The sequence below is a fragment of the Ranitomeya variabilis genome, chromosome 4 (assembly GCF_051348905.1).
Source record: "Ranitomeya variabilis isolate aRanVar5 chromosome 4, aRanVar5.hap1, whole genome shotgun sequence".
Classification (NCBI taxonomy): Eukaryota; Metazoa; Chordata; class Amphibia; order Anura; family Dendrobatidae; genus Ranitomeya; species Ranitomeya variabilis.
This window is the reverse complement of record NC_135235.1, coordinates 458,714,127-459,002,484: the sequence shown is the minus strand read 5'-3', so window position 1 is coordinate 459,002,484 and position 288,358 is coordinate 458,714,127. Positions and strand designations below refer to the sequence as shown.

The window sequence follows — 288,358 nt, the reverse complement described above, 5'->3', positions numbered from 1 at the left end:
CAGACCGACCCCACTGGATCGTAGGCTGGATGGCGTCCACAGTGTCTACATCTGCCCCATTATAGGGAATCTTCCATTGGGGGTTCCGTCTGAATCACACAAATCAGAAATTTACTTGGAACCCTGGTGTATGTGCTCAGAGTAGAGATAATATGGATAAAAATGAGCCAAGCTGCTGTCTTTTGGAGGCAGAATAAATATATCAATAGCAGATCAAGAATTGGTTTTATTTATTTTTTACGCTATTTCTCGTGCGGTTTAAGTGATTAGGTGACTTTTTCTCCGGGTTTGTGCGATTACAGCGATACCAGATATATATAGTTTTTTTTTCCTTTTTCTCTGATATAGCATACTAAAAGAAACTTTTTTTTTGCAAAAACAAGTTTTTACATGTCATATTTTGAGAGCTATAATTTTTCTATATTTCTGCCAACAAAATCATGGGAGGGCTTATTTTTTGTTAGACAAGTTAACGTTTTTATTGGAATCATTTTTGGGCACATAACATTTTTTGATCGCTTTTTATTTTCAATTTTTTGTGAGGAAAATGAACAAAAGCCAGTTTAGGAATTGTTTTTTGTGGTGCATCATTGTGTGGTAAAGTGATAAGTCTGTATGATTATAGCGATTCCACATTTATATAATTTTTTTAAATGTTTTGCCGCTTTTGCACAATAAAAACTATTTTATAGAAAAATGATTTGTTTTGCATCGCTATATTCTGAGTGCGATAGTTTTTGAATTTATATGCTGATGGAGCATGATGATGAAAAATCATAGCTTTTTGCCACATTTTGCATTAATTTTTTTTTACGGTGTTCACTGAAGGGGCTAACTAGTGGTACAGTTTCATAGGTTGGGTCGTACCAGATATGACAATACCAAACTTGTGTTCTTTTTTTACATAAATATAAATATTTATTGATATAATATTTATTTACATTTTTATTTTCAGATTTTTTAAAATATTTTTGTGAGTACATAGCTCTCACTGCATACCTCTAAAAGCTCCATTACTGTCTGCTGATGATGATTATATAACAGATATCTAGCTGCAGTTTTCTGTGGCTTTTTTGTTTTTTCTTCACCTAATATCTGATCCTTTTATTCTAAAGCAATTCTTAGCCCCCCGTATTTTAACATTTATTTGCTTGTTCATGCTGCCTACTACAGCCAGGTTATTGAAATCTAAGAACGTGCAAATCTACCTTTTTATTTTGTCCCAGACACCAGATATGAGTGCGCCAAAAAATCTTTTTTTTTCTTTGTGTGTCATAGCCAACTTGTTGACACAATTTAGTTGTGCCACCAAAAATCAAGGCCACATTTAGATCAGTCTGTTATCTGAGGCTGACAGCTGGTGTATGGGTGGTGGACACATCATTGCTTTGCAGGCATACGTATCATAGTTCTATGTGCTAGCCTTGTTCAATTTTTTTGTTTTCTAAAATTCACCCAAAACCAAAAAGTAATTTATACAGTTTATGTCAGGCTGAGTCCTGGTGTATCTGTGTTTGAAAAATCGTATTTCCGCAGGTATACGTAGCATAATTCTGTGTGCTAGCCTTGTTCTATCCTTTTTTTTAATTTTTACATTCACCAAAAATCCCCCAAAAGAATTAATACAGTCTGCTATGTCAGGCTGATGCCTAGTGTTTCTGTGTTTGAAAAATCGTATTTCTGCAGGCATACTTAGCATAGTTCTGTGTGCTAGCCTTGTTCAAATTTTGTTTTTTTTCTAAAATTCACCAAAAACCAAAAAAATAATTTACACAGTCTATGTCAGGCTGAGTCCTGGTGTGTCTGTGTTTGAAAACTCGCATTTCCTCAGGCATATGTAGCATAGTTCTGTGTGCTAGCCTTGTTCAATTTTTTTTTCTTCTAAAATTCACCAAAATCCAAAAAATAATTTATGCAGTCTGTCAGGCTAAGGCCTGGTGTATCTGTGGTGGAAAAATCGTAGTTTTGCAGGCATACGTGGCATGGTTCTGTGTGCAAGCCTTGTTCTACTATTTCTTTTTTTTCTTTGTTTTTTTTAAATTCACCAAAAACATATTTAATATAGTCTGTTATGTCAGGCTGAGGCCTGGTGTTTCTGTGTTTGAAAAATCGTATTTCCGCAGGCATACGTAGCATAGTTCTGTGTGCTAGCCTTGTTCTACTCTTTCTTTATTTTATTTATTTTTTAAATTCACCAAAAAGCAAAAAAAAAAGGAATACAGTTTTTTATGTCAGGCTGAGGCCTGGTGTTTTTGTGTTTGAAAAATCGTAGCTTTGCAGGCATACTGATCAGATATAATTTAGCTCCAAATAAATATATTTGTGTTGAGCTTTTGAAATAGTGCAGTAGTCCATTTAAAATGGGCAAGGCAAGGGGCATGGGATGGGGAAATGGACGAGATGCTGATGGTGCATGCAGAGGACGAGGACATGGCCAAGCTGAAAGTGGGCCAAAACAAAGACCCACATCTTCTCGCTCGACCTTCCTGTCCCAGTTTCTAGGGGACTGCAGCACACCACTGTTGAAGCCAGAGCAGTGTGAAACGGTTGTTGGTTGGATAGCGGAAAATGCTTCCAGTCACTTAGCCACCATCACCACCACCATGTCTTCCACATGGTCAATATTAATAAAAAGATACACCGCACTCACGGATGGAATATATTGCAAACCATATAACAATTTATTTATCTACATACATATCAACGGTAACACAGCAATTATATGCAATAAAAGCGTATTTAAATGACGTTTCGAACCCAACCGGGTTCTTACTCATATACCGCTATATATGCTGTTGGAAGAATCCAGATGGGGGCTAGCTGTCGCTAGGTAGGAGAACCTCAAGGCAGAATGGTGAAGAGCGGCACTCCCGCGCCCTGCTGTGCTGCATGACATGTGGCACCTGACTTTGTGGGCCGAACCCCAGGCTCCAGGATCACTGTCTGCAGTGACACTACTGCTTCTTCCACTGTTTTGCATAGAAGCCAATCCCCAGTCCATCATGCATGTGAAGATGCCTCTAGCCCTGCCCCCGTTGCTGCCCACAGTCAAGCAGCACCATCATCAAGCCTGTCCACATCCTTGTCCCAGCACAGCCTTCGGTTGTCTATACCCCAGTCATTGGAACACAAGCAGAAATACCCAGCCAAAGCCCCAAAGGCCACAATCCTAAATTTGAATATTTCTCTTCTGCTTGCTCACTGAGACGGAAGGTTTCTGCAACCTGATGGCAGTGGCCATTCCGAGGCATTCGGTCCCCAGTCGCCACTATTTCTCCCGGTGTGCCGTACCGCCATTACACCAGCATGTGTCCCACAACATTACCAATGTGCTCAACAATGCTGTTACCGGGAAAGTCCACCTAACCGCGGACACGTGGACAAGTGCTTGTGGCCAGGGACGGTACATCTCACTGACGGCACACTGGGTTAGCATAGTGGAATCCGGGACCCAGTCAGAGCTTGGGATGGAACACATCCTCCCCACGCCGAGGATTGCGGGCCCTATGTCAATCAGGGTTGCCTCCAGTCTACAGCTCCTGCACCTCCTCCTCCTCTTCAGCCTCCATCTCTGAAATCAATGCAGAAGAGTTGTGGACAGCACTGAAAGAGCAGTCAGATATTTTAATGACACCACTGAACCTACAGCCAGGCATGGTCATATGTGACAATGGCTGGAACCTGGTGGCGGCTCTGAGGCAAGGTGAGCTCACATACGTATCTTGCCTTGCCCATGTGCTTAACCTCATGGTTCAACATTTTCTCAAAAGCTACCCGGAGCTGCCAGATCTTCTAGTGAAGTACGCCATCTGTCTGCCCATTTTAGAAAGTCAGCTACACCTTCAGCCGCCCTTGCCATGCTTCAGAAGCGTTTTCAGCTTCCGGCTCAATGACTGGTGTGTGATGTCCCCACGCACTGGAACTCTACACTGCATATGTTGGAAAGGATTTGTGAGCAGAAGAGGACAGTTATTGACTACTAACTTCAACAAGGCCGTCAATATTCAGTTCAGACTCCACACATAAGACCTCAGGAGTGGACATGGATGTCAGACATATGTGCAATCCTCCAAAACTTTGAGGACTGCACTACGATGGTGAGCGGTGATCCCTCTTCTCAGCATTCTGAAAACCTCTCTGCTCACAAATAAAGAGGATGCAATGCAGGCAGAGCACAAGGACATGGATCATGGAACCATTATTACACTCAGCCCAGCCTCATGTATTCCCAACATGGATTGGTAGGCAATGAGGAGGAGGAAGAACAGGAGCTACTTTCATGCGCTATAGACGGTACAACAAGCACAGCTATCATACCGTCTGTTCAGCGGGGATGGCCTGAGGACAGGGAGGAGAAGGAGGAGGACAGCATGGTCAGTCATCCTGTTGGTGAGGACACAGAAGTCTTGCCTGTTAGCAGTCTGGCAAGCATGGCTGACTTTATGTTGCGCTGCGGTTCACATGACCCTCGCATTATAAAAATTTTGGGTGACACTCATTACTGGTTGGTGACACTTCAATACCCACGCTACAAGGAGAACTTTCAATCTTTTCTACCAGAGGCAGAGAGGTGTACTAAAATGTTGCAGCACCAGAGGGCCCTTGTAGCAGAATTACTTAGAAAATTCCCATGTGAGAACACTGGCAGCAGACATCAGTTTGTTGTACAACCAAGGAGTCCAAGCGAGAGAGACAGAAATACTATACAGCTCAGGCAGGGGAACAATGGCAAAGTTCTGGGACAGTTTTCTCAGACCCCTTCATCGTGACGGCACAGAGGCAAGGGGTGTTGTCACAAGAAGTGCAATGTTTGGGAAGATGGTGAGGGAGTACCTTGCAGATCATGCAAAAGTCCTTCATGATTCCTCCATGCCTTTTAATTATTGGGTATCCAAGCTGGACACGTGGCATGAACTGGCTCTCTATGCCTTGGAGATCCTGGTCCATCCTGCTGCTAGTGTTACCTCTGTCTCCTGCAATGTCTCCTTTAAATGCCACTAGATCATCAGAGTTATCGTGCTCTGTACTGTGTAGGAAACTGAATTTTGGGCAAGGGGGCTGTGATGGCACTATTTTATTTAGTAAAAAAAAGGACCCCACACTGGGGAATTGTTTGGCAGCTCATGCCCTCCATTACAAGTTTCAGAGACCCACACCACTACATTGGGCCTACTTCTTAACTCTGTATCCTGCAATGTCTCTTCCTTATCTCCGACGACATGACCTGGGTGAACGTGTTCTGTACTGCTATAGGCCACAGAATTTTGAGCAAGGGGGGCTGTGATGGCAATAGTGTATTTTTAAAAAAGGTACCCCCCATTGGTGAAACCACATCCTTGTTGGCAAAGACTTCATAACATTTGTGTACCTTAAAGAGCTCACTCGAAAAGCTCCTTTTTGTGGTGCCTGGTTGCTCACATTGGACACAATACACTTATATAAATTTGATAAAGCAATGCTGTTAGTTTGGCTCAGTAGTTCATTACAAATATTTCTTTGTCCACTATATTAGTTGCTCTCCTTGAGAGTCATAACTTTGGCTGCCTCAAATGTACAAATGGCGAATATAAAAATGGCGATTTGGAATCCAGATTGAAATACTGTATACCAAATGCATCCAGACAATCACATAGCTGCATTTCTTGTAAAACATTTACAGATGTGACAGACAATGCTCATAGTGACACAATCTTGAGAAATGTTTGTTTATTCACTTCACAAACAGTTCTAAGCCTCTATATGTTTGCTGTTTGTCATTGTAAAACATTAAGGTTTACTGAATCTCTGCCTGTGGTGGTTTGATCTAAATCCTTGTGGCTTTTATATTCTAGGGGTCTATGGCCCCTCGTCTGAAGACTCCATGATATCTCAGTTTCATACAACCTTGAATACTGGCCACTTGAAAGTCTGGGTGAAACTAGAGTTGCTACATAGTGTAAATCACTATATAACACCAGAGAAATATGACTAAGACAGATGCCAAAACTGGGGTACCTATACATGTACAGTGTGCTGATACCTGCATAATTGGGGACGCCCATGCAGTGTAGGTAATCTCCCAGGGGTTCTCTGTCTTGGTGTTGCTTCTCTGATATTCCAGACGGATGATGTTTAAAAACCTCTTGTGGATAATGTAAGTATATATATTTAATCCTTATATGTACTTATTAACCTTTGTATGTTAACATATACAAAAGTGTACGCACTCACACTATTCAATCATACTATTCCTTGAGTTTTGTAGTTTGCAATAAAATTGCATTGTTTTGCAAGTATTAGCCTTATTTAAATCCGTATCTGAACCTTAGTGTTAAAACCATGGGAAATAAATTTGCCAAATTCTCCTGTAAATAATTCTGCAAAGAGGGAACCATCATACCATTAAAAAATACAAGTGGATTTTCATGGGCCCATCCAGTATATGGGTTCAAAGGCTTATTGGGGTGCATATGAATTGGTAGCAGGGCAGGTCTTGCATTCAATGCAACATTTTTTCAGGAGGCCCTCCTGGACATCTTATGAAAGGGGTATTGTAGTGCTTTGTAATTCTTGGCAGCCCATCCACTTACAGCATAGGCTACAACAGTTTAGAAGACTCACTGTTTAATAATGGCCCTTTAAGAAAAATAATGGCGCCTGATGCACCAGTAAAAATAGGCTCTGTGACTTTAAGAGTCCCTCCTTCATAAATGAAACAAGAAGGGTCTGCTTATGTGTCACACACCAAGTGACCAGCTAGGGTTGTAAAATGTTACAATGCCATTTCCCAGTGAATGCATTTGTAGTGGTTGAAAGCAATGTTACAGTTGAAAAACTCTTCAAAAGCGCTGCGTCTCAACTAAGCCTAAGTGGGGGAGGAAAATTTTGGTCTGGGGTTAATTATTTGGCCTTACAGGCAAGTCATTAACCTGCAAAGGATGTACCTTAACATATTTCCCAGCAAAATCCGTTTTGGTTTCGTTTTAGTGTGCTTTTTTTGGCACTGGGAAAAATGGCATGAATCTCGGAAAACATTGTTTAAAGCTGTGAACTAGGAGTCAAGAATTCTTCCAGGGGCAATCCTGTGTCATTTGTGCAGTGTTTTCATGATTTTCAGATGTTTTTAGACCTTAAAAGGACCCCTGGGGGTAATCGCGGTAAAGAAATTCGGGTCTCCCATAGACTTACATTGGGCTCGTTGTTCTGGCCGAGTAACCGAGTATTCCAATCTGCTCGACCCGAGCAACGAACACTCGAGCATTTTAGTGCTCGCTCATCACTACTAGTGATGTGTTGGAGTGTTTTTTTGTTTGTTTGTTTTTTATGATTTCACATTTTTTTTCCTCAGAATTGAGTGGTTCCATAATTTTTTCCCCTATGCTTGGTTAAAAAATGTAACCATTTGACTACAACATTTTTTGTTCTTGATTTCTTTTAGTGTTTCTTAGGCTAGGTTCACATTGCGTTAAAGCAGCCTGTTCAACACATGTGTTAAACTGACTGCGTTAACGCAAGTGCCAACATGCCATCGCACTAGCGCAGATAGAGCTAGCAGATGCTCTATCTGCGCTAGCGGTGACGGACCCGGAAACGCTGCAGCCCGCGTCCCAGGGTCCATCACTCAATGACGGCACATTGCTAGCGCATGACCACTTTGGCATGCGTTGGCGATGTGTTGTGAATTCCGTTCTCGGACTCCCTCCTGTGGTCATGAATGGTACTTTGCTTAGTTCTGCTCTTGGACTCCCTCTGGTGGCTTTGAGCGGAACTACTGGTCTCTGAGGTTGGTTTTGTCAGCTGCTCTCGTTTATTGCTATGCTGGCTTCCCTATTTAACTCCACACAGATCGTTACTTGATGCCAGCTGTCAATGTTTCAGTATTGGTTCAGATCTCTCTTGGACTTCTTTGAGGACCTGTCTACTCCAGCAGAAGCTAAGTCTTTGCTAGTTCATTTGTTGTTACTGCTTCTTGAATATATTTCTTAGTACTGCTAATTTCTAATCCAGCTTGCTATCATGATATTCCCTTGCTAGCTGGAAGCTCTGGGGTGCAGAGTGGCACCTCCACACCGTGAGTCGTGTGGGGAGTCTTTTTGCTTACTCTGCGTGTTTTCTTGTAGTCTTTTGTGCTGACCGCAAAGTTCCCTTTTCTATCCTCTGACTATTTAGTGAAGTCTGGCCTCCTTTGCTAAAACCTGTTTCATTCCTGTGTTTGTGACTTTCCTCTTAACTCACAGTCAATATATGTGGGGGGCTGCCTTTACCTTTGGGGAATTTCTCTGAGGCAAGGTTAGGCTTCTATTTCTATCTTTAGGGGTAGTTAGCTCTTAGGCTGTGAAGAGGCGTCTAGGGAGAGTTAGGTACGCTCCACGGCTATTTCTAGTGTGTGTGATAGGAGTAGAGTTGCGGTCAGCAGAGTTCCCACTTTCCCAGAGCTTGTTCCGATTACTAGTTTACTCATCAGGTCATTCCGGGTGCTCCTAACCACCAGGTCCATAACAGTACAGCTGGCCAACAAAGTGTTAATGCATCTCAAAAGAGGGATAAGAGAAGTTCTGAACCCATTTTTTTTTCTTTGCAGTGTGTTTTGTCTCTCTTTTCCCCTTAATCTCTGGGTGGTTCAGGACTCAGGTGTAGATATGGATATTCAAGGTCTGTCCTCTTGTGTGGATCATCTCACTGCAAGAGTACAAAGCATTCAAGATTATGTAGTTCAGAATCCGATGTTAGAGCCTAGAATTCCAATTCCTGATTTGTTTTCTGGGGATAGATCTAAGTTTCTGAATTTCAAAAATAATTGTAAACTGTTTCTTGCTTTGAACCCCCGCTCCTCTGGTGACCCCATTCAGCAAGTAAAAATTATTATTTCTTTGTTGCGTGGCGACCCTCAAGACTGGGCATTCTCCCTTGCGCCAGGAGATCCTGCATTGCTTAATGTAGATGCGTTTTTTTCTGGCGCTTGGATTGCTTTATGACGAATCGAATTCAGTGGATCAGGCAGAGAAAATCTTGCTAGCTTTGTGTCAGGGTCAGGATGAAGCAGAGATATATTGTCAGAAGTTTAGAAAATGGTCTTTGCTTACTCAATGGAATGAGTGTGCCCTGGCAGCAATTTTTAGAAAGGGTCTTTCTGAAGCCCTTAAGGATGTTATGGTGGGATTCCCCACGCCTGCTGGTCTGAATGAATCAATGTCCTTGGCCATCCAAATTGATCGGCGTTTGCGTGAGCGCAAAATTGTGCACCATTTGGCGGTGTCCTCTGAGCAGAGGCCTGAGCTTATGCAATGTGATAGAACTTTGACCAGAACTGAACGGCAAGAACACAGACGTCAGAATAGGCTGTGTTTTTACTGTGGTGACCCCACTCATGCTATCTCTGATTGTCCTAAGCGCACTAAGCGGTTCGCTAGGTCTGTCACCATTGGTACTGTACAGCCTAAATTTCTTTTGTCTGTTACTCTGATTTGCTCTTTGTCATCCTACTCGGTTATGGCATTTGTGGATTCAGGCGCTGCCCTGAATTTGATGGACTTGGAGTTTGCCAGGCGCTGTGGTTTTTTCTTGGAGCCTTTGCAGTATCCTATTCCATTAAGGGGAATTGATGCCACACCGTTGGCCAAGAATAAACCTCAGTACTGGACTCAGTTGACCATGTGCATGGCTCCTGCACATCAGGAAGATAATCGCTTTTTGGTGTTGCATAATTTGCATGATGTGGTCGTGTTGGGTTTGCCTTGGCTACAGGTTCATAATCCAGTATTGGATTGGAAATCAATGTCTGTGTCTAGTTGGGTTTGTCAAGGGGTACATGGCGATGTTCCGTTGGTGTCAATTTCTGCTTCCACTCCTTCTGAAGTTCCTGAGTTTCTGTCGGATTCCAGGATGTATTTGATGAGCCCAAATCCAGTGTCCTACCCACTCATAGGGATTGTGATTGTGCTATAAATTTGATTCCTGGTAGTAAGTTTCCTAAGGGCCGACTTTTCAATTTATCGGTGCCAGAGCACGCCGCTATGCGGAGTTATATAAAGGAGTACTTGGAGAAAGGGCATATTCGCCCGTCTTCATCACCGTTGGGAGCAGGGTTCTTTTTTGTGGCCAAGAAGGATGGTTCTCTGAGACCCTGTATAGATTATCGCCTTCTCAATAAGATCACGGTCAAATTTCAGTACCCTTTGCCTCTGCTGTCTGATTTGTTTGCTCGGATTAAGGGGGCTAGTTGGTTCACCAAGATAGATCTTCGAGGGGCGTATAACCTTGTGCGTATTAAACAGGGCGATGAATGGAAAACAGCATTTAATACGCCCGAGGGCCATTTTGAGTACCTGGTAATGCCATTCGGGCTTTCAAATGCTCCATCTGTGTTTCAGTCCTTTATGCATGACATCTTCCGAAAGAATCAGGATAGATTCATGATTGTATATTTGGATGATATTTTGGTCTTTTCGGATGATTGGGAGTCTCATGTAAAACAGGTCAGAATGGTATTCCAGGTCCTTCGTGCTAATTCCTTGTTTGTGAAGGGGTCTAAATGTCTCTTCGGAGTTCAGAAGGTTTCCTTTTTGGGCTTCATTTTTTCCCCTTCTACTATCGAGATGGACCCTGTTAAAGTTCAGGCCATTTATGATTGGACTCAACCTACATCTGTGAAGAGCCTCCAGAAATTCCTGGGCTTTGCTAATTTTTCCCGTCGCTTCATCGCTAATTTTTCTAGTGTGGTTAAACCTTTGACTGATTTGACAAAGAAAGGTGTTGATGTGGTGAATTGGTCCTCTGCGGCCGTTGAGGCTTTTCAGAAGCTGAAACGTCGTTTTTCTTCGGCCCCTGTGTTGCATCAGCCAGATGTTTCGCTCCCTTTTCAGGTCGAGGTTGATGCTTCTGAGATTGGAGCAGGGGCTGTTTTGTCTCAAAGAAGTTCTGATGGCTCTGTGATGAAGCCATGTGCCTTCTTTTCTAGAAAGTTTTCGCCTGCTGAGCGTAATTATGATGTTGGCAATCGGGAGCTGCTAGCTATGAAGTGGGCATTCGAGGAGTGGCGACATTGGCTTGAGGGAGCCAAGCACCGCGTGGTGGTCTTGACGGATCACAAAAATCTGACTTATCTCGAGTCTGCCAAGCGGTTGAATCCTAGACAGGCTCGATGGTCGATGTTTTTCTCCCATTTCGATTTTGTGGTCTCATACCTTCCAGGTTCTAAGAATGTGAAGGCGGATGCCCTTTCTAGGAGTTTTGTGACTGATTCTCCGGGAGTCCCTGAGCCGGCTGGTATTCTCAAAGAGGAAGTAATTCTGTCTGCCATCTCCCCTGATTTGCGGCGGGTGCTGCAGGAGTTTCAGGCTGATAGACCTGACCGTTGTCCAGCGGAGAAACTATTTGTCCCTGATAGATGGACTAGCAGAGTTATTTCTGAGATTCATTGCTCAGTGTTGGCTGGTCATCCTGGGATTTTTGGGACCAGAGATTTGGTGGCTAGGTCCTTTTGGTGGCCTTCCTTGTCTCGGGATGTGCGTTCTTTTGTGCAGTCCTGTGGGACTTGTGCTCGGGCTAAGCCCTGCTGTTCTCGTGCCAGTGGGTTGCTTTTGCCCTTGCCAGTCCCGAAAAGGCCTTGGACGCATGTTTCCATGGATTTTATTTCAGATCTTCCTGTCTCTCAAAGGATGTCTGTCATCTGGGTGGTTTGTGATCGCTTTTCTAAGATGGTCCATTTGGTACCCTTGCCTAAATTACCTTCCTCCTCTGATTTGGTGCCATTAGTTTTTTCAACATGTGGTTCGTTTGCATGGCATTCCGGAGAACATTGTGTCGGACAGAGGTTCCCAGTTTGTCTCTAGGTTTTGGCGGTCCTTTTGTGCTAAGATGGGCATTGATTTGTCTTTTTCTTCGGCTTTCCATCCTCAAACAAATGGCCAAACCGAACGAACCAACCAGACTTTGGAAACCTATCTGAGATGCTTTGTTTCCGCTGATCAGGATGATTGGGTGACCTTCTTGCCATTGGCTGAGTTCGCCCTTAATAATCGGGCTAGTTCGGCTACTTTGGTTTCGCCTTTTTTTTGCAATTCTGGGTTTCATCCTCGTTTTTCTTCGGGGCAGGTTGAGCCTTCTGACTGTCCTGGGGTTGATTCTGTGGTGGACAGGTTGCAGCAAATTTGGACTCACGTAGTGGACAATCTGACGTTGTCCCAGGAGAAGGCTCAACGTTTGGCTAACCGCCGTCGTTGTGTTGGTCCCCGACTTCGTGTTGGGGATTTGGTTTGGTTGTCTTCTCGTTATGTTCCTATGAAGGTTTCTTCTCCTAAGTTTAAGCCTCGTTTCATTGGTCCTTATAAGATTTCTGAAATTCTCAACCCTGTCTCATTTCGTTTGGTCCTTCCAGCTTCTTTTGCCATCCATAATGTGTTCCATAGGTCGTTGTTGCGGAGGTACGTGGTGCCTATGGTTCCCTCCGTTGATCCTCCTGCCCCGGTGTTGGTTGAGGGGGAGTTGGAGTATGTGGTGGAAAAAATTTTGGATTCTCGTATTTCGAGATGGAAGCTTCAGTACCTGGTTAAGTGGAAGGGCTATGGTCAGGAGGATAATTCCTGGGTTGTTGCCTCCGATGTCCACGCTGCCGATTTAGTTCATGCTTTTCATTTGGCTCGTCCTGATTAGCCTGGGGGCCCTGGTGAGGGTTCGGTGACCCCTCCTCAAGGGGGGGGTACTGTTGTGAATTCTGTTCTCGGACTCCCTCCTGTGGTCATGAATGGTACTTTGGTTAGTTCTGCTCTTGGACTCCCTCTGGTGGCTTTGAGCGGAACTACTGGTCACTGAGGTTGGTTTTGTCAGCTGCTCTCGTTTATTGCTATGCTGGCTTCCCTATTTAACTCCACTCAGATCGTTACTTGATGCCAGCTGTCAATGTTTCAGTATTGGTTCAGATCTCTCTTGGACTTTTTTGAGGACCTGTCTACTCCAGCAGAAGCTAAGTCTTTGCTAGTTCATTTGTTGTTACTGCTTCTTGAATATATTTCTTAGTACTGCTAATTTCTAATCCAGCTTGCTATCATGATATTCCCTTGCTAGCTGGAAGCTCTGGGGTGCAGAGTGGCACCTCCACACCGTGAGTCGGTGTGGGGAGTCTTTTTGCTTACTCTGCATGTTTTTTTTGTAGTCTTTTGTGCTGACCGCAAAGTTCCCTTTTCTATCCTCTGACTATTTAGTGAAGTCTGGCCTCCTTTGCTAAAACCTGTTTCATTCCTGTGTTTGTGACTTTCCTCTTAACTCACAGTCAATATATGTGGGGGGCTGCCTTTACCTTTGGGGAATTTCTCTGAGGCAAGGTTAGGCTTCTATTTCTATCTTTAGGGGTAGTTAGCTCTTAGGCTGTGAAGAGGCGTCTAGGGAGAGTTAGGTATGCTCCACGGCTATTTCTAGTGTGTGTGATAGGAGTAGAGTTGCGGTCAGCAGAGTTCCCACTTTCCCAGAGCTTGTTCCGATTACTAGTTTACTCATCAGGTCATTCCGGGTGCTCCTAACCACCAGGTCCATAACAGCGATGCGCCTGAAATAGGGCTTAATGGCAGTGTTAACAGACTGCGTCACACAACGTTATGCCGCGGTGTAATGCAGTCCATCTAACGGACTGCTTAAACGTAATGTGAACCCAGCCTTAAAGCCAGAAAGTTGCCATTTGAAATGACTTTACTTTTGTGCCATGTCTGTGATCTGCTTTTTTGCAACAAAATTAAACAACTGAATGAACATCTTCCAAGGTCGGTGATTCCAAAATTTTCACCAGGGGTTGTGTGTGTATATATATATATACAGTACAGACCAAAAGTTTGGACACACCTTCTCATTTAAAGATATTTCTGTATTTTCATGACTATACTTAACAAAAAAGTGTGAAACAATTGAAAATATGTCTTATATTCTAGGTTCTACAAAGTAGCCCCCTTTTGCTTTGATAACTGCTTTACACGCTCTTGGCATTCTCTTGATGAGCTTCAAGAGGTAGTCACAGGGAATGGTTTTCACTTCACAGGTGTGCCCTGTCAGGTTTAATAAGTGGGATTTCTTGCCTTATAAATGGGGTTGGGACCATCAGTTGTGTTGATCAGAAGTCTGGTGGATACACAGCTGATAGTTAGTGTTGAGCATTCCGATACCGCAAGTATCGGGTATCGGCCGATATTTGCTGTATCGGAATTCCGATACCGAGATCCGATACTTTTGTGGTATCGGGTATCGGTATCGAAACAACATTAATGTGTAAAAGAAAGAATTAAAATAAAAAATATTGCTATACTCACCTCTCCGACGCAGCCTGGACCTCACCGAGGGAACCGGCAGCGTTGTTTGCTTAAAATGCGCGCTTTTCCTTCCTTCCGTGACGTCACGGCTTCTGATTGGTCGCGTGCCGCCCATGTGGCCGCGACGCGACCAATCACAGCAAGCCGTGACGTAATTTTCAGGTCCTTCTAGGCATTCAGTATTTTAAAATTACGTCCCGGCTTTGTGACTGGTCGCGTCGCGGTCACATGGGCGACGCGACCAATCACAAGCCGTGACGTCACGGGAGGCAGGAGACGCGCACATTTTAAAATGCGCGCGTGTCCAGCCTCCCGTGACGTCACGGCTTGTGATTGGTCGCGTCGCCCATGTGACCGCGACGCGACCAATCACAAGCCAGAACGTAATTTTAAAATCCTGAAGGACCTGAAATTACGTCACGGCTTGCTGTGATTGGTTGTGTCGCGGCCACATGGGCGACGCGACCAATCACAAGCCGTGACGTCACGGGAGGCTGGACACGCGCGCATTTTAAAATGCGCGCGTCTCCTGCCTCCCGTGACGTCACGGCTTGTGATTGGTCGCGTCGCCCATGTGACCGCGACGCGACCAATCACAAAGCCGGAACGTAATTTTAAAATACTGAATGCCTAGAAGGACCTGAAAATTACATCACGGCTTGCTGTGATTGGTCGCGTCGCGGCCACATGGGCGGGACACGACCAATCAGAAGCCGTGACGTCACGGAAGGAAGGAAAAGCACGCATTTTAAGCAAACAACGCTGCCGGTTCCCTCGGTGAGGTGAGTATACCAATATTTTTTATGTTAATTCTTTATTTTACACATTAATATGGTTCCCAGGGCCTGAAGGAGAGCTTCCTCTCCTTCAGACCCTGGGAACCATCAGGGATACCGTCCGATACTTGAGTCCCATTGACTTGTATTGGTATCGGGTATCGGTATCGGATTAGATCCGATACTTTGCCGGTATCGGCCGATACTTTCCGATACCGATAATTTCAAGTATCGGACGGTATCGCTCAACACTACTGATAGTCCTACTGAATAGACTGTTAGAATTTGTATTATGGCAGGAAAAAAGCAGCTAAGTAAAGAAAAACCAGTGGCCATCATTACTTTAAGAAATGAAGGTCAGTCAGTCAGTCCAAAAAACTGGAAAACTGTCCCCAAGTGCAGTGGCAAAACCATCAAGCGCTACAAAGAAACTGTCTCACATGAGGACCGCCCCAGGAAAGGAAGACCAAGAGTCACCTCTGCTTTTGAGTTTAAGTTTATCTGAGTCACCACCCTCAGAAATCGCAGGTTAACAGCAGCTCAGATTAGAGACAGGTCAATGCCACAAAGAGTTCTAGCAGCAGACACATCTCTACAACAACTGTTAAGAGACATTGTGCAGCAGGACTTCATGGTAAAATAGCTGCTAGGAAACCACTGCTAAGGACAGGCAGCAAGCAGAAGAGACTTGTTTGGGCTAAAGAACACAAGGAATGGACATTAAACCAGTGGAAATCTGTGCTTTGGTCTGATGAGTCCAAATTTGAGATCTTTGGTTCCAACAACCATGTCTTTGTGCGATGCAGAAAAGGTGAACGGATGGACTCTACATGCCTGGTTCCCACCGTGAAGCATGGAGGAGGAGGTGTGATGGTGTGGGGGGTGTTGTGAATTTGGATTCTGGGCTCCCCCGGTGGCCGCTTGTGGAATTGGACTTGTCATCCTCTTTCCTGTTTCACCTGGTTCCATCAGTAGTGGGTGTCGCTATTTAAGCTCATTTCTCTGGTGGTTTCTTGCCGGTCAACAATGTTATCTGATGCCTCTCAGTGCTTGTTCCTGCTTCTAGACAACTACTAGATAAGTTGGACTTTTGTCCATGTTTCGTTTTGCCTATTTGTTCCAGTTCACAGCTGAAGTTTTGTTACTGTGTCTGGAAAGCTCTCGTTGATCAGGGATTGCTACTCTGGCGTTATGAGTTAATGCCAGAGTTTAAGGTAATCTCTGGATGGTGTTTTGTTAGTGTTTTTCTGCTGACCATGAAAGTATACTATCTGTCTTCTGCTATCTAGTAAGCGGACCTCAAATTTGCTAAGACTATTTTCCTGCTGCGTTTGTTGTTTCATCTGAACTCACCGTCATTATATGTGGGGGGCTACTGTCTTCTTTGGAATATTTCTCTAGAGGTGAGCCAGGTCTTATATTTCCCTCTGCTAGCTATTTAGGTCTTAGGCCAGAGCTGGGCATCTAGCGATAAATAGGAAATGCTACCTGGCTATTTCTAGTTGCGCGGCAGGCTTAGTTCATGGTCAGTATAGTTCCATCTTCCGAGAGCTTGTCCCTCTATAGGCTTGCTATGATCTCTGCCTGCAGAGATCATGACAGTTTGACCGGCCCATAAAGTGTTAAAGACCCAGGTTGAGAAAGGAGAGTTATAAGAAGTCTGCTGGAAATTTTTTTTTTTTTTTCCCTCCAGTCTGCCTTGCTGCAGTCTTTTTTCTCTCTCTCCTCCTAATCTCTGTATGGCTCTGTGTGCACCTGACAATAATGGATCTCCAGAGTGTAACTGCGGGTTTGAATAATCTCATCACGAAAGTACAAAATTTACAAGATTTTGTGGTACATGCTCCGGTATCTGACCCGAGAATTCCTTTGCCGGAGTTCTTCACAGGGAATAGAGCTAGCTTCCAGAATTTCCGAAATAATTGTAAGCTTTATTTGTCCCTGAGGTCTCGTTCAGCTGGAGACCCTGCTCAGCAGGTTAGGATTGTGATTTCCTTGCTCAGGGGTGACCCTCAAGATTGGGCCTTCTCATTGCCAGCAGGGGATCCTGCGTTACGCGATGTGGATGCGTTTTTTCTGGCCTTGGGCTTGCTTTATGAGGAACCTCATTTGGAACTTCAGGCAGAAAAAACTTTGATGGCACTATCTCAGGGGCAAGACGAAGCTGAAGTTTTCTGCCAAAAATTCCGTAAATGGTCTGTGCTTACTCAGTGGAATGAGTGCGCCTTGGCGGCAACTTTCAGAGAAGGTCTCTCTGATGCCGTTAAGGATGTTATGGTGGGGTTCCCTGTGCCTGCAGGTCTGAATGAGTCCATGACAATGGCTATTCAGATTGATAGGCGTCTGCGGGAGCGCAAACCGGTGCACCATCTGGCGGTGTCTATGGAAAAGACGCCAGAAAGTATGCAGTGTGATAGAATTCTGTCCAGGAGCGAGCGACAGAATTTTAGACGGAAGAATGGATTGTGTTTCTATTGTGGGGATTCTACTCATGTTATATCAGCATGCTCTAGGCGTACAAAGAAGCTTGATAAGTCTGTTTCCATTGGCACCATTCAGTCTAAGTTTATTTTGTCTGTAACCCTGATTTGCTCTTTGTCATCCATTGCCACGGACGCCTATGTTGACTCTGGCGCCGCTCTGAGTCTTATGGATTGGTCCTTTGCCAATCGTTGTGGTTTTGATTTAGAGCCTTTGGAGACTCTTATTCCTCTGAAGGGGATTGACTCCACCCCATTGGCTAATAATAAACCACAATACTGGACACAAGTAACCATGCGTATCAATCCGGATCACCAGGAGATTATTCGTTTCCTGGTGCTGTATAATTTACATGACGATTTGGTACTGGGATTGCCATGGTTGCAGTCTCACAACCCAGTCTTGGACTGGAGAGCAATGTCTGTGTTGAGCTGGGGATGTAAGGGTATTCATGGGGACTTACCTTTGGTTTCTATTTCGTCGTCCATTCCCTCTGAAGTCCCTGAGTTCCTCTCTGATTATCAAGACGTCTTTGACGAACCCAAGCTTGGGTCGTTACCTCCGCACCGTGAGTGCGATTGTGCCATAGATTTGATACCGGGTTGTAAATATCCAAAGGGTCGTTTGTTTAATCTGTCTGTGCCGGAACATGCTGCTATGCGGGAATATATAAAGGAGTCTTTGGAAAAGGGACATATTCGTCCATCTTCTTCTCCCTTGGGAGCTGGGTTTTTCTTTGTCTCAAAAAAAGACGGCTCTTTGAGACCATGTATTGATTATCGGCTTCTGAATAAGATCACTGTTAAGTATCAATACCCATTGCCATTGCTTACTGATTTGTTTGCTCGTATAGAGGGTGCTAAGTGGTTCTCTAAAATTGATCTTCGTGGGGCGTATAATTTGGTGCGGATCAGGCAGGGGGATGAGTGGAAGACCGCATTTAATACGCCCGAGGGCCACTTTGAGTATTTGGTCATGCCTTTTGGTCTTTCTAATGCCCCTTCAGTTTTCCAGTCTTTTATGCATGATATTTTCCGCGATTTTCTGGATAAATTTATGATAATATATCTGGATGATATTCTGATTTTTTCTGATGACTGGGACTCTCATGTCCAGCAGGTCAGGAGAGTTTTTCAGGTTCTGCGGTCTAATTCTTTATGTGTGAAGGGGTCTAAGTGCGTTTTTGGGGTCCAGAAAATTTCCTTTTTGGGGTATATTTTTTCTCCCTCTTCCATTGAGATGGATCCCGTCAAGGTGCAAGCTATTTGTGACTGGACTCAGCCCTCCTCTCTTAAGGGTCTTCAGAGATTTTTGGGCTTTGCCAACTTTTACCGCCGATTTATTGCTGGTTTTTCGGATGTCGTTAAACCACTGACTGATTTGACCAGACAAGGCGCTGATGTTGCTAATTGGTCCCCTCATGCTGTAGAGGCCTTTCAGGAGCTTAAGCGCCGTTTTGCCTCTGCCCCTGTGTTGCGTCAGCCTGATGTGAATCTGCCTTTTCAGGTTGAGGTTGACGCTTCGGAGATCGGAGCTGGGGCAGTGTTGTCGCAGAAAGGTTCCGACTGCTCCGTCATTAGGCCTTGTGCCTTCTTTTCTCGCAAATTTTCGCCCGCAGAGCGGAATTATGATGTTGGGAATCGGGAGCTTTTGGCCATGAAGTGGGCGTTTGAGGAGTGGCGCCATTGGCTCGAGGGGGCTAGGCATCAGGTGGTGGTATTGACTGACCACAAAAATTTGATTTATCTTGAGACTGCCAGACGCCTGAATCCTAGACAGGCGCGCTGGTCTTTATTTTTTTCTCGCTTTAATTTTGTGGTGTCATACCTACCGGGTTCTAAGAATGTTAAGGCAGATGCCCTTTCTAGGAGTTTTGACCCGGACTCTCCTGGTAATTCTGAACCCACAGGTACCCTTAGGGAGGGAGTAATTTTGTCGGCCGTTTCTCCTGATCTGCGGCGGTCCTTGCAAGAGTTTCAGGCGGATAGACCGGATCGTTGTCCGCCTGATAGACTGTTTGTTCCGGATGATTGGACCAGCAGAGTCATCTCTGAGGTACATTCTTCTGCATTGGCAGGTCATCCCGGAATTTTTGGTACCAGGGATTTGGTGGCAAGATCCTTCTGGTGGCCTTCCCTGTCACGAGATGTGCGAGTCTTTGTGCAGTCATGTGACGTTTGTGCTCGGGCCAAGTCTTGTAGTTCTCGGGCTAGCGGACTGCTGTTGCCCTTGCCTATTCCTAAGAGGCCTTGGACACACATCTCGATGGATTTTATTTCAGATCTGCCTGTTTCCCAGAAGATGTCTGTCATCTGGGTGGTCTGTGACCGTTTCTCTAAAATGGTCCATTTGGTTCCTCTGCCCAAGTTGCCTTCTTCTTCTGAGTTGGTTCCTCTGTTTTTTCAGAATGTTGTCCGATTGCACGGTATTCCTGAGAATATTGTTTCTGACAGAGGTACCCAATTTGTGTCTAGATTTTGGCGGGCATTCTGTGCTAGGATGGGCATAGATTTGTCTTTTTCATCTGCTTTTCACCCTCAGACTAATGGCCAGACCGAGCGGACTAATCAGACCCTGGAGACATATCTGAGGTGTTTTGTCTCTGCTGACCAGGATGATTGGGTTGCTTTTTTGCCATTGGCAGAGTTCGCCCTCAATAATCGGGCCAGCTCTTCCACCTTGGTGTCCCCGTTTTTCTGTAATTCGGGGTTTCACCCTCGATTTTCCTCCGGTCAGGTGGAATCCTCGGATTGTCCTGGAGTGGATGCGGTGGTGGAGAGATTGCATCACATCTGGGGGCAGGTTATGGACAATTTGAAGTTGTCCCAGGAGAAGACTCAGCGTTTTGCCAACCGTCATCGTCGTGTTGGTTCTCGGCTTTGTGTTGGAGATTTGGTGTGGTTGTCTTCTCGTTTTGTCCCTATGAGGGTCTCTTCTCCTAAGTTTAAACCTCGGTTCATCGGCCCTTATAGAATATTGGAGATTCTTAATCCTGTTTCTTTCCGTTTGGACCTCCCTGCGTCCTTTTCCATTCATAACGTTTTTCATCGGTCGTTATTGCGCAGGTATGAGGTACCTGTTGTACCTTCAGTTGAGCCTCCTGCTCCGGTGTTGGTTGAGGGTGAGTTGGAGTACGTTGTGGAGAAAATTTTGGACTCTCGTGTTTCCAGACGGAGACTCCAGTATCTGGTCAACTGGAAGGGTTACGGCCAGGAGGATAATTCTTGGGTCAATGCATCTGATGTTCATGCTTCTGATCTTGTTCGTGCCTTCCATAGGGCTCATCCTGGTCGCCCTGGTGGATCTGGTGAGGGTTCGGTGCCCCCTCCTTGAGGGGGGGGTACTGTTGTGAATTTGGATTCTGGGCTCCCCCGGTGGCCGCTTGTGGAATTGGACTTGTCATCCTCTTTCCTGTTTCACCTGGTTCCATCAGTAGTGGGTGTCGCTATTTAAGCTCATTTCTCTGGTGGTTTCTTGCCGGTCAACAATGTTATCTGATGCCTCTCAGTGCTTGTTCCTGCTTCTAGACAACTACTAGATAAGTTGGACTTTTGTCCATGTTTCGTTTTGCCTATTTGTTCCAGTTCACAGCTGAAGTTTTGTTACTGTGTCTGGAAAGCTCTCGTTGATCAGGGATTGCTACTCTGGCGTTATGAGTTAATGCCAGAGTTTAAGGTAATCTCTGGATGGTGTTTTGTTAGTGTTTTTCTGCTGACCATGAAAGTATACTATCTGTCTTCTGCTATCTAGTAAGCGGACCTCAAATTTGCTAAGACTATTTTCCTGCTGCGTTTGTTGTTTCATCTGAACTCACCGTCATTATATGTGGGGGGCTACTGTCTTCTTTGGAATATTTCTCTAGAGGTGAGCCAGGTCTTATATTTCCCTCTGCTAGCTATTTAGGTCTTAGGCCAGAGCTGGGCATCTAGCGATAAATAGGAAATGCTACCTGGCTATTTCTAGTTGCGCGGCAGGCTTAGTTCATGGTCAGTATAGTTCCATCTTCCGAGAGCTTGTCCCTCTATAGGCTTGCTATGATCTCTGCCTGCAGAGATCATGACAGGGGGGGCTTTGCTGGTGACACTGTTGGGGATTTATTAAAAATTGAAGGCATACTGAACCAGCATGGCTACCACAGCATCTTGCAGCGGCATGCTATTCCATCCTGTTTGCCTTTAGTTGGACCATCATTTATTTTTCAACAGGACAATGACCTGGCCTCCATAGTCACCAGACCTGAACCCAATCGAGATGGTTTGGGGTGAGCTGGACTGCAGAGTGAAGGCAAAAGGGCCAACAAGTGCTAAGCATCTCTGGGAGCTCCTTCAAGATTGTTGAAAGACCATTTCCAGAGACTACCTCTTGAAGCTCATCAAGAGAATGTGTGAATTGACAATTTTCATAGTCATGAAAATACAGAAAAATCTTTAAATAAGAAGATGTGTCCAAGCTTTTGGTCTGTACTATATATATATATATATATATATATATATATATATATATATATATATATATATATATATATATATATATATATATATATATATTATTATTGTTTATTTATATAGCACCATTAATTCCATGGTGCTGTACATGAGAAAGGGGTTACATACAGGGTTATAGTGATCGTTTACAGTAAACAAGTTTACAGTGACAGACTGGTACAGAGGGGAGATATATATATATATATATATATATATATATATATATATATACACACAGTATATACAGTGGGGCAAAAAAGTATTTAGTCAGTCAGCAATAGTGCAAGTTCCACCACTTAAAAAGATGAGAGGCGTCTGTAATTTACATCATAGGTAGACCTTAACTATGGGAGACAAACTGAGACAAAAAAATCCAGAAAATCACATTGTCTGTTTTTTTTATCATTTTATTTGCATATTCTGGTGGAAAATAAGTATTTGGTCAGAAACAAACAATCAAGATTTCTGGCTCTCACAGACCTGTAACTTCTTCTTTAAGAGTCTCCTCTTTCCTCCACTCATTACCTGTAGTAATGGCACCTGTTTAAACTTGTTATCAGTATAAAAAGACACCTGTGCACACCCTCAAACAGTCTGACTCCAAACTCCACTATGGTGAAGACCAAAGAGCTGTCAAAGGACACCAGAAACAAAATTGTAGCCCTGCACCAGGCTGGGAAGACTGAATCTGCAATAGCCAACCAGCTTGGAGTGAAGAAATCAACAGTGGGAGCAATAATTAGAAAATGGAAGACATTCAAGACCACTGATAATCTCCCTCGATCTGGGGCTCCACGCAAAATCCCACCCCGTGGGGTCAGAATGATCACAAGAACGGTGAGCAAAAATCCCAGAACCACGCGGGGGGACCTAGTGAATGAACTGCAGAGAGCTGGGACCAATGTAACAAGGCCTACCATAAGTAACACACTACGCCACCATGGACTCAGATCCTGCAGAGCCAGACGTGTCCCACTGCTTAAGCCAGTACATGTCCGGGCCCGTCTGAAGTTTGCTAGAGAGCATTTGGATGATCCAGAGGAGTTTTGGGAGAATGTCCTATGGTCTGATGAAACCAAACTGGAACTGTTTGGTAGAAACACAACTTGTCGTGTTTGGAGGAAAAAGAATACTGAGCTGCATCCATCAAACACCATACCTACTGTAAAGCATGGTGGTGGAAACATCATGCTTTGGGGATGTTTCTCTGCAAAGGGGCCAGGATGACTGATCCGGGTACATGCAAGAATGAATGGGGCCATGTATCGTCAGATTTTGAGTGCAAACCTCCTTCCATCAGCAAGGGCATTGAAGATGAAACGTGGCTGGGTCTTTCAACATGACAATGATCCAAAGCACACCGCCAGGGCAACGAAAGAGTGGCTTCGTAAGAAGCATTTCAAGGTCCTGGAGTGGCCTAGCCAGTCTCCAGATCTCAACCCTATAGAAAACCTTTGGAGGGAGTTGAAAGGCCGTGTTGCCAAGCGAAAAGCCAAAAACATCACTGCTCTAGAGGAGATCTGCATGGAGGAATGGGCCAACATACCAACAACAGTGTGTGGCAACCTTGTGAAGACTTACAGAAAACGTTTGACCTCATTGCCAACAAAGGATATATTACAAAGTATTGAGATGAAATTTTGTTTCTGACCAAATACTTATTTTCCACCATAATATGCAAATAAATTGATAAAAAAACAGACAATGTGATTTTCTGGATTTTTTTGTCTCAGTTTGTCTCCCATAGTTGAGGTCTACCTATGATGTAAATTACAGACGCCTCTCATCTTTTTAAGTGGTGGAACTTGCACTATTGCTGACTGACTAAATACTTTTTTGCCCCACTGTACACACAGTCATGCACGTGTTGGTACCCTTGAAATTGTTTAAAAAAAATATAATATTTCCCCCAAAAATGTATTGCAATTTCACATGTTTTGTTGTACACGTTTATTTCCTTTGTGTGTATTAGAAGAACACAAAAAACAGGGGAAAAAGGCAAATGGGACATCATTTTACATAAAATCCCCAAAATGGGAGAAATACAATTGTTTGCACCTTCAGCTTATTACTTGCTTGGAATAAATAACTACAATCAATTACTTCCTATTACCATCAGCATGCTTCTTACACCTCTCAGCTGCAATTTTGGACCACTGTTCTTTTGCAAACTGTTCCAGATCTCCTATATTAGAAGGGTGCAACTTTATGATCTCTTCACAGGTATTCAATAGGATTTACATCCAGACCCATTGCTCGCCACTTCAGAATTTTCCAGGGCTTTGCTTACACCCATTTCTGGATGCCTCTTGAAGTATGTCTGTGCGAGAGGCAGCAAAACAACCCCAAAACATCTCTTAACATCCACCATATTTTGCTGTAAATAATTTGTTCTTTTTTTGTTGGCCTCAGTCAGGAAATATTTTTTTTTCTTTATTGTGTTAGCCACACACACCAAAACTCTGCTACATCTCCTTGGTTTTGTAAATGACATGCCAGCTCAGCACGCACACGCTTCCCTTCACCCATTAGGTTTGTGTAAAGTACACACACTGCAGCTACTGCTGAGCCTGCAGGACAGCTTACATTTTTGGGAACTTGATTTGTACTGCATAGCCACCATTCAGACTATTCTGCATTGCAACCTTTCATCAATTTTTCTCTGATGTCCGCGACCAGGGAGATTAGCTACAATGCCATAGGTTGTAAACTTCTTGATTATGTTGGGCTGTGTAGACAAAGGATCATCAAGATATCTGGAGATGGACTTGTAACATTGGTGGTGCTGATATTTTTCAACAATTTTAGTTCTCAAGTCCTCAGGCAGTTTTCTTCTTCTTTTTCCGTTCTCCATGCTTAGTGTGGCACACACAGACACAAAATGAAAAGATTGATTCAATTTCTCACCTATTTATCTAGTTTCAGGTGTGATTTTCATATTGGCCACACCTGTTACTTGCCTCAGGTGAGTTTGAACGAGCATCATATGCTTGAAACAAAGTTCTTTACCCACAATTTTGGAAAGGTGCCAACAATTTTGTCCTTCTCATTTTTGGTGTTTTGTGTGAAATTATGTCCAATTTACCTTTTTTTCTCTTGTTTCTTTTGTATTGTTCCAATAGACACAAAGGAAATAAACATATGTATAACAAAACATGACTGACCACACACAGATTTTGTGTACAACACAAAAAATACCCTTTGTCTCAGTGCATCAATGCAGAAAATAGGCTTGGTTTTTTAATAGTTTTAAGGGGACAATTTGCATTTTTATTGCACCATTCTGAGTTACAAATAATGTAAAGTGAAAATTATAGATTTTTTTGCAGATTTTTTTTTATCCAGTTCCAGTAGGGAACTATGACGTGCAGTAATTTCATTGCTTTTTCAACGTATTGAAAACATACTTTCTGACAATGTGGTGCATCTGTGTTACATACACCGTATACATTGACAATGAATCTCTCATCAATTAAATTCTGCAGTCAGCATTGACCTTGACATCTAAGGGGTTAAACAACCTGTATCTGAGTTATCTATGATCTTTAAGCTGCCATTTTTCTATTTTTTTTTCAGAGAGACTTAGTTCTGAAGTTTTCCTTTAACTAAATACTTTAATAAAATGTTAGACAGCATTCCATGGGTCTTAAGTAGAAACTTAGAGTAAAATATTGCTTTAAAGGTTGTCGTGGATATAACTAAGGTGTGAGCCAGAACCAAATTCCAATGCCAGGTCTCACTGGTAAATTGGCTCATAGCTTGAGAAGACACCCTACAACGGCAGCATGATGACAATATGTAAAAAAAAAGCTAGACTTTATGTCCTGCCAAGAACAAAGCAAATATTTCTTAAGTTCTCATGACTGTGGCGCAATATGTGTAAGCTGTTACAAAAATAAGATGTGATGTCAAATTTTTGCTTATTAAAAAGTTATACCCTAAAATATTAAGTCATTCCCTATTCACTGGGAGTCCAACAGATGGGACACTCAGCAATCCTGGGGTTTTGTAACCTCAAGAACGTCATGAGTGGAGTAGTGGTCAGCATGTGTGGTTACATGCATTAATAGTCAATGGAACTGCTAGGAAAATCTGAGCATTGAACTCAACAGCCCGATAGACAATGAATGAAACAAAAATCAAACATACACACCTTTGCTCCAGTCAAGATGTTTTTGGAATCACTGGGGGATCCAAACAGTCAGACCACCCAGCAATCAGAAATTATACTGTATCATCTGGATAAGGAATAACTTGATTTTTGGAGGAATAACCATTTACTATTATAGACACTTGCTGAAAGCAAAGACCCATAAATGAAGGGGTTAGGCTCAAGACCGGAACAAAGGATAGGCAGGGTAGTAACTTGCCTTGGGTGCTACCTCCTTCCTCCCCAAGGGGAGCATACTTTGGAGGAATAAAGTGACATTGCTGAATGCCTGTGGCTGCTCGATGCCTTCCTCCAAGTGCAGGCATTCAGCAGAGTGTCAGTCACTGACACTGCTCTCCCCTCTCTCTGCCTACATCCATCCCTTTTCCCAGAGTGAAAAAGGGGCACAGAATGGATATGGCGAGTGGGCAGAATGAAATGGGGGCACAATATTAAGAGAGGTTAGCATGAAGGGGGGACAGCGAGGAGATATCATGAGTATAAGGGAAAACAGTGGAGAGGGGACAGCCATGGTATAGGTTGTGGTTCATAAAGGTTGACGATGTGGTGGCTATAACTGATGATGGCAGATAGTATGGTTATGGATTATTAAGGTGGACAGTATGGAAGCTAAATACCGTAGGAGGCTTATTTAGGGCATATTATGGACAGATATTTTTATGCAAAGGGCATTTTAATTACACTTATTTTTAATTGTTGAAATATGCTGCAGAAAAGCAGAGAAGAGAGAATAGTTAGAGAAGAGCTTTGGATATGAAAAGACAACATGGAGCTGGACAAGATGAGAAGGAGATGAAAAGGAAAAAATGACTTAATCAGAGAAGATCTCACCTATAAGGTGTATGGCATTGTTGGGATAAAGGAATTAGCTTAAGCAGCTAAAGGGAGACATGTTAGGTTGTGGTGCCTGCTGGTTGGTAAATTCACAACAAAGGGGATTGTATATCCAATGTTGTTTAGCCATGGGCTCCTACATCCACAGTGCAAGCCCACTATAGTGTAAATAAGCAGGCACTGGTGTTTGTGGATTCCCACTTGGAAATAGTGCAGTAAGTGATGCATACACACAGCAAGATTGCAGAAACTCACATTTTACTTTTCTCACAATGGAACTTAAGCTTGGTGCAGTTTTTTGGCTACAAACACTGGCACAGAACATGGTGATTTAAACTCTAATTGGGGCACAATGTATGTCAGTTTAAAAAGATGACTTCTTTTATTTTTAGCAATTTGGGAAACTGAAATAACTGGTTCTCAGTCCTAAAAAGCAGCATAGTGGGTAAGTATACCCCTGCACAGCAACTCACTGTTAAGTAAAATACAATCACTGCCTCTCTTTGTCACTGGTGCTCAGCCCTTTTGGGCAATGGCAGATTTTGTCCTGCTCGACACACTCATCCAACAATCCTTTCCCTACTTGGCAGCTTTCACTCTGCCCGGAAGTGCGACAGTCTCTTCTATCTCCAGTTAGAGCAGATGTTGTTCTGCTCAGTAAGCACAGCACCTATTCCAAGCTTACAGGACCCACAGCTCCTATTCTACCACTGGTCACTGTAAGATAGCTCTTACACAGGCCTGTTCTGCTAGATCACTCTCCAGAAGCACAACAAATACCTTTTTGTCTATACATGTGCTATCCACGAACATCACCCCAGGTACTAGGAGGCACAGTATATGCAAATTACTGGTCTGATGAGCAGTGTTATGATCTGGTGGCCTAAGAGCAGCATGAGACGTACTCTGGAGAAGGTGGTACCTGTACTGACCGCAGACCCTGAACTTAACACCGCAACTAGAAGTAGCCGTGGAATGTACCTAGCACTCCCTGGACATCTCGACACAGCCGGAGAACTAATTACCCCTAGAGATAGAAAAGGGAAAACTATCTTGCCTCAGAGAAAATTCCCAAAGGTTAGACAGCCCCCCACAAATATTGACTGTGAGAGGAGAGGGAAAAAACATACACAGACTGAAATCAGAATTTAGCAAAGGAGGCCACTTCTAGCTAAATAGAAAGGATAGGACAGAGTACTATGCGGTCAGTATTAAAACACTAGAAAATATCCACCACAGAAAATACAAAAACTCCACAGCTAACTAAAGATATGGAGGGTATATCTGCATCTCCAGAGATACCAGCTTGGCTAAACAAATCCTTATACAGACCAAGCTGGACAAGACAAAAAAAACATGGAAAAGAACTGAACAATAAGGCCACAGCATGTGGACAGCAAAAAATCAAGGCCAGAACTTATCTTTGTTGAAAAGAACTGCAAAGCAGGAGAGAACAGGCAGATATGTGAATCCTCCAGGGACAATGGACAACTGGCAATGACTAAAGGGTGAAGCAAGACTAAATAGCCCAGTCAGATTTGCAAAAAGTGAACACACCTGATAAATGCTGAGATTCAGAGACAGCAGCGCTACCACTTACAACCACCGGAGGGAGCCCAAGAGCAGAATTCAAAACAGAGCAGTGCCTCGTTTAAAGTGATACTTCCAAATTATATTATGTGTGATATATAAATTAAATTATTTACTTCATGCTTCTTGATATGGTTTCCAAGGATGATATTTATACCATTTTGAAATGTGATCCTACTATCCCCTTTTCAAAAGAATGTAAATCAATTATTGATGATGGTTTAGCACAAGGTTTTCACGCGTGCATTCCCCACAACATTTCCATACCAGCAGTTGATTTTCACCTTCAGAAGTATAGTCCTTACAGTGTGGATTTACAGAATACATCAAACTGATATTACGTTTTTTGTTATCCCACAATTACTTTTTATTCAACAAAAAATTTTTCTTGCAAAACAATGGCGTTTCAATGGGGACTAAATTTTCCTCCACAGTCGCCAACCTTGTAATGACTTGGTGGGAAGAACTTTTCATTTTTGATGTCAACAATCCCTTTTCAGAATGTATAGAATGGTATTCTAGATACATAGATGATCTTTTGTTAATATGCAAAGGGGACACTGATCTTATTCTTCCTTTCATTGATTACATCAATTCTAATCAACTCAACTTGAGATTTACCCATTTTTTTCATAAAATACAATTTCTTTTCTGGATCTTTGTTTTGTTAGTGAATCTTATAAACCCATTTCCAGCTCCACTTTCTGCAAAAAAACGCAAATAACACAATCCTTCACGCCCGTAGCTTTCATCCTTTCCACACTACCAAATCTATTCCTGTGGGTGAACTAACTTGAGCTAAACGTAACTCTAGCGATGACATTTCATATAATAAAGAAATCCAATCAGACATTGTCTCAACATACGCGGTTATCCTAACTGGACGATTAATCGTGCCATTAATATAACAAATAGCAAATCCAGAGAATCACTCAAATGCAATGCCTATATCAAATTCCTGTCCATCAAAAAAATATAAAAATGTTCCACCAGACCGTCCCACTTTGGTCCTAACGTACACTCACTGGCCACTTTATTAGGTACACCTGTCCAACTTCTTGTTAACACTTAATTTCTAATCAGCCAATCACATGGTGGCAACTCAGTGCATTTAGGCATGTAGACATGGTCAAGACAATCTCCTGCAGTTCAAACCGAGCATCAGTATGGGGAAGAAAGGTGATTTGAGTGCCTTTGAACGTGGCATGGTTGTTGGTGCCAGAAGGGCTGGTCTGAGTATTTCAGAAACTGCTGATCTACTGGGATTTTCACGCACAACCATCTCTAGGGTTTACAGAGAATGGTCCGAAAAAGAAAAAAAATCCAGTGAGCGGCAGTTCTGTGGGCGGAAATGCCTTGTTGATGCCAGAGGTCAGAGGAGAATGGGCAGACTGGTTCGAGCTGATAGAAAGGCAACAGTGCCTCAAATCGCCACCCGTTACAACCAAGGTAGGCCTAAGAGCATCTCTGAACGCACAGTGCGTCGAACTTTGAGGCAGATGGGCTACAGCAGCAGAAGACCACACCGGGTACCACTCCTTTCAGCTAAGAACAGGAAACTGAGGCTACAATTTGCACAAGCTCATCGAAATTGGACAGTAGAAGATTGGAAAAACGTTGCTTGGTCTGATGAGTCTCGATTTCTGCTGCGACATTCGGATGGTAGGGTCAGAATTTGGCGTAAACAACATGAAATCTTTGGGATGTGGTGGAACGGGAGATTCGCATCAGGGATGTGCAGCCGACAAATCTGCGGCAACTGTGTGATGCCATCATGTCAATATGGACCAAAATCTCTGAGGAATGCTTCCAGCACCTTGTTGAATCTATGCCACGAAGAATTGAGGCAGTTCTGAAGGGAAAATGGGTCCAACCCGTTACTAGCATGGTGTACCTAATAAAGTGGCCAGTGAGTGTATAGTGCACATTTCAAATCTATATCCAATATAGTTAATCGGAATTTGAATGTATTGAAGAACGATAGCATTATGGATAGCATATTGGAGAATGGCATTAGAATTGTTTCCAGATGGGCACCAACCTTAGGAAATTCATTATCCCCTAGTATTACAGCACCAACAAAAATTCCACAACTTGTAATTGGTTATCTACAATAGGTTATTATAAATGTGGGCAATTTCCATGTAAAACTTGTTCCCTTTCATCCAAAACTCTTGTCTTTTCCAATTCCATCAATAATAAAAGTTTTGAAATAAAAGAATTTTTAAATTGCAATTCAAAATATGTTGTGTATGTAGTTGAGTGCAAACAGTGTAACTTAAAATACATAAGTTCTACTATCAGAAACTAAAAGACAGAATGCAGGAATATCTCTATGATATAATACAACCCACCATTCGCAATATTTTTAATGTGTCAAGACATTTTGTTACTGTTCATAGCAGAGACATAACACAGTGTAATATATTTTCAATAGAACAAATAAAATACATGCACGTGTTGGAAACAGAGAGCAATTACTACTCGATAGGGAAGTATTCTGGATCTACCTTTTAGACACACGTGTACCAATGGGGTTATATCTTAAAAGGGAGTTCATGTTACATTATTAATTGTTCATTGGGAAGTTACAATCATTAATTATATTTTGTATGAATTAATTTTGAACATAGAATATCCATTATGTATATCTTTATTCAGTTTTCGTTCTTATTTATTTTTTTAAATTAATTAACATCACCTGTTTGTTTGTTTGTTTGAAAACCTGGTCAGTTGCATGTCAAGGTCATACTGAGTCTAAGAACACATGGTGTTCGAAACACGTTCAAATCCTCGCCGAGCAATCTTCCTCCTTTAATCCCGGCTGGGCATACCGGCTCCAGTGTACATAGTAGTCATGCTACTATTTTAAATCGGATTGAAATAAAGCATTTGGATTTTACTTCTTGATGCTGGATCTCCTCATTCTAAAGTGCTCTTCACGGCGTCTGGTTGAGAACTGGTCCTTGCTTCGATTCCTGCACTCCACTGGGAAAGTTTAGAGTTGAGCTGAATTATTTCCTCTTTTCTTTATGTGTTTTTTAGCTGCAGGGACAGGACAACTGTTTGCCATTGAAGGAAACTTGAATGCGGCCAAGTAAAGAGATATCCTGGATGAAAACCTCTTCCAGAGTGCTCTGGACCTCAGACTTAGCCTGTCAGGACTCTGAACATTTTTTACCTTTTGTGCATTACTGCCCTTTTCCAAGTTGGCGTCTTTGGTCTCATGTGCACTGTGTCTTCCTGCTATAAAACTCCACCCCAGCCTTCAGTCTGTGCTAGAGTATTCTGCCTTGCATCCAGCTCCTGACCTCTGATTACTCCCTGGCTATATACCTGCTCCTGTGAACCTGTGTGGTGATCCTGCTACTCTGCTCTGAGTTCCTGCTGCATACACCAGTTTCCAGTAATCCTCCTTTATCTGCTGCTCGTGTTTACTTCCATCTGCATTTGTTGGACATGTAAGCTGTTTCTGCTCTGCAAAAACCTGAGACTATTAACCAGGCCTCCCTGGTTGAGCTAAGATATGATTTGAACTGCCTTATAAGCTTATCTATCTGTGTTTGGACTAAGACAAGGATTTATTCGTGTCAAGTATCCTCAAGAATAACTGTGCTTCATAGACTTTCTGCTTGATTGCATTTTCCTCTGAAGTTTCCTATAGACTGCTAAGCTGCGATTAATATTTACACCAAGTGTTGTGGACTTGAGTTTCTCTCTGCACCTGTTTGAATCATCGTGTGATAATATAGACTTTACCACTTATAAAACTGTGTCCTGTAGTTGTCTTGTTCCGTGCAAAGAGTCTCCTGAGTTATCCCCTATAATTATTACATAGCCGAAGGTTCACCATCCAACAAGACAATAACCCTAAGCACACAGCTAAAATATCAAAGGAGTGGCTTCAGAACAACTCTGTGACCATTCTTGACTGGCCCAGCCACAGCCCTGACCTAAACCCAATTAAGCATCTCTGTAGAGACCTGAAAATGGCTGTCCACCAATGTTCACCATCCAACCTGACGGAACTTTAGAGGATCTACAAGGAAGAATGGCAGAGGATCCCCAAATCCAGGTGTGAAAAACATGTTGTATCATTCCCAAGAAGACTCAAGGCTGTACTAGCTCAAAAGGGTGCTTCTACTCAATACTGAGCAAAGGGTCTGAATACTTATGACCATGTGATATTTCAGTTTTTCTTTTTTAATACATTTGCAAAAATTTCTACAATTCTGTGTTTTTTTCAGTCAAGATGGGGTGCAGAGTCTACATTAATGAGAAAAAAATGAACTTTTTTGAAGTTTTCATATGGCTGCAATGAAACAAAGAGTGAAAAATGTAAAGGGGTCTGAATACTTTCCGTACCCACTGTATGTGAGTAAAACACCAATGTGTACACAGGAAAATGGGTCTCAGGAATGGCTCTTTATCTCCTGTGCAATAATATCGGCATTCATTCTAGCCCAACTAAATGTCAAACTTCTTTGGGGCCATCTCACACTAACATATAGTTTATACAGTAGTTCTATATTGGTCAAAAAGAAGGCATGATTGAGAAGAGAGGGTTTGGGTCGCCCATACTACTTTGACAACATGAGGCTCATATCGTTAGAAATTGTGTAAATGGACATACAGTCATACACAGTGTCTATTTGAGGCTGCCAATAACAAGTAGGAACTTATGAAATAATTATTAATGTAATTTACCTGCTAATATATCAGTAAATACCATTAATTTATAATTTCAATAATAAAAAGGAAAGTTATTAGGAACACCTGACAAAAGAAAAAAAAAACACCCATCTGATTCAGCCTACGATTTTCTGTCTGGGAACTTATTGAGCTAATAAGGCCATTGTACAAGCAGTCAGATCTAGGTGTGACGTATTGATACATTCCTCCTATGCTCCTGGTATGATCAAGTCACGTGAAAAAAATGCAATCAGAATTTTATACGTGTAAAAGCTGCTGACTGCAGAAGCTAGAAAAAGGAGTGCTAACTTTATTATTACGTGTATTTCGTAATGAGTAAATGCCTCACTACCACGCTTAACAACAATGTCAGGTGTTAGGGGACCCAGCCTTGCAAAGTCTCTGGGGTGAGGATGTGAATCAGATTTAATTCACTAGTTTGATGTAAGGTCAGTACAGCCTGAAACATAATTGTCTGAAAATAAATCTATTAAGAGGTAACAACAATATATAGAGAATGATTATTTATCCAAGAAAACTATAAAGAGTTTTTACCCTAGATTATCTTTCATTGTTAAGCCAATATGCCTTTACAAATTTGAAAGGGCTTGTCATTCTCACCAAGCAATATTGGTGTAAAAAGAGAGACTGCTTTGGCTAATGTGTGGGAGTTATTATGACTACTGTGGAAGTGTGTGGGGTGGCTGCTCCTTCTGTTGGGAAAGAGTCAGGTGGGGCTGCTGTAATTATTTGAAAAGTCAGTGGGTAGTGCTGCAATGACTACCGAGAAAGTTCTGAAGCTTGTTCTGACTACTATTGTGGGAAATTAGGACGTCTGTCATGCTAACTGAGGACATAAGGGACTGCTTTAATTACTCTAGAATTGGAGGTGTGAGATAGAATATTTTACTAGTACAGACTGCTGGAGACTTTTACTGCTAGTGGTAAGGAGGGGAAGGAATCACTACTGTAACTATTTACTTACCAGCATTCCCAATTTTGCCAGCATAACCCTTCAAAACTAAAAAGGGCCAGTTTTAGAAACAAAAGACCAAATTTGGGGCATTTACAGGCATTTCTGGGGGTTAGGTTTAATGTCCTGAATTTGGTGTTTAAAATGTTGGTAGGCATGTAACTACCAAGGACAGTTTAACTAGTACCTCAATAATGACCAGGGTTAAACATTCATGGTTCAAATGTAGACTTGTCCATACAGCATATTTTTTCTGTCCAGTAACTATTGGAGCTGGCTTCTAGACATGGCTACTTAGGCTTTGGTCAAGTGAGCATGGATACATTCTTGGTAGATTTACATTCACTTGTAACGTGGGTTGATAGTATATATCAGTGATGGCGAACCTTTTAGAGCCCGAGTGTCGAAAGGGCAGCCGAAAACCCACTTATCAGAAAGTGCCAATACGGCAATTTAACATCACATCAAGGAAGACCCGCAAAATACTCCCCCTTACACACACACATACACACACACTACCCCTCTACAAAATACACACACAGCCCCTTTGCAAAATATATATACACACACACACACACACTGTCCCTCTGTAAAACATAGACACACACAAGTCCCCTCTGCAAAATATATATGAACACACACACAGATATGGAGCTCCCCATAGGGCCGTGGGATACTCGGTCCCGGGTCAGACACGGCAGTTCTTAAAGGGGAAGGTCGCGACAGCAGTGACCCGGTCCGTGGCCCTGGGTGTCCATGTAGAATGATGAAATAAAGGGAAAAAATAAAGTTTATAATGGATTTGAGAAATTGTTTGTGATGCCACCCATGGTATTCGGCAATGAGATGGTGGCTGACGCTGCAGTCAAATCCTCTGGGGCGATGGTGGCACAGCAAAGATGGTGCAGTTCTCCACGGGTACAGCTAGCCTCAGGGCAGCTGTAGGGTTAAGTGTTAAGAGAGCGGTTGTGGTTATGCCGGGCAGGTGACGCAGGAATACCTCAAAGGACACAGCAAGGTGCAGCTTCCACTTTTTCTTACTGTTCTCCAGTCCACAAACACCAGCTGGATGCTGTGTTCTCCGGGTAAGTGGTCCAGCAAACTCCCAGGTAAATTGGGGTGCACCTTTCCAGGACTCCTTTCTTATGCCTTTCTCTGGCCGTCTCACTACGCTGGCTTCCACTTCTCCTGCCCAGCGTCTCATCTACAGTGTCCCAAGCCAGCAACCAGGAACCTGGTCTGGCGACTTCCTCTGAGTCCCCTGGATTCTATCCGGCTGCCTTTTTGGCAAGTTATGGGTGGATGTGGCTGTGACTCATACAGATGCCACAGACTCCGGTTTCTTAGCTGAACTTGAATATTTCCACTAAGTTGGGGCTGGTCCCCTGACTGCGACCTGGTCCCACCACCTGACTATGGTCGGCGTGGATGCGGGTCTCAGGAACAGCTTATTATCTCCTGTGCAATAAGATCTGCATTCATTCTAGCCCAACTAAATGTCAAACTTCTCTGGGGCCATCTCACACTAACATATATATATATATATTTAGTATACAGTAGTTCTATATCAGTCAAAAAGAAGGCATGATTAAGAAGAGAGGGTTTGGGTTACCCATACTACTTGTACAACATGTACACCCCCAGGAGGAAGCAACCGCGAAACGCGTGTTGGAGTTTGGAGGACCAGCCTGTCACTTGACAGTGAATTGTTCGGTGGACACCTTCCTAGGTAATATGTGGATTGATAGGTGAATTGTCACTTGTGTGTATGTGGGTATGTGAAGGAACACCACAGCTGTAGGGACTATGTGTTTTCTATTGTTGGCATAACCGTGCCCTTAGCAGGTGCTTGGGAGTTGTGGATATGTTCTGATCCATACCAATAACACAGATAGTATTTTGCAATACTGGATTATTCTTTTTGACTGATAATATGTAATACTTTGTTTGAGTATACACTGTGTTCCAAATTATTATGCAAATTGGATTTAAGTGTCATAAAGATTTAATTGATTTGTTTTTCAAATAAACTCGTGGATGGTATTGTGTCTCAGGGCTCAATGGATCACTGAAATCAATCTTAAACACATATGATAATTAGTTTTCCAGGTGATTCTAATTAAAGGAAAACTACTTAAAAATGATGTTCCACATTATTAAGCAGGTCACAGTCTTCAAGTATCATGGGAAAGAAAAAGTATCTCTCTGCTGCCGAAAAGCATCAAATAGTGCAATGCCTTGGTGAAGGGATGAAAACATTAGAAATTTCCCGAAAACTTAAGCGTGATCATCGTAGTGTTAAGAGATTTGTGGCTGTATCTGAGCACAAATGTGTTCGTGCTGATAAAGGCATAATGAGGAAGATTTCTGCCAGGCAAGTTCATGGGATTAAGAGAGCAGCTGCTAAAAAGCCATTACAAAGCAGCAAACAGATATTTGAAGCTGCTGGTGCCTCTGGAGCCCCTCGAACCTCAAGGTGTAGGCTCCTTCAAAGTCTTGCTGTGGTGCATAAACCTACTATTCGGCCACCCTTAAACAGTGTTCACAAGCAGAAATGGTTGTATTGGGCCCACACATACATGAAGACTAATTTCCAAACAGTCTTGTTTACTGATGAGTGTCGAGCAACCCTGGATGGTCCAGATAGATGGAGTAGTGGATGGCCACCATGTCCCAACAAGGCTGCAACGTCAGCAAGGAGGTGGAGGAGTCATGTTTTGGGCCGGAATCACGGGGAAACACCTGGTAGGGCCCTTCAAGGTTCCTGAAGGTGTGAAAATGACCTCTGCAAAGTATACTGTATAGAGTTTCTGACTGACAACTTTCAACCATGGTATAAAAAGCAGAAACGTGCCTTCAGGAGCAAAATCATCTTCATGCATGACAATGCACCATCTCATGCTGCAAAGAATCCCTCATTGGCTGCTATGGGCATAAAAGGAGATAAACTCATCGTGTGGCCACCATCTTCCCCTGACCTCAACCCTATAGAGAACCTTTGGAGTATAATCAAGCAAAAGATCTATGAGGGTGGGAGGCAGTTCACATCAAAACAGCAGCTCTGGGAGGCGATTCTGACTTCATGCATAGAAATACAAGCAGAAACTCTCCAAAAACTCACAAGTTCAATGGATGCAAGAATTGTGAAGGTGATATCAAAGAAGGGTTCCTATGTTAACATGTAACTTGGTCCGTTAGGATGTTTTGGCGTTAAATAGCTTTTTTGTTCAGTGAATGTGACCTCTTAATGCTGCAAATTCCACAAATGAGCATTTTCAGTTATTTAAAACATATTAAATGTTTAGAAATTCTACTGTGCATAATAATTTGGAACAGTGCATTTTGAGTTTTTATTCATTTTGGAGATTATACTGTTATCATTGGGAGGTTTGTTCAATAAAATTCGATATATAATCTAACGGGTGATTACTTTTATTAGACTGACTGTCATTTGCACCAACCATTTAGGAAAATCTGATAAAAATGTCAGTTGCATAATAATTTGGAACATAGTGTATATGTACTTCAATATCACCAAAAAGACCATTTTGATATAGTGAAGAAATTGTATAGCAACTTTTTTGTTACCTTATACTATGCTGGCCTCTCTTTTTGCTTGGTCTTAGGCACCAATCTATTTTATTTTTGTATGTTTCATATTTGTTGAATTAATAAATTTATTGTTTCAATATTGTGGTCTAGAAACACTTTTTGATCCTAAATATGGATTTCTATAGAAGAATCTATATGTTTTATATGTGCTGTGGAGTGTTGCCTATCCTCGTGTAGGATTTATGGGCATGGGTAGTTTGCTTACTATTGTACAACATGAGGCTCATATCGTTAGAAATTGTGTAAATGGACATACAGTCATACACAATGTCTTTTTGAGGCTGCCAATAACAAGTAGGAACTTATGAAATAAATATTAATGTAATTTACCTGCTAATATACCAGCAATTACCAATGATTTGTCATTTCAGTAATAAAAATGAATGTTATTAGGAACCTCAGAAAAGGGAAAAAAAAACACTCATCTGATTCAGCCTACGATTTTCAGTCTGAGAACTTAATGAGCTAATAATGCCATTGTGCAAGCAGTCGGATCTGGGTGTGATGTATTTATACATTCCTCCACTGCTCCTGCAGTGATCAAACCTCGTGTTAAAAATGCTTAATCAGAATTCCATGAGTGTAAAAGCTGCTGACTGATGAAGCAGGAAACAAGAGTGCTAATTTCATTCTTACGTGTTTGCCATAATGTGTAAATGCCTCACCTTTAACATGCCAATGCCAATGTCATAGATGTTAGGGGACCCAGCCTTGCAAAGTCTCTGGGGTGGGGGTGTGAATCAGATTTAATTCACAAGTTTGACATATGGTCAGTACAGCCTGAAATATAATTGTCTAAACATGTCTGTCTATTCAAAGGTAACAATATATAGAAAAGGATTAATTTTCTACAAAACATTAAAGAGCTTTTCCCCTAAATTAGTTTCCATTGTTAAACCAATATGCCTTTACAAATTTGAAAGAGGTTTTCATTGTCACCAAGTGCAATATTGGTGGATGGGCTGCTGTGACTAATGTGCGAGGGTTGTTATGACCACTGTGGAACAGGCCTGCACAACATATGACCCACCAAAGGAGTTGCTGCGACCGGCAGAGCTGTCAGTGAGATGCTGGCTCCTGTTGCATAGTTTGGTCACAGAAGAAACTTGTGAGAGTAAATTATATGGGGTAATTCAACTTTTATCTTCACAGAACATGAGTTACATGCATCAGCTTCTTATTACAGCATAACAAGAAGTCTGAAGGACCTTTTACCAGAGAGAAAGTGAAACCAAGGTACAACAAGTATATGCATTACATTCAACTAAGCATATAACAGTAACAACATCACCATCTACTGTCAGAAAAGTGTAAACTCCTCCTGCACACAAATAACTGTGTATCTGTTTGCGTATCTGCCAACACCCTTTCTCAACAGTATAGACTTATTCAGTTTAGCCTAATTTCTTCATCAGTCTCTGATGTCTTTCAGCATTCAATGCCTTTGTGAAAATATCTGCTGTCATATATTCAGTTGGGCCGTACTGTAAATTTAGAATTCCTTGTTCCTGGTGATCTCTGTTGTGAATTCCGTTCTCGAACTCCCTCCTGTGGTCATGAATGGTACTTCAGTGAGTTCTGTCCGTGGACTCCCTCTGGTGGCTGTGAGTGGAGCTGCTGGTTCTGAGATTCCTTCCCCAGCTGCTCTCGTTTAGGGCTAGGCTGGATTCTCTATTTAACTACACTCAGATCGTTACTCCATGCCAGCTGTCAATGTTCTAGTACTGGTTCAGATCTCTCCTTGATCTTTCTGAGGACCTGTCTACTCCAGCACAAGCTAAGTTCCTGCTTGTTCATTTGTTATATATTGTTTTTCTTGCTAAGTTCTAGTCCAGCTTGCTATCATGAAACTGCCTGGCTAGCTGGAAGCTCTGGGGGTGCAGAGTGGCACCACCGCATCGTGAGTCGGTGCGGGGGTATTTTTTGCACACTCTGCGTGGTTTTTTGTAGTGTTTTGTGTTGACCACAAAGATCCCTTTCTCCAGAAAACAAATCAGGAATTGGAATTCTAGGCTCCAACATAGGATTCTGAACTACATAATCTTGAATGTTTTGTACCCTTGCAGCGAGTTGATCTACACTAGAGGACAGACCTTGAATGTCCATATCCACACCTGAGTTCTGAACCACCCAGAGTTTAAGGGGAAAAGAAAGGCAAAACACACTGCAGAAAAAAAAATGGTCTCAGAACTTCTCTTTTCCCTCTATTGAGATGCATTAACACTTTGTGGGCCAGCTGTACTGTTATGGACCTGGTGGTTAGGTGCACCAGGAATGACCTGATAGTTAAAAATGGAATCGGGACAAGCTCTGGGGAAATGGGAACTCTGCTGACCGCAAACCCTATTCCTATCAACACAACTAGAAATAGCCGTGGAGCGTGCCTGACTCTGCCTAGACGCCTCTTCACAGCCTAAGAGCTAACTACCCCTAAAGAAAGGAAACAAAGCCTCACTTGCCTCAGAGAAATTTCCCCAAAGGTAAAAGCAGCCCCCCACAAGTATTGACTGTGAGTTAAGAGGAAATCGCAAACACAGGATGAAATAGGTTTTAGCAAAGGGAGGCCAGTCTAACTAAACAGATGGAGGATAGAAAAGGGATATTTGCGGTCAACACAAAACACTACAAAAAACCACGCAGAGTGTGCACAAAATACCCCCGCACCGACTCACGATGCGGTGGTGCCACTCTGCACCCCCAGAGCTTCCAGCTAGCCAGGCAGTTTCATGATAGCAAGCTGGACTAGAACTTAGCAAGAAAAACAATATATAACAAATGAACAAGCAGGAACTTAGCTTGTGCTGGAGTAGACAGGTCCTCAGAAAGATCCAGGAGAGATCTGAACCAGTACTAGAACATTGACAGCTGGCATGGAGTAACGATCTGAGTGGAGTTAAATAGAGAATCCAGCCTAGCCCTAAACGAGAGCAGCTGGGGAAGGAATCTCAGAACCAGCAGCTCCACTCACAGCCACCAGAGGGAGTCCACAGACAGAACTCACCGAAGTACCATTCATGACCACAGGAGGGAGTTCGAGAACGGAATTCACAACAGATCTCTCAAGAAGTGAAACTTCACATCAATGTGTTTAGCTCTTGGACTAACTCTTTCCATCTCAGCAAGAGCTAGACATCCTTGATTGTCCTCATACATCTTTCTCGGTCACAACTGTTGTTGTCCTAAGTCTGTTAGCAGTTGTCTTAACCATAGAACATCTTGACTTGCATGTGCTGCGGCAACATATTCTGCTTCTGTCGACGACAGTGTTACTATAGATAAATTGTTTCTTACTAGTCACTAGTCCAACTATCTGGTGTGCCTGACAGCAAGAAAAGATAGCCACTGGTAGATTTCCTGTCAATTGGATTTCCAGCCCAGTCTACATCAAAGTATCCGGTTAAAATGCATTTCTCACTTGCAGGTAGTTTCAGTTTAACACTGCTAGTCCCTTTCAGTTAAAGGATTACTCTCTTCACTGCATTCCAATCCATTTTGATTGGCTTTGACATCTTTCTGCTCAAAATTTCCACTGCTGCTGCAATGTCTGGCCTTGTAACAGTCGCAAGATATAATCATTTTCCCATTGCCTTTCTGTATCTTTCATTATTCGGTAACAGATTCTGTTTACTATTTCTTTCCCTCAGATAGTTGGTTTCTGTAATGAACGGAAACGGAGGCACAGATGTAGAAGTTCACATTTGTATTTATTGAGGTTAAATGTGGAACCACTAGACCACGGTCCCGGGGGCTCCGAAGGGGGCATTACTGCGTGAGCCCCAGACACCCATTTTTAAGAGACCGGGAGTGAGCACGCGTGCGACCTAAGAACCCTGCCTGGCAACTTGCTGGCCGCATGCCAGGAAGCAGGAGGGACAGAGGCTGCATCCAGACAGCGTGGAGCTGGCAAAGAGCGGGAGTCCTAAAGGAGACCCCTTGGAGGTACAGGAAATGGACCGGGTGTAACAGTATCCCCCTCTTTACGCCCCCTCTTTTTCAAGCTTGTGTAGAATTTTTTCAGAAGAAGAGGAGCTGGGATATTCTCTCTAGGTGACCACTCTTCAGGACCGAAGCCCATTCAATCCACCTAAAAATAGATCTTATCCCTTATCCTTTTAGTGGCCAAGATATTCTCTACCTCAAAAACATCCTCCTCACTGATGGGATCTGGAGTGGAACCAGGGTGTTTAAAAAAAGAACTCAAAAATGCGGGTTTGAGGAGGGAAACATGGAAAGAATTAGGCACACATAAAGAAGCCGGCAATTTCAATTTGTACGAGACTGCGTTAATCTATTTTAGGACTTCAAATGGACCAATGAAGTGGGGACCCAGTTTGTAAGAGGGCATCTTCAGACGGATATACTTGGAGGAGAGCCATACCTTATCTCCTGGCCGAAAGGCGGGAGCATCCAGACGTCTTTTGTCCACATGCTTCTTCATACGTAGTGAAGCTTTCTCTAAGGCAACCTTGGTGTCGCTCCATACTTTCGAGAATTCTTCAGTAAAGGTATCAGCTGCAGTAACACCAGAAGACCCAGAGATGGTAGGCGGAAACCTGGGTTGGAACCCAAACACAATCTGAAAGGGAGATTTACCAGAGGACTCACTTACTTGATTATTGTATGAGAATTCTGCCCAAGGCAGCAACTTGATCCCGTCATTATGATACACGTTGATGAAGTGACGCAAGAATCCCATCAGAATTTGATTGGTCCTCTCTACTTGCCCATTGGATTGAGGGTGATATGAGGAAGAGAAGTCCAGCTCCACTTGTACAGACTTACAAAGTGCTCTACAGAACTTGTAGGTGAACTTGACACCCCTGTCGGACACGATGTGGAGAGGAAACCCATGAAGACGGAAGATATGTTGTATAAAATGGTCAGCGAGCTCCGAAGCAGATGGGAGACCAGGTAATGGAACAAAATGAGGAGACGGGAAGATCAGTAATGAAGTCCATTGCGATGTGCTGCCAGGGTACTGAAGGAACAAACAGAGGTAATAACTGCCCAGAGGGCAAATGCTTATCAGTCTTGTTGCGAGCACATGAAGGACAGGCAGCAACATATTCCTGAACATTTTTGCCCATGATAGACCACCAGTAGTAACGGGAGATGAGTTGCAGAGTCTTCCTTTGTCCAGCATAACCCGCCAACTTATAAGAATGACCCCACCGAAGAACTTGTTTCCGATCTGAAGTAGATACTAGGGTTTTTCCTGGAGGGATTCGAGCAAGATTAACCACGGCCACCGGCACCAATCTGGATGGTTCAATAATGTGGTGCGGTCCCTCCACAAAATCAGGAGGCAAAAACGCTCTAGAAAGTGCTTCGGCTTTAATGTTCTTATCAGCCTGTCGGAAATGAAGAACAAAATTAAATCGAGCAAAAAACAAGGCCCACCAGGCTTGACGAGGATTCAGTCTTTGAGCAGATTGAAGATAAGCGAGATTCTTATCATCTGTGTAAATGACAACCTGATGGGCAGCTCCCTCAAGGAGATGATGCCACTCCTGCAGGGCTAACTTGATTGCCAATAATTCTCAATCTCCCACGGAGTAATTTCTCTCAGAAACAGAAAAGACTTTTGAGAAGAATCCACAGGTGACCATCCTACCGGACAATGACTTCTGGGTGAGAACTGCGTCAGCACCTATGGAGGAAGCGTCTACCTCAAGCAAGAATTGTTTTTCGGTGTCCGGTCGATGAAGAGCGGGTGTGGAGGAGAAGGCATGTTTAAGGGAAGTAAAAGCCTTCTCTGCTTCAGGCGTCCATTCCTTGGCGTTAGCGCCTTTCCAGGTCAAGGCAGAAATGGGTGCCACTCGAGTGGAAAAATGTGGAATGAGCAAACGGTAATAGTTGGCGAACCCCAGGAACCATTGTATTGCCTTCAGACCACATGGGCGAGGCCACTTTAGAATGGCGGGTACCTTCTCTGGATCCATCTTTAAACCTGTAGACGAGACAATATAACCAAGGAAAGGCAGAGAGGATTGCTCAAAGAGACACTTTTCAAATTTAGCATAAAGACTTTGTAAGACTAGATTTATTTGTCTCCGGTGAGAGGCTAAATCTGCAGAGAAGATCAGGATGTCATCCACGTAAACTACAACATACGAGTAAAGCAGATCTCGTAAAATATCATTTACAAATGCCTGAAAAACTGTGAGTGCATTACTTAGCCCAAACAGCATTACCAGGTATTCGTAGTGTCTGTCCCGGGTGATAAAAGCAGTCTTCCATTCGTCTCCCTTACGAATGCGTATGAGATTGTAAACCCCTCTGAGATCCAGTTTGGTGAAAATTTTAGACCCCCTAAGACGATCAAACAATTCTGAAATTAATGGCAACGGATACCTGTTCTTTACTGTAATCTGGTTCAGCCCCCTGTAATCGATACAGGGTCATAGAGATCCATCCTTTTTCTTCACAAAGAAGAATCCAGCTCCAGCAGGCGAGGAAGACTTCCAGATAAATCCTCTGTCCAGATTCTCCTGAATGTAATCAGACATGGACTGAGTCTCTGCTTGAGAAAGGGGATAAATCCGTCCTCGAGGAGGAGATGCTCCGGGAAGCAGATCAATGGTGCAGTCATACGACCTGTGTGGAGATAATTTCTCTGCCTCCTTTTTTGCGAAGACATCAGCAAAGGACCAGTAAGAAGAAGGCAAACCCGGCAGGACTTTGGGTTGTACTAGAGAAAGAGCAGGACGAACCGGAATGATACTTTGATCCAAGCAGGAATCTCCCCAGCGCAGGACCTCTCCCGTCCTCCAACTTAGAACAGGTTCATGCATCCGGAACCAGGGTAGACCTAGCAGCAAGGGGTGAGACAAATCTGACAACACATAAAAGCAGATTCTTTCAGAATGAGTTAGACCTACCCGGAGTTCCAAGGGCACAGTCTGGAACCGTATGGACTCCAACAGGGGTCTGCAATCCACAGATGTTTCATGCAATGGTTCTGGTAAAGGCTGGACTGGAATCTGATAATGATCCACTACCGCCTGCCGAATGAGGTTAAATGTGAAACCACTGGACCACGGTCCAGGGGGCTCCGAAGGGGGCGTAAATGTGTAAGCCCCAGACACCTGTAGTATGTCCCCTCGAACAGGGACAGAATGGAACGCCTGGAGGACACAGGTGCTACCTTCAGTTAGACCCCGTACTTGTGGCGGCTGTCCCAGCGGAACAGACAGACCAGCAGGGTTAGCGGATGCTGCAGAGCTGACTGGAACATACCAGGTGTTCGAGTAGAAGCTGGCACCGGGAGTACTGGCATAGTCCGGAAGAGTGGCAGGCAGACTGGCGGGACAAGACGGATAAAGCATAAATAGTGCAGATGCCATCCAGAATAACCAGGTAACAGGTAGCAGAGGATCTGTGGAGACAGTGTAAGCAGAGTACTTGGCAGATACTTCATAAACATAAGCGCATGTAAACAGGTTAGAGTTAGAGGCAACTTTTGGAAAATGTACACTGTCACTTTAAGAGACCGGGAGTGAGCGCGCGTGCGACCTAAGAACCCTGCCTGGGAACCTGCTGGCCGCACGCCAGGAAGCAGGAGAGGAAGGAGGGGCAGAGGCTGCATCCAGACAGCATGGAGCCGACACAGAGCGTGAGTCCCGAAGGAGACCCCTTGGAGGAACAGGAAACGGACCGGGTGTAACAGTTTCCATTGGAGACTTTACTGGTTTTGCATCTGTCAATCCAAATATTTCGATTATGTCTTGAATCATGTGATTTTGATTAAGAAGGAAACTCACATCTTCTTCTTCTCATTCTATGTGTGTTCCTAGGTACTGTTTCACCTTTCCTAGATCTTTGATCTTGAAGTGTTGATCCAAAGTTTTCACTATCTCTGCTTCATCCCTTTCTTTTTCAAAACAAACTAAAATATCATCCACATATATCAGCACATAGATCCATTTGTCTGTCAGCCTCTTTGTATATAGACAAGAATCCTCTTTGCTATTTGAAAATGTTCATTTATGAGTATTTTATCATTCCACTCTTTAGCAGCTTGTTTTAAACCATATATACTTTTCTGTTGCTTCCAAAGCATATTTGGTACAGACTTGGTAGGGACAGGAATACGGGCAGGTATATGGAAACAGGTTGGGTGTCTGTTCAGACTGGAGGGTATATGGGTACAGGTAGAGACCTGTTCAGACTGAAGATTATATGGGGACAGGTGGGTACCTGACCTGCAGGTTGCTGAACAGAAGTAGAGCAGGACTGCAAGGTTGCGGAGGGGTAACAGAACAGAGATGCTGGTCGCAGTGCAGCGAGCTGAATCGCAAGGAGCGGATGTGAGGCAGAACCGCAAGGAGCAGATGTGAGGCAGAACTGCAAGGCGCAGATGCAAAGCAGATCCGCAAGGAGCAGATGCAAGGCAGAACCATAAGGAGCGGATGCAAGGCAGAACCGCAAGGAGCAGATCCAGGGCAGAGTGGGACCGTAGAGAGAGAGCAGAGCCGGACCACAGAGCAAAGGACGAGAGCAAGGCAGATGAAAAGGACACAAGGATACTCACAGTAGGAAATGGAAGCCACAGACAAGAAGACAAACAGACAGAGGTTAGGATTGAGTTCAGACATGTGTTATGATCCTAGTGGCTGAGGATCACAAAACGGACTAGCTAAGTTTATGAACATAGACACGAGCTCTAGGGAGGTGGTAACTGGACTGACCGCAAGCCTGATCCTAACCAAGACACTAAAGGTAGCCGGTGAACGTGCCTAAAATCCTGGACGTCTCGATGCAGCCTGAGAAACTATCTACTCCTGGAGGGAAAGTAAGACCTCACTTGCCTCAAGAGAAATCACCCCAAAGATATAGGAAGCCCCCAACAAATAATAACGGTGAGGTAAGGGGAAAACACAAACGTAGAAATGAAAACAGATTCAGCAAATGAGGCCCGCTAATACTAGATAGCAGAAGACAGATAGGGAACTGTGCGGTCAGTAAAAAACCCTATGCAAAATATCCACACTGAGAATACAAGAACCCCCACACCAACTAACGGTGTGAGGGGAGAAACTCAGCCCCCTAGAGCTACCAGCAAGCAAGGAAATCACATATTAGCAAGCTGGACAAGAAACAAAAATAAACCAAGAAACATATGACCACGGATGGTCAAAAAATGAACCAAGCAAAACTTAGCTTCTCTTGAAGAGACTGATAACGAAGGACTGCAGGAGAGCTCCAAAATAGCACTGAAGACATTGACAGCAGGCAACAACTGAGAGTCCAGGTGAACTAAATAGGAAACCAGCTAACAGATAACGAGACAGCTGATCCTGCCTCAGACCTGCAGAATGACACAAAGAACCACCAGAGGGAGCCCAAAGACAGCACTCACACAGTACCAGTTGTGACCACAAGAGGGAGCCCAAAAACAGAGTTCACAACAGTACCCCCCCTTGAGGAGGGGTCACCGAACCCTCATCAAAACCCCCAGGGCGATCAGGATGAGCCACATGGAAAGCATGAACCAAATCGGCCGCATGAACAACAGAGGCGACAACCCAGGAATTATCCTCCTGACCATAGCCCTTCCACTTAACCAAATACTGAAGCCTCCGTCTAGAAATATGAGAATCCAAGATCTTCTCCACCACGTACTCCAATTCGCCCTCAACCAGCACCAGAGCAGGGGGTTCAACAGAAGGAACCACAGGCACCACATACCTCCGCAACAAAGACCTATGGAACACGTTATGAATGGCAAACGACGCTGGGAGGTCCAAACGAAATGACACCGGGTTAAGGATTTCCAAAATCTTATAAGAACCGATGAAGCGAGGCTTGAATTTAGGAGAGGAAACCTTCATAGGAACATTCCGAGAAGACAGCCATACCAAATCCCCAACAAGAAGTCGGGGACCCACACCGCGGTGGCGGTTGGCAAAGCGCTGAGCCTTTTCCTGTGACCACTTCAAATTGTCCACCACATAGTTCCAAATCTGTTGCAACCTATCCACCACAGAATCCACCCCAGGACAGTCGGAAGGCTCAACCTGACCCGAGGAAAAACGAGGATGAAAACCAGAATTGCAGAAAAAAGGCGAAACCAAAGTAGCAGAACTAGCCCGATTATTAAGGGCAAACTCGGCCAATGGCAAAAAAGTCACCCAATCATCCTGATCAGCAGAAACAAAACATCTTAAATAAGTTTCCAAGGTCTGATTAGTTCGCTCGGTTTGGCCATTCGTCTGAGGATGGAAGGCCGACGAAAAAGACAAATCAATGCCCATCTTAGCACAAAAGATCCGCCAAAATCTGGACACAAACTGGGATCCTCTGTCAGACACAATATTTTCAGGGATGCCGTGCAAGCGAACCACATTCTGAAAAAATAGAGGAACCAAATCGGAGGAGGAAGGCAACTTAGGCAAGGGCACCAAATGGACCATTTTGGAAAAACGATCACACACCACCCAGATGACAGACATTCTCTGAGAGACTGGAAGATCCGAAATAAAATCCATGGAAATGTGCATCCAAGGCCTCTTCGGGACAGGCAAAGGCAAAAGCAAACCGCTGGCACGAGAACAGCAAGGCTTAGCCCGAGCACAAATCCCACAGGACTGCACAAAGGAACGCACATCCCGCGACAAGGAAGGCCACCAGAAGGACCTAGCCACCAAATCTCTGGTACCAAAAATCCCAGGATGGCCTGCCAACACCGAAGAATGAACCTCGGAAATAACTCTGCTGGTCCATCTATCTGGGACAAACAGTCTCTCTGGTGGGCAACGGTCAGGTCTATCCGCCAGAAATTTCTGCAGCACTCGTCGCAAATCTGGGGAAATGGCAGACAAAATCACTCCCTCTCTGAGGATACCAGCCGGCTCTGAAACTCCCGGAGAGTCAGGCACAAAACTCCTAGAAAGAGCATCAGCCTTCACGTTCTTCGAACCAGGCAGGTACGAGACCACGAAATCGAAACGGGAGAAAAACAACGACCAACGAGCCTGTCTAGGATTCAGCCGCTTGGCAGACTCGAGATAAATCAGATTTTTGTGATCAGTTAAGACCACTACACGATGCTTAGCTCCCTCGAGCCAATGTCGCCACTCCTCAAATGCCCACTTCATAGCCAACAACTCCCGATTACCAACATCATAATTCCGCTCGGCAGGCGAAAACTTTATTGAAAAGAAAGCACAAGGCTTCATCACAGAGCAATCAGAGCTTCTCTGCGACAAAACAGCCCCTGCTCCAATCTCAGAAGCATCAACCTCGACCTGAAAAGGAAGAGAGACATCAGGCTGACACAAAACTGGAGCTGAAGAAAACCGGCGCTTCAGCTCCCGAAAGGCTTCCACGGCCGCAGGAGACCAATTAGTCACATCAGAACCCTTCTTGGTCAAATCCGTCAAGGGTTTAACCACGCCAGAAAAATTAGCAATGAAGTGACGGTAAAAATTAGCAAAACCCAAGAACTTCTGAAGACTCTTAACAGATGTAGGCTGAGTCCAGTCATGAATAGCCTGGACCTTGACTGGGTCCATCTCAATAGTAGAAGGAGAAAAAATAAAACCCAAAAAGGAAACCTTCTGTACTCCGAAGAGACATTTTCAGCCCTTCACAAATAAGGCATTAGCATGCAAGACCTGAAATACCATCCTGACCTGCTTCACATGGGACTCCCAGTCCTCAGAAAAGACCAAAATGTCATCCAGATACACAATCATAAATTTATCTAGATATTCTCGGAAGATGTCATGCATGAAGGACTGGAACACAGAAGGAGCATTAGAGAGTCCAAAAGGCATCACCAAGTACTCAAAATGACCTTCGGGCGTATTAAATGCTGTTTTCCATTCATCCCCCTGCTTAATGCGCACAAGGTTATACGCACCACGAAGATCTATCTTGGTGAACCAACTGGACCCCTTAATCCGAGCAAACAGATCAGACAACAATGGCAAAGGATACTGAAATTTGACTGTGATTTTATTTAGAAGACGATAATCTATACAAGGTCTCAGAGAACCATCCTTCTTGGCCACAAAAAAGAATCCTGCACCAAGAGGGGAGGAGGACGGGCGAATATGTCCCTTCTCTAAAGACTCCTTTATATAGCTCCGCATTGCGGCATGTTCTGGTACAGACAAATTAAAAAGTCGTCCCTTAGGGAACTTACTACCAGGAATCAAATTTATAGCACAATCACAATCCCTGTGAGGAGGCAGGGCACCGGATCTGGGCTCATCAAATACATCCTGGTAGTCCGACAAAAACTCAGGGACCTCAGAAGGAGTGGAAGAAGCAATTGATACCAAAGGAGCATCGCCATGAATCCCCTGGCAACCCCAACTTGACACAGACATAGCCTTCCAATCCAGAACTGGATTATGGGCCTGCAGCCATGGCAGACCCAACACGACAACATCATGCAAATTATGCAGCACAAGAAAGCGAATCACCTCCTGATGCACAGGAGTCATGCACATGGTCACTTGAGTCCAATATTGAGGCTTATTCTCAGCCAATGGTGTAGCATCAATTCCCCTCAGTGGAATAGGGAATTCCAAAGGCTCCAGGACAAAACCACAGCGCCTGGCAAACGACAAATCCATCAGATTCAGGGCAGCACCTGAATCCACAAAAGCCATAACCAAGTAGGATGACAAAGAACAAATTAAAGTAACAGACAAAATGAATTTAGGCTGTATAGTACCAATGGTGACAGGTTTAGCGATTTTTTTAACGCGCTTAGAGCATGCTGAGATAACATGAGTTGAATCACCACAGTAAAAGCACAACCCATTTTGACGTCTATGATTTTGCTGCTCAATTCTGGTCAGAACTCGGTCACATTGCATAGACTCAGGTCTCTGTTCAGAAAACACCGCCAGATGGTGCGCAGATTTGCGCTCCCGCAAACGCCGATCAATCTGAATGGCCAAAGCCATTGAGTCATTCAGACTTGCAGGCGTGGGGAACCCCACCATAACATTCTTAATGGCTTCAGAAAGACCTTTTCTGAAATTTGCAGCCAGGGCACACTCATTCCATTGAGTAAGCACCGACCATTTCCGAAATTTTTGACAATACACCTCAGCTTCATCCTGGCCCTGAGAAGGAGCCAGCAAGGCCTTTTCTGCCTGGTTCTCAAGATTAGGTTCCTCATAAAGCAGTCCAAGCGCCAGAAAAAACGCATCCACATTCAGCAATGCAGGATCTCCTGGCACCAGAGAGAAAGCCCAATCTTGAGGGTCGCCACGTAACAAGGAGATAACAATTTTAACTTGCTGAGCAGAATCACCAGAGGAACGAGGTCTCAAAGATAGAAACAATCTACAATTATTCTTAAAATTCAGAAACCTAGATCTATCTCCAGAAAACAACTCAGGAATAGGTATTTTTGGCTCTGACATAGGGCTGTGAACAACAAAATCCTGAATGCTTTGCACCCTTGCAGCAAGATGATCCACACTAGAAATCAGACTCTGAATATCCATGTCTGCAGCTGAACACAAAACCACCCAGAGATTAAGGGGATGAGAGAAGCTGGACAGACTGCAGCAAAGATAGAGAGGAAAAAAAAAAAATTGTAGTCAGGGCTTCTCTTATCCCACTTCTGCAATGCATTAAACACTTTCAGGCCTGCTGTACTGTTATGATCCTAGTGGCTGAGGATCACAAAACGGACTAGCTAAGTTTATGAACATAGACACGAGCTCTAGGGAGGTGGTAACTGGACTGACCGCAAACCTGATCCTAACCAAGACACTAAAGGTAGCCGGTGAACGTGCCTAAAATCCTGGACGTCTCGACGCAGCCTGAGAAACTATCTACTCCTGGAGGGAAAGTAAGACCTCACTTGCCTCAATAGAAATCACCCCAAAGATATAGGAAGCCCCCAACAAATAATAACGGTGAGGTAAGGGGAAAACACAAACGTAGAAATGAAAACAGATTCAGCAAATGAGGTCCGCTAATACTAGATAGCAGAAGACAGATAGGGAACTGTGCGGTCAGTAAAAAACCCTATGCAAAATATCCACACTGAGAATACAAGAACCCCCACACCAACTAACGGTGTGAGGGGAGAAACTCAGCCCCCTAGAGCTACCAGCAAGCAAGGAAATCACATATTAGCAAGCTGGACAAGAAACAAAAATAAACCAAGAAATATATGACCACGGATGGTCAAAAAATGAACCGAGCAAAACTTAGCTTCTCTTGAAGAGACTGATAACTAAGGACTGCAGGAGAGCTCCAAAATAGCACTGAAGACATTGACAGCAGGCAACAACTGAGAGTCCAGGTGAACTAAATAGGAAACCAGCTAACAGATAACGAGACAGCTGATCCTGCCTCAGACCTGCAGAATGACACAAAGAACCACCAGAGGGAGCCCAAAGACAGCACTCACACAGTACCAGTTGTGACCACAAGAGGGAGCCCAAAAACAGAGTTCACAACAGACATGGTTAGGTACAGAAACCGGATAAGGTACAGGAATAGGACACAGTACAGACAAGGATGGACATGGGAAGAGATACTGGACATGGACACAGGGCTGAGTATGCAGCCCTCAGGGAGGTGGAAACATAGGACACAAAGCGCATGGTAACAGGTCTGGGATTGCAGCCCCCAGAGAAGGCAGAAACAAGACAGGACGTGGCACCTCAGGAGCAATACACTGAGGGAAAGAGTTGCTCAGGCATCCTCCTATGGGTGGGATGCCCTTAGTAGCTGAGGCCTCCTGACAATTGGCTGGAGACACCTTAGAAAGGTGCACACTGACTCAATAAGAGCCAGGGAGTGCCAGCACTGCCCCCTTATGCACACAGCCAGGAAGTATGCAGAGAGCAGGCAGGAGACAAGAGGCACCCAGCATGGAGCCGGCAGAAGACAGAACTCACAGCATGGCCCGGAGTAGTGAATACGTTGGTGTGTAACGAAGGTGGGGGATGGGAGGCCATGCAGTGATGCTGGCAGGCTTGTTACATACTGATGGTGGTCCTGATTCTACTTTCATGTTCTCTAGGTGGTTCTGGTGCTGCATTCCTGTACTGATGGTGGTTCTGGTTCCGCACTCACGTACTGATGGTTGTTCTGATCTTTTAAATATACAGCAATCTATAACAAGCTTCAAGGCTATGTTAAAACTTAATCTCAAATCTATTAGTTTTGAGTATTTTTATGAGGAGGATTTGGTGAGGAGATTTACATTCAGTCTTGTAACTTGAGCTGATAGTATGTATGCAAAGGAAAAAAAAGGAAAGCGAAAAATTCAGCTCACCAGTTTGAAGCAGAAGTCCTTGTGTGCAAGCTTACTCAGGAACAAAAGTCTTGATTGACTCAGAATGAAATTCACGCACGGAGGTGCCTGGATCAGAGGCGTTGTCCACAACAGAAAAAAAAGAGGGAAGTAAATCCCCAGCGTGAAAGTTGGATAAAAGTTCAATTTATTGAAACATTTGTCGGATGTGTCTAACGCTAATGCTCATAACATTTCTGTTGGGTCTGACTAAATGGCAAGATTGTATTTTACAATACGATTAAAATAATGTTTTTTTTTCTTATTCTCCTCTGCATAAACTTCAGTGGTAATATGTATATCTCCATTGTTAATTTGATCTGGATTTTTATATACAGTGCCTTAATGCCATTACTGCGTTTTTCTGTGACTCATTGTATGTCAATTGCAAGTGTTCCAATGTTGGGACTTTTAATTAGTGCACCTGTTTTTTTGCTTGATTCAAATTGCTGCACCTGTTGTGTGTTTAATTTTTTCTATATATGTTTGTTGCTCTGACCATATACCATACCATGATTAAGACCTTAACAGGTTGAAACGCGTTGGTCGTATCATGTTCTCCATCATTTGCTGTATCACTTTAAAACAAGGATTTTAATGGATTTGTCTAAATAAATTGAACCTTTATCCAAGTTTCATGCTGGAGATTTACTTCCCCCTTTTTTTCTGTTGAGCTGATAGTATGTATCAGCAAATTAGCTATGTATAGGTTCTGCACTTTGCTGAAGTTACATGTTAGCACATATAGATGATTTATCTCTGGAAATTCTCATTTCAGGATTTGTAGATCTTCATCTGCCTCCCTTCTTTCAGTTTCACTAATGCTTTTCCTCCTGTGGGGCAGAATTCTGTCAAGATCTTCTCCATATTGATATTGAAGAAATATGGACTACTGTATTATACCTCACTGAAGGCAGAGTATTCAACACCAATTTGTACTCAAGGAAAGACTAATAAAATTCATGCTGTGGTGTTTTCTGCCAAGAATGTCACTGTCTCTTATAAGAAAAGTAAATCTGCCTCTGCCTCAAAGTGATATTCACATAACATTCTTAAGATCAGAGGCAAATTTCACCATTTAAACAGGGCTGATTCTACTTGACTAAACTTTTTGAATGGCCATCAAGTCCCTGTCTCCGGCACATGTGGTGACAGTTTTCACATGTACCGGAGACACGTACACACGTAGACCCATTCAAATGAATGGGTCTGTGCACATGTCAGTGTGTTTCCACGGTCACATCATCACTGGCTTTTTCCCACGGTCCTGAGGTTCAACCTGGCCATGATTATATCTCCGCTGGTGAATGATGCTGCTCTCTCAGAATCTCATTCACCAGTGGTTTTCATCAGGGGAGGTCGCATCTTGGCACAGTCCTGGTTGAAAACTATTTAGCCCCCAGACTTGATTACAGCATGGGACACAACGACAGACAGGTACGGTATATTGTTGGTTTATTTTACTTTTATTACAGGAGATCGATGGCGTTGGGGAATTAGGTGTTGCATTAAGTATGGTTTAATTTAGAACATTAAAGGAGTCTGTGTAATTTTTTCTAATAAAGGATTTTATACTGGCAGTGTCTTTATTTAACCCCTTTATGACCCAGCCTATTTTGACCTTAACGACCTGGCCGTTTTTTGCAATTATGACCAGTGTCCCTTTATGAGGTAATAACTCGGGAACGCTTCAACAGATCCTAACGGTTCTGAGACTGTTTTTTCATGACATATTGGGCTTCATGTTAGTGGTAAATTTAGGTCGATAATTTTTGTGTTTATTTGTGAAAAAAATGGAAATTTGGCTAAAATTTTGAAAATTTTGCAATTTTCAAATTTTGAATTTTTGTTCTGTTAAACGAGAGAGTTATGTGACACAAAATAGTTAATAAATAACATTACCCACATGTCTACTTTACATCAGCACAATTTTGGAAACAAATTTTTTTTTGCTAGGAAGTTATAAGGGTTAAAATTTGACCAGCGATTTCTCATTTTTACAACAAAATTTACAAAACCATTTTTTTTAGGAACCACCTCACATTTGAAGTCAGTTTGAGGGGTCTGTATGGCTGAAAATACCCAAAAGTGACACCATTCTAAAAACTGCACCGCTCAAGGTGCTCAAAACCACATTCAAGAAGTTTATTAACCCTTCAGGTGTTTCACAGCAGCAGAAGCAACATGGAAGGAAAAAATGAACATTTAACTTTTTAGTCACAAAAATGATTTTAGCAACAATTTTTTTATTTTCCCAAGGGTAAAAGGAGAAACTGGACCCCTAAAGTTATTGTACAATTTGTCCTGAGTACGCTGAATTTTTCTAAAATTTTTGACATTTTTTATAAATAAACACAAAACATATTGACCTAAATTTACCATTATCATAAAGTATAATGTGTCACGAAAAAACAATCTCAAAATCACTGGGATTTGTTGAAGCTTTGCAGAGTTATTACCACATAAAGTGACACTGGTCAGATTTCAAAAATTTGGCTCCGTCACTAAGGGGTTAAACTTATGAAAGTCTGGGGTTTCCTCCTCTTCGAGTTGCTCATCGAGATCCCCCGCTGGAGTCTCCACAGTCACTCTTGACAGCCCATCAGCATTTGCGTTTTCGATAGCAGAGCGATAACGGATGGTAAAGTCAAATTTGGCTAGGCGAGCCACCCACCGTTGTTCTAAGGCTCCCAATTTAGCATTCTCTAAGTAGGCCAGGGGATTATTGTCTGTTCGATCTTAAATCTTGGTCCCTGTCAGGAAGCCCGCAAACTTATCTGTCATGGCCCACACCTGGCCAGGAGCTCTAACCGGAAGGAGCTGTAATTGTGAGGGTTTCTTTCGCTGTCTCGCAGGGACCTGCTGGCATACCCGATGAGTCTCTCATGTCCATCCTGTATTTGAAAAAGTACTGCACCTAGTCCATGAAGGCTACCATCTGTTTACAACAGGAACGGTTGATCGAAATCTGGGTAGGCCAAAATTGGGGTTGAGGTAAGGGCATTCTTTATCGCCTGGAAGGCCTCGTCTTGTCTCTGGGCCCAAGGGATGTATTGGGTCTTTGGCACTCCAGCAGTCCCCCACAGCAGCTCATTGAGAGGACCCACATTGATCCGGTTGTTTGCTGCCAACCAACAACCGATCCTGGTCACAGGGGTCATGTGGATGAATATTCGAATCTGTGGGCAAGAAGTGGGGAGAAAAGGGATCCTGCTAGTCCCTGAGCCTATCAAAGAAGATGTGCCTGTAGTACTGGGAATGAATATCCTACGTGAACTCGATCAGATTATGTTTACCAAATGGGGACCTGGATATTAGAAAAGGCTACTACACATAAGCCTACTCAAGAAGCCCTTCAATGACTGATCTGCATCTGTGGGACACAGAAGAGTGTGGCATCTTATCAGACAGTAGGGGTCATCAGGGCTCCTGGTAAAAGACCTGTAATCCAGCCTCCCAAGCGAGAAACTATAGTACACCTTCCGGTGGGGACTCATCGCAATCTTGACGGGTTGGAATTGATTGTTCAGCCTTTGGTAGGCAGAGGAGTGGACCAAGAAGTCATGATAGCTCGTACGATAGCTGTGGAGAGCTACAACAATTACAGCTCCTTTCGGTTAGAGCTCCTGGCCCTGGTGTGGGCCATGACAGAGAAGTTTGCGGGCTTCCTGACAGGGACCAAGATTCAAGTTCGAACAGACAATAATTCCCTGGCCCACCTTGAGAATGCTAAATTGGGAACCTTAGAACAACGGTGGGTGGCACTGTGAGCCAGGTACCACTTCAGGGCTGTGTCTGACAGTAGTAGCTGACTCCACAGGGGAACAGAAAACTAATGACAGGTGCTGACAAGTACTGATGGGCACGACAGGTACACTGGCAGGCAGGCGGGAACGGCTGGCACTCTGCCAGGCAGGCGGGCACGGCTCAGACTGGAGGAACCAAAAAAGTTTTGGGTTGGAGAGGAAGGAAGGCAGGTACGAATAGGATATGGGAACAGGTAGGAACCAGTTCAGACTAGAGGGATAAGTGAACCAGAAGGCACCAGTACAGACTAGAGGGACAGAAAACTGCAGGGTGCTGAGCAGGAGCAGAGCCGCAGGGTGTGGAGCGGGAGCAGAGCAGAGCCGCAGGGTGTGGAGAGGGAGCAGAAGTGCAGGGTGTGGAGCGGGAGCAGAGTAGAGCCTCAGGGTATGGTGCGGGAGCAGAGCAGAGCTGCAGGATACGGAACAGGAGTAGAGCCACAGAGTGAGGAATGGGAGCAAAGCAGAGCCTCCCGTTGCGGGACCGGAGCTGAGCAGAACCACAAGGTACAAAGCGGGAACAGAGCAGAGCCGCTGGATGCGGGACAGGAGCAGAGCAGAAGTAGAGGACACAAGGATACACACTGCTGAGTAGGGAAGGCAACAGACAAGGATACAAACAGGTACAGGTATAAGGCAAAATTCAGCCCCCAGGGTGATGGAAGCAAGACACATAGAATACAGTTACCATCAAAGAAATCATCATTAAACCTGCTGACAAAGGTGGTTCAAAAGTCATGATGAACATATCAGACTGTATGAAGGAAGCAAACAGACACCTTATGGACACATGGATCCTACACACAATCAGAGGACAATTCAGACAAGGACAGACACGGGAAAAAGTTCAGTACAAAGGATTCAGGCCTGGGCATACAGCCCCCAGTGTGATAGACGCAAGACACATAGAATACAGGTACGGGCCTGGGTATGCAGCCCCCAGGGTGGCAAAGACAGGACAGAACAGGACCTGACAACTCAGTAGCAGAAAGCAGACAGAGTTTGGTTCTTAGGCATCTCCCTATTGGTGGATATGCCTTAAGCACCTGGTACCTCTTGGCAATAGGCTGGGGACACATTAGAAATGTGCACACTGTCTCTATAAGACTCAAAAATATTTAGAATTGAGAGTCTTCAATGGTTGATACCTTTTAATGGCTAACTGAAAGATGGTAACAAATTGCAAGCTTTCGAGACTACTCAGGCCTCTTCATCAGGCAAAGACTAATACAAATTCTGAAGAATCACATATTTATACACAACATGGCTGAAAGATAATGCAATGGATAAGACAAGTGAGGTGACGCAGAGCTATCATTATGGGAAAGTGATAAACAGTTGTGTCTAGTGTTGAGCGATACCGTCCGATACTTGAAAGTATCGGTATCGGAAAGTATCGGCCGATACCGGCAAAGTATCGGATCTAATCCGATACCGATACCCGATACCAATACAAGTCAATGGGACACCAATAGTGTTGAGCGATACCGTCCGATACTTGAAAGTATCGGTATCGGAAAGTATCGGCCGATACCGGCAAAGTATCGGATCCAATCCGATACCGATACCCGATACCAATACAAGTCAATGGGACTCAAGTATCGGACGGTATTCCTGATGGTTCTCAGGGTCTGAAGGAGAGGAAACTCTCCTTCAGGCCCTGGGATCCATATTAATGTGTAAAAGAAAGAATTAAAATAAAAAATATTGCTATACTCACCTCTCCGACGCAGCCTGAACCTCAGCGAGGGAACCGGCAGCGTTGTTTGCTTAAAATTCGCGCTTTTCTTTCCTTACGTGAAGTCCCGGCTTGTGATTGGTCGCGTGCCGCCCATGTGGCGGCGACGCAACCAATCACAGCAAGCCGTGACGTAATTTCAGGTCATTCAGTATTTTAAAATTACGCTCCGGCTTTGTGATTGGTTGCGTCGCAGTCACATGGGCGACGCAACCAATCACAGCAAGCCGTGACGTAATTTCAGGTCCTTAAGGATTTTAAAATTATGTCCCGGCTTTGTGATTGGTTGCGTCGCAGTCACATGGGCGACGCAACCAATCACAAGCCGTGACGTCACGGGAGGCTGGACACGCGCGCATTTTAAAATGCGCGCGTGTCCAGCCTCCCGGCTTGTGATTGGTTGACCGCGACGCAACCAATCACAAGCCGGGACGTCACGGGAGGCTGGACACGCGCGCATTTTAAAATGCGCGCGTGTCCAGCCTCCCGTGACGTCACGGCTTGTGATTGGATGCGTCGCCCATGTGACTGCGACGCAACCAATCACAAAGCCGGGACGTAATTTTAAAATCCTTAAGGACCTGAAATTACGTCACGGCTTGCTGTGATTGGTTGCGTCGCCCATGTGACTGCGACGCAACCAATCACAAAGCCGGAGCGTAATTTTAAAATACTGAATGACCTGAAATTACGTCACGGCTTGCTGTGATTGGTTGCGTCGCCCCGCCACATGGGCGGCACGCGACCAATCACAAGCCGGGACTTCACGTAAGGAAGTAAACGCGCGAATTTTAAACAAAAAACGCTGCCGCTTCCCTCGGTAAGGTCCAGGCTGCGTCGGAGAGGTGAGTATAGCAATATTTTTTATTTTAATTCTCTCTTTTACACATTTTTACATTAATGTTGTTTCGATACCGATACCCGATACCACAAAAGTATCTCGGTATCGGAATTCCGATACCCGCAAGTATCGGCCGATACCCGATACTTGCGGTATCGGAATGCTCAACACTAGACACCAAGTATCGGACGGTATCCTGTATGGTTCCCAGGGTCTGAAGGAGAGGGAACTCTCCTTCAGGCCCTGGGATCCATATCAATGTGTAAAAGAAAGAATTAAAATAAAAAATAGGGATATACTCACCCTCTGACGCGCCCTGGACTTTACCGCCGTAACCGGGAGCCGTTGCACCTAAGAATGTGCACTTGAAGGGCCTTAGATGACGTCACGGCGCTCTGATTGGTCCGTAGCGGTCGCGTGACCGCTACGTGACCAATCACAAAGCCGTGACGTCACCTAAGGTCTTTCAAGCGCTTGAAAGACTTTAGGTGACGTCACGGCTTTGTGATTGGTCGCGTAGCGGTCATGCAACCGCTACGGACCAATCAGAGCGCAGTGACCTCATCTAAGGCCCTTCAAGCGCGCATTCTTAGGTACAACGGCTCCCGGTTACGGCGGTAAAGTCCAGGAGCCGCCGGAGAGGTGAGTATATCCCTATTTTTTATTTTAATTCTTTATTTTACACATTGATATTAATCCCGATACTGATTCCCGATACCACAAAAGTATCGGATCTCGGTATCGGAATTCCGATACGGCAAGTATCGGCCGATACCCGATACTTGCGATATCGGAATGCTCAACACTAGTTGTGTCCATATATATTGGAACAGTACATAGATAAGGAGTGTGAATGTTTTATTGTCCTCTGATTGAGACAAGCATCCAACATCAGTGCCCAGGAGAGAAAGGCCATACAGTTTTTGAAAGCCAACAAAGAAATCATAATTAAACCTGCTGACAAAGGTGGTGCAATAGTCATGATGAACACATCAGACTATATGAAGGAAGCAAACATACAACTTATGGACACATGTTACTACAAAAAATTGGAGCCAGATCCTACACACAATCAGAGGACAATAAAACATTCACACTCCTTATCTATGAACTGTTCCAATATTTATGGACACAACTGTTTATCACTTTCACATAATGATAGCTCTGCTTCACCTCACTTGTCTTATCCATTGCATTATCTTTTCTGCTGTGCTGTGCATAAATATGTGATTCTTCAGAATTTGTATTATTCTATGCCTGATGAAGAGGCCTGAGTAGTCTCGAAAGCTTGCAATTTGTTACCATACTGTCAGTTAGCCATTAAAATGTATCAACCACTGAGGACTCTCAATTCTAAATAGTTTTCAATCTACTGGCTAACACTGTACAAAGATATATATCTTTCCTGTATCTATAAGACTCAGGAAGAGCAGGCCCTGCCGCCCTAAGCAGAACTCACAGCATGGCTTGGAGTGGTGAGTAAGTCAGTGAATAAGCCAGATGGGAGATGGGAAGACATACAGTGATGCCAACAGGCATGTTACACTGGATTTAGAACTATATGATGAGGATAATAAATTGGGTTAAGGATCCTCTGAAGTAAGCGCCCTGAAACATTTTTATTCACAATATCACATGGAGGAATTTTTTTTCTGGGAGAGGAAAATCATCTCCATGTAATTACAGATGGGCAGCATACCAGTGGAAGGATCACCCTTGTTTGCAAACTTTTCCCAGTGTTGTGCCTCCTTGCACAACCACACCAGGAGAGCAAGATTCATGCTGTACTTTTCTCACCAAGTAAGATTGACTCATCTACTACGCTTAGATAGCACTCTCCCTCTCTTTCCCAGGACCTCATTCACACATTGCAATGCACAAGAATATTCTCATGGTTCAAGACTTTTGAATTTATTGTTCCTTTATTTGTCTAGGTGCATTAAATTACTTTTCTCCAATAAAGTTGCAGGTTGCTCTATAAAAGAAATTAATTTACATTCATTGAGAAGTGTTTAATAAAATGACAAATAATATCATATATATCATATTTGTTAGTGTAGAGCATGTCATGATGACCCATGCTGAGGCAGAATAACCATCAGTTCTCTCCAAGGAATGTAGTACATATCCATTGACATCAATAGGCAGCCCTGAAATGAAATATCAGTGACAATGCATTTGTACCCTTAACAAACTTGAGACCCCCCAACCAATAAATATATATATATTTATTCTATAAACTTGTGACAACATGTCTCCGAATTTCTAAGCAATACATTTTGTATTTTTTTCTGACAAATAAAAATAATAATAGTAAATAAAAAATCAATAATAATAATAAAGTGCATGTGCAGACTATAATAAATTCGTGGCTAAGGAGAGAACCAAAAAAAACAAAACAAAAAAAAACAAACAAAAAAAAAACTAATATTGGTGCGAACTATTAATGCTGGATCTAGAAGGTATATCACATAGTAGTCATAGTTACATAGTAATAATGACCTTAGAAACATGGATTGCCCAGCAAAGAGACAAGAAAAATGCCCCAAGAAACAAAGTATAAACAAAGTATAAACAACAAAGTGAGGATCAAAAGAAAGCCACCTGGTATTACCTGCTGCTAAGCCAAATGGGATGAGTGTCCCTGGGATGTGCCGAGCCCCGACGCGCGTTTCGGCGTCTGCCTTCGCACCAATATTAGTTTGTTGTTTTTTTTTGTTTATTTTTTTGGGTTCTCTCCTTAGCCACGAATTTATTATAGTCTGCACATGCACTTTATTATTATTATTGATTTTTTATTTACTATTATTATTTTTCTGTCTGCTATATATTTCCATTGCCTATGGGTATAGGCATATATATATATGTTATCATCACACTATGTGTTATACTTATTTAATTTGAGTGTTGCCATTTATATATGTCCCTGGTGATGTTCCTTTTATGGTATTTTTCCCACTGTTACATCATACTATATATATTTTAATAAATATTGTAATTTATATTATATCTTGGACTTTGTTTCGTTTTTTTTCGTTGTTTGTTCATTTAGAAACAGCAATGATTTAACTCAGGAAGAGTTCAGAAACCAATATTTTGTGGAATAGCCATGATTTTTAATCACAGCTTTCATGCATCTTGGCATGCTTTCCACCAGTCTTTCACACTGCTTCTGGCGCAAAAATGTAACCAGTTCTTCTTTGTTTGATGGCTTGTGACTATCCATCATCCTCTTGATTACATTCCAGAGGTTTCCAATGGGGTTCAGGTCTGGAGATTGGGCTGGCCATGACAGGGATTTAATGTGGTGGTCTCTTAATTTTTGCCAGAGCTGTATATATATATATATATATATATATATATATATATATATATATATATATATACATACACAGTGGATACGGAAAGTATTCAGACCCCTTTAAATTTATAACACTTTGTTTCATTGCAGCCACTTGGTAAATTCAAAAAAGTTCATTTTTCACTCATTAATGTACACTCTGCACCCCATCTTGACTGAAAAAAACAGAAATGTAGCAATTTTTGCAAATTTATTAAAAAAGGAAACATGAAATATCAGATATTTAGATCAGATTATTAGATCAGATATTAGATCAGCTGATCGGCTGCAGCGATCCAGGTAGCCGGGTACCCTCTGCAGCTTATTTGGCAAGCGCTATAGCTTGCTGATTAAGAGGGAACCTGAACATATTCAGGTTAATCTACTTATAACAACCCCATTGCTTGGGTAACCTGTTCTCACTAGATTGAATGTGATAAACTGTATTGTTTTGCCACTACTAATAAAACAGATCTGAAGTAATCATTTAATAAGAATACAAAATGCTACGTATATGATTTTGGGTGGAGCTTAGGTACTAGCGGAAACTCAAAATATAATTTAAACGTCTTTATATTTTGTAAAAGAAGGAAGCTCCAGCATCCAAAAATGATCAAATTACTTTATTATGGCATCACAAATGCCAGAAACAGAAACTGCAGTAACGTTTCAGCCCATAGTATAGGTCTGGGTCATGGGCCATTTAATATACAGTAGTAGCACACAGCCCTTCTATTTAAACTCCCTGCAACCAATCAAAACATCTTTACTAGTGATAAGTGAATATACTCGTTACTCGAGATTTCCCGAGCACACTCGGGTGTCCTCCGAGTATCTTTTAGTGCTCGGAAATTTAGTTTTTCTTGCCGCAGCTGATTAATTTACATCTGTTAGCCAGCATAAGTACATGTGGGGGTTGCCTGATTGCTAGAGAATCCCCACATGTACTTATGCTGGCTAACAGACGTAAATCATTCAGCCGCGGCAATAAAAACTAAATTTCCGAGCACTAAAAAATACTCGGAGGACACCCGAGCGTGCTTGGGAAATCTCGAGTAACGAGTATATTTGCTCATCACTAATCTTTACATGTCCACCAATATGTGCAATTCTTATAACAAACATTCCTTAAAACATTAGAACTACCAGTATACCATAAATACTTTATATATGTTCAGGGCCAAATGAGACTGAGTAAAACCTCCATGTAAGCAATATAGAAAAAGATATTGATCAGAATAAATCTGGAAGTGAACATTTAGGCATGCTCAGGAAATTGTCCCTGATTGGTTAAAACTACATTGCTAACTATTATAGTCCCTTGACTCCCTTGCAAGCTATAAAGGCCCCCATTACTCAGCATAAATTGGCTCCTAATCTCAGATTGGCTGCAGAGCCATCAGTATGTGCCTTGTCCATTCATGTCCTTGAAGAAATATTTGTGCCCTCATGGAGCGCTCATATAAACTGAGAAAATTAAATGTCCCAGGTACTAGAGCCAGAGACCAGCAATAGTGGTGCCTAGACTAAACATAAAGGGTCTAATTAGATACTACTCAGAACTTTAAAACATTAGGTCTATGTATTGAATATGTCATAATTACTGTAGAGCATAAGTGCTCTCTACTCGACTTTGCATAGGGGTGCTCCGGTATGCACCAAGTATCATGGGTGCTCTAGCAACCCCAATGCAAACTCAAGTAGCTAGCTACCATTTGTTCTCAACACTAATCGTCATATTGTCATTTTTTTTAAAAAACCCTAACCTCAGTGCTAACTCTAACCCCAACCTTAACCTAACCCAACACTAGCCTAACTCTAGTTCTAGCCCAACCCTAACCCTAGCCTAATCCCAACCCTAACCCTAATGGCAAAGAATGAGAGAAATAAAAATTATAAAACAAAAAAAAAAATCTGACTAAGGGGATGGCACAGGGGAGGATGACATACTAATTATTAGCTTTTTATCATTGTGATAGGGTCTTTCACAGTGATCAAAATGAAACAAAAGGAAAAATTCCTGTTGTTGCTGGGTGCCAGACGGTAGATCTTGCCAGGCACACTGCGCATGCGCCAGCAATTTTTTTTCCCAAGGAGATTTGGGGGAGAGCTGGGAGACCAAGCTATAGGGACTGTGCTATTGTGGAGCTACTATGGGGGGCTTGGGAACCTCATTTCTCTCTCCTCTGACATGTATATCATGTCAGAAGAGAGAGAAATATTTTAATAGCTGTACCCTTTTTTTTGTACACGATCATTTGTGAGTGGTTTTCTCTCTTTAGGCAGATCAGAGGCTCTCCAAACGCGACATGCAATGGCATCAGCAATTGATTCAAAACATTTTTGCATTCAAAAATTCAAATGGTGCTGCTTCCCTTCCGAACCCTTCCGTGAACCTAAATAGTAGTTTTCCCCCATATATGGGGTATCGACATACTCAGGAGAAATTGCACAACAAATTTTGGGATCTATTTTCTCCTGTTACCCTTGTGAAAGTAAAAAAAAAATAGGGCTAATGCAAAAAAAGTTCATTTTTTCCTTCCACGTTCCATTAGTTCCTGTGAAGAAACCAAGGTGTTAATAAACTTCTTGAATGTAGTTCTGAGCACTTTGAGGGGTGCAGGTTTTAGAATGGTGTCATTTTTTGTATGTTTTGTCAAGTAGACCTCTCAAAATCACTTCAAATGTGATGCGGTCCCTAAAAAAGGGTTTTGTAAATTTTGTTGGAAAATTGAGAAATTGCAGGTCAACTTTGAACCATTCTAGCTTCCTAACAAAAAAGTAATGTTTAAAAAATTGTGCTGATCTAAAGCAGACATGTGGAAAATGTTATTTATTAGTTATTTTGTGTGGTATAACTATCTGGTGTAAAGACATACAAATTCAAAGTTTGAAAATTGCTAAATTTTCACATTTTTTGTCAAATTTTCTATATTTTCATAAATATACGCAAATCACAATTACCAAAATTTAATAAGATCATGAAGTACAACATGTCCCGAAAAAACATTCTCATAATCACTGGGGTCCGTTGAAGCATTCCAGAGTTATTATCACAGAAAGTGACAGTGGTTAGATTTAAAAAAATTGGCTTGGTTATTAAGGTCAAAATTAGCTACATTACTAAGGGGTTAATGTAACAAATTCTTTCAACTTTTCTGAAGCATAGCTTTTATTCTCGCAGAATGTCTCTGTCCATAGCATCAAAGGCTCGTCAAACTGGTGCTGGTGAAACTAATTCTATTACAGTTTTACTATTGATAGAAATGCACTTTTTTTCAAGAGGACTTTGTTGAATATGTCGGCAGTGAAATTTAAGTCTAAGTGCAGATTACGTCTCCTGAGCACTCTAAGAATATATTTGCTAAGATATTCTTTGCATTTGTCCCAAACAGTATGGGGATTTGAAAATGCACATTTTGTAATTATTATAATCAATAAGTTTCAAAGTTGAGGTGGAAAAGAGTGAGGGATGTGTTAGGCGCCAGGATTCTCCCAAAGCACAGGGTAGATCCCAAGCCTTTTCTGCATTTGCGGTCTCCCATTCAGCTTCGGCCGCTGCTGAGCATAGACGTTGGTTCCAGCGTCTTGCTCAGGCTCGTGCTCTTCGTCTGGTTACTGCTGGCTCTTCAGCCAAGTCTATGGTAACCAGCAGTATGCAGCAACGTATGGACCCTCTGGAGGCTAAGTCCAGAAATCACTCTACTCAGCATGCTCCTGATGTGGCGGCATCTCTTTGGTGGTTGGTTGTCAGCTGCTCTGGTGATGTGGCAGCTCCGGATGGGTCCACGAGCAAGGTCCTGTCTGACTAGACATGAGCTGAACATATAAAAGGGTCTCAGGGGCGCTTGCGGCTGTGCTAGAATCATTCTCATTACGTGTGTGTATGGGATATTGCATCAGTGTGGTGTTTATCAGCATGTGCTCAGGGTCAGCGGTAAGCCATTAGAATTCCTGTTCTCTGGAGAGGAGTTTGTCTGTATGAATTCAGGGCTGGCGTCTAGCCATTAGAATTCCAGCACCTCCGGAGAGGAGCTAGTTGAGTGCTTTTGCTGACTGTGCGACCACTGTTTGCTTCTTACACCGTGAGCGGGCTTTAGTCCTCTGTGAGGTTAACAGGGATCATATCTAGCTTCATATCTATTCCGTTACTGTGTACTAGTGACACAGCTATATTGCAGAGCATCTATTCCATTACTGTGGGCGAGTGACACAGCTCAGTAGCTGAGTACCTGTTTTGTTCCTGCTTGCGTGTTCATTTCAGGTGCTGTTCACTGAGCGGTGTTTAACTCAGTGTGTGTAAGCAATCGCTCACTGTGTTACACTTCATTGTTCACACTAGCTACTGTTTAACATCTCTGCACGGTGGACCCCGGGTTGTGATTGCACTTCTCTATTTAATTTATTTAGTGCAATCCGCCAACCCTAATAGGATGTTTCCTGCAATGTCAAGTCCCATTGTTTGTCATCTTCGATCAGACCACACCTACCTGTAAGTTTGACACAGCTCACAATCAACTGTCTTTATATTTGTGAAAGATGTTGGCCCAAGGACATTGTAAAGCAAAAAAAGTAGGTAGTAACACTCTGTGTTGTTGAAATGAACTGTATACTAATGTCCAAGAGCAACACTGGAACGTCCGTCCCATCCTTAAACCCTTGCGCCTTGTTTCCTCATACAAAATACATTTCTCAATTTATTCCATGTATAATATTTTGGAACATCTAAATAAGTCCTTGAAAATGGTTCTGCTTGATACAGGAGAAGGAAAGCTGTTAAAGTTGTATTAGGTGATCGAGAAGCTCTTTCATCTGCATTGTTGATATTGAAATAAACTTGTTGCCCATTTGCAAGATGGACCCTGAGACGAACTACAGTCAGATGTCTTTCATGGATGGGACAATGTAGTAATCATCACCACACAGATTCATTACTACTTATATACCATCCCACCTGATAGAGCATAATCTCATCAGATGCACTTTTTTGATGGTGTAGCTGAAAAACTACCATATCACTGCCCTTGTTAATGTATTTGCAAATATATTTGATTGACTTCACAGAATTACAATATTCTACATTAATGTGATCGTCAAACATTTTTTAAAACAGTGGAATGTAGGTACAACGCATTGGTTATCTATTTCAATATCTGTGTACTTATTAACCCTCTTAAATCTGATTGTTGCAGTATATTCTTCCTGTCCAGGTCTCAGTCTGTCTGTAACGAGGATAACCATCATATCCAGACTGTGTTTCTTAAATCAAGTTGCGAGGATACTTTTTAGTGCATTTTCCTTCATTCATTCATGTCAATCTTGGGTTAAGTGGCCCACGTGGTCCGTGGATCATGTGTTTCAAAATAGTTTAAAAAAGTACCAAGTTCTCTTCTAAGCTTGAAAACTCAGCCGAAATAACACTGTCAATTTCATCAGGGCTTATCTTGTCCTTTAGCCATATCTGTATGTGAGCATGAAGAAGACCTCTTTTTTGCAGCTCAACTGAACACACCCAACATAGAGTTTCACCAAAAATGTGATATTTTGAAATTACTTCCATGACCTTGATCAGTTTTTTTTAAACACCTTACACTGAGAATCCCTGTGGGGATGACAGGATCAGTGAACGTAGGGATAGTCCCTGAAGAATAGACTGAAATTCTGGAAATGTAGTGTACTAAGGAAACAAGAAACGGAGAGTGTTGTGCTCAACATTTACAATCTGATGCACTTAGACTGTCAATGTCAAGTAAACTTTTGTGTGTTGCAATAAACTGGATATCCCCTGATCTACGGTATGTACAACAGCTCCAGAAGTAGGAGACTTGGAGACCGCTAAGGTCTGCGGCTTACATGTGAGTGTAACACACCCTACCCAAGACAGTACATTGGAACTAGAATGCGATTTCCTGTAAAGTGCCAGGGCGACATGGAGCAACAGCTGAGCTCGCCCACAACTACCACCCTCTGGCACCTTCCAATTATACCCCATTATATTAGTATTGGTGTAGCGTACAATGCCGGTATACGTATGCTACACATATAGGCTGCATCGACACAGGGATTTTGCGGTATAGCCCTCCCCTCCCTGGAAGCCACAGAATCCTTTTTGCCACGAGAATGAGAGAGATACACCATACAATGGCTTATATTGAGGATCTATAATTTAATGACACCTGTGCCCATGATCTAATCTCTTACATTATGATGCAATACATTTCAGTATACTACTGCTCTCAATCATACTACTACACCCATTTCTTGCTAAGCATCTGTAAGCATGGCCTTACAAATAAGATCTACTTATACTGTGATGAATAATTTACATTTGTGCTTTCTTAAAGCTATTTCCCACAAGTCAGATGGATTCTGTTCCATTGAGCCATGTAATATATGCTGTTGTACCACGATCCCATCGTGGCCAATCAGATGCTGATATTGAGCTGTACAGTCCTTATTACCAGGTGGTTTTTGCTTGTTATGAAGGATTCTGATTAGACCTTGCATTTTTATTATAGGCTCTAGGCTCTAGTAGCTGGCACATTTCCAGTTTCCAGTTTACATGAATACTCCATGACAATGACACAAATTTCTTGTAAGACATGAATGGAGGAGGCACATACTGATGGCACTGCAGCCAATCAGACTTTTGGAGCCAATTTATGCTGACTAATGTTGGTCTTCATAGTATACTGGAGAGCCTCAGAGCCATAATAACGTACTCAACCAATCAGCAAGACTTTTCCTGAGCATGCTCAGAAGGTTTGTTTACAAACGCAACCCAAATGTTGCTGTCTGCTCCTAGATTTATTCTTATCATTATCTCTTTATCTCTCTTTCTATATGGTGTTATATAGAGTTTTTATTCAATCACACTTGGCCCTGAACATATATATTTATGGTATACTGGTAAGGCTATATAAAAATAAAGATTATTATTAACCCCTTAACAACCGCCGATACGCCTTTTAACGGCGGCCGCTAAGGGTACTTAAACCACAGTGCCGTTAATTAACGGCGCTGTGGAAAAAGTGAATAGCGCCCCCCAGAGTCGTATTTTCTCTGGGGTCTCGGTTACCGGGGGTAGCCGGGACCCCAGAGAACATGATTCGGGGGTTTTTTACCGACCCCCGAGTTGCGATCGTCGGTAATTAACCGTTTACCGGCGATCGCAAAAAAAACCAAAAAACGCGATTTCCCATTTAATTTCTCTGTCCTCCGATGTGATCGCACATCGGAGGACAGAGAAGTGGGGTCCGCGGTCACCCCCGATGCCCCCCCGATACTCACCTGTCTCCCCCGGTGCTCCTCGTGGCTCCCCATGGGCGCCGCCATCTTAAAAATGGCGGGCGCACGCGCAGTGCGCCCGCCGGCTGGCACCTGGGAGATCTTTGGGGTCTCGGCTGCTGGGGGTAGCCGAGACCCCACAGAACATGATCGGGGGCGGTTTTTACCGACCCCTGTTTTGCGATCGCCGGTAATTAACTGTTTACCGGCGACCGCAAAAAAAAAAAAAAAAAGTGATGTGTAATTCTCTGTCCTCTGATGTGATCGCACATCAGAGGACAGAGAAATAGGGGGATTCGGGGACCCTATCATACTTACCGGTGTCCCTGGGTCCTCCTGTGTCTTCTCCTGGCCGCCGGCTTCTTCCTATGAAAAGAAAATGGCGGGCGCATGCGCAGTGCGCCCGCTCTCTGCTGCCAACTGCCGGCCGGCAGTAGAGAAGAGTTGGGGCTAAAATTAGGGTTAGGGTTAGGGCTAGGGTTAGGGCTAGGGTTAGGGTTAGGGCTAGGGTTAGGGCTAAGGTTAGGGCTAGGGTTAGGGCTAGGGTTGGGGCTAAATTTAGGGTTAGGGTTGGAGCTAAATTTAGGGTTAGGGTTGGGGCTAAATTTAGGGTTAGGGCTGGGGCTAAATTTAGGGTTAGAGTTGGGGCTAAAGTTAGGGCTATAGTTAGAGTTGGGGCTAAAGTTAGGACTAGGGTTGCGGCTAAAGTTAGGGTTAGGGTTGGGATTAGGGTTTGGATTAGGGTTGGCATTAGGGTTACGTTTGGGATTACGGTTAGGTTTGGGATTAGGGTTAAGGGTAGGGTTGGGATTAGGGGTGTATTGGGATTAGGGTTAGGTTTGAGGTTAGGGTTGAGATTAGGATTAGGGGTGTGTTGGATTTAGGATTCTGATTAGGGTTATGGTTGTTTTGAGGTTAGGGTTGCGATTATCCTTAGGGTTGTGATTAGGACTATGGATCGGGTTGGCATTAGGGTTAGGCCTCTTTCACACTTCAGTCTTTTGGCGTCAGTCTGAAACCGCCATTTTCATCAAATAGCGGATCCGCCATTTTTTGGGGCGGTTCCGCTATTTTTCCATAGACATGCATTAGCGACGGATTGTGGCGGATGGTCGTCCGTTCCATCCGCCATGTGACGGATCCGTCGAGATTTTCCGGACGTCATCTAGACACTGAAGGCCATTGTAACGTTTTTTGTCTGCGCCGAAATGGCAGTTCGCGACGGATCCGTCACGTTCGTCATTCCATAGAATGGCCGCCTATGGGCGACGGATCCGTCGTTACCGTCATTTCGGCGGATCCGTCGCCCCAATCCGCTTTTTCAATTGCGCATGCTCCAAAAAGCAGATGCTTTTCCCAGACAACCCCCAAGTAACGGATCCGTCAAAAAAACGGATCCGTTAGAACCGTTTTCTCAACAATTGTGACGGATCCGTCACTATGTCGGAGCTGACTGACGCCAAACAACTGAAGTGTGAAAGAAGCCTTAGGGGTGTGTTGGGGTTAGGGTTGGAGTTAGATTTGGGGGGTTTCCACTGTTTAGGTATATCAGGGGGTCTCTAAACGCCACAGCTAATTTTGCGCTCAAAAAGTCAAATGGTGCTCCCTCCCTTCCGAGCTCTGCCGTGCACCCAAACAGTGGTTTACCCCCACATATGGGGCATCAGCATACTCGGGATAAATTGGACAACAACTTTTGGGGTCCAAATTCTCCTGTTACCCTTGAGAAAATAAAAACTTGGGGGCTAAAAAATCTTTTTTGTGGAAAAAAATTTTTTTTTTTATTTTCACAACTCTGCATTATAAACGTCTGTGAAGCACTTGGGCATTCAAAGTTCTCACCACACATCTAGATAAGTTCCTTGGGGGCTCTAGTTTCCAAAATGGGGTCACTTGTGGGGGGTTTCTACTGTTTAGGTACATCAGGGTCTCTGCAAACGCAACATAATGCCCACAGACCATTCTATCAAAGTCTGCATTCCAAAATGGGGTTCCTTCCCTTCCGAGCTCTGCCATGCGCTCAAACAGTGGTCCCCACCACACATGGGGTATCAGTGTACTCAGCACAAATTGGACAACAACTTTTCGGGTCCAATTTCTCTTGTTACCCTTGTCAAAATAAAAATTTGGGGGCTCAAAAATCTTTTTTGTGGAAAAAAAATTTTATTTTTATTTTCACGACTCTGCATTATAAACTTCTGTGAAGCACTTGGGCATTCAAAATTCTCACCACACATCTAGATAAGTTCCCTGGGGGGTCTAGTTTCCAAAATGGGGTCACTTGTGGGGGGTTTCTATTGTTTAGGCACATCAGGGGCTCTGCAAATGCAACATAATGCCCGCAGACCATTCTATCAAAGTCTGCATTCCAAAACGGCGCTCCTTCCCTTCCGAGCTCTGCCGTGCACCCAAACAGTGGTCCCCCCCACACATGGGGTATCAGTGTACTCAGGACAAATTGGACAACAACTCTTGGGGTCTAATTTCTCTTGTTCCCTTGTGAAAATAAAAACTTGGGGGCTAAAAAATCTTTTTTGTGGAAAAAAAAATATTTTTTATTTTCACGACTCTGCATTATAAACTTCTGTGAAGCAGTTGGGCATTCAAAGTTCTCACCACACATCTAGATAAGTTCCTTGGGGGGTCTAGTTTCCAAAATGGGGTCACTTGTGGGAGGTTTCTACTGTTTAGGTACATCAAGGGCTCTTCAAACACAACATAACGCCCGCAGACCATTCTATCAAAGTCTGCATTCCAAAACGGCGCTCCTTCCCTTCTGAGCTCTGCCATGTGCCCAAACAGTGGTTTACCCCAACATATGGGGTATCAGCCTACTCAGCATAAATTGCACAATAAATTTTGGGGTCCAATTTCTCCTGTTACCCTTGAGAAAATAAAAACTTGGGGGCTAAAAAATCTTTTTTGTGGAAAAAAAATTTTTTTTTTATTTTCACAACTCTGCATTATAAACGTCTGTGAAGCACTTGGGCATTCAAAGTTCTCACCACACATCTAGATAAGTTCCTTGGGGGCTCTAGTTTCCAAAATGGGGTCACTTGTGGGGGGTTTCTACTGTTTAGGTACATCAGGGTCTCTGCAAACGCAACATAATGCCCACAGACCATTCTATCAAAGTCTGCATTCCAAAATGGGGTTCCTTCCCTTCCGAGCTCTGCCATGCGCTCAAACAGTGGTCCCCACCACACATGGGGTATCAGTGTACTCAGCACAAATTGGACAACAACTTTTCGGGTCCAATTTCTCTTGTTACCCTTGTCAAAATAAAAATTTGGGGGCTCAAAAATCTTTTTTGTGGAAAAAAAAATTTATTTTTATTTTCACGACTCTGCATTATAAACTTCTGTGAAGCACTTGGGCATTCAAAATTCTCACCACACATCTAGATAAGTTCCCTGGGGGGTCTAGTTTCCAAAATGGGGTCACTTGTGGGGGGTTTCTATTGTTTAGGCACATCAGGGGCTCTGCAAATGCAACATAATGCCCGCAGACCATTCTATCAAAGTCTGCATTCCAAAACGGCGCTCCTTCCCTTCCGAGCTCTGCCGTGCACCCAAACAGTGGTCCCCCCCACACATGGGGTATCAGTGTACTCAGGACAAATTGGACAACAACTCTTGGGGTCTAATTTCTCTTGTTCCCTTGTGAAAATAAAAACTTGGGGGCTAAAAAATCTTTTTTGTGGAAAAAAAAATATTTTTTATTTTCACGACTCTGCATTATAAACTTCTGTGAAGCAGTTGGGCATTCAAAGTTCTCACCACACATCTAGATAAGTTCCTTGGGGGGTCTAGTTTCCAAAATGGGGTCACTTGTGGGAGGTTTCTACTGTTTAGGTACATCAAGGGCTCTTCAAACACAACATAACGCCCGCAGACCATTCTATCAAAGTCTGCATTCCAAAACGGCGCTCCTTCCCTTCTGAGCTCTGCCATGTGCCCAAACAGTGGTTTACCCCAACATATGGGGTATCAGCCTACTCAGCATAAATTGCACAATAAATTTTGGGGTCCAATTTCTCCTGTTACCCTTGAGAAAATAAAAAATTGCAGGCTAAAATATCATTTTTGAGGAAAAAAAAAAGGATTTTTTATTTTCACGGCGCTACTTTATAAATTTCTGTGAAGAACTTGGGGGTTTAAAGTGCTCACCACACATCTAGATAAGTTCCTTAAGTGGTCTAGTTTCCAAAATGGGGTCACTTGTGGGGGTTTCTACTGTTTAGGCACATCAGGGGTTCTCCAAACGCGACATGGTGTCCGATCTCAATTCCAGCCAATTCTACATTGAAAAAGTAAAACGGCACTCCTTCTCTTCCAAGCTCTGCGGTGCGCCCAAACAGTGGTTTACCCCCACATATGGGGTATCGCCATACTCAGGAGAAAATGAACAACAACTTTTGTGGTCTAATTTCTCCTGTTACCCTTGTCAAAATAAAAATTTAGGGGCAAAAATATCATTTTTGAAAAAAAATGCGACTTTTTATTTTCACGGCTCTACGCTATAACCTTCCGTGAAGCACCTGGGGGTTTAAAGTGCTCACCACACATCTAGATAAGTTCCTTAAGGGGTGTAGTTTCCAAAATGGTGTCACTTGTGGGGGGATTCCACTGTTTAGGCACATCAGGGGCTCTCCAAACGCGACATGGCGTCCGATCTCAATTCCAGCCAATTCTACATCGAAAAAGTAAAACGGCACTCCTTCTCTTCCAAGCTCTGCAGTGCGCCCAAACAGTGGTTTACCCCCACATATGGGGTATCGATGTACTCAGGAGAAATTGAACAACAACTTTTGTGGTCTAATTTCTCCTGTTACCCTTGTGAAAATAAAAATTTTGGGGCAAAAAGATCATTTTTGTAGAAAAAATGCGATTTTTTATTTTCACGGCTCTACGTTATAAACTTCTGAGAAGCACCTGGGGGTTTAAAGTGCTCACCACACATCCAGTTAAGTTCCTTAAGGGGTCTAGTTTCCAAAATGGGGTCACTTGTGGGGGGCTTCTACTGTTTAGGCACATCAGGGGCTCTCCAAATGCGACATGGCGTCCAATCTCAATTCCAGCCAATTCTACATTGAAAAAGTAAAACGGCACTCCTTCTCTTCCAAGCTCTGCGGTGCGCCCAAACAGTGGTTTACCCCCACATATGGGGTATCAACATACTCAGGAGAAATTGCACAACAACTTTTGTGGTCTAATTTCTCCTGTTACCCTTGTGAAAATAAGAATTTGTGGGCGAAAATATCATTTTTGTGTAAACAAATGCGATTTTTTATTTTCACGGCTCTACTTTATAAACTTCTGTGAAGCACTTGGGGGCTCAAAGTGCTCACCACACATCTAGATAAGTTCCTTAAGGGGTTTAGTTTCCAAAATGGGGTCACTTGTGGGGGGTTTCCACTGTTTAGGCACATCAGGGGCTCTCTAAACGTGACATGGCATCCAATCTCAATTCCAGCCAATTCTGCATTGAAAAAGTCAAACGGCGCTCCTTCTCTTCCAAGCTCTGCGGTGCGCTCAAACAGTGGTTTACCCCCACATATGGGGTATCGGTGTATTCAGGAGATATTGCACAACAACATTTATGGTTAAATTTCTGTTTTTACACTTGTGAAAATAAAAAAAAATGGTTCTGAAGCAAAATGTTTGCAAAAAAAAGTTTAATGTTCATTTTTGCCTTCCACATTGTTTCAGTTCCTGTGAAGCACGTAAAGGGTTAATAAACTTCCTGAATGTGGTTTTGAGCACCTTGAGGGGTGCCGTTTTTAGAATGGTGTCAAACTTGGTTATTTTCTATCATATTGACCCCTCAAAATGACTTCAAATGTGATGTGGTCCCTAAAAAAAAAATGGTGTTGTAAAAATGAGAAATTGCTGGTCAACTTTTAACCCTTAGAACTCCCTAACAAAAAAAAATTTTGGTTCCAAAATTGTGCTGATGTAAAGTAGACATGTGGAAAATGTTATTTCTTAACTATTTTTTGTGACATATCTCTCTGATTTAAGGGCATAAAAATCCAAAGTTTGAAAATTGCTAAATTTTAAAAATGTTTGCCATATTTCCATTTTTTTCATAAATATCTCAGAATCAGCAGGATCCGTTGAAGCGTTCCAGAGTTATAACCTCATAAAGTGACAGTGGTCAGAATTGTAAAAATTGGCCTGGTCATTAAGTACCAAATTGGCTCTGTCACTAAGGGGTTAAAAAAGATTATTATTATTATTATTGTTATTAAGGCTATTATAATGTTTTATTATGGCATTTGCTGTAAGAATTACACTTATTGGTGGATTTATGCAGTTGTTTTGATTGGTTGCGGGGGGTTAAATAAGAGGGCTGTGTGCTTCTATATTAGCTGGAAAAAAAAACAGAACTCTATTAGTGGTTAAAATGTTGCTGCTGTTTCTGTATTTGTGATGCCATAATAAAGACATGCGGTTCTGTCAGGATTTCATGCTCCACAACATGCATACATCCTGGTAACTCTGTAAACAGGTCCCAATTCCACTGAAGCAGCTCATAGCACTGTTGTTTCTGGGCTGGCGACAGTGTCTTTGCCACTGTGGCATCCTCAACCCTGGCATCAGGATTGGCCACTAGGCCATATCACAGTTTCAGCAGGGTAATATGGTACACCTGGTACAGCTTTCTTCTCCCTGGTTGGTGGACCTGGTATTTTATGTCACTCAATTTTTTGATCACCTTGTATCGACCTTGCCACATGGCTAGGAACTTACTTTCGACCGTGGGGATAAACACCAACACTCGTTCTCCAGTGCTAAACTGTCACAGTCTTGCCGACCGACTGTAGACCATTGCCTGTGTCTCTTGAGCTTGAAGGAGGCTCTGCCTCACAATCGGCATCATGCTTGCGATACTGTTTAGCATCTGGGCCACGTGTTCGATAACACTTCGGTGGTGTGTTCCCTCTGCTACCCAGGTCTCCTTTGCAATGTCCAGAAGTCCCCTAGGGTGCCGTCCATATAACAGCACAAATGCTAGAACGCCATATAGGCCTGTGGGACTTGTCTAATGGAGAATAGTATGTACGGTAACAGGCAATCGCAGTCCCAGCCATCCTTCTCCGTAACCTTCTTCAGCATAGAATTCAAGGTGTTGTTGAACCTTTCCACGTCCATCTGCAGTTGGTACACAGATGTCCTGAGTTGGGCAATCTGGAGGGTCTTACATAACTCTCTCATTACCTTGGACATAAATGGCGTTCCTTGGTCCATCAGAATCTCGCTAGGCAGGTGCGTTCGGGAGAAAATATGGACTATCTCTCAGGCTATACTCTGGGCTGAGGAGTGCCTCAATGGTACCGCCTCCAGGTACCATGTTGCATAGTCCATGACCACCAAGATGTATTGATGGCTTTTGTCATACTTAACTAGGGATCCTACAAGGTCCATGGCAATCTGGTCAAAGGGGACCTCTATAATGGGTAATGGAACTAAGGGAACTTTGGAAGTGGGATACAGGAGCAGTTAGCTGACAGGTAGGGCAGGATGGGCAGAAATTAACAATGTCCCTGTGACACCCAGGCCAGTAGAACCTCTGAAGGACTCACTCTTCAGTTTTAGCTACGCCTAAAAGCTGCCCTAAGACATGAGGATGGGGAGGTCTAGTACCCTACGTCTATAGGGTCCTGGGACTAACAGCTGCTCTAATACTTCCTCTCGCTGTTTAGTGATCCGATGAGGCAACCTCTCTAACTGCAAAGTAAGGGACCCTGTTGTCAGGCTCCGGCTCTTGGTCAGCTCCATTTATTACAGACACATTTTCAAATGCCCCTTTTAGGGTCAGATCCTGCATTTCCAGAGACCCAAAATTTACACCAGAAACGCCCAGTTCTGTAAGCTTAGCCTCATTGTCAACGTCTCATCTTCCTCACTAGCCAGGACACACAAGGGTAACTCATCCACCTCCAACTGCGATGGGGTTTCATAAGGGTTTAGCTGGCTCCTGTTTGCGTCACTTCATGCCCCCGCCTTTCCACACAAGTCCCAGAACAGGCTGACGTCCCACTTGATTATCATGTGGTGTACCAAGCCTTTGACTAACCTGATCTCATGGGACTCAGTACCCTGGCTTGTTTGTAGCGACACTGGTGATGGGGTAGTTTTTGGCATCTCAGTGGATACAATGGACTAGCAAGTGATTTCCTGGGATCCACTAGTGGGGAGTGTGGGGCTTATCAGGGTCACCAATCTCCCTGAGCTCAAGAGTCCTGAGACCAACACCCCATTTATTGTCATGGAAAATGCTATTTATGCCCCAGACGACACCCGGGGTGGAGATAAGGTGGACAACCTCCCACCCACTCTATGGTTGTCCACAAAAAACCCATCCCTTCAAAGAAATTGGCTGTAACCCCTCGCAGCACTTAATGTACTTGAAGAAAACTTCTGGGTTTTACATCACTGAAGCCATTAACTCCAGCACCTTACCAGTGACTTTGTCACACCACAATCTTGGTATGCACTTTCTGTTGTCTTCTCTATAGAAGAGAACAATCTTCTGCATTTTCCTAAACAGTTAAACACTTTGCTGCTACTTATCAGTAGTATTGAGATAAAAGGCTGCATATGGTCATTCTGGTAAATGGGACCCTATGGAAACTAAATGTGGCCTTATTCCTTTCGTTAGAACACAAATGTCAGACTATTTCATATGGTATTTCTATAAATTCACATTAGCAAATGCTATATTACCGGAGTAACTGATATCACTGATTCTTGCACAGTTATATTAGCAAATGAAGGCATTGGGATGCTGCTGCTCAATCCACCTGGAAGAGAAAATTAGCATATAAGGTTATTATCACCTGACTTAAGGTCACCGGAGTGTAAAATAAACTGACTGGTAAGTATGACTTACTATTGATAGCTTGAACTACAGATTCTTGTAGCATGTGTCCCATTGAATGCTCTAATTCTGCAACCTGACACAAAGCAATAACATAGTAAAGATGTGTCTACAGATAGTGGCAGATTGCCACAATGGCAATATTAGATGGTTAACATCATTCTTTTACTGTGGATTGCCACAGTTTTGCAATGTGTTTCTGAATTGACACATTTTTCAAAGCTAAAACAAGTTAAAGAAACACACTGTCCATGTAAGACTTAGGGTACTGTCACACTAAACGATTTACCAACGATCACGACCAGCGATACGACCTGGCCGTGATCGTTGGTAAGTGGTTGTGTGGTCGCTGGGGAGCTGTCACACAGTCAGCTCTCCAGCGACCAACGATGCCGAGGTCCCCGGGTAACCAGGGTAAACATCGGGTTACTAAGCGCAGGGCCGCGCTTAGTAACCCGATGTTTACCGTGGTTACCAGCGTAAAAGTAAAAAAAACCAAACACTACATACTTACATTCCGGTGTCTGTCCCCCGGCGTTCTGCTTCTCTGCACTGTGTTTGCGCCAGCCGGAAAGCAGAGCGGTGACGTCACCGCGTCACCGCTGTGCTCAATTTCCGGCCGGCGCTCACAATGCAGAGAAGCAGAACGCCGGGGGACAGACACCGGAATGTATGTATGTACTGTTTGTTTTTTTTACTTTTACGCTGGTAACCACGGTAAACATCGGGTTACTAAGCACGGCCCTGCGCTTAGTAACCCGATGTTTACCCTGGTTACAAGCGAACGCATCGCTGGATCGCTGTCACACACAACGATCCAGCGATGACAGCGGGAGATCCAGCGACGAAAGAAAGTTCCAAACGATCTGCTACGACGTACAATTCTCAGCAGGATCCCTGATCGCTGCTGCGTGTCAGACACAGCGATATCGTATGGATATCGCTGGAACGTCACGGATCGTACCGTCGTAGCGATCAAAGTGCCAATGTGTGACAGTACCCTTAGAGCAGAGATGCACACCTGCATCAATTTGTGGTAAAATGTGTGTGGTGTACTACTGATACATCTGGATCCATTGCTCATTAACACATGTAATATGTATTACTGAGCATAACATAACCTCTGCACAGAACACATTATTTATTAAGAATTATTCAAACAAGTGAGAAAGCAGATCCATGTATTGCACAATATATTGCAATTGTGACTTAATGGTCAATTTAAAAAGGGGTTGTGTAGTTCAAAGCTTAAAGAGTAGATTTCACCACATTTTACGTGTTAATCTGGCCACATAATAATGAAGTGCCTGAATATTTGAATAAAACATGTTTTCATTTTTTATTTCTCATCTCAGTAGTGGAGTTATTAGCTTGTAAAGTTGATATATTACTTTTCTCATCAATCAAGGGGTCATTGTCAGAGATTCTTTTCTAGGGGCAGTTACTTTTCCCCTGTATGATGTTTCTCAATCATACAGTAAATAGAAGGTATCATGCAGGAAAAAATAAAAGGAAATGTATGCATAAAATGTCAGAACTGCCTATCTCTGCGTGATCTCGTGTCTAACCAAATCACACAAATCTCACATGATGATTACTGTATGGACAGAGAAGAGCAGAGCTGTGTGTAATTACAAACACAACTCTAATGCTTTGGTACCTGTAATTATTTGTGACAACTTCAAGTGCTAATCGCAATTCTATAGCATGACAGCGCAGGAAGATGAAAACTGTAGTTTGCCATAGCGCTTGTCATATACAGTGCTCTTCATCTATTCAAGATAGCAGCACATTATTTCCAGATACCTGGAATAGAATCAGAGTGATGTTTGATATCACACCTCTCTCCTCCCCTTCATAGTAATTATTGGTAGTGATATCTGTGTGACCTGGTTAATAATAATAATACTTCTATAGCGCCAATATATTCCGCAGCACTTTACAATTCAGAGGGGACATGTACAAACAGTATCAAACATTATAGAGTGACATATAAATCAATAGATACCAACAGGAATGAGAGCCCTGCTGCTCGCATGCTTACAATCTATGAGGAAATAGAGGTGGCACAAAAGGTAAATGGTAAAAAAGTGCTTCACATGTATTTTCCAGCTATCAATAAAATAGGGTGTTCAAATAACGCTGTATGATCCATTCACCTGCCAATATGTGTGCAATAAGAAGCTGTGCTATCCTTGAAGAGCCCTTGGAAGATGTGCAATTAATGAGATTTTGCTATCTGCTTGCCAGGCGAAATCAAGTGGAACCAAACTGTGCTGGAAGATTTGCAGGAGGAGAGACTTTGTCTGCTGGACCTGATCAGGTGACAAACAGAATGGACTTCATTAAAATAAAAGCCCTGTGCACCAAGCCATGGGCAGATTTGGTGCCAGAGAAGAGAGTGGAGCTGACAGGTTCCAGGGATGTCACTGAGGCCAGTGTAACAGGCCTCAGCAAAAAGTCGACACCATCAAAGTGCCGGTCATCACCTGACAAAGCACAGATTTCGCTCAGGAGGACTCGGAGTTCCATCTGCACTAGTTAGCACCGGGATTCACCCGACACCAGTGAAGCTCAAGAGACCAGACTTTGCCTGTCAAGAATCAAAGCCTAGTTCACTCCACTTCAAACCTAAAAGACTTCTGTTGGCTGTCAAGCCGAGAAGATCAGTGAGTAAACCGCAACAGGCAAGGCCTGTCTGTGACTGCAGAGGGACAGTGTTCATGAGCAGGACCGTCACTCTCAACTATCATCTACAATACCAGAATTGACTGGGATTATGATCTCAGGTTTGGAGGGTGCCCGTTGGTCCTTGGGAGGCTCAGCGGTCTTTGATAGACTATGTGAGAAAGAGACTTGCGGCCTGGCGGGAAAACCAGATTTGCAGAGAGAGAACTTATGTGTTGACTACCACAACTCAGTGCACCACCGATGCGAAAAGAGCATTAACATTAGATAGAAAAAGACTTTCTTTGCTTTTCCAAGTTTATTGCTATATTGTTTGAATGTTAATCTGCCTAGTTACTTACACTAAAGGCCCCGTCTCACATAGCGAGATCGCTAGCGAGATCGCTGCTGAGTCACAAGTTTTGTGACGCAACAGCGACCTCCATAGCGATCTCGCTATGTGTGACACGTACCAGCAACCAGGCCCCTGCTGCGAGATCGCTGGTCGTGTCGGAATGGCCTGGACCTTTTTTTGGTCGTTGAGGCCCCGCTGACATCGCTGAATCGGTGTGTGTGACACCGATCCAGCGATGTCTTCACTGGTAACCAGGGTAAACATCGGGTTACTAAGCGCAGGGCCGCGCTTAGTAACCCGATGTTTACCCTGGTTACCAGCGTAAATGTAAAAAAAAACAAACAGTACATACTCGCCTTTCGGTGTCCAGGTCCCTTGCCGTCTGCTTCCTGCTCTCACTGACTGCCGCCGTACAGTGAGAAGTGAGAGCACAGCGGTGACTTCACCGCTGCGCTCTGCTCTCGCTGTACGGCCGGATCTCAGTCAGAGCAGGAAGCAGACGGCAAGGGACCTGGACACCGAAAGGCGAGTATGTACTGTTTGTTTTTTTTTACATTTACGCTGGTAACCAGGGTAAACATCGGGTTACTAAGCGCGGCCCTGCGCTTAGTAACCCGATGTTTACCCTGGTTACCCGGGTGCTGCAGGGGGACTTCGGCATCGTTGAAGACAGTTTCAACGATGCCGAAGTCGTTCCCCTGATCGTTGGTCGCTGGAGAGAGCTGTCTGTGTGACAGCTCCCCAGCGACCACACAGCGACTTACCAACGATCACGGCCAGGTCATATCGCTGGTCGTGATCGTTGGTAAATCGCTATGTGAGACGGGGCCTTAATTGTTCAGAGTTACTTAAAGCCACTGTAAATAAATAGAACTATAATTATCCCTGACTGTTTCCTAATCATGACTCTGTGCGTTGCATCCAGACACCTAAGTTACATGTGTACAAGTCAACTGTAAACTTACTGGAAGTGGGCACCATCAAATACTCATTAAATCAACCAATGGGATCACTGAAATGCATGTGAAATATAGTCAACCAGAAAACGTTAGAGAGAAAGTTACATGCATAAAGGATAGGATCTCCACAAAGGTTTTTGTAAACAAAAAATGCTTCACCCTATCAGTCCACTAGCGTCGCCCCCTTGATCCCATAAGCAACAGCATAGCCAGGTAGAAGGAGAGAGGACCCACGCGTTCCGACTCTCGAGGTGTCTTTCTCAAGGTGAGTGTGCTTGGTGTAGCATAGTTCGTCTATTTAAAGATCTCTTAATCAAATTAAAACTCTTACCAGCTGGGAGGCATTTTTGGCCGGCATGGTTAGTACGTCGGAGGATGCCCCGGAAATGAAGACTAAAGGACATTCTCATTTAAGTGCCTGCGCGATGGGTTACGCTCCCCAGATCGTCTTGCGCTTGCGCAGGAGCTCCATCTTAAGTGCGCTTGCAAACAGAATGGACAAAGATGCGCTTGCGCTGTAGAAACTCATCCTGCGCTTGCGCAATAGATGTTAAGTACTTCACCTTCAATACATTTGTGTGTGCAATGAGCCAAATATGCTTATGCTATGGGTGCTATAGACACGGTCTCAATTATATCCATGCCTACATGTACTAAATACTTTTTTGCGCAAGAGCGCTCCAACATTAATACACTTGCTCCTTACAAACAGCAAAGAGCGATACAGTATGGCAAAAACAGTGCACCCAGATCATTTTGCGCAGCAAGACCTTGTCCCCATGTACATGATCATAAAACAATGTCATCAACTGTTTCAGTGGATTTTTTGGATTTAAAGCTGTCGATTGACCAGAACCACATCACTACCATGAATTTCCGGAAACAGACGGCCTCAAGTAATCTTCTGCACTTCAGGAGTTTTCACCCAGCACATTTGAGAAAAGGAATCCCAAAAGGCCAATTTCTCAGACTCAGAAGAAACTGCAGCCACACAGAGGACTTCCTCAGTGAATCTCGTGAACTTACCAAAAGGTTCCGTGAGCGTGGGTATCCCCGAAGAGTCATCTCAGGAGCCTTTGAATTCTCAAGAAAAAAATCAATAGAAGAGGCCCTTCAACCTCGGGTAAGACCAACATCGAGTAGGATCAATTTGATCACAAGATTCAATAACCAATGGAATGATGTGTACCGAATTATGAAGGCCAATTGTTGTATACTGAGGAGTGAATCAAAATTGAGACCCTTCATTGGGGATCAGCCTAGAATGGTGGCAAGGAGGGCAAAAAATTTAAAGGATCATTTATCTAATAGTCACTTTAGGCATCCCATCACCAAATTAAGAACAGGCCACTCAAACAAGGGCTCCTTCCCATGTGGAAGTTGCTCAATTTGCCCACACATGATCTCGGGAAGGGGCATTACTGTTCAACATTTGTCCACACAGATACAGTCAAGAGCGTACTTCAACTGTCAATCAAGGAATTTGATTTATGCGCTGATCTGTGGTTGTGACAAAATTTATGTAGGACAAACAACACAGGAGTTGCGACGCAGAACTCAACAGCATCTATCAAACATTGCCACAGCTAGATCTGATAGATCCAAAGGTAAAACTATTACCTCTGTGGCAGCACATTTTCTAGATGATCATGGGAGTTCTGTTGACTCGTTAAGGGTTATGGGCCTAGAAGGAGTTAATGTCAACATAAGAGGTGGAAATATCTCCGAGGAGCTACTCCGAAGAGAAGCTAGATGGATCTATGATCTGGGCAGCCTTTCACCTGATGGCCTCAATGAGGAGCTACTATATTCTGGTTTTTACAGAAAATAATAGCCCTCACAGGCTTAACCCTTCTAATAAATTGGGATTCTCTCCACTTGTTTTTGTCCTATACTTGTCCTTGTCTGCATCCATTTGAGAGTAAACTGATTAAATTTGCTGATGACACAAAGCTAGGAGGGATAGCTAATACTAGAGAAGAGAGAGATAGGGGATTCAAAAAGATATAAATAAATTGGAGCAGTGGGGAGCAACTAACAGAATGGTTTTTATCAAGGAAAAATGCAAAGTACTGCATCTGGGCAATAAAAATTAAAAAAGCATATACAGAATGGGAGGAATAGGGCTAAGCAACAGCAAATGTGAAAAAGACTTGGGTATACTAATAGATCACAGACTGAACACAAGTCAACAGTGTGATGTAGCAGCAAAAAAGACAAATGCAATTCTGGGATGTATTAACAGAAGCATACAGTCTAGATCACGCAAAGTCATTATTGTCCTCTACTCCTCTTTGGTCAGACCTCATCTGGAATACTGTGTCCAGTTTTGGGCACCACATTTTAAAAAAGACATCAACAAACTCGAGCAAGTTCAGAGAAGAGCGACCAGAATAGTGACCGGTCTGTAAACCATGTCCTATGAGGAATGGTTACAGGCATTGGGAATGTTTCGCTTGCAAAAAAGAAGACTAAGAGGAGACTTAATAGCTGTCTACAAATATCTCATGGGTTGTCACATTGTAGAAAGGTCATCTTTATTCTCATTTGCACAATGAAAGATAGAAGCAATGTGATGAAACTGAATGGGAGGATACACAGATTAGTTATTAGAAAAAACTTTTTGACAGATAGGGTGATCAATAAGTGGATCAGGCTGCCACAAGAGGTTGTGAGTTCTCATTCCATGGAAGTCTTCAAACAGAGTTTGGACAGACATCTCTCTGGGATGATTTAGTGAATCCTGCTTGGAGCAGGGGGTTGGACCAGATGACCCAGGATGTCCCTTCCAACTCTACCATTCATTGATATGACTATTGCATGGCCATGCATTTTTTGCTGGTTCATCTGACCTGCTTATTTCGCATTTTAGCCTGTACTCTGTAGTGAGGGTTTAATTCCCTCATTTCTTTTTCTCTGGTCCGGCTTTGTGCAAGATTTTATTGTATATTTGTAAGGAGAATGGCATTTTATGTTCCCTGGGAACATTATTTGATGTGCACCTAGTCATCTTTGCCGCAGATAGTATCACCATAGACCCGGGGAGTGCATACCTATGGTGCTAGTTACAATTACACTGTAAAAGGGCACATAGTTGCCAAAGAATACATGTATTCTTCATGCTGATATTTGCATTGCCATTGTTTTTGTGCTCATGGTGCTGGTTACAATTGTTCACCTTTAATTCCAATGAAGGATATACAATCATTGGGATATTTATTTATTTATCAATAGGTGTGAGACAGGGCTTGTAGCCCTATTATGGGTGTTTATTTATTTCTGTTTTGGTTTTAAATGTTTTTATGTTTGAGGTGTTAAGTATGACAATAAAGATTTGGTATTTGTATATCTTTGAGCGATCCGTGAGTTATATATGCCTCTTTTTCTCCTTTGGCATTTTTTAACTCTGTTTCGGCATATAACAAGTGATCTTTTTACTATGGAGTGGTGCCCTCCCCTTCTGTTGCATTGTTATCACTTGAATACAACACTCATCATTCTCTCCTACCCCTGCTGATCCCTGGCAGAGCAAGGGAAAATGATGAGAATCATCTTCAGCACCCGGCGACGGGGAAGAGCGCTTACTGTAGCGCTGCTTCCCTGGCACCCGCCGTGTGTTACTAATGCGTCACACGGGCAGCACACGGCTGCCACACTTGTGGTGCAAGTATTACACATACGGACACTGACATCTCCAGTACCGTTTTGATGTCAGTGCGAGTGCCATGGGAAAATTTCTAACAGCGCTCGCGCTAATGTCAGAAAGGTGAAGTGAGTTCATTGGCTGTTAACTCACGGGACCTTTCTGAAGGCACCAGGAGCATGAAAACTTTCTGACATTAGACAGGTCCTATGAGTTCACTGACTTATACTAAGTAGCATAGCAGATGCTGCTCATTGTCTGTGCTGGAAGACAGGCTATACGGTCGCTTAATGCAACCATGCAGCCTGCCATCTAGATGTGGCAGAGCTAGACCCGTCATCAGACAAATGGATTAGCAGCATCTCTGCAGAAAGGTGAGGAATATTGTTGTTTGCTTTGTTAACTCTTTCACAGATGACAAGGGCATCGGGGAATGGGCGATGTCGTAAGTATGGTTTAATTAAGATAATTAAAGGAGTCTCTGTCATTCTTTCAATTAAGGGGTGTCTGTGTTTTCATACAATGTGTTTATGGGATTAGTAATGGGGCATCTTATTGATGCCTTTCCATTACTAACCTCGGGGCTTGATGTCACCTGACAATACAAAGGTGACACCAACAGTGCAAGTGGGAAGAGGGAGGTTAAATGTCAGCATTGGCTCATCTTAGAGATGCGCCTTTTCTGGGGTGTCTGAGAGCTGATACTTTTAGCCTGAAGGGGGGCAGTATCTATGGCCCCTTCCTAGGCTATTAATATCAGCCCGCAGCTGTCTGCATAGCCTTTGCAGGTTATTAATTATAGGAGGACCCCACACCTTTCTCTTTTAAGGTCCCCATTTTAATAGCCAGTAAAGGCTAAGTATACAGTTGTGAGCCGATATTAATAGTCTGGGAAGCTCCATGAGTATTACCCCCTTCCCAGGTTATAAATATCAGCCCCCAGCTGTCGGCTTTCCCTCTGCTGGTTAACAAAATTACATAAAGTGAAGGGCCGAATAATATTGCAAGCCCCACTTTTCAGTTTTTGAATTTCCACAAAAATTAAAAATAGCCAATAAATTTAGTTCAACTTCACAATTATGTTCCACTTGTTGTTGATTCTTCACCAAAAATTTACATTTAGCATCTGTATGTTTGAAGCATGATATGTGGGAAAAGGTTGAAAAGTTCCAGGGAGCCGAATATTTTCACAAGGCACTGTATCTATTCTATCTATTCTATTCTAACCTGTCACTCTGTGATTTTACTACACGTGGCACATGAAGTGCCGGCTTTTATTCTTTTACCAAATGTTACTGACTTTTTCCGATTTAAAAAAAAATGCTTGTGTTACCGATCACAAATCCGAATGTACCATATTCGTTCTGAATTTATGTTTGGCAATCGATTTCTAAACATATTCACTTATCTCTACTTGTAAGTAATTGGTAGGTGGCGGAGGATGCTCGGTACCTGATAGCGTCTTCTCCCACCCCCAAATTCATTATGATGCTATAAATTACTTATAGTGAATGATGGGGACACAGGACAGGGACTAAGGCTATGTGCACACGTTCAGGATTTGCAGGAGAAGATTCCGCAGCATTTCCCAATGTGTTGGCGGGAAGAAAGTTGCGTAAAATACATTTATTTTCTTCCACATTTTTTTCCCATTAGAGCAGGTGGAATACACTGAAAGAATTGACATTATGCAGATTTTAGTCTGCTGCAAATCTTCAAGGAAAAAATATGCAATATGTGCATGAGACTTCAGGGATCTCATTCACTTTTCCTGTACCTTATAACCTTGCAGATTTTCCATGTGCTCATAGCCTTACAGGTTATTGGGGAGAGTCACAGACTGAATAGTCCGTATACTGTAGGTCCATTTACACATTCATGAAAATCACAGATCTAAGAAAAGGAGAGGACATATTCATTCCAAGAATTCCACTGATTCCATCTAATTTGCCTTTTGATTTTAAACACCTCCACCTAAACACTGGCATTTGCAATATCCATAAGCTCAGGGATAGTCCTTGAAATTAGTAGGGATCGATTTGCAATCTCCATGCTTTTCTCATGGTCAACTTTATGTGTGCTGTTCAAGAGTTGGAACTACCGAAAATCTGTTCATCTTTGTACTGGAAGGAAAAACCAAAAATGTTGTTTATCAAGAGGCTCTTGAATGAGTTGAAAATAAAATACTATCAATACTAGGGTAACCATTTAGTTAATTTGTGCAAATCTGTAGTGTTGAAAATATGATGTGAAATGTTTTTATGTGCAATATAATCATTATAATCATTATAATTTGTTATAACTAACCACAGTTAGTTACTGTGCCCTGACAACGCCGGGCTCTTCAGCTAGTATAGTATAAAGATGCAAATATAGATGTCGCTCCATCAACGATAAAGATTTTAAACATGTACCATGTTGGTGAATTTGCCTTGATGCGTTTCCCCATACTTATGCTTCATCAGGAGGCTATGGATACATCTGGATGGTCACATAGAAATATTTGTGCTTTGATGCGCTATCATTTGCACTTTCTGATATGCCTAGTATCCATCAAACATCATGGGTTTTAAGTACTGGATGTGCATGTCCCTTAATAAACTAACCTGCAAATGATAAAGGGAATCTGTCACCTACTTTTTTGTATTTAAGCTTCGGCCACTGCCATCAGGGGCTTACCTACAGCATTCTTTTATGCTGTAGATAAGCCCCCGATGTAACCTGAAAGATAAGAAAAACAAGTTAGATTATACTCACCCAGGGGCGGTCCTGTGCAGTCCGGTCCGATAGGCATCACGATCCGGCGCCTCCCATCTTCATGCAATGACGTCCTCTTCCTTGCTTCCTGTCGCGGCTCCTGCGCAGGCGTACTTTATCTGTCCTGTTGAGGGCAGCGCAAAGTACTGCAGTGCGAAGGTGCCAGGAAAGGTCCAAGAAACCCAGCGCCTGCGCACTGCAGTATTTTGCACTGCTCTCAACAGGGCAGATAAAGTACGCCTGTGCAGGAGACGCGACAGGAAGCAAGGAAGAGGACGTCATCGCATGAAGAAGGGAGGCGCCGTACCCTTACCGCGACGCCTATCGGACCGGATCGCACTGGACCGCCCCCCCCGGTGAGTATAATATAACTTGTTTTTATTATCTTTCAGGTTACATCGGGGGCTTATCTACAGCATTACAGAATGCTGTAGATAAGCCCCTGATGGTGGTGGCCGAAGCTTATACACGAAATGGTAGGTGACAGATTCCCTTTAATAAACTAACGTGCAAAAGGTTAGAGACTCATACTAAACTGTGAATACACAGTTTTACACTTTACACTGGGTTTTTCTTGGTGTGTTTGAACTTTAGTACCCCCACACAATCTTTTGTCTCCTTTTTTTTGGGATTATTACCTTTTTTAGCACTGCAGCCTTGCAGCGCTGGAGTCCTGGGTTCAAGCCCCACTAAGGACATCTGCAAGGAGTTTGTATGTTCTCCCCGTGTTTGTGTGGGTTTCCTCCGGGTACTCCGGTTTCCTCCCACATTCTAAAGACATACTGATAAGGAATTTAGATTGTGAGCCCCATCTGGGACAGGGATGATAATGTGTGCAAACTGTAAAGCGCTGCGGAATATGTTAGCGCTATATAAAAATAAAGATTATTTTATTATTATTAAAGAAATACCTATTCTGTATACTTACATCAACATGGCCGACAAAACTTCTGAAATCCCGGAACTTAAAACTGGATTAAAAATAAAAAGACATGACATTAAACATTAAATTGAAAACAAAATACAATCTATTGCAATTGCAATTAATAGATTTTAACTTTGGATCAGCCATCAGCATTACAAAGTGCCTTCATGGAGCTCAGACTTAAGGATAGGTGGTCTATTGCAATAATTTCATACTATATACAGGTCCTTCTCAAAAAATTAGCATATAGTGTTAAATTTCATTATTTACCATAATGTAATGATTACAATTAAACTTTCATATATTATAGATTCATTATCCACCAACTGAAATTTGTCAGGTCTTTTATTGTTTTAATACTGATGATTTTGGCCTACAACTCCTGATAACCCAAAAAACCTGTCTCAATAAATTAGCATATCAAGAAAAGGTTCTCTAAACGACCTATTACCCTAATCTTCTGAATCAACTAATTAACTCTAAACACATGCAAAAGATACCTGAGGCTTTTAAAAACTCCCTGCCTGGTTCATTACTCAAAACCCCCATCATGGGTAAGACTAGCGACCTGACAGATGTCAAGAAGGCCATCATTGACACCCTCAAGCAAGAGGGTAAGACCCAGAAAGAAATTTCTCAACAAATAGGCTGTTCCCAGAGTGCTGTATCAAGGCACCTCAATGGTAAGTCTGTTGGAAGGAAACAATGTGGCAGAAAACGCTGTACAACGAGAAGAGGTGACCGGACCCTGAGGAAGATTGTGGAGAAGGACCGATTCCAGACCTTGGGGAACCTGAGGAAGCAGTGGACTGAGTCTGGTGTGGAAACATCCAGAGCCACCGTGCACAGGCGTGTGCAGGAAATGGGCTACAGGTGCCGCATTCCCCAGGTAAAGCCACTTTTGAACCATAAACAGCGGCAGAAGCGCCTGACCTGGGCTACAGAGAAGCAGCACTGGACTGTTGCTAAGTGGTCCCAAGTACTTTTTTCTGATGAAAGCAAATTTTGCTTTCGGAAATCAAGGTGCCAGAGTCTGGAGGAAGACTGGGGAGAAGGAAATGCCAAAATGCCTGAAGTCCAGTGTCAAGTACCCAGTCAGTGATGTTGTGGGGTGCCATGTCAGCTGCTGGTGTTGGTCCACTGTGTTTCATCAAGGGCAGGGTCAATGCAGCTAGCTATCAGGAGATTTTGGAGCACTTCATGCTTCCTGGCACCTGCTCACAGTGCCAAAACCACTGGTAAATGGTTTACTGACCATGGTATTACTGTGCTCAATTGGCCTGCCAACTCTCCTGACCTGAACCCCATAGAGAATCTGTGGGATATTGTGAAGAGAAAGTTGAGAGACGCAAGACCCAACACTCTGGATGAGCTTAAGGCCGCTATTGAAGTATCCTGGGCCTCCATAACATCTCAGCAGTGTCACAGGCTGATTGCCTCCATGCCACGTCGCATTGAAGCAGTCATTTCTGCCAAAGGATTCCCGACCAAGTATTGAGTGCATAACTGAACATTATTATTTGATGGTTTTTTTGTTTGTTATTAAAAAACACTTTTATTTGATTGGACGGTTGAAATATGCTAATTTATTGAGACAGGTTTTTTGGGTTATCAGGAGTTGTAGGCCAAAATCATCAGTATTAAAACAATAAAAGACCTGACAAATTTCAGTTGGTGGATAATGAATCTATAACATATGAAAGTTTAATTGTAATCATTACATTATAGTAAATAATGAAATTTAACACTATATGCTAATTTTTTGAGAAGGACCTGTATTTAGAGCATCCAAATTGCATAAATTGTCTAATAAAAAATACCAATTTGTATATGAAGAGTTATGTGCAAAATAATAGCAATTTAACTTCACTAATATGTTTATTACTGTTTTTGCATTAAAGATGATACAAGATGGGAGAAAAATTCATGACTAGGTGTAGGCGAGTAATGGACAACCAGCTAAATCAACAGTCATGACATGCATGCTGCTAACTGAGTGTATTTGACTCATTTAATGAAAGGGGACTGTTCTAATTGCTATAGCAGTGTGGAGATCAATTAGTGAGGCTATTCATTTTGTGAAGAAACAGGTGTCAATTATGGCCCTTATTTAAAGGAGTGCAGCAAAGGTTGCACTTGCTGGTTTTAGCAATTTCTCAGTGAGTAAAATTAGTCATTCCAGACATTGCACCGAAGGAGAAAGAACTTTGATCAAGAAGTTGATTGGAGAAAGGTAAACATATAAAGTAGTGCAGAAAATAATTGGCTAGTCAGTTAAAAAAATTTCCAATGCTTTAAAATGACAAACAGAACCAGAAACATGTGGCAGGAAAAGAAATGCTATCATCCGCATAGATTAGTGATGAGTGAGCTTGCTCACCACTAACTCATTACTCACCAGAGCATCTCACTGCTCGAGATGCTCAGACCTTGCAGGGTATTTCTAGTGTTGCTCAGTGGGAGCTTGGGTCCCCGCCCTGCATGTTTGGCACCCTTTAGAGAGCCAATGAACATGCAGGATTGTCTGCCACACAAGGCAAGGGACGGGGAACTGGACGTGATGGTGATATTGATAGTGCATGCAGAGGCCGAGGCCGTGGGCAAGATAAAATTGTGCCACAACAAACACCCACATCTTCTCGCCCGACCTTTTTGTCTGAATTACTAGGGGACTGCAGCATACCACTATTGAACCCAGGGTAGTGTCAAAAGGTTGCTGGCTAGATAGCAGATAATACTTCCAGTCACTTTGCCACCACCACAACCACCTTGTCTTTCACACTGTCAAGTCTCAGTAGCCGTGAGTCTGAACCGCATATTCCTCACCCTGAGACTCCTTCCTCCCACCATGCCGAGTGCCCAGAGACAACTGATCCCACACTGGGACACTCTGAAGAGCTGTTCACTTTTCAATTTATATTTTCGGGAGTCTCGACAAGTTCCCTTGAAGCCAGGCAAGATGAGATCGTAGGTAGTGATGCCCAAATATTTGAGCAGCCACGGTCACACGAAGGCATTGGTGGGAAAGTGATCAGGCACATGGCAGCAAAGCACCCGACTTTGTGGGCCGAACCCCAGGGTCCAGGAACAGTGTCTGCGGGTGACACCACTGCTTCTTCCGCTCTTGTGCATGCAAGCCAATTACCTGCCCATGGTGCATGCGAAGATGCCTCCTGCCCTGCACCTGTCATTGCATACAGTCAACTAGCACCATCAGGAAGCACGTCCACGTCCTTGTCCCAGCTCAGCTTTCAGTTGTCCATACCCCAGTCCTTGGAAGGACAAGTACACAGCCAATGCCCCACAGGCCACACTACTAAATTCCTCCACATTTCTCGTCTGCTTGCGCTCGAAATGTTGCCTTATAGGCTCCTGGAGACTTAAGCTTTCATGGCGGCTGTCCCTTGGTATTCGGTCCCCAGCCACCACTATTTCTCCCGGTGTGCCATCCCTGCATTTCATAAGCATGGGTCCCACAACATTAGCCGTGCCCTCAACAATGCAGTTACTGGGAAAGTCCACCTAACCATGGACACGTGGACAAGTGTTTGTGGGCAGGGATGGTACATCTCGCTGATGGCACACTGGGTTAACATAGTGGAATCTGGGACCCAGTCGGACCTTGGGATGGAACACATCCTCCTGATGCCTAGGATTGCGGGCCCTGGGTCAATCAGGTTTGCCACCACAGTCTACAGCTCCCACACCCCATCCTCCTCATCCTCCTCCTCTTCAGCCTCCATCTCTGAAATGACCACATCAGTCACAAGCTGGGAACACTGCAGCACTGCCTCAGCCAAGCGGCAACAGGCTGTGCTGAAGCTATTATGCAGTGTCTGGAGGATTCCGTCTCCGGAGGGCCAGCGCCGGAAGGTAAGTATTCCCCCCTGAAGGTACATAGGCTCCTTTCCTGGGCTCCAGTGCTTCCAGTTCCAGTGGCATCAGGGGGCTGGGTGGCGCGGCTTGGGCAGTCCGGGGGATCGGCCAGTGACGTTCATGGGATATCCTCTCGGGCACTCCTGTGGCCTCATTGGAAGGTGCAGTAATGTTGCGGTGGGGGTGGGGCCTAGGAGGCCTTTCTGGAAGCTGGTTGCCGGTCAGCTTTTTTCCTTGTGTGTCGCCAGGTCGTGGGTGCATGGCCCATGGGTGTGGGCAGCAGGGGGCGCCGGGGGTGGGGGAGGCGTGGCGGGTCCGGAGGCGGGTGGACCCCTGGCCAAGAGACCTGCTTACCCGGATATCTGAGGTATGAGGGGGCATAAGAAGGCCTGGATGCTGCAGCATTTTGCTTCTGTTCCATCAGTAACATGGATCCCATAGAGCAGCAGGAGGAACAGCTGCTGCAAGCTTCAGAGCAGCATGCTTCTAAAAGACCCCGTGCAGACCAACTAAAAACCTGGGTAGTGTGTAGTAAACGGGCAAGTGGTCAATCCAGCCACAGAAGTTCCTTCAGGTTAGAGGAATCAATAGCGTCGGCAGAGAAAAATTCCCCCCGTGTTCCGGTACCTACTACTGCTGCTTGGGTAAGAGATCTTCATCAAAGTATGCCCAGTGATGCAGTCTTTTTTACTTTGTTTTTTTCTATCTGCTAGGAGAAGACGTGTTCTGGTAAATTGAGACACAGGGAGTGTGCCCTCTGCGATTGCCCCCTGCCAGACGCTTACCCTAAAAAATTATGTCAGCCTTGTGTTCGACAGACGGTAGCGGAAGAGACCTCCGACCACCACAAACCTGAGGGAGATTATAAGATCACAGGTGAAGGAGTCCTTAAAGACACTATCCCAGAGAGAGTCTTCAAAGAGAAAGAGGTCTGGGGATAGACCAAGTTTTTCAGAGTCAGATTTCTTGGCCATCCTTAAAAAGGATGAAAACTCTTTAGGACCTTCATCCCCTTTTTCATATTCAGAGGAGGACTCTAGCCATTTTTGTTTTTCCCTGGACCGCATAGATAAATTGGTTAAAACAGTCAGGTCCACTCAAGGCCGGCTTTAGGGGCAGGCAGACCAGGTCACGTAGCCACTATGGGGCCCCTGTGAGGCAGGGGGGCCCGCCTGCCGCCAGCGCCGACTCCCCCGCCGCATTGAACTATACTGGCGTCTTCTGGGAAAGTTCAAAGTAATGATGGAGGACAGAGCATCACCTGACTCTCCCTCTACCATCATTCCCCGCTCTGCCTCTGACACTGCGGTGCACGTCATCGCGCACTCACTGTGTGCCAGGCACTGCGGCGGCAGCCACCGACACAGGAGCATCGAACAGTGCGGGCACGAGGAGAGGTGAGGAGCTTGTGTGTTTTTTTTTACTGGACTGTGGGGGGGCATTCTCGGGAGGGGAGGGGAGAGGAGGGGAGGGAAGGGGGGATGTGGGCTGTGCTGTATACTACTGTGTGGGCAGTGCTGTATAATACTGTGTGGGCTGTTGTGGATTCTGTTTGTGGGCTCCCTCTGGTGGTTGCTGCTGGTACTGGGTGACTTTGGTGGGTTGCGGCCTTTGGTTTCCACCTGTCCATCAGAGGCTGGGTGTTTCCTATTTTACCTGGCCTTTCTGTCATTCCCTTGCCGGCTATCAATGTATTCAGATGTGCTCTGTTTGGTTCCTGCCTACCTGCTCCCAGATCTTTCAGGATAAGCTAAGTGCTGATTTTCAGTTGTTTGGTTTTTTGTCCAGTTTGCTTATTATGTCTCTATGCTAGCTGGTAGCTCTAGTGGACTGAGGTTCTCCCCATGTGCCATGAGTTGGCACATGGGTTCTTGTAATCTCAGGATGGTATTTTTGATTAGGGTTTTTTGCTGACCGCTCAGTCCCCTTTTGTATCTTTCTGCTTTCTAGTTTACAGCGGGCCTCAATTTGCTAAAGCTATATATATCATCTCTATGTGTGTGCCTTCCTCTCATTTCACCGTCAATACATGTGAGGGGGCAACTATATCTTTTGAGGTTCATTCCTCTGGAGGCAAGTGAGGTCTTATTTTCTCTGCAGTACTAGTTAGCTCTTAGGCTGGTGCGTGGCGTCTAGAACCAACGTAGGCACGCTCCCTGGCTATCTCTAGTTGCGTTTGTCAGGCGTAGGGCAGCGGTCAGCCCAGGTTCCATCACCCTAGAGCTCGTCCGTTATTTATTTGTACTTTGTTTGTCCTGTGCTATCCCTAGCCATTGGGGATTCATGACAGTATAGCCGGCCCACAAAGTGTTAATATTTTGGGCTGAAGCAGGAGAAATAGAAGTGTTTAAGGGAATTTTTTTTTTTTTCCCCTTCAGAGTTTTGCTGCCTAGCCCTTAATTGCTGTCTAGCTGCTTCTTACCTCCTCTTAACCCTTGAATGGCTCTGATCTTAGCTGTTTAACATGGATGTCCAGAGTTTGGCTTCCAGCCTGAGTAATCTCGCGGCAAAAGTTCAAAACATACAGGATTTTGTTGTTCACACTCCCATGTCTGAACCTAGAATTCCTATTCCAGAGTTCTTTTCTGGAGATAGATCTACCTTCCTGAATTTCAGGAACAATTGTAAATTGTTTCTTTCTTTAAAATCTCGCTCCTCTGGAGACCCTGCTCAACAGGTCAAGATTGTAATATCTTTCCTGCGGGGCGACCCTCAGAATTGGGCATTTGCATTGGCACCAGGGGATCCTGCATTGCTCAGTGTGGATGCGTTTTTTCTGGCATTGGGATTGCTCTATGAGGAACCTAACCTGGAGATTCAGGCTGAAAAGGCTTTATTAGCCCTCTCTCAGGGGCATGATGAAGCGGAAATATATTGTCAAAAATTTCGGAAATGGTCGGTGCTTACTCAGTGGAATGAGTGCGCCCTGGCTGCAAACTTCAGAAATGGTCTTTCTGAGGCCATTAAGGATATTATGGTGGGGTTCCCTACGCCTACAGGTCTGAATGAGTCTATGGCTATGGCCATTCAGATTGATCGGCGTTTACGGGAGCGCAAACCCGTGCACCAGTTGGCGGTGTCTTCTGAACAGGCACCTGAGACTATGCAATGTGATAGAATTCAGTCCAGAAGTGAACGGCAAAATTATAGGCGGAAAAATGGATTGTGTTTTTATTGTGGTGATTCAGCTCATGTTATATCAGCATGCTCTAAACGCACAAAAAGGGTTGATAAATCTTTTGCCATTGGTACTCTGCAGCCTAAGTTCATTTTGTCTGTGACTCTGATTTTTTCACTGTCTTCCATTTCCGTCGATGCCTATGTGGATTCGGGCGCTGCCCTGAGTCTTATGGATTGGTCATTTGCTAAACGCTGCGGTTTTAGTCTGCAGCCTCTGGAAGTTCCTATTCCTCTGAAGGGAATTGACTCTACACCATTGGCTATGAATAAACCGCAGTACTGGACACAAGTGACCATGCGCATGACTCCCGTTCATCAGGAGGTGATTCGCTTCCTTGTACTGTATAATTTACATGATGTACTAGTGCTTGGTCTGCCATGGTTACAAACTCATAATCCTGTCCTGGACTGGAAAACAATGTCTGTGTTAAGCTGGGGATGTCAGGGGGTTCATGGTGATGCACCTCCGATTTCAATTGCTTCATCTACTCCTTCTGAGATCCCTGCGTTTTTGTCTGACTATAGGGATGTTTTTGAGGAGCCTAAGCTCAATTCGCTCCCTCCTCATAGAGAGTGTGACTGTGCTATAGAATTGATTCCTGGCAGTAAGTTCCCTAAGGGTCGTTTATTTAATCTGTCACTGCCAGAGCATACTGCTATGCGGAATTATATTAAGGAGTCCTTGGAAAAGGGACATATTCGTCCATCTTCGTCCCCTCTGGGAGCAGGTTTTTTTTTCGTGGCAAAAAAAGATGGTTCCCTGAGGCCTTGTATAGATTATCGCCTTTTGAATAAGATTACAGTCAAATATCAGTATCCATTGCCATTATTAACTGATTTGTTTGCTCGCATTAAGGGGGCTAGGTGGTTCACTAAGATAGATCTTCGCGGTGCGTATAATCTGGTGCGGATAAAACAGGGTGATGAGTGGAAAACCGCATTTAATACGCCTGAGGGCCATTTTGAGTATTTGGTAATGCCTTTTGGACTCTCCAATGCTCCGTCAGTCTTTCAGTCCTTTATGCACAATATTTTCCGTGAATATCTGGATAAGTTTATGATTGTGTATTTGGATGATATTTTGGTGTTTTCTGATGACTGGGAGTCTCATGTTCTACAGGTCAGGAAGGTGTTTCAGGTTCTGCGGGCCAATTCTCTGTTTGTGAAGGGCTCAAAGTGTCTCTTCAGAGTCCAGAAGATTTCTTTTTTGGGGTACATTTTTTCTCCTTCTACTATTGAGATGGATCCCGTCAAGGTTCAGGCTATTTGTGACTGGACACAACCTACATCTGTTAAGAGCCTTCAGAAGTTCTTGGGGTTTGCTAATTTTTATCGTCGGTTCATTGCTAATTTTTCCAGTATTGTTAAACCTTTGACTGATTTGACTAAAAAGGGTGCTGATGTTGCTGATTGGTCTCCTGCGGCTGTGGAGGCCTTTCAGGAACTTAAGCGCCGGTTTTCTTCTGCTCCTGTGTTGTGTCAACCAGATGTTTCACTTCCTTTTCAGGTTGAGGTTGATGCTTCCGAGATTGGAGCGGGGGTGGTTTTGTCGCAGAGAAGTTCTAATGGCTCGGTGATGAAGCCATGTGCATTCTTCTCTAGAAAATTCTCGCCCGCCGAGCGCAATTATGATGTGGGTAATCGGGAGCTTTTGGCCATGAAGTGGGCATTTGAGGAGTGGCGTCATTGGCTTGAGGGTGCTAAACATCGTGTGGTGGTCTTGACTGATCACAAGAATCTCATTTACCTTGAGTCTGCCAGGCGTTTGAATCCTAGACAGGCTCGTTGGTCGTTGTTTTTTTTCTCGTTTCAATTTCGTGGTTTCATACCTGCCAGGTTCAAAGAATGTAAAGGCAGATGCTCTTTCCAGGAGTTTTGTGCCTGACTCTCCTGGAGACTCTGGGCCTACTGGTATCCTTAGGGATGGGGTAATATTGTCCGCCGTATCCCCAGACTTGCGACGTGCATTGCAGGAGTTTCAGGTGGATAAACCGGATCGTTGTCCACCAGAAAGACTGTTTGTCCCGGATGATTGGACCAGTAGAGTCATCTCCGAGGTCCATTCTTCTGTGTTGGCTGGTCATCCTGGAATATTTGGTACTAGAGACTTGGTGGCCAGGTCTTTTTGGTGGCCTTCCTTGTCTAGGGATGTGCGTACCTTTGTGCAGTCTTGTGAAGTGTGTGCTCGAGCTAAGCCTTGCTGTTCTTGGGCCAGTGGGTTGTTGTTATCCTTGCCCATCCCGAAGAGGCCTTGGACGCACATTTCCATGGATTTTATTTCTGATCTCCCGGTTTCACAGAAAATGTCCGTTATCTGGGTTGTGTGTGACCGCTTTTCTAAGATGGTTCATTTGGTGCCCTTGCCTAAGTTGCCCTCCTCCTCTGAGTTGGTCCCGTTATTTTTTCAGAACGTGGTTCGTTTGCATGGGATTCCGGAGAATATCGTTTCTGACAGGGGATCCCAGTTTGTGTCTAGATTTTGGCGGACGTTTTGTGCCAAGATGGGCATTGATTTGTCTTTTTCGTCTGCATTCCATCCTCAGACGAATGGCCAGACGGAGCGAACTAATCAGACCTTGGAAACTTATTTGAGGTGTTTTGTTTCTGCTGATCAAGATGACAGGGTTGCTTTTTTGCCACTGGCTGAATTTGCTCTTAATAATCGGGCTAGTTCTGCCACGTTGGTCTCTCCTTTTTTTGTAATTCGGGGTTTCATCCTCGTTTTTCCTCTGGTCAGGTGGAGTCTTCGGATTGTCCTGGAGTGGACGTGGTGGTGGACAGGCTACATCAGATTTGGAATCAGGTGGTGGACAATTTGAAGTTATCTCAGGAGAAGACTCAGCAGTTTGCTAATCGCTGTCGCCGCGTGGGTCCCCGACTTCTTGTTGAGGATTTGGTGTGGTTGTCTTCTCGTTTTGTCCCTATTAAGGTCTCTTCTCCTAAGTTCAAGCCTTGGTTCATCGGTCCTTATAGGATCTCGGAGATTCTTAACCCTGTATCTTTTCGTTTGGATCTCCCAGCATCGTTTGCTATTCATAATGTGTTCCATCGGTCGTTGTTGCGGAGGTATGAGGTACCCGTTGTTCCTTCGGTTGAGCCTCCTGCTCCGGTGCTGGTGGAGGGAGAATTGGAGTATGTTGTTGAGAAGATCTTGGATTCTCGTGTTTCCAGACGCAAACTCCAGTATTTGGTTAAGTGGAAGGGTTATGGTCAGGAGGATAATTCCTGGGTGGTCGCCTCCGATGTTCATGCGACTGATTTGGTCCGCGCCTTCCATAGAGCTCACCCTGATCGCCCTGGGGGTTCTCGTGAGGGTTCGGTGACCCCTCCTCAAGGGGGGGTACTGTTGTGGATTCTGTTTGTGGGCTCCCTCTGGTGGTTGCTGCTGGTACTGGGTGACTTTGGTGGGTTGTGGCCTTTGGTTTCCACCTGTCTATCAGAGGCTGGGTGTTTCCTATTTTACCTGGCCTTTCTGTCATTCCCTTGCCGGCTATCAATGTATTCAGATGTGCTCTGTTTGGTTCCTGCCTACCTGCTCCCAGATCTTTCAGGATAAGCTAAGTGCTGATTTTCAGTTGTTTGGTTTTTTGTCCAGCTTGCTTATTATGTCTCTATGCTAGCTGGTAGCTCTAGTGGACTGAGGTTCTCCCCATGTGCCATGAGTTGGCACATGGGTTCTTGTAATCTCAGGATGGTATTTTTGATTAGGGTTTTTTGCTGACCGCTCAGTCCCCTTTTGTATCTTTCTGCTTTCTAGTTTACAGCGGGCCTCAATTTGCTAAAGCTATATATATCATCTCTATGTGTGTGCCTTCCTCTCATTTCACCGTCAATACATGTGAGGGGGCAACTATATCTTTTGGGGTTCATTCCTCTGGAGGCAAGTGAGGTCTTATTTTCTCTGCAGTACTAGTTAGCTCTTAGGCTGGTGCGTGGCGTCTAGAACCAACGTAGGCACGCTCCCTGGCTATCTCTAGTTGCGTTTGTCAGGCGTAGGGCAGCGGTCAGCCCAGGTTCCATCACCCTAGAGCTCGTCCGTTATTTATTTGTACTTTGTTTGTCCTGTGCTATCCCTAGCCATTGGGGATTCATGACAGTGGGCAGTGCTGTATACTACTGTGTGGGCTGTGCTGTATACTACTGTGTGGGCTGTGCTGTATACTACTGTGTGGGCTGTGCTGTATACTACTGAGTGGGCAGTGCTGTATACTACTTGTCACACTCACGCCCTGACTGGTGGGCGTGAGCTCAGAGGGTTTGTGGCCCCACTGTGCCAAAAACCAGACTACCCTGGAAGGGGCGTGACTATGACAGCTGCCTGGGTCTTCACTGGAGCCTCTGATGGTGAGGTCAGGCTTGTGTGGCTGGCAGCCGCCAGGTGCTACTCCAGGGTGGTGTCTGGCTGTGGCTGCTGATCCCACTTGGAGAACAGGAACACTAGGATAGGTGCGGGCATCAGGCAGTACTAGCAGATGAGCAGAGATGAAACGCAGATGAGTAGGCTGGCACGGCTGAGACATAGGGCTGGCAGAGACTCAGGGCTGGCAGGAACGGCAGAGACACGGGGCTGGCAGGAACGGCAGAGACACAGGGCTGGCAGGAATGGCAGAGACACAGAGCTGGCAGGAATTGCAGAGACACAGGGCTGCAGGAACAGCAGAGACACAGGGCTGGCAGGAACGGCAGAGACACAGAGCTGACAGGAATGGCAGAGACACAGAGCTGACAGGAATGGCAGAGACACAGAGCTGGCAGGCATGGAAGAGACACAGGGCTGGCAGGCACGGCAGGGACACAGGGCTGGCAGGCACGGCTGAGACACAGGGCAGGTTGGTGTGTATGAAAGAACAGGTAGGGACCTGTTCACACAGGAGGTGCAGGTACATATATGAAGTATGAAGGAACAGGTTGAGATCTGTTCACACAGGAGGTGCTGGTAAGGAAACAAGCAGGAAGGAATGAAGTATGAAGGAACAGGTTGGGACCTGTTCACACAGGAGATGCAGGTACGAAAACAAGCCAGAAGGAAGGGAGTATGAAGGAACAGGTTGAGACCTGTTCACACTGGAAGAGAACCGCAAGGCTGCAGATAGGAGCGGTAGAGCAGCAAGAGGTAGAGCAGCAACAGAAGCTAGGCAGAGCAGAACTGCAAGGAATGTGGAGAGGAGCTGCAGTTAGATTTTTGCAGCAGCAGGAGCGGGGCAGAGTAGAACGGAGCAGAACCGCTGGAGTGTGGAGCAGAGGCAAAGATGCAGAGAGACAAGGGTAGAACTACAAAGTGCAGAACCAAGAGCAAAGTGAAGGCACAGAGTGCAGAGCCAAGAGCCAAGAGCAGAGGAAAGGCAAAGAGTGCAGAGCAAAGTCACAGGTTGCAGAGTAAGAAGTAAAGCAAGGTCGCAGAGTGCAGAGCCGAGAGCAGAGCAGCAAGGCACTGCAGAGAAAGAAACCAGAGACAAGGAGACAGAGGTAGGACAAAGTTCTGACAAGGTAATGGAACAAGATAAGGTAAAAGAACAAAGACACAGGGACCAGGCCTGGCAGCTCAAAAGCAAAACACAAACTGAGTCAGCACATTGCACAGGCCCAGTCGACAGGGTGGAGCTGCCCTAAATACTAGAGGCCTCTTGGTGAGGAACAGATTAGACAGGTGCGCCCTGATTCCATAAGAACCAGAGAGTTCTGGCGCTGCCCCCCTATGCACACAGCCAGGAAGCATGCAGAGAGAAGAGGCACAGAATATGGAGCTGGCAGCAAACAAAAACCACAACATGACCTGGAGCAGTGGGTAAGATGGTGTGAGAGATGAGAGGCCATGTAGTGATGCCAGCAGAGTTGTTACACTGCTATGTGGGCAGTGCTGTATACTACTGTGTGGGTTGTTCTATATACTACTGTGTGGGCTGTGCTATATACTACTGTGTGGGTTGTGCTATATACTATTGTGTGGGCTGTGCTATATACTACTGTGTGGGCTGTGCTATATACTTCGTGGCTGTGCTATATACTACTATGTGGGCTGTGCTACATACTACTATGTGGGCTGTGCTATATACTATGGGGGTATATTATATTCTATGGGGGAGGCTGTGTTATATACTATATGCCTGTGTTTTATATTTGGGGAGTACATTATACATTATATTCTATGGAGGAGGCTGTGTTATATACTATGGGGGCTGCATTATACTCTGTGGGGGCTTTATTAGATTTTATGAGGGATGATTGCATCATACTCTTTGATGGGGCTACATTATATTCTATGGGAAGGCGGGCTGTATTATATCCTGTTCGGGGCTACATTATATTCTATGGGGGCTGTATTATATTTATATTCTATGAGGGGTGATTGCATCATACTCTATGAGGGGGCTACATTATACTATATGGGGAGGTTACATTATACCTGTGTTCCCCAACTCCAGTCCTGAAGAGCCACCAACAGGTCATGTTTTCAGGATTTCCTTAGTATTGCACAGGTGATAATTGCATCACTTGTACAGGCAATAATTCCATCACCTGTGCAATACTAAGGAAATCCTGAAAACATGACCTGTTGGTGGCTATTGAGGACCGGAGTTGGGGAACACTGCATTATACTCTGTGGGGGGTTACATTATACTCTGTGGGGTGGCTGCATTATACTCTGTGGGTGGCTGCATTATACTCTGTGGGGTGATGGCTGCATTATACTATATGTTGGCTGAATTATACTGTATCGAGGACTATGGGGAATACATTATACTATAAGAAGAACTATGGGGTGCATTATACTATGGGAAGTGAATTGTACTGCATGGATGACTATGGCAGTGCATTATACTATATGGAGCACACTGAGGAGTGTATTATGCTATATGGAGGACTCAGGAGTATATTTTAATATATGGAGGACTATGAGGAGTGTATTATACTATATGGAGGACTATGAGGAGTGTATTATACTATATGGAGGACTATGAGGACTGTATTATACTATACGGAGGACTATGGGAAGTGTATAATACTATATGGAGGACTATGAGGAGTGTATTATACTATATGGTGGACTATGGGACACATTATATTATATGGAGGACTATGGGGTGTGCATTTTACAATACGGAGGACTGTTGTGCACATTATAATATATGGAGGAGTATGGGGTGTATACTAAACAAGCAAAATGCTGCATATTCATTGGGTGATTGGATTGTTTATGCCGGAATAAAAATCATTGTTCTCAGCAGGACATCGCCAGGGTAAACTGTTGATGTGCTGCTGATAACATGATACTGTATGGTGATCTGTTAGTGATCTATTAGTGATCATTCTGTCCCCATCATTCTTTCTCAGACGGTGGAAAGGGGCCGGGAAACAAGCGTCCAACGACTTCAGTATTGTTGATCACACTCGCTTAGTGGCCTGAGATCAGCGCATGTAAATACAACCGAAATGCTTCTGTGTGATGTGCAATATGTTAGCATTTGGGCCCCATTTTAAACTTTGCCTAGGGCCCCACTTTGCCTAAAACCGGCCCTGGGTCCACTATGGCGATAGCAGATGCTAGGCCGGAACGCCCCTGCGCAGTATCTGATGTTTGGCGGATTAGATCCTAGGAAACGCAGGTCCTTTCCGCTAAATAGTACCGCAGCATTCAGAACTTGGTAAACCGGGAGTGGAAGAATCAGAAAAAAGGGGCTCCTTATCTCCTGCATTTAAATGTAGATACCCTTTTGAGGATCCCTTGGTAGATAGATGGGATAAAGCCCCAAAACTTGATGTGCCTGTGGCTAAGGCCTCTAAAAAATCTTCCATACCTTTTGAGGACCTGGGCTCCTTGAAGGATCCGCTAGACAAAAAAGCGGATACCTTCCTTAAAGGGACATGGGAAATGTCAGCCGCTCTCTGAGACCTGCAGTATCTTCTATTTGTACAGCCAGTTCCATGATGGTCTGGCTGGACCAATTGGAGTCCAAGTTAAGAGACGAAGCTTCGAGGGAGTCCATCCTGAATGCTGATAATTCAGGGGGCTGCAGCTTTTCTGGCCAATGCTTTGGCAGATTCGGTAAGGATGGATGCCAGGGCCGCAGGACTGTCCAACGCAGCTCGAAGGGTGCTGTGGTTAAAATGTTGGCCTGGGGGTATTCAGGCCAGATCCCGTCTCCGCTCCATCCCATATGAAGGTGAGTATCTGTTTGGTCCAGACTTAGACGAACTTATAGAGAAAGCAGGGGATGATAAGAAAAATTCCCCAGCTTGCCGAACCCTTCCTAATGACACCCTTTCAGTAGGAAAAGATTTTATTGTAGGATGCCTTCCAGGGAGCGTGTTAAATGGGATGAAAGGAAGAGGAAAGGTACAGGATTTATGTTTGGAGGTCCTTCCCGAGACCATAAGAAATCAATGACTAGCGGTACCCATTAGAAGTAGGCTGGTGGCCTTTTTCCTTGCTTGCTCTCAGATCTCCAACAGCAACTGGATTCTAAGTCTAATATCATCAGGACTTCAGTTAGAATTCTCCCACGTGCCTCCGAATAGGTTCAAGGTTACTCCCCTCAGATCCTCTTCTTTAGAACAAGCTGCCTTAGAATCAGAAATCCATGAGTTATGTCATAAAAAGGTTCTAGTATAAGTACCGGAAACAGAGAGGGGTAGAGGTTTCTACTCTCCTCTATTTTTGGACAAAAAACCAGATGGTTCCTTCAGAGCCATAATTAATCTAAAGGCCTTCAATAAGTTTCTTGTAATACGTCCGTTTAAAATGGAAACTATCAGTTTGACAATAAAGCTATTGTTTGAAAACTGCTTCATGGTGGTGTTAGATCTGAAGGATGTTAATTATCATGTACCAATTCATGTAACCCATCAGAATTTCCTCAGAGTAGCAGTTCTCTTAGGAGGATCAGTTCGGCATTTCCAGTACAGCGCCCTTCCCTTTGGCCTTGCGGTTGCCCCTCATGTGTTCACTAAGGTGGTAGCCAAGGTCATGGCCCACCTTCGTGAATCTGATATCCTTGTTGTCCCCTACTTTGATGACTTCCTTATTGTAGGCAAAACAGCGGACCATTGTTTGGGTCAGTGATGAATGACAATGTCCATCCTGGAACATTTAGGGTGGATGCTAAATAACAAAAATCATGGCTACAGCCAGTTGTGTCTCTCTCTCCTGTACTCCTTGGTTGTCCAACGAACTGTGACGTCTGCCGTCAGTGTTTTCAGATGGGAATTTTTTTAATAATTCTGCAACAAGGGCCCCCTGGTACTGCACCATTTTAGTACACCTGTCTGCCTCTGGAAGAAGAGATTTAAAGCGTGGGTCTAGAAGTGTCACCAACCAGTAGTGCGTGTCACTGAAAATTTTGATAACGCTAGGGTCACGGGAAAGGCAGCGCATAAAGTCAGCCATGTGTGACAGACTGCTAACAGGCATGACTTCCGTGTCCTCACCAACAGGATGACTGACCATGCTGTCCTCCTCCTCCTCCCTGTCCTCAGGCCATCCACGCTGAACAGATGATATGAGAGTTGTGCTTGTAGTACCATCTATAGAGCATGAAAGTTGCTCCTGTTTTTCCTCCTCCTTTTCCTCATTGTTTACCAATCCACGTTGGGATGACATAAGACTGGGCTGTGTGTAATCCCCCTGAATGATTACTTGCTCCATGTCCTCATGCGTCACCTGCAATGCATCCTCTTTCATTGTGAGCAGAGAGCTTTTCAGAATGCAGAGAAGCGCGATGGTGATGCTAATTATGGCATCATCACGGCTCACCATCTTGGTGCAGTCCTCAAAGTTTTGGAGGATGGTACATATGTCTGACATCCATGCCCACTCCTGAGGTCTTATGTGTGGAGTACAGAACTGAATAACGATGTCCTTGTTGATGCTGATAGTCAACAACTGTCCTCTTCTGCTCACAAATCCTTTCCAACATATGCAGTGTAGAGTTCCAATGCGTGGGGACATCACACACTAGTCGGTGAGCTAAAAGCTGCAAATGCCGATGAAGCACGGCAAGGGTGGCTGAAGCGGTAGCTGACTTTCTAAAATGGGCACACAGGAAGCGTACTTTCACAAGCAGATCCGGCAGCTCCGGGTAGCTTTTGAGAAAACATTGAACAACGAGGTTAAGCAAATGGGCCAGGCATGGTACGTGTGTGAGCTCACCTTGCCTCAGAGCCACCTCCAGGCTCCGGCCATTGTCACACACGACCATGCCTGGCTGTGGGTTCAGAGGTGTTAGCCACAAGTCTGAATGCTCTTTCAGAGCTGTCCACAACTCTTCAGCATTGTGCAGTTTGTCAACTAAGCATACTAGCTTCTACACAGCCTGTTACACTTGGCTGAGGCAGTGCTGCAGTGCTTCCAGCTTGTGACTGATGTGCTCATTTCAAAGATGGAGGCTGAAGAGGAGGAGGTGAAGGAGCTGGGGGGGCAACCCTGACTGATGTAGGACCAGCTATCCTCAGCGTTGGGGGGACGTGTTCCATCCCAAAGTCTGACTGGGTCCTGGCTTCCACTATGTTAACCCAGTTTGCCATCAATGAGATGTACCATCCCTGCCCACAAGCACTTGTCCACATGTCTGTGGTTAGGTGGACTTTCCCGGTAACAGCATTGTTGAGGGCACGGTTAATGTTGTGTGACACGTGCATGTGTAATGCCGGGACGGCACACTGGGAGAAATAGTGGCGGCTGGGGACTGAGTACCTTGGAATGGCTGCTGCCATGAGGTTGCAGAAAGCTTCCATCTCCATAAGCCTAAAAGACAACATTTCGAGGGCAAGCAGACGAGAAATGTGTAAGTTTAGTACTGTGGCCTGTGTGGCACTGGTTGCGTATTTCCACTTGCGTTCCAATGATTGAGGTATGGAAAACTGAAGGCTGCACTGGGACAAGGACATGGACGTGCTAGATAATGGTGCTAGCTGAATGTGGGCAACGACAAGTGCAGGGCAGGAGGCATCTTCACATGCACCATGGACAGGGATTGGCTTGCACGCACAACAGTGCAAGAAGCAGTGGTGTCACCCACAGACACTCTTCCTGGAGCCTGGAATTCAGCCCACAAAGTCGAGTGCTTTGCTGCTATGTGCCTGATCATGCTGGTGGTGGTCAGGCTGCTAGTTTTGCTAATCTTGCTGATGCGCACATGGCAGGTGGTGCAAGTGGCCTGTTTGGGGTTATCAGCAGAGTCTTTAAAAAACAACCAGACTCGGGAAGACCTTACTGGGAACGATTGCCCCGCTGTTTTTCAGCCACCACACTGCTTCTTCCTGCCTGTTGGCGTACTACGTCTCCTCCCCATTGTAATAATTATAGGGGATAACTCAGGAGACTCTTTGCGTGGAACAAGACAACTACAGGACACAGTTTTATAAGTGGTAAAGTCTATATTATCACACGGTGATTCAAACAGGTGCAGAGAGAAACTCAAGTCCACAACACTTGGTGTAAATATTAAACGCAGCTTAGCAGTCTATAGGAAACTTCAGAGGAAAATGCAATCAAGCAGAAAGTCTATGAAGCACAGTTATTCTTGAGGATACTTGACATGAATAAATCCTTGTCTTAGTCCAAACACAGATAGATAAGCTTATAAGGCAGTTCAAATCATATCTTAGCTCAACCAGGGAGGCCTGGTTAATAGTCTCAGGTTTTTGCAGAGCAGAAACAGCTTACATGACCAGCAAATGCAGATGGAAGTAAACACGAGCAGCAGATGAAGGAGGATTACTGGAAACTGGTGTATGCAGCAGGAACTCAGAGCAGAGTAGCAGGATCACCACACAGGTTCACAGGAGCAGGTATATAGCCAGGGAGTAATCAGAGGTCAGGAGCTGGATGCAAGGCAGAATACTCTAGCACAGACTGAAGGCTGGGGTGGAGTTTTATAACAGGAAGACACAGTGCACATGAGACCAAAGGCGCCATCTTGGAAAAGGGCAGTAATGCACAAAAGGTAAAAAATGTTCAGAGTCCTGACACCCATGTGTGCTGCTGTCCTTGCTCTGCATGTCCTCCTGCCAGGTTGGGTCAGTTACTATATCATCCACCACCTCATCTTCCACATCTGCACCCTGGTCCTCCTCCTGACTTTCTGGCAATTGTGTCTCATCATTGTCCACCTCTGGTGACACTTTACCACCATTGCCTTTGTATGACCGTGGCTGCTCAAATATTTGGGCATCACTACATGCGATCTTATCTTGCCCAGATTCAAATGGCCTGGGCGAGAGGCCCGAATCTATAAATGGAAAAATGAACAGCTATTCGGAGTGTCCAAGTGTGGTATCAGTTGTCTCCGGGCACTCGGTATGGTAGGAGGAAGGAGGATCAGGGTGACTAATATGCGGTCCAGACTCACGGCTACTCAGACTTGACGGTGTGGAAGACATGGTGGTGGTGGTGATGGTGGTAAAGTGACTGGAAGCATTATCCTCTATCCAAAAACCTTTTGACACTGCTCTGGGTTCAATAGTGGTGTGCTGCGGTCCTCTGGTAATTTGGACAGGAAGGTCGAGTGAGAAGATGTGTGTGTTTGTTGTGGCCAAATTTCAGCTTGCCCATGGCCTCAACCTCTGCACTCACCATCAGCATCACGTCCACTTCCACTTCCCTGTCCCTTTTAAATGGACTACAATATTTTCCATGTTTACTACAAATGGCTGAATTTGGAGCAAACTTATATGTGATCAGTGTGCGTAAAAACCACAGTTTAAAATATCTGGACTTTAGGTAACAATTATTTTTGTTTACCAAACTGTTGTTAATAACTAGGGTAATGCACAGCAAAAACAGTTCAATGGAGCCTTCAAATGCCACAATTTGTAGCCCACAGATACTGTAGAAGAGGCTTTTGACAGAGATACCACACTGTTCAATATGTGGCCTGTATTTTTTTTACAGAAAAATACTGTAGAGTACAAGGATAACACACAGCCAAAAAAGGTGAATGTAAGCCTGAAATACCGAAATTTGTAGCCCACAGATAGATCAGGCGTCTGACACAGATACCACACTGTTCAATATGTGGCCTGTAGTTTTGTTTTGTTTACTGAAAAATACTGTATAGAACTAGGGTAACACACTGCAAAAAAAAGGTGAATGTAGGCCTGAAATGCCAAAATTTGTAGACCACAGACAGATCGAGTGTCTGACTGAGGTACCACACTGTTCAATATGTGGCCTGTATTTTTGTTTTTTCTACAGAAAAATACTGTATAGAATTAGGGTACTACACAGCAAAAACAGTTGAATGGAGCTCTCAAATGCCACAAATTTATGTGACCTGTATTTTTTTTGCCACCAAAATTGTGTCAATAAGTAGGCTATGACACAACCAAAAAATTCTATGGATGCCTGAAATGGTACAATTTTTAGCGCAATGATATGCAATCCGTGTGGCGGACAAAACACAGTGTTAAATATCTGAATTGTAGCTAAATATTTTTTTGGCAGCAAAATGGTGTAAAAAAATTGTATAAAACACTCCAAAAAATACTACAGTACCACAAAAAATGCCAGAATTTTCTGTGCACTCAGATGTGATGGCTGGGACGGGCAAACCTATTTAAAACAGCTGGATTTTCACGCTGTACTGTGAAAAGGATTTGGCTGTAGTCTGCAGTGTCAACAAGCAAATGGAGATAAAAGAGGGCTCTGGATTGCTTTGGAATAAAATAATCAGGATTAAGATGCAAAAAAAAATATTCCTAGCCACTGATACCTGGGGCTAGGTATATACGGTCAATATATGTAATAGGCAGCAGCAGACAGTAATGGAATGGACCCTCTTGATGTATGTAATGATATCTATACCCACATACAGTGCCTACATGCCTTGCACTGATATGTATAGAGCCACATACACTCCCCTGCCTACCTAGCACTGCAATCTATATACTCCGTAATTAGTCCTTAGAAGGACTGCTGGTTTAGCTGGATTTGTGTAAAATATGATGGTTTACCCAGACTAACTGATAAACCCGCAAATCTGACCCTATCTCGGCAGCACCTCTCCCTACACTGTCTGAATCAGGAGCTGAATGAGATGAGCAGGCCGGCGCCAGGTCTCTTATAGACCTGATGACACTCAGCAGACAGCCAGTCACTGTACTGCAACAACCAAGATGGCTATGGCATTGCAGTGTATGGCAGACAATCCCTGCATGTTGATTGGCTCTCTAAAGAGCGCCAAACATGCAGGGCGAGGACCCGAGCTCCCGCTGAGCAAACCCGGAAATGCTCGGTGCTCACCGAGTACCGCGAGTACAGCGATGCTCTGGCAAGTAACGAGCATTACCGAGTATGCTCGCTCATCACTAATTACATCGTAACAGGGAGTCTTTGTGTTGGTTTATTTATTATTTTTTTTTGCAGTAGAACGAGGTTGTCGCATGGAATAGCTGTATAATAAATATGGGAAACTGTGTGGTATTTTATTTAATTAAAAGACTTTATTCTGGCTGTGTTTTTATTTAACATATAACAGCTATAAGATTAGTAATGGATAGGTGTCTTACTGACGCCTTTCCATTATTAAGCTTGGCTTGATGTCACCTTACAATACAAAGGTGATATCAACCCCATAAATATTACACCACTTGCCACTGCTACAGGGCAATTGGTAAGAGAGAGGCTAAGTGCCAGAATTGGGGTGGCTGAGAGCTGGTGCTTGTAGCTGGGGAGCCAATATCCATGGCCCCATCCTAGGCTATTAATATCAGCCCGCAGCTATCTGCATAGCCTTTTCTGGTTATTAATTATAGGGGGACCGCACGTCATTTTTTTGGGTGTTCCCCCTATTTTAATAGCCAGCATCAAATCCGCATCCAAAACGCATCAAATCTGCATGGATTTTTAACTATCTTTTCTGCCAAGAGATTCCGTGCAGAAAATTCCACAGGCAAATCCGCAACATGTGCACATAGCCTAAAATGTTAAAATAACATTTCCCAGTGAATGCATTTGTCTTGGTTGAAAGCAATGCTGAAGTTCAAAAACACATCAAAAACTCTACGTGTGAACTTGGCCAATGGTATGGAGGGGCATTTTTATTTTTGGTAATTTATTTTGCCTTATATACAAGTCATTACCCTGAAAAGGATGTTCCTTAACATATTTCCCATGAAAATCTATTTTGGTTTAGTTTTTGTATGTTTTATTGTGAGTCTGTAAAGTTATGTAAGACTCTGACAACATTGTTCACAGCAGTGATCTGGGATTCAGAAATGCTTCCAGGGGTCTTCCCCATGCCGTTCTTATGTAATTTGAGCACTGTTCCCATTGATTTCCGCAATGTCTAGTCATCTGCAAACAGCCGGGGGGTGCCGCCGCAAAAATGCTCGAGTTTGCCATAGACTTACATTGGGCTCGTTGCTTGGGTTGCGCACCCAAGGATTCCAATTTGCTCAACCCGAGCAACGAGCACCCAAGCATTTTAGTTCTCGCCCATCACTAGCATAGATCATAAAACCACAATAATGACAAAGAAGCATCCAATAATCAGCACCAGGAAGATTGAAGAAGATCTTCAGTTACCTGTGAGTTCTGTAACCATCACAAGACACCTATGTGAAGGCAAACTATTTGTAAGAAACCCTCATAAAGTACCATTGCTAAAAAAAGAAAAGGTTACAGTTTGCAAAAAAAAATAAAAATACATTGACTGGTCTAAAGAGAAGTGGTGCAGCATTCTATGAACAAATGAGAACAGGATTGTTCTGATCGGGTCTAATGGTTGCAGACAGTTTGTGAGATGGCCCATAACCAATGAGTTTAAGCTACAGTACACTGTGAAGACTGTAAAACATGGAGGTGCAAGAATAATGGTTTGGGGATTATTCTCACTTTATGGAATTGGATTCATTTATCGCATACCAGGCACCTTGGACCAGTTTTAATGTATCAAAATGGAAGAGCTCATGTTGCATTATGATTAGTGATGAGCGAATATACTCGTTGCTCGGGTGGTCTCCGAGTATTTGTAACTGCTCGGAAATTTAGCTTTTGTTGATTCAGCTGCATGATTTACAGCTATTAGCCAGCCTAAGTACATGTGGGGGTTGCTTGGTTGCTAGGGAATCCCCACATGTAATCAAGCTGTCTAGTAGCTGGAAATCATCCATCTGTGGCAAGGAAAACTAAATCTCCGAGCAGTCATAAATACTCGGAGATCACCCGAGCGTGCTCTGGAAAACCCAAGCAACGAGTATACTCGCTCATCACTAATTATGATGAAAAAGAAATGCCCTTGACATGGATGTTTCAGCAGAACAACAAACTCAAACAAACCAACAAGCAGGAAACATCCGGGTTCCTGACCAACAAAATTGATGTTATGAAGTAGCCAGTCCAATCCCAGACCTCAATCTGATTGAGAATTTGTGGAGTGACATCAAAAATTAGTTTTTTTATACAAAGCCTGAGGTTGCAAAATAACTGGAATGCAGTCCAGTCAGCTTGGGCTGGAATATCCATTTGCAGGTATAAGTTGTTTGTTGACTTCATGCCACACAGATGTAAAGCACAATTAAATATTAGTTCAGTGATTGATAGTGTTGAGCATTCCGATACCGCAAGTATCGGGTATCGGCCGATATTTGCTGTATCGGAATTCCGATACCGAGATCCGATACTTTTGTGGTATCGGGTATCGGTATCGAAACAACATTAATGTGTAAAAGAAAGAATTAAAATAAAAAATATTGCTATACTCACCTCTCCAACGCAGCCTGGACCTCACCGAGGGAACCGGCAGCGTTGTTTGCTTAAAATGCGCGCTTTTCCTTCCTTCCGTGACGTCACGGCTTCTGATTGGTCGCGTGCCGCCCATGTGGCCGCGACGCGACCAATCACAGCAAGCCGTGACGTAATTTTCAGGTCCTTCTAGGCATTCAGTATTTTAAAATTACGTTCCGGCTTTGTGATTGGTCGCGTCGCGGTCACATGGGCGACGCGACCAATCACAAGCCGTGACGTCACGGGAGGCAGGAGACGCGCGCATTTTAAAATGCGCGCGTGTCCAGCCTCCCGTGACGTCACGGCTTGTGATTGGTCGCGTCGCCCATGTGACCGCGACGCGACCAATCACAAAGCCGGAACGTAATTTTAAAATACTGAATGCCTAGAAGGACCTGAAAATTACGTCACGGCTTGCTGTGATTGGTCGCGTCGCGGCCACATGGGCGGCACGCGACCAATCAGAAGCCGTGACGTCACGGAAGGAAGGAAAAGCGCGCATTTTAAGCAAACAACGCTGCCGGTTCCCTCGGTGAGGTGAGTATAGCAATATTTTTTATTTTAATTCTTTATTTTACACATTAATATGGTTCCCAGGGCCTGAAGGAGAGTTTCCTCTCCTTCAGACCCTGGGAACCATCAGGGATACCGTCCGATACTTGAGTCCCATTGACTTGTATTGGTATCGGGTATCGGTATCGGATTAGATCCGATACTTTGCCGGTATCGGCCGATACTTTCTGATACCGATACTTTCAAGTATCGGACGGTATCGCTCAACACTAGTGATTGACAGAACAATCTGTAAACAAATTTAAGTTTACATTGTAAATATTCGATTTTGTACAGACACTGTTAGCATTCAATTTCCTTCATTTTCAGTCTAAAAATTTATATTTTGTTCATGTGTTCATTTGTCATTGAATGTGCATTTGCCTTTGTGAATATGGAAATAAATGCTATCAGGATTGGGCTCTCAGCTGTTTTAACCCCTTAATGACCGCCGATACGCCTTTTAACGGCGGCAGTTAAGGGTACTTAAACCACAGTGCCGTTAATTAATGGCGCTGTGGAAAAAGTGAATAGTGCCCCCCAGAGTCAGATTTTCTCTGGGGTCTTGGTTGCCGGGGGTAGCCGAGACCCCAGAGAACATGATTCGGGGGGGTTTTACCGACCCCCGACTTGCGATCGCCGGTAATTAACCATTTACCGGCGGTCGCAACAAAAAAAAACGCGATTTGCCATTTAATTTCTCTGTTCTCCGATGTGATCGCACATCAGAGGACAAAGAAATGGGGTCCCCGATCGCCCCCGATAGCCCCCCGATACTCACCTATCTCCCCAGGTGCTCCTCGTGGCTCCCGATGGGCGCCGCCATCTTTTTCTGGGAAAAAAATGGCGGGCGCATGCGCAGTGCACCCGCCACCCGGAAGATCTTTGGGGTCTCAGCTGCCGGGGGTAGCTGAGACCCCAAATAACATGATCGGGGTCGGTTTTTACCGACCCCTGTTTTGCGATCGCCGGTAATTAACTGTTTACCGGCGACCGCAAAAAAAAAAAGTGATGTCATTCTCTGTCCTCTGATGTGATCGCACATCAGAGGACAGAGAAATAGGGGGATTCGGACCCTGTTATACTTACCGGTGTCCCTGGGTCCTCCTGCTTCTGCTGGCCGCCGGCTTCTTGCTCCAGTAAGAAAATGGCGGGCACATGCGCAGTGCGCCCGCCATGATCTGCCGTCCGGCAGAGGAAGATTCTTCCACTTGTTTTATTTTGGTCACTGTGAGATCCTATCACAGTGATCAAAATAAAAAATATAGTAAATAGCCCCCCCCTTTATCACCCCCTTAGTAAGGAAAAAATAATAAAATAAAAAAAATGTATGAATTTCTATTTTCCAATTAGGGTTAGGGTTAGGGGTAGGGTTAGGGTTAGGGGTAGGGGTAGGGTAAGGGGTAGGGTTAGGGGTAGGGTTAGGATATGTGCACACGTAGAATGGTTCCCTGCTGATTTTTCCGCAGCGGATTTGAGAAATCCACAGGGCCTAAACGCTGCGTTTTTCCTGCAGATTTATCGCGGATGTACCACGGTTTTTGTGCGGATTCCTCTGTGGTTTTACTACTGCGGTTTTCTATTATGGAGCAGGTGTAAAACCGCTGTGGAATCCGCAGAAAGAATTGACATGCTGCGGAATGTAGACCGCTGCGTTTCCGCGTGTTTTTTTCCGCAGCATGGGCACAGCGTTTTATGTTTCCCATAGGTTTACATTGTACTGTAAACTCATGGGAAAATGCTGCGGACCCGCAGCTGCGGAAATGCTGCGGATCCGCAGCAAAATCCGCATCATGTGCACATAGCCTTAGGGATAGGGCTAGGGTTAGGGTTAGAGCTAGGATTAGGGTTAGAGCTAGGGTTAGGGCTAGGGTTGGGGCTAAAGTTAGGGTTGGGGCTAGGTTTAGGGCTAAAGTTAGGGTTTGGGCTAAAGTTAGGGTTAGGGCTAGGGTTGGGGCTAAAGTTAGGGTTAGAGTTGGGATTAGGGTTTGGATTAGGGTTGGCATTAGGGTTACATTTGGGATTAGGGTTAGGTTTGGAATTAGGGTTAAGGTTAGGGTTGGGATTAGGGATATGGGTGTATTGGGATTAGGGTTAGGTTTTGAGGTTAGGGTTGAGATTAGGATTAGGGGTGTGTTGGGTTTAGGGGTTTGATTAGGGTTATGGTTAGCTTTGGGATTAGGGTTTGGGGTGTTTTGGGGGTTAGGGTTGTAAATAGGATTATGCATCGGGTTGGGATTAGGGTTAGGGGTGTGTTGGGTTAGGGTTGGAGTTATAATCGGGGGGTTTCCACTGTTTAGGTACATCAGGGGGTCTCTAAACGCACAGCCAATTTTGCGCTCAAAAAGTCAAATGGTGCTCCCTCCCTTCTGAGCTCTGCCATGCGCCCAAACAGTGGTTTACCCCCACATATGGTGCATCAGCGTACTCGGGATAAATTGGACAACAACTTTTGTGGTCCAATTTCTCCTGTTACCCTTGTGAAAATAAAAACTTGGGGGCTAAAAAATCTTTTTTGTGGAAAGAAAAATATTTTTTATTTTCACGACTCTGCATTATAAACTTCTGTGAAGCACTTGGGCATTCAAAGTTCTCACCACACATCTATATAAGTTCCTAGGGGGGTCTAGTTTCCAAAATGGGGTCACTTGTGGGGGGTTTCTACTGTTTAGGTTCATCAGGGGCTCTGCAAACGCAACGTAACACCCGCAGACCATTCTATCAAAGTCTGCATTCCAAAACGGCGCTCCTTCCCTTCCGAGCTCTGCCATGCACCCAAACAGTGGTTTACCCCCACATATGGGGTATCAGCCTACTCAACAGAAATTGCACAATAAATTTTGGGGTCCAATTTCTCCTGTTACCCTTGTGAAAGTAAAAATTTGGGGGTGAAAAGATCATTTTTGTGGAAAAAATATGATTTTTTTTATTTTCATGGCTCTACATTATAAACTTCTGTGAAGCAGTTGGGGATTCATAGTGCTCACCACACATCTAGAAAAGCTCTTTGGGGGTCTAGTTTCCAAAATGGGGTCACTTGTGGGGGGTTTCTACTGTTTAGGTTCATCAGGGGCTCTGCAAACGCAACGTAACGCCCGCAGACCATTCTATCAAAGTCTGCATTCCAAAACGGCGCTCCTTCCCTTCCGAGCTCTGCCATGCACCCAAACAGTGGTTTACCCCCACATATGGGGTATCAGCCTACTCAACAGAAATTGCACAATAAATTTTGGGGTCCAATTTCTCCTGTTACCCTTGTGCAAGTAAAAATTTGGGGGTGAAAAGATCATTTTTGTGGAAAAAATATGATTTTTTTTATTTTCATGGCTCTACATTATAAACTTCTGTGAAGCAGTTGGGGATTCATAGTGCTCACCACACATCTAGATAAGCTCTTTGGAGGTCTAGTTTCCAAAATGGGGTCACTTGTGGGGGGTTTCTACTGTTTAGGTACAACAGGCGCTCTGCAAATGCAACATGACACCCGCAGACCATCCCATCAAAGTCTGCATTCCAAGCGGCGCTCCTTCCCTTCCGAGCCCTGATGGGTGCCCAAACAGTGCCCCCCCACATATGGGGTATCAGCGTACTTAGGACAAACTGGACAACAGATTTTGGGGTCCAATGTCTCCTGTTACCCTTGAGAAAATAAAAAATTGCAGGCTAAAAAAATCATTTTTGAGGGGAAAAAAAGGAATTTTTATTTTCACGGCTCTACGTTATAAATTTCTGTGAAGCACTTGGGGGTTTAAAGTGCTCACCACACATCTAGATAAGTTCCTTAAGGGACAACAATATGGAGGTTCAGTTGAATTAACCCCTGACTCCAATGAAGAGATCCATAAGATATCAATATAAAATCTCTTTATTTATTAGTCAAATTTATAAAAACAATGGATATGGAACATACAGTACAAAGAAGTACGCAGGGGGCCGGAAAAATACCCTCCAATTATATATATACCATCAGGAAAAACAAATAAGAACACCTGCAGTGATCTGAGACATTGATTTGTAGGGCTTTGTAAAACAAGGTATATAACCCAATCAGCCTAATGAATGCCTATTGTAAATATATCATTTTGTAATGCCCACCAGGGGAATACATACTAAATTATTTAGGCAAGCCCATATGAATATCAGTATAAATATCACAAAATACAAATTGTCTCACCGCTACTGCACGTGAATGGATAACAGATATGTGTCCTGTGTTATCGGGTAGTCCGGCGTTCCCCTGTCGCCCCGACGCGCATTTCGCCCGTAGCTTCTTCCGGGGGCGTGCACAGGGGATGAAGTGCAGTTATTTAAATGAATGACGGCCAATGGACGTACACGGACTGCAGAGGATATGACTTAGGTAATTCCTTATTGGTATGGCCGTATCTACGATACCAAATGCAGGTAAACTGCCGGCTGTGCCATAACTAAATCATACAAACCGGAGGTGACGAAAGTGACCCGCAAGTGGAACGCATACCACCCATCTACTCCGTGTTGTAATATCTATTTTTTATGTGTTGGGGCACAATGTAGAATCAGCGGCGCATGCGGTCATTCGTGTCCTCCTGATAAAAGCATTTCTCTGATATTGCTCCCTGCACCAAACACCATAATTAGTGCAGGCGCAGTATGGAGCGCCCCGGGAAATGCAAGGTGACCAGATGATTCGCGCACGCGCACCTTCCCATTGGTGCCAGATAGAAGCAAATATAGGAAAACTACTAAGTGCATGCCCATTCATTTGTGAACATAAAATATCCGAAAAGGATATGTCTAAGGATATATCCAAGGTGCTGAGTGACTAAAGTGCATAGATTAAAAATTTAATCCTTCTCACAGGTACCATATACAATTAAATGTAAACATTGAATAAGTAAAAAACCATTTAATTGTCTTACTGTGAACATAAAACACTGTAAAAGAGGGTATATATAAAGTGCAAAGTGACCAAAGTGCTCGTAGTGAGGGTATAAACCCTACATCATACTTATGTAAAATTACTGAATCCCTTTAAGGTGAAAAAAAAACAAAAACGACATTAGTGAAGCAGATGCTGCTGGGGAAACGGCGTTGAATAAGGTTAACAACAACCACCTGAACTTGTGTAATATCATAAGAATGCCTGCAGCTAAGCTATTTGAATCCATATATGGGTTCCAGTCATATGACCGCTGCTGCCACTCACAGCAGCACATTCCCAAAGCACCAAACATGCCCGCTTTGATAAATACCATATGTTACAAACTATAAGATAAAATATAGTCCATATGAAAACAAAAAGGCGTCCAAAGAAGACTCCGATGAGGGGGCCAAGTTAGACTCCTGCCTGTCCATCAGGGCTCCCATTATGACCAGTAAGTTAGATCCCTGGAATTCAGCCGTATTCCAATATTCGAGCAAAAAAGTGTCCTGAAAGGTATTTAGATGAAATGGCTTAGAGAATCCCTTGCACGTCCATGACACTCATTCAACCACCATGGGATTGACCAGAAGTGTAAAATCTTGAAAAAATAAGAAAGTATGATAATAATTAATACAAAGTTATGAAATACACCAACACTGTTAAAAACTTTAAAAGACCTATCCCTAAAAAAAGACCCATCCCTAAAAAAGATGCTTCAGATAATTGTGATAATCAGAAAATCTACAGAAAAGCTGCAAATCCCAAACTTTCATTGAGGCCTCCAGGGCTCATAGTGCCCAAACGGTAAATCCACCTACTCTCTATTCTGGCTAAAATCCTAGATAAGTCCCCACCCCGAGATCCTAGTACAACTTGATCAATTGCCTTTATTGTCAACCCTCTCGCGCTGCATCCATGGTGATGTTTAAAGTGCCTAGGGAGACTTTTAAGTGAAGAATCCTCTTCGCCAGGCTTAACTTTTTCAATGTCCCTAATGTGCTCCCGAGTTCTTACCTTCAACTCCCTTGTGGTCGGGCCAACATAGACCTTCCCACAGGGGCACGTGGCATGGTAGATAACCCCAACCGACGCACATGTAAGATGTTTTCTGATATTGTAGCTGCGAGATCCATTCCAGTTCGTGAAGGTAGTGGATTTAATATGGTTAAGACATCCTTTGCAAAGACCACAGGGAAAGAAGCCTGGCAATCCTTTCCGATTAGCTTGGTTATTTATAGATCTCATAGATTCGTAATGGCTATGGACCAACAGATCCTTTAAATTGGCTGATCTTCTAGCCACGATTGATGGTTGAATAGGTAGTATGTTGCGTAAAACCGGGTCAACCAATAATACCTCCCAATGTTTGTAGATAATATCTTTCAGGCTTTTCCATTCTTTGTTGAAGGTAGAGATAAAACGTACCTGGTTCTTATTATCCCTTTTTTCAGATCCAGAGGTGCGGTATAAAAGTTGGTCTCTTGTTGATTTTACAGCCCTTTGATAGCCTCTCTTAATTGTCCTTTTACTGTAGCCTCTATCGAGGAATCTGCTTGTGAGGTCAATAGCTTGCTTGTTAAAATTTTCCTCATTTGAGCAGATTCGTTTAGCTTGTAGGAACTGGCCAATAGGTATCCCACGGATCGTAGATGGCAGATGAGATGAGTCTGCGGATAAAAAAGAATTTGTGGATGTAGGTTTTCTAAATATGTCCATATTAATTCGTCCATCCACATCAACATACATTTTTATATCCAAAAAATCCATTTCTCTTCCTGATTTAAAGGTAAGTTTTATATTCAGGTCATTATCATTCAATGACCCCATCAATGTATTCAATTCTTCCGATGTACCATCCCATAGGAAGAGGACATCATCAATGTACCTCATCCAGTTGTGAACATTGTTCATTCCCTGGATGAGGTCACTGTGGAAGATGTCCATCTCCCAGGCCCCCAAGAACAAATTCGCATATGATGGGGCGCATGAAGCCCCCATCGCCGTGCCCTGCAATTGCAGGTACACTTGGGTGTCAAAAATGAAGGCATTATGGGTTAGCAGAAACTCCAAAAAACCAAAATAAGTTCTGCCAAGGGGCCAACCAGGGGACTTGAAGAGAGAAATCTCTGGACTGCCTTAAGTCCGTCCTGATGACGAATGGACAAGTATAAAGATTCCACATCAGCCGTAACGATAGTCATGTTCTCATCCAGGTACAGCTGGTCTAATCTTTGTAAGGCTGATGTAGTATCCTTAATATAAGAAGGTAGATTTGCAACTAGTGGTTTCAAAAAATAGTCCACAATATTTGCAATTAATTCACAGGGTCCATCATTACCTGAGACTATCGGGCGGCTGGGCGGGTCCAGGGCATTCTTATGGAGCTTTGGGACCAAATAAAAAGTAGGGAGTTTGGGATGATTCTGCCGTACCGTATCCAACAGTTTTTTAGAAACTATTCCTCGTGTAAAAGCTTTGTCAATAATGTCCAATAGGAGATTCTGAAAAGAAGACAAGGGGTTATATTTCCTACACTTTTTTGGGTTCTGGCTAGACTTTCAATATCACTTGATACTAATCTCGTGAAACCTAATGGCACTGGAGGAGGAGAATAACATGACGGAGGTTAGTATTATTCCCCAAAAATTCTTTACCAAATCAAAAAAATTCCCTCCTCTCATCACTTGTCCGGTGGTCGATATTTTCACGAGATTAATATCAAGTGATATTGAAAGTCTAGCCAGAACCCAAAAAAGTGTCGGAAATATAACCAAGGCCGAACGTCAGGCCATACAGGAACTTCAGAGCTGGCCTGATGTTGTGTACAAACCGGCCGACAAGGGTGGTAATCTGGTCATCTGGCCTGAGGAATAGTATGAAAGACAGGCGTACAGATTACTCAACGATACAACTTGCTATAAACGCCTTACCTTTAACCCCTTGTCTTCTTTTCAGAATCTCCTATTGGACATTATTGACAAAGCTTTTACACAAGGAATAGTTTCTAAAAAACTTTTGGATACGGTACGGCAGAATCATCCCAAACTCCCTACTTTTTATTTGGTCTCAAAGCTTATTTCACCGAAAAAGAGACACTATATTTTCAGATAATTTGATTATCTGAAAATATAGTGTCTCTTTTTCGGTGAAATAAGTTACTATAAGACGCTGGTATCTGATTCTTTTCGGTGAAATATAGGTCCCAAAGCTCCATAAGAATGCCCTGGACCCGCCCGGCCGCCCGATAGTCTCAGGTAATGATGGACCCTGTGAATTAATTGCAAATATTGTGGACTATTTTTTGAAACCACTAGTTGCAAATCTACCTTCTTATATTAAGGATACTACATCAGCCTTACAAAGATTAGACCTAGGGTTGAGCGAAACGGGTCGGCAATTTTCAGAAGTCGCCGACTTTTGGCAAAGTCGGGTTTCATGAAACCCGACCCCTCTGTGGGGTCGGCCATGAGGTCGGCGATCTTCTGAATCTGGAATCGGAATTTCGATACCGATTCCCGATATGTTTAAGATATCGGGAATTGGTATCGGAATTCAGATTTAAGTGTAAAATAAAGAATTAAAATAAAAAATATCGCTATACTTACCCTCTGACGGGCCCTGGTACTAACCGGGAACCTTCCTTCCTTAGAATCAGCCTTCCAGGACCTTGCGGTGATGTCGCGGTGACGTCGCGGCTTGTGATTGGTCACGCGGCCCCCATGTGACCGCTCGTGCGACCAATCACAAGCCGCGACGTCACCGTGACGTCACCGAAGGCCCTGGAAGGGCTGATTCTTAGGAAGGAAGGCTGTCAGAAAGAAGCAGGGCGTGTCCGAGGGTGAGTATATACCTAATAGGAATATACTCACCCTCGGCTTCGTTCCGGCAGCCTTCCTTCCTAAGAATCAGCCCTTCCAGGGTCTTCGGTGACGTCACGGTGACGTCACGGCTTGTGATTGGTCGCGCGAGCGGTCACATGGGGGCCGCGCGACCAATCACAAGCCGCGACGTCACCGCGACGTCACCGCAAGGTCTTGGAAGGCTGATTCTAAGGAAGGAAGGTTCCCGGTTAGTACCAGGGCCCGTCAGAGTGTAAGTATAGCGATATTTTTTATTTGAATTCTTTATTTTACACTTAAATATGGATCCCAGGGCCTGAAGGAGAGTTTCCACTCCTTCAGACCCTGGGAACCATTGGAAACCCAATGCACTGCATTGGGTTTCGAGTTTCGGCCGACCCCGACCCCGACTTTTTTATAGGATCGGCCGATTTCACTCGACCCGACTTTTGAAAAAGTCGGGTTTCGTGAAACCCGACCCGATCCTATAAAAGTAAAGGTCGCTCAACCCTAATTAGACCAGCTGTACCTGGATGAGAACATGACTATCGTTACGGCTGACGTGGAATCTTTATACACGTCCATTCGTCATCAGGACAGACTTAAGGCAGTCCAGAGATTTCTCTCTTCAAGTCCCCTGGTTGGCCCCTTGGCAGAACTTATTTTGGTTTTTTTGGAGTTTCTGCTAACTCATAATGCCTTCATTTTTGACACCCAAGTGTACCTGCAATTGCAGGGCACGGCGATGGGGGCTTCATGCGCCCCATCATATGCGAATTTGTTCTTGGGGGCCTGGGAGATGGACATCTTCCACAGTGACCTCATCCAGGGAATGAACAATGTTCACAACTGGATGAGGTACATTGATGATGTCCTCTTACTATGGGACGGTACATTGGAAGAATTGAATACATTGATGAGGTCATTGAATGATAATGACCTGAATATAAAACTTACCTTTAAATCAGGAAGAGAAATGGATTTTTTGGATATAAAAATGTATGTTGATGTGGATGGACGAATTAATACGGACATATTTAGAAAACCTACATCCACAAATTCTTTTTTATCCGCAGACTCATCTCATCTGCCATCTACGATCCGTGGGATACCTATTGGCCAGTTCCTACGAGCTAAACGAATCTGCTCAAATGAGGAAAATTTTAACAAGCAAGCTATTGACCTCACAAGCAGTTTCCTCGATAGAGGCTACAGTAAAAGGACAATTAAGAGAGGCTATCAAAGGGCTGTAAAATCAACAAGAGACCAACTTTTATACCGCACCTCTGGATCTGAAAAAAGGGATAATAAGAACCAGGTACGTTTTATCTCTACCTTCAACAAAGAATGGAAAAGCCTGAAAGATATTATCTACAAACATTGGGAGGTATTATTGGTTGACCCGGTTTTACGCAACATACTACCTATTCAACCATCAATCGTGGCTAGAAGATCAGCCAATTTAAAGGATCTGTTGGTCCATAGCCATTACGAATCTATGAGATCTATAAATAACCAAGCTAATCGGAATGGATTGCCAGGTTTCTTTCCCTGTGGTCTTTGCAAAGGATGTCTTAACCATATTAAATCCACTACCTTCACGAACTGGAATGGATCTCGCAGCTACAATATCAGAAAACATCTTACATGTGCGTCGGTTGGGGTGATCTACCATGCCACGTGCCCCTGTGGGAAGGTCTATGTTGGCCTGACCACAAGGAAGTTGAAGGTAAGAACTCGTGAGCACATTAGGGACATTGAAAAAGTTAAGCCTGGCGAAGAGGATTCTTCACTTAAAAGTCTCCCTAGGCACTTTAAATATAACCATGGATGCAGCGCGAGAGGGTTGACAATAAAGACAATTGATCAAGTTGTACTAGGATCTCGGGGTGGGGACTTATCTAGGATTTTAGCCAGAATAGAGAGTAGGTGGATTTACTGTTTGGGCACTATGAGCCCTGGAGGCCTCAATGAAAGTTTGGGATTTGCAGCTTTTCTGTAGATTTGCTGATTATCACAATTATCTGAAGCATCTTTTTTTAGGGATGGGTCTTTTTTTAGGGATAGGTATTTTAAAGTTTTTAACAGTGTTGGTGTATTTCATAACTTTGCATTAATTATCATACTTTCTTATTTTTTCAAGATTTTACACTTCTGGTCAATCCCATGGTGGTTGAATGAGTGTCATGGACGTGCAAGGGATTCTCTAGGCCATTTCATCTAAATACCTTTCAGGACACTTTTTTGCTCGAATATTGGAATACGGCTGAATTCCAGGGATCTAACTTACTGGTCATAATGGGAGCCCTGATGGACAGGCAGGAGTCTAACTTGGCCCCCTCATCGGAGTCTTCTTTGGACACCTTTTTGTTTTCATATGGACTATATTTTATCTTATAGTTTGTAACATATGGTTTTTATCAAAGCGGGCATGTTTGGTGCTTTGGGAATGTGCTGCTGTGAGTGGCAGCAGCGGTCATATGACTGGAACCCATATATGGATTCAAATAGCTTAGCTGCAGGCATTCTTATGATATTACACAAGTTCAGGCGGTTGTTGTTAACCTTATTCAACGCCGTTTCCCCAGCAGCATCTGCTTCACTAATGTCGTTTTTGTTTTTTTTTTCACCTTAAAGGGATTCAGTAATTTTACATAAGTATGATGTAGGGTTTATACCCTCACTACGAGCACTTTGGTCACTTTGCACTTTATATATACCCTCTTTTACAGTGTTTTATGTTCACAGTAAGACAATTAAATGGTTTTTTACTTATTCAATGTTTACATTTAATTGTATATGGTACCTGTGAGAAGGATTAAATTTTTAATCTATGCACTTTAGTCACTCAGCACCTTGGATATATCCTTAGACATATCCTTTTCGGATATTTTATGTTCACAAATGAATGGGCATGCACTTAGTAGTTTTCCTATATTTGCTTCTATCCGGCACCAATGGGAAGGTGCGCATGCGCGAATCATCTGGTCACCTTGCATTTCCCGGGGCGCTCCATACTGCGTCTGCACTAATTATGGTGTTTGGTGCAGGGAGCGATATCAGAGAAATGCTTTTATCAGGAGGACACGAATGACCGCATGCGCCGCTGATTCTACATTGTGCCCCAACACATAAAAAGTAGATATTACAACACGGAGTAGATGGGTGGTATGCGTTCCACTTGCGGGTCACTTTCGTCACCTCCGGTTGTATGATTTAGTTATGGCACAGCCGGCAGTTTACCTGCATTCGGTATCGTAGATACGTCCATACCAATAAGGAATTACCTAAGTCATATCCTCTGCAGTCCGTGTACGTCCATTGGCCGTCAATCATTTAAATAACTGCACCTTCATCCCCTGTGCACGCCCCCGGAAGAAGCTACGGGCGAAACGAGCGTCGGGGCGACAGGGGAACGCCGGACTACCCGATAACACAGGACACATATCTGTTACGTGCAGTAGCGGTGAGACAATTTGTATTTTGTGATATTTATACTGATATTCATATGGGCTTGCCTAAATAATTTAGTATGTATTTCCCTGGTGGGCATTACAAAATGATATATTTACAATAGGCATTCATTAGGCTGATTGGGCTATATACCTTGTTTTACAAAGCCCTACAATGTCTCAGATCACTGCAGGTGGTCTTATTTGTTTTTCCTGATGGTATATATATAATTGGAGGGTATTTTTCCGGCCCCCTGCGTACTTCTTTGTACTGTATGTTCCATATCCATTGTTTTTATAAATTTGACTAATAAATAAAGTGATTTTATATTGATATCTTATGGATCTCTTCATTGGAGTCAGGGGACAATTCAACTGAACCTCCATATTGTTGTTTCATATGTTAGGAAGTGCCATATAATTTTTGGACATACAGTCATATGAAAAAGTTTGGGCACCCCTATTAATCTTAAGCTTAATGTTTTATAAAAATGTTTTTTTTTGCAACAGCTATTTCAGTTTGATATATCTAATAACTGTTGGACACAGTAATGTTTCTGCCTTGAAATGAGCTTTATTGTACTAACAGAAAATGTGCAATCTGCATTCAAACAAAATTTGACAGGTGCATAAATATGGGCACCCTTATCATTTTCTTGTTTTAAATACTCCTACCTACTTTTTACTGACTTACTAAAGCACTTTTTTTGGTTTTGTAACCTCATTGAGCTTTGAACTTCATAGCCAGGTGTATGCAATCATGAGAAAAGCTACTTAAAGTGGCCACTTGTAAGTTGTTCTCCTGTTTGAATCTCCTCCGAAGAGTGGCATCATGGGCTCCTCAAAACAACTGTCAAATGATCTGAAAACAAAGATTATTCAACATAGTTGTTCAGGGGAAGGATACAAAAAGCTGTCTCAGAGGTTTAACCTGTCAATTTCCACTGTGAACAACATAGTAAGGATATGGAAGAACACAGGTACAGTTCTTGTTAAGGCCAGAAAGAAACATCAGAAAGGCTGAGAAGAAGAATGGTGAGATAAGTCAAGGACAATCCTCAGACCATGTCCAGAGAGCTGCAGCATCAACTTGCTGCAGATGGTGTCACTGTGCATCGGTCAACTATACAACGCACTTTGCACAAGGAGAAGCTGTATGGGAGAGTGATGCGAAAGAAACCGTTTCTGCAAGCACGCAACAAACAGAGTCGGCTGAGGTATGCAAAAGCACATTTGGAGAAGCCAATTTCTTTTTGGAAGAAGGTCCTGTGGACTCATGAAACCAAGATTGAGTTGTTTGGCAATACAAAAAGGCATTATGCATGGCGGCAAAAAAACACAGTGCGTTGTATAGTTGACCGATGCACAGTGACACCATCTGCAGCAAGTTGATCTCTGGAGGTGGTCTGAGGATTGTCCTTGACTGATCTCACCTTTCTTCTTCTCTGCCTTTCTGATGTTTTTCTTGGCCTGCCACTTCTGGCCTTAACAAGAACTGTACCTGTGTTCTTCCATTTCCTTACTATGTTCCTCACAGTGGAAATTGACAGGTTAAATCTTTTTGTATCCTTCCCCTGAACAACTATGTTGAATAATCTTTGTTTTCAGATCATTTGACAGTTGTTTTGAGGAGCCCATGATGCCACTCTTCAGAGGAGATTCAAACAGGAGAACAACTTGCAAGTGGCCACTTTAAGTAGCTTTTCTCATGATTGCATACACCTAGCTATGAAGTTCAAAACTCAATGAGGTTACAAAACCAAAAAAAGTGCTTTAGTAAGTCAGTAAAAAGTAGGTAGGAGTATTTAAAACAAGAAAATGATAAGGGTGCCCATACTTATGCACCTGTCAAATTTTGTTTGAATGCAGATTGCACATTTTCTGTTAGTACAATAAACCTCAATTCAAGGCAGAAACATTACTGTGTCCAACAGTTATTAGATATATGAAACTGAAATAGCTGTTGCAAAATAAACCATTTTTATAAAACATTAAGCTTAAGATTAATAGGGGTGCCCAAACTTTTTCATATGACTGTATTTGTTGAATTAAGTTCCTTAAGGGGTCTAGTTTCCAAAATGAGGTCACTTGTGGGGGGTTTCTACTGTTTAGGCACATCAGGGGCTCTCCAAACGCGACATGGTTTCCGATCTCAATTCCAGCCAATTCTACATTGAAAAAGTAAAACAGCACTCCTTCTCTTCCAAGCTCTGCGGTGCGCCCAAACAGTTGTTTACCCCCACATATGGGGTATCGACGTACTCAGGAGAAATTGCACAACAACTTTTGTGGTCTAATTTCTCCTGTTACCCTTGTCAAAATAAAAATTTTGGGGCAAAAAGATCATTTTTGTAGAAAAAATGCGATGTTTTATTTTCACGGCTCTACGTTATAAACTTCCGTGAAGCACCTGGGGGTTTAAAGTGCTCACTAGTGTTGAGCGATACCTTCCGATATTTGAAAGTATCGGTATCGGATTGTATCGGCCGATATCCAAAAAATATCGGATATCGCCGATACCGATACCCGATACCAATACAAGTCAATGGGACACAAATATCGGTGATCCTGGATGGTTCCCAGGGTCTGAAGGAGAGGAAACCATACAAGTGATCCTGGATGGTTCCCAGGGTCTGAAGGAGAGGAAACTCTCCTTCAGGCCCTGGGATCCATATTCATGTGTAAAATAAAGAATAAAAATAAAAAATAGGGATATACTCACCCTCTGACGCTCCCTGGTAGTAACCGCTGCAACCGGCAGCCTCCGTTCCTAAGAATGAGTGAGTGAAGGACCTTCGATGACGTGGCAGCTTGTGATTGGTCGCGTGACCGCTCATGTGACCGCTCACGCGACCAATCACAAGACCGCGACGTCATCGCAGGTCCTTCACTCGCTCATTCTTAGGAACGGAGGCTGCCGGTTGCAGCGGTTACTACCAGGGCGCGTCATAGGGTGAGTATATCCCTATTTTTTTTTTATTCTTTATTTTACACATGAATATGCATTCCGATCCCGATTCCCGATATCGCAAAAATATCGTAACTCGGTATCGGAATTCCGATACCGGAAATATCGGCCGATACCTGATACCTGCGGTATCGGAATACTCAACACTAGTGCTCACCACACATCTAAATAAGTTCCTTAAGGGGTCTAGTTTCCAAAATGGTGTCATTTGTGGGGGGTTTCCACTGTTTAGGCACATCAGGGGCTCTCCAATCGCGACATGGGTTCCGATCTCAATTCCAGCCAATTCTACATTGAAAAAGTAAAACGGCGCTCCTTCTCTTCCAAGCTCTGCGGTGCGCCCAAACAGTGGTTTACCCCCACATATGGGGTATCGACGTACTCAGGAGAAATTGCACAACAACGTTTGTGGTCTAATTTCTCCTGTTACCCTTGTGAAAATAAGAATTTGTGGGTGAAAAGATCATTTTTGTGTAAACAAATGCGATTTTTTATTTTCACGGCTCTACTTTATAAACTTCTGTGAAGCACTTGGGGGCTCAAAGTGCTCACCACACATCTAGTTAAGTTCCTTAAGGGGTCTGGTTTCCAAAATGGTGTCACTTGTGGAGCGTTTCCACTGTTTAGGCACATCAGGGGCTCTCTAAACATGACATGGAATCCGATCTCAATTCCAGCCAATTCTGCATTGAAAAAGTCAATCGACGCTCCTTCTCTTCCAAGCTCTGCGGTGCGCCCAAACAGTGGTTTACCCCGACATATGGGGTATCAGCGTATTCAGGAGAAATTGCTCAACAAAATGTATGGTTAAATTTCTGTTTTTACACTTGTGAAAATAAAAAAATATGGTTCTGAATTAAAATGTTTGCAAAAAAAGTTAAATGTTCATTTTTTCCTTCCACATTGTTTCAGTTCCTGTGAAGGGTTAATAAACTTCTTGAATGTGGTTTTGAGCACCTTGAGGGGTGCAGTTTTTAGAATGGTGTCACACTTGGTTATTTTCTATCATATAGATCCCTCAAAATGACTGCAAATGTGATGTGGTCCCTAAAAAAATGGTGTTGTAAAAATGAGAAATTGCTGGTCAACTTTTAACCCTTATAACTCCCTAACAAAAAAAATGTTGTTTCCAAAATTGTGCTGATGTAAAGTAGACATGTGGGAAATGTTATTTATTAACTACTTTGTGTGACATATCTCTCTGATTTAAGGGCATAAAAATACAAAGTTTGAAAATTGCAAAATTTTAAAATATTTTGCAATATTTCCATTTTTTTAAATAAATAATCGCAAGTAATATCGAAGAAATGTTACCACTAACATGAAGTACAATATGTCACAAAAAAACAGTCTCAGAATCAGCGGGATCCGTTAAAGCGTTCCAGAGTTATAACCTCACTAATTGACAGTGGTCAGAATTGTAAAAATTGGCTCGGTCATTAAGTATCAAATTGGCTCTGTCACTAAGGGGTTAACCACACTGCTATTATTTTGTACATTACTGCATATTGTTATGTACGTGTTCACACACTCAAACAGATAAAGGATGAAGGAAAGGTTTAACAAATAGAGACACCATGCCTGCACTCAACTAGTCCCTGCACAGACTAGGAAAGTCCCTAACCACTAGGGATGAGTGAACATTCTCGGTGATACTCGGATATCACTCGAGTATCACTGTGCTCGGATGTACTTGTTACTCGGTGAGCAATGGGCGGTGCTCGAGTTCAAACTCAAATCCCCGCCCCACATCTCTAGCACCTGTTACGCCAGCTGGCAGGTTCTCTTTAAGGACAAGTATATATCAATTACCTTTACCTTTCCGTCAAAAATGAGACCTTCAAGTTGAGGTTTGACAAACGCATCATGCCAGCGGTGAAGGTTGCTTGCTGTAATGAGAGCATCGCTTATCATGCAAAATATGTAAGAAAACATAACCAATATATGTGCAATTAACACTCAGATACAATTCGCTTTTGTCTTTTCAGACTCAGAAATGCCAAATTGACCTGGTGATAAGTCTTTGACACCTATAACCAGGCACATTTGCCACATTAAGGGGCTTGGAAAGGTGGGGAGAATATGACGAATGCTCTCAAAGCTGATATGGTTGCTATACTTTCATCACAAAGCTATTGAAATTTCAATGTAATTTTTCCAATATGACAAACTAAAGCATCACAAAGGATTATATTTACTGGGATAGTCTTTATTTTGATGGGAAATCCATATTTAAATGACGGCCTTAGCGCTTATTGCCAGTATAATTGTTCCAGCAAACCAACAATGGTTAAAAAAGGTCCAAATAATCATTTGTATTCTTTTTTTCTTTTCATTTATTGCACCAAATTCTTTTAAATGGCTCATGAATTTTTTGCAAAATAAAAAATGCTCTTTAATTTTTTCTTTATAATTTCTTAACCCTGTTCAGTTCAAACAGTTGTTTGTCCAGCTAAAATGTTGCAAGAATGTTTGTGGTAAAATTCCAGATGCATCTGAAATCACTTTTTTGGGGCAACTACTAAACAATTCCAAAAAATGTCACACAATGATGAATTAACTGAGTACATCTGAAAACCCCAAACACATCCCACATTGACAAACATTCAAAAACAAACAAACAAGTGAAAACATATCAAATAGACTTTAAAAAGGATGCAAGCAAAAAAAACTATACAAAAAGGTGAATATGCAATAATAAATAAATCAGGTCCTATGCGTTTACGCTAGATTTAATTATTCACTTCAAAGAAAGTAATATCCAGAATTGTTTTTTTATGGAAAGCACAAATACAGGTGCTTATCACACAATAAGTATTTCATAAAAGAGTCAATTTATTTGAGTTCTTCAATACAAAAAGTAAAACTCATATATTATATAGACTATAGAGTCATTACAGAGTGATGTATTTCAAGTATTTATTTGATTATGCAAACTAGGGGGCAGGTCAGCGAGGGATCAGTGACCTGTCAGAAGTCTGCATTATGAATACCTAATCAGAGCACCACATGAAAACTCCCCCCTCCAGGCCCACCCCGGGGCACGAGCATATCATTAACTCAAAAATGAAAATAGAGATTAAAAAGAACTACAAGACGGATTTCATCAACCAAAATATCATTTTAATCAGAATAACGGTGCCAACCTGACACTGTCTGTATGTTACCCTGCACAATCCTGCTTACAGGTTCCCTCTACTGGCATGTCTATGGGTTATAGCAGGATGGTGGTTGGCACTGTAACCTTGCAGCTCCTGGATCCTGGGGTCAAATCCCACAAAGGAAAATGTCTGCAAAGAGTTTGTACACTTTCCCCTGATACTTTGTTTTCCTCTCATGCCAGATAATAAGGAATTTAGATTGTAAGCTCCAATGGGAACAATGAGGATGAAGTCTTTAAATTGCTGTGGAAGTTAATGGTGCTATAAATCATGAGTTTAGTAAAATAGTTGCAGGTCCCTGCATCTATCTAGTAAGGCCGGATAAGGGCTACAAGCCTGGAAGAGGGCCATCATAAGAGGGTTTGTGCAGGAATTTAAGGGGTTAAAATAAGTGTAGGACATGAGAAAAAGATGGGGGTGGAGTTTAGGGTCAGGGGGGAAATCCTCAAAGTTGGAGATACGGTTCATATGGTACGGTTGTGAGGGAGCCGGCAATGGCTGTGGACCACCCCCGATGGACTAAATTTGGGTAGTAGAACTTCTGCGTAAAGGGGCCTTGGTAGGTCCATTGGTAGTGGTTACCATTATACGCCAGGTTCTTGTTTATTATGGTGCCTCTTAGCAGGTGTGGAATCAGCTAGAGGTAATATGACTTGAGCAGTCATTGCAAACATAGTGGGCTCACAAGAATTATGGGGCTTTAAGGACCATTTCCCTTCCACTGGTTGGGATATTTGTGGAAAGCTATTCCTATCTAATGTTTATTTATGTTGCGTGTTTTACTAAAAGGCTGCTGTGGCCTATTCATTCCATCCAGCTGTGTCAACTCACTTCATTTCAGGTAGGAATCAGTTGTTTGAGGTAGGGATGAGCGAACCCGATCTGTAAAGTTTGGAGTTCATACCGGACACCTAGTGTCTGGTGCTGAACTCCAAGCATAGACTTCTACCAGATGTCCATGAGAAGTTCATGTAACCGTTAGGAGTTTGGATGTTTAATAAGGCTTGCTGAAAGGCTGCAGAATAGCCACTAAACAAGCTTTTAGGCTGTGGGAAATTGCGCATCCATCACAGCCATGACAAGTATTGTACAGCATAACTGCTGGATCAGGGGGTGGTGCTGCTCTGGCTAGTATAGAACAGCTTGAGTGAGGGACAGTGTAATTGAAAAAGTAATAAAAAAAATGTGGGTTCCCTCATATGTTTCATAGTCAGGAAAGAGAAAGCAGACAGCTGTGAGCCTAATAAGACCAGCCCTCAGCCGCCCCAGAAATGGCACATCCATTAGATGCGCCAATTTTGGCACTAATCCTCAGTTCTTCCTGATTACCCCAATTGCCACTGCATCAGGGCAATGGTTTATGGGGTTGATGTTATCTTTGTAATGTCATCTGGCATCAAGCCCATGGGTTAGTAATGGACAGGTGTCTATCAGACACCCCCATTATTAACTCTATATTTAAAAATAAAGACACAGACACACAGGAAAAGGAGTAAAACCTCCCCAACACATTCCGTGGTTTACCCATTTATTATTTAAAAATAATCCCAGCAGCTCCTGACGAGATCCCATGAATTCAGTGATTTTCACCTGTAATCTATGGAGCTTCATTATGAAAAGACATTCCATAAATTACTCATGATGGTCACGTCTAACGAGAGTTGACGTCAGAAACATCATCGCTTGTGAGACATGACCGTCAGTGACCTATGGAGCCTCGTTCTCAAGGCTGCATATGTCACTCACTGTCATTTTCTCACAGGTGATGACAACAGTAACATCATCGCCTGTGAGACATAACTGCGAGTGATCTATGCAGTCTTGCTCTCGAAAACAAGGCTGCATAGGTCACTCACAGTCATGTCTCATAGATGATAACGATTCTAAAATCATCTCTCATGAGACGTGACCACGCGTAACCTATGGAGCATCGTTCTCCAAACAATGCTCTATAAGTTGCAGGTGAGAATCACTAGATGTTATGAGAACTCACAATGTATTATGTTGGAACTGCTGGGTTTATTTTTTTTTATAATAAATGGGTAAACCAGGGAATGTGTGGATGAGTCTTTAATCAAATATACACTTTTTTTCCTGTGCGTATGTGACTTTTTGTTTTTAAATATGGAGTTAGTAATGGGGGTGTCTGATAGACTTCTCTTCATAAAAAAAAACCTTGGGCTTGATGCCAGCTGACAATACAAAGGTGACATCAACCCCAAAAACTATTACCCCGATAGTAACCACACCAGGCCAATCGAGAAAAGACTAGGCTAAGCGCCAAAATTGTGTGGGCCATTTCTGGGACAATTGAGAGCTGGTCTTATTAGGCTGAGAAGGGGCCAGTATCCATGGATCTTCCCTGCCTATTAATATATGCACCCAGAACTCCCATTTTTAGTAACCAGCAAAGGCAAAGTATAAAGCTGAGGGCTGATCCTAATAGACTGGGAAGGTCCATGGATATTGTCCCCTTCCCAGCATAATCCTAGTAGGATACAGTCACTGTAAACAATGTTTCTGTTTGTTTTCACTCTCACCCCTATAATCCTTCACTTTGTTATAGCCCCCCTAATCCCTATATCTAGTAAGGAACTGTTCATTTCTTCTTCGATCCTTCCCATCCATCTCACCTCCTTCTCTGAACTGTTCCTCAACATACAAGTCCCCTCATGCTCTCTCCTGCTCCCACCTGCTAACACTTTCTCTGCTCCTTCTCAATGCTGGTGATATCTCTCCAAATCCTGGTCCTCCTCACCACACCCCCACAGTCATTTCTACCTCCCATCCACGCTCTATCACAAATTTCCGTAACCTCTCTAACCATATACCCATTCGCCCAGCCCCTGCTTCCCCAGTCCCACTAAGGCCGGAGCCGCACTACACTACACTACAGCGTAATACGGCCAAGTTCAATGCAATAAAAAATCGCATAGCACTCGGCCCAATGTTAATCTATGGGACAGCTCCTATTATCCGTTGTTTTCTCGGCCGTATTCAGGATCCGAGTGAAATCGCAGCATGTTGCGATTTTCAGCGTATCTTGGCTGAGAATCACCAATGCAAGTCTATGGGTGCGAGAAAAAAATCAGATTCCACACGGACCATGCATGTGAATTGCGAGAAATACGATTACTTCTCCAGGTGACAGGAAATTGAATCATCCATTATCAGGAAGCTTTGGCATGCAAATTTCTTGGCCACATGTAGAGCAAACCAGGAAGCACGCCTCCACGGAGTGTAGCAGCATGGCCAGACATATAAATGTTGAGGTGCTGATAGCTCTGGTCCATGATAGACCACAATTATGGGACCAACGCGACGCACATTATGCGGACCGTGCACATAAAGACGCAGCATGGAGGGCAATCTGTCGCCACATGTTCCCCGATTTTGATAAGCGACCTCATGAGGTGCAGCAAGAAATTTGTAAGTACCATCCTTTACCAAAATACCTTAAAAATTGCCTTCCTGAGAAAAATTACCATGAACACATCATATGTGATGTGGTTATTAGTGAGGTTACTGTTAAACTTTTGTTTGCGGATGCGAAATCAGCAACATGACACCCAAATATGTGTTACATTTAATAGCAATAGTCCTTTTATATAGGACAAAGGGACTGTTATTTCCCTCTAGGCTCCAGGGTAGAGATGAGCGGTGTTCGAGTCGAACTGTTCGCCAATTTCAAATTCGAGCTGTTTTGGGCGGTGTTCGAGTCGTTCGACGAACCCGAACAATTTGCTTAAAATTCGGCTGTTCGAGTTTCTGTTCGATAACTGTTCATTCACCAAAAGCTAGCTTGATTTGCACATTAAAACTGTTTATCATTGTTAATGGACTGTTTCAGTGTATAGTGGGCGGGTGGGGGGGAAACGGGGGATAGATCTGTGCTGAAATAACGCCGATCTCCATATTTTTTTTTCTTTCCCACATTTACAGTGGGGCGGTGCAGTCTCTCAGCCTATCAGCAGTGTGCACACACACAGCAATGTGCATGTGATGCAGACAAGCAAGGGCATGTGTCATTGGCTGTGTATGTCACATGTCACTCCTTGCCCAATGAGAACCAGCCATTTGCCCCGTCGTCACCATTTCCTCACTGCTGCAGCTTAGTGTTAGACGGCACCGCTGCTGCTGTGGGCACTATACAGTCAAAGAGTCTTTTTTGCCAGCGAATTTTCTATGAGATAGGTTTAGGGAGTCGGGAGTTGGGACTAGTTGTAATATTAGCCCTTTTCAGGGAAGGTTACAGCAGTTCATAGCACTGTTTGCCAGGCAGGTCTGAGCCAGTGCTGTGCAAGTGTTAGCCACAGCATTTGGTGTAATCTAGCTCAGCCAATCCTTTTGGGCTAGTAGCATTGTCTGATAGTCATCTGAGTAGCCCGCCTGTGAAGCTAGCTACACCGCCTGTGTATCTCAATTTTTACGGCATCTAACCCAGTAAATCGTTTTGGGGTTTTTGGCTTAGTAGCAGTGTCTGCACGTCAGCAGAGTAGCCCGCCTGTGAAGCTAGCACACCGCCTGTGTATCTCAATTTTTACTGCATCTAACCCAGTAAATCGTTTTGGGGTTTTGGGCTTAGTAGCAGTGTCTGCACGTCAGCAGAGTAGCCCGCCTGTGAAGCTAGCTACACCGCCTGTGTATCTCAATTTTGACTGCATCTAACCCAGTAAATCGTTTTGGGGTTTTGGGCTTAGTAGCAGTGTCTGCACGTCAGCAGAGTAGCCCACCTGTGAAACAAACTATACCGCCTGTGTATCTCTATTTCCACTGCATCTAATCCAGTTGATAGTTTTGGGCCTAGTAGCATTGTCTGCACGTCAGCAGAGTAGCCCGCCTGTGAAGCTAGCTATACCGCCTATGTATCTCAATTTTTACGGCATCCAACCCAGTAAATCGTTTTGGGGTTTTGGGCTTAGTAGCATTGTCTGCATGTCAGCAGAGTAGCCCGCCTGTGAAACAAACTATACCACCTGTGTATCTCTATTTCCACTGCATCTAATCCAGTTGATAGTTTTGGGCCTAGTAGCATTATCTGCACGTCAGCAGAGAAGCCCGCCTGTGAAACAAACTATACTGCCTGTGTATCTCTATTTTCACTGCATCTAATCCAGTTGATAGTTTTGGGCCTAGTAGCATTGTCTGCACGTCAGCAGAGTAGCCCGCCTGTGAAGCTAGCTATACCGCCTGTGTATCTCAATTTTTACGGCATCCAACCCAGTAAATCGTTTTGGGGTTTTGGGCTTAGTAGCATTGTCTGCATGTCAGCAGAGTAGCCCGCCTGTGAAACAAACTATACCGCCTGTGTATCTCTATTTCCACTGCATCTAATCCAGTTGATAGTTTTGGGCCTAGTAGCATTGTCTGCACGTCAGCAGAGTAGCCCGCCTGTGAAACAAACTTTACCGCCTGTGTATCTTTATTTTCACTGCATCTAATCCAGTTGATAGTTTTGGGCTTAGTAGCATTGTCTGCACGTCAGCAGAGTAGCCTGCCTGTGAAGCTAGCTACACCGCCTGTGTATCTCAATTTTTACGGCATCTAATCCAGTTGATAGTTTTGGGCCTAGTAGCATTGTCTGCACGTCAGCAGAGTAGCCTGCCTGTGAAGCTAGCTACACCGCCTGTGTATCTCAATTTTTACGGCATCTAACCTAGTAACTCGTTTTGGGGTTTTGGGCTTAGTAGCAGTGTCTGCACGTCAGCAGAGTAGCCCGCCTGTGAAACAAACTATACCGCCTGTGTATCTCTATTTTCACTGCATCTAATCCAGTTGATAGTTTTGGGCCTAGTAGCATTGTTTGCACGTCAGCAAAGTAGCCTGCCTGTGAAACAAACTATACCGCCTGTGTATCCCTATTTTCACTGCATCTAATCCAGTTGATAGTTTTGGGCCTAGTAGCATTGTCTGCACGTCAGGAGAGTAGCCCGCCTGTGAAACAAACTATACCGCCTGTCTATCTCTATTTTCACTGCATCTAATCCAGTTTATAGTTTTGGGCCTAGTAGCATTGTCTGCACGTCAGCAGAGTAGCCCGCCTGTGAAACAAACTATACCGCCTGTGTATCTCTATTTTCACTGCATCTAATCCAGTTGATAGTTTTGGGCCTAGTAGCATTGTCTGCACGTCAGCAGAGTAGCCCGCCAGTGAAACAAACTATACCGCCTGTGTATCTCTATTTTCACTGCATCTAATCCAGTTCATAGTTTTGGGCCTAGTAGCATTGTCTGCACGTCAGCAGAGTAGCCCGCCTGTGAAACAAACTATACCGCATGTGTATCTCTATTTTCACTGCCTCTAATCCAGTTGATAGTTTTGGGCCAAGTAGAATTGTCTGCACGTCAGCAGAGTAGCCCACCCGTGAAACAAACTATACCGCCTGTGTATCTCTATTTTCACTGCATCTAATCCAGTTCATAGTTTTGGGCCTAGTAGCATTGTCTGCACGTCAGCAGAGTAGCCCGCCTGTGAAACAAACTATACCGCATGTGTATCTCTATTTTCACTGCATCTAATCCAGTTGATAGTTTTGGGCCTAGTAGCATTGTCTGCACATCAGCAGCGTAGCCCGCCTGCGAAGCTAGCTACACCGCCTGTGTATCTCTATTTTCACTGCATCTAATCCAGTTGATAGTTTTGGGCCTAGTACCACAGTTTGGCCACTCAGTTCTGCTCGGTTTTCATCCATCGGTTGTTGTGCCAACAACTACAGATACAGAGTTGCCAATTAAGCACTAAAATGAGTGGCAAAAGGCCTGCTGCTGGTGGAAAGGGGAATAGGCATGTTGGAAAGGGAAAAAAAGGTTGTGTCCGTGGGTTAGGTCATAAAGCAACAGTAACATCTGCAGAAGAAAAACCATCTTCCAGCCAAAGTAAGATGTCTACTTCTTTTCGTGGACAATCTGATATGATCGCTTTTTTATGACCATCGCGACAAGCATCGCCAAAAATTCCAGATGAGGCACAAAAACAGCAGGTGCTTGAACGGATATCAAGTGCTCGTTCAAGTGGGCTCTCCTCCATGTCAACTTCAACATCACAACTACTCCAGTCCTCAGAGTTGTCACCCCAATCGCACTTGTTTCCTCACAGCTCCCAAGTCTCCACACATGATCAGTAGAGTAGCCTGCCTGTGAAACAAACTATACCGCCTGTGTACCTCTATTTTCACTGCATCTAATCCAGTTGATAGTTTTGGGCCTAGTAGCATTGTCTGCACGTCAGCAGAGTAGCCCGCCAGTGAAACAAACTATACCGCCTGTGTATTTCTATTTTCACTGCATCTAATCCAGTTGATAGTTTTGGGCCTAGTAGCATTGTTTGCACGTCAGCAGAGTAGCCCGCCTGTGAAACAAACTATACCGCCTGTGTATCTCTATTTTCACTGCCTATAATCCAGTTGAAAGTTTTGGGCCAAGTAGCATTGTCTGCATGTCAGCAGAGTAGCCCACCTGTGAAACAAACTATACCGCCTGTGTATCTCTATTTTCACTGCATCTAATCCAGTTGATAGTTTTGGGCCTAGTAGCATTGTCTGCACATCAGCAGAGTAGCCCGCCTGTGAAGCTAGCTACACCGCCTGTGTATCTCTATTTTCACTCCATCTAATCCAGTTGATAGTTTTGGGCCTAGTACCACAGTTTGGCCACTCAGTTCTGCTCGGTTTTCATCCATCGGTTGTTGTGCCAACAACTTCAGATACAGAGTTGCCAATTAAGCACTAAAATGAGTGGCAAAAGGCCTGCTGCTGGTGGAAAGGGGAATAGGCATGTTGGAAAGGGAAAAAAAGGTTGTGTCCATGGGTTAGGTCATAAAGCAACAGTAACATCTGCAGAAGAAAGACCATCTTCCAGCCAAAGTAAGATGTCTACTTCTTTTCGTGGACAATCTGATATGATCCCTTTCTTACGACCATCGCGACAAGCATCGCCAAAAATTCCAGATGAGGCACAAAAACAGCAGGTGCTTGAACGGATATCAAGTGCTCGTTCAAGTGGGCTCTCCTCCATGTCAACTTCAACATCACAACTACTCCAGTCCTCAGAGCTGTCACCCCAATCGCACTTGTTTTCTCACAGCTCCCAAGTCTCCACACATGATTGAGTCTGTAGAGCTGTTTACGCATACTATAGCCTGGGAATCAGAGGTCTGCTCCAGAGCTTCTGTGAATCCAGACGAGGAAATGATCTGCACTGATGCCCAGAATCTTTGTGAGTCGGATCCAGGCCCAGATGAAGAAGGTTCTGAGCATAATGTAGACCCTCGTTCCCAAACTGTAACTCCTGTTGGTGGAGACAATGAGGAAGATGATGATGACACTGAGATACCTGATTGGAACGAAAACTTGACTTTTCGGTCGGGGCAGGAAGAGGTTGGCTCTGAGGACGACGGGTGTGAGAACACACAGGATGATGATGATGAGGTTGTAGACCCCACTTACTGTGAACCCCCAGTCCGCCAGTCCATGAGGTCAGCAGAGGAGGTGGAGGAGGATGCTAGTGACGAGTCTGACGACAAGGTAACGGTGCGCCTTCCTGGACAGAGACGGAGTACTGGAAGCACGTCAACAACTGCATCCTCAACCCCAATTGTGCCTCAGATCAGAAGTTGTGGTGGCTCTTCAGGTCGCACGGGCTTTAAGCCTTGCATAGCCTGGGCATTTTTTGACATCGCAAAGGATGACCCAACTCATGTTGTCTGTAAGATTTGTCAACAAAATCTCAGTAGAGGCCAAAAAATCACTAGCTTGAGTACTTCATGCATGAACCGTCACATGGATATGAGGCATAAGTTGCAGTGGGAAGCTCACTGTGCTACAATGCGGCCTAGTGGGCCGGGTCAACCACCGTCTGCCCCATCAAGTGCATCCGCGTCCTCTTCATCCTCTGTGACTGTGGGGACAGCAGTCGCACATGGTTTTGGAAGCAGACCTTCAACCTCTTTACTCGCAACAGCCAGTGTGATTGGCAGGTCGTCAGGATATTTGCAAGTGGAAACACCTGCTGGTGTTGAGCGCTCTCCGACATCGACACCACATTTTGATCAAGGCAACAGGACATCTCCGCCTGCACCTTCCTCACAGACCAGTAGTTTGCCGGGGACACCCTACTCAAGTCCGTCTAAGCAGATGTGGACAAGTAAAAGACCATTTCCTCCTAGCCATGACAAAGCTAAGAGGTTGAATTTCTCCATCTGCAAGCTGTTGGCTACAGAAATGCTGCCTTTCCGCCTGGTGGACACAGAGGATTTTCGAGACCTTATGTCCGTCGCAGTGCCCCAGTACCAGATGCCCAGTCGCCACTACTTCTCAAAGAAAGCTGTGCCTGCGCTACACCAGCATGTCGCACACAACATCACCGCTTCCTTGAGAAACTCTGTGTGTGACAGGGTGCATTTCACCTCAGACACTTGGACGAGTAGACATGGAATTTAGGACCTGAGAATTACATCACGGCTTGTGATTGGTCGCGTGGTGGTCACATGGGCGGCCGCGACCAATCACAAGGCCCTGAACACGCTCATTCTTAGGAAGGAAGGCTGCCGGAAAGAAGCCGAGGGTGAGTATATTCCTATTAGGTATATACTCACCCTCGGACGCGCCCTGCTTCTTTCCGGCAGCCTTCCTTCTTAAGAATGAGCACATGAAGGGCCTTAGATGACGTCACGGCTTGTGATTGGTCGCGGCCGCCCATGTGACCGCTCACGCGACCAATCACAAGCCGTGACGTAATTCTCAGGTCCTAAATTCCTAGAATGAGGAATTTAGGACCTGAGAATTACGTCACGGCTTGTGATTGGTCGCGTGGCGGTCACATGAGCGGCACGCGACCAATCAGAAGCCGTGACGTCATGGAAGGCCGTAAACGTGCTCATTTTAAGCAAAGAAGGCTGCCGGTTACCAGCGGCGATGTCCAGGGGCCTCCGGAGAGGTGAGTATATCAATATTTTTTATTTTAATTCTTTATTTTACACTTAAATGTGGATTCCGATACCGATTTCCGATATCGCAAACATATCGGAACTCGGTATCGGAATTCCGATACCAGATTCAGAAGATCGCCGACCTCATGGCCGACCCCACACAGGGGTCGGGTCGGGTTTCATGAAACCCGACTTTGCCAAAAGTCGGCGACTTCTGAAAATGGCCGACCCATTTCGCTCAACCCTATTCAACATCACTATTGACACTTCCCTCTCAGCTGCCACTAAACTTCTATCTCTCACTTCCTCCTTCGGCCTCACTCAATGGTCTTCTGCAGAAACCCACAGAGATGGCCACACACTGGACCTCATCTTCACCCACCTCTGCTCCTGATCTAACCTCTTTAACTCACCTCTTCCTCTTTCTGACCACAACCTACTCACATTCTCTTCCCTCTCCACTCCTTGTCTTCAATTCTTAACCCACAAACTTGCACACCCTTGCAGAAATCTTAAACACCTTGATCAACACTCACTCTCTGAATCCCTCCTCCCTCTTACAGACATAAGTTCCCTACACAATGTGGATGCCGCTGCCGCTTTATATAACACCACAATAGCTGTAGCTTTGGAATCGGTTGCCTCTCTCACACATACCAAAGCTCGGAAAATCAACAGAAGCCCTGGCACACCAGCCTGACCAAAGAACTGAGGCGAGCTTCCAGGACTGGTGAGCGGAGATGGAAAAGATCCCACTCCAACGAGCACTTCATTACATTCAAACAGTCCCTCACTACTTTCAAGGCCACACTCGCCACAGCTAAACAAACTTACTTCTCATCTCTCATATCCTCCCTGTCTCACAACCTGTAGTGTGAATATAAAAATGGCTATTTTGAGTCCATATTGAAATATACAAAATGCATACAGACCATTGCAGAGTAGCATTTCTGGTCACACATTTACAGACAAACAATGCTCATAGTTACACAATCTTGAGAACTGTTTACTTATTGTCTGAAGTCCTTGCACCTCACAAACAGTTATATGCTTATGTTTGTTATTGTAAAACATTAAGGTTTATTTTACCTCTGTCTGTGGTGGTTTTATGTAACCCTTGTGGGCTTTTTATGTATTTATGGGCTTATGGCCCATTGTCTGATGTATGACTGGTATCTTGGTCTCATCCCACTTTGAAAGCACTATATAAGGCCAGAGAAACATGACTAAGACAGAAGCATAAACTGGTGTTCCTGTACTTACATGTACACAGTGTTTTGATAGCTGTATAAGTGGGGATGCTCGTGTTGTGAATTTCCCATGGGTTCTCTGTCTTGGTGTTGCTTTTCTGATTTTCCAGACAGATTATGTTTAAAAGCCCCTTGGTGATGGATGATGTATATGTGAGTATATGTACTTAATCATTATAAGTATTACATCTTTATAAGTACTTAACCTTTGTATCTTAAAATATACAAAAATGTACGCAATCATACTATTCCTTTAATTTTGTACTTTGAAATAAAATTGTGTTATATCGCAAGTAGTAGCCTTCTTTAAAGCTGTATCCGAACCTTAGTTTTAAAAATTTGGCAATACACAACCCTAAACAGTTATTCAACACCTTCAATTCTCTCCTCCGTCCCCCAGCACCTCCTCCCTCCCCATTCATCTCAGCTGAAGACTTTGCTTCATTTTTCAAGCAGAAGATTGATATCATCAGAGACAGTTTTGGTTGACAAACCGCAGAGCCCTTCCTCCCAACTGCCCAGCCTTCCACCTCAAAAACCAACTTCTCCACCATTACAGAAGATCGACTCTCCACTCTACTCTCAAGATCGCATCTCACCTTGACCCGATCCCATCCAACTCCATCCCAAACCTCGCCAGTCTTCATCCCAACCCTAATCCATCTCTCTTCAACCTATCACTAACAACTGGTGTTTTCCCCTCAAGCTTTATACAGTACATGCCTAAATCACACCTATCCTCAAAAAGCCCTCTCGTGATCCATCCTCTGTATATAGCCATCGCCCTATATCACTTCCCCCCTATACTTCAAAACTACTGGAACAACACATCTATCTTGAAATGTCCTCCCATCTCTCTTCCTGCTCCCTCTTCGACCTCTTTCAATCTGGCTTCCGGACACACCACTCCACTGAAACTGCCCTAACTAAGGTCACCAATGACCTATTAACTGCCAAGAGCAAGCGACACTACTCTGTCCTCCTCCTCCTCCTGGACTTGTCCTCTGCCTTTGACACAGTGGACCATTCCCTATTATTACAGACCCTCTCATCGCTTAGCATCACTGACTTGGCCCTATCTTGGATCGCGTCATACCTAACAGATCGGACATTCAGCATCTCCCACTCACATACCACCTCCTTACCTTGCCCCCTATCTGTTGGAGTCCCGCAAGGTTTAGTCCTAGGGCCCATGCTCTTCTCCATTTACACCGTTGGCCTGGGACAGCTCATAGAATCACACGGCTTTCAGTATCACTTCTATGCTGATGACATACAGATCTACATCGCTGGACCAGATATCACCACCCTACTAACCAGAATCCCTCAATGTCTGTCCCCTATTTCATCCCTTTTCGCCTCTAGATTTCTAAAACTTAACATGGACAAAACAGAATTCATCATCTTTCCTCCATCTTACACAACCCCCCCAATGGACGTATCTATTACAGTAAACGGCTGCCCACTCTCCCCAGTCCCACAAGCTTGCTGCCTTGGGGTAATCCTTGACACTGATCTCTCCTTCAAACCACATATCCAAGCCCTTTCCACTTTCTGCTGACTTCAACTCAAAAATATTTCATGAATCCGTACATTCCTAAACCAAGAATCTGCAAAACCTTTAGTCCATGCCCTCATCATCTCCTGCCTTGACTACTGCAACCTTCTGCTCTGTGGCCTCCCCTGGAACACTCTTGCACCCCTCCAATCTATTCTAAACTCTGCTGCACGACTAATCCATCTGTCCCCCCGCTATTCCCCAGCCTCTCCCCTCTGTCAATCCCTTCACTGGCTCCTCATGGCCCAGAGACTCCAGTACAAAACCCTAACCATGACATACAAAGCCATCCACAACCTGTCTCCTCCATTCATACAGTATGTGACCTCCTCTCCCAGTACTTACCTGCGCGCAACCTCCAATCCTCAAAAGATCTCCTTCTCTACTCCCCTCTTATCTCCTCTTCCCACAATCGCATACAAGTTTCTCTCGTGCATCACCCCTACTCTGGAACTCTCTACCACAACATATCAGACTCTCGCCTACCATCAAAACCTTCAAAAAGAACCTGAAGAACCTGAAGACCTACCTCTTCCGACAAGCCTACAACCTACAGTAGCCACCAACCCACCAAACTGCTGCATGACCAGCTCTACCCTCACCTACTGTATCCTCACCCAACCGTTGTAGATTGTGAGCCCTCACGGGCAGGGTCCTCTCTCCTACTGTACCAATCGTGACTTGTATTGTTTAAGATTATTGTACTTGTTTTTATTATGTATAGCCCTCCTCACATGTAAAGTGCCATGGACTAAATGGCGCTGTAATAATAAATAATAATAATAATAATAATAGACCAGCACACAGTTGTCTGCTTTCCATTTGGCTGGTTATTACAAATAGAGGGGACTCTGCTTCATTTTTTTCACTTTTTTATAAATTAATAAATACATTAAAATACACACTCAATGAACTCCACCACTTGAACCTCCACCTCCTGGATCAAGATTATTCTTTTTATTTTTTATTCTATGTTATTTTAAGTAATTTCTCTATCCATATTTGTTTGCCAGGCAACTTTCCTGCTCTTGTCCTCATTTTTCTTCCTTTTTCAGCTCCCTAGCCCTTAGTGTCACCATTTAACAGCCATTTTACAGCACCAAAGTTTGACTTATATGGGGTTTGCGTCCAGGGTCAAGATTGGGTAAAGTTCTGGTATGCAAAACAAATTTTGGATTAAATTTTGGCTGAACCCAACAAACCCAAACTTCCACGGCTCCAATTATTCCTATTTCGAGGTGTATAAAATCATTGCCTGGGGATGGTGCAGGAGTAGGAGAGAGGAAAGAGAATATGCTGGAGAGACTTGCAAATACCCTTTGTCATGAGTATTGAGCAATACTATCAGGGAAAAGATGGTCAGAATTCCTATGCAAGGTAATATACAATTTGCCTCTTTAGAGGACTAGAATCGACCCTTTAACGAACATTGCCATATGACTTAGGTTAAAAGCCAAACCAGAATCTCAATTTGCAGATACGGTGTTCTGGAGCGTTGCCCATCAGTGCAAAGTATGAGATCTGAATGCACTGACAACAGCTCTCAAGGGGTCCCTTTTCTCATTATAGACATAGGTCTTATTATTGGGACTTGCATTTAGTATACATTTGTGGCATATCTTATGATACGTTTGAGACAACAAAAATACCCCTTTAATTATATTGGTGACTTTGCACATAAAGGTATTGTGAGAGACAAGTAGTGTGAATTTCCGTATGTTTGTCAGCTTCGAATATGGCATTTTCTTTCAATACTTACCACACTGGCTGTAAAAAATTGCTTTTTTAACATGTTTGGTAGCACAATTAGGGCTTCCAGAATTCCTTCCAACTTCAATGTAAGCTGGGATGTCAGGAGAATCTCAGGATACTTAGTGGTCTTCATAGCGAACATTATAGCCTCGGAATTGGGATAATATTTTTTCACCTATAGCAGACAAATTACACATATTCAAGTACACCAACCACATTTGTCTTCTCTTCACTATGTATTATCCCACACTAAAATATACAAAAGAATAATAAACAATACTAAAGAAGATCATAATAAAAAACAGATTATTTACCGTATATAAAATCAGCTGTATTATATGGTAATATATAATATTGATCTAATATTGATATTTTTTGGACAAACAATATTATATGCAACCAGCAGCATAACTAGAGTCTAATGGACCCAGGTACAAAAGTTGGACCTGGACCCTCCTCCTCCCCAATGCATGTTGGTCTGCTGGATGGGCTCTTGCAGTGTTCTATATTCTGTAAGAACCTCCCTCCCCCTTTATAAAATAATGTTCTTCATCTTGGACCCATTCTGCTATACATGACCTCCATCCTGGTATATATGTCCCTCATCCTAGTATATACACTGATGAGCAAAAGAGTAACAATGTATTGAACTTTTCACTTTCAGGCTCTATATCTCATCATCCACTACTGCGTCAAATGTAAGACTATCATCATTTTATAGCCAATCATCTTGGCTGTCTCTTACATAAATTTGACCTGTAACTATTTTGCATATGATTAGCTATGTAGATTCTTGTCATGTCACTGCATTGTTACTGTTTTGCTCCTAAAAATCTAAATTTTTATTATTTTGTGAATATGTTGTAAATCCACCTTTGGCTTTCAACACTGCCGGGATCCTTCTGGGAATACTCTCGATCAGATTCAAGCATGTATTGACTGAAATGTGATCCCAGGTCTCTTCTGCACATCCACAAAATTGGTGCATAATGGTCCACTCACTTGTGTAAGTACACAATATTTTCTTAAAATCTATCCATAAGTGCTTGCTTGAGTTGAGGTCTAGGGACTATGGACACCAATCCGCTATTGTCCTGCTGCAACACTATGTCGTCTTTTTTCATACCCATAGTACTCGATTGTAGAAAGTAAGATAGCCACATATAACTTATCATTGAGACCACTATCTATCCTGGTCAAGTATCCAAAGCCTTTGACTGAAGCAACAGCATCAGGCTTTATTCACCGAACTTGAGAGTTCCTTCAATTTCTAAATTCGATACCCACTTTTTTCCTTGTTTCTTCCAGACAAATTTGCACCCATCAGAGTATAATGGGAATGATGGAACCATTGTGCCATGGTCCAAGGAGAGCCAGGAGGGGTGAAGTTAGGCTTGGCTCCCGATGAACACAAGGTGCTACACCAGGACAGACCTCGGACGCATGTCAGCTGACCCCCAGGGAACAAGTAGCTGGAAAGGATCAGTAGGTGAGGACAGCTGAAACAGGCAGGCATGGCAGGAACACAGGAAAGACAGATGCTGATGGATACGACTGGTATTCAGATAAGCACTGGAAGGTGCAGGTTGGTCCAGATGGTATAGAGAAAAGCACTGGAAGGTGCAGGCTGGTCCTGCTGGTATACAGATAGGCACTGGTAAGTGCAGACTGGTCCAGCTGCTACACAGGTAAGCACTGGCAGGTACTATCAGGTCCACCTGGGATACAGATGGGCACTGGCAGGTGTGGCCTTGACCAGCTGGTATTCAAATAGCCACTGGAAAGTGGAGGCTGGACTGGCTGGTATATCGATAGAACTGGCAGTTGCGGACTGGTATGGCTGAAATGCAGGGAGACAAGGCAAGTGCAGGCAAACAAGTACTGGATAGGTAGACTGACTGTGGGGTATTGGAGAACTGACAACTAGCAAGCATGCAATGGGGTAAGTTTACACATTTCTCAGGCATCTCCATTCAGGTGGAGCTGTTTTAAATAGTAAGTGTCTCCCAGCCAATTGCTGGGGGCACTTTACGATGATGAAGGGAGAGCTCTCGCATCCCGAAAACAGTGCCCAGGGAATTTCCACATGATGAGCAGACCCCTGGCATCAGCCGGAACAGGAGAAGGATGCAGTGTGAGATCGGGGCTGCGGCAATGAATGAGTCAGCACCCCTGCCAGGTAGGGGTGACGCATGCAGGGATGCTGGCTAGTGATGAGCGAGCACTAAAATGCTCGATTGCTCGTTGATCGGGTCGAGCAAATTGGAATACTCGGGTACTCAACCCAAGCAACAAGTCCAATGTAAGTCTATGGGAAACCCGAGTATTTTTACCGCGATCCCCCCGGGGGTCCTTTTAATGTCTAAAAACATCTGAAAATGATGGAAACACTGCAGAAACGACATAGGAGCATCATGGGGATCGCCCCTGGAAGCATTTCTCACTCCTAGGTCACAGCTGTAAGCAATGTTGTCAGAGTTTCCCACCATTTTTATGGGTGCACCAAAAAACATCCAAAAACGAAACCAAAATGGATTTTGCTGTGAAATATATACATGTCATTACCCTGGAAAGGATGTACCTTAACATAAGGCAAAACAATTAACCCCAGACCTAAATGTTCCTCCACCACTTTTGCTATGTTCACACACAGCGTTTTTTATGCATTTTTCAACCTTAACATTTCTTTCAACCAATAAAAATGCATTCACTGGAAAATGTCATTGTAACATTTAACAACCCTAGCTGGCCATGTGGTGTGTGACACATAAGGAGACACATCTTGTTTCATTTACGAAGGAGGGACTCTTAAAGTCACAGAGCCTATTTTTAGAGGGGCATCAGGCGGCATTAATATTCTTAAAGGGACATTATTAAACAGTGGGTCTCCTATGCTGTTATTGCCTATGCAGTGAGTAGCTGGGCTGCCAAGAATTACAATGCACTCCAATATCCCTTTCACGAGAGGTACAGGAGAGCCTCCTGAAAATAAGTTGCATTGAATGCAAAGCCTGCCCTGCTGTCAAGTCATATGCACCCCAATAAGCCTTTGAACCTAGGTACTGGATGGACACAGGAAAATACACTTCACATTATTCATTTTGTAGTCCCATACCATTTTCTTATGTATTAACTGCAAGGCCTGCCCTGCTCCCAAGTCATATGTACCCCAATAAGCCTTTGAACCCAGGTAATTAATGGCTGCAGGAAAACCCACTTCACATTCTTCAGTTGGTGCTGCCATATTGTTTCCTTATGCATTGAATGCAAGGGCCACCTTGACCCAAATTTGCACTCAACACAATCCCCTCTTGGAAGAATCATGGAGGAGGGCCTCTTAAAAAAAATTTGCCATTACAAAAGAGCAGGTCTCCTAGACTCGTAATGCCCATACACATGGAGGGTACATTATTAAAAAAATATTTATGGGATCATAGACGCCCTTGCCCAAAAATTGAATGGCTGTAGCAGCACAGAACACGTTCACCATGGTCTTCTAGTGGCGGAGAATGATGTTATGTGGAGGAAGGCCTTATTAAAAACTAGGCCCAATGTTAAGGAGCAGGTCTCCTAGACTTGTAATGCCCATACACTAAGTGCATGGGCTGACAAACATTTTCCTATGGGGGGTACATTTTAAAAATGTATTTATGGGGATCATAGACACCTTTGCCCCAAAATTGAATGGCTGTAGCAGCATACAACACGTTCACCATGTTGTTCTAGTGGCTGAGAATGATGAGAGGTGGAGGGAGGCCTTATTAAAAACTAGGTTCAATGTTAAAGAGCGGTTCTCCTAGACTTGTAATGCCCATACACTAAGTGCATGGGCTGACAAACATTTCCCCATGGGGGGTACATTATTAAAAAATTATTTATGGGGATCATAGACGCCCTTGCTCAAAAATTGAATGGCTGTAGCAGCAAACACGTTCACCATGGTGTTCTAATGGCGGAGAATGATATGTGGAGGAAGGCCTTATTAAAAACTAGGTCCAATGTTAAGGAGCGGGTCTCCTAGACTTGTAATGCCCATACACTATGTGCATGGGCTGACAAACATTTCCCCCTGGGGGAGTAAAATTGTTAAAAATATTTTATGGGCATCATAGACACCCTTGCCAACAATTTGACTGGCTGAAGCAGCATAGAACCCGTTAACTATGGTGATCTAGTGGCGGAGAATGAAGAGACATAATAAATGATCAATCATACTGAAATCTAAAAAATGAATAAAGGATGCGAATCCACCTATGAAATAAAATAAGAAAAGGGAGGGGCAAACACAGGTTCATAGTGTACATATGAAGCCAGAATGTGTCCAATGAGATATTTTGGCCCCTAGCAACAGCTCAGAGACAGGGATAGAAATAAAAATATAATATAATAGTATTTCAGTATTTTTATATTGGAGAGGTATACACTAGGTCATAAGAGGATGGTCCAGAGATAGGAAAAATGGAAAGACCTTGTGGAATACATGGTGGTGGTGGTGGTGGCTAAGTGACTGGGAGCATTATCCGCTATCCAACCAACAACAGTTTCACACTGCTCTGGCTTCAATAGTGGTGTGCTGCGGTCCCCTAGAAACTGGGACCGGAAGGATGAGTGCGAAGATGTGGGTCTTTGCTGTGGCCTACTTTCAGCTTGGCCACGGCCTTGTTATCTGCAGGCACCATCAGCATCACATCCACTTCCCCGTCCCTTGCCCCTTGCCCATTTTAAATGGACTACTGAAATATGTGAAAACCTCAATACAAATGGATTTATTTGTAGAAAAATTATATGTGGTCAGTATGCCTGCTAAGCGAAGATTTTTCCACCACAGATACACCAGGCCTCAGCCTGAGAACACAGACTGTATTTATTTTTATTGTTTTTGGAGATTGTTTGAAAACAATAAAAAATGAGTAGAACAAGGCTAGCAGACAGAACTATGCAACGTATGCCTGCCAATAAAAGACTTTTTCACCACAGATACACCAGGCCTCAGCCTGAGAAAACAGACTGTATAAATTTTTTTTATGTTTGTTGGTAATTTTTGAAAACAATAAAAATGAGTAGAAAAAGGCTAGCAGACAGAACTATGCAATGTATGCCTGCCAATAAAAGATTTTTCCACCACAGATACACCAGACCTCAGCCTGATATAATAGACTGTATTAATTTTTTTTTAATGTTTGTTGGTTATTTTTGAAAACAATAAAAAATGAGTAGAACAAGGCCAGCAGACAGAACTATGCAACATATGCCTGCCAACAAAAGATTTTTCAACCACAGATACACCAGCCGTCTGCCTTAGATAACAGACTGATATAAATGTGGCCTTGATTTTTTGGGGCACACCAAAATTGTGTCAACAAGTTGGCAATGACACACAAAAAAAAAGGAGTACTAAAATTTAAATATATTTTGTGCAATGATATGCGATGCATGTGGCGTATAACTAACAGTGATAAATCTAAGAACTGTAGCTAAATAGTTTTGAGCCAGCTATTTTGGGGAAGCAAAATGGTGTACAAAAATGTTGTAAGACACAACAAAATATTAGATAGCACCAAAAAAAGGACAGATTTTTTGGTGCACTCACATCTGATGCCTGGGACAAAAAAAATATATAAGATTTGCACGCTCTTCTAATACAATGGCCTTGCTGTAGTCTGCAGCGTGACCAAGCAAATAAATTTAGAAAAAAGGGGGCTATGGATTCCTTTAGAATAAAAGCAGGTATAAACAGAAAAAGAAAAAAAAATTGCCATGGATAAATGCAGCTAGGTATATAGAAAATAAGCAGCAGCAGACAGGAATGGAGCTTTTGGAGGTATGCAGTGAGATCTATGTACTCACATACAGTGCCTGCAGGCCTTGCCCTGATGTGAATATGTGCACATAGACACCCCTGCCTACCAAGCGCTGCAATCTCAGGACCCCCTGAATTAGACCTAAAAAGGACTGTTGGTTTCTCTAGATTTGTGGACTGCACAATAGCAGACCCACACTAACTATTAAAAGGACGATTCTGACCCTATCTCGGCAACAGCTCTCCCTACATTACCTAAGTCCAGAACAGAATGCGGCGAGCAGGGCGGCATCAGGTCTCTTACAGACCTGATGATGCTGTGCGGCCAGCCAATTACTGTAATGCCACAACAAAGATGGCTGCGGCATTACAGTGCATGGCAACCAATCCCTGCATTGTCATTGGCGTTGTAATGAGCGCCAGAATTGCAGGGTGGAGACCCGAGCTCCCGCCGAATAATCCCGGAGCACGTTCGCTCATCACTAAATGCTGGCTCTACAGCACTCACTCTTCTTCAAGCCCGCAAGAAATCTCTCCAGGAGGAGAGAGGCATAGATGTTCTGCATGGGCTCCCACCACCTCTTCTCAGGACTGACCCCCCCCCCCCCTCCAATGCACAAGAAAAAAGGTTTTTCCTCTTATCCTTTGGTGGCCAGAATATTCTCTATCTTGAAAACATCTTCAGAGCTGACTGGAACAGGAGTGGTACCAGGATCTTGGAAGAAGGGACTGAGAACAACAGGCTTGAGGAGGGACACGTGAATGAATTGTGGATCTGTAAAGAGGTCGGGAGTTTGATCTTGTAGGCTACAGGATTTATCTGTTTAAGAACCTCTAACAGGCCAATGTAGTGAGGACCCAATTTTTATGAGGGTAGCTTGACATGGACATACCTAGATGACAGCCAAACCTTGTCTCCTGGATGAAACAGGTGAATCCAGATGTCTTTTGGCTGCATGTCTCTTCATCCGTTCATAGGATTACAATAAGATGGCTTTGGTGTATTCCCAGATCTTAGAAACGTCCTTGATGAGGGATTCTGCAGCAGGAATGTCAGTGGTGGTAGACACAGGGAGCAGAATATTGGGATGTTGACCGTAAACCACAAAAAATGCAGACTTAGAGAATTCACTCACATGGTTGTTGTATGAGAATTCGGACCAAGGCAGAAGTTTGGCACAATTATTGGGCATTGATGAAATGCAGTAAGAAATTAGTCAGGATCTTATAGACCCGCTCTACCTTGCCATTGGATTGTGGATGGTAGGCTGAATAGACATCCAAATTGACATTCAATAGTTCTCAGGTAGCCCTCCGGAAGTGAGATATAAACTGAACACCTCTATCTGAGACTATATGGAGAGGTAAACAATTGAGGCAGAAGATGTACAGTATGCACTTCTCTGTAAGCACAGTAGCAGACAGGAGACCTGGAGTGAAATGTGCCACTCTAGGAAAGCAATCCACAACCACCCAGATGACAGTACACCCGGCTGATTCTGGAAGATCTGTAATTAAATCCATTGTAATTTGCTTCCAGGGAGCAGACAATACAGGCAAAGGAAGTAGAAGACCGGTCAAAAGCTGTTTGTCTGGGCACAAGAGTGACAGACTGAGATGAATATCGTTGCAAAGAGATGGACACCAATTGTGAAGGGAAATGAGGAAAGCTGTTTTCTTCCGTTTGGCATGACCAGCCAATTTGGACGAGTGACCCCACTATCTGGTTCAGCAACTAAAGTTTTTACAGGAGGGACCTGAGACAAATCCAGTGTTTTAACTGTAATTATTTTGGAAGATTTGTGTTGAGGCTCTTCCTCGTGATCCAAAGACAGAAAGCACCTAGAGAGTAGAGAGTGGATCTGCCTTGACATTCTTATTAGCTAGCTGGAAATAGAGAATAAAATGAAGCGGGCGAAGAACAGAAGAACACCTGGCTTGCCGTGGTCACTCCTTCTAGCAAGATCCAGTGTTATCGCTATCAGTTCTCAATCGCCTATTGAGTAGTTGTGTTGTGGAGCTGAAAATATTTTGGAAAAGAAGCCATGTCACCATAGAGCTGGAAGGAGATTTAGGGGTAGGAACGGCTCCCGCCCCAGAGGAAGAAGCATCCACTTCCAAAAAGAACTGCTTATTATTGTCCAGTCAATGCAGCATAGGAGCTACGGAGAAGGCCTGTTTTAAAGATACAAAGGTGTTCTCTGCCTCTGGAGTCCATATCATAGGGTTGGCTCCCTCGTGAGTCACAGCAGAAAAAGGAGCAGTCTGAAAGGAATAATGCTGAATGAACGGTGATAATAATAGTAATAATTCGCAAATCTGAGAAATCGCTGCATAGCTTTCAGACACGACAGGGTCACTTCAAGAAAGCGGACACCTTCTCAGGATCCATTTTCAGGCAGGTCCTACAAATGATGTACTCAAGAAAAGGAATCAAGGTCTGCTGGAAGACACACTTTTCAATCTTGCCATACAGACCAATCTTCCTTAATCTCTGCAGAACCTAGGAAACATCCCTGTGTGTAGGCAGAGCAGAAGAAAACACCAAGGTGTCATCTAGGTAAACTACCATACAAGAGTAGAGGAGGTCCCGTAATATGTAATTCACCAGTTCTTGAAGATACAAGATACTCATAATGGCCATCGCGATGCAGAGTCAAAGTGAGCCATCCTTTTTCTTTACAAAGAACAATCCTGCTCCTGCTGGGGAGGAAGACTTCTGGATAAATGCACTGACTATATTCTCTTTAATGTATTTGAACATGAATTGGGTCTCAGACTGAGACAGGAGAGTAAAAACAGTCTCATGGAGGAGAAGAGCCAGGAAGTAGGTAGCTAGGACAGTCATATGGCCTATGAGGTGGTAACGTCTCAAACTCCCTTTTGCCGAAGACGTCAGGGTACATCCAATATGCAGCAGGCAAGCCAGGTAAATTAGATGGAGAAGCCGGGGGTCGAGCAGGACTACTGGGAATTAGGCAATTCTCGTGTAATTCCTGTTCCCAACGGAGTACTTAGCTGGATTTCCAATTCAGGACAGGCTTATGTTTATGCAGTCATGGCAGACCTAGAAGCAAAAGATAAGACAGACCTGACAGCACATAGAGAGTAATCTACTCTCAGTGTAGCATTCCTACCCAAAGTTTCACAGGCTTGATTATGAAAAGAATGGTTTCAGAAAGAGGTTTTCCATGCACCGATGAAACCACCAACGGATCCTGTAGACGTTGGATTGGGATTAATACCGCTCCACAATGGCCTGTTGAATGAGGTTTCCTATGGAATCAGAGTCCAGATAGGCCAACTCGACAAAATGGATGTTGCCACAGGAAATGGATACTGACAGAGTCAGCGATTGAGAGGAGTGATCCTCACCCAGGGTGTACTCTCCAACCGACTCTAGGCTCTGGAGTTTACAGGTTTTTTTTCTGGGCAGGAGTGGATCACATGCTCAGGACTACCACAATAGAAGCACCTTCCCTCAGCACGACGGTCCTCCTGACAATGCTTGGTCTTCTTCCTCTAGTCAATTTGCTTGGATTCAAGGGAAGGTGCTGAAACAGAGGCTTGCTGCATGATCGGCCTTTGAAAGGTAGGAGCCAGGTGCAAAGATCTTCTTGCATGGGTCACCTGCTTTGAATGCTCCTGAAATCTGATGTCAATCTGAGATGCCAGGGACACCAGGTCATCCAACGAGGTGGGTATATCATGATCGGATAGCTCATCCTTGTTTACCAGAAAGACCCTCCAAGAAGGAGGCTGCCAGAGCCTAATTATTCTAAGCTAGCTCAAAAGACAAGGTACGGAAACAGACAGTTTAATGGCCCGCTGTGAGGTTTCCCTGGAACAGTCTGAGGAGTAAAGATGCTGCAGAGCAAAACGCAGCTGGGCTCATCAAAGACCTTTCTGAAGGCTTTCAGAAAGGACTAAAGGTTTGAAACAAGAGAGTACCCTCTCTCCAATAGGGGATTGAATGACCCCAGAGCCTTGTCAGTGAGATGGGACATGAAGAAAACCTCTTTGGCCCGATCTGAAGCGATCTGAAGAGCAAAGAATTCAAAGTGCAGCATGCACTGATTGATGAACCTCCGACATAGGGCAGGATCTCCACCATAACATGGAGGAGCTGACATATCGGGTCCAGAACTATGCATAAAGCTGGCAGGCTGATGGGTGACAGCTGAGGTTGTAGCAGCATGGTTTACTGGCAGATGCAGCCGGAGTAGTCAGCGTATCTAGATGGGTAGTCACTGTCCGCAGGTACAGTAGGATAGGATTTTATCCTGCTGGTCTTCCTAGTGAGAAACCTCCTGGTATAGGTCTGAGGAAGCTTGAGATCCAGGGAATTTCATGGCCTGAGCAAACTGTAACGGAGTGGTGGAAAAACTGTGCCATGGTCCAAGGAGAGCCAGGAAGGGCGTGACTAGGTGAGCACCTGACTCTTCACTAGAGCCCCTGATGGTGGGGTTAGGCTTGGCTCCCAGTGGACATCTGGTGCTACATGATGACAGGTAGATGGAATGGCCCTGTAGGAGAGGACAGCTGAAACAGGCAGACATGGCAGTAATACAGGAACCACAGATGCTGAAGGTACAACCAGTATTCAGATAGACACTGGCAGGTCCAGACTGGTATGGCTGCTATATACTGGCAGGGGGCACTTTATGACAGCCTCCTCAGCCCCTTTAAAAGGGAGAGAGTATGCGTGCGCCCTAAGCACAGAGCCCAGGAATCTGCGCAACATGAACAGAACCCAGGCAGCAGCCGGAACAGGAGAAGGAAGAAGTGAGGGACGGGGCTGCGGCATTGAGTGAGTTGGCCTCCCTGCCGGGGTAGAGGAGAAGCATGCAGGGATGTAAGCGTTACACATAGACTAGTCTATTGACTTTCGTCCCATCGTTCCAAATCCCTTATTTCCAATCTTTTACTGTCCACTTTTGACATATTTTTGCAAACTCGAGCCGCTCTCATCATGGCCGGTAGCTTTGAATCATTCTCCTATACCAGATTGTGTCTGGCATTAACAAAAGAAGATATTAGCTTTCTCATGTACCCACCGAATGTATATGGAGGTGAAAAGTATTGAAGCAGGACTTAAAGATTTGATACGAATAAGAGATCAAAGTTAGGAATCCTTATGAATAAAACACACTCCTGCATTAAGTGAAAGGAGTATTTATATGAGGCAGTACCGTCACACTCAGCGACGCTGCAGCGATATAGACAACGAGCCGATCGCTGCAGCATCGCTGTTTAGGTCGCTGTAGAGATGTCAAACACAGCAGGATGCAGGAGCATCAACGAGGAACAACGATGCAGGAGCGATCCTGTGATGTAGCGGTGACTCACTTATCGTTCTCACAGGTCGTTAGCTCCATGTAAAACATTGCTGGCATCGTTGCTTTTGCTGTCAAACACGACGATACACGCCGACCTGACGACCAAATAAAGTTCTGGACTTCTAGCTCCGACCAGCGATATCACAGCGGGATCCAGATCACTGCTGCGTGTCAAACACAACGAGATCGCTATCCAGGACGCTGCAACGTCACGGATCGTTGTCGTTCTCGTTGTAAAGTTGTTTAGTGTGAAGGTACCTTTAATGGTGTTTACTCATGTGGGGACCTTTATACAGTTGTGACAGGTTACGTTTAGGAACCTATACATCAGTGCAGGGAATAAAATGAGATAAAGAGAACACTGATATATATCAGAGATCTGTTATCGGCAGAACACAATATGTCTGCTATGAAGATCTTATAGAATTAATAGAAGTATTGTTTCTCCTTGCGGAGAGTGACATGTTAAGCATGTCGAGATGAGGAGACTTAAAGCCGCAATGCTCCTCTTGGAAATATGCAAATTGATGATTGACTACATCATATAAATGGTTAATAGAGTGTTGAGGCTCCCTTTTTATCCCTATCGGCACCCTGAGATCATGATTGTGTGGTCCTGATGTTTGCCATGGCAATTCATGCCCAAATAGCGGCTGTAGAGTCTCCGGGCTATAGCAGCCTGTTCAGAGTTAGTGACATTTAGGTGGTAAAAATACACTTTTTCATTCCTGTCATGCCTCTTTGCATTAATTCCTGAAAATCACCTGAAGGGTTAATAAGCTACCTGACAGCAGTTTTCAATATGCTGAGGGGTGCTGTTTTTAAAATGGTATCACTTTTGGGGGTTTTCAGTAGATAGGATCCCCAAAGTCACTTCAAACCTGAATAGGTCCCTAAAAAATAAATTTTGTACATTTCCTTGAAAAAATGAAAGATTACTGATACATTATTAAACTTCCTAAAATGCTAACAAAATAAAATAGCACTTTACAAATGAAGCTGATTTAAAGCAGACATGTGGGAAATGTTATTTATTAATGTTTTTCTGTGGTATGACTCTTGATTAAAGGGATAATCATTCAAAGTTTGAAAATTGCACTTTTTTTACATTTTTGTCATTTTTTTTTATATTTTTTATACATAAACACAAAACATATCAACCTAAATTTACCATTATCATAAATTATAATGTACCTAGAAAAAAAACATTCTCAAAATCACTGGGATTTGTTGAAGCATTCCAGAGTTGTTACCACATAAAGTGACATTGGTCAGATTTAAAACTTTTGGCCCAGTCACTAATGGGATATACGTCCCCCATCCTTGGTTCATCCTGGCATATATGTCCCATCCTGATAAATATGTCCTCTGTTCTGCCTCTGTTCTTTAAGGCATTAAAAAATAAAAGATTCTACGCACCTTGTACTGCTTAACGCCATTTAGTGTCCTTTTCTGCAGCGGGCAACTGACAAACATGTAAGTGTCGGGCACCGCATGACGTCACTGCCATGAGTCCCCAATAACGGGCAAACCGACATCTGCTGCTGTCCTCTGATTGGCATGCGGCATGTATTGTGATGCAGGGTCCTTGCGTGTCTCTGTGCCGCAATGTATTTCAGCTGAAGGTGTGTCCTTGGATCAGTATGCCCTTGTTTGCAACATATAGTCTAGTACAAATAAATGTACTTTTTGATCTGAGCCTATATTATTGCATTGTATTTTCCTATTGTCTTAGACTTATTAAAAATGTCGCTATCATCCTACTTTATATTACATGGTTTACTTTTAGTTGCATCTGGCTATATTGACTATCGTCTTTGGTTTCCTCTTGATTTTACTCATATTTTATTTTCTGTAGATCCCTTGTTGATGAAGTATTATCATATTGTTACTGCACCACCTGGTGGACACCATGAAAAATGCACATTTTTCCTATTAGTTGCTCTTACTATATTAGTTGCTCATTACTTTTCCAACAAAAAAGTAATGAAAAAAGAACATCTAGAAGTAAGCCTCTGCTCAGATTTGCACTATGTCTTCCATTATAATAACAGCCAATGAGGTAGAGAAAGCAGGTATTTAGCTTTTAATTGCCCTGTAGATATCAGCTGATCACAGAAGTAGTTCCAGATTCAAAACCCTTAGGGTATGTTTCCACGATCCGGAAGGTCTGCACTTTGGACACAGCAGATACCCCGCTCTGCCCAAAGCGTCGCCCCCCTTTCTACAAGCGGTGATTCCGCATATGTTCATTGAACACATGCGGAATCACCGCATCCTATCCATAGACTGGGTTATTTATCTTGCAGAGATGGAGAGTCTCCACAAGATAAATAGACATGCTGCGGTCTAGAAAGACGAGCCGCATGTCCGGATACGGCCATGCGCACATAGTGGAGATGGGATTTCATAAAATCCCCTCCACTATGCTGCAACATCTTAATGCTGCGGATTGGATGCTGCAGCTGTACGCAGCGTCCAATCCACAGCAAAACCTGATGTAATACACCCAGTGGAAACATACCCTTATGTTTAGCTTTACTCTGGAGTAGAGATGAGCAAATATATTCGAAAAACAATAGCCAAACAAATTCAGCACGAACATGGCACATTCGGATTCGTGATCGGAAACAAAAGCAAAATGTTAAAAATCGGTAACATTCGGTAAAAGTGCAGGAAAACATTTGCATTGCCACCAAAGTATTTTCAGCACTTTGGTTAGAATAGTGGTGGTGTATGATGAGTGTGGGGCACGTGCTTGATAAGAAGAAGGGGTAGAGCGGCGAGCTTGTAAAAAATTTTTCCTATGTGTGCACATTGCGGCTACCCAGTGAGGAAACATCCACAATGTCCAGACACATTGGCTTGTGTCATTGGTTGCTGAAATCACATGTCCTTCTCTACAGTATATAAAGAGCGGATGTCTTGTTTTAGCACCATTTTGTCAGTATAACAGCGCAGAGAGACTGCAACTGACGCTGGGCCTGGGTGCTGATAGATTTTAACTAGTTAACTAGATAGTTGTTTCTAAGTCAGATAGTTAAGATAACTAGTGTCCTGTGTGGCTGTGAAATCGACCTTCCAGCAGATTTTTTTTTTTCGTGTGCCATTAGTGAGGTCCACAGACAAAGACAGCATTGCACATTTCATATAAGTGTGTTGTGCTCTGCTTCTATTGTGCTCGAGTAGACCTTTCAAAATCGTATTTTTTCTGTTATTAAACGTGATACAGCATGCCATATCCCACCATGTCATATAGTGGCGGTGAAATTCATCTTTCTGTACAGCTGTTGCAGAGTAAAAAAAAATATTTGTTTTCTGTGACAAACGTGATACAAAAGGCTAGATCAGAGTTTGAAATTGTTTGGAGCATACTGCATCTTCTATGTTATACAGGCTTCATCCACACTAAGAAAATGTATTCTGTTACTAATGTTATACAGTAGGGGAGATTTCAGTTTCAAATTATTTAGAGCATATTTTGTTTGTTATATAAGCCTCATCCATACTGACAATTCTTTTTTCTGTTACTAACGCGATTTCACCTTGTTATTTAGTGGTGCTGAAATTCAGCTGTATGCAGAGCTGGTGCAGAGTAAAAATCTAGCTTTTTATTGCTATCTGAGCAACATGAGTGGGGAAAAAGAGAGGTCGTGGTGGAAGGGGGAATAGGCTTGATGCTCAAAGTGTACGTGAGGTAGGTGGCAATGTTAGTGAAAACACTAGTGAACCAACACCATCATGTCCTATCCAAACACAATTGCCAACTTCTGTTACTGGCTACTCCACTTATTTTCTTTGGCAGCTGCACAGTGGTATGCCTTGTTGATGAGGGCCAGAAAGAGTACGTGCTCCAGTAGATGACAAGTACAGCTTCAAGTGGCCTCTCTTCCTCATGTCATCACACACAGTACAGTCCACAGAGGGGGAACCCCAATTACCCTTGCTTCCCCCCCGTCACAACTCTCCAACCATCCATCTGACTGTAGGGAACCACAGATGGGTGAGTCTGCAGAGCTATTCACACATTCTATGCCATGGGCATCAGAAGTGTACTCCAAAGGTTCACAGAGACAAAAGGAGGAAATCATCAGCACCGATGCCTACATTTTTTTAGCTGGGATTTGGGGCAGGACGAAGTAGGGTCCTAGCAGCATCCTGACCCTTATCACCAAACGTTAACCCTCTGTGGGTGAGGTGATCCTGATGAGAATCAGATATCTGAGGCTCATGTGGACTGTACTGTGCTGTCAGGACAGAAGAGGAGGAGGGTGACTCTCAGGGTGAGGATTGTGATAACACAGAGGATGATGATGGGTTGTAGATGCCACTTGGCATGAACACAGAGGCACGCAGCTGAGTAGGTCATCTGAGGAGGTGGAAGAGGAAGAAGATGAGGAGGTTACATTGCACCATATAGACACAGAGTGATGCAACCACATCAAGCACTGCTTCCTCAGCCACAACCTTGGCTGTGGCCAGCAGCATTCGCAGGTCTGTAGCTTGCAGAGGCAGAAAGGGTTACCTAGCCTGGGCCTTTTTTAACACCGCAAAAGATGAGCCAACTCACATTATCTGCCAACTTTGCAAAAAAAAACTGAGTAGAGGGAAAAAGTGCACTAATTTCACTACGACATGTATGAACCTTCACATGGCAATCAAAATGTGTTATTCTGGCAATCCCACTGTGATAAAATGTGGACCCCAAATACCATCAACCAGTCCATCAACCGCACCTGCTGATTCTTCCTTCTAGTCTGTTACCGTGCCAAGTACTGTCACGTATGTCTCTGAAAAATTACAAGAGTCTCACCCTTCTGCTGACTTCCTGAGATAAGAGCAGGTGTGACTTCAGAGTTTTCAGGACCGACTACCCCCACCTGTGGCAACCACGAAGAGGAGGTAATGACAAGCTTAGGAAGCTGACAGTCCATTGAGGTACAAGGCCAGGTGACTGGAGGGTCACAACTTGGTTTCTCAGAACATCTCCATTGGAGCCAGGTGACTGGTGGGTTCCAATCCTTGTTTTCCCAAATGAATCCGTAGGGTTCAGGTGCTTACTACTCCAAATGTATCCATGGATTCAATGATGGTCAATGGATCTGAATACAGAGGCATTTCCCCTTTTTATAGTTCACAATTGTTGTCTTTCAAGCAATTATCCACAGATCAAGGGGAAGGGGTGATGAGATTCACCAACATTATTTGATTATTTACAGTTTATCCTTCAATGTTTGCAAGTCCAAAAATAAAGAGCTTATGTAAGAGGTAAATAAACATTCATCAGTTTACAAATATTAATTCAACATACAAGAAGAGTCAACATTTCAGACTCTTGACCAACCGAAGAGAGAAACACCGAAAATTCAAAAGTCAACATACAGATAACAGTCTATGTTTCCTGGCTTACTGAAACTAGATGTCTGGATAATTAAGATTAAATGTTGTGTCATCACTAGTGTTGAGCGATACCGTCCGATACTTGAAAGTATCGGTATCGGAAAGTATCGGCCGATACCAGCAAAGTATCGGATCCAATCCGATACCGATACCCGATACCAGTACAAGTCAATGGGACTCAAGTATCGGACGGTATTCCTGATGGTTCCCAGGGTGTGAAGGAGAGGAAACTCTCCTTCAGGCCCTGAGAACCATATTAATGTGTAAAAGAAAGAATTAAAATAAAAAATATTGCTATACTCACCTCTCCGAGGGAACCGGCAGCGTTGTTTGCTTAAAATTCGCGCTTTTCTTTCCTTACGTGAAGTCCCGGCTTTGTGATTGGTTGCGTCGCAGTCACATGGGCGACGCAACCAATCACAGCAAGCCGTGACGTAATTTCAGGTCCTTAAGGATTTTAAAATTACGTCCCGGCTTTGTGATTGGTTGCGTCGCAGTCACATGGGCGACGCAACCAATCACAGCAAGCCGTGACGTAATTTCAGGCCCTTAAGGATTTTAAATTACGTCCCGGCTTTGTGATTGGTTGCGTCGCAGTCACGTGGGCGACGCAACCAATCACAAGCCGTGACGTCACGGGAGGCTGGACACGCGCGCATTTTAAAATGCGCGCTTGTCCAGCCTCCCGTGACGTCCCGGCTTGTGATTGGTTGCGTCGCGGTCAACCAATCACAAGCCGGGAGGCTGGACACGCGCGCATTTTAAAATGCGCGCGTGTCCAGCCTCCCGGCTTGTGATTGGTTGACCGCGACGCAACCAATCACAAGCCGGGACGTCACGGGAGGCTGGACAAGCGCGCATTTTAAAATGCGCGCGTGTCCAGCCTCCCAGCTTGTGATTGGTTGACCGCGATGCAACCAATCACAAGCCGGGACGTCACGGGAGGCTGGACAAGCGCGCATTTTAAAATGCGCGCGTGTCCAGCCTCCCGTGACGTCACGGCTTGTGATTGGTTGCGTCGCCCATGTGACTGCGACGCAACCAATCACAAAGCCGGGACATAATTTTAAAATCCTTAAGGGCCTGAAATTACGTTACGGCTTGCTGTGATTGGTTGCGTCGCCCATGTGACTGCGACGCAACCAATCACAAAGCCGGGAAGTAATTTTAAAATCCTTAAGGACCTGAAATTACGTCACGGCTTGCTGTGATTGGTTGCGTCGCCCATGTGACTGCGACGCAACCAATCACAAGCCGGGACTTCACGTAAAGGAAAGAAAAGCGCGAATTTTAAACAAAGAACGCTGCCGCTTCCCTCGGTAAGGTGCAGGCTGCGTCGGAGAGGTGAGTATAGCAATATTTTTTATTTTAATTCTCTCTTTTACACATTTTTACATTAATGTTGTTTCGATACCGATACCCGATACCACAAAAGTATCGGATCTCGGTATCGGAATTCCGATACCCGCAAGTATCGGCCGATACCCGATACTTGCGGTATCGGAATGCTCAACACTAGTCATCACAGCTGTCTACCAGAGATAATTAACTGAAAAATCCTTCCTGGAAAGTAGTTCCAAGGTTCGTTGGTCCTTACAAGGTGTTCACTGTAATTAACTCTGTGGCCTTTCATCTTGAGCTTTCTTTAACTCTTAAAATCCACTATGTTTTCCACAGGTCGTTGCTCAAAAAATATGTAGAGCCTGTGGAACCATCACTCTTGCAGTTGCCACCAATTATTGTTGATGGTATTTTGGAGTTTCAGGTGGCAAGAAATGTGGATTCTTGTATGGTTTGTTGCTCTTTAGAATACTTGGTGCACTTGAAGGAGTATGGTCCTGAGGAGAGGATGTGGGAACTGGCATCTGAAGTTAATGTCAGTAAACTAATTTGATCCTTCCATGTTGTCCACTTGGATAAACCCGGTCTCAAGGGTCCAGTGGCCCCTCATAGAAGGGGGGTACTGTCACAAACGCAGGTGTCACATACCCCTGGAAGACCTGGAGTTAGACGGTCACATTGGGAAATGAATTACAGGTCTTCTATAGAGATGGTGTGACTTGTGTCCCATATAAAATGGATTTAGTTTCCTCTGAAGAGGTTAATGACCCTTTCAATGCTTGTCAGAAACATGCAGCTCCATTTCTGCTGCTTCTGATCTGGTCATTACCTCTTTTTATAAAAACTGGTCAGACCTTCTTATCCCTGCAGGTGAAAGATTTGTCTTCCCGTTATGACGCTATTCACTTCTCACAGCCAAACCATGAGTCAGATTGGTCAGGGAGTTCAAGGTCAGAAGCCAGAAGGGTACATCATAAACAGAAGGAAGAGACAAAAGCGTAGTCAGGTAATGTTCCAAGGTCAGAGTACCTACCTAATGGATCAGAGGTGAAGGAGTTAAACAGGTATATGGTCAGAACGAAGTCCATGGTCAGGCAACAGAACTCAAGGCACAGGACAACAAACAAGCTGAATGTACATCTGGCAGAGTTCGGGGAGACAGATCAGTTAAGTATCATGGCAATTACCTGGAATAATGAACAATTGGAGACAGCTGACACCTCACAGTCTCAGATTGGATAGTCGAGCTGTCAATCAACACACTGACATCTCAGCACATCCCTGTACTAGATTGGATGGCCAAGCTGTCAATCAAAGTACTGACAGCTTCAGCATACTCCTATACCAGATTGGATGACCGAGCTGTCAGTAACTCCATCCCAGACATACTGAGGGGTGGAACCATGACACCTGTGCCGTGTGCTAAAGCTAAGTGGTTAGAGTAGAGTTGTTGTAGTAGTGTTTTGAGGTTTGCTGTAGTACGTGGATGTTTATCTCCTGGTCCCTGTTCCCATTTAATTTATTCCTCCCTGTCCCTATCATCCCCTTATTGTTGGTTAGTGCTTTTGTATGTTAGAGATTGTCTTTTATTCCAGGTTTTGTCTTTGTTTCTTGTTTATGTTACATTTCTGTTCCATGCTTCATGGGGTGGGGGAGGGAACAAATTTGGATTTAATACAAGCATAGTAAGGTCAGAGAACTCGGGCCTCTCTACCTTCAAGACTACCCCATGGACTTAGATAGTTAGGGTCCCAGTTACAGGGACAGTTTGAGGCCTTCCTTCCTTACCAAAGACCGTCACAGTGAAAAAACTATATGCAGATGGTTAAGAAATTTCCTACAAGATAGGAAACAATGAGTTCTTGTAAATGGAACATTCTCTATATGGGATATAGTCAGCAATGGGGTTCCACAGGGATCTGTATTAGGAAGGGTTCATTTGAACCTCTTTATTAATTACCTTGTGGATGAGATTGACAGTAGTGTTGAGCGATACCTTCCGATACTTGAAAGTATCGGTATCGGATAGTATCGGCCGATATCCGAAAAATATCGGATATCGCCGATACCGATACCCGATACCAATACAAGTCAATGGGACACAAGTATCGGAAGCTATCCTGGATGGTTCCCAGGGTCTGAAGGAGAGGAAACTCTCCTTCAGGCCCTGGGATCCATATTCATGTAAAAAATAAAGAATAAAAATAAAAAATATGGATATACTCACCCCTCCAGCGGACCCTGGACCTAGCGGTGTTAACCGGCAGCCTCCGTTCCTAACAATGAGCGCGTGAAGGACCTTCGATGACGTGGCGGCTTGTGATTGGTCGCGTGACCGCTCATGTGACCGCTCACGCGACCAATCACAAGACCGCGACGTCATCGCAGGTCCTTCACTCGCTCATTCTTAGGAACGGAGGCTGCCGGTTGCAGCGGTTACAACCAGGGCGCGTCAGAGGGTGAGTATATCCCTATTTTTTATTTTTATTCTTTATTTTACACATGAATAAGCATTCCGATCCCGATTCCCGATATCGCAAAAGTATCGGAACTCGGTATCGGAATTCCGATACCGCAAATATCGGCTGATACCCGATACTTGCGGTATAGGAATGCTCAACACTAATTGACAGTAAAGTGTCAATCTTTGCTGATGACACCAAAATATGTTTTAAATTAAAATCTGTCTGTGACATTAAAATATTGCAAAATGGAAAAACAATCTGGATAAGATGACTGAATAGGCAAACACTTGTCAAATGATAAATAATGTTGATAAATGTAGAGTAATGCAAGTAGGATGGAATAATCCTATTGCTGCATATACATTAAACGGGAGTATAGTTATAAATTGGAAGATCTCACCCTTACCGTTTAACAATCACCCACGAATAAAGCACTGAAGGAAGGGGAACGTTAAAGGGAACCTGTCACCACGTTTTTGGAAGATGGGATAAAAATAGCGTTAAATAGGGGCAGAGGTGGGCGTTACATTAGTGTGTGTGTTATGCGTTTATTACCCACCTAAGTTGCCGAAATAACTTTGCAAAGTCTCTGTTTTCGCCTGTCAATCAGGCTAGTCTGGTCAGATGGGCGTTGTCTTCACCCAGATTTGGCGTAGTTTTCCGTTGGTGGCGTAGTGGTGTGCGCATGCCCAAGGTCCCGAATCCTCTTCCAGGGGATTTAAAATAGCGCGGTGTTCGTTATTGCATTGGTGATCGGTGGGCGCGGCCATCTTCCTTTGGCCGCGCGTGCGCAGAAGCGGCGCTCTGCTGGCCGCGGCTTCAGGAAAATGGCCGCCGCGATATCCATCTGCGCACGCGCGGCATCGCGGCGGCCATTTTCCTGAAGCCGCGGCCAGCAGAGCGCCGCTTCTGCGCACGCGCGGCCAAAGGAAGATGGCCGCGCCCACCGATCACCAATGCAATAACGAACACCGCGCTATTTTAAATCCCCTGGAAGAGGATTCGGGACCTTGGGCATGCGCACACCACTACGCCACCAACGGAAAACTACGCCAAATCTGGGTGAAGACACCACGCCCATGCGACCTGACCAGCCTGATTGACAGGCGAAAACGGAGACTTTGCAAAGTTATTTCGGCAACTTAGGTGGGTAATAAACGCATAACACACACACTAATGTAACGCCCACCTCTGCCCCTATTTAACGCTATTTTTATCCCATCTTCCAAAAACGTGGTGACAGGTTCCCTTTAAGTATGTTGTACCTATAATCCCCTGTCGTGCCCCATGTATGAACTCCTGCCCTAAAAGGGCAGTACACAAGTGAAGCCCTGGTAAGTGTTAACCCCCAAATCTCTTCTCTATGCATTTCAACTCTGTTACAAAGGCCTCATCAGAAGAATATAGGGTAATTAGAGTAGGTATAAATGTAGACAAAAAAATACAAAAGGTAATGAAGTGGCACTAAGTCATATTGAGGGCATATGTGATCTAGCCTCCCATGTGCCTGATAATCTCTAGACTGTGTGTCAAGAGGCTCCGACAGAACTGTCAGCTTTTTAAAAGTTGGCGTGTGACATCAGCGCATCCATGCTGAATGAGAAGTGTGTATCCCACAGCCAATTGCACAGACGCCGATATGACGTGATATGCGTCATCAAGGGTGTGTAAGAAGGAGACTCGCATCAGTGAACTAAAACAGTCATTGTTGTGATGATGTAATGCACATCATCGAGAGGTGTGTCTGAGGGGGGCTTTTAATGCTAATGATGGCATAATACCAGCTCAATACCCAAGGGTATTGGCTTATACAGACGTTCGTAGCGACGTCTGGCACTAGCCACTAGGACTGGAACAGACTGGCCAGTAATATGTACATAACAAAATAATGTGAGTACATGATACATGTTGTTACTTCCTGATGAAAAAATCATTTTAACTTTGAAACGTGTCGAATAAACCACAATTCTTTCATCACATCTTGCCTGGATTGACGTCTCTACATCGTCAGCAGCAAGGACCTGTTCCAGAGAAACCCTTCTATATTCATGTTAACGGTCACTTGCTGACTCGTGGATCTGCTGCAGCTGTCACTAACGCTTAATGGTGTTACTCACACTTAACTTAAGATCATACTGAGTCTATAGAATAAGACCCCATTTTCGCTAATTTCTCCCACAGCTTTATCGTCAAAAATCGCATGAGTGACACCCTACTAAAAGAGATGCAATATCCTCAAGGGCATGATGTAAATACCCAGAGTGAATAGTGTATAAACAATATTCCCTTACTAGGGGCAAAGGGTAATAACACTGTTAATTCAAACTGTTCAGTGAGCATTTAGCCTTAGGCTAAAAGTCTGCAGTCACTCTATGTTGTTTGTTGTTAATGTATCTTCTTAGTAAGCTTCCTTACCCTACCTATGTAAGAAACTTGGTTGTGTTACAATATCTATGCATTCAGAGGTATACTGGTTAAGGATGGGCCACTTTGCATGGGCCATTGTTATGTGCTTGCCACCAAGGCTAAAGCTTGTTGGCTAGCTCCAGTGCACAGTTTATTGAATATAGCCTACAGTCCAATTATTTCTGATTAGAAATTAGATACAGCTAGGAATATACTTACATCAGGAATCAAAGCACGATAGTCATCTGTTCTTAGCCATAATGCATGTGGATGCTGAAAAATTTAAATCAATTATATTAGGGACAAGCTTATTAAAGGGTCCCTTTAATTACATTCAGCTGGAGAATAAATTATTATGTAATTATGTCAGTTATTCTCAAACATCTTACCTTTGAAGAGCCTCCCAACTCTAATGCAAAAAAGCTCCAGCTAAGATTTATCTGCATTGTTTCCCAACTTTAGGGTGCAGTCAGACTGCCGTATTACAATCCTCCTACTGGACTTCGGCTCTCCGGATCTGAGAATGACAGCTGCATAGAAATACATGCTGTCATGCTAAGGTCAGGATAGCCAACGGCCAATTTGAGGATTGCGATGCCATCCTTGCGTGAGTAATATGGAAATCTGACTGCACCCATACATTAGTATTTTAAAGCAAGATCCATTTGCTGTAGCTATTGCACACACATCAGCTCCCCATGCTGCTGCCTTAAAAGGAACCTTTGATTGAAAAAGGTTCCAAGAATCACTAATGTAGCAGACATTTAACTTCACCATAAGCCATTTTAGCCTATAAGAAAATCCTTTTACACCCCTCTAGGCCTAAAGGCAGACAAAGAAGTCTTGGCTAGGGTTGAGCGACTTTTATTTTTATAGGATCGGGTCGGGTTTCACGAAACACGACTTTCTCAAAAGTCGGGTCGAGTGAAATCGGCCGATCCTATAAAAAAGTGGGGGTCGGGGTCGGCCGAAACGCGAAACCCAATGCAGTGCAATGGGATACTATAGTTCCCAGGGTCTGAAGGAGAGGAAACTCTCCTTCAGGCCCTGGGATCCATATTTATGTGTAAAATAAAGAATTAAAATAAAAAATATTGATATGCTCACCTCTCTGACGCAGCCTGGACATCACCGCTGGTAACCGGCATCTTCCGTTCCTAAAAATGGCGCTTGAAAGACCTTTCGAATGCTTCACGGCTTGTGATTGGTCGCGGCGGCCCACGTGACCGCTGAGCGACCAATCACAAGCCGGTGACGTAATTCTCAGGTCCTGTTCTGGTTCTCAGGTACATGAGAATTACGTCACGGCTTGTGATTGGTCGCTGAGCGGTCACGTGGGCCGCCGCGACCAATCACAAAGCCGTGACGTCATCGGAAGGTCCTTCACGCGTTCATTCTTAAGAAGGAAGGCTGCTGGAAAGAAGCCGAGGGTGAGTATATTCCTATTAGGTCACGTGGGCCGCCGCTACCAATCACAAGCCGTGAAGCATTCGAAAGGTCTTTCAAGCGCCATTTTTAGGAACGGAAGATGCCGGTTACCAGCGGCGATGTCCAGGCTGCGTCGGAGAGGTGAGCATATCAATATTTTTTATTTTAATTCTTTATTTTACACTTAAATGTGGATTCTGATACCGATTTCCGATATCGCAAACATATCGGAACTCGGTATCGGAATCCCGATACCAGATTCAGAAGATCGCCGACCTCATGGCCGACCCCCACACAGGGGTCGGGTCGGGTTTCATGAAACCCGACTTTGCCAAAAGTCGGCGACTTCTGAAAATGGTCGACCCGTTTCGCTCAACCCTAGTCTTGGCTGCTGATCCAGCCAATCAGTGTCTTTCAGCCATTTGTTATATTGATTCCTGGCACTTGTCTGATGTGACTAACTAAATTTAATTTTTTTACATTTAGAAGCTTAACCCTGCTGTTCTGTTGGTCAAAAATGACCGTTTTTGAAATTCTATAATGTTATAAAAATTCAGCGTGTGATTCTGAGACTTGAGGCTCCCTGACTTTTCGTCATTAGGGGGGTACTCCCTGTGGGAATTTTTTTTTTTTTTAATTTTTGTTTACTTTATTTGTCAGTACAAGTGTATGTGAAATCTAAACAGAACAGCAGGGTTTTAAAGGGGATTTAACATTTTAGACATTTATGCCATATTCCTCACCTATCAGCAGAATATTGTGGTGACCTCAGTCTGCCTGTTTCATAGTCACTGCAGTGTATACAGAGCTTAAGAGAAACGTTGATGCTTGCAAGTGTTGCCATCAATCCATAAATTCCTATGGAGACTATCGAGGTGCTGAACTAGTCAAAGGGTCTAATTGAGCCCTTAGTTTCCTACTTGATGAAAGTGTTAGAGGTGGGGGACAAACACCGATCAAGCATTTATGATGTATCCTGTGAATTTCCTTTAGATGTTTAAAAGGACCTGTTTAGTCCTCAAAGTTCCCTGTTACTCAGTTCCTGAGCTTGCATCAAAGACAGGATATAATAGTTTTTATGGTAAATGGATTTTTTATTTTTGATGTTTTCTTTTAAAAATGTTCATATCACTATTAGTGTTGAGCGATACCTTCCGATATCGGAAAGTATCGGTATCGGAAAGTATCGGAAAGTATCGGCCGATACCGTCAAAATATCGGATCTAATCCGATACCGATACCCGATCCCAATGCAAGTCAATGGGACGAAAATATCGGAATTAAAATAAACCCTTTATAAACTTGTAGGTTCATTCTACATGAAGGAAAACAACTAAGAATAATGTAGGATGTATTGGGGGACGTGGCGGAGACATTAAAGGCACAGAGGTTTAGCCCAATGTAATAGAATAGCAGGATTTTGTTTTGTTTTTTATGACGTTCGGCGTTAGAAAGATTTTGACTATGTTAATTTTTTTTTTATTTTGTCAGATATTGATGTTTCACTACTTCCACGCCCTTCACCTTCTTTTTTACTTCTCCCACACTTTCTTCTTCATTATGCTCATCATCAGCTTCTTTGACATCAACTTCTTCACCTTATTCATCTTCTTCTTCATCTTCTATCTATTATTTTTTTGGTTACATTGTTCATATTCTTTTTATTTTACTATTATCTTCATCATATTCTACTTCTTCATCATATTCTTATTTGTGACAGGCATTCCCGTAGTTGTTATCTATAAAAGTTTGAAGATTACACCTTCCGTTCTGCCTGTCACAAAACAGTTACATTTGTCCGCGTTCAGTTTGGCCTGCAGCATCAGGCTTTATCCAGGGGCACCACGAGGAGGAACGGACTCACCCCCATACACTGCTTAGTCTTCTTCTGCTTATAATTTAGATAATATTTTTTGCTCTGATATTTAGTGTTATGCTTAATGTTCTTCTGCTCTTTGTTCTGCAGCCTCTTGTTCTTCTGCTTCTCGGTCTTCCAGGTCGTCGTCGTCTCCAGGGTCGTCGTCTCCGTGGTCGTCGTCATCGGGGTGGTCTTCAGGGTCGTCGTCTCTGGGGTCGTCGTCATCGGGGTGGTCTTCAGGGTCATCGTCTCCAGGGTCGTCGTCATCACGGTGGTTGTCGTCTCTGGTGTCGTCGTCATCTTAGGGGTGGTCTTCCGGGTCATCGTGTTTAGTCTCTTGAACTTGGAAATGTAGCAGAAGGTACAAGAAGGCTGAGAAAATGCCGAGAACCAGCTGATGGAACTGGAACTCGGATGGCTACCCGAAGGTCCAAGAGCCAATGGAACTACCGAGGACCAGCTGACGTTACTGGAACCCGGTTACTAAGCAGGAGGTACCCGTGCTTGAAAGCACTACCAAGGACCACCTGACGTTGGTGGAACTCGGATACCCAGAGGGAGGCACCTAAGCCAAAGGCTCTGCCCGGAACCAGCTGACGGTACTGGAACCAGGATGGGGAGCAGAAGGTACAAGAGCAAAAGACAGTGCCGAGAACCAGCTGACGGTGCTGGAACCCGGATGGGTAGCCGAAGGTCCAAGAGCCAATGGAACTACCGAGGACCAGCTGACGTTACTGGAACCCGGTTACTAAGCAGGAGGTACCCGTGCCTGAAAGCACTACCAAGGACCACCTGACGTTGGTGGAACTCGGATACCCAGAGGGAGGCACCTAAGCCAAAGGCTCTGCCCGGAACCAGCTGACGGTACTGGAACCAGGATGGGGAGCAGAAGGTACAAGAGCAAGTGTCTGCGTGGCTTTTGCAGGACACGATGCCGGCTGCACAGCAGGGGAACAGCTGGCGGTGCTGAACCCCACTGACACATTGGCTGGTGTTTTTCTCTGTGCAGCTAGCAGTACCGGGCCCCAACTGGCGGTGTTAAAGCCCGGGGTCAGCAGGAGGAGGAGATGGAGCAGAGTGTAGGCCGAAGCCTGCACTGGCGGCAGCTTTGGGTCTGTTGTGCCTGCGTGGCAGTTGCAGGACACGTTGCCGGCTGCACAGCAGGGGAACAGCTGGCGGTGCTGAACCCCACTGACACATTGGCTGGTGTTTTTCTCTGTGCAGCTAGCAGTACCGGGCCCCAACTGGCGGTGTTGGAGCCCGGGCTCTGCAGGGGGAGCAGAGTGTAGGCCGAAGCCTAATTGAACCAATTTCAAAGGTAACCTTTAACCCCCCCTCAGGGGTTACAAAGTAGAAGAGCCACAGCTTATGCAGCAGTAGTGCTGCACAAGTCAAAGGTTGCTCTTTTAATGTTTCTCCTTGCACACGCTGAATGAAACACGTATAACATTTAGCCCTTTATACAGTCAAACTGTGTTGGAGGCGCGAGTTCCCTTTGTAATGAGACGCAGCACAGATGTCAAGAATTCCAACCTTGGTGCTGGGTGCAGCCTCCTGAGCGTTGTTATTTGCTGTACAGGAGTCTGCGCTGTCGTGTTATCCCCTGGCCTAGCGCTGTTAGCGCTGCCCATCTTCTGACATCATTTAATGTCGGCCGGTGCGGTTCGCGATGACCATGAATCCCAGCCCCGCAGTGTCTTAACATTGTTAAAACACTGCGGGGCTGGGATTCCTGGCCTGGCGCAGCACATATGTTCGCCTCTCACACTCGGGTCCTTACACCCGCTTCAGACTGTGCGGCGTCAGCTGATCCCTTATCGCATGCCACGGCCATGAAGCCGCACAGTCTGAAGAAGGCGGAAGGAGATGAGGGACAGGCGAACTGATGCACTGATCATGCCCATCAATCACACCCTCGCAGTCCCAATAAATAAGACACCGAGGGGCGTTGTGTGGGTCAGGGCGGCCGCAGAGGCGCAGGCAGCCAAACAATGATGCCAGAAGACGGGCAGCGCTACCAAGGGGGTTGCAGCATGTCATTACAAAGGAAAGTCACACCACCGGGACGGTTAAATGGTCACACAGAGGACACATTTTAGACGTGTTTTCAGTTCCACATGTGCGAGGAGAATACGTTTATGAGCCACCTTGCACACATGCAGCATTACCGCTGTACAAGGTGGCTGTAAAACGTACAAACGCCTGGGGGAGGGGGGACAGGTTCCCTTCAATTTCAGTTCTGGTGTCTGCGTGGCTTTTGCAGGACACGATGCCGGCTGCACAGCAGGGGAACAGCTGGCGGTGCTGAACCCCACTGACACATTGGCTGGTGTTTTTCTCTGTGCAGCTAGCAGTACCGGGCCCCAACTGGCAGTGTTAGAGCCCGGGGTCAGCAGGAGGAGGAGAGGGAGCAGAGTGTAGGCCGAAGCCTGCACTGGCGGCAGCTTTGGGTCTGTTGTGCCTGCGTGGCAGTTGCAGGACACGTTGCCGGCTACACAGCAGGGGAACAGCTGGCGGTGCTGAACCCCACTGACACATTGGCGAGGTGTTTGGCTCTGTGCAGCCAGCACTTCCAGACAGCAACTGGCGGTGCTGCAGCCCGGGCTCTGCAGGTGGAGCAGAGTGTAGGCTGAAGCCTAATTGAACCGATTTTAAAAGTAACCTTTAACCCCCCCTCAGGGGTGAAAAACTACAAGAGCCACAGCTTGGGCAGCAGTAATGCTGCACAAGTGAAAGGTTGCTCTTTTAATTTTGCTCCTTGCACACGCTGAAAGGAACACGTACAACATTTAGGCCCTTACACAGTCAAACTGTTTTGGAGGCGTGAGTTCCCCTCGTAAGGAGACGCAGCACAGCTTGCAAAAATGCCACCTTGGTGCTTTGCGCGGCCTCCTGAGCATCGTTATTTGTTGCACAGGAGTCTGCGCTGTCGTGTTATCCCTTGGCCTTGCGCTGTTAGTGCTGCCCGTCCTCTGACATCATTTGATGTCGGCCGGTGCGGTTCGCGATGCCCATGAATCCCAGCCCCGCAGTGTCTTGACATAGTTAAAACACTGTGGGGCTGGGATTAATGGCCTGGCGCAGCACATATGTTCGCCTCTCACACTCGGGTCCTTACACCTGCTTCAGACTATGCGGCGTCAGCTGATCCCTTATCGCATGCCACAGCCATGAAGCCGCACAGTCCGAAGAAGGCGGAAGGAGATGAGGGACAGGCGAAGAAATGCACCGTTCATGCCCGTCAATCACACCCTCGCAGTCAAAATAAATAAGACACCGAGGGGCGTTGTGTGGGGCAAGGCGGCCGCAGAGGCGCACCCAGCCAAACAATGATGCCAGAAGACGGGCAGCGTTACCAAGGAGCTTGTTGCGTGTCAATACAAAGGAAAATCACACATGAGGGACGTTTTAATGGTCACAGAGGACACATTTTAGACGTGTTCAGTTCCACGAGTGCAAGGAGAATAAGTTTCTGAGCCACCTTGCACACATGCAGCATTACTGCTGTACAAGGTGGCTGTAAAACATAGAAACATCTGGGGGAGGGGGGACAGGTTCCCTTCAATTTCAGTTCTTGTGTCTGCGTGGCGGTCGCAGGACACGTTGCCGGCTACACAGCAGGGGAACAGCTGGCGGTGCTGAACCCCACTGACACATTGGCTGGTATTTTTCTCTGTGCAGCTAGCACATCTGGGCCAAAACTGGCGGTGTTAGAGCCCAGGGTCAGCAGGAGGAACAGGGGGAGCGGAGTGTAGGCCGAAGCCTGCACTGGAGCAAGTTGAAAGGAAACCTTTAACCCCCCCCCCCCCCCCAGGCGTTTGTAGCTGAAAGAGCCATTGTGTACAGCACTAATGCTGGAAAAGGTAAACTTAGCTCTTTTAATTATGGTCCTTGCACATGCTGAACCTAACACTTATGAAATGTGTCCCCTCACAGCGTTAAACCGTTTTGCAGGTGGAACTTTCCTTTGTCGTGTGACGAAGCACAGCCATCATTTTTACCCCCTTGGCGCCGTGCGCCGCCTCCTCAGCGTTGTTTGAATCTGTCCCGGAGCCTTGGCTGTTAGGTTAGCCCTTGGCCATGCACACATGTTGCGCTGCCCGTCTTCTGACATCATTTGGTGTCAGGCTGGCTGCGCCTGTGCGGGTGCGCTGGCCGAGATCCCGCCTCGCAGTGTCGTCTAATGTAATCCCACCGCGGGCCTGGGATCCGTGACAATGCGCAGTGCATATCCTCGCCTCTCACTCCCCTCCCTACGGCTTCTTCAGACTGTGCGGTGTCACGGCCGTGGCATGCTATTAGGGATCAGCTTACACCGCACAGTCTTAAGAAGCCGTAGGGAGGGGAGTGAGAGGCGAGGATATGCACTGCGCATGGCCACGGATCCCAGGCCCGCGGTGGGATTACATTAGACGACACTGCGAGGCGGGATCTCGGCCAGCGCACCCGCACAGGCGCAGCCAGCCTGACACCAAATGATGTCAGAAGATGGGCAGCGCAACATGTGTGCATGGCCAAGGGCTAACCTAACAGCCAAGGCTCTGGGACAGATTCAAACAACGCTGAGGAGGCGGCGCACGGCGCCAAGGGGGTAAAAATGATGGCTGTGCTGCGTCACACGACAAAGGAAAGTTCCACCTACCGGACGGTTTAACGGTGTGTGGGGACACATTTCATAAGTGTTAGGTTCAGCATGTGCAAGGAGCACCACGAAAAGAGGCACTTTTTCCCTTTGCATCATTACTGCTGCACAAGGTGGCTCCTTCAGTAACAAACGCCTGGGGGGGGGACAGGTTCCCTTAAATTTAACTTGTTGTGCCTGCGTGGCGGTCGCAGTACACGTTGCCGTATACACAGCAGGGGAACAGCTGGCGGTGCTGAACCCCACTAACACATTGGCGAGGTGTTTGGCTCTGTGCGTACAGCACTTCTGGACGGCAACTAGCGTTGTTGGAGCCCAGGGACAGGTGGAGGAGGAGGAGGTAGGAGGAGGTAGGAGGGATTGCCACACACACAGCAGGGGAACAGCTGACGTTACTGAACCCCAATAACAGAGGAGGGACTGTTGACTGTGCGGACAGCACTTCTGGACGGCAACTAGCGTTGTTGGAGCCCAGGGACAGGTGGAGGAGGAGGAGGTAGGAGGAGGTAGGAGGGATTGCCACACACACAGCAGGGGAACAGCTGACGTTACTGAACCCCAATAACAGAGGAGGGACTGTTGACTGTGCGTACAGCACTACTGGACGGCAACTAGCGGTGTTGGAGCCCAGGGACAGGTGGAGGAGGAGGAGGTGGAGGAGGTAGGAGGGATTGCCACACACACAGCTGGGGAACAGCTGATGTTACTGAACCCCAATAACAGAGGAGTGACTGTTGACTGTGCGTACAGCACTACTGGACGGCAACTAGCGGTGTTGGAGCCCAGGGACAGGTGGAGGAGGAGGAGGTGGAGGAGGTAGGAGGGATTGCCACACACACAGCAGGGGAACAGCTGACGTTACTGAACCCCAATAACAGAGGAGGGACTGTTGGGACTGTGCGGACAGCACTTCTGGATGGCAACTGGCGTTGTTGGAGCCCAGGGACAGGTGGAGGAGGAGGAGGTAGGAGGAGGTAGGAGGGATTGCCACACACACAGCAGGGGAACAGCTGACGTTACTGAACCCCAATAACAGAGGAGGGACTGTTGACTGTGCGTACAGCACTACTGGACGGCAACTAGCATTGTTGGAGCCCAGGGACAGGTGGAGGAGGAGGAGGTAGGAGGAGGTAGGAGGGATTGCCACACACACAGCAGGGGAACAGCTGACGTTACTGAACCCCAATAACAGAGGAGCGACTGTTGGGACTGTGCGGACAGCACTTCTGGACGGCAACTAGCGGTGTTGGAGCCCAGGGACAGGTGGAAAAGCAGAGGAACACAATGTAGGCCGAAGCCTGAGAAAGTCGAAAGGGAACCTTTAACCCCCCCCAAGGCGTTTGTAGCTGAAAGAGCCAGCTTGTGCAGCACAAAAGATGCAAAAGGAAAAGGTGGCTCTTTTCATCATGCTCCTTGCAAACACAGAACTAAACACTTATAAAATGTGTCCCCTGAAACCGTCCCGGAGGTGGGACTTTCCTTCGTAATATGACGCAGCACAGCCGTCATTCCTACCCCCCCCCGGCGCCGTGCCCCGGCTCCTCAGCGTTGTTTGATTCCGTCCCGGAGCCTGCGCTGTTATGTTATCCCGTGGCCAGGCACACTTAGCGCTGCCCATCTTCTGACATCATTTGGTGTCAGGCTGGCTGCGCCTGTGCGGCCGCGCTGGCCGAGAGCCCGCCTCGCAGTGTCTTCTGATTTAATCCCACTGGGGGCCTGGGATCCATGGCCATGCGCAGTGCATATCCTCGCCTCTCACTCCCCTCCCTACGGCTTCTTAAGACTGTGCGGTGTCACGGCCGTGGCATGCTATTAGGGACCAGCTGACACCGAACAGTCTGAAGAAGCCATAGGGAGATGAGTGAGAGGTGGAGGTTCAGATATGCACTGCGCATGTCCATGGATCCCAGGCCCCCAGTGGGATTAAATCAGAAGACACTGCGAGGCGGGCTCTCGGCCAGCGCGGCCGCACAGGCGCAGCCAGCCTGACACCAAATAATGCCAGAAGACGGGCAGCGCTAAGTGTGCCTGGCCACGGAATAACATAACAGCGCAGGCTCCGGGACGGAATCAAACAACGCTGAGGAGCCGGGGCACGGCGCCGGGGGGGGTAGGAATGACGGCTGTGCTGCGTCATATTACGAAGGAAAGTCCCACCTCCGGGACGGTTTACGGTATCAGTGGACACATTTTATAAGTGTTAAGTTCTGCGTGTGCAAGGAGCTAAACAAAAATAGCTACCTTTTCCTTGTGCAGCATTACTGCTGCACAAGGTGGCTCTTTCAGTAACAAACGCCTTGGGGGGAGGGACAGATTCCCTTACATTTCAGTTGTTGTGTCAGCGTGGCGGTCGCAGGACACATTGCCAGCTACACAGCTGGGGATCAGCTGACGTTACTGAAACCCAATAACACTGGGTCGTATGTTTTGACTGTGCAGACGGCACTTCTGAGCCTCAACTGGCGGTGTTGGAGCCCAGGAATTTAAGTTCAGGTGGTAGAAAGATGAACACAACAGGAGACCTGGATAACGTATACAGTGACCTAATTATTTAATCAGGAAGAGGAGTGGCAAATTCCTGCGAGATCCAGGCCTTGTTCATTTTCAGGAAAGTAAGCCGGTCAACGTTATCGGAGGATAGTCGCATGCGACGGTCAGTTAGTACACCACCTGCAGCACTAAAGACACGTTCCGATAATACACTGGCCGCAGGGCAAGACAGCACCTCCAATGCATACTGGCTTAGCTCTGGCCATGTATCCAGCTTTGAGACCCAAAACTTGAAAGGGGAAGAGCCGTCTGGGAGTACAGCAAGAGGGCAAGACATGTAGTCTGTCACCATCTGACGGAACCGTTGCCTCCTGCTGACTGGAGCCGTCTGTGATGGTGTAGACTTTTGTGGGGGGCACAGAAAACTGTGCCACAGTTGGGCCATACTGGTCTTGCCTTGGGCAGAGGCACTGCTTCTGCTCCCTCTTTGTGCAGAGCCTCCACTACTGCCTGGACGCACTGAGCTGCTTTGGAATGCACTAGCAGCACTTCTCTCAGTTGGAATGGAGAAGATGATGGAATTGACCAGTGTGTCTTGGTACTCCCGCATTTTTCGCTCCCGGTTCAACGGTGTGATGAGGCTTTCTACGTTGTCCCGGTAGCGAGGATCGAGGAGGGTGAACACCCAATAATCAGACATGTTGAGAATGTGGGCGATGCGGCGGTCATTTCTCAGGCACTGCAGCATGTAATCCACCATGTGCTGCAGACTGCCAACTGCCCAAGAAACGCTGTCCCCTGCTGGAGGCGTGATCTCTGCCCGCTCGTCATCACCCCACCCTCGCTGTACACACTGAGTACTGGACAATTCTGTAACTCCCTCCTCTGGACGGATGTCTTCCTCCTCCATTGACTCCTCCTCATCCTCCTCACAAACTGGCCCCTGCCTACGCGTTTGTGAGGAACCACGTGGCGCTGACTGTCCAGAAGATGATGGAAATGGTGAATCCTCATCCTCCACCTCTTCCACAACATCATCCCATAGCGCTTGCAGTGATTTTTCAAGCAGGCAGATAAGGGGGACAGTCATGCTGACTAGTGCATCATCTGCACTCGCCATCCGCGTGGAATAATCAAAGGGACGCAAAACCTGGCAGACGTCATTCATAGTGGCCCACTCTGTGGTTGTGAAGTCTGTACGGCGCTGAGTGTGACTTCTTTGCACCTGAAGCAGCTGGTACTCCATTACAGGTTGCTGCTGCTCACACAACCGCTCCAACATATGTAACGTGGAATTCCACCTGGTAGGTAGGTCACATATGATGCGATGTTCCGGCAGGCGGTGTCGGCACTGCAGAGCCGCAATGCGCGCTTTTGCCGTGCTGGAACGCCGCAAGTGAGCACACTCTAGGCGGACCTTGTGCAGCAGTGCATCAAGATCCGGATAGTCCCTCAAAAAGCTCTGCACGACCAAATTGAGCACATGTGCCAGACATGGGATGTGAGTGAGGTTGCCGAGGCCCAGAGCTGCCACCAGATTTCGGCCATTATCACACACTACCATGCCTGGCTGGAGATTCGCTGGCACAAACCACACATCGCTCTCCTGCTTGATGGCATTCCAGAGCTCCTGCGCTGTGTGGCTACGATTCTCCAAAAAAATTAATTTCAAGACGGCCTGTTGACGTTTGGCCACGGCTGTGCTCATGTCGGTCGTAACAGGTACAAGTTCATCACGGGTCCATGTGGAGGTGGACTGTGACGGCTCCTGCAGCGATGATTCTGAGGAACTGGTGTAAGAGGAGGAGTCAATGCGTACAGAATGGATTCCTGCAATCCTTGGAGTGGGCAGGACACGTCCTGCGCCACTCGCACGGTCTGTACCCGGCTCAACGACATTAACCCAATGGGCAGTGAGGGAAAGGTATCGCCCCTGTCCATGTTGACTGGTCCACGCATCGGTGGTGAGGTGGACCTTGCTACTGACGGCGTTCAGTAGCGCGTGTTTTATGTGTCCCTCCACATGCTTGTGCAGGGCAGGGACGGCTTGCCTGCTGAAGTAAAAGCGGCTGGGCACATTGTACTGTGGGACTGCCAATGACATCAAGTCACGGAAGCTGTCAGTCTCCACCAGCCTGAATGACAGCATTTCCAGTGACAGAAGTTTGGCAATGCCTGCAGTCAGAGCCTGTGCTCATGGGTGGTTTGACGAGAAAGGCCGCCTTTTCTCCCATGCCTGTACTACCGATGGCTGTAGACTGGGCTGGGAGTGTGTGGATGACTGGGAAAGTGGTGCTGCGGGTGGAATTACAGCGGGTCTCTGGACAACAGGGCCAGAGGTTCTTCCACGGCGATCCTGGGAGGAAGCCGAACCAGCTGCGTGTGAGCTGGAGGAAGAGGCAACACGAGCTGAAGAGGTGGTAGCTGCCGCTCTTGGTTGGCCTAGCTCTTCAGTGTGTTTTTCTAACTCCGCCGGGTGCCTGGTGCGCACATGTTTCCACATGTTGGAGGTATTGAGGTTGCTGACATTTTTCCCTCTTTTGACTTTTTGATGACACACGTTGCATCTGACATAGCAAATGTCATCTGCAACTGTGTCAAAAAAGGACCAGGCACTGCAAGTCTTGGGAGCGCCCTTTTTGGCTTTTGGAAGAGACATGCTCCTAACGGGTGCCAAAGCGGAGGCTGCAGGATCCGCAGTCTTCCCCCTCCCTCTCCCTCTTTGGGCCGTACGGGGAATCTCTTCCTCAGAGCTGCTCCCACCACCTTCCTGTCCCTCACGCCAAGATGGGTCAAGGACCTCATTATCTACACTACCCTCTGCCCCCAACTGCTCCTCCTGGGTAGTCTCAGCAGCAGAGCACGCACCAGTAAGTGGCACCTGAGTGTCATCATCAGCTGATGCGGCCTGCGATGTGGTGACCGGAGCCACTGGCCCACCCGCCTCTTCAGAGGAAGAGAGAAAAAGCTGTTGGGCATCACTGCACCCTGCCTCTTCTTCCATTTCTCCAATGCTGCTTGGCTGGCCCCCTGTTTCCAAGCCAAGAGATTCAGAGAACAGAAGTAGAGACGGCTCCTGTCCTGGGCTCTCTGTCTGCCTGGGCAATTTGGCAGGTGGTGAAGAGACAGATGGCTGCTCTCCAGTGCTCTGTGTCTGAGAGGATGTGGCACTAATTGAAGTTGATGCATTAGCTGCCATCCATCCGACAACGGCTTCAATTTGTTCTTCACGCAGCAGCGGTGTACGGCGCTCTGACACAAAGCTGCGCATGAATGACTGTTGCCTGGTGAAAGTGGGTGCTGATGAGTCACCGGTGCCCGCAGCAGGCACAGAATCCCCACGTCCCCTCCCTGCTCCGCGCCCACGCCCACGCCCACGTGCCTTACTCACTGCCTTCTTCATCTTGGTTGACTGATAAAGATAAGCAGAAAAGTACTAACGGCTTTGTGTGCTTATTCCTGAACAACTCCTCCTAACAGGTATAAGAAACACTAATTTTCTAAAGTGTGGACTAGACTTTAATATGAGCTAATGTGGCCTACACAAATGTAAAGTGGTGTAACTGGTGTGTTTGGTGAACTTTATTATTTATTTATTTTTTGGGGGCTGAACTGACAACAGATAGAGCTGCAGTCACACGGAGACCGTGCAGACAGACGTAAACGGCGCTGCAAGGCCCAAAAACCCTCCTCTACGTTACCCTATGTAGTGTTTTTCCACAAGTTAGCTGGAGACGGGTGGAAAGACACTAATAGGAATTTTTTGAAAAAATGTGCAGCAGCCTGCACTACTTAAAACAAAATGAAAATTGATTTGGCGGTATGACGCAGTGAAGAACCCTGAGCTGGAGACAACCAGGCTATGGCTGCTCACAGACTACAGGGCGAGCTGCAGTCACACGGAGACCGTGCAGACAGCCGTAAACGGCGCTGCAAGGCCCAAAAACCCTCCTCTACGTTATCCTATGTAGTGTTTTTCCACAAATTAGCTGGAGACGGGTGGAAAGACACTAATAGGATTTTTTTGAATAAATTAGCAGCAGACTACACTACTTGGAAAAAAAAAAAAAAAAAGAACAGTATGAGGCAATGAACCACCCTCCCTGAACTGAATACAACCAGCTATGGATGGCCTATGTGGCTGCACTCAGACTAGAGAGTGGGCTGCACTCACACACACACACACACAGACCTTGCAGATCGCTGTGAAAACAGCGCTACAAGGCAAAAGCAAGGTGAATAGTAGGTGAACACAGCGGTTGCTAAATTAGCCTTTGGAAAGCACAAAGAAGCAAATCGCTATCTCTAAACTGGCCCTCAGTCAGCAAACAGCGTCCTGTCACTAACTGAATTCACAGCAGAGTGATCGCAAAATGGCGCCAGCGACTTTTAAACTGCATCATGACATCATTTCAGCAGCCAATCACAGCCTTGCCAGTAGTTTCATGCCCTCCATGCTAAACAGGATGTGCCCACACTTGAAATCATTCTCATTGGCTGAATTTGTGCATTTTGAATCTGGGAACTTCCGATTCCGGTATCCGATACGCGGCAAGTATCGGAATACCGGTATCGGAATGCTCAACACTAATCACTATCTATATTTAAAAAATTCTTACAATTTTCACACTGCCACTAGGCCTAATTGTAGACTCCGGGGCCCCAATCATCATTGCCTTTATGCTTGCTTTTTTGTCTAGTTTTGTTTTTTTTTCTGTTCCAATTAATTATTATATTTCCGCTTTATTTTAAGTCTATTTTATATGTGCTCACCTGTTTTTTTTTCCTGCTTTGCGGGCAGAGTTTAATGTTCCCAGATGTTTTAATCTGATTGAGCAATTTAAACTTTTTAAAAATTCACAAAATTTGGAGCAACTCTACACAGTCGTCCTCAGTCTAGATTTATGCATCTTTTTCATAAGTTGTATCTTTTGTGACGTTTTGAAAAAGTTGTGAGGTTTTATTGAAAAAGTGGCTAAAATGGTTAATGACATAAAAGAAGCCCTTTTTTGTCTTTGCAGCAAATTCATGGACTGCAGGCGCCATCTTGACAAAATTGCCAGGGAGCGTTACAAGACAAAGAAGAAAAGTGACTTTCTGCCTTTGTGCTTTTTTTTTTTTTTTAAGAAACCTTTTCTTCTCATTTGAGAGATAAGTTCCTATATGATACAAACTGGCCTGCCCAAGGAAATTTTGACAGACCAGAGAACCCCCTTCATGAGCAAGGTAATGAAAGAACTGTGTAGGGTCCTCCAGATTGTCCAGCTGCGAACTTCAGTGTACGTCCACAGACTGACGGCCTAGTAGAATGCTCAAATAAAACCTTGAAAGCCATTCTCAAAAAGGTCATTGAGAAGCATGGTCGAGACTGGGATTACCTTCTTCCATTTTTGTTCCTCTTCTACATCAGGTAAGATCTCCACACCTCTATTGGCTTCCCGCAGTTTGAGCTCCTGTATGGTCGACATCCGTGAGGGCTCCTGGACATCACCAAGGAGACGTGGGAAGCCGAGGTCACATCACACCGGAGCATCATAGAGCATGTCGCCTAGCTGCAGGAGAGAATGCCTATCATGAAAGAGCATATTCTCCAGCACAGGAGGCAAGAGTGTATGACCGATCAGCAAAGCTGAGGCAGCTCCAGCACGGGAACCATGTGCTAGTGATTATCGCCACGGTGGAGAGCAAGTTCCTAGCCAAGTGGCAAGGCCCATATGAGGTGGTAAAAAAACTGGGCTAAGTTAATTACAAGGTACACCAGCTGGGGCGCAGGAAGCCACAGTAGGTCTATCATGTGAACTTGCTGAAACCCTGGCGAGACCGAGAATCGCTGGACACCCCTTGCTTAGGAGCCAGTCCCAAAGTCAGAGTGGACGATGTCACCAATGCAGAGACTCTGATGCCAGCCCAGAGGCAACAGTGTCAGGAGTTGTTGCAGCAGAACCGTGACCTATTCTCAGAGTTGCCGGGGCAGACGAAGGTGATGGATTATGATGTGTTGACAGGTTGACAGAACCGCATGTAATAATAATAATAATCTTTATTTTTATATAGCGCTAACATATTCCGCAGCGCTTTACAGTTTTGCACACATTATCATTACTGTCCCAGATGGGGCTCACAATCTAAATTCCCTATCAGTATGTCTTTGGAAGGGTGATCCTCAAACCCTATAGAATTCCGAAAGCACAGAGAGGGTTGATGTCAAATGAGGTGAAGAGAATGCTAGACCTCAGAGTGATAGAGGAGTAAAAAAGTGGATGGTGGAGTCCCATCGTCCTCGTGCCGAAGCCCAACGGTGAGTGGCGGTTTTGTAAAGACTACCTCAATCTGAAAGAAGCCTCTAGCGTTGTTGCTTACCCGATGCCTCGTGTGGATGAACTCATTGAGAGAGACTTGGACCTACGAGGTACATTACAACCCTGGACCTGATGAAGGGCTATTGGCAGATCCCCATGTCCCAGAGTGTCAAGGAGAAGACAGCCTTCTTGACTCCAGATGGGTGTGTTCAATACAACAGGATACCCTTCAGTCTAAAGGGGCCCCAGCCACCTTTTAGAGGGCAATTGATCGTATCCCGGCTCCGCATAAAAAGTATGCCCCAGCGTACCTCAATCACATTGTGATCTTTAGCCCTGTCTGTGCTAGTCATCTTCCAAAGGTACAGTTGGTTCTGGATGCTTTAAGAAGTGTGGGGTTCATCATAAATCTGAAAAAGTGTGCCATAGGGAAGGAAGCTATGTCATTGGAAGGGGCAAAATTAAACCGCAGATAAATAAGAGTGAGAGAATTCAGAAGTGGCCGCAACTGCTTTCCAAGAAGCAAGTCAGGGCATTTATTTGAATTGTGGGCTATTATCAGCAGTTCATCTAAAGTTTTGCTATAATCATCATTGATTGATTTTCTTAAAGGTACCAAGATGACCCTCGTTAAATGGACTGCTGACACAGAGATGGCATTGCAGAAGCTGAAGCAGGCTCTGTGTAAACATCCGTTTCTGGTTGGACCAGACTTCAGCAAGGAGTTTGTGGTCCAGACGGATGCCTCAAAAGTCGGATTAGGAGCCATGCTCTCTCAGGAAATAAATGGGGAAGAACATCTCATCCTGTATCTGATCCGGAAGCTCTCATCATGCAAAAAAATTATGCCATTGTAGACAAAGAGTGTCTAGCCATAAAATGGGCAGTGGATACATTGAGGTATTATCTACTAGACTGGAGATTCAAACTCGTGTACAATCATCCCCCTCTGAGATGGTTAAGGGGAAAAAGGGTAAGAATGCCAGTTTATCTAAGTAGTTTTTAGGCCTCCAGGAATTCAGGTTCCACGTAGAACACAGGCCCTGTAAGTTACATGAGAACACAGATGCCCTCTTGTTATGGACTGGTAATTTAGGAGCAACATGCGACTAGCTCTGGGCAGGTGGTAACTATACAGACCGCAGTCCCTGATCTTAACGCAACACTAGCAGTAGCCGTGGAATGTTCCTGTCACTCCCTGGACATCTCGTCACAGCCAGAGAACTAGCTACCCCTAAAGGTAGAAACAGGAAAGCTATCTTGCCTCAGAGAAAATCCCCAAAGGATAGGACAGCCCCCCACAAATATTGGCTGTGAGAGGAGAAGGAAATGACATACGTAGTATGAAACAAGTTTTAGCAAAGGAGGCCAATTCTAGCTAGACAGACAGTAAGGAAAGAAACACTGTGGGGTCAGTAATAAAAACTAGAAAAAGTCCACCGCAGAGATATGCAAAAATCTCCACACCTGACTAAAGGTGTGGAGGGCAAAATCTGCAGCCCAGAGCTTCCAGCTTAGCTAAATAGATACATACTGATAAGCTGGACAAATGAACAAAACATAAATGTGCTGAACAATAAGTCCACAACCAGTGGACTGCAAAAGGACAAGCAGGACTTAGCTTTGCTGAACGGGTCAGAGTGTCAGGGAAATCCAAGAGCCATGCCTCCAGGCAAGAACAATTGGCAACTGGCATTGATTGAGGGATAAAGCCAGACTAAAACAGCCGAGCAGAAAGAAGATCAGTGGAAGCAGCTACTGATACTAAATCCAAGAAGCAGCTATACCACTCAAAACCACAGGAGGGAGCCCAAGAGCAGAATTCACAACACCCTCTCCCAACTCTCTGTTTGGTGTCCGAAGGTGCCAAAGCCCCTGGCTTTTGGCAGAGGCGAGAAATAAGTGACAGGGTCACTGGTGCTGTACGTGAGGGGAGTATGTGTCGCAAAGGTTGATTTCCTGCATGATATGAAAGCCATAAGTGTTTTCTCCAGCATGATATGCGCTGAGAGCAATCCGGTCACTATATGGGCCTGGTTTTCATGGTGGGTAGGTCAGAGATGGGCGGGATGCCTACCCACCATACCTCCACCTCCAGGGTGTGGCTGAAGGGAGTTAAATGTCCAGCCAGTCTTTTTCCTCTTTCTGTGTTGTGTGGAGATAGGAAGCCTCCAGACCTTCAGCTCTTGTGGCTATATGTGTTGTCCCAGAGGTACTGGAAAGGACTTTATATAAACTTTTTATTTTCATTTGAGACAGAAAGGCTGTTTTTCTGTTACCAGTTTCGTTTTTTGGTTTATGATGCAATAAACCACCCAGAGACTTTAACCACACATGGTCCTGTTTCTACCTCGAGGAGCAGCTAAGTGAACCGACCTTCCACAATAGACATAGACCTGGATTCATCATTGCCTTTGCTCATGTTTTTGTCTAGTTTTGTGTTTTTCACGTTTTTTTGTTTGCACCCAATTAATTATTTTATTTGTTACTTTTTAACGTCTATTTTATATGAGCTTGCTTGGTTTTTTTTTTGTTTGTTTTACTTCGTGGGGGGAGTAAAGCAATTCCCAATGTTTTCGCCTGATTCATTGATTGTGACTTTATTTTTTTTTAAAAAGACTCGACTTAACTCCAGTTTTCTCTTGGTTTATTTTTGAGTATAACAAAATTTTGGTGCAATTTTCATGACTATTGGCACCAAAAGTTGCAAAACAGTTCAAGACAGGAAGAAAACCCATTTTTTACTTTGCTCGAAACTCATGAATTGCAAGCACAATTTTGATGAATTTGGCACCAAAAACAGCAGATAATATCAAAAGACAAAAAAAGAAAAGTGACTTAAAAAAAATGCAAACGATGAATCAGGGCCCCAATTTGTATTGAAGTATTTAACTTAATGAGTATGGTCTCACCCCCTCTAAGTGGCATTTAAACATGCCAGTGCTTAGATAAGAATATAGTGAGCAAGCCTAGCTGCCGCCCCTCTCCCTGTATGCATGTTATATTTCTAATGTAAAGACATATAGACATTTGCTATGTATGGTCTTTATAAACTCTGTTCTTACCTGTTCCTGTGTAAGTGTCAGTTTTAGAACATCTGACATGAAATACGCTTTGCCTAAAGAGTTGAAAAAATATTCAGATAATCCCACCAAAAGCATGGATTGCCTTGTCTCAGGTAGAATAATTGGAGCTATGTAATCTTCTTCCTGCTCTTGGGCTCCAGAATGGAGTATAGCTCCCTGTGTGTAATTCAATGAATAACATTAATGGCATTAAGTCATAGTATAAAGGCTACAAGCACATTTTACAGTTAAAGGAGTTGTCCAGTCAGACTTATCGATTTGAACCGGACAGCCCATTTACAGGAAATCAGTCATCAGCAAAAATGAGATTTACGTTACTTGCAGATATATTGGTAATTTGCAGGTAAATGGCATTACATTACTGTCTGTTGACCTTGCTGAAAGCATGACCTCCGGGAGAAAATTAATTTCTATCCTATAGAGAACCATTTGCTTTCAGTCAAAGGAGTGTGCAGTGAGTGGTTACAGTCACACCTCACTATATAGAGATTGTTGATTGCAATCACTCCCTGACAATTTAGGGAAGCCAGGGCTGCAACTGATCCCGGATATCTTCTTCATGCTGAATTCGTTAGAAGGTGGGGACAGTGACATCAGTGCTGATTGGACGCCAGTGTCATGTGTCACAACTCCTCACGAGAGCCCTGGGGAGAGCAAGTGCCAACACCGTGGGAATGGTGCTGCCACAGGAGTTGAATATAAGCTTTATTACTTTGTGAAGGCCAAGTGAGGGGTATGAGAAGAAGTTGTCCAAGTAGTGGACAACTTCTTTAATAGAGGATTACCAAAATGACAACATACTTTAACAAAGAAATACTAGTTCTATACATTGGGAGGGGGACTATGCAAAATTAAATAGTTTAAAATAATAAATAAATCGATCCCTTTTTCCATTTGCTGTTTTTGGTCACCTCACCTCCCTAGAAAAAAGTGTCTTGTACCTTTGGTACTTTTACATATTCTAAGCCTGATACTTTCTTATACCTGCAAATGAAGACCGAGGGAAGTTCGCTGCAGCAGAGGTAATCCTCTGAAAACACAAGCTGCAAAGTATTGTGCCTATGCACAACCATAGAAGGTGAACACCTAAACTAACTCAAACCAATTTTTTTAAGTTTTTATTATTAAAAAGCAGTAGAACAAAAAAAATTATAAAAAGTTAGTGGGTTTCTTTTCCAATTACTCCCAAAAGATTGTCTTTATATTTCCAATACACTAAACAGTAAGTTAAATGGTAGCATAAAAAAATGAAAAAAAAAGCTACGTTACAAAAAAAGAAGAGAATAAAGATATGGATCTTAGCAGTGACATAGGTACTGAAGGAATAAAAATAGAGAAAAAAAGAAATTCCTGTATCCTCAAATGTTTATGAAAAAAAAAACTTTTCAACTCATTATTTACACATTATTTTTATCAATATAGGTTTGCTTAGCTTGAAAGCCTGCCAGATGAATATGAAGTCACTTTCTTTAAAATGTGACTCATTACCTTTAGATCCAGATCGATATGCATTTTCTGCACTCGTGGAGGATTTATCACAGAATAATCAATTTTATTATGGCCATCAAGATCTGCAGTAACTGAAAAAGAATAATTAAGGAAAACCTAAAAATCATTGTAAGGTGACATGAAAAAGTATGCATCTTTGTAGATGACTGTTGTAATTGGATATTTCACACTAAATGCGTTCTGGCTTTTGAACATTAAATTGGTATAACTGAAAGAAGGATTTTTGTCTAAAAAAATTTTTTTGCTGTTGTATCTCACTGTAACTTACTTGTCAGCTTTGCTGTCTAGACTGAGTCTGGATGAGCAGAGTCATCACACTATCATTAAAGAGGGAAGTTTAATAGTAACACAGCTGTACTGTCTGAGGTCTAAAAGGGGCAGAAGAGAATGCACTGTGCAGTTCTAATCTGTGTGCTCTAGAAATTCTAGAGTTAAAAATTCTAAATCCTGCAAACAACTAAAGTTGCTATTACATTTTTTATCATTATTGATATGTTATTTTAATCCATTTCATAGCGCATTGCTTAAAAGGTACAGTAGTAAGAATATACGATACACGCTGAAAAGGCTCTGTATGTCTTCGTCTTCTTTGTTTTCTATAAAGGGACAGCTACTTCATTATTTCTTGGAGATATTAGTCATCTGACAATTGACTCCCACTTATTTCAGATGCCATTTAAGCACATGCAAAGTGTGGCACTGTCTATACACATAATTACACTAGACATTAATGTAGGATCAAAACAAATAGGGGATGTCAAACTATATTTTACATAACCGTGATTAGAATAGTTAGCAATAAAAAAATAGACATAGTATATTCAAGGAGGTATCTACTATATAATTGCCTAAGGGTCACTTCCGTCTTTCTGTCTGTCTGTCTGTCACGGAAATCCCAAGTCGCTGATTGGTCGCGGCAAAACAGCCACGACCAATCAGCGATGGGCACAGTCCGGTGGCAAAATGGCCCCTCCTTCCTCCCCGCAGTGAGTGCACGCTCCATAATCCCCTCCAGTCAGCCCTCACACAGGGTTAATGGCAGCATTAACGGACCGCGTTATGCCGCGGTGTAACGCACTCCGTTAACGCAGCTATTATCACTGTGTGACCAACTTTTTACTATTGATGCTGCGTATGCAGCATCAATAGTAAAAAGATCTCATGTTACAAATAATAATAATAAAAAAAAAGGTTACTCTCACCTTCCGACATCGCGCGCTGTCCTCGGCAGTGCAAGCGGCAGGCTCTGGTGCCAAGGATGCTATGCGAGAAGGACCTGCCATGACGTCATGGCATGTGACCATGACATCATCATAGGTCCTGCGCTCATACCAACCCTGGGACCGGAAGCTGCCGCGTGCACCGCACACAGGCGCCAGGACTTCAAGGGGCCTTCGGAAGGTGAGTATATGTTTATTTTTTATTTTAAGTCTTTTTTAACCACGCATATTGTGCCCACATTGCTATATACTACATGGGCTGTGTTACATACTGCGTGGGCTCTGTTATATACTACATCTCTGTGCTATATACTATGTAGCTGGGCAATATACAACGTCACTGTGCAATATACAAAGTGACTGTCCAATATACTACGTGGCTGTGCAATATACTACGTGCTCTGTGTTATATACTACGTAGCTGTGCAATATACTATGTGGCTGTGTCGGTTCTGTTATATACTACGTGTCTGTGCAATATACTACGTAGCTATGCAATATACTACGTGCCTCTACAATATACTACATGGCTGTTATATACTACGTGCCTCTGCTATATACTACGTCGCTGACCAATATACTACATAGCTGTGCAATACACTGTGCAGCTGTGCAATACACTACGTGACTGTGTTATATACTACGTGGCTGTGCAATATACTATGTGCCTGTGCAATATACTACGTGGCTCTACAATATACTACGTGGCTCTGCTATATACTACGTGGCTGACCAATATACTACGTGCCTGTGCAATACACTACATAGCTGTGCAATACACTACATGGCTATGTTATATACTACGTGGCTGTGTTATATACTACGTAGCTCTGCTATATACTACATACACTGTGTTGCATACTACGTAGCTCTGTTATATACTACGTAGCTATGTTATATACTACGTCGGTTGTGTTATATACTACATCACTGTGCAATATAGTACGTAGCCTGTGCTATATACAACCGTCATATTCTAGAATACCCGATACGTTAGAATCGGGCCACCATCTAGTTAATAAATAGTTTGCCTTGAATATTCCTAAGGCCGGAGTCACACTTGAGAGTTCAATGTGAGAAACTCACGGGAGTTTCCCTGCTGCCATCACTCGGGACTGGAGTGTGCCGTAGCACAGAAATACATGCAGCCGCACGCTCCGGACCCGAGTGCTGGCGGCAGTGCCGGGACTTGATGCAAGAGATTCGCGCAAGTTTCTCGCATTGAACTCGCAAACGTGACCCCGGCCTAACAGACAAAAATAAATCACTTTGCTATGGCTCCAAGGATTAACTTTTATGAGTGCGCATGCTTAATTTTGGCAGAAAAGGATATGTCATGTTGAAATTATGAAAAGTGAACCCTGTCTGCTGCAATGTTGTTTTTGTGGAATACCTTCTCTGAGAATTGCTGTTGTGTGACAACTGTCACTAGATAGCCCCTGGGCTTAGAATGACTTTTTATCATTGTAGAGTCCATCTCATGCTACAACGAGTGTGAAAGCACAACCAACATTCAACTTTGACTAGAACATCAGCCAGAAATCATTGGTACTGAGATGTGGTCTGTGGTCCCCACCTGCAGAACCACTCCTTTATTGAGTGTGTCTTGATAATTGCCAATAATTTCCATCTGTTGTCTATTCCATTTGCACAACAGCATGTGAAATTGATTGTCAAACAGTGTTGCTTCCTAAGTGGACAGTTTGATTTCACAGAAGTTTGATTTAGGCCGGGATCACACATATGCGAGATACGGCCGAGTCTCGCAAGTGAAAACCCAGCTCTGGCGCCGGCACTTGGGAGTGGAGCGTGCAGCTCCATGTGTTGCTGTGCGGCTGCACGCTCTGCTCCGGAGTGCCGGTGCCAGAGGAGGGATTTCACCTGCGAGACTTGGCTGTATCTCGCGTATGTGTGATCCCGGCCTTACTTGGAGTTATAGTCTGTTATATTCTGTTGTTTAAGTGTTCCCTTTAATTTTTTGAGCAGTGTATAGTGGAACAGCACAAAAGTAGAAGCAGGGCATCCCACGCTTGGAATACCCTCCTTACATAGCAGTATACAAATAGAAAAAAGAGGCAGCACTCCAATACTTATCCAAATACAAAAGGGACTTTAATATATATAATATTTTTTTCTATATATATATATATATATATATATATATATATATATAGTATATACATATAGTGAATGAAATAATTATTTGATCCCTTGCTGACTTTGTAAGTTTGCCCACTGTCAAAGACATAAGTAGTCTATAAATTTAAGGGTACCGTAGGTTAATTTTAACATTGAGAGATAGCATATCAAAAATAAGATTCAGAAAATCACATTGTATAAATTATATAAATGTATTTGCATTTTGCAGCAAGAAATAAGTATTTGATCATTCAAACAAAGCTTAATACTTGGTGGCAAAACCCTTGTTGGCAAGCATAGCAGTCAGACGTTTTTTATAGTTGATGATGACACATGTCAGGAGGAATTTTGGTCCACTCCTCTTTGCAGATCATCTCTAAATCATTACGATTTTGAGGCTGTTGCTTGGCAACTTGAAGCGTCAACTCCCTCCATAAGTTTTCTATGGGATTAAGGTCTGGAGACTGACTAGGCCACTCCATGACCTTAATTCCTTTTTGATCCACTCCTTTGTTGCCTTGGCTGTATGTTTTGGGTCATTTTTAATGTCCTGGCAGAGGGAAGGAGGATATCACTCAGGATTTTACGGTACAAGGCTCTATCCATTCTCCCATTGATACGATGAAGTAGTACTGTGCCGTTAGCAGAGAAAGACCCCCATAACATACTGTTTATACCTCCATGCTTGACAGTGGGAACGGTGTTCTTTGGGTCATAGGCAGCATTTCTCTTCTCCAAACACGTCGAGTTCAGTTAATGCCAAAGAGCTCATTTTTTGTCTCATCTGACCACAACACCTTCTCATAATCACTCACACAATCATGTAGGTGTTCATTAGCAAACTTTAGATGGGCCTGCACATGTGCCTTCTTGAGCAGGGGGACATTGCGGGCACTGCAGAATTTTAAACCTTTACTGTGTAATGTGATAGCAATGGTTTTCTTGGTGACTGTGTTCCCAGCTAACTTGAGCTCATTAAAAAGTTCCCCTGTGTAGTTTAGGTTGATCTCTCACCTTCCCCATCATCAGGGATACTCATCGAGGTGAGATTTTGCATGGTGCCCAAGATCAATGTCGATTGACAGTCATTTTGTATTTCTTTCATTTTCTTACTATTGCACAAACAGTTGTCTCCTTCTCACCCAGTGTCTTACTTATGGTTTTGTAGCCCATTCCAGCTTTGTGCAGGTCTATGATCTTGTCCCTGACATCCTTAGAAAGCTCTTTGGTCTTGCCCATGTTGTAGAGGTTAGAGTCTGACTGATTAATTGAGTCTGTGGACAGGAGTCTTTTATAAAGGTGACTATGTAAGACAGCTGTCTTTAATGCAGGTGACGATTTGATTAGGAGCGTCTAACTGGTCTGTAGGAGCCAGAACTCTTAATAGTTGGTAGGGGATCAAATACTTATTTCCCACTGCAAAATGTAAACAATTTTATATAATTTATACAATGCAATTTTCTGGATTTTATTTTTGATATTCCATCTCTCAATGTTAAAATTAACCTACCCTTAAAATTATAGACTGTTCATATCTTTGGCTGGTTTCACACTTGCGTTTTTGTCTGCAGTGTTTTTTGCACAAAAAACGCATGCGTTTTTTCCCCTATATTTAACATTGAAAACGCATGCGTTTTTTTGTACGCGTTTGGTCGCGTTTGTAAACGCATGCGTTTTTTTGTACGCGTTTGGTCGCGTTTGTAAACGCATGCGTTTTTATTGTACGCGTTTGGTCGCGTTTGTAAACGCATGCGTTTTTTTTCTGCATGCGTTCATTTTCAAAAATTCAACCTGTAGCATTTTCTTGCGCGTTTTTTTTGCCGCGAAAAACCGCATGCGTTTTTTCGCGGCAAAAAAATGCATTGCTGTCTATGTAAACGCATGCGTTTTTAAGCACATGCGTTTGTTTGCGTTAAAAACGCATGCGTTTTTATAGAAAAAAAACAGAAAACACACTGAAAAGCCACCCACCACCATCAAGGTGATAAAGGGATCCAAACCCTAACCCTAACTCTACCCCTAACCTCACCCCTAACCGTTTAATGAACATTTTCTGACAGTCATAGTGCCACGTATTTAAGTGCCACGTATCACGTATTTCAGTGCCACGTATTTAAGTGCCACGTATTTCAGTGCCACGTATTTCAGTGCCACGTATCACATACTTCAGTGCCACGTATCACGTATTTCAGTGCCACGTATTTAAGTGCCATGTATTTCAGTGCCACGTATTTCACTGCCACGATATTTCAGTGCCACGTCTCAGTGCCACGTCTTTCAGTGCCACGATATTTCAGTGCCACGTATTTAAGTGCCACGTACTGTAAATACTATAACAACGTGGTTATGCGTGGCACTGAAATATCGTGGCTCGTAAATACGTGGCACTTAAATGCGTGGCACTGAAATACGTGGCACTGAAATATCGTTGCATTTACGTGAAATACGTGGCACTTAAATACGTGGCACTTAAATACGTGGCACTTAAATACGTGGCACTGAAATACGTGGCACTGAAATACGTGGCACTTAAATACGTGGCACTTAAATACGTGGCACTTAAATACGTGGCACTTATATACGTGGCCACTGAAATATCGTGGCACTTATATACGTATATACGTATATAAATGTATTTCAGTGCCACGCATTTCAGGTTAGGGTTAGGGGTAGGGTTAGGGTTAGGGGTAGGGGTAGGGGTAGGGTTAGGGTTAGGGTTTTTTGTTTTTTTCTTGTTTTCTTGTGTTTTTCTATAAAAACGCATGCGTCTAAAAAACACATGCGTTTTACCGCGTTTACATGCGTTTTTTCACACATGCGTTTTTTTAAAAACGCATGCAGATAAAAACGTAAGTGTGAAACCAGCCTTTGTCCGTGGGCTAACTTGCAAAATCAGCAAGGGATCAAATATTTATTTCACTTCATATATACTATATATATATTATAATATAATATAAATATTCTCCCACTGCCCAGATGTCCTCACAATCTTCTTGCTTTATTTTCCAGCGGGGAGGGCAGGTGACCACAGAAGGTATTCAGAAGTCATAGCAAATCAGATGCTAGACTACAGCAGTCAAATGCCATTCCAGCCAGAAGAGGAAAAAAGGAGAGAGGCAGTCTACTCAAACAGAGGTATGAAGGAGCGAAAAGAGAACGGAAGGTGAGTAAAGATCTTTTAGTATTTTTTTGACAAGTAAAAGAGTCCTCAACAAACCCTTAACGACTTTAATTCATATTAATATACTAGTGATATCATAACAAAATATTTTAGTCTGTAATGTCTATAATGATAATGTCACAGTATTGTGTTTGTGCACTATCATAAGAGAACAATCACTTGTGAGGATGGTGTTCCACCCATCTGACAACTCCAGTGGGTTGAATGTATTTATACATGTACTCTAATGTAATTTAATGTGTAAGATTGTGATATGATTAATGACCACTAGATGTCAGTGGAGATTTTAGGTAATTATTAGGAATAGGTGAACTAGTATCTGGGTGCTCTGATGTGCTCGGCACTCGGCGACCTGGTGCTCGGATTTGAAGGTTGAGTCCCCGTCCTGCATGTTTGGCATTTGTTACATAGCCAATAAACATGCAGGGATTGCCAGCCAGTCACTGTAATACCGTAGCCATCTTGGTAGTGCCATTATTGTGATTACCTCATCAGCAGTTATAAAAGAACAGGCACCGCCACGTTCAGCACACTGATGCCATTGCACAGCTCAGGGACAGTTCTTATTGAAGGGAGAAGGTGCTTGTCTAGACTTGTGTGTGCAAGGTTTACTGAATCCGAGTCCTCTAGTGTTGTTAATGGTATGGAAGCTGAACCATCATACCAATGGCCCTACAAAGTAGAGATGGGCGGACACCTGGATGTTCTGGTCTGGCGGGTTCGGCCGAACAGTAACAAAAAGCTCAGGTTCGTGTACCAGAACAGTACTCGGACCCGAACCCGGACCCCATTCACTTGAATAAGGGTCCCAAGCATCCAATGTTTGTCATGCTGTCATGTGTATGACAGCATGACAAACACCGCTTCTGATCGGCAGTGAAATCATCCCCGCCGGTCAGAGAGCCGTTCCCATGCTGTCAAAAGACAGCGAGAGCGCTCAGTTTTGATCGGAGGTATAAAGTTTACCTCTGGTCACTGGTGTCAGCTGATGTGACTACCGCTCCCATCATCCGACACCTGCTGCCGCTAAAGCTCACAGCTGAGGGCTGGTATTCTCAGGCTGGTAAGGGGCCAGGGATATTGCCCCCCCCCAGCCTAAAAATAGACGCACTGAGCTGCACAGGAAAGGCACATCTATTAGATGCACCAATGGCGTAGAGTCCCCCCCCATAATTTCAATCCAGCAAATGCTAAACAACCACGTTGACTGATATATCCAGGGAAGGGGCCAGGGAAATAAGCCCTCCTCCCAAGCTAAGAACATCAGCCCTCAGCTGCCACAGAAATGGAGCATCAACAATATGCACCAAATCTGGCATTTAGCCTCACTCTTCCCACTTGCCCTGTGGCGGTGGCAAGAGGAAGAATATTTGTGGGCTTGATGTCCGTTTTAAATTGCCAGCTGACATCAAGCCCATTGGTTAGTAATTAAGAGTCATCTATAAGACACCCCAATTACTAACCATTACTAACCCCATAGTTAGATTGTAAAAAAGGCACAGCAAGAATAAAGAACCATATCCCTCACTTGTCCGATGTGAAGATAATCCATATTACCCCACTGCCATGAGAAAGTTCAACAGAATTCAAACCTGTTGAACCCCGGTGACCCAACTTTTAGCAGAGATCGCTGCAAGATAACTTTCTCACAGTAGCTCAGCACTAGACACTGCTCCTGGCAATGTGTTTCGGCAGACGGGAGAGGAATCACTGATGTGACTGATCTCCAAATCATCCAGATCGTCGTAGGAGAGTATGGATTATTCTCACTTCAAACAGATGAGTGACATGGTTATTATTTTCAATTTTTTACAGGTGACATTGGCATCGTTGGATTAGGCTTCAGTTGAGTACAACTGTGCTGTTTTATTTTTATTTCAAATAAAGGAGTCTCTATCTTTCTTTCCATTAAAGGATTCTATTCCCTGTGTCTTTTTTTACAATCTATCTATGGGGTTGGTAATGGAGGTGTCTTATAGATGCCTCTTCATTACTAATCTGTGGGCTTGATCTCAGCAGTCATAAAACAACTGACATCAACCCCACAATCATTACCTCACTTGCCACCACACAAAGACCAGTGGGAAGAGGAGAGCAAATCACCAGAATTGGTGCATCCAATAGATGCACCCTTTTTGGGGCAGCTGCGGGTTGCTATTTTTAGGCCGTGGTGGCAATATCCATAGACCCTTACCAGTCTGAGAATACCAGCCCCAGCTGTTTGCTTTAGCTTGACTGGTTGTTAAATATGGGGGGGACCACACGCGATTTTTTAAAATTATCTATACTTGATAATTAGCTATGATAAAGCTGACAGCTGAGGGTTGCAGTCCACAGCTGTCAATTTTGCCTGGACTGGTTATTAACCCCTTCACGAACTTGGGATTTTACGTTTTTCCGTGTTCGTTTTTTGCTCCCCTCCTTCCCAGAGCCATAACTTTTTTATTTTTCCATCAATTTGGCCATGTGAGGGCTTATTTTTTGCGGGACGAGTTGTACTTTTGAACAACATCATTGGTTTTAGCATGTCATGTACTAGAAAACGGGAAAAAAATTCCAAGTGCAGTGAAATTGCAAAAAAAGTGCAATCTCACACTTGTTTTTTGTTTGGCTTTTTTGCTAGGTTCACTAAATGCTAAAACTGCAATTATGATTCTCCAGGTCATTACGAGTTCATAGACACCTAACATGACTAGGTTATTTTTTTACCTAAGTGGTGAAAAAAAATTCCAAACTTTGCTAAAAATAAAAAAATAAAAATTGAGCCATTTTCCGATACTCGTAGCGTCTCCATTTTTCATGATCTGGGGTCGGTTGAGGGCTTATTTTTTGCGTGCCGAGCTGACGTTTTTAATGATAGCATTTTGGTGCAGATAAGTTCTTTTGATCGCCCGTTATTGCATTTTAATGCAATGTTGCGGTGACCAAAAAAACGTAATTCTGGCGTTTCAAATTTTTTTCTCGCTACACCGTTTAGCGATCAGGTTAATGCTTTTTTTTATTGATAGATTGGGCGATTCTGAACGCGGTGATACCAAATATGTGTAGGTGTGATTTTTTTTTTATTGATTTATTTTGATTGGGCGAAAGGGGGGTGATTTAAACTTTTATATTTTTCTTTATTTTTTCACATTTTTTTTTACTTTTTTTCTTTACTTTTGCCATGCTGCAATAGCCTCCATGGGAGGCTAGAAGCAGGCACAGCACGATCGGCTCTGCTACATAGCAGCGATCTGCTGTTCGATGCTATGTAGCAGAAAATCAGGTGTGCTGTGAGCGCCGACCACAGGGTGGCGCTCACAGCTGCCGGAGATCAGTAACCATAGAGGTCTCAAGGACCTCTATGGTTACTATTCTGAAGCATCGCCGACCTCCGATCATGTGACGGGGGTCGGCGATGCCATCATTTCCGGCCGCCCGGCCGGATGCGGTAGTTAAATGCCGCTGTCTGCGTTTGACAGCGGCATTTAACTAGTTAATAGGCGTGGGCGGATCGCGATTCTGCCCACGCCTATTACGGGCACATGTCAGCTGTTCAAAACAGCTGACATGTCCCGGCTTTGATGCGGGCTTACCGCCGGAGCCCGCATCAAAGCGGGGCTTCTGACCTCGGATGTACTATCCCGTCCGAGGTCAGAAAGGGGTTAAAAATAGAAGAGACCCCACGTCATTTTTAAAAAAATATTTATTTATAGAACAGGTGCCAGCTGATGAATACTCTCATTAGTGGTGCCTAGTGTTGAGCGATACCTTCCGATATGCAAAGGTATCGGTATCAGATTGGATTGGCCGATAACCAAAAAGTATCGGATATCGCCGATACCGATACCCGATAGCAATGCATATCAATGGGACACAAAATATCGGAATGGTTCCCAGGGTCTGAAGGAGAGGAAACTCTCCTTCAGGCCCTGGGATCCATATTCATGTATAAAATAAAGAATAAAAATAAAAAATATTGATATACTCACCCCTCTGACGGCCCCGGCTCTCACCGGTCCAAGCGTCTGTCTCCGTTCCCTAAGAATGCAGAGTGAAGGACCTTCGATGACGTCGCGGCTTGTGATTGATCTTCTCCTGTATGCGGTCACGTGGGGCCGCTCATTTACAGTCATGAATAGGCGGCTCCACCCCTATGGGAGGTGGAGCCACATATTCATGACTCTAATCGGCGGCCCCACATGACCGCATACAGTAGAAGAGGCAGCCAGACCAGGAAGCATCGACAGCCAACGAGGGAAGCGGGTGAGTATTTTCAGAACAGCGGGGGGGCGCTCAGGGGGTGGGAGGGCGACGGACAGATAGATCTTTCTTTTAAACACTATTATTCATATCGTCTATGCAGCAAACGCTGCTGCAGGGAAGATATGAATGGCGGCTTCAGCACCATGTTGGGGGGACAGCGCTTACTGTAGCGCTGTCTCCTGCATGCCACACGGACTGCACACGGAGAAGGTCCGTGTGTGGTCCGTGTTTTACACGGACCCATTGACTTTAATGGGTCCGTGTAATACGTGCGCTCCCACGAACACTGACATGTCTCTGTGTTTGGCACATGGAGACACGGTCCGCAAAAAATCAATGACATCTGCACAGATGCATTGATTTTTATGGGTCTACGTGAGTCAGTGGCTCCGGTACGTGAGGAAACTGTCACCTCATGTACCGGAGCCACTGACGTGTGAAACCGGCCTTAGGGCAGCTTCCCTGGATAAAGATCCTGTTTTGGAGGCGGAGTTAGTGCAGTTAATACAGACAGTCTGTGTGCGAGGACAGACAGGAAGGGAGCACAGTGGAGATACAGGACTCCAGGAGGCTACGAGAAGGCCCCCACGGAGTAAGTGTGCAGAATCCGGGTAACAGGAGCCCGAGGCTTTTGTGGACTATAAGACACAGAGCAGAACCGGAGGGCATTGAATTACAAGGACTCTGCCCATATTTACCTGTGGCACAGCAGCACCTTGGAACCTGGAGTCACCGTGAAAGGACCCCAATAGGCACAGCTCAAGCTGCCTGCCATACAGGTACCTGTCCCTGGACAGGAGAACGAATAAGGACTTTGCTTAGGAAGCTTAGTGGCAGCAAGGACCTCAGAGACAGTAAGAGCATAGTGGAAGGCTCCTACCCGGTCTCTGGACTACCCGGACTTCTAATTCACCTGTTGCCGGTGCCCTGGACTGTGGCCTGTCACCCACAAGTAAACCAGGTAAAGACTTACAAACTGTCTCCTCTATTTATTCACCGGCCTTACCATCTACGCCACACACAATAGGACCCCTGGGGACCCCGCATTACCTGTGGGAAGTGTAACACCTGGGCTGCCGCAACATCCCCCACACACTATAACAATAAAGAACAACCTATATTTACATACACTGCCATATGATAGCAATGTATAGCTTGTAAAATTATGTTCAATATACATTCACGTCATCACAAAAAATTCATCACATAAACATGCACAGCCTCAAGATTATGAAATTATAGACAAGTATTATCATTCTATTATTATTGCAAAGTACAGTCTATATGGATCATATATCATAAGTAAAGAAAAGCCTATAGACACATCTACACACTCCTCTGACATCATGACAATAAAGTGCATCCAATAAAACACACTCAAGTTATTATCTTAACACAAGTACAGCACATAAGTAAACACTTTTATTATTGCAAATTAAAGGGAGTCGGTCAACCCATAACAAAAATTAAACTAGTTAGACCTTCATATAGGGGACTTAGCCCGTAAAAAAAGCAATACTGGTACTGCAGATATTAGTATCTGTATTTTTAGAGAACCAGTTTTATTAGATAAGTAAATGAGGGGTTATAAATGCAACCATAGAGTGGCAACTGCTAGGTGCATTATTCTGCCCTCACAATTACAATACTCCACATCTCACCACATGGTGATTGAAGTACTCACTTTGGAGCACTGTCTGGTTTAACGCTCCAGACTTGAACATATTGACACTGGAGCAGCCTTGCTACTGCACACATAGTATTATTGTTGGCAGGGGCAGAGTTCTCATTCCTTCTCCTGTTTATGGTGGCCATTCGCTTTACACAGGATCAGAGAGCAGCATGTGGCTGCTATTGAGAGGAGAGGGGGATGAGAAGATGCACATTGTAAAAGTGTGCACATTCTCATCACACTCCAGTGTGTAGCTTCTGCTGTCAGTGTCGGTAGGTATGAAACAGATGCAGACATATTTGTGTGCATGAGTTTACACTTTTCTGACAGTAGATGGCGATGTTATTACTGTTATATGCTTAGTTGAATGCATTGCATATACTTGTTGTACTTTGGATGTATTTTTCTCTCTGGTAAAAGGTCCTTCAGACTTCCTGTTATGCTGTATTAAAAAACTGATGCATGTACCTCATGTTCTGTGAAGATAAAAGTTGAATTGCCCCATATAATCTACTCTCACAAGTTTCTTCTGTGACCAAACTATTCAACAGGTTATGGGCCCAGTATAGAAGACAAAAAGGACTTGGTGAATGCAAAAGAATACTTCAGAGCAATTCTCTCCAAACAAGCAAGACAAATAAGTTAGTTCAGAGCCGAGACTCAAAGTAGCTAAGCTGAACAATGAGAACTAACAGTTATGGAAGTTCAAAGTGGAGATGTTATTGTCTAAATATTTATGGGAGGTAATCACTACAAACAGACCCAATGATAATAATCAGACATGGGATAAGAAAAAACAGACAAGCAAGAGCTACTATCAGCTTATTAGTGGAGGATGATCAGTTAATCCACATAAGGAATGAGATTACAGCAAAGGGAATGTGGGAATCATTGAGAAAGCTATATGAAAGATCCAGCTTAAATCACAAACCATTCCCGCTAAGAAAACTTTACAAGATGAGATTAAGCAAAAACAAAGACAAGCAAGAGCATATAATCTCCATGATGGATGCGGTAACACAGGTGAGATCAGTCAGTGAAGACATTAACCCCTTTCTGACATATGACGTACTATCCCGTCGAGGTGGTATGGGCTCGTATGACCACCGGCGGGATAGTACGTCATCACTGATCAGCCGCACTCATGGGGGGAGCGCGGACGATCGGGGCCGGGTGTCAGTTGACTATCGCAGCTGACATCTGGCACTATGTGCCAGGAGCGGTCACGGACTGCTCCTGGCACATTAATCCCCGGAACACTGCGATCAAACATGATCACAGCATTCTGGCAGCACAAGGAAGCATGGTGCAGGGAGGGGGCTCCCTGCGTGCTTCCCTGAGACCCTCGGAGCAACACGATGTGATCGCATTGCTCCAAGGGTCTCCTACCTCCTCCTCCCTACAGGCCCAGATTCAAAATGGCCGCAGGGGGCCTTACAGGTCCTGCAGGGAGGTGGCTTCCAAGTGCCTGCTCAGAGAAGGCGCCAGGAAGCCTCCCTGCTGTGTCTGTGTGATCGCTGATCTGACAGTGCACAACAAAGTGTCAGATCAGCGATCTGTCACTTTACTGTGACCCCCCCCCCCCCCCCCCCGGGGCAAGGTAAAAAAGTAAAAAAAAAAATTACTGTATATACTCGAGTATAAGCCAAAATTTTCAGCCCACTTTTTTGGGCTGAAAGTAACCCTCTCGGCTTATACTCGAGTCATACCCAGGGGTCAGCAGGGGAGGGGGAGCGGAGCTGTGTATTAATACTCACCTGTTCCTGGCACAGTCCCTGCACGTCCCTGGTTCCCCGGCGCTGACAGCTTCTTCCTGTAGTGAGCGGTCACATGGTACCGCTCATTAGGAGCCGCATAGTCATTACTGTAATGAGCGGTGCCATGTGACCGCTCACTATAGGAAGCAGCGACATCCAGGGACCGTGCCAGGAGCAGGTGAGTATAACGCAGTGTGCTATATTTACCTGTTCCCCGCTCCACCGTCGGCGCCGCTGCGTCTTCCGTGTCCTCTGCAGTGACCCTCAGGTCTGAGGGGGCGATGACGAGATAGTGCGCGCCGCCCTCTGCCTGAACGTCAGTGCAGAGGACGGGGAAGAAACAGCGGTGGGCGGCGGTGGAACACGGAGCAGGTGAATATAGCAAGTGCCGGGGGCCTGAGAGATGAGTATGTAATTTTTTATTTTTTTAATCGCAGCAAGAGCATATGGAGCAAATGTCTGTATGGAGCATCTTATGGGGCCATGTGCAGCATTATATGGGGCAATTATCTGTATGGAGCATCTTATGGGGCAATTATCTGTATGGAGCATCTTATGGGGCCATGTGCAGCATTATATGGGGCAAATATCTGTATTGAGCCATGTGCAGCATTATATGGGGCAAATATCTGTATGGAGCATCTCATAGGGCCAAGTGCAGCATTATATGGGGCAAATATCTGGGGCCATGTGCAGCCTTATATGGGGCAAATATCTGTATGGAGCATCTTATGGGGCCACGTGCAGCATTATATGGGTCAAATATCTGTATGAGGCCATGTGCAGCATTATATGTGGCAAATATCTGTATGGGGCCCTGTGCAGCATTATATGGGGCAAATATTTGTATGGAGCATCTTATGGGGCTATGTGTAGCATTTAAGCATGCCATCATACATCCATTACTTAAAAAACCCTCCCTCGACCAAAACTGTGCCGCTAATTATAGACCTGTCTCTAATCTTCCCTTCATCTCTAAACTCCTGGAACGCCTGGTCCACTCCCGTCTTACCCGCTATCTCCCAGATAACTCTCTTCTCGACCCTCTTCAATCTGGCTTCCGCTCTTTACACTCTACTGAAACTGCCCTCACTAAAGTCTCTAATGACCTACTAATGGCTAAATCTAATGGTCACTACTCCATGCTAATTCTCTTGGATCTTTCCGCAGCATTCGACACTGTGGATCATCAGCTCCTCCTCACTATGCTCCACTCCATCGGCATCAAGGACACCGTTCTCTCTTGGTTCTCCTCCTATCTCTCTGACCGATCCTTCACTGTATGTTTTGCTGGTTCTTCCTCCTCTCACCTTCCCCTTACTGTTGGGGTTCCTCAAGGATCAGTCCTAGGCCCCCTCCTCTTCTCTTTGTATACTGCCCCTATTGGACAAACAATCAGTAGATTTGGTTTCCAGTACCATCTCTATGCTGACGACACCCAATTATACACCTCTTCTCCTGCTTTCACTCCGACCTTCTTAGAAAACACCAGTGATTGTCTTACCGCTGTCTCTAACATCATGTCCTCCCTCTATCTGAAACTTAACCTGTCAAAAACTGAACTCCTCGTGTTCTCTCCCTCTACTAACCTACCTTTGCCTGACATTGCCATCTCCGTTTGCGGTTCCACCATTACTCCCAAGCAACATGCCCGCTGCCTTGGGGTCATCCTTGATTCCGAGCTTTCATTCACCCCCCACATCCGATCACTGGCTCGCTCTTCTTATCTGCATCTCAAAAATATTTCTAGAATTCGCCCTTTTCTTACTTTCGACTCTGCAAAAACTCTTACTGTCTCACTTATTCATTCTCGTCTGGACTATTGTAACTCTCTACTGATCGGCCTCCCTCTTACCAAACTCTTCCCGCTCCAATCTGTCCTGAATGCTGCTGCCAGGATCATATTCCTCACCAACCGTTACACCGATGCCTCTACTTTGTGCCAGTCATTATACTGGCTACCCATCCACTCCAGAATCCAGTACAAAACTACTACCCTCATCCACAAAGCACTCCATGGCTCAGCACCACCCTACATCTCCTCTCTGGTCTCAGTCTACCACCCTACCCGTGTCCTCCGCTCCGCTAATGACCTCAGGTTAGCATCCTCAATAATCAGAACCTACCACTCCCGTCTCCAAGACTTTACACGTGCTGCACCGATTCTTTGGAATGCAATACCTAGGTTAATACGATTAATCCCCAATCCCCACAGTTTTAAGCGTGCCCTAAAAACGCATTTGTTCAGACTGGCCTACCGCCTCAACGCATTAACCTAACTATCCCTGTGTGGCCTAATTAAAATTAAAAAAAAAAAGAAAAAAAAACATAATCAGGTTCCTCGCATCATGTTCTCATACACTTTATGCAGTCAATAGCCTCTGTGTCTGTACTGCTACATACTTAGGCAGTTAACTGGTTCATGCAGCTTTACATGAACACCCGAGCCTTACACTATGGCTGGTCCAAATAACTAAAGCAATTGTTACCATCCACCTCTCGTGTCTCCCCTTTTCCTCATAGTTTGTAAGCTTGCGAGCAGGGCCCTCATTCCTCCTGGTATCTGTTTTGAACTGTGATTTCTGTTATGCTGTAATGTCTATTGTCTGTACAAGTCCCCTCTATAAGTTGTAAAGCGCTGCGGAATATGTTGGCGCTATATAAATAAAATTATTATTATTATTATAAATAAAATTATTATTATTATGTGGGGCAAATACCTGTATGGGGCCATGTGGAGCATTATATGGGGTAAATATCAGTATGGAGCATCTTATGGGGCCATAATCCACATTTGTGGAGCATTATACAGGGCAAATGTGTCTATGGAGCATCTTATGGGGTCATAATCAACATTTTTGCAGCATTATATGGGGCATATTTTAATATGGAACATCTTATGGAGCCCATCATAAACTGTATGGAGCATTATATGGGGCGTATTTTGCATGGAGCATCTTATGGGGCCTTCATGAACTGTATGGAGTATTATATGGAGCTCCTGATTCTATATGGATATTCAAAAACACTTAAACTACTGATGTCTCAATTAATTTTACTTTTATTGGTATCTATTTTTATTTTTGAAATTTACCAGTAGCTGCTGCATTTTCCACCCTAGGCTTATACTCGAGTCATTAAGTTTTTCCATTTTTTTGTGGCAAAATTAGGGGGGTCGGCTTATACTCGGGTCGGCTTATACTCGAGTATATACGGTACATGTGTAAAAGAAAAAAAAATCCTAAATAAAGGAAAAAAAAAATTGTTCCAATAAATACATTTCTTTATCTAAATTAAAAAAACAATAAAATTACACATTTTTAGTATTGCTGTGTCCGTAACGACCCGACCTATAAAACTGTCCCACTAGTTAACCCCTTCAGTGAACACCGTAAAAAAAAAAAAAAAAAAACAGGCAAAAAACGACACTTTATTATCATACCGCCAAACAAAGAGTGGAATAACACGCGATCAAAAAGATGGATATAAATAACCATGGTACCGCTGAAAACGTCATCTAGTCCCACAAAAAACGAGCCGCCATACAGTGTCATAAACTAAAAATATAAAAGTTATAGTCCTCAGAATAAAGCGATGCAAAAATAATTATTTTTTATATAAAATAGTTTTTATCGTATAAAAGCGCCAAAACATAAAAGATTATATAAATGAGGTATCGCTGTAATCGTACTAACCCGAAGAATATAACTGCTTTATCAATTTTACCAAACATGGAATGGTATAAGCGCCCCCCCAAAAGAAATTCATGAATAGCTCTTTTTTGTTCATTCTACCTCACAAAAATCAGAATAAAAAGCGATTAAAAAATTTCACGTGCCCGAAAATGGTACCAATAAAAATGTCAACTCGTCCCAGAAAAAAGAAGACCTCACATAACTCTGTGAACCAGAATGTGGAAAAATTATAGCTCTCAAAATGCGGAGAAGCAAAAAGTATTTTTTTGTAATAAAAAGCTTCTTTTAGTGTGTGACGGCTGCCAATCATAAAAATCCTCCAAAAGAACGCTATAAAAGTAAATCCAACCCCCCTTTATCACCCCCTTAGTTAGGGAAAAATAATAGAATTTTAAAAAATGTATTTATTTCCATTTTCCCATTAGGGTTAGGGTTGGGGCTAAAGTTAGGGTTAGGGTTGGGGCTAAAGTTAGAGTTAGGGTTGGGGCTAAGTTAGGGTTAGGGTTAAAGTTAGGGTTGGGGCAAAAGTTAGGATTAGGGTTGGGGCTAAAGTTAGGGTTGGGGTTAAGGTTAGGGTTTGGGTTATGGTTGGGGCTAAAATTAGGGTTAGGGCTAAAGTTAGGGTTAGGGTTGGGGCTAAAGTTAGGGTTAGGGTTGGGGCTAAAGTTAGGGTTTGGATTACATTTATAGTTGGGATTAGGGTTGGGATTAGGGTAGGGGTGTGGTTAGGGTTATGGTTAGGATTAGGGTTTGGGGTGTGTTTGGGTTAGGGTTTCAGTTAGAATTGGGGGGTTTCCACTGTTTAGGCACGTCAGGGGCTCTCCAAACGCGACATGGCATCTGATCTCAAATCCAGCCAATTCTGCATTGAAAAAGTAAAACAGTGCTCCTTCCCTTCTGAGCTCTCCCAAACAGGGGTTTACCCCAACATATGGGGTATCAGCGTACTCAGGACAAATTGGACAACAACTTTTGGGGTCCAGTTTCTCCTGTTACCCTTGGGAAAATACAAAACCGAGGGCTAAAATATAATTTTTCTGAAAAAAAGAAAAGGATTTTTTATTTTTATGGCTCTGTGTTATAAACTGTAGTGAAACACTTGGGGGTTCGTTCTCACAACACATATAGATAAGTTCCTTGGAGGGTCTAGTTTCCAATTTGGGGTTACTTGTGGGGGGTTTCTACTCTTTAGGTACATCAGGTTCTCTGCAAATGCAACGTGACGCCTGCAGACCAATCAATCTAAGTCTGCAATCCAAACGGCACGCCTTCCCTTCCGAGCTCTGCCATGCGCCCAAACAGTGGTTCCCCCCACATATGGGGTATCAGCATACTCAGAACAAATTGGACAACAACTTTTGAGGTCCAATTTCTCCTGTTACCCTTGGGAAAATACAAAACCGGGGGCTAAAAAATAATTTTTGTGAAAAAAAAAAGGATTTTTTATTTTCACGGCTCTGTGTTATAAACTGTAGTGAAACACCTGGAGGTTCAAAGTTTTCACAACACATCTAGATAAGTTCCTTAGGGGGTCTACTTTCAAAAATGGAGTCACTTGTGGGGGGTTTCAATGTTTAGGCACATCAGGGACTCTCCAAACGCGACATGGTGTCCCATCTCAATTCCAATCAATTTTGCATTGAAAAGTCAAATGGCGCTCCTTCCCTTCCGATATCTGCCATGCGCCCAAACAGTGGTTTACCCCCACATATGGGGTATAAGCGTTCTCAGGACAAATTGCACAACAACTTTTGGGGTCCAGGTTCTCCTGTTACTCTTGGTAAAATAAAACAAATTGGAGCTGAAGTAAATTTTTTGTGACAAAAAGTTAAATGTTCATTTTTTTTTTTAAACATTCCAAAAATTCCTGTGAAACACCTGAAGGATTAATAAACTTCTTGAATGTGGTTTTGAGCACCTTGAGATGTGCAGTTTTTAGAATTATGTCACACTTGGGTATTTTCTATCATATAGACCCCTCAAAGTGACTTCAAATGTGATGTGGTCCCTAAAAAAATGGTGTTGTAAAAATGAGAAATTGCTTTTAACCCTTATAACTCCCTAACAAAAAAAAATTCTGGTTCCAAAATTGTGCTGATGTAAAGTAGACATGTGGGAAATGTTACTTATTAAGTATTTTGTGTGACATATCTCTGTGATTTAAGGGCATATTTTCAAAATGTTTGCCAAATTTCCATTTTTTTCACAAGTAAGCGCAGGTAATATCAAATACATTTTACCACTATCATGAAGTACAATATGTCACGAGAACACAATGTCAGAATCATCAGGCTCCGTTGAAGCATTCCAGAGTTATAACCTCATAAAGGGACAGTGGTCAGAATTGTAAAAATTGGCCCGGTCATTAACGTGCAAACCACCATTGGGGGCAAAGGGGTTAAGGAAAGCCATATAGCAGCAATATTATTGTGCAGTTTACTAGATTCATACACTGCTCTGATAAATGCACTAGAGATAAGACCTGAAGCAGACATTACACTAGATTTTGTAAAGACCAGACTTAAGGCCCCGTCACACATAGCGACGCTGCAGCGATACAGACAACGATGCCGATCGCTGCAGCGTCGCTGTTTAGTCGCTGTGTGGTCGCTGGAGAGCTGTCACACAGACCGCTCTCCAGCGACCAACGATGCCGAGGTCCCCGGGTAACCAGGGTAAACATCGGGTTGCTAAGCGCAAGGCCGCGCTTAGTAACCCGATGTTTACCCTGGTTACCAGTGTAAAATGTAAAATAACAAACACTACATACTCACCTTCGCGTCCCCCGGCGTCCGCTTCCCTGCACTGACTGAGCGTCGGCCCTAACAGCAGAGCGGTGACGTCACCGCTGTGCTGTACTTTCACTTTACGGCCGGTAGTCAGTCAGTGCGGGAAGCGGACGGCAAGGGACCTGACGGACACCGGAATGTGAGTATGTACGTTTTTTTTTTCTTTACATTTACGAAGGTAACCAGGGTAAACATCGGGTTACTAAGCGCGGCCCTGCGCTTAGTAACCCGATGTTTACCCTGGTTACCAGTGAAGACATCGCTGAATCTGTGTCACACACACCGAGTCAGCGATGTCAGTGGGACCTCAACGATCAAAAAAAGGTCCAGGCCATTCCGACACGACCAGCGATCTCACAGCAGGGGTCGGGTACATGTCAAACATAGCGAGATCGCTACTGAGGTCGCTGTTGCGTCACAAAACTTGTGACTCAGCAGCGATCTCGCTAGCGATCTCGCTATGTGAGACGGGGCCTTTAGAGATGAATATCATAGAAGGAAAGAGCAAACAAATGATTCTTCTGAAAGGGATAGTGAAAATGCTCTTAAAGCGACAGAGAAGAAAACCCATAATACAGTGACAAGAGAATGTTTCAGATGTAAGAAAAAGGGACATTTAAAGAATGACTACTATATGGAAAGCAGAACAACAGAAATTAAACCAAAAGGAGAATAAACAGAAAGTAAAAACCACAATTTCTAACCCACATGCAGATCACTGGAATGGTACATTTAAAGTAACTGATAGTCATCTTCAGGCTGGTTTATTGACTCAGGAGCAACACGTCACATTACTAGTGATAAAAGCTTCTTTACTGAACTTAATGAAAATAAGAAGGAAGCAATTTATCTTGCAGATGGGAGTAAAATAACCACAGAAGATATTGAACAAGGAATGCTAATCTGTCCTGATAGATTTTGGCATAATAAAAAATTACTAGTAAAGGATGTGCTATATGTTCCAGGACTAGAAGGAGGATTCTTATCCGTAAAGCATCTGACAACCAAAGGACTTGACTTGGTACACACTGGTGTATGTGGACCCATGAAAGTGATCACATGAAGAGGTAATAGATATATGGTGACCTTCATAGATGACTACTCAAGATACACAGTTATGTACTTGATAAAGAACAAAAGTGAAGTTTTTAGAAGACTATGTGACAAAGTCAAATAACAAGTTACAGTGGAAGCCAATCATCATCAGAAGTGATAATGGAGGTGAATTCACAGGACACCAAATAGAAAACTACTTAAGACAGAATGGAATAAAGCTGCCATGATCCAGTCCGGGTTTTCAGTCCTGTCTGTCCTTTTCCCAGACTGATCATGTCAAGGGTTAACTTTGCTCTGCCTCATTCTGGGTTCAGGTTTGCTATTTAGCTCTGCTTCATCCTAGAGGCGGTGTCAGTTATAGTTTCTGCCTACGGCATGTGTAGCTGAATCTGCATACCCTGATTCGTCCTGCTGCTTTTGCTGACTGTACCCATGTCTGTTTATTCCCCTCTTCCCGTCCTGACTCTGTGTTCCCATTTTGTGTTTGGATTCCCTGGTACTTGACTTGGCTTGGACTCTGACCTGCTGATTTGTCTCTTGTCTTTGGCATATCTGCTCCCAACCGTTATTGACCCATTTGGCTTGTTTCTGACTCTATTCCGCTGCCACCTGGTGGTGGCCTCGCTGCTGCACTGCAGGTCTGCTCCTGCTGTGTGCAGTGCTCCCTCCACTCTATTGCCATCTAGTGGAGCTGCATCTACTTGCATAGCAGCAGCGTAACATTATAACTGACCGCAATTTTTTTTCTCCTTGCTTCTCTGTTTATGGATCAGCTCAGTACATTGGCAGATCAGATGTGTAGTCTGACACTAATGATACATGATTTGCCTGTGGAACATAGGGCCTGGCCACGTCCCATAACCGACTGCAGAGGGAACTTTCTGTGACTGTTAACACCCTTCAAGGTTCTGTTTCTGAATCTACTTGTAAGCACTCTGACCCTGTAGATGTTTTGCTTCACTCTCCTGAACCTACAATCAGGCTCCCAGATACCTTCTCAGGAGAAAAGGAGAAATTTCATATGTTCAGGGAGAGTTGTAAGCTGCTGTTCTCTCTGAGGCTATGTTCACACGATGCGGTTTTCGCTGCGGATCCGCAGCGGATTTGCAGCTGCGGATCCGCAGACATTTTCCATGCAGGGTAAGTACAATGTTACCCTATGGAAAACGAAATCCGCTGTGCCCACTATCCTTTTTTCGGCTTAAAAATCAGCGCGGATTTTCAGCGGAAAAAAAGAAGTAGCATGTCAATTCTTTCTGCGGATTCCGCAGCGGGTTTCCACCTGCACCAATAGGAAAATGCAGCTGGAAACCCGCAGTGGAATCCGCAGTAGAAAAAGGACTGAAAACCGCAGTGAAAACCACCGCAGGTTTTGCACTGCGGTTTTCACAAAACAGGACCTGAAAAATCTGCAGCGAAAAAAGGATCGTGTGAACAAGCCCTTAGACCTCGATCCTCTGGAGATGAGATTCAGCGGATGGGGATAATTATTTAGTTACTGCGGGAGGGTCCCCATTTGTGGGCTTTCTCTTTACCTGCTACTGTAGCGCCCCCACTGCCGCAGGGCCGAGGGGTACCTGGTACCGGGCCTCTGAGTCTCTGCTCTGGGGTTGTCACGGTGGCTAGACCCGGTCCGTGACCCTGCTGAGGGGCGTACAGTGATAGATGTAGATGGTGGTAGTGGTGCGGTGTAGTGCCGGTCGCAGTTAATAACGAGGACACCAGGTTGCAGTCTCTTTACCTCTTTACTGAAGGTCTCAAAGTCCTCAATCCGGAATACGGTTAACCAGGCTGCGCAAGTCCGGCCGGTCCGATGGCACCTCCAGAGTTCCCTTTGCAGGTGGAAATCTGTGCCTTCCTACTAGCGCTATGTGTTGTGGTCCTCCCCTGCTGAGCTTACGGGATAGTCCCCACAACAGTTGTGTCTGTTTCTCGTGTTCCCTCACAACTCGATTAGATGATCTTCTGCTAATCCTCCGTCCCTCCCTGGTGTTATGGTTGGGACGCACCCGTATGACGGGTAGGCTCGGAGCTCTTCCGGGACCCTAGAGTCGCCCCTCTCCAAAGGTTGCCCCCTATGTCTGCGTAGGTGATTTAAGTGAGACAGCCCGCCTGTGACTGACTGTCCTGCCGTTGGTTTGAAGTATGGCTTAGAGCTCTGTACCTCCTCGGCGTTCCGGCCGTCGGTTGTTTGCACCTCAGTAGGATGTTGCCTCGATCTTACAGCACGACTCCTACTGGTATTCTCCTTCTTGCTTTGATCTCGTTTCTCACTCAGCACAATAAATCTCGCTTCTTGTCCTTTCTTAGGGCACCGCCGCTATGAAGTGCAGGCGCGGTCCCGTAGCTTTCTCTCTGTTTGCCAGGCCTCTGTCAGGATCCCACCCCTGACAGGGACCCTACCGAATCTTCCCCTACAACACCCTCTGCCACAAGGTGTTGCCTGGTTCCAACCCAGTCAGCGTTCTCCCTAACTTCCTGCCTAACCCCCAGTTTTACCAGACTGTGAGGAGTGGCCTAATGAATAGTACCCTTAGCTCCCCCTGGAGGCCAGACTGTGAAATGTATTGGTGTCTGTGATACCTGGTCAGATGAACTCCTTCAGTGCCATCAGACGTACCATAGCCCCCCTTAGCGGCGGAGCCACAGTACTGCAACGACCAGGACCCTGGGGCGCTGCACTACTGCACCTGAACATGTCGGTGGATAGGTTCTTTGAGGCCTTAGGAATGATTTTTGATGAACCGGACCGGGTCAAGGTAGCAGAGGACACCATCATGGGTCTCTACCAGGGTAAACTCACTGCCGAATGGTATTGCTCAGATTTTAGGCTATGGTCCACTAAAGTGACCTGGGACGACTCTGCTCTAAGATGACAGTTCAGATGGGGACTATTGGATCATCTTAAGGATGCTTTGGCTCTCCATTCATCACCCAGCTCCTTGGAGGAGGCTATGACTCAGGCCATTCTGACGGATCAGAGGTTGCGGGAGAGAGGTGTAATACAGCAAGAGATGCCAGTACATCTGACTAACTCTGATGTGGTACCTCACACAGAACCTATGGAGGTTGGGACCACCAACCTTAAGGAAAAGGAGAGGAGGTGACGACTCGAGGGGAGATCTTGTTTTTATTGAGGAGATCCTGGACATTGGATAAGAGACTGCCCCTCTTGCCTACCAACTAACTAGCTGCCGAGTCTGGGTGATTGCTAAGGAGGTCACCCAGACTTTTAGGTACCTTTTTCCTCATTTCAAAGAATATTCTTGGAGGTGGAACTTTGTTGAGGGAGTTGCAACACGTCCACTTCTTCTTTTGTGGATAGTGTGTCATCCATGAACTTTATTGACTCTAACTTGGTGACCAAGTGTAAGATAGGGACAGTTAGGCTTGAGACTCCAATTCATATTATTGCCATTGACAAAACACCGCTGGTTAAGAATGTTGTTATTTTTGTCTCAGAGGAGTTCCTCCTCGCATCAGGAATGTATCTCATGTTATGTCCTGGACAATCTTCCACAGGGACTGGTGTTGGGATTTCCTTGGTTACAGTTACACAACCCTGTTATAGACCGAGAATCTTGGGAAATTGTAAAATGGGGTCCTAATTGTTTTAAGGGTTGCCTTTCTACTGTACTTGTGTCATGCGTTAATATGGAAGGTATTCCGGAGTACCTTAAGGATTTTGAAGATGTGTTTTCCAAAAAGGAGGCTGATGTCTTACCATCACGACGCCCTTTTGAATGTACTATTGATTTTATTCTGGGTGCTAAATTGTCCAAGGCCCGTTTGTATAAACTCTCCAGCCCGGAGCATGGAGTATGTCTCATAAAGCCTCCGTAAAGGTCACATTTGTCCCTCTGTCTCTCCTGTGGTGGCTGGATTCTATTTTGTAAAGAAGAAAGATGGTGGTTTGCGCCCATGCTTCGATTTTCGAAAATTAAATAAGATCATGGCAAGAAATACCTACCCCCTCCAGCTCATCCCTGATCTGTACAACCAATCTGCATTCGGGAGGGGGATGAGTGGAAATTGGAATTTATCACCTCAGAGGGTTTATTTGAGAATTCGGTCATGCCTTTTGATCTCACAAATGCACCAGCAGCTTTTCAGAATTTTATTAATCATGTCTTTGCTGACTTCATTGGGTGCTTTATGGTGGTTTATTTAGATGATATTCTTGTATTTTCTTCTGACAAACAAACACACATGGCTCATCTATGTGCAGTTCTCCAGAGGTGACGGGAAAACTCTTTTTGCTAAACCTGAAAAGTGCTCATTTTTTTGTCCAGGTCTGCCAAGGGGTTTCATATGGACCCTGGAAAGGTCCAGGCCTGTTGTGAACTCTATTTCTGGGCTCCCTCTTGTGGTCACAAGTGGTACTGTGTGAGTGCTGTCTTTCTGCAGGTTTGTGACTGGCACCAGCTGTCTCGTTATCTGTGGGCTGGTTTTCTATTTAAGCTCACTTGGACTCTCAGTCTATGCCTGCTGTCGTTGTATTCAGTGCTATTCTGATTGCTCCTGTCTACATCCGTTATCAGTCTCTCCATGAGAAGCTAAGTTCTGTTTGCTTATTCTTGCTCATCTATGTTCAATATGTTTCCTAGAATATTATGAGTTTTGTCCAGCTTGCTAATATGTGATTTCTCTGCTTGCTGGTAGCTCTGGGGTGCTGAGTTGCTCCCCCCACATCGTTAGTTGGTGTGGGGGTTCTCGCATTCTCTGCGTGGATATTTTTGTATAGGGTTTTTTACTGACCGCACAGATCCCTTGCTATTTTCTGCTATCTAGTGTTAGCGGGCCTCATTTGCTTAACCTGTTTCATCTCTGCGTTTGTCTTTTCCTCTTAACTCACCGTTATTATTTGTGGGGGGCTGTTCTATATCTTTGGGGTTATTTCTCTGAGGCAAGTGAGGTCTTACTTTATCTCTAGGGGTAGTCAGTTTCTCAGGCCGTGAAGAGACGTCTAGGATTTCAGGAAACGTTCCACGGCTGCCTTTAGTGTGTTTGGTTAGGATCAGGTTTGCGGTCAGTCCAGTTACCACATCCCCAGAGCTTGTCCTATTATCTCTGACTTAGCTGGTTAGATTTGTGATCCTAAGCCACTGGGATCATAACACAGGCCATAACTGATTTGGTACAACCCAGAGACCTGTAGGGTCTTCAGCGTTTTTTTGGGTTTGCCAATTATTACCATAATTTCATTAAGGGGTTTTCTCAGGTGGTCAAGCCCCACACTGATCTCACTCGTAAGGGGGCTGATCTAAAAAACTAGAGCTAGCTCACCTTCGCTGCCGACCAGTGCAAAGGCTTCGGGACATTCAGCGCGGCGTCTCAGATGTCCGGAGGTCGGTGTGGTCCAGATCCCTATGCGGCGGCCCCTCTCTGCAGCGCTACCGGCTGTAGGTCCCCCTGCTGCAGGCATTCAAGCGTCGGTCGCCCAGAGGATGCAAGGGAGGGCTGAGTGCCGAACCCGCCAGCTGAACAGTGGCATCTCCTCTGTCGCTGAGGCGGCATGCGGCCATGTTGCCACCGTTCCCGCCGCTCTGGAGACTTTTCCAGCGGTGCAGGCGGTCTGCGCGGTTACCCCACGCCCCAGAGCGGCTCCAGGTTGGGGATGGTGCGGCGTCACCGCCTCTCTGGGCACGCAGCTTCTGGCGCCTTCATGCTCCCTGTGGCTCTTCTCGGCTCCCTGGCCAAGCTCCGCCCCCTCACTTCTGTGCCCTGCCAACTCACTTCCGGCCCCCGCCTACTCAAGATGAGAGCAGCGCTGGCCTGTCCTCATTTACCTTCCCTGTGGGCACATCTAGGCCGCACGCAGGGGGAAACCTGAAGGCTGGCAGTAGCGCTGTTCATACTGTTCATACACCAGTCAAAACGGACCATGCAGCGTGCTGATTTGCGGCCCAGTACAGGCCTGGCCTCCAGGCTACCCCAGCAGGCACAGCCCCTACGCCTGCACAGGGGTACCGAGGGACACGCTGTAGAGACAATATGGCAGCTGGAGAACGCGCTGTTCGGTCCAACCAGACCGATCAGCGCGCTCCACAATATGGACCAATGTAACATATCAATAATGGCACCAAACACTGACACATTTACACCTCCCCCCACACCCCAAATACCTAATACAGATTTTCCATTAACCCCTGCCCCGTCATATCCCAGCAATGGGTTTGAGTACAGTTACCTCCTAACACCCCCCTTCTAAGCAGCATGACTGTACCGACTACGGCCAGTAACCCCCCGCTGGCGACCGATATAATCACCCCATTATGCCGCATAGTAGCGGCAGATGCAGGTGTAGACGCCACACGTCCTCCCAATATTTTTCTGGTAACTCCCGTCACCATTCGCGTTACCCCTCTAAATGCCCCTCCCATCACCGACACAGGCACAGCTCGCACAGGAACTGCTGGAGATCGCGGGCCTCAGGATGGCTTTTATCAGCCACATCTGAAGGGTCCGACAAGTTGCAGAGTCCAGATGGGCGATATCGGACACACGACAAACCCCCTAAATCATGTCCAGGGCTATCAGCCAGAGAGAACTATCCCCCACGGCTTCCAGCCACGCCAACTGCCATGCAGTCGCACAGGACAGAGCCGTAATTCTGCCATCACATGGTTGTAATCAGGATCGAGCGCACGACAGAACATCATGCGCTCCAACGTTGGCTAACAACCAGGAATACGCCTCTCAAGCTTCCCTAGTTTCCAGTCAATGCATCGGCCAGTCCATCACTGTAGCAGGAGCCAGAGTTTCCCCATCCTGTGACATCACCCCACCAACATCAGCGGGAGCCGGGGTACCTCCAGGATCGGTGTACACTCCTCCAGAGTTACACAGCGGTGTGTCCCAAAGGTAGCGAGGAACTGTTACGCTACGGGGGTAACTTAAAGGAAATGGAGCTAACCTCAGCGTTAAAGGAGCTAATCCTACACCTATCGCATCCGAGCGGTACAGTGGTGAACAGTACAACACCACAGTCAGCAAATCTACACAAAGACGCCTTCTTCTGCGGGATTAGCCCACTAGGCGCTCATGTAGACCAGGAGACCAGACAAAAAATCTGAAACAACGATTACATTGACATATGGTCGCTGTTATCAGCCGACCAACAAACGGTGGATAAAGCTAACGAAAGGGGTTATGATAGGAATAGATCAAAAATAGCATTAACTATGAATAACTGGCTTCAGGCCTTCGCAGTATTGGGCTGTATTATGGGCCAGAAGCACCTGGGACGCTGCTCCAAATTATTTATTTATCAGGACACGATATATAGTTCATACAAATCACATGGCGGTGCGGTTGCGAATGATGCTGTCACAGAAGCTGCCTCCCTTTTCGGCTAAGACCACTAATTACCCCATAGCTGCAGGTCAAAACTCAGTGGTCCTACGAAATCCCGGGGCCTGCTGGCTATTTAATGAGGAAAACTGCCGTTTCCACACTTTATGCAAATTCAGACATGATTGCTCAGCTTGCGGGGGGGACACCCAGCTTCAAGGTGCACTTGGCAGCCATACAAAGCGCCTACAAGGCAGAACCCCAGTGAGCGTAACCACGTTGGCCCCCTGACTAAATCTCTACCCCAATAAGAAAGCGGCACAGCAACTACAGTCAGGCTTTATGGACGGGTTTTTTATCCCCTTCAAGTTTACAAGAACGCCAACCTTATCTGATAACCTAAAATCTGCTCGTGAATTTCCCGAAATCCTTACACAAAAACAATACAGAAGGAGGTGGAACTAGGTAGAATAGCTGGCCCCTTTCAATCACTCGCCTTCAAAAACATCAAAAACATCACCGTTAGGCATTATACCAAAAAAGGAACCCAGTAAATATCGTCTAATCCATCATCTGTCTCACCCAAAAGGCGAATCGGTTAACAACGATATCTCCTCAGAAGAAGCTTCTGTCACATACACGTCTTTCGATAAGGCAGTGGAACTAGTCTGGGCAGCCCGGTGCCCTGCTAGCCAACTCCAACATAGAATCGGCATTCCGTTTGATACCTGTGCACCCCGAATGTTTCCAACTACTAGGATGCAAAGTGGACCAGCACTATTATTTCGATATGTGCTTACCAATGGGATGTTCCATCTCATGTCACTATTTCGAATTATTCAGTACCTTTTTGGATTGGGTAGTTCAGTACGAAACAGGCAGCAAATCCCTAATTCACTACCTCAACGACTTTTTGTTCGTTGGCCCCAGAAATTCTAAACTCTGCTCCGACCTAGTATAAAAATTCAAAGCTCTCTCAAGGCAATTCAGCGTACCATTATCGCCCGAAAAAACTGAGGGACCATGCAACATATTGCCTTTTTTAGGCATTGAAATAGACACCAATGTCATAGTTTTCCGCTTATCGATGGATAGAATACAAAAAACACAGCAGATGTTGAAAGGCTTTTGCGAAGTTAAAGTAACTCTCCAGCAAATGCAGGCATTATTGGGTCTAATGACATTTGCCTGCCGCGTAATGCCAGCCGGCAGAGCATTCTCGTGCAGATTATCGTTGGCAACAATAGGCACTTCGCAGCCCGGCCATAGAATTAGGCTCACTCACGAGAAAAAAGCAGATTTGCTAGTATGGCAGACGATCCTGCAATCGTACAACAATCACACATGTGTCATGGCTAGAGAGACTGCAAGCAAGGACCTAGGGCTGGCAATAGGGTGGAGCAAAAAAATGGGTTTTGCAGCAATCTACAAGAGCCAATGGTGCAAATACGATTGGCCGGAGCTATGGATAACATCAAACTGGGGGCGAGACCCAGCCCTATGGGAAATGTTTGCGATAGTGGCGGCTGTTGAGATATGGGCCGATCAGTTGGGAAACATGAATATTAGTTTCCAAACAAAAAATACGAAAACAGCAAGGAGTCTAAATCACATGTCATCATCATCCTTGCCCATACTCGCTCTTTTACGTCAGCTAGCGTTGATATGCCTAGAAAACAATATTTGGTGTAGAGCCACGGTGGTGGCAGAAGTAGACGACTGTTATTTTCCAATTGGCAGGCTTTCAGAATCCAGCATCCCAACGCGCAACCCTGGGGTATTCAGTGTCTACTGTCCCTGTGGGACACAGTGGCCAATCACTGATGCCCTTAATCTGTGCCTCCATTTCGCCGGCTACCTGGCAGGTCTATGGTAAGGCTTGGGAGGAGTGAGACAATTACCTTTCTGTTATGGACCTGGTGGTTAGGTGCACCTGGAATGACCTGATGGTTAAACTAGAAGACAGGACAAGCTCTGGGAAGTGGGAACTCTGCTGACCGCAAACCCTAATCCTATAACACACAAACTAGAAATAGCTGTGGAGCGTACCTAACTCTCCCTAAACGCCTCTTCACAGCCTAAGAGCTAACTACCCCTAAAGATAGGAAATAAAGCCTGACCTTGCCTCAGAGAAATTCCCCAAAGATAAAGGCAGCCCCCCACATATATTAACTGTGAGTTAAGAGGAAAGTCACAAACACAGGGATGAAACAGGTTTCAGCAAAGGAGGCCAGACTTACTAAATAGACTGAGGATGGGAAAGGGATCTATGCGGTCAGCAAAAAAAAAACTACAAAAAGCCACGCAGAGTGTGCAAAAATACCCCCGCACCCACTCACGGTGCGGAGGTGCCACTCTGCATCCCAGAGCTTCCAGCTAGCAAGGCAATATCATGTTAGCAAGCTGGACTAGAACTTAGCAAGTACTAAGAAATATATTCAGTACACAATGAACAACAAATGAACTAGCAGGGACTTAGCTTCTGCTGGAGTAGACAGGTCATCAGAAAGATCCGAGAGAGATCTGAACCAGTACTGATACATTGACAGCTGGCATGGAGTAACAATCTGAGTGGAGTTAAATAGGGAAGCCAGCCTAGCCGCAAACAAGGGCAGCTGAGGAAGCAACCTCAGAACCAGCAGTTCCACTCACAGCCACCAGAGGGAGTCCACGGACAGAACTCGCCGAAGTACCATTCATGACCACAGGAGGGAGTTTGAGAACGGAATTCACAACAGTACCCCCCCTTGAGGAGGGGTCACCGAACCCTCACCAGAGCCCCCAGGCCGATCAGGATGAGCCAAATGAAAGGCACGAACCAAATCGGCAGCATGGACATCGGAGGCAACAACCCAGGAATTATCCTCCTGACCATAGCCCTTCCATTTGACCAGGTACTGCAGTTTCCGTATCGAAATACGAGAATCTAAAATCTTCTCCACCACATACTCCAACTCCCCCTCGACCAACACCGGAGCAGGAGGGTCAACGGAGGGAACCATAGGCGCCACATATCTCCGCAACAATGACCTATGGAACACATTATGGATGGCAAAAGAAGCTGGAAGGGCCAAACGAAACGACACAGGATTGAGAATTTCAGAAATCTTATAAGGACCAATGAAACGAGGCTTAAACTTAGGAGAAGAAACCTTCATAGGGACATGACGAGACGACAACCAAACCAAATCCCCAACACGAAGTCGGGGACCAACACAGCGACGGCGGTTGGCGAAACGTTGAGCCTTCTCCTGGGACAATGTCAAATTGTCCACTACATGAGTCCAAATTTGCTGCAACCTGTCCACCACAGAATCTACACCCGGACAGTCCGAAGGCTCAACCTGCCCTGAAAAAAAACGAGGATGAAAACCAGAATTACAAAAAAAGGTGAAACCAAAGTGGCCGAACTGGCCCAATTATTAAGGGCGAACTCAGCCAATGGCAAGAAGGTCACCCAATCATCCTGATCAGCAGAAACAAAGCATCTCAGATAGGTCTCCAAAGTCTGATTAATTTGTTCGGTTTGGCCATTTGTCTGAGGATGGAAAGCCGAAGAAAAAGACAAATCAAAGCCCATCTTAGCACAAAAGGACCGCCAAAACCTTGAAACAAACTGGGAACCTCTGTCCAACACGATGTTCTCCGGAATGCCATGTAAACGAACCACATGCTGGAAAAATAATGGAACCAAATCAGAGGAGGAAGGTAATTTAGGCAAGGGTACCAAATGGACCATCTTAGAAAAGCGATCACAAACCACCCAGATGACCGACATCCTTTGAGAGACAGGGAGATCTGAAATGAAATCCATGGAAACAAGCGTCCAAGGCCTTTTCGGGACTGGCAAGGCCCGAGCACAAGTCCCACAGGACTGCACAAAAGAACGCACATCCCGTGACAAGGAAGGCCACCAAAAGGACCTAGCCACCAAATCTCTGGTACCAAAAATCCCAGGATGACCAGCCAACACCGAACAATGAACCTCAGAGATAACTCTACTAGTCCATCTATCAGGGACAAACAGTTTCTCCACTGGACAACGGTCAGGTCTACCAGCCTGAAACTCCTGCAGCGCCCGCCGCAAATCAGGTGAAATGGCAGACAGAATTACCCCCTCTTTGAGAATACCAGCCGGCTCAGGAACTCCCGGAGAATCAGGCACAAAACTCCTTGAAAGGGCATCGGCCTTCACATTCTTAGAACCTGGAAGGTATGAAACCACAAAATTGAAACGGGAGAAAAACAGCGACCATCGAGCCTGTCTAGGATTCAACCGCTTGGCAAACTCGAGATAAGTCAGATTCTTGTGATCCGTTAAGACCACCACGCGATGTTTGGCTCCCTCAAGCCAATATCGCCAGTCCTCGAATGCACACTTCATAGCCAACAACTCCCGATTGCCAACATCATAATTACGCTCAGCAGGCGAAAACTTTCTAGAAAAGAAAGCACATGGCTTCATCACAGAGCCATCAGAACTTCTTTGAGACAAAACAGCCCCTGCTCCAATCTCAGAAGCATCAACCTCGACCTGAAAAGGGAGCGAAACATCTGGCTGACACAACACAGGGGCCGAAGAGAAACGACGTTTCAACTCCCGAAAAGACTCAACGGCCGCAGAGGACCAATTCACCACATCAGCACCTTTCTTGGTCAAATCAGTCAACGGTTTAACAACACTAGAAAAATTAGCGATGAAGCGACGGTAAAAATTAGCAAAGCCCAGGAATTTCTGAAGGCTCTTCACAGATGTAGGCTGAGTCCAATCATAAATGGCCTGAACTTTAACAGGATCCATCTCGATAGTAGAAGGGGAAAAAATGAAGCCCAAAAAGGAAACCTTCTGAACTCCGAAGAGACATTTAGACCCCTTCACAAACAAAGAATTAGCACGAAGGACCTGGAACACCATTCTGACCTGCTTCACATGAGACTCCCAATCATCCGAAAAGACCAAAATATCATCCAAATATACAATCATGAATCTATCCAAATACTTTCGGAAGATGTCATGCATAAAGTATTGAAACACAGATGGAGCATTAGAAAGCCCGAATGGCATCACCAGGTACTCAAAATGGCCCTCGGGCGTATTAAATGCTGTTTTCCATTCATCGCCCTGTTTAATACGCACAAGATTATATGCCCCTCGAAGATCTATCTTGGTGAACCAACTAGCCCCCTTAATCCGAGCAAACAAATCAGACAGTAGAGCCAAAGGGTACTGAAATTTGACCGTGATTTTATTGAGAAGGCGGTAATCTATACAAGGTCTCAGAGAACCATCCTTCTTCGCCACAAAAAAGAACCCTACTCCCAACGGTGACAACGACGGGCGAATATGCCCTTTCTCCAAGGACTCCTTTACATAACTAGCGGCGTGTTCCGGCACAGATAAATTAAAAAGTCGTCCCTTAGGAAATTTACTACCAGGAATCAAATTAATAGCACAATCACAATCCCTATGAGGAGGTAGGGCACTGGATTTGGGCTCGTCAAATACATCTCGGTAATCTGACAAAAACTCAGGGACTTCAGAAGGAGTAGAAGAAGAAATTGACAACAACGGAACGTCACCATGTACCCCTTGACAACCCCAACTGGACACAGACATTGATTTCCAATCCAATACTGGATTATGGACCTGTAGCCATGGCAAACCCAACACGACCACATCATGCAAATTATGCAACACCAAAAAGCGAATATCTTCCTGATGTGCAGGAGCCATGCACATGGTCAACTGAGTCCACTACTGAGGTTTATTCTTGGCCAAAGGCGTAGCATCAATTCCCCTTAATGGAATAGGATACTGTAAGGGCTCCAAGAAAAAACCACAGCGCCTGGCAAACTCCAAGTCCATCAAATTCAGGGCAGCGCCTGAGTCCACAAATGCCATAACAGAGTAGGACGACAAAGAGCAAATCAGAGTAACGGACAAAAGAAATTTAGGCTGTACAGTACCAATGGTGACAGACCTAGCGAACCGCTTAGTGCGCTTAGGACAATCAGAGATAGCATGAGTGGAGTCACCACAGTAAAAACACAGCCCATTCTGACGTCTGTGTTCTTGCCGTTCAGCTCTGGTCAAAGTCCTATCACATTGCATAGGCTCAGGCCTCAGCTCAGAGGATACCGCCAAATGGTGCACAAGCTTGCGCTCACGCAAGCGCCGATCGATCTGAATGGCCAAGGACATTGATTGATTCAGACCAGCAGGCATGGGGAACCCCACCATAACATCCTTAAGGGCTTCAGAAAGACCTTTTCTGAAAATTGCTGCAAGGGCACACTCACTCCATTGAGTAAGCACAGACCACTTTCTAAACTTCTGGCAATATACCTCCGCTTCATCCTGACCCTGACACAAAGCCAGCAAGCTTTTCTCTGCCTGATCCACAGAGTTAGGTTCGTCATAAAGCAATCCAAGCGCCAGAAAAAACGCATCTACATTAAGCAATGCAGGATCTCCTGGCGCAAGGGAGAATGCCCAGTCTTGAGGGTCGCCACGTAACAAAGAAATAATGATTTTTACTTGCTGAATGGGGTCAACGGAGGAGCGAGGTTTCAAAGCAAGAAACAGTCTACAATTATTTTTGAAATTCAGAAATTTAGATCTATCCCCAGAAAACAAATCAGGAATTGGAATTCTAGGCTCTAACATAGGATTCTGAACTACATAATCTTGAATGCTTTGTACCCTTGAAGTGAGTTGATCAACACAAGAGGACAGACCTTGAATGTCCATATCTACACCTGAGTCCTGAACCACCCAGAGGTTAAGGGGAAAAGAAAGACAAAACACACTGCAGAGAAAAAAAAATGGTCTCAGAACTTCTCTTATCCCTCTATTGAGATGCATTAACACTTTGTGGGCCAGCTGTACTGTTATGGACCTGGTGGTTAGGTGCACCTGGAATGACCTGATGGTTAAACTAGAATACAGGACAAGCTCTGGGAAGTGGGAACTCTGCTGACCGCAAACCCTAATCCTATAACACACAAACTAGAAATAGCTGTGGAGCGTACCTAACTCTCCCTAGACGCCTCTTCACAGCCTAAGAGATAACTACCCCTAAAGATAGGAAATAAAGCCTGACCTTGCCTCAGAGAAATTCCCCAAAGATAAAGGCAGCCCCCCACATATATTAACTGTGAGTTAAGAGGAAAGTCACAAACACAGGGATGAAACAGGTTTCAGCAAAGGAGGCCAGACTTACTAAATAGACTGAGGATGGGAAAGGGATCTATGCGGTCAGCACAAAAAAAACTACAAAAAGCCACGCAGAGTGTGCAAAAAGACCCCCGCACCGACTCACGGTGCAGAGGTGCCACTCTGCATCCCAGAGCTTCCAGCTAGCAAGGCAATATCATGTTAGCAAGCTGGACTAGAACTTAGCAAGTACTAAGGAATATATTCAGTACACAATGAACAACAAATGAACTAGCAGGGACTTAGCTTCTGCTGGAGTAGACAGGTCATCAGAAAGATCCGAGAGAGATCTGAACCAGTACTGATACATTGACAGCTGGCATGGAGTAACGATCTGAGTGGAGTTAAATAGAGAAGCCAGCCTAGCCGCAAACGAGGGCAGCTGAGGAAGCAACCTCAGAACCAGCAGTTCCACTCACAGCCACCAGAGGGAGTCCACAGACAGAACTCGCCGAAGTACCATTCATGACAACAGGAGGGAGTTCGAGAACGGAATTCACAACACCTTTCACAACTGGTTCAGGACCCAACAAGAAGGGGGGCACTACTAGACCTAATATTAACCAACAGGCCAGACCGCATATCAAATATAAGGGTTGGGGGTCACTTGGGGAATAGTGATCACAAAATAATAAGTTTTCATGTCTCCTTTAATAAGATGTGTAGTAGAGGGGTGACAAGGACACTAAACTTCAGGAGGGCAAATTTCCAACGGATGAGAGAGGATCTTGGTGCAATTAACTGGGATGATATCCTGAGACATAAAAGTACACAAAGAAAATGGGAGACATTTATTAGCACCCTGGATAGGACCTGTGCACAGTATATACCGTATGGGAATAAACATACTAGAAATAGAAGGAAACCAATATGGCTAAATAGAGCTGTAAGGGGCGCAATAAGTGACAAAAAGAAAGCATTTAGAGAATTAAAGGAAGTAGGTAGTGAGAAGGCATTAAATAAATACAAAAAATTAAATACATTCTGTAAAAAGCAAATCAAGGCAGCAAAGATTGAGACAGAGAGACTCATTGCCAGAGAGAGCAAAAATAATCCCAAAATATTCTGTAACTACATAAATAGTAAGAAACTAAAAAATGATAGTGTTGGCCCCCTTAAAAATAGTCTGCGTGAAATGGTGGATGAGGATGAGGAAAAAGCCAATATGCTAAATGACTATTTTTCATCAGTATTTACAAAAGAAATTCCCATGGCAGCCAATATGACTAGTGATAAAAATTCCCAATTAAATGTTACCTGCTTAACCCAGCAGGAAGTACGGCGGCGTCTAAAAATCACAAAAATTGACAAATCTCCGGGCCCGGATGGGATACACCCCGAGTACTGCAGGAATTAAGTACAGTCATTGATAGACCATTATTTTTAATCTTTAAAGACTCCATAATAACAGGGTCTGTAGCACAGGACTGGCGTATAGCAAATGTGGTGCCAATATTCAAAAAGGGGACAAAAACTGAACTCGGAAATTATAGGCCAGTAAGCTTAACCTCTACTGTGGGTAAAATCCTGGAGGGCATTCTAAGGGATGCTATACTGGAGTATCTGAAGAGGAATAACCTCATGACCCAGTATCAGCACGGGTTTACTAGGGACCGTTCATGTCAGACTAATTTGATCAGCTTCTATGAAGAGGTAAGTTCCGGACTGGACCAAGGGAGCCCAGTGGATGTAGTGTATATGGACTTTTCAAAAGCTTTTGATACAGTGCCACACAAAAGGTTGTTACATAAAATGAGAATAATGGGGATAGGGGAAAATATGTGTAAGTGGATTGAGAGCTGGCTCAGGGATAGGAAACAAAGGGTGGTTATTAATGGAGCACACTCGGACTGGGTCGCGGTTAGCAGTGGGGTACCACAGGGGTCAGTATTGGGCCCTCTTCTTTTTAACATATTTATTAATGACCTTGTAGGGGGCATTCAGAGTAGAATTTCAATATTTGCAGATGACACTAAACTCTGCAGGGTAATCAATACAGAGGAGGACAATTTTATATTACAGGATGATTTATGTAAACTAGAAGCTTGGGCTGATAAATGGCAAATGAGCTTTAATGGGGATAAATGTAAGGTCATGCACTTGGGTAGAAGTAATAAGATGTATAACTATGTGCTTAATTCTAAAACTCTGGCCAAAACTGTCAATGAAAAAGACCTGGGTGTATGTGTGGATGACAAACTCATATTCAGTGGCCAGTGTTGTGGATTCTGTTTGTGGGCTCCCTCTGGTGGTTGCTGCTGGTACTGGGTGACTTTGGTGGGTTGCGGCCTTTGGTTTCCACCTGTCCATCAGAGGCTGGGTGTTTCCTATTTTACCTGGCCTTTCTGTCATTCCCTTGCCGGCTATCAATGTATTCAGATGTGCTCTGTTTGGTTCCTGCCTACCTGCTCCCAGATCTTTCAGGATAAGCTAAGTGCTGATTTTCAGTTGTTTGGTTTTTTGTCCAGCTTGCTTATTATGTCTCTATGCTAGCTGGTAGCTCTAGTGGACTGAGGTTCTCCCCATGTGCCATGAGTTGGCACATGGGTTCTTGTAATCTCAGGATGGTATTTTTGATTAGGGTTTTTTGCTGACCGCTCAGTCCCCTTTTGTATCTTTCTGCTTTCTAGTTTACAGCGGGCCTCAATTTGCTAAAGCTATATATATATCATCTCTATGTGTGTGCCTTCCTCTCATTTCACCGTCAATACATGTGAGGGGGCAACTATATCTTTGGGGTTCATTCCTCTGGAGGCAAGTGAGGTCTTATTTTCTCTGCAGTACTAGTTAGCTCTTAGGCTGGTGCGTGGCGTCTAGAACCAACGTAGGCACGCTCCCTGGCTATCTCTAGTTGCGTTTGTCAGGCATAGGGCAGCGGTCAGCCCAGGTTCCATCACCCTAGAGCTCGTCCGTTAATTATTTGTACTTTGCTTGTCCTGTGCTATCCCTAGCCATTGGGGATTCATGACAGTATAGCCGGCCCACAAAGTGTTAATATTTTGGGCTGAAGCAGGAGAAATAGAAGTGTTTAAGGGAATTTTTTTTTTTTTCCCTTCAGAGTTTTGATGCCTAGCCCTTAATTGCTGTCTAGCTGCTTCTTACCTCCTCTTAACCCTTGAATGGCTCTGATCTTAGCTGTTTAACATGGATGTCCAGAGTTTGGCTTCCAGCCTGAGTAATCTCGCGGCAAAAGTTCAAAACATACAGGATTTTGTTGTTCACACTCCCATGTCTGAACCTAGAATTCCTATTCCAGAGTTCTTTTCTGGAGATAGATCTACCTTCCTGAATTTCAGGAACAATTGTAAATTGTTTCTTTCTTTAAAATCTCGCTCCTCTGGAGACCCTGCTCAACAGGTCAAGATTGTAATATCTTTCCTGCGGGGCGACCCTCAGAATTGGGCATTTGCATTGGCACCAGGGGATCCTGCATTGCTCAGTGTGGATGCGTTTTTTCTGGCATTGGGATTGCTCTATGAGGAACCTAACCTGGAGATTCAGGCTGAAAAGGCTTTATTAGCCCTCTCTCAGGGGCATGATGAAGCGGAAATATATTGTCAAAAATTTCGGAAATGGTCGGTGCTTACTCAGTGGAATGAGTGCGCCCTGGCTGCAAACTTCAGAAATGGTCTTTCTGAGGCCATTAAGGATATTATGGTGGGGTTCCCTACGCCTACAGGTCTGAATGAGTCTATGGCTATGGCCATTCAGATTGATCGGCGTTTACGGGAGCGCAAACCCGTGCACCAGTTGGCGGTGTCTTCTGAACAGGCACCTGAGACTATGCAATGTGATAGAATTCAGTCCAGAAGTGAACGGCAAAATTATAGGCGGAAAAATGGATTGTGTTTTTATTGTGGTGATTCAGCTCATGTTATATCAGCATGCTCTAAACGCACAAAAAGGGTTGATAAATCTTTTGCCATTGGTACTCTGCAGCCTAAGTTCATTTTGTCTGTGACTCTGATTTTTTCACTGTCTTCCATTTCCGTCGATGCCTATGTGGATTCGGGCGCTGCCCTGAGTCTTATGGATTGGTCATTTGCTAAACGCTGCGGTTTTAGTCTGGAGCCTCTGGAAGTTCCTATTCCTCTGAAGGGAATTGACTCTACACCATTGGCTATGAATAAACCGCAGTACTGGACACAAGTGACCATGCGCATGACTCCCGTTCATCAGGAGGTGATTCGCTTCCTTGTACTGTATAATTTACATGATGTACTAGTGCTTGGTCTGCCATGGTTACAAACTCATAATCCTGTCCTGGACTGGAAAACAATGTCTGTGTTAAGCTGGGGATGTCAGGGGGTTCATGGTGATGCACCTCCGATTTCAATTGCTTCATCTACTCCTTCTGAGATCCCTGCGTTTTTGTCTGACTATAGGGATGTTTTTGAGGAGCCTAAGCTCAATTCGCTCCCTCCTCATAGAGAGTGTGACTGTGCTATAGAATTGATTCCTGGCAGTAAGTTCCCTAAGGGTCATTTATTTAATCTGTCACTGCCAGAGCATACTGCTATGCGGAATTATATTAAGGAGTCCTTGGAAAAGGGACATATTCGTCCATCTTCGTCCCCTCTGGGAGCAGGTTTTTTTTTCGTGGCAAAAAAAGATGGTTCCCTGAGGCCTTGTATAGATTATCGCCTTCTGAATAAGATTACAGTCAAATATCAGTATCCATTGCCATTATTAACTGATTTGTTTGCTCGCATTAAGGGGGCTAGGTGGTTCACTAAGATAGATCTTCGCAGTGCGTATAATCTGGTGCGGATAAAACAGGGTGATGAGTGGAAAACCGCATTTAATACGCCTGAGGGCCATTTTGAGTATTTGGTAATGCCTTTTGGACTCTCCAATGCTCCGTCAGTCTTTCAGTCCTTTATGCACAATATTTTCCGTGAATATCTGGATAAGTTTATGATTGTGTATTTGGATGATATTTTGGTGTTTTCTGATGACTGGGAGTCTCATGTTCTACAGGTCAGGAAGGTGTTTCAGGTTCTGCGGGCCAATTCTCTATTTGTGAAGGGTTCAAAGTGTCTCTTCGGAGTCCAGAAGATTTCTTTTTTGGGGTACATTTTTTCTCCTTCTACTATTGAGATGGATCCCGTCAAGGTTCAGGCTATTTGTGACTGGACACAACCTACATCTGTTAAGAGCCTTCAGAAGTTCTTGGGGTTTGCTAATTTTTATCGTCGGTTCATTGCTAATTTTTCCAGTATTGTTAAACCTTTGACTGATTTGACTAAAAAGGGTGCTGATGTTGCTGATTGGTCTCCTGCGGCTGTGGAGGCCTTTCAGGAACTTAAGCGCCGGTTTTCTTCTGCTCCTGTGTTGTGTCAACCAGATGTTTCACTTCCTTTTCAGGTTGAGGTTGATGCTTCCGAGATTGGAGCGGGGGCGGTTTTGTCGCAGAGAAGTTCTAATGGCTCGGTGATGAAGCCATGTGCATTCTTCTCTAGAAAATTCTCGCCCGCCGAGCGCAATTATGATGTGGGTAATCGGGAGCTTTTGGCCATGAAGTGGGCATTTGAGGAGTGGCGTCATTGGCTTGAGGGTGCTAAACATCGTGTGGTGGTCTTGACTGATCACAAGAATCTCATTTACCTTGAGTCTGCCAGGCGTTTGAATCCTAGACAGGCTCGTTGGTCGTTGTTTTTTTCTCGTTTCAATTTCGTGGTTTCATACCTGCCAGGTTCAAAGAATGTAAAGGCAGATGCTCTTTCCAGGAGTTTTGTGCCTGACTCTCCTGGAGACTCTGGGCCTACTGGTATCCTTAGGGATGGGGTAATATTGTCCGCCGTATCCCCAGACTTGCGACGTGCATTGCAGGAGTTTCAGGTGGATAAACCGGATCGTTGTCCACCAGAAAGACTGTTTGTCCCGAAAGATTGGACCAGTAGAGTCATCTCCGAGGTCCATTCTTCTGTGTTGGCTGGTCATCCTGGAATATTTGGTACTAGAGACTTGGTGGCCAGGTCTTTTTGGTGGCCTTCCTTGTCTAGGGATGTGCGTACCTTTGTGCAGTCTTGTGAAGTGTGTGCTCGAGCTAAGCCTTGCTGTTCTCGGGCCAGTGGGTTGTTGTTATCCTTGCCCATCCCGAAGAGGCCTTGGACGCACATTTCCATGGATTTTATTTCTGATCTCCCGGTTTCACAGAAAATGTCCGTTATCTGGGTTGTGTGTGACCGCTTTTCTAAGATGGTTCATTTGGTGCCCTTGCCTAAGTTGCCCTCCTCCTCTGAGTTGGTCCCTTTATTTTTTCAGAACGTGGTTCGTTTGCATGGGATTCCGGAGAATATCGTTTCTGACAGGGGATCCCAGTTTGTGTCTAGATTTTGGCGGACGTTTTGTGCCAAGATGGGCATTGATTTGTCTTTTTCGTCTGCATTCCATCCTCAGACGAATGGCCAGACGGAGCGAACTAATCAGACCTTGGAAACTTATTTGAGGTGTTTTGTTTCTGCTGATCAAGATGACTGGGTTGCTTTTTTGCCACTGGCCGAATTTGCTCTTAATAATCGGGCTAGTTCTGCCACGTTGGTCTCTCCTTTTTTTTGTAATTCGGGGTTTCATCCTCGTTTTTCCTCTGGTCAGGTGGAGTCTTCGGATTGTCCTGGAGTGGACGTGGTGGTGGACAGGCTACATCAGATTTGGAATCAGGTGGTGGACAATTTGAAGTTATCTCAGGAGAAGACTCAGCAGTTTGCTAATCGCCGTCGCCGCGTGGGTCCCCGACTTCTTGTTGGGGATTTGGTGTGGTTGTCTTCTCGTTTTGTCCCTATGAAGGTCTCTTCTCCTAAGTTCAAGCCTCGGTTCATCGGTCCTTATAGGATCTCGGAGATTCTTAACCCTGTATCTTTTCGTTTGGATCTCCCAGCATCGTTTGCTATTCATAATGTGTTCCATCGGTCGTTGTTGCGGAGGTATGAGGTACCCGTTGTTCCTTCGGTTGAGCCTCCTGCTCCGGTGCTGGTGGAGGGAGAATTGGAGTATGTTGTTGAGAAGATCTTGGATTCTCGTGTTTCCAGACACAAACTCCAGTATTTGGTTAAGTGGAAGGGTTATGGTCAGGAGGATAATTCCTGGGTGGTCGCCTCCGATGTTCATGCGACTGATTTGGTCCGCGCCTTCCATAGAGCTCACCCTGATCGCCCTGGGGGTTCTCGTGAGGGTTCGGTGACCCCTCCTCAAGGGGGGGGTACTGTTGTGGATTCTGTTTGTGGGCTCCCTCTGGTGGTTGCTGCTGGTAATGGGTGACTTTGGTGGGTTGCGGCCTTTGGTTTCCACCTGTCCATCAGAGGCTGGGTGTTTCCTATTTTACCTGGCCTTTCTGTCATTCCCTTGCCGGCTATCAATGTATTCAGATGTGCTCTGTTTGGTTCCTGCCTACCTGCTCCCAGATCTTTCAGGATAAGCTAAGTGCTGATTTTCAGTTGTTTGGTTTTTTGTCCAGCTTGCTTATTATGTCTCTATGCTAGCTGGTAGCTCTAGTGGACTGAGGTTCTCCCCATGTGCCATGAGTTGGCACATGGGTTCTTGTAATCTCAGGATGGTATTTTTGATTAGGGTTTTTTGCTGACCGCTCAGTCCCCTTTTGTATCTTTCTGCTTTCTAGTTTACAGCGGGCCTCAATTTGCTAAAGCTATATATATCATCTCTATGTGTGTGCCTTCCTCTCATTTCACCGTCAATACATGTGAAGGGGCAACTATATCTTTGGGGTTCATTCCTCTGGAGGCAAGTGAGGTCTTATTTTCTCTGCAGTACTAGTTAGCTCTTAGGCTGGTGCGTGGCGTCTATAACCAACGTAGGCACGCTCCCTGGCTATCTCTAGTTGCGTTTGTCAGGCGTAGGGCAGCGGTCAGCCCAGGTTCCATCACCCTAGAGCTCGTCCGTTAATTATTTGTACTTTGCTTGTCCTGTGCTATCCCTAGCCATTGGGGATTCATGACAGGCCAGTGTCAGGCAGCTGCTACAAAGGCAAATAAAATAATGGGATGCATTAAAAGAGGCATAGATGCTCATGAGGAGAACATAATTTTACCTCTATACAAGTCACTAGTTCGACCACACTTAGAATACTGTGCACAGTTCTGGTCTCCGGTGTATAAGAAAGACATAGCTGAACTGGAGCGGGTGCAGAGAAGAGCGACCAAGGTTATTAGAGGACTGGGGGGTCTGCAATACCAAGATAGGTTATTACACTTGGGGCTATTTAGTTTGGAAAAACAAAGGCTAAGGTGTGATCTTATGTTAATGTATAAATATATGAGGGGACAGTACAAAAACCTTTCTGATGATCTTTTTAATCATAGACCGGTGACAGGGACAAGGGGGCATCCTCTACGTCTGGAGGAAAAAAGGTTTAAGCATAATAACAGACGTGGATTCTTTACTGTAAGAGCAGTGAGACTATGGAACTCTCTGCCGTATGATGTTGTAATGAGTGAGTCATTACTTAAATTTAAGAGGGGACTGGATACCTTTTTGGAAAAGTATAATGTTACAGGGTATATATATTAGATTCCTTGATAGGGCGTTGATCCAGAGAACTAGTCTGATCGCCGTATGTGGGGTCGGGAAGGAATTTTTTTCCCCATGGTGGAGCTTACTCTTACCACATGGGTTTTTTTTTGCCTTCCCCTGGATCAACATGTTAGGGCATGTTAGGCTATGGGTTGAACTAGATGGACTTAAAGTCTTCCTTCAACCTTAATAACTATGTAACTATGTAACTATGAGTGATGCTCATTAATTCAGGGTAGGCCAGTTGATAAATGTGACCGAACACGAAGCACGGTGACGGCCAATTTTCTACTACACCTGAGGGAAAGTGGGGTGTCGGGGGACGTCGGCCCAACGGAAATTATCGGGGTTAGCTTTTTTCTTTCAACTACTGGGATGGGCAGACGTAACTAAGTTCTTTTTCATTAAGCAAGCCATTAAAGGATGGAAAAGGCTTCAGCCAAGTCAATAATGCTGCCGCCCCATTTCACTGAAACTATTGCATGACATGATTTCGATATCCCCATCAGTCTACACATCGCAATACGAGGTGGTCCTCATATCGTCAGCTCTTGCGATCTCCTTTTTTGGAACACTGCCCATTAGCGAATTACTACCATGGTCAAAAAACGCATCGGAAGGAGTCCTAATTAATGAGGACATAGTAATATGCTGCGACGCTCTGCGCATTCGGGTGAGAAAATCCAAGTGCGATCCCACCAGTAGGGGCACATGGGTCCTGGTTAACTCTAGATATGGCCCAGTTTGCCCGCTAAGAATCGTTCAAAGATACGCCGTAATAAAATGCGCAAGTAGATTTTTCTTCACTCATTCAGATGAGTCCCCTCTGACCAAGTACCAATTCCAGGTAATATTCAAGCTATGCTTGGAAAAAAACAGCACAAATCCAAAGGAGTACGGAACACATTCGTTCCGGGTTGGGGCAGCCACAGAAGCAGATAGGGCAGGAGTGTCAGAGGCCGAGGTGCAGAGAATGGGTCATTGGAAGTCCGCATGCTTCGCCAGATGCATAAGACATGATTTGCTGAATTAACAAATGTTATCTCTTACAGGAGTAGAAGTTTGGGTTGTAGGACATTCCTATGTCTACTGGGTGGAAAAAAGGGCCAAACTGTGGCAGGGAGGAACAAATCTTGGCCTCCCGGGCCTATAAGTTAACTGGACGGGTATCAGAGGCCTTCAATGGAATCAGTTGTTCAAAGAGATGGTTGACATAGCAAGAAGGGCGAAACGCCCGGTGATAATGGTGCTGCACGTGGGTGGCAATGATCTAGGCAAGCAAAAGGTGGCCGATCTGTACAAATGGATGACAATGGATATGGAACGGTTCAGCTGTTTATTCACGAATATAATACTGGTGTGGTCGGACATGATACCATGGGCCGTCTGGCGTGGTGCAAGAGATAAAAAAAAGCCATACAGCGCACAAGAAGGAAATTCAATGCTCGGATTGGAAAATTTGTGAGAGGAAAGGGCGGTATCATAATTCGTCACCACCAGCTGCAAGGGGAAAACATGCCACTATTAAGACCAGACGGAGTTCACCTGAGGGAAATTGGCCTCAATATTTTTCTGTCTGGATTACAGGATGGGGTTGAACAGGCCCTGAAGTTGATGGGTGGGGTCAGAGTCCCGAGTAGGTAATACACGGAATCCTCCGTGGTGGAAGAAGTGGAGAAGGGCAAAGGTCGTAACTGCTCGTTGGGCCAATTCACCTGTCAAGCATGGACAGGAGCTCGGCGCGAGCTGTCCGTTACGAAATGTAATTGCCTTTCTCTGTGTAATTAATAAACTGTGACAGACCTGTTCAACTCACCTAGAACTGTGTGTGTTTCATTACGAGATTGGAGGGAGGGGGAAGGTCCTGGTTACGACACGCAGGACTCCACAGTCTGGCAGGCGCGGTACTGCATAAGGTGCGCGCCTCTGACTGGGGAGCACATACAGCAAACAACAATAAAATGCGGTCAGTGCCCAGTTCCCCCCTCGCACCATTCCCCTTGGTGATGCACTAATTAGGATGCTCCAGCTGGCCAATGGTCCCTAAAGGGGAAGGGTCCTATGGCCACACCTACAGGGGTTAAATCCAGGTGTCCGAGCCAGCAACTTCCTCTTTCCCCCGGCGGACACCTGGGAACTTTTGTCCCATCCTCCCTCCCTTATAATGGTTGATGGCCATACTAACCGGCGGAAAAATTTAAATTTGTAAATTATATTGTAATAATATTAAAAAAATAAAAAAGTGCATATATAAGTAACCATAGTTAACTTTGTTAAGTCACAGCAGAAGAAGCAGGGGAGGGCATAGGTCATAACCGCTCGTTGGGCCAATTCACCTGTCGAGCATGGACAGGAGCTCGGCGCGAGCTGCCCGTTACGAAATGTAATTGCCTTTCTCTGCTTATCTAATTAATAAACTGTGACCAACCTGTTCAACCCACCTAGGACTGTGTGTGTTTTGTTACGGGATTTGAGGGAGGGGGGAAGGCACTGGTTACGACACGCAGGTCTCCACAGTCCTCCTAGACAAGCGAGGTGGTCATTTTTTTTCTCTTTTTCATTTTTTCATCTCCTTTCGATCTGGCTCCAAGAGTGTCAAGGTTGATGCCTTATCTCGCAGCTTGGATCCGATATCACCTCCCAAACTGCTTTCCTCTGTTCTTCAGCACAGGGTGGTCATTGCTGGGGTGTCCTCAGAATTGGAGTGGGAGATTTGTGAGGCTCAGACTCCTGCTCCTCCGTCTTTGCCTGATAATAAGCTCTTCATTCTTGTTCAATACCGGTTGAGGGTCCTTGTGGGCATCCTGGAATCTCAGGCACCCGGAGAGCTATTGCTAGGTTGTTTTGGTGGCCCTCTATGGCCTTTGATGCTGCCATGTTTGATGCTGTGATGTTTTGCTTGTGATATGTGTGCTGGTGCTAAAGTCTCCCCTAACCGGCCGGGGAATTGGTGTCATTGCCAATTCCTTGTACACTCTGGACTCATTTGGCAATGGATTTTGTCACCGATCTTCCTCCTTCCAATGGCAAAACTGTGGTCTGATTCAGTAAACAGGTGCATTTTGTACCTTTGGCAGGAATGCCTAATGCTGAGGCACTAAGCTGTTTGTGGAGCACATTCTGCAGTTATGTGGCATGTCTCTGAGTGTGGGTATTTGTCTGACCTTCTCCTCGGCCTACCATCCTGAAACCAACGGTCAGACGGAGAGGACCAATCAGTCACTTGAACAAACTTTGCGGTGTCTTGCCACGTCTCAGCCGGATGATTGGTGATCTTCATTGCCCGTGGCTGAGTTTGCATTTAATAATCAGATTAATCAGTCCACTGGCATCTCTCCGTTCTTTTGTAACTACTATTTTCACCCACATTTTGGTAAGTTTTCCAGGTTGGATTCAGGATGTTCAGGGGCGCATTCGGCAGTTCAGCAGTTGGGGGAGGTTTAGAAGGAGGCCCAGAAGAACATTGGGGAGGCTCAGGGCAGACATAAACATTTTGTTGATAAGTGACGATCTTTAGGACCTGTATTTCTGGTAGGAGCTAAAGTGTGGTTGTCTACCAAGAACATACGGTTGAAGGTCCCTTCTGCTAAGTTGGGTCTCAAGTTTATTGGTCCTTATGAAATCATTGAGCTTGTCAATCCAGTTGCCTTTCATTTACACTTACTTCCGTCACTTTGGATTCCGAATGTGTTCCATAAGTCCCTCCTTAATTTGTACCTTCCACTGTTGAGTCTTAATCCCTTCCAACACCTGTCCCTGTGGATGGTCAGACTGAGTTTGAAGTGGAACGGATTGTGGATTCTCACATGGTCCGCCGTTCACTTCACTACTTCGTCCATTGGAGGGCTTACTGTTGTGAATTCTGCTCTTGGGCTCCCTCCGGTGGTTGTAAGTGGTAGCGCTGCTGTCTCTGAATCGCAGCATTTATCAGGTATGTTCACTTTTTGCAAATCTGACTGGGCTATTTAGTCTTGCTTCACCCTTTAGTCAGTGCCAGTGGTCCATTGTTCCTGGAGGATTCACATCTCTGCCTGGTCTCTCCTGCTTTACAGTTCTTTTCAACAAAGATAAGTTCTGGCCTTGATTTTTTGCTGTCCACATGCTGTGGCCTTATTGTTCAGTTCTTTTTCATGTTTTTGTCTTGTCCAGCTTGGTCTGTATAAGGGTTTGTTTAGCCAAGCTGGTATGTCTGGAGATGCAGATATACCCTCCATATCTTTAGTTAGCTGTGGAGTTTTTGTATTTTCTGTGGTGGATATTTTCTAGTGTTTTAATACTGACCGCATAGTACTCTGTCCTATCCTTTCTATTTAGCTAGAAGTGGCCTCCTTTGCTAAATTCTGATTTCAGTCTGTGTATGTTTTTTCCCTCTCCTCTTACAGTCAATATTTGTGGGGAGCTGTCTACCCTTTGGGAATTTTCTCTGAGGCAAGATAGTTTTCCCTTTTCTATCTCTAGGGGTAATTAGTCCTCCGGCTGTGTCGAGATGTCCAGGGAGTGCTAGGTACTTTCCAAGGCTACTTCTAGTTGCGGTGTTAAGTTCAGGGTCTGCGGTCAGTACAGGTACCACCTTCTCCAGAGTACGTCTCATGCTGCTCTTAGGCCACCAGATCATAACAGTACAACTGGCCTACAATGAGTTAACCGCATCTCAGAAGAAGGGAAGGAAAGTGCTGAGCCATTTTTTTTTCTGTAGTCTGTTGTGTTTTTTTTTTTTCTTCCCTCTTTACCTCTGGGTGGCTCAGGAGTTCGGCGCTGGTATGGATGTTCAGGGATTGGCTTCTCGTGTGGATCAACTTGCTGCTAGAGTACAGGGTATTTCCGATTATATCGTTCAGACTCCGGTTTTAGAGCCTAGAATTCCAACTCCTGATTTGTTTTTTGGGGATAGGTCCAAATTTCTGAGCTTTAAAAATAAGTGTAAACTGTTTTTTGCTCTGAAACCCCGTTCATCTGGTGATCCCATCCAGCAGGTTAAAATTGTTATATCTCTGCTGCGTGGTGACCCCCAGGATTGGGCATTTGCCCTGAAACCTAGGAATCCAGCGTTGCTTAATGTAGACGCCTTTTTTCAGGCGCTTGGGTTATTGTATGACGAACCTAATTCAGTGGATCATGCTGAGAAGACCTTGTTGGCCCTGTCTCAGGGTCAAGAGGCGGCAGAATCATATTGCCAGAAGTTTAGAAAATGGTCTGTACTGACTAAATGGAATGAGGATGCCTTGGCGGCAATCTTCAGAAAGGGTCTTTCTGAATCCGTTAAAGATGTTATGGTGGGGTTCCCAATGCTTGCTGGTCTGAGTGATTCTATGTCTCTGGCCATTCAGATTGATCGGCGCTTGCGCGAGCGCAGAGTTGTGCACACTATGGCATTGTCTTCCGAGCGGAGTCCTGAGCCTATGCAGTGTGATAGGATTGTGTCTAGAGCTGAACGACAAGGATTCAGACATCAGAATAGGTTGTGTTTTTACTGCGGCGATTCTGCTCATGTTATTTCTGATTGCCCTAAGCGTACCAAGAGAATCGCTAGTTCTGTTACCATCAGTACTGTACAACCTAAATTTCTGTTATCTGTGACCCTGATCTGCTCATTATCGTCATTTTCTGTCATGGCATTTGTGGATTCAGGCGCCGCTCTAAACTTAATGGACTTAGAATTTGCCAGACGCTGTGGTTTCCCCTTGCAGGCTTTGCAGAGTCCTATTCCTTTGAGGGGCATTGATGCTACACCGTTGGCTAAAAATAAACCTCAGTTTTGGACACAGCTGACCATGTGCATGGCGCTAGCCCATCAGGAAGATTGTCGTTTTCTGGTGTTGCATAATTTGCATGATGCTATTGTGCTGGGTTTCCCATGGTTACAGGTGCATAATCTGGTATTAGATTGGAAATCTATGTCTGTGACTAGTTGGGGTTGTCAGGGGGTTCATGGTGACGTTCCTTTGATGTCAATTGCCTCCTCCCCCTCTTCTGAAATTCCTGAGTTTTTGTCAGATTTCCAGGATGTATTCAATGAGCCCAAGTCCAGTTCCCTTCCACCGCATAGGGACTGTGATTGTGCTATTGACTTGATTCCAGGCTGTAAGTTCCCTAAGGGCCGACTTTTCAACCTGTCTGTGCCAGAACATACCGCCATGCGGAGCTATGTTAAGGAGTCCTTAGAGAAGTGGCATATTCGGCCATCTTCTTTACCATTGGGAGCAGGGGTTTTTTTTGTTGCCAAAAAAGATGGCTCCTTGAGACCCTGTATTGATTATCGCCTCTTGAATAAGATCACGGTCAAATTCCAATACCCTTTGCCCTTGCTTTCTTATCTGTTTGCTAGGATTAAGGGGGCTAGTTGGTTTACTAAGATTGACCTTCGAGGGGCATATAATCTTGTTCGTATTAAGCAGGGTGACGAATGGAAAACTGCGTTTAATACGCCCGAAGGCCATTTTGAATGCCTTGTGATGTCATTCGGACTCTCTAACGCTCCATCTGTGTTTTTGTCCTTCATGCATGATATATTTCGGAATTATCTTGATAAATTCATGATTGTATATTTGGATGATATTTTGATTTTTTCAGATGATTGGGAGTCTCATGTGAAGCAAGTCAGGATGGTATTTCAGATCCTTCATGATAATGCCTTGTTTGTGAAGGGGTCTAAGTGCCTCTTTGGAGTACAGAAGATTTCTTTTTTGGCCTTCATTTTTTCTCCCTCATCTATAGAAATGGATCCGGTTAAGGTTCAGGCCATTCATGATTGGATCCAGCCCACATCCGTGAAGAGCCTTCAGAAATTTTTGGGCTTTGCTAATTTTTATCGCCGTTTCATTGCCAACTTCTCCATTGTGGTTAAACCCCTGACCGATTTGACGAAGAAAGGCGCTGATGTGACGAATTGGTCCTCTGCGGCTGTTTCTGCCTTTCAGGAGCTTAAACGCAGATTTACTTCTGCCCCTGTGTTGCGTCAGCCAGATGTTTCTCTTCCTTTTCAGGTTGAGGTTGACGCTTCTGAGATTGGGGCAGGGGCCGTTTTGTCTCAGCGGAATTCTGATGGTTCCTTGATGAAACCGTGTGCCTTCTTTTCTCGAAAGTTTTCGCCTGCGGAACGCAATTATGATGTCGGCAATCGTGAGTTGTTGGCTATGAAGTGGGCATTTGAGGAGTGGCGACATTGGCTTGAAGGGGCCAAGCACCGTATTGTGGTCTTGACCGATCATAAAAATCTGATTTATCTTGAGTCTGCCAAACGGCTGAATCGTAGACAGGCCCGATGGTCCCTGTTTTTCTCCTGTTTTGATTTTGTGGTCTCGTATCTTCCGGGTTCTAAGAATGTTAAGGCTGATGCCCTCTCTAGGAGCTTTTTGCCTGATTCTCCTGGGGTCCTTGAGCCGGTCGGTATTCTGAAGGAAGGGGTGATTCTTTCTGCCATCTCCCCTGATTTACGACGGGTTCTTCAGGAATTTCACGCTGATAAACCTGACCGCTGTCCAGTGGGGAAATTGTTTGTTCCTGACAGATGGACTAGTAAAGTGATTTCGGAAGTTCATTGTTCTGTGTTAGCTGGTCATCCGGGGATTTTTGGTACCATAGATTTGGTTGGTAGGTCCTTTTGGTGGCCTTTTTTGTCATGGGATTTGCGTTCTTTTGTGCAGTCCTGTGGGACTTGTGCGCGGGCCAAGCCTTGCTGTTTCCGCGCTAGTGGGTTGCTTTTGCCTTTGCCGGTCCCTGAGAGGCCTTGGATGCATATTTCTATGGATTTTATTTCGGATCTTCCGGTTTCCCAGAGGATGTCAGTTATCTGGGTGGTTTGTGACCGGTTTTCTAAGATGGTTCATTTGGTACCTTTGCCTAAGTTGCCTTCCTCTTCTGATTTGTGTTATGATCCTTAGTGGTTGAGGATCACAAATTACTCCAGCTAAGTAACAAACATAGGACAAGCTCTAGGGAGGTGGCAAACTGGACTGACCGCAAATCTGAACCTATCCAAACACACTAGAAGTAGCCGGTGAACGTGCCTAAAAATCCTAGACGTCTCGAGCCAGCCTGAGGAACTAACTACCCCTAGAGAGAAAGAAAGACCTCTCTTGCCTCCAGAGAAATAATCCCCAAAGATATAGAAGCCCCCAACAAATAACGGTGAGGTAAGAGGAAGGCACATACACAGGGGTGAAAGCAGATTCAGCAAATGAGGCCCACTAATACTAGATAGCAGAAAATAGAAAAGGGAATCTATGCGGTCAGTAAAAAACCCTTACAAAATATCCACTCTGAGATTTCAAGAACCCCCACACCAACTAACGGTGTGGGGGGAGAAACTCAGTCCCCTAGAGCAACCAGCAAGCGAGGAAATCACATTTTAGCGAGCCTGACTAAAAACATAATGAACGCTGATAATCAAAAAATGATCAAACAAAAACTTAGCTTGTCTTGGAGAGACTGGGAGCAAGGTAGACACAAGGAATCTGAAGAGCACTGAATACATTGATAGCAGGCAAGGAACTGAGTATCCAGGTGGGCTAAATAGGAAACCAACCAGGATAACGAACCAGCTGATGCTGCAACCTGCAGAAAGACAACACTACACAGTACCGCTTGTGACCACTAGAGGGAGCCCAAAAATAGAGTTCACAACAGATTTGGTTCCGTTGTTTTTTCAGCATGTGGTTCGTTTGCATGGCATTCCGGAGAATATTGTGTCCGATAGAGGTTCCCAGTTTGTTTCTAGGTTTTGGCGGGCCTTTTGTGCTAGGCTGGGCATTGATTTGTATTTTTCTTCCGCATTTCATCTTCAGACAAATGGCCAAACCGAGCGAACTAATCAGACTTTGGAAAATTATTTGAGATGCTTTGTGTCTGCTGATCAGGATGATTGGGTGGCTTTCTTGCCATTGGCCGAGTTTGCCCTTAATAATCGGGCTAGTTCTGCTACCTTGGTTTCACCCTTCTTTTGTAACTCTGGTTTTCATCCTTGTTTTTCTTCGGGGCAGGTTGAGCCTTCTGATTGTCCTGGGGTGGACTCTGTGGTTGACAGGTTGCAGCAAATTTGGGCTCATGTTGTTGACAATTTGGTGTTGTCTCAGGAGGGGGCTCAGCATTTTGCTAACCGTCGTCGGTGTGTTGGTTCCCGGCTTCAGGTTGGGGATTTGGTCTGGTTGTCTTCCCGTCATGTCCCTATGAAGGTTTCTTCCCTAAGTTTAAGCCTTGGTTTATTGGCCCTTATAGGATTTCTGAGATTAACAATCCAGTGTCTTTCCGTTTGGCCCTTCCAGCCACTTTTTCCATCCATAATGTTTTTCATAGATCTTTGTTGTGGAAATATGTGGTGCCCGTTGTTCCCTCTGTTGATCCTCCTGCCCCGGTGTTGATTGATGGGGAGTTGGAGTATGTGGTTGAGAAGATTTTGGATTCTCATTTTTCGAGGCGGAAGCTTCAGTATCTTGTCAAATGGAAGGATTATGGCCAGGAGGATAATTCTTAGGTTGTTGCCTCCGATGTTCATGCTGAGGATTTGGTTCGTGTCTTTCATTTGGCTCGTCCGGATCGGCCTGGGGGCTCTGGTGAGGGTTCGGTGACCCCTCCTCAAGGGGGGGGTACTGTTGTGAATTCTGCTCTTGGGCTCCCTCCGGTGGTTGTAAGTGGTAGCGCTGCTGTCTCTGAATCGCAGCATTTATCAGGTGTGTTCACTTTTTGCAAATCTGACTGGGCTATTTAGTCTTGCTTCACCCTTTAGTCAGTGCCAGTGGTCCATTGTTCCTGGAGGATTCACATCTCTGCCTGGTCTCTCCTGCTTTGAAGTTCTTTTCTACAAAGATAAGTTCTGGCCTTGATTTTTTGTTGTCCACATGCTGTGGCCTTATTGTTCAGTTCTGTTCCATGTTTTTGTCTTGTCCAGCTTGGTCTGTATAAGGATTTGTTTAGCCAAGCTGGTATCTCTGGAGATGCAGATATACCCTCCATATCTTTGGTTAGCTGTAGAGTTTTTGTATTTTCTGTGGTGGATATTTTCTAGTGTTTTAATACTGACCGCATAGTACTCTGTCCTATCCTTTCTATTTAGCTGGAAGTGGCCTCCTTTGCTAAATTCTGATTTCAGTCTGTGTATTTTTTTCCCCTCTCCTCTCACAGTCAGTATTTGTGGGGAGCTGTCTATCCTTTGGGAATTTTCTCTGAGGCAAGATAGTTTTCCCTTTTCTATCTCTAGGGGTAATTAGTCCTCCGGCTGTGTCGAGATGTCCAGGGAGTGCTAGGTACATTCCACGGCTACTTCTAGTTGCGGTGTTAAGTTCAGGGTCTGCGGTCAGTACAGGTACCACCTTCTCCAGAGTACGTCTCATGCTGCTCTTAGGCCACCAGATCATAACAGCTTACGTTCTTGAGGAGCAATCTTGGGTTCTGGTGCATTCCATCCATGCTGATCGTCTGGTTCGGGCGTTTCATGCAGGTTATCCTGGAAAACCTGGGGGTCCAGGGGCCCCCCTTGAGAGAAGGGTACTGTCATGATCCAGTCCAGGTTTTGAGTCCTGTCTACCCTTTTCCCAGACTGATCATGTCAAGGGTTAACTTTGCTCTGTCTCATTCTGGGTTCAGGTTTGCTCTTTAGCTCTGCTGCATCCTGCAGGCAGTGTCAGTTATAATTTCTGCCTACGGCATGTGTAGCTGACTCTGCATACCTTGATTCGTGCTGCTGCTTTTGCTGACTGTACACATGTCTGTTTATTCCCCTCTTCCCGTCCTGACTCTGTGTTCCCTTTTGTGTTTGGATTCCCTCATACCTGACTTGGCTTGGACTCAGACCTGCTGTTTTGTCTCTTGTCTGGTGGTGGCCTCGCTGCTGTGCTGCAGGTCTGCTCCTGCTGTGTGCAGTCCTCCCTCCAATATATTGCCATCTAGTGGAGCTGCATCTACCTGCAGAGCAGCAGCGTGACAAGAGCAGCAGCGTGACAAGAGCATCAAAGGACTGTTCCATACACACCTGAACAGAACAGGGTAGCAGTAAGGAAAAACAGAACTCTGACTGAAATAATAAGATATATGATAACAGACTCCATACTACCAGAGAAATACTGTGGTGAAGCATCAATGACAGCAACTTTTCTGCAAAACAGACATTTTTCAACAAAACAAAAAAAAACATATGAACTGTGGTAAGGTAAGAAACCAAGTGTGAATCATTTAAGAGTTTTTGGTTGCAAAGTTTTTGTGTTTATTTCAGAAGAAAAACACTCCAAACTTCAAAACAGAGCCATTGAATGAATATTTGTGACAATTGCAAAGGATACAGCATCCTAGATCCCACGACAGACAGAATCACAGTGAGTAACAGTGTAACATTCATTGAAGATCTAAATGATTACATAATGACATCACTGGAAATGAAAAATTAGAGAAACAACAGTGATATAACTGCAGGAACATCTGATGAGAAAGAAGCGGAAATCGATGAAAATCAAAAAACTGAAAGTCAAGAGATACAGCTGCATACAGATACAAAACCAAGACGCTCAATAAGAGAAAACAAAGGAAGACCACCTCAACGTCTTTCATACAAGGCAAGTAGAAATAAAATTTATGAACCTACATCTTGGGAGGACATATCTCAACTTTTAGAAGAAGAGACAAACAAATGAATAAAGGCTGCAGAAGCAGAAATAAAATCCATGCATGATTCAAAGATATGGACACTGACAGAACTACCAAAAGAAAAAAAGGCTATAGGATGTAAATGGATTTTTAAAGTAAAATACCAAGCAGACGGCACAGCTGATCGATACAGCGCAAGGCTCGTAGCTAAAGGCTATTCTCAGAAATATGGAAAAGGCTATGATGAGACATTTGCTGCAGTTGTCAAATACACCACAATCAGAACTTTGTTTGCAGCTGCAGCAATGAAACAAATGCAATTGAAACATCTGGATGTAAAGGCAGCATTTCTGAATGGAGACTTAACAGAAGACATTTACATGGAACAACACCCAGGTTTCAAGCAAGGATAAAAGGAAACCAAATATAGTTTGTAAGCTACAGAAAAATATATATGGTTTAACACAAGCCGCTAAAGCATGGAATTATATTATTATTTTTATTTATTTATATAGCACCATTAATTCCATGGTGCTGTACATGACAAGGGGTTAAATACAAAGTTATAGATATCGTTTACAGTAAACAAATTTACAATGACAGACTGGTACACAGAACTACTCATAAATAAACATTTTCAAACAAGCAAAGCGGATCCTAGTCTATATACAAAGAGACTGAGAGACAGATGGATCTATGTGCTGATATATGTGAACGATATTTTAGCTTGTTTTGAAAAAGAGATGAAGTGGAGATAGTGAAAATTTTGGATAAACACTTCGAGATCAAAGATCTGGGAAATTTGAAACAGTACCTAGGAATACAGATAGAAAGAGAAGAAGACGGGAGTTTCCTTCTTAATCAAAATCACATGATTCAAGACATAATCGAAACATTTGGATTGAAAGATGCAAAACCAGTAAAGTCGCCAATGGAAACCAACTAATCCAAGAACTAAACACATTGATGTGAAGTTTCACTTCTTGATAGATCACCAGGAAGAAGGAATCCTAAATGTATAGTACCGTCCAACTGAAGATATGACAGCAGATATTTTCACAAATGCATTGAATGAGGAAAGACATCAGAGACTGATGAAGAAATTAGGCTTAACTGAATAGGTCCTTACTGTTGAGAAAGGGTGTTGGTAAATATGCAACAGATACAGACTTATTTGTGTGCAGGAGGAGTTTAAACTTTTATGACAGTAGATGGTGATGTTGTTACTGTTATATGCTTAGTTGAATGTAATGCATATAGGGTTGAGCGACTTTCATTTTTTAAAGATCGAGTCGGGTTTTGTGAAATCCGACTTTGTCCAGAGTCGAGTCGAGTGCAGTCGGCCGATTATCGCTAAAAGTCGGGGATCGACCGAAACACGAAACCCAATGCAAGTCAATGGGGAAGCATAGTCGGCAGTGAGTGGAGGCCAGGAAAACACCTACAGTGCCCATTTTAATGCCAAAAACATCCATTCTTGATTCTGAATCTTGTCAATCTTAATTAACTTTATAATAATAGTTGTTCAATGAAACTTGGGGGTCATTTGGCAAATTTGTGGGGGGTAGGGCTGGTTCAAGGTTTTAGTGGGCCCAGGAATCGTGGACTACGTCACTGCGGTGGAGCAGGGAGAGGTAAGTATTTCAACGTTGCAAGTGCTGTGATCCTGAGCAAGCAGGGGGGCACACTTGTTCACATTGGCACTGGCACAGGGCCCCTCAAAGTACAGCGGTGTGTTTGCACGGCGGGGGCGCCTCCCACCAGCAGCGACACTTTTGCGTCCTCTGAGGGGCCCTGTGCCAGTGACGTCGCCAACGAGTATGCCCCCCCCACCTGATGAAGGAACCTGCACTTTCATCTGCACCTTCCTCTTTGTCCCTGTGTAAGGTGGTATAACATGCGGGAAGGGGAACCTTACTTTCAGCAGGGTCAGATTCTGGCTGTGTAGAGTGCAAGGGGAATGTAGTGGTCTAGGTCAATGTTCCAGCAGACTCATCTAGCAGTGGCTGGGCAATGGGCAGGATGAGGAGGAAACAGATATAGGGCCAAAGAATAAAGTAGGCTACATGCAGTTCAAAATTGGTAACAGGACTAAACAGGCTGCATTGCTTTGTTCAGTGGAGTAGCAAACCCAGGAGCAGCAGACACTGTTTTAAGGGCCCAAACACACTAATAGGCCAAATGCAGTTTAATATCTGATACTTTAGGCCAAAAGCCTAAGACTGAAGCTCAGCTTTATTCAGTTGAGGGCAAACACCAGGGAGGGGCAGACACCGTTAGTAGGCCCTAACCACCAATTTTTAAAAACACAGCACTTAATGAGAGCCAGAAGGTTGAAGCTCAGCTTTATTCAGTTGAGGACAAACACCAGGCAGGGGCAGACACCGTTAGTAGGCCGTAACCAAAGTTGAAGGCCAAATGCAGTTTAATTTCTGATACTATAGGCCGAAAGCCAGAAGGTGGAAGCTCAGCTTTATTCAGTTGAGGGCAAACACCAGGGAGGGGCAGACACCGTTAGTAGGCCGTAACCAAAGTTGAAGGCCAAATGCAGTTTAATATCTGATACTATAGGCCGAAAGCCAGAAGGTGGAAGCTCAGCTTTATTCAGTTGAGGGCAAACACCAGGGAGGGGCAGACACCGTTAGGAGGCCGTAACCAAAGTTGAAGGCCAAATGCAGTTTAATATCTGATACTATAGGCCGAAAGCCAGAAGGTGGAAGCTCAGCTTTATTCAGTTGCGGGCAAACACCAGGGAGGGGCAGACACCGTAAGTAGGCCGCAACCAAAGTTGAAGGCCAAATGCAGTTTAATATCTGATACTATAGGCCGAAAGCCAGAAGATGGAAGCTCAGCTTTATTCAGTTGAGGGCAAACACCAGGCAGGGGCAGACACCGTTAGTAGGCCGTAACCAAAGTTGAAGGCCAAATGCAGTTTAATTTCTGATACTATAGGCCGAAAGCCAGAAGGTGGAAGCTCAGCTTTATTCAGTTGAGGGCAAACACCAGGGAGGGGCAGACACCGTTAGTAGGCCGTAACCAAAGTTGAAGGCCAAATGCAGTTTAATTTCTGATATTATAGGCCGAAAGCCAGAAGGTGGAAGCTCCGATTTAGACAGTGGAGGACAATTTGAAATAGGGACTGCAGACAGACTTAGTAGGCTGTCCCCTGTGGACCATGCATCCACCACATTAACCCATTGCGCCTTAATGGACACGTAATCTTCCGTGGCCATGCCTACAGGTCCATGCATCTGTTGTCAGGTGCACCTTTGTACTCACAGATTGCCAGAGTGCATGGACAATGCGGTCTTTTACATGCTGGTGGAGGGTTGGGATGGCTTTTCTCGCAATAGAAGTGTCGACTGGTTAGCTTGTAGCGTGGTACAGCGTAGTCCATCATGGCCTTATTAATAGTAAATAAAATATATAACTAGGCTCTATGAACTTTTAAATAGGTTCCAGGGGTACACGGGCAGCATTGGTGTGGTCAGTGGAGGAGTATTGCAAGTAGGGGCCGCAGACAGGCTAACGAAGGCCTAAAATAACAAACAATAGGCAGGCATGGCAGTTTAAAATCGGTTACATGGATACACAGGCAGGCACTCCAGGCAGCATTGTGGTCAGTGGAGGAATATTGCAAGTAGGGGCCGCAGACAGGCTATCAAAGGCCTAAAATAACAAACAATAGGCAGGCATGGCAGTTTTAAATCGGTTACATGGATACACAGGCAGGCACTCCAGGCAGCATTGTGGTCAGTGGAGGAGTATTGCAAGTAGGGGCCGCAGACAGGCTATCAAAGGCCTAAAATAACAAACAATAGGCAGGCATGGCAGTTTTAAATCGGTTACATGGATACACAGGCAGGCACTCCAGGCAGCATTGTGGTCAGTGGAGGAGTATTGCAAGTAGGGGCCGCAGACAGGCTATCAAAGGCCTAAAATAACAAACAATAGGCAGGCATGGCAGTTTTAAATCGGTTACATGGATACACAGGCAGGCAGCATTGTGGTCAGTGGAGGAGTATTGCAAGAAGTGTCTGACACAGTTAGTACTCCCAAAAAATAAATAGATGTTAATGTCTCGCAAAACAACTATAAATAAAAAAAAGAATGGCATGCTTAGGTACAGGGGTGGGCTCATCTGCAGAGTTTATGACAAAGTAATTTGGCAGTAAATTAGTATTTACTGGTGTCAATATAGGACACTGACCCAGACTACTGTAACTATCATCATAGATGTCAACAAATTGGTATTGATTGTCAGTGCCAGGCATTGAATGATGTCAGCGCATAGACTAAACATTGTTGGAGCTGTGCGAGATAATTTGGCACGTGGTAGAGCACAGTTTCAGCTGGGGGGGGGGACTCTCTTGTGGCCGGCGGTACCGCCACAGGGCCCCTCATGTTACAACGGTGTGTCTGACGTTGGGTGCGCACAACCACCGCCAGAGACACTACATTGTACTATGAGGGACCCAGTGGCAGTGCCGTCGACCAAAAGCGGGCACACCCACCTCTTCTGACAAACAGCACTGTAACTAACAGGTGCTTGCGCCAAGTGTCGAGAGTGAGACAACGGCCCCGTGGGGGGAGTTTTCCCATTGGGGGAGGTGTAAACATGTCGTATGCTGGGCAAACAGCTGCTGCAAATTAAGAGATTTTAACACTCAGTAAGACCAGTCCACAAGCAAGACCTTTTTATAGGAAAGCTAGGTGTCAGCCGGGAAAGGTGGGGCAAAATAATTTGAAATCCAGGAGTGTTTCATTTTAATGAAGGTGAGATCATCCACATTTTGGGTAGCCAGACGAGTCCTTTTTTCGGTTAATATTGAACCAGCAGCACTGAATACTCTTTCTGATAGCACACTAGCTGCTGGGCAAGCAAGCTCCTGCAACGCATATTCTGCCAATTCAGGCCAGGTGTCTAATTTGGATGCCCAGTAATCAAATGGGAATGACGGTTGAGGGAGAACATCAATAAGGGCTGAAAAATAGTTAGTAACCATACTGGACAAATGTTGTCTCCTGTCACTTTGAATAGATGCTGCAGTACCTGTCCTGTCTGCGGTCATTGCAAAATCACTCCACAACCTGGTCATAAAACCCCTCTGTCCAACGCCACTTCTGATCTGTGCACCTCTAACACCTCTGCCCTGTAGCCCCCTGCAGCTCGTGTGAGAACCATCACCGGCGCTGTGTGCTGGGAATGCCTGAATCAAACGGTCTACAAGAGTAGCTTGTTTGGTTGCTAATATTTGTTCGAGGTTCTCATGTGGCATAATATTTTGCAATTTGCCTTTATAGCGAGGGTCAAGGATGCAGGCCAACCAGTAATCGTCATCGCTCATCATTTTAATAATGCGTGGGTCCTTTTTGAGGATACGTAAGGCATAATCCGCCATGTGGGCCAAAGTTCCAGTTGGCAAATCTGCGGTTGTGCTGGTTTGAGGGGCAGTTACAGGCAAATCTACGTCACTTGTCTCCCTTACAAAAACAGAACCCGGCCTTGCAACGCCACTAATTTCTGTTGGCCCAGGAGAAGCTTCCTCAGTAAAAAAGTACTCATCCCCATCATTCTCCTCGTCCTCCTCCTCCTCTTCGCCCGCTACCGCGTCCTCTACACGGCCCTGACCAGACAATGGCTTACTGTCATCAAGGCTTTCCTCTTCCTCGGCTGCAGACGCCTGCTCCTTTATGTGCGTCAAACTTTGCATCAGCAGACCCATTAGGGGGATGCTCATGCCTATTATTGCGTTGTCTGCACTAACCAGCCGTGTGCATTCCTCAAAACACTGAAGGACTTGACACAGGTCTTGTAGCTTCGACCACTGCACACCTGACAACTCCATGTCTGCCATCCAACTGCCTGCCCGTGTATCCTCCCACAAATACATAACAGCACGCCTCTGTTCGCACACTCTCTGAAGCATGTGCAGTGTGGAGTTCCACCTTGTTGCAACGTCGATGATTAGGCGATGCTGAGGAAGGTTCAAAGAACGCTGATAGTTCTGCATACGGCTGGAGTGTACGGGCGAACAGCGGATATGCGAACAAAGTCTGCGCACTTTGAGGAGCAGGTCGGGTAACCCCAGATAACTTTTCAGGAAGCACTGCACCACCAGGTTTAAGGTGTGAGCCAGGCAAGGAATGTGTTTCAGTTGGGAAAGGGCTATGGCAGCCATGAAATTCCTTCCGTTATCACTCACTACCTTGCCTGCCTCAAGATGTACAGTGCCCAGCCATGACTGAGTTTCTTTCTGCAAGAACTCGGACAGAACTTCCGCGGTGTGTCTGTTGTCGCCCAAACACTTCATTGCCAATACAGCCTGCTGACGCTTGCCACTAGCTGTCCCATAATGGCACACCTGGTGTGCAACAGTGGCAGCTGCGGATGGAGTGGATGTGCGACTGCGGTCTGTGGACGAGCTCTCGCTTCTGCAGGAGGAGGAGGAAGAGGAGGAGGGGGGGCGAACGCCTACAGCCAACTCTTTCCTTGACCGTGGGCTAGGCAGAACTGTCCCAATATTGCTGTCCCCTGTGGAGCCTGCATCCACCACATTCACCCAGTGTGCCATGATGGACACGTAACGTCCCTGGCCATGCCTACTGGTCCATGCATCTGTTGTCAGGTGCACCTTTGTAGTCACAGACTGCCTGAGTGCATGGACGATGCGGTCTTTAACATGCTGTTGGAGGGCTGGGATGGCTTTTCTAGAAAAGAAGTGCCGACTGGGTAGCTCGTAGCGTGGTACAGCGTAGTCCATCAGCGCTTTGAAAGCTTCGCTTTCAACTAACCGGTAGGGCATCATCTCTAATGAGATTAGTCTAGCAATGTGGGCGTTCAAACCCTGTGTACGCGGATGCGAGGATGAGTACTTCCTTTTCCTAACAAGAGTCTCATGTAGGGTGAGCTGGACTGGAGAGCTGGAGATAGTGGAACTAGCGGTGGTGCCGGTGGACATAGGTGAGTGAGAGAGGGTTGGAGATGGTATTCTTGCCGGTGCCCTACATGCAGTGTTTCCTACTACTAACCTGGTGATTCCCTGACTGCTTTGGCCTGGCGACGAAAGCTGCACAGATACTGCAGGTGGTGTGGGAAATGGTCGGCTTACAGGGAGGGAAGGGATGTAGCGTTGCTGACTAGCTTCATTGGCCGAGGGTGCTGCAACCTTTAGGGACGTTTGGTAGTTAGTCCAGGCTTGCAAATGCATGGTGGATAAATGTCTATGCATGCAACTTGTATTTAGACTTTTAAGATTCTGACCTCTGCTTAAGGTAGTTGAACATTTTTGACAGATGACTTTGCGCTGATCATTTGGATGTTGTTTAAAAAAATGCCAGACTGCACTCTTTCTACTATCGGATACCTTTTCAGGCATTGCAGACTGAGCTTCTTTAACCGGATGGCCACGCTGTCCTCCAACTGGTTTAGGTTTTGCCACGTGTTTTTGGCCAGATACGGGCCCGGTAGATGGAACCTGTTGTGATGTTGATGCCTGCTGCGGCTCCTCCTCCTCCGCTTCAGAACTACTGCTGCCTGCACCCTGTTCCCCCAATGGCTGCCAATCGGGGTCCACAACTGGATCATCTATGACCTCCTCTTCTATGTTGTGTGCAACTTCGTCTGTGTCACCGTGTAAGCCGGTGGTATTGCGTTCGTGACGGAGCACCATAGTCTCCGCTGGTTTTGATTCTGCCTCAGTACACTGCGAGGGCAATGTTCTGGTCTGAGTCAAAGGAACAGCATAGTAATCTGGCTGTGCATCTGTGCACTCCATGTCCGATTCAACTTCTAATGGGCATAGCCTGTTAACTGTTTCACTGTGTAACCCTGGAACGGTATGTGTAAAGAGCTCCATGGAGTAACCTGTTGTGTCGACTGACACATCCTTCACTGTTGTTTTTAGTGAAGGACACAAGAAAGCGACTTGTTCCTGACCGGGAGCATCCACTGACGATGCACTGCTCTGACATTTGGCACTTTCCGAGGAGGAGGCGAAAGAGTTAGAGGCAGAGTCAGCAATGAAAGCCAATACTTGCTCCTCCTGCTCCGGCTTCAAAAGTGGTTTTCCTACTCCCAGAAAAGAGAGCGTTCGAGGCCTTGTGTAGCCAGACAACGAACCTGGCTCAACAACTCGAGACTTAGGTGCTGTACTGCTTTTACCACGACCACCTGATGCTCCACCACCACTACCATCATTACCAGCTGACAATGACCGCCCACGGCCACGACCTCTTCCACTAGACTTCCTCATTGTTTGCAAAACGTAACCAAAGTAACGGTATTTGTTACTGTAAAACAACTTATAAGGTGAACTCAAACTTCTGTTGGATTTATATATACCTTTATAGGTGCCTGACACTGAAAGGAAAATCAGGCCCAATGTTACACACTAGGTTTTCTGTGCCCCAATAATTTGAGACAGATGGCACACACAGGACCAGCACTCAAGCAGAAATGCCAATCTTAATCTCCCACTATTTTTTTTTTTTTCTGGGAGAATTTAGCAAAAAAAAAAAAATGGCCAAGTATTACACAGTGTTTTCGGTGGCACACAATGAGAGACAGATACCACACACAGCAATGGCACGGAGGCAGACTTGCCAATATTTATCTCCCACTAATTTTTTTTTTGGAAAAGGGAGAATTTAGCAAAAAAAAAAAAATTGGCCAAGTATTACACAGTGTTTTCGGTGCCACACAATGAGAGACAGATACCACACACAGCAATGGCACGGAGGCAGACTTGCCAATATTTATCTCCCACTAATTTTTTTTTTGGAAAAGGGAGAATGTACCCCCCCCAAAAAAAAATGGCCAAGTATTACACAGTGTTTTCGGTGCCACACAATGACAGACGGATGCCACACACAGCAATGGCACGGAGGCAGACTTGCCAATATTTATCTCCCACTAATTTTTTTTTTGGAAAAGGGAGAATTTAGCAAAAAAAAAAAATTGGCCAAGTATTACACAGTGTTTTCGGTGGCACACAATGAGAGACAGATACCACACACAGCAATGGCACGGAGGCAGACTTGCCAATATTTATCTCCCACTAATTTTTTTTGGGGAAAAGGGAGAATTTAGCAAAAAAAAAAAATGGCCAAGTATCACACAGTGTTTTCGGTGGCACACAATGACAGACAGATGCCACACACAGCAATGGCACGGAGGCAGATTTGCCAATATTTATCTCCCACTAATTTTTTTTTGGGAAAAGGCAGAATTTAGCAAAAAAAAAAAAAATGGCCAAGTATTACACAGTGTTTTCGGTGCCACACAATGACAGACAGATGCCACACACAGCAATGGCACGGAGGCAGACTTGCCAATATTTATCTCCCACTAATTTTTTTTTTGGGAAAAGGGAGAATTTAGCAAAAAAAAAAAAATTGGCCAAGTATTACACAGTGTTTTCGGTGGCACACAATGAGAGACAGATACCACACACAGCAATGGCACGAAGGCAGACTTGCCAATATTTATCTTCCACTAATTTTTTTTTTGGAAAAGGGAGAATGTACCCCCCCCCCAAAAAAAAATGGCCAAGTATTACACAGTGTTTTCAGTGGCACACAATGAGAGACAGATACCACACACAGCAATGGCATGGAGGCAGACTTGCCAATATTTATCTCCCACTAATTTTTTTTTTGGAAAAGGGAAAATTTAGCAAAAAAAAAAAATTTGCCAAGTATTACACAGTGTTTTCGGTGCCACACAATGAGAGACAGATACCACACACAGCAATGGCACGAAGGCAGACTTGCCAATATTTATCTCCCACTAATTTTTTTTTTGGAAAAGGGAGAATGTACCCCCCCCAAAAAAAAAAATGGCCAAGTATTACACAGTGTTTTCGGTGGCACACAATGAGAGACAGATACCACACACAGCAATGGCACGGAGGCAGACTTGCCAATATTTATCTCCCACTAATTTTTTTTTGGGAAAAGGGAGAATTTAGCAAAAAAAAAAAAAATTGGCCAAGTATTACACAGTGTTTTCGGTGCCACACAATGAGAGACAGATACCACACACAGCAATGGCACGGAGGCAGACTTGCCAATATTTATCTCCCACTAATTTTTTTTTGGGAAAAGGGAGAATGTACCCCCCCCCAAAAAAAATGGCCAAGTATTACACAGTGTTTTCGGTGCCACACAATGACAGACAGATGCCACACACAGCAATGGCACGGAGGCAGACTTGCCAATATTTATCTCCCACTAACTTTTTTTTTGGAAAAGGGAGAATTTAGCAAAAAAAAAAAATTGGCCAAGTATTACACAGTGTTTTCGGTGGCACACAATGAGAGACAGATACCACACACAGCAATGGCACGGAGGCAGACTTGCCAATATTTATCTCCCACTAATTTTTTTGGGGGAAAAGGGAGAATTTAGCAAAAACAAAAAATGGCCAAGTATCACACAGTGTTTTCGGTGGCACACAATGACAGACAGATGCCACACACAGCAATGGCACGGAGGCAGACTTGCCAATATTTATCTCCCACTAATTTTTTTGGGGAAAAAGGAGAATTTAGCAAAAAAAAATAAATGGCCAAGTATTACACAGTGTTTTCGGTGCCACACAATGACAGACAGATGCCACACACAGCAATGGCACGGAGGCAGACTTGCCAATATTTATCTCCCACTAACTTTTTTTTTGGAAAAGGGAGAATTTAGCAAAAAAAAAAAATTGGCCAAGTATTACACAGTGTTTTCGGTGGCACACAATGAGAGACAGATACCACACACAGCAATGGCACGGAGGCAGACTTGCCAATATTTATCTCCCACTAATTTTTTTTGGGGAAAAGGGAGAATTTAGCAAAAAAAAAAAAATGGCCAAGTATCACACAGTGTTTTCGGTGGCACACAATGACAGACAGATGCCACACACAGCAATGGCACGGAGGCAGACTTGCCAATATTTATCTCCCACTAATTTTTTTTTGGGAAAAAGGAGAATTTAGCAAAAAAAAATAAATGGCCAAGTATTACACAGTGTTTTCGGTGCCACACAATGACAGACAGATGCCACACACAGCAATGGCACGGAGGCAGACTTGCCAATATTTATCTCCCACTAATTTTTTTTTGGAAAAGGGAGAATTTAGCAAAAAAAAAAAAAAATTGGCCAAGTATTACACAGTGTTTTCGGTGGCACACAATGAGAGACAGATACCACACACAGCAATGGCACGAAGGCAGACTTGCCAATATTTATCTCCCACTAATTTTTTTTTTGGAAAAGGGAGAATGTACCCCCCCCCCAAAAAAAAAAAATGGGCAAGTATTACACAGTGTTTGCGGTGGCACACAATGACAGACAGATGCCACACACAGCAATGGCACGGAGGCAGACTTGCCAATATTTATCTCCCACTCATTTTTTGGGGGGAAAAGGGAGAATTTAGCAAAAAAAAAAAAAAGGGCCAAGTATTACACAGTGTTTTCGGTGGCACACAATGAGAGACAGATACCACACACAGCAATGGCACGGAGGCAGACTTGCCAATATTTATCTCCCTGCAGTTATCTCAGAAAAGTATGGCAGGCAGCTATAAAAAGGACTGCTGCACACAAAAGTGTGGACAAACACACAAGATAGCTGTGCAGAAAGGAAGGAAAAACAGGATTTGTGCTTTGAAAAAAGCAGTTGGTTTGCACAGTGGCGTACACACAGGCACAGCAACGCAGCTATCAGGGTCAGGGAGCCTTCTAGGGCAGCCCAATGAGCGACAGCGCTGAGGAAAAAAAAATGTAGCTTCCACTGTCCCTGCAATCAAAAGGTGGTGTTGGACAGTGGAAATCGCTACAGCACAAGTGGTTAGTAGCTTTATGTACCCTGCCTATCACTATCCCTGCTTCCGAAGAAGCTGCAGCAACCTCTCCCTACGCTCAGAGCAGCAGCAGTAAGATGGCGGTCGGCGGGAACGCCCCTTTATAGCCCCTGTGACGCCGCAGAAAGCAAGCCAATCACTGCAATGCCCTTCTCTAAGATGGTGGGGACTGAGAACTATGTCATCACGCTGCCCACACTCTGCGTTCACCTTCATTGGCTTTTAGCGTCATTGAAACGCGACTTTGGCGCGAAAGTCGCGTACCGCATGGCAGACCCCACACAGGGATCGGCTCGGTTTCATGAGACGCCGACTTTGCCAAAAGTCGGCGACTTATGAAAATGAACGATCCGTTTCGCTCAACCCTAAATGCATATACTTGTACTTTGGTTTCATTTTCTCTTTGGTAAAAAGTATTTCAGACTTCCTGTTATGCTGTAATAAAATAAAAAGCTGATGCATGTACCTCATGTTCTGTGAAGATACAAGTTGAACTACCCCATATATTATCTACTCTCACAAGTTTCTTCTGCGATCAAACTATGCAACAGTCTGGTCCTGTGTCCAGTAAGTGTCCGTTACACAGAAAAGAGAGATAACTCTGTGCCTGCCAACTGACACTGTGTGTGCAGGCACTTTGCGGCTCCAGTATCAATAGGTGCAGGTCTTGGGGAATAGATCAAACAGGTCTCAAAAGCAAGGGGAGGGGCTGAGGATGGAAATTGGTGGGTGAAAAATTTCACTGGGCCCTAGTCTATGCCAAGAAGAAAACAAAGCAACAAAAAAGTTGGATGCTGTAACATCCCTGCTGGCATCACTGCATGGCTTCCCATCTCCCATGTTACTCACCACTCCGGGCCATGTTGTGAGTTCTGTCTTCTGCCGACTCCTTGCCCTGGGCCTCATGTCCTTGCTTGCTGCATACTTCCTGGTTGTATGTTTAGGGAGGCAGTCCTGGCACTTCCTGATTCATATTAGAGACTGTGTGCACTCTTCTAATTTGTCCCCAGCCAATTACCAAGAGGCATCAGGTACTTAAGGCATCTCCACCCACTGGGAGATGCCTGAGCAACAAATTCTCTCAGTAGTGTCTTGCTTCTGAGTTGCCAGGTCCTGTTCTGTTTTCTGCCTCTGGGGGCTTCATACCAGGCTCGATTCTGTGTGTCTTGTTTTCTGCCACCCTGGGGGCTGCATACCCAGGCCCGTATCTGTAGTCTTTGTGTATTGTTTCTGCCACCCTGGGGGGCTGTATACCCAGGCCTGAATCCTAGTCCTGTACTTGTTCCCATGTCTGTCCCTGTGTGAACTCTTGCCTATACCTGTACCTGTTTGTGTCCTTGTCTGTTGCCGTTCCCATTCAGCTGTGCGTATCCTTGTGTCCTCTCCCTCTGCTCTGCTTCCCATGCCATGCAGCTCTGCTCTGCTTTCCGCAACCTGCAGCTCTGTTCTGCTCTGCTCACCACAACCTGCGGCTCTGCTCTGCTCACTGTAACCTGCGGCTCTGCTCTGCTCGTCGCAACCTGCAGCTCAGCTCTGCTCTGTCCTGCTCGTCGCAAACCTGCGGCTCTGCTCTCCTCACCGCAATCTGCGGCTCTGCTTTGTTCATCACAACCTGCAGCTCAGCACTGCTCGCTGCAACCTGTGTCTCTGCTCTGCCCGCCGCATCCTGCGGCTCTGCTCTGCTCTACTCACTGAAATCTGCGGTTCTGCTCTGCTGGTCGCATTCTGCATCTCTTTTGCCCCCTCTCACCTCCTGTGGCTTTGCTCTGCTCCTGCTCCACTCCCTGTTTGTCCTTGTTCTTCTAGTCTGAACTGGTTCCTTACAGTTCCTGTCCCTCCAGTCTGTACTGGTTCCTACCTGCTCCCTTATCTTACTCATACCTGCTTGTGTTCCCGTGTCTCCTGAAGCAGTTCCTGACCCTCCAGTCTGAACTGGTTCCTAACAGTTCCTGTCCCTCCAGTCTGAACTGGTTCCTATCTGTTCCCTACTCGTACCTGCCTGTATTCCTGCCCTACCCGCTGCAGTCTTGATCCCTCCAGTCTGTGCCGTGTCCACCTGCCATAGTGCCAGCTGTGCCCGCCTGCCAGCCATGTCCGCCTGCTTGCCAGAGTGCCAGCCATGCCTACCTGCCAGAGTGCCAGCTGTGCCCGCCTGCCTGCCAGAGTGCCAGCCATGCCTGCCAGCCAGCCGTGTCCACCTGCCTGCCAGAGTGCCAGCCATGCCCGCCTGTCTGCCAGAGTGCCAGCCATGCCCGCCTGCCTGCCAGCCGTGTCCACCTGCCTGCCAGGGTGCCAGCTGTGCCCGCCTGCCTGCCAGAGTGCCAGCCATGCCCATCTGCCTGCCAGAGTTCCAGTCATGCCCGTCTGCCAGTCAGAGTGCCAGCCATGCCCACCTGCCTGCCAGCCGTGTGCACCTGCCTGCCAGAGTGCCAGCCGTGTCTGCCAGCCATGCCCGCCTGCCTGCCAGAGTGCCAGCTGTGCCCATCAGCCTGCCAGAGTGCCAGCCATGTCCGTCTGCTAGCCAGAGTGCCAGCCATGCCCGCCTGCCTGCCAGAGTGCCAGCCATGCCCGCCTGACAGCCATGTCCACCTGCCTGCTAGAGTGCCAGCCGTGCCCGCCTGCCTGCCACTGTCAGCCATGCCCATCTGCCTGCCAGAGTGCCAGCCATGTCCATCTGCCTGCCAGAGTGCCAGCTGTGCCCGTCTGCCTGCCAAAGTGCCAGCCGTGCCCGCCTGCCAGGCTGCTAAACTACCAGCTGTACCTGCCTGCCAGCCATACCTGCCAAAGTACTAGCCGTGCACGCCAGACTGTCAGCTGTGCCCACCTGCCTGCCAGAGTGCCAGCCATGCCCGCCTGCCAGAGTGCCAGCCGTGCCCGCCAGAGTACCAGTCATGGCTGTCTGTACTTGCCCGCACCTGTCAATAGACATCTGTTCCACAGTGGGATCATCTGCTATGGCCAGACACCACCCTGGAGTGGCACCTGGCAGCTACCTGCCATACAAGCCTGACCTCACCACCACAGGCTCCAGTGAACACCAAGGTAGCTGCTTAGTCATGCCCCTCCTGGGTAGTCTGGTTTGTGGCACAGTGGGGCAATAATCCTCGCTCACACTATCCAGCCTGGGCGCGAGTGTGACAGATGTTTGAACAAAAGGGAGTCAAGAGGCTGCCACATATATTTGAGGTTCATCCGATTCTTTCAATATCGATGGCTTAGACCAACTTGGGTCATACTGTATGTCTATGGAGGATTTAAACAGAGCACCGGGAGTGCCCAATAGCCACCTATGGTTGAGCTGGTTTGATCATATAATGTAATCCGAAGCAACAACAACAGAGGTGACATCACTCCCCCTTCTGGTGAGCAATGCAAAAGAAGATATGGGTAGGTACATAACAATTCGTTAGTATCCCATTTTAGTGTGCTATGTCACTCATTTTTCTTATTTTCATAGGCCATACAGTTTCATAATGCAATAAGTTCAGCTTTGCTACACTGAAGTCAAAAGATAAAAATATCACCTGTCCTGTGAGTGGGAAGTTATTTCCCCATATAGTAATGCTTAAGCACATTATTATTGTCTTCTGCAAAGTGAATCATCAAGTATATTCACAATAGAATAGGTTCTGTACTAAACATTGATTCCCCTTACTCATGGCTTTATTTCAGTCACGCCACATGACATGTTCCTGCTTGTTTCAGAAATGAGAAGACTGTGTAATAGACACACATTGTGACATTCCACCCAACCCTCTGCAACAGCTGTGACCCATCTAAATTCATGGGAATACATTATACTTATCAGAAAATGCATGTACAGTATACTCCTCAACATTGAAATTGCAACACCAAGAATGAAAAGTCATGGAGTTAGGGAAATCAAAGGATCAAAAGACATGTTAATAATATGTTATTAATATGTAACTGATGAAAAAATTAATTTTTCAAAACATCTTGATTTATTTAGCATTGAATATTATTTATTTTTCCACAGGACCATGCATAACTTATAAATCTACTCCCTATAACATGCCAGACCTGGCTTGTCACACTACACATGGAGAAAGGTTACCATTTACACAACTTGGCATGCTATTAATGGTTATTAATGGATGTCTATGGAACGTTCTGCCATGCTGAATGAGGGAGTTTGGCTACCTTACATTGTGTAAGCCCACAGCATAATCCCGAGGCACATGTGACTTTCCCCCTCTTGAAAGCTTCTTCGTGTCATTGCCCACATGGCCTCCAAACCAATCTCTGGCTATCATTGTGTCCAAGAAAAAACTAAACTCATTGAGTTTGTTTAAGTCAGCAGAATTTTAGAAAGTGTGTGCCTGATTTGTACTGCCTTATGTTTGGACAACATAAATAATAAAACATGTTTCCTATAAGGCTAGTACATAATGGCTAAGGAATCTTTTTGAAGTGGCAAACACTAAAAATATGATGAACTAGCTTTTAGAGTGGGGAGGCAAAAGAAAAGTGTCCTTTAACTTTACAGTAAAGAGAGCTAAAACCATTGGTTTTGGCTGGAACAGCTGATGGTTTTATGTTTATGGTGGCCGTCCGACTCTTGCCTGACAGATGATAAATTTGCAGGTAAGGTTACCCATTGTCAAAGGATGTCTTGCCATTGGAAACAAGGATAATCTTCTGAATCAAGTGTGCATGTGTATAAAGGGTCAACTCAAGAAGAATAACTGTTTGTCAAACGAGAGTTCAGTCATTAGCTACTGAAGTGAATGTGCATAATAGTAGGGCTGATCCTAGAGCAACTATTGTAGAAAGTAGAGGGAGGATTGTATACATAGTATTTCATTTGTTATCATCTATGAAACACATTGGTCATGATTCATTGGGACCGGCAATTTTCTTGCCATTCTTGTTGAGGTGGTGTGGTGAAGTTAGACACTTCTGATTCATTAAGAAGTGAGAGGAAGATTTCAGTCATAAGGTGTAAGGGTGGGCCAGGGTGGTAGTCGTGGCTGAGAACTTTCACTCCATCACACCCTGGCCTCCCCTCACATAAACATGGTGTCCCTTAGTCAGCATACCAGAGTCTTCAGGTCCAGCATCGTCAGGTTCTCTTCTGCGTCACTGAAGGTTGTCTGCAGACTATTTCACAAGAATTGAGACACAGTCCATTCCAACTTGAACCTGAACATCTTTACTGTTTCCATTTCTCAGCACCTCCAAATATTTCACAGCATTAACCACAAGTTGCAAGCACATGTACCTTCATCTTTCCCTGCTCTACTTGCCACGTCCTCCAGTACATCATGGGGTAGTAGCGCCTTTGGGGGTACCACAGCTTCCTCCTTGTCCAGACTTACTGTATTTGGGGTTCCCCTCATCCATTTCGCACCGGATCGAAGGGCATCAACGCACGCAATGACCTGCCACATATTGGACAATCTGCGCCCTGTACTCTTCCCGCATCGCTTTCTTTCCTCACCTCCAAACTGCTGCAATACTGATTCTTAATACTGCTCTTCAGTCCTAAGAACCGCACAAATGGCTGGGCTTCTCTGCTTTCTTAACATTACAGGCCTGTTGTGGCACCCTGGGCCTTTAACCCATGTGGACAGGTTGGGCGCCTGGGCCCTTCTCCCTCTACCTTAACATCTACACTTCCTTACCACACAGCAGTCACTCCTATCCTTAACTATTTCCTATACTAAGCTACATCCTAAATGTAATTACATTTACTTTGATGCCCTCATCTAGTGGCCAATGTCATAACTGCACTTACCCTATACATAGCAGCACAAAGAAACATCTTATCAAATATACATATAGCATGGAGTGGTAATACACATAATAGTGTAGTAGTACCATTATATAGAAACGGTAATACACATAATCGTGTAGCGGTACCATTATATAGAAACTATTAGACATACACTTACAACATACGGCACTGGGACGAACGAGAAAGGAAAGGTGTAACAGTAATATAGTATACCCCTTACAAAGGTATGCCACAGCTCGCATGAATTAAGCAAGCTGTGACCTCAGGCCTCCATTTCCTGAGCTCTGCCTAGTCCACCTCTTCATGAATCTAGAGCATGTACCTCCGTCTGTTACACAGAAATCTTATTTCAGTTGGGAAGATTTCTTGAGTATTGAATGCCACAGCTTGCCATGAATTAGACGAGCTATTGTTTCACTTCCCTGCTGTGCCACTGCCCCCCGCTTAAGCTCCTGACGATCTGGGAGAATCTGTTGTGAAAAAGCCAAAAGTCGCTAAATTTTGGCACAAATTATTTACCAACTTTTCAAAGCTTTTATGCCACTTTCTCTCCCTGATGATGTCATAACATTGTATGTATTAACAGCCTGCACTTTCTTTCTTTACCCAGTGATGTCACAACAGTATATGAATATATTGATAGACTGCATTTTATTGCCATAAGTTAAACCTTTAACCACTGTAAGGCAACGAGAATTTAGTGAGACAGTGATCCAGGCAACTTAAATAAAAAGTCATTTATTGTCGAAATACTGCACACAGCAAATTGCTCACCTCCGGATGGCAGCCAGGAATATGGAAATAATGTCCAGTGCCGCTGGCACTTGCACCCCCATAAGTTTCTCGGGTGCTATTGCGACACCAGCTAGGGCCGTGGGGTACTCGGAACCGGGTCAGACGATTCTTAAAGAGGTGGTCACGGCAGCAGTGACCTAGTCGAGTGACCCGGGGAGCGCAATAAAAGTATGAGGGAATGTTTGTAGGGGATTTCAAGTGATGCCACCTGTGGTGTTCAGCAAAAACTTGATTTCTGGAATGGGTACCAAAACCAACACTTTTGTTTAAAAGGGCCTAATTTTGGCCTTTCTATTGTAAAATTGGCTCTTAACTGCCTGGGCATTCAGGAGATGTTCCTTTACAATAGGCATTATGGACTTATCCGGTCCTGCATACTCGCAACGTGCTCTGTAACCTATTTATGAGGAGTAGGGTCCTGCTCCCACTAAAATGTCTACCAAATAATAGTTTGAATGGAGCGAATCCAGTGGAAGACTGTGGTACATCCCGGATGGCGAACATTAGATACGGAGACAACATATCCCAGTCCTTCCCATCTTTAGCCACCACCTTTTTCAACATAGATTTTAGGGCCTTATTTAATCTTTCTACTAGACCATTGGTCTGTTAATGGTTTACACGTGAAATTGTTTGATTTGGAGCAGTTTACACAATTATTTAGTGACATTGGACATAAAAGAAGTCCCCTGATCAGTAAAGACCTCCTTTGGCAGCCCAAGGCAGAAGAACAGGGCAAACAGCTCCTGGGCCGTAAGTTTCACCAAGGTATGACAAAGAGGAATCTCTTCCAGGTAATGAATTGTGCAGCGCCCCAGAGTCCTGGTCGTTGCAGTACTGATGCTCCGCCGCTAAGGGGGGCTATGGTACGTCTGATGGCACTGAAGGAGTTCACCTGACCAGGTATCACAGACACCAATACACTTCACAGTCTGGCCTCCAGGGGGAGCTAAGGGCGCTATGTATTAGGCCACTCCTCACAGTCTGGTAAAACTGGGGGTTAGAGAGGAAGTTAGGGAGAAGCTGACTGGGTTGGAGACAGGCAACATCCTGTGGCAGAGGGTGTTGCAGGGGAAGATTCAGGGGGGTCACTGTCAGGGGTGGGATCCTGACAGAGGCCTAGCGAACAGAGAGAACGTTACGGGACCGCGCCTGCACGAGATAGCGGCGGTGCCCTAAGAAAGGACAAGAAGCGAGGTTTATTGTGCTGAGTGAGAAACGAGATCAACGCAACAAGGAGAAACACCAGTAGGAGTCGTGCTGTAAGACGAGGCAACATCCTACTGAGGCGCGCAGCCGGTGGCCGGAACGCCGAGGAAGTATAGAGCTCCAGGCCTAACTTCAAACCTACGACAGGACAGTCAGTTATAGGCGGGCTGTCTCACTCAATTCACCTAAGAAGACATAGGGGGTAACAACAGGAGAGGGGCGACACTAGGGTCCCGGAAGAGCTCCGAGCCTACCCGTCATACGGGTGCGTCCTAGCCATATGATCTGGGGGACGAAGCAGAACATCATAAACGAGTTGTGAGGGAACTTCAGAAACAGACACAACAGTTGTGGGGACTATCCCGTAAGCACAGCAGGGGAGGACCACAACACACAAGCGCTAGAAGGTAGGCACAGATTTCCACCTGCAAAGGGAACTCTGGAGGTGCCATCGGACAGGCCGGACTTGCGCAGCCCGGTTAACCGTATTCCGGACTGAGGATCCTGGGGCCTTCAGTAAAGAGGTAAAGAGACTGCAACCTGGTGTCCTCGTTATTTACCTCAGCAGGGTCACGGACCGGGTCTAGCCACCGTGACAACCCCAGAGCAGAGACTCAGAGGCCCGGTACCGGGTTCCCCTCGGCCCTGCGGCAGTGGGGGCGCTACAATTGCAAAATCCACTATGATCAAAATTTTTGGTGAAAAATAGATATTGGCGTGCACACTGAGGTATTTCACTAACGGAGGTGCCAATTGAGAGGATTGGTGAGATCCCTCGTAGACTATGTAGACACATAGACACTAAAGCAACCACCCAGTCCGGGACATGTGAAATACAGGCATTTGACATTCATCAACCTACTCATGGATATCTCTTTAACAATACCCTCCAGACTTAACAAATTTCACCACCAGGGAAGAGAAAATCCCGTCCTTGTGACCAGGGCACTTCAGATAGTTCAGACCCGCAGATGGAACTGTAGCGTCCCCAACACAGTAGCCATCACAGGTTCTGCAGATATGGCCTCTCCGTGTGCTATTCAGGAAGTCCAGTTCCAGGCACTACCAACACACAGGCCATCAGTCCATGACCTCACCATGAGCTTCCAGGAATACAGTCCACTCCAGGACATTCCAACACAGACCATTCACAGGATCTCATATTCTCACCATTCAGGTCCATAAACTCTCAACATGTGACCCAAAGCCTGGTCACATTATGTACCTTTAACATCCCCCATATGTGAGAGATGTGTGTGTGGTTAGCCAGTCCTGCCCAGCTCTCTGACTAAACCTGCAAGCCTCCCTTTTAAATATACAAATACTTGTGGGACTACAGGTCCCAGAACAACAATACTACAGGCTTACAGCGCAGACTCCCTCTGCAACACATACCGGCCATTTACAATCATGCCGGACACTGTTTCATTATCATCATTACAGATACGCCTCCATGTGCATCCTGAAGAGCACACAGAGCGCCCCCTGGCTATAATATGGGTCACTGCATCACTATATATATATATATATATATATATATATATATATATATATAACCCACAGGGGTAAATGTTTTTCAGCCCATGGGATTAACCAGTCTAGGATATCCACTCCTTAATAATGGGAAAAAAATGTTTTCTGAGGCCCTCCACTATGTCTCTCCTTAGGGGTATTGGAGAGCCTTCTTCTAATTTTTGGCATTTCTTGCATTTAGTGCATATGCTTTACCAGTCTAGGAGACTCACTCCTTAGGAATGGGAAAAAATGCTTTTCTGAGGATTCACCTTCTAGTAAAATATATTTTCAGGACCGGTTCAAATCCCTTCTATATTCTACAATAATACCACCCCTTATCTGAAATTTGTGTAGGGAAAGGTATGGCAGTAGGTATAGCATTTGACAGGCATCTAGGGATTATTACCTTATAAATTCTAAGCCATACTGCTGCTTTTTCCCATGCAGTCATTGACAGATTCATGTTTTTTACGGTGTTCTGTACGCAGAAGTTCATCAAAGCAAGCAAAATTAACTGTATGCATGTGTCCATTCACAGTTTCTCTCTAGCTTCTGTATGTAAGAGGTAGTGGCAGGACACTTTATGCTACTGGAGCTGGAATTACCACTTCTGATCTCTCCAAAGCTTTGCTTCCATCTATTTCTGGATGCATCTGTAAGTATGTTTGGGGTCATTGTCCTGCTGGAAAACCCATGAACGAGGATGCAAACCCAGCGTTCAGACTCCGGGCATTACATATTGCAACTCACAATTCTTTAGGAATCATCACATTTCATGATGCCTTGAACACAATCAAGACACCCAGGGCCAGAGGAAGGAAAACAACCCCAAATTATCTTTGAACCTCCACCATTTTTTACTGTAACTACTGTGTTCTTTTATTTGCAGGCCTCATTACATTTAGAGTAAACAGTAGAATGATATGCTTTACCAAAAAACTCTATCTTGGTTTCATCTGTCCACAAGAGGACTGCTGGCCCTCTAAAAATAGTGGTGCCTGCCTGCTGTCCCTCTATAAATAGTGAGGGAAGCCTATTAGCCCACCAGATTTTAAACTTTACTGTATTAATACGAAAAAGAAAATTTGCCCACCTCAGATGGATAAATTATATTGCAGTAGCAATATATGGCTATGCATATACGTCTGCTGTTATGCATATACGGCTGCTGGCCCTCCAAAAATGCTTAGTGAGGGCCATCTGATAGCCCTCTGACAATAGTAAGGGAAGCCTGATGGCCAGTTACAAATAGTGATGGCCGCCTAATGGCCCTGAAAAACAAAATGACTTTCAGAATCCCTCCTTCATAAATGAAACAGGATGTGTCTGATCATGTCTGACAAACCACATTGCCAGATAAGGTATTAAAATGATAAAATTACATTTTCTGTACATGTTTTTTTCACCATTGAAAACAATGCATATGTGCAAAAATGCAGCTAAAACACTGTGTGAACACATCTCAAGGTTTGGAGGAACATTTTTATTTATTTATTTTGGCTTATATACAAGTCACTATCCAGGAAATAATGTGTCTTAACATTTTTTTCCAGTCAAATCCATTTTATCTGCAGTTTTGTATATTTTATTGTCAGTCCGTAAAAGTGGTGTAATACTCTGACAACATTGTTCCCAGCAGTGACCTGTGATTTAGAAATGCTTCTAGAGATCTTTCCTATGCTGTTCCCATGTCATTTCAGTGCTGTTTCCATTGTTTTTAGCTATTTTAACCCCTTTCAGACATGGGGTGTACATTTACACAGATGTTGGACTCGCTCCCTTTGATGTGGGCTCCGGTGGTAAGCCCACATCTTTCCCGGTACATGTCAGCTGTTTTGAACATCTGACATGTGACCAGACCTGCCGCGGGTGGAATTGCGAACCACACGTGGTTATTAACCCGTTAAATGCCACTGTCAAATGCTGACAGAGGCATTTAACATACATTTCTGGCAATCGTGCTGGAAATCCGCCCACCGATCACCCCGTCACGTGATTATGGGTCACTGGTGAGGGTTGCCATGACAACCTGAGGTCTCCTAGAGACCCCTATGGTTGTCACTGCCGGCTTGCCAGTGAATGGCGCTCATAGCAAGTGAGCAATTCTACTGCATACAGGTGATCTGATCATCGCCTGTATGTATCAGAGCCGATCGGGTTATGGCAGCTTCTAGTCTCCCATGGACATTATTGAATCATGTCAAAAATAAAAAAAAAATATTTCTAAAACTACAAAAAAAATAAATAAATAAAAGTTCAAATCACACCCCTTTACCCATACAAAATAATACAATGAAAAAAAATCAAACATACACATATTTGGTATCACTGCGTTCAGAATCGGCCGATCTATCAACTAAAAAAAAGGATTAAACTGATCGTTTAACAGCGTAGCGAGAAAAAAGTCAAAATGCCAGAATTACTTTTTTTGGGTCGCCAAAAGATCATATCTGCACCAAAATGGTATAATTAAAAAAGTCAGCTCGGTGCGCAAAAAATAAGCCCTCACCCAACCCGAGATCACAAAAAATGGAGACGCTATGGGTAATGGCGCAATTTAGGTTTTATTTTTTTTAACAAAGTTTGGAATTTTTTTCACCACTTAGATAAAAGCAAACCTAGACATGTTTGGTGTCTATGAACTTGTAATGACCTGGAGAATCCTAATGGCTGGTCAGTTTTAGTATTTAGTAACTTAGAAAAAAGCCAATCAAAAAACAAGTGCGGATTGCATTTTTTTTTTGCAATTTCACCGCACTTGGAATTTTTTTCCTGTTTTCGACAAGACATGGTAAAACCAATGGTGTTGTTCAAAATTACAACTCGTTCTGCAAAAAACAAGCCCTCACTTGGCCATTTTGACCAAAAAATAAAAAAGATATGGCTCTGGGAAGAATCAGAGCAAAAAGTGAAAATACAAAACCAAAAATGCTTCTGGTCATTAAGGGGTTAAACCCCCTCCAGTCCTTAGGGGGGCGGCACTGGAAAAATGCTTGAGTTTCCCATTTACTTCCATTATACTTGTTACTTGGGTCGAGCACCCGAGCATTGCGATTTGCTCGACTTGCGTAACGAGCACCCGATCATTTTAGAGCTCGCCCATCACTAATGAGCATTACACAATAATAATATTTTTTTTTTTACTTTTTATTTGTGGAGGGGGTATATTCAGCAACAACTTCCCTTTGGATGAGTATGTCCAGTGGTAACAACAGCATTTAGTACACAGTACAAGTTCACTTACTATGTGTCTGTTCTCAGATGTCACACACAAACCTATGATAAATATATCGCTGCCTTCATAAAGGAGAATACTAATAGAATTGTGAACAGTTATCATAAATACAAACCATACTATGTAGGTAGGATCAGGAGACAACTGATTTCTAACAACTTTAGATTGGGTCCCGAAATGGACCAGCCCAGCCATAAAACACACATAGCCTACAGTTCTATTGTCTGTGCATCCAATATTGTGATTATCACACATTTCTATGCTCCTGCATTATGTCTTGTCTCTAGTATACTTTTCTCATAATAATCACACTAAGGCCGGCCTCACCCTCAGCGTATGTAAATACGGTCCGTTTTTTACGGCCGTAATACGCAGAAAAGTCCCCAAAATAGTGATCCGTATGTCATCCGTAGGCAGGGTGTGTCAGCTTATTTTGCGCATGGCATCCTCCGTATGTAATCCGTATGGCATCTGTACTGCGATATTTTCTCGCAGGCTTGCAAAACCGACATCTAATGGATTTATGTGCTCAAATGTTCGTTAAAACATATATACAATATATATATATATATATATATATGTCATTGAGACACATATATATATATTCTGTATTTATATTTAATTCAGCGCGATATATGTAAAAAGCCAGTAATTCAATTGCCGGCTTTTCATTTCTCCTTCACAAACCCGACAGGATATGAGACATGGTTTACATACAGTAAACCATCTCATATCCCCTTTTTTTTGCATATTCCACACTACTACTGTTAGTAGTGTGTATGTGCAAAATTATGGCGCTGTAGCTGCTAAAATAATGGGTTGAATAGCGGAAAAAATTGGCGTGGGCTCCCGCGCAATTTTCTCCGCCAGAGTGGTAAAGTCAGCGACTGAGGGCAGATATTAATAGCCTAGAGAGGGTCCATGGTTGTTGGCCCCCCTGGCTACAAACATCTGCCCCCAGCCACCCCAGAAAAGGCACATCTGGAAGATGCGCCTATTCTGGCACTTGGCCACTCTCTTCCCACTCCCGTGTAGCGGCGGGATATGGGGTAATGAAGGGTTAATGTCACCTTGCTATTGTAAGGTGACATTAAGCCAGATTAATAATGGAGAGGCGTCAATTATGACACCTATCCATTATTAATCCAATAGTACTAAATGGTTAATAAAACACACACACACATGATTACAAAGTATTTTAATGAAATAAAGACACATGTTGTTGTAATATTTTATTAGACTCTTAATCCACCTGAAGACCCTCGTTCTGTAACAAAGTTAACCCCTTCACCCCAAGGGTGGTTTGCACGTTAATGACCAGGCCAATTTTTACAATTCTGACCACTGTCCTTTTATGAGGTTATAACTCTGGAACGCTTCAACGGATCTTGGCGATTCTGACATTGTTTTCTCGTGACATATTGTACTTCATGATAGTGGTAAAATTTCTTCGATATAACTTGCGTTTATTTGTGAAAAAAACGGATATTTGGCGAAAATTTTGAAAATTTCGCAATTTTCCAACTTTGAATTTTTATGCCCTTAAATCACAGACATTTGTCATGCAAAATACTTAATAAGTAACATTTCCCACATGTCTACTTTACATCAGCACAATTTTAGAACCAATTTTTTTTTTTTGTTAGGGAGTTATAAGGGTTAAAAGTTGACCAGAAATTTCTCATTTTTTACAACACCATTTTTTTTAGGGACCACATCTCATTTGAAGTCATTTTGAGGGGTCTATATGACAGAAAATACCCAAGTGTGACACCATTCTAAAAACTGCACCCCCCAAGGTGCTCAAAACCACATTCAAGAAGTTTATTAACCCTTCAAGTGTTTCACAGGAATTTTTGGAATGTTTAAATAAAAATGAACATTTAACTTTTTTTCACACAAAATTTATTTCAGCTCCAATTTGTTTTATTTTACCAAGGGTAACAGGAGAAAATGGACCCCAAAAGTTGCTGTACAATTTGTCCTGAGTATGCTGATACCCCATATGTGGGGGTAAACCACTGTTTGGGCGCATGGCAGAGCTCGGAAGGAAAGGAGCGCCATTTGACTTTTCAATGCAAAATTGACTGGAATTGAGATGGGACACCATGTTGCGTTTGGAGAGCCCCTGATGTGCCTAAACATTGAAACCCCTCACAAGTGACACCATTTTGGAAAGTAGACCCCCTAAGGAACTTATCTAGATGTGTGGTGAGCACTTTGACCCAACAAGTGCTTCACAGAAGTTTATAATGCAGAGCCGTAAAAATAAAAAATCATATTTTTTCACAAAAATGATCTTTTCGCCCCCATTTTTTTATTTTCCCAAGGGTAAGAGAAGAAATTAGACCACAAAATTTGTTGTGCAATTTGTCCTGAGTACGACGATACCCCATATGTGGGTGTAAACCATTGTTTGGGCGCAGGGCAGAGCTCGGAAGGGAAGGAGCGCCATTTGACTTTTCAATGCAAAATTGACTGGAATTGAGATGGGACGCCATGTTGCATTTGGAGAGCCCCTGATGTGCCTAAACATTGAAACCCCCCACAAGTGACACCATTTTGGAAAGTAGACCCCTTATGGAACTTATCTAGATGTGTGTTGAGCACTTTGACCCAACAATTGCTTCACAGAAGTTTATAATGCAGAGCCGTAAAAATAAAAAATCATATTTTTTCACAAAAATGACCTTTCGCCCCCATTTTTTTATTTTCCAAAGAGTAAGAAAAGAAATTAGACCACAAAAGTTGTTGTGCAATTTGTCCTGAGTACGACGATACCCCATATCTGGGGGTAAACCACTGTTTGGGCGCATAGCAGAGCTCGGAAGGGAAGGAGCGCTATTTTACTTTTCAATGCAAAATTGACTGGAATTAAGATGGGACGCCATGTTGCGTTTGGAGAGCCCCTGATGTGCCTAAACATTAAAACCCCCCACAAGTGACCCCAAATTGGAAACTAGACCTCCCAAGGAACTTATCTAGATGTGTTGTGAGAACTTTGAACCCCCAAGTGTTTCACTACAGTTTATAAAAACTGTGTTTCACTACAGTTTATAACGCAGAGCCGTGAAAATAAAAATTCCTCTTTTTTTTTCACAGAATTGATTTTTCAGCCCCCAGCTTTGTATTTTTACAAGGGTAACATAATAAATTGGACCCCAAAAGTTGTTGTACAACTGATACCCCAGTATCGGTACGCTGATACCCCATATGTGGGGGGGAGCCACTGTTTGGGTGCATGACAGAGCTCGGAAGGGAAGGAGCGCCATTTGGAATGCAGACTTAAATGGATTGGTCTGCAGGCATCACGTTGCATTTGCAGAGCCCCTGATGTACCCAAACAGTAGAAACCCCCCACAAGTGACCCCAAATTGGAAACTAGACCTCCCAAGGAACTTATCTAGATGTGTTGTGAGAACTTTGAACCCCCAAGTGTTTCACTACAGTTTATAATGCAGAGCCGTGAAAATAAAAATTATTATTTTTTTCACAAAAATTATTTTTTAGCCCCCAGTTTTTTTATTTTCACAAGGGTAACAGGATAAATTGGACCCCAAAAGATGCTGTCCAATTTGTCCTGAGTACGCCGATACCCCATATGTTGGCGTTAACCCCTGTTTGGGTACACGGGAGAGCTCTGAAGGGAAGGAGCACTGTTTTACTTTTTCAACGCAGAATTGTCTGGAATTGAGATCGGATGCCATGTCCCGTTTGGAGAGCCCGTGATGTGCCTAAACAGTGGAAACCCCCCAATTATAACTGAAACCCTAATCCAAACACACCCCTTACCCTAATCCCAATGGTAACCCTAACCACACCCCTAACCCTGACACACCCCTAACCCTAATCCCAACCCTATTCCCAACCGTAAATGTAATCCAAACCCTAACCCTAACTTTAGCCCCAACCCTAACTGTAGCCTGAACCCTAGCCCTAACCCTAACCCTAGCAATAACCCTAACCCTAGCCCTAACCCTAGCAATAACCCTAGCCCTAACCCTTACCCTAGCAATAACCCTAGCAATAACCCTAGCCCTAACCCTAACCCTAACCCTAGCAATAACCCTAGCCCTAACCCTAGCCCTAAACCTAACCCTAGCCCTAACCCTAACCCTAATGGGAAAATGGAAATAAATACATTTTTTTTATTTTTTTATTTTTCCCTAACTAAGGGGGTGATGAAGGGGGGTTTGATTTACTTTTATAGCGGGTTATTTAGCGGATTTTTATGATTGGCAGCCGTCACACACTGAAAGACGCTTTTTATTGCAAAAAATATTTTTTGCATTACCACATTTTGAGAGCTATAATTTTTCCATATTTGAATCCACAGAGTCATGTGAGGTCTTGTTTTTTGCGGGACGAGTTGACATTTTTATTGGTAACATTTTCGGGCACATGACCTTTTTTGATCGCTTTTTATTCCGATTTTTGTGAGGCAGAATGACCAAAAACCAGCTATTCATGAATTTCTTTTGGGGGAGGCGTTTATACCGTTCCGCGTTTGGTAAAATTGATAAAGCAGTTTTATTCTTCGGGTCAGTACGATTACAGCAATACCTCATTTATATCATTTTTTTAATGTTTTGGCACTTTTATACGAGAAAAGCTATTTTATAGAAAAAATAATTATTTTGGTATCGCTTTATTCTCAGGACTATAACTTTTTTATTTTTTTGCTGATGATGCTGTATGGCAGCTCATTTCTTGCGGGACAAGATGTCATTTTCAGCGGTACCATGGTAATTTATATCTGTCTTTTTGATCGCGTGTTATTCCACTTTTTGTTCGGCGGTATGATAATAAAGCGTCGTTTTTTGCCTCGTTTTTTTTTTTTTTCCTCACGGTGTGTACTGAAGGGGTTAACTAGTGGGGCAGTTTTATAGGATGGGTCGTTACGGACGCGGCGATACTAAATATGTGTACTTTTATTGTTTTGTTTTTTTATTTAGATAAAGAAATGTATTTATGGGAATAATATATATTTTTTATCTTTATTTAGGAATTTATTTTTTATTTATTTTTTTACACATGTGGAAAATTTTTTTTTTACTTTTTTACTTTGTCCCAGGTGGGGACATTACAGATCGGTGATCTGACAGTGTGCACAGCACTCTGTCAGATCAGCGATCTGCTGTGCAGGGCTGCAGGCTTACCAGCGCCTGCTCTGAGCAGGCACTCGGTAAGCCACCTCCCTCCCTGCAGGACCCGGATGCCGCGGCCATCTTGGATCTGGGACCTGCGGCGAGGAGGGAGGTAGGAGACCCTCGGAGCAACGCGATCACATCGCGTTGCTCCGGGGGTCTCAGGGAAGCCCGCAGGGAGCCCCCTCCCTGCGCGATGCTTCCCTATACCGCCGGTACACCGCGATCATGTTTGATCGCGGTGTGCCGGGGGTTAATGTGCCGGGGGCGGTCCGTGACCGCTCCTGGCACATAGTGCCGGATGTCAGCTGCGATATGCAGCTGACACCCGGCCGCGATCGGCCGCGCTCCCCCCGTGAGCGTGGCCGATCGCGTATGACATACTATCCCGTCGGTGGTCATACGGGCCCACCCCACCTCGACGGGATAGTATGTCAGATGTCAGAAAGGGGTTAAAAAAACAAACAACAATATTCCATACCTTCCGTTGTTATGTCCCATGATGTAAATCCATCTGAAGGGGTTAAATCATTTTACAGCCAGGAGCTGTGCTAATGCACTCGCTTGTGCCTGTAAACCCCCGGGTACTGAAAGGAAAGCAGGGTGATCTGTAGTTACCTTGAGTTGCGGTGAGGCGCCCTCTGCTGGATGTCCTCATACCCGGGGGTTTACAGGCACGGGCGAGTGCATTAGCACAGCTCCTGGATGTAAAATGATTTAACCCCTTCAGATGGATTTACATCGTGGGACATAACGATGGAAGGTATGGAATATTGTTGTTTGTTTTTTTTTACTTTGTTTCAGGACGATGGTCTTCAGGTGGATTAAGAGTCTAATAAAATATTACAACAACATGTGTCTTTATTTCATTAAAATACTTTGTAATCATGTGTGTGTGTTTTATTAACCATTTACTACTATTGGATTAATAATGGATAGGTGTCATAATTGATGCCTCTCCATTATTAATCTGGCTTAATAGTTATAGTTATTGAGGTTGAAGGAAGACTTTAAGTCCATCTAGTTCAACCCATAGCCTAACCTAACATGCCCTAACATGTTGATCCAGAGGAAGGCAAAAAAAACCCATGTGGCAAAGAGTAACTCCACCATGGGGAAAAAAATTCCTTCCCGACTCCACATACGGCAATCAGACTAGTTCCCTGGATCAACGCCTTATCAAGGAATCTAGTGTATATACCCTGTAATATTATATTTTTCCAGAAAGGTATCCAGTCCCCTCTTAAATTTAATTAATGAATCACTCATTACAACATCATACGGCAGAGAGTTCCATAGTCTCACTGCTCTTACAGTAAAGAATCCGCGTCTGTTATTATGCTTAAACCTTCTTTCCTCCAGACGTAGAGGATGCCCCCTTGTCCCTGTCTCAGGTCTATGATTAAAAAGATCATCAGAAAGGTCTTTGTACTGTCCCCTCATATATTTATACATTAAAATAAGATCACCCCTTAGTCTTCGTTTTTCCAAACTAAATAGCCCCAAGTATAATAACCTATCTTGGTATTGCAGACCCCCCAGTCCTCTAATAACCTTGGTCGCTCTTCTCTGCACCCGCTCCAGTTCAGCTATGTCTTTCTTATACACCGGAGACCAGAACTGTGCACAGTATTCTAAGTGTGGTCGAACTAGTGATTTGTATAGAGGTAAAATTATGTTCTCCTCATGAGCATCTATGCCTCTTTTAATACATCCCATTATTTTATTTGCCTTTGTAGCAGCTGCCTGACACTGGCCACTGAATATGAGTCTGTCATCCACCCATACACCCAGGTCTTTTTCATTGATGGTTTTGCCCAGAGTTTTAGAATTAAGCACATAGTTATACATCTTATTACTTCTACCCAAGTGCATGACCTTACATTTATCCCCATTAAAGCTCATTTGCCATTTATCAGCCCAAGCTTCTAGTTTACATAAATCATCCTGTAATATAAAATTGTCCTCCCCTGTATTGATTACCCTACAGAGTTTAGTGTCATCTGCAAATATTGAAATTCTACTCTGAATGCCCCCTACAAGGTCATTAATAAATATGTTAAAAAGAAGAGGGCCCAATACTGACCCCTGTGGTACCCCACTGCTAACCGCGACCCAGTCCGAGTGTGCTCCATTAATAACCACCATTTGTCTCCTATCCCTGAGCCAGCTCTCAACCCACTTACACATATTTTCCCCTATCCCCATTACTCTCATTTTATGTAACAACCTTTTGTGTGGCACCGTATCAAAAGCTTTGGAAAAGTCCATATACACTACGTCCACTGGGTTCCCTTGGTCCAGTCCGGAACTTACCTCTTCATAGAAGCTGATCAAATTAGTCTGACATGAGCGGTCCCTAGTAAACCCGTGCTGATACTGGGTCATGAGGTTATTCCTCTTCAGATACCCCAGTATAGCATCCCTTAGAATGCCCTCCAGGATTTTACCCACAGTAGAGGTTAAACTTACTGGCCTATAATTACCGAGTTCAGTTTTTGCCCCTTTTTTGAATATTGGCACCACATTTGCTATACGCCAGTCCTGTGGTACAGACCCTGTTATTATGGACTCTTTAAAGATTAAAAATAATGGTCTATCAATGACTGTACTTAGTTCCTGCAGTACTCGGGGGTGTATCCCATCCGGGCCCGGAGATTTGTCAATTTTAGTGATTTTTAGACGCCGCTGTACTTCCTACTGGGTTAAGCAGGTGACATTTAATGGGGAATTTTTATCACTAGTCATTTTGTCTGCCATGGGATTTTCTTTTGTAAATACTGATGAAAAAAAGTCATTTAGCATATTGGCTTTTTCCTCATCCTCATCCACCATTTCACCCAGACTATTTTTAAGGGGGCCAACACTATCATTTTTTAGTTTCTTACTATTTATATAGTTAAAGAATATTTTGGGGTTATTTTTGCTCTCTCTAGCAATGAGTCTCTCTGTCTCAATCTTTGCTGCCTTGATTTGCTTTTTACAGAATTTATTTAATTTTCTGTATTTATTTAATGCCTCCTCACTACCTACTTCCTTTAATTCTCTAAATGCTTTCTTTTTGTCCCTTATTGCGCCCCTAACAGCTCTATTTAGCCATATTGGTTTCCTCCTATTTCTAATATGTTTATTCCCATACGGTATATACTGTGCACAGGTCCTATCCAGGATGCTAATAAACGTCTCCCATTTTCTTTGTGTACTTTTATGTCTCAGGATATCGTCCCAGTTAATTGCACCAAGATCCTCTCTCATCCGTTGGAAATTTGCCCTCCTGAAATTTAGTGTCCTTGTCACCCCCCTACTACACATCTTATTAAAGGAGACCTGAAAACTTATTATTTTGTGATCACTATTCCCCAAGTGACCCCCAACCCTTATATTTGATATGCGGTCTGGCCTGTTGGTTAATATTAGGTCTAGCAGTGCCCCCCTCCTTGTTGGGTCCTGAACCAGTTGTGAAAGGTAATTGTCTCTCATAGTTGTCAAAAACCAATTACCTTTACTGGAACTGCAGGTTTCTGTTCCCCAATCTATTTCAGGGTAGTTGAAGTCCCCCATAATAATGACTTCTCCTTGAGTTGCAGCTTCATCTATTTGCTTTACGAGGATATTCTCCATTGCTTCCATTATTTTTGGAGATTTATAACAAACCCCTATCAGTAATTTATTATTTTTTCCCCCTCCCCTTATCTCCACCCACAGGGACTCTACATTTTCATTAAATTCACCTATATTATCACGCAGGATGGGTTTTAAGGAAGATTTTACATATAGACACACCCCTCTCCCTCGCTTATCTGTACGGTCATTTCTGAACAGGCTATAGCCCTGCAAGTTAACAGCCCAGTCATGGCTCTCATCCAGCCACGTCTCAGATATCCCCACCATATCATAATTATGCTCCAACAACATTAGTTCTAATTCATCCATTTTGTTGGCGAGGCTTCTGGCATTAGTATACATGCACTTGATGTTCCTCTCTGTACCTCTATTCTTTCTTAAATTATTAACTGTTCTTACCCCACCCCCCATGCCACCGCCACCCCCAACTTCCTTATTTGTGCCCAGGTCTCTATCTGCACTATCTTCCCCTCCTATAAAATGAATACCCTCCCCCCCAATCCCTAGTTTAAACACTCCTCCAACCTTCTAACCATTTTCTCCCCCAGCACAGCTGCCCCTTCCCCATTGAGGTGCAGCCCGTCCCTAGCGTAGAGCCTGTAGCCAACTGAGAAGTCAGCCCAGTTCTGCAGGAACCCAAACCCCTCCTTCCTACACCAATTCTTGAGCCACTTATTAACCTCCCTATTCTCCCGTTGCCTCTCTGGCGTGGCACGTGGTACCGGCAGTATTTCGGAAAATACCACGTTGGAGGTCCTTGCTTTCAGCTTGCAGCCTAATTCCCTGAAATCATCTTTAAGGACCTTCCACCTACCTCTAACTTTGTCATTTGTGCCAATGTGCACCATGACCGCTGGGTCCTCACCAGCCCCTCCCAGTAATCTGTCCACCCGATCAGCGATGTGTCGGACTCGAGCGCCAGGTAGGCAGCACACCGTCCGACGATCCCTGTCTTTGTGACAGATTGCCCTATCTGTTCCCCTAATAATTGAGTCCCCCACTACCAGCACCTGTCTGGCCTGCCCTGCTCTCCTATTTCCCTCCTTACTGGAGCAGTCACTCCTCCGGCTTTCAGAGGACATGCCTGGCTGCAGCAGTGCTACCCCTGCACTGGCACCCCCCTCATCTGCCAACTTAGCAAACTTATTGGGGTGTGCCAGATCAGGACTAGCCTCCCTGGCACTCTTCCCTCTACCCCGCTTCCTAACTGTCACCCAGCTAACTGCCTCACTGTCCTGCAGCTCCATCCTACCATCCCCCGCCTCATCTATCCCATTGAGCGTCTGCTCTGTGAGCAGAAGACTCCTCTCCATATTGTCTATGGATCTCAGTGTTGCCAGCTGCACATTTAGATCCAAAATCTGTGATTCCAAATGCACAACGTGCTCACATCTCGCACAGCAGTATGCACCCTCGACCGGCTGGTCAAGGACTGCATACATGTGGCAAGATGTGCACTGGATGGCATTAACAATTGTGGAGCACATTTCCTAATGGGGATTGCACCACACAGAAACACTAATTAAAAATAAATACAAAGTATTAATTTAAAAAAAAAAAAAAAAAAAAAAAACAGAAGCAATTCCTCCCTTGGAAACTCCCTGATTCCAAAGTCACTGAATCACAAGTCACACACTTACCGCCGTTCACACTTACGCTCAGGTCACACTCAGCTCGCTCACACTCGCTGTGCTGAAGATTTATAGATTTTTTTTTTCTCTCTCTATCTCCCCTCAACAGCAATCCACCTTGCTGTTCAGATGCACTTCCAAAAAGTAAGCAAGGTGACATTAACCCTTCATTACCCCATATCCCACTGCTACACGGGAGTGGGAAGAGAGTGGCCAAGTGCCAGAATAGGCGCATCTTGCAGATGTGCCTTTTCTGGGGTGGCTGGGGGCAGATGTTTTTAGCCAGGGGGGGCCCAATAACCATGGACCCTCTCTAGGCTATTAATATCTGCCCTCAGTCACTGGCTTTATAACTCTGGCGGAGAAAATTGCGTGGGAGCCCACGCCAATTTTTTCCGCAATTTAACCCTTTATTTTAGCAGCTACAGCGCCAAAATTTTGCACATACACACTACTAACATTAGTAGTGTGGAATATGCAAAAAAAAAAAAGGGATATGAGATGGCTTTCTGTATGTAAACCATGTCTCATATCCTGTCGGGTTTGGGAAGGAGAAATGAAAAGCCGGCAATTGAATTACCGGCTTTTCTCTCTAACACCGGTGCGTATTTCTCGCAGGTCACACTGCTGGTCCATGTGTAATCCGTATTTTTCTCGCCCCCATAGACTTTCATTGGCGATTTTTTTGCGCAATACGGTGACAAACGCAGCATGCTGCGATTTTGTACGGCCGTACAAGACCATATAATACGGATCAGTAAAATGCGGCTGATAGGAGCTGGGACATAGGGAATCATTGGGCCGTGTGTTATGCGTATTTTACGGACGTAGTTTATGCGCTCATACGTCCGTAAAACTTGCTAGTGTGAGGCCGGCCTTATACTGTATCTACTTGCAACTCTATCTCCTCACCCATTTTCTACCACAGTTGTCATTTGAAAGAAGGTCATTGCACTATTAGAAGTATTGAAGACTAATACAGAAAAAAAGTTACGTATTTTAGCAGTATCTCATACAATTAAAAAAAACAAGTACGGTAATAAACTAGCAGATAACATTTGCAAGAGAAAAGACTTTAAAACCCACCTTGAAATGTTTCCAGCTCATTCTGAAGAATCCTAATGGCTTCCTTCACTCTTGGGCACAGCTGAAAAACACACCAAGGGTAATAGTTATGGCAAACCATATTACAATGAATATTTAGTGAAGTGCAACATCTCTTTGCAAACTTTCAACATGTGATAGAAGTTTTGATGCTGGGACCCTACCAATGGCTAAAACCAAGAAGCACAAGTACTCATCCAAATGTTGCTCTCTGCCAAGACTAGACTAGAGAGTAGTGCCAAGCTGAGAGTTCTGTCCCTTAATTTTTCGAATTTGTAATGGTCTCAGCACCCGAATCCACACCTATTGAAACATCTGAAATCTCTGAAAGTGCAGTTGACACTTTTTATTTTACTTTATAATTAATTTTCTCTCTTTAAATGCAAAAAGAGAAGAATTCCGTCAATTCAATGTCAGATCTTGAGCTGTTCTATCATGTTAATTTATAAAAAAAATGTATTCATCTAGGAGAGTACATAGTGTAGGAAGGACTATTTAGCAACCCCATCTGCTTTACACCCAGGACGTGAAGACTTGCTTTTTTTATTTCAATCTCCTTTGAGTTAATAAATGGCATTTTAGTTTTGTTTGCCAAGCCTGTGAGAAGGGAATAAAACCAACATGGACTGGGCCTACTCTATCCCGTTAGTGAGCAGGCCAAATTTTTTAAATCTGACCAGTGTCACTTTATGTGGTAATAACTCTGGAACGCTTCAACATATAGCAGTGATTTTGAGATTGTTTTTTTTCAAGGCACATTATAATTTATTGTAATGGTAAATTTAGGTCGATATGTTTTGTGTTTATTTACAAAAAATATCAAAAATTTGACAAAAATGTTAAAAAATTAGCAATTTTCAAACTTTGAATGATTATCTCTTTAATCCAGATATTCTTACCATATAAAACATTAATAAATAACATTTCCCTCATGTCTGCTTTACATCAGCACCATTTGTAAAATGTTCTTTTATTTTGTTAGCATTTTAGGAGGTTTAAAAATGTAGCAGTAATTTTTCATTTTTTCATGGAAATTTATATAACTTATTTTTTTAGGGACCTATCCAGGTTTGAACTGATTTTTGGGAAACCCCCAAAAGCGATACAATTTTAAAAACCGCACCCCTTGACATATTAAAAACTTCTGTCAGGTAGTTTATTTACCCTTCAGGTGCTTTTCAGGAATTATTGCAAAGTGATATGACAGAAATGAAAAAGTGTATTTTTACCACCTAAATGTTGCTAACTTCTGAACAGGTCACTATAGCCAGCAGACTCTGAGGCCGCTATTTGCTCATGAATTGTCATGGCAAACATCAGGACCACACAATCATGATCTCAGGGTGCTGATGGGGATACAGAGGAAGCCCCCACATTCTGTTAATCATTTGTATGATGAAGTCACCATTGACAGCAGCATCTAAGGGCTTAAACAAGCATAGTCGGTGCCAACACTGATCGTGGCTGATGCAGCAAGTTCTCAGATACAGTGTACAGCCTACAGTTACTGGATCGTCACCCGTCGGGGGATGCTAGTCTCTTATTTCGCAGGTCAGTAAAATGACATTGGCGGTCATTAAGGGGCTATTCTATGGGACCCATTATAGCCACATTGACAAGTTCTAATCCTCTTCAGACAACAAGTATTGCAAATGGCTTGGCAATGCTATCTTTAGGTGCTGTGCAGTGCTTCAGTTTTCATGGATGAGATATCAAACCAACCAATTGATCTTGATGCCAAAAGACCTTAGCTAGTACTAGGAGGACCTGGTCAATTTAAAAAGAAACTTTCAGGAGCTATATGGTCTTTAAAATAATTACATTGACTGGTATGGTTGTAAAAGGTACGTTCAAACATACCTTTTTTTATTGAAGTAAAGGCATCTGCTCCAACGACATGCCAATTCCTGGTTAGTGCATCAATCCTCTACATTTCCCACCTAGCACCAACTTCATGGGCTTGACTGACATTTGTTCAGCACTACTATAACAGTTTTTTAGTATCACTAAATAGACTACAATGAATCCTATGTGAGTGGCGCTAAAAGGGGAATAATGTAGAGGATCAGCACGCTGATGGGAATAGACCCGCATTCTCATTTACATAAAAATGCATTGAGAAGCAGTTTTAGTCATGGTTGGACTGGTCCGCCATGGTAACATAGGAACTGTGGGCACAGTCTCTGATAGAATAATCAATACCAAATTGCAACACTGGGGGGCTGACATTATAGAGAATCACTAGTCACAAAGGTCAAAGTCTTGATTGATTCACAAATTAAAGTTTAATATCCTATTTCAACAGACTGGCTGTATTCTCTACGTGCACAGAACAGAACAGTCAGTAATTGTTCTAGGCAGCGCATGTCCTTTTTACCCTGCACGATGTGCTGCCGAGAATGAGGTTTTTAAGCCTGGTTAAAAATAATGTAACCGAACAAATGAGCGTTATGATTGGCAATTCTTAGCAATGCTCATTATCGATAATCAGCCAGTGTAAAGCCAGTTTAATCCTATAGAATGAATAACATATGTTCCTTTTGTTACGCATTGTTTGTGATGCCTCTAAGCATAAAATTGTTATTTAATGTACTCATATTACCTCTTCATTTAGATTATCTCTGATGGGCCTTTCTAGAAATCCAGTAAAGAGATTGTACAACCAGCTGTAAGACATAAAAGCAGGTTAAGTAACATCAAGATTAAATCAAATAATTAAATAAAACTGGCGACTAATCAGAAGAGATTTGGGAAGGGAACAACTCATTCTTGTTGAACAGGTTTTCTGGTGAACACATTGCTGCAATCTGGTGGTACATTATGCTTTTAGGAACACGTCTAGATATGGTACTTGGTAAATCTGCTTGTGTGGAATATATGACTCACATATACTTGGAATAGCAATGATAAGGATAAATAGATAAATCCAATTTATATTTAATCTGTTCATCTACCTGGCGCCTCCAGAAAGGTGGACTTTCGCATTTTTCACCTCTGAATGGCAGGAAGAAAGAGATACAGATGGTCGGGCAGCTGAGTCTTTCAAGGTAGTAAACTGTGCTTTTAATGTTACTCCAGAAATCGAGAGCGAAAAATCACCATTGTCATTTCTGTTATAACAGAAAACAAAGTTTCAGACATAGAGAGCCTAAAACCACAACAAAAAAACCTAAAGGGGTTGTCTCACAACAGTCAAGTTTGGCATATCCCTAATTCCGCATCCTTACTGGCGTCCAAACTTCAATTATAGAAGTGGTGCAAGTCATGCGCAGTTCTCTCCTTTCACAACTAAAAGAGAACCAAGTTCAGCCAAGTAACTTTGCTCCGGGACCCCTGCTCTGGAGATAGCTGTGAGTCCCTGAAGTGGTGTTCCCATTTAATAGAAATTAATGGCATATGCCATGAATTTACCATAAATGGGTTTTGTAAGACAAACCCTTTAAGGTGACTATAAACATTAAAACAAGTAAGCCAGCTCCATAAATTTCAGAGCAAGTGGTTGACTATGATATACATTATGTACAATGAGTCAGTGACCTCCTAATATGCTACTGACGATGTCAAGTGAAAGAAGGATTGTACATGATGAATTTGATCACCTGATTATTTTGTTCTCATAGAGGATACCTCCTCCACAAAACTGTCCGGCACCAGCTTACTTTACTCTCCCCTTTAGAAGTACATGCACACTTTACTCAATCGAGCATGCATGTCGAAGTATCTGGAGGAATACTTGCCAGTTGAACTAGGATTCATCCGACAGTTATTGAAAGTGTATGACTCTCTTTATTGTACAATGTTTATGCACAACAGAACATACCATCAATCTGTATGAATTTTTGGGCTGAATTGCTTTCTGAAAACAGCCTTTTGAGTGTCATAGGCTCAGAAGTAGTGATGAGCAAACATGCTTGGAAAAGGTGTTATCTGAGCTCGCTCGTGTGCTGACTGAGTCTCTTCGGCGTGCTCGAAAAATATGTTCGAGTCCCAGTGGCTGTATGACTCGTGGCTGTTCGACAGCCACAACAAATGCAAGGATTTCCTTTTTGTTAGGCAATCTCCACATGTGTTGCAGCTGTCCTAGCATGTTCCCTCATCACTACTCAGAAGTTAACACCTCCTGCACCTGAAAGAGTGCTCTAGACTATAAGTGGTAGACACCGGAAGTGTGAAATGAGAGTCAGCCCACCACTAATTATCATAAATTGGTGGTACATATCTGGAAAGGCAGTTCCAATACTTTAAGAAAATGATAAGTTGGCACAACTTCACCCTATTCTGATCAATATGTCAATGATGGGAATCTAGAGCAGTTCTATCAGAGCAAGGGAGTGTTGGAATAGTTCTGCTGAAAATGTATCAACTATTTAAAGTGATTGTCCTGGCTTGTTACAAAAATCTACAGTCACTCTATGTGACTGCTAAATTGTGACAGCATGACAGCCCATTTGCTCCGGAAACCAGGAATACAGGGGAATCATGACAGCGTGCACACTGTCCATAGACATGATTCAGCAGTCTGCAGTCACTTGATTGCCCGGACAAACTCT

General features: G+C 44.4%; 1 protein-coding gene across 1 annotated transcript; it reads right to left on the bottom strand.

The window, feature by feature from the left end:
* Nucleotides 1-61,444: 61,444 nt before the first annotated feature.
* On the bottom strand, nt 61,445-260,714 carry LOC143769023 (BPI fold-containing family C protein-like). Its single transcript, XM_077257625.1, has 10 exons — nt 260,640-260,714; nt 191,549-191,640; nt 190,040-190,216; nt 170,477-170,530; nt 147,514-147,681; nt 131,679-131,749; nt 90,368-90,410; nt 79,071-79,134; nt 78,905-78,981; nt 61,445-61,695 (listed from the first exon to the last, which is right to left on the bottom strand). The coding sequence occupies exons 1-10, from the start codon at nt 260,650-260,652 to the stop codon at nt 61,612-61,614; spliced, it is 843 nt and encodes a 280-aa protein (XP_077113740.1). The 5' UTR covers nt 260,653-260,714; the 3' UTR covers nt 61,445-61,611.
* Nucleotides 260,715-288,358: the final 27,644 nt, after the last annotated feature.

Excerpts from the sequence above, each read along its gene's own strand:
- LOC143769023 (XM_077257625.1), bottom strand. Across the intron at positions 170,531-190,039 it reads TGACACTTACACAGGAACAG|CATCCACATGCATTATGGCT; the intron begins GTAAGAACAGAG and ends TAAATTTTTCAG. Across the intron at positions 78,982-79,070 it reads TGTAGTTCAAGCTATCAATA|GTGGATTGAGCAGCAGCATC; the intron begins GTAAGTCATACT and ends TTTCTCTTCCAG.